The 202197-nt window shown below is 45.9% G+C and overlaps 1 protein-coding gene across 2 annotated transcripts; it reads right to left on the minus strand.

Annotated features, from left to right (window-relative positions):
* Nucleotides 1–1221: 1221 nt before the first annotated feature.
* Nucleotides 1222–132731, minus strand: PIP4K2A (phosphatidylinositol-5-phosphate 4-kinase type 2 alpha). 2 transcript variants are annotated; one of them, XM_054171255.1, is made up of 10 exons: nucleotides 132394–132731; nucleotides 51297–51394; nucleotides 50133–50229; nucleotides 34775–34927; nucleotides 23992–24138; nucleotides 20625–20663; nucleotides 9503–9616; nucleotides 5902–6145; nucleotides 4847–4950; nucleotides 1222–1553 (listed from the first exon to the last, which is right to left on the minus strand). In XM_054171255.1, the coding sequence occupies exons 1-10, from the start codon at nucleotides 132532–132534 to the stop codon at nucleotides 1473–1475; spliced, it is 1218 nt and encodes a 405-aa protein (XP_054027230.1). In that variant the 5' UTR covers nucleotides 132535–132731; the 3' UTR covers nucleotides 1222–1472. The 2 variants fall into 2 exon arrangements, with proteins under 2 accessions (XP_054027230.1, XP_054027231.1); XM_054171256.1 differs by lacking the exon at nucleotides 20625–20663.
* Nucleotides 132732–202197: the final 69466 nt, after the last annotated feature.

Raw genomic sequence — 202197 nt, forward strand, 5'->3', positions numbered from 1 at the left:
GAGTACACTACTTGCACGTTACACCTTGGAGGATGACCAACGTTAAACTTCATTTGTACTGCAAAAGAACTTTACATGTAAACTCCAAACAAAAAAACCAACCCCAAAACAAAGCAAACCAAAAAGGAGTCATGTATTGTACAACGGCTCTGAGGTTCAGAAAGATCCCTGCTTTCCTAAAGAATGTAAACAGTAAAATTCAGGGTTCCTTTGCCAAGGGATGATGACCTACGACCAAACACCGCTGGTTCAAAACGCTACTCAACGGTCGGCATCCAGACTTCAAATCCCCCGGGAGTGAAGTGAGCCCAAGGGAATGGGGTCCTGATGGGTGTGCACATCTTTCATGGTTGTTTGGGGGTGGGGGAAAGGGGGAGAGATGGAGCTGCTACTACTGCTCCACACTGTGCCCTCCTCCCGATCAGCTTTGTTCCGCTTGTAACGTTATTATGCCGCTCCTATATTGCAAGAATATAAAACAACCAACGAATGGAAAACCTCAGGTCACAAAGTGGAACAAGCAAAGTTTTCCCTTAACAAGAAGTAGCAAAAAACCTACACCTAGCACGACTTCGCTTAGCTCTGTGTCAGAGAAGGGGCGCCGGCTCTCAGGCTGAACATCCCGATGCCATGGCTCTCAGGCTGAACATCCTGATGCCATGTGCTGAAAAGAAGACGAAAATGGGAGAGGAAGGAGAGAGAAAAAAAAAAAAGGGGAAAAAAAAAAGGAAAAAAGGGGGGAAAAAAAAAGAACCAAACCCCAAAGGAAAAAAAAAATCCCAACCCCTAGGAACCACCTGGGAAAAGCATCCGGCCCCAAGGGCTGTGGCAGCTGCTTCGTTAAGGAGTAACATTCGCAGTAAGGTTTCGTCGTCACCACGGTGAAGAATACTGTCCTGTATCTGGTGGGTTGTGGGTTTTTTTGTTCTTTTCCTTTTTCTTTCTTTCTTTTTAAGTTCCAAATATAAACTGATCCACAGTTTACAATTTGATAGCAATGCTGGAGATTTTAACATGCATTTACTCGCCCCCCAGCCCCCCGCCCCCACGCCTCTTTGCTCGGTAATTCCGTTTCAGCCGGTAGCGGTCAGAGTCTTACCGTCGCAGTGCACTCTGAGTAAGCTGTCCTACTTATTTAATGCATTTTATGGTGTTGTTGGTTTGGGTTGGGGTTTTTTTGTTGTTCTTGGGGGGGTGTTTTGCCTTTTTTTTTCTTTTTTTTTTTTTTCTTTTTTTTTTTTTTTTTTGCACACACAAAGAGTCAGAAATAGCCTAGAACTATGCTGGGAATATCAGGCAGCTGTTAAAGCGAGTACTCCACCCCCACTTCAGTCATCTTTGCCAGCAGATGTAAACAAAAGGGGTTGCTTTCTGCAAGATGAGCGCTTCTCTGAGTTCCTTTTTTTGTTCCTACACTTGTAGCCAGTGCTGCTGTCCCCAGGTCTTGTGTCTCTCCTCTGTGACACGGTGGGTTACGTCAAGATGTTGGCAATAAAGTCCAAGAAGCGCTTTGAATACTGTTCAGGATTAACAGTTGAAATTTCTGCACCAGCCTACACAGAGGATTGGGAGGGGAGAGGAAAAGAAGGAAGAAGCACTGTTTAGTCGATGCTTTGTTACCAAGAACGTCACTCAATGAATTTCATGTGCAGCCTCAGAACCGGACACTAGACTCGCAAATCCTAATGGCCCTCATACAGAACATACCTCTCTGTAGATACTCAAAACCCACCTGATGTGTTCCTGTGTGATCTGCTCCAAGTGACTCTGCTCTGGCAGGAGGGTTGGACTGGATGATCTTTCAAGGTCCCTTCCAACCCTAACATTCTGTGACTGACTCAAGCAGAATCCTACCGCTGCCTCTGCAGGCTCCAGAGGCGTGCTGGGATATCTGGCACTCACCACCCTAATGGTAGCACACCCATCTGCCATGTTTGAAACATATTCTCTTTACTTTCCATGCTTCAACTTTCATTGTTTTTCAGTCTCCTACTGTATACTTAACCCTGCTACCCACTGAGTCATCAAGAGAGTCAGGTTTGTGGAGCAGCAGTGCCTTCGCATGGAGAAGACTGAATCACCAGGCTCAGATTCGGTGTGCCAACACTGGTGTAAGGCATACTGCTGACTGCTAAATCACTTGCTCTGAAACACATGCTAACATTTCTTCCAACACAGATGCACTTAAATCAAGACTCACTCAGTAATCACACAGAATTGTTTCAGTTGGAAAATCCCTTGAAGATCATCAAGTCCAACTGCTACACAGCCCTATCAAGGCTGGTGCTAAACCATTGTCTCTCAGCACCACATCTCTGCCTCTTTGAAATAGCTCCAGGGGTGGGGATTTGACCACCTCCCTTGGGATCTTGTTCCAGTCTTCAAGAACCCCTTCAAGGAAAAAGTATCTTCTAGTCTCCATCCTAAACTCCCCTGGGACAACTCGTGGCCATTTGCTCTTGGAGACTTGATGGGGTGCTTGGTGCCATGGTTTAGTTGTTTAGGTGGGTTGGATTGGTTGATGGGTTGGACGCGAGGATCTTGAAGGTCTCTTCCAACCTGGTCTGGTCTATTCTATTCTATTCTATTTCTTATTACTAGGAAGAAGAGACCAACCCTGAGCTGGCCCTCACCTCCTTTCAGAGAGCTGCAAAATGCCTGCTCTTCTCCAGAATAAAGCACCCCAGTTCCCTCAGCTGCTCCTCACCAGCCCTGTTCTCCAGACCCTTCCCCAGCTTTGCTGTCCTTCTCTGGACCTACTCCAGCATCTCAATGCCTTTCTTGGAGTGAGGGCCCCAAAACTGATTTCAGGACTCGAGGTGTGGCCTCACTAGTGCTGAGTACTGTGGGACAATTACTTCCCTGGTCCTGCTGGTGACCCCATTCCTGATGCAGGCCTGTACAACTGCCTGAGCCATGTTTTAGTTTTTTATCTTGTTTTACAAAAGTGGGGGGTTCCATACTTGCAATGAATGAAAAAACCCCTTCCACATCAGGTGGCTCAGAACGGAGTCAGCAAAATAAATACAACGGTTGTAGAAACGTCGTGTTCTGTATGGAGCCCTGGTCCACACCCAGCTTTAATAACTGTAGTTGTTATTCACAACACATTTCCAACCCTTGTTTAAGCCAGAAATCTGAGTTTCTAAAGTCCACTATGCTCAAAAGCTCATTAATAATTGCCAGGTAATGGCTGCATATGGTCTGCATCAACTTCTAGCTACTCTGAGAGCAGTGAGAGCAAGGAGAGTGTTGGTTTAGAGACAAAAAATTACCTTCTGCAGGCTTAGGGCTGAGCATTCCACATCACTCCTACTCTAAACTAAAAAGCCCTGAGCCCTTTGCTTGAAATCCTCCCCAGTGCCCTGACCCTTTTGATACTTAGAGGAGGGACCCCAGGAGGGATGTTAGCCTCATGCACGATTATGCGCTTTTAAAAAAGTTGATGAAACTTGAACCTTAAATCACCCTGGGATTGATGGTGGGAGAGAGAAATTGTAATTTTGGAATCATAGAATGGTTTGTGTTGGAAGGGACCTTAAACATCATCTAGTTCCAACGCCCCTGCCATGGGCAGGGACACCTGCCACTAGGTCAGGTTGTTCAAGGCCTCATTCAACCTGGCCTTGAACACCTCTAGGGAGGGAGCATCCCCAACCTCCCTGGGCAACCTGTTCCAGTGTCTCCCCACTCTCACTGGGAAGAATTTCTTCCTAAACTCCAGTCTAAATCTACCCTCCTCAAGACTGGGCTTCTTCACCATGGTTCTTATAGGTTGGATGTTCAGTCTGGAGAAGAGAAGGCTCCAAGGGGACCTCATTGTGGCCTTCCAGTATCTGAAGGGGGCTACAAGAAGGCTGGGGAGGGACTGCTCAGGATATCAGGGAGTGATAGGACTAGGGGGAATGGAATGAAGCTGGAGGTGGGGAGATTCAGGCTGGATGTGAAGAGGAAGTTCTTCACCAGGATAGTGGTGAAGCCCTGGAATGGGTTGTCCAGGGAGGTGGTTGAGTCCCCGCCACGGGAATTGTTTAAGCCCAGGCTGGATGAGGCTCTGGCCAGCCTGATCTAGTGTGAGGTGTCCCTGCCCATGGCAGGGGGGTTGGAACTAGATGATCCTTGTGGTCCCTTCCAACCCTGACTGATACTATGACTTGATGACCTCTGGGATCTTTTCCAGCCTTACTGATTCTATGATTCTTTGGTGTCTGTGCTAAGCAGCAATTTCAGTCAAAATAAAGAAGCTCATGTCAGTCAGACAAGAAGCCTTCCCTGAATGGTCTCTGAGTATTTAATATGTACACTTTAGGCTTAATTCTTTTCATTAAGAAGTGTTGTAAAGCCAGCCACATTACATGCTGAATAGGCAACTTTCAACAGGCTGTACCAAAAAATGAGACCATTTCTAGGGCCCTGCATCTGAAATAAGATTCACAACAGCTTGTACAATGCCCTATCCTTATGGAAGCATCTGGTGAACAGCTGTGTGTGCAAGAATGAGGTGCATCTCACCAATTCAGAGCAAGGTCCTAAAAAGAAATCTCACTGGAGTTCTTGTTGGGTAAGGAAGCTGAAAAGCGAGTGCTACTCTCAGTAAGTGATGTGTAGCAGTTACTCTGTACTTCCGTATTACTTAGACTCACTGCAGAGTGGATTGGACTAGATGACCTTTGGGTATCCCTTTCAAGCCAGACCATTCTATGATTCTATATGAAACTAGAAATGAAACAAAACACACCCTGACCCCTTTCCCCAGATTTCCTGAGCTGTGCTGTATCAGTGCACCCAAACCAAAAATGCAGAAGCAGAAATGGAATCAGAGGACAACCCCACCCCAGATACTTACCCCATGCTTTACTGTTTTTGCAGCATGGGCAGCTTTCTTTTTTGCATCATAATGAGTAAGAATGTCAATAATGGCCATAAAGTATACTTCCTTCCTAGGTGCATCTGCAAATGGCAAACACATGGCAGTAAGAATGGCTTTTGAGACAGCTTAACTGACAAGAGAGACTTCCTAAGGCTCAGTCAGCAGCAGGTTAATGTCAGTCAATCACAAAGCTGTTAAGATCCCAGGCTCGAGCTGTCCTTAGCTGAACAGTTTAACTGCACTCATCTGTAATGCAAAACCCCCTAAATGACTGAAAATGAACCACCAGCATACTGAAGCAGGAATTGCTGCTCACTGAAAGTGATGTGGATTTCATCTTCCTATGTGGAAAAACAACGAAGTTTTAGATGAAAGGTAATGCTTCCCTGTCAACAAACAAGATGAGGGTTCCATCCTAAATAAAAGCATGTATCTATCTCTGCAAATGAAGAAGGTAATTTGCCTGTTTGGAACAGCCACAGCTAATTTGTTTGACTTAATTTACTTGGTTCTACTCAGTTTTACACACTAACAAACCCAGTTTCAAAGCTTCTTACACATTCTTTATGATGATTTCCTGAGCTGGGACACAGAAATGGGGTTTGAGTGCACAACATTTTCAAAAGCAACCAAAAAGTGAAATGTAACTTGGAATTCTGCTTGTCTCATTCTTTCTGGGCTGTTTTTCACAGTGTTATCTTATCTGCTAGGGCAAAGAACAATTCTAGATACTAGCTTTCCTGAAAGGGAGAGCAAACCTCATGAATTAACTGAGAACTGCTGCACCTGAACAGCTAAGCCAGGATAAAATCTGACTGTGTAGCAGGTGAATTATTTGACTGCATCCTCACACATAACAGTGCTAAGTGTGTCTAGGTGTCTTCTGCTGCACCAAGGAGCAACTCATTCCCCCTTCTGCAGAGTGAATTCATACTTTGCAGCGCACTTTGCCTTCATGTGGTTGCAAAGCCTTTAGGGTTTTAGCATAAGAATCAAACCATCTTAATATAGAAATACTGATTACTGCTTACTTTCATGGGATTTTATTCCGTAAACATCAATAGCTGGATCAAATTCCCCTGGAGCCAAAGGCAGTGAGCTGTTCAGTGTGTTTCCTGGGCTGTCTGGAGGGGTTCCAATAGGGTGGGTCCCATCACTTTCACCTTCTTCTTCTCCATCATTCTCTTCACACTCCACTTCTTCCAGTTCAGCTCTTTCAACGTCATGAATTCCAACCAGCAAGCTGTAGTCCATGAGTTTTAACTGAGCAAGGAACTAGAAAGCAATAACAAGCAATTGATCAGTATCACTAAAAAACAGAAGCTCCACTTAGAAACAGAAGAAGTTACACAAAGATGTCTTCAGCTGAGAAAAACAGAATCACAGAATGGTGGGGGTTGGAAGGGTCCTCTGGAGATTACCTAGTCCAAAAAATACAGACACTTCCAAGAGAGAGCAAAGAGAGGATTAAGTGATAAAGCCAGCAGAGAGATACTTGGATTTACTAAGATGCACTAACAGCACACCTGCCACTTGAGACTGAGGAAGAAAAAAGCTGTAGTCCACACTCCCAAAATCCTCAGGGATTAAAAATGACTTTTGCTGGAGTGAAGACCAGTGCCTGTGTGAGCTGATGCTCATGTTCCAGTTAGAGCTACTGTGTCGCCACTCAACATCCAGAGCTGCCTCTGTGCCATCAGGTGTGCGGCATGCTACAATCTGGTAGTGCTAAAGCTGTCCCCTCAACCCCTTTTAATTCACTGAAGAATCCTGAAAAAGTGACTAAATGTTCTTGCAGTGGACAGGAGCAAGGCTTTACACCACAAAGACATGAAAGCCTGCTGCATTCCCTTCACAGGGGCAAGCTCACCATCCAAATTGTGTAAGCAAAAGGTGAATGTGAGTGGAAGGATGGTTTTGAGGAAAGGCTGAGGGTGGGAGTTTCCTGTGCATGCATTATGCACAAAATGTTAGTTTAGTTGAAGGCAACAGGACCAGGCAGAAAGCTAGGAGAGGGAGATGGAAACAAGGAAGGCATAAAAGCAGAGGGACAGACAGTTCATGGAGGTGAGGGGCAGGCAGGGCAGAGCTGTGCTGGAGCTTGAAAGCCATACTGAACTGGAGCCCAGGCTGATGGTAGGCAGAGAAAGAGGCTGAACATACAAATTGTTTCAGTTTTTAGAAACCCTGAATGGTTACAAATGTAGAGCTGACCAGAGAAGAGATTTAAACCAGACTTTTGGGTAGCTGTAGTGGTGAAAGAGATGAGTACAAAATACCAGGAACTGAGAAACTACAGGTGGTCAAAATCCTGACTAAGATAAAAAGAGAAATCAGAGATTAAAAAAAGAGAAATCAGAGATAACAAAGTGTCTGTAAATTCAAGTGCTAGAAGCAGTGTTGGGAGATTGAGAAGAGGTTTTAAGAATTAAAAACCAACCACCCTGGTTTCTAATAATTTCAATATACTAAAGAGAAAGACTCTTCACAGGACCAGAAGAGATCTAAGTTTGAAGAGATGATGTACAAAGATACATAAGAGGAAGTGAGATTGGCCAACGGTGATGGAGTGGAAGGACTCCAGGCATATTATTATGTATTTGGTAAATACTGAGAGGCACAGAACACCTCCTTCCCCCCAACAATCTTCTAGTAACACTAGCAAAAAAAAAAAAGAGGCATGAAAAAGTACAGACTTCTGGGGAAAAGAATGAAAAATTAGAAGAGAATGGCTCTAAGGGAAAAAAATTCACAGAATTGAATCAGAATTGTTGAGGTTAGAAGAGACATTGAGATCATCACATCCACTGCTTGCCTAGAGCTCACAATCCACCACTGCTGCTAAGCTGCTACCACAGAGTCACAGAATCAACCAGGTTGGAAGAGACCTCCAAGATCATCAAGTCCAACCAAACACCCAACCCTATCTAACCAACTAGACCTTGGCACTAAGTGCCTCATCCAGTTTTTTCTTAAACACCTCTAGGGATGTTGACCCCAGCACCTCCCTGGGCAGCACATTCCAATGGCCAATCTCTCTTTCTGTGAAGAACTTCTTTATAAGATCAAGCCTAAACTTCCCCTGGTGCAGCTTGAGACTGTGTCCTCTTGTTCTGTTGCTGGTTGCCTAAACTACATCCCTAAGCACCACATCCACATCTCTTTTGAACACCTCCAGGGATGGTGGCTTGTAGTGACAGGATGAGGAGGAATGGATTGAAAGTGGAAGATGGGAGATTTACACTGGATATTAGGAAGAAATTCTTTCCAGTGAGTGGTGAGACAGTGGAACAGGGAGGTTGTGGATGTCCCCTCCCTGGAAGTGTCCAAAGTCAGGTTGGATGAGGCCTTGAGCAACCTGGGCTAGTGGAAGGGGTCCCTGCCCTTTGGCAGGTTGCAACAAGACAATCTTTAAGGTCCCTTCCAACCCAAACCATTCTATGATTCTATGACATTGGGTAGCAAGTGTATACTACCAGGGGAGGTTTAGGCTGGATGTTAGGAAGAAGTTCTTCATATAAAGAGAGATTTGCCATTAGAATGTGCTGCCCAGGAAGGTGGTGGAGTCACCAACCCTGGATGTGTTTAAAGGTCATCTGGATGTGGTGCTTGGGGATATGGTTTAGGGGTGAACCTTGTAGAGTAGGGTTCTCAGTTGGACTTGATGATTCTGAGGGTCTTTTCCAACCTCAGTGTTTCTGCAATTCAGTGACAGCAGTCTGACTTAAAAGAGCACAAAACTTAAACCCAAGTAAACTTCTTTCTCGAGTTGTGACAGCAGCAGAGCAGTTTCCCAGCAGAGTATTTTCACTACAAAGCAAACACACACTGACATTTCACAAAAGATTCCTGTTTTGCTCAGTGCCAGCTCTGTAAATTTCACTTCTTTTCTGTGGTGGGAAATTAGATTTCCTCAAAAGCAAGCAATGAGGGACATTCTAAGGGTTCAGTGCTGTGTTTTGTGTAACTAATGTGATCCAGACCTGAAGAACTAGACAAGTCAACTCACAGACCCACTTGGGTTGAAAGAGCTGAAAGTCTTCTCAAGTCACAAACACATTTGGTGATCTGGTCTCTTCCAAAAAGGAGAACTCATCTTAAGCTTCGAGTAGAAGGGCTGCAAAATACTGTGTTTGGTGACAGTATTTTTAGTTGCAGAAGCTGAAGTCAAGCTGTGTGAACAAGCCAGCCCAGTATAATTTCCTTTCATTTGCTGAACTAACTCCAAATATTACACTAAATTCACATATTAACACACTTCTGTTAAGCATTGACTATATTGAGCTAATTGCAAATTCATATGAAAAAGGACATTAAGATAATGAGCCCAATTGCTGCACAAATTACTGAAGCACTCTTACTGTTGTGACACTTAGGAGGTTGGACTTGATGATCTTTGAGGTCTTCTCCAACCTTGTTGATTCTATGATTCTATTCTATGATTTAAAACTGGATCTCCATCCCATGGGTTGGGTTGTAAGGGATCTTAAAGATCATCTAGTTCCATTTCCACAAACTTAGCAGGCAGGTTCTTTCCTCAGCATCCTTCTCGAGTTTCCCATGGGTTGGGTTGTAAGGGAACTTAAAGATCATCTAGCTCCATTTCCACAAACTTAGCAGGCAGGTTCTTACCTCCACATCCTTCTTGAGCTTCTCAAGGAACATCTTTTTGTCGTTCTCATCAATATGGATCTTCTGGCCATCGTTAATGAAATCGTTGTCTTTGAAGGTCGGCAGCTCTTTGGCCTACAAGAAAGCAAAACTCCTTGAAGAGCAGGATCACAAAGAGGAGTGTGGTGAAGCTGCTTGGCCCCAGACCTCTGGAGCTCCCCTGTGCTGAAGGAGGTATCACCAAGCCACCTCTCCAGGGGAAGCCAAGGCACCTCCATCACACACAGCTCTCCAGAGCTGCACCCATGGAGCTGTTTTAGTTTATCCTCCTGTGAACAGCCTAGAAGGTGTACATCTACTGGTTGTGCAGCAAATGGAGCCAAGACAAAACCTCTGACTCAATCTGCATTGAGCCTTGCTTTGCATTGGAATCCTTCCAAGATGTGACTGTCAATAAATGAAATCAAAACACAATCTATAGCTTGTAACAAAGTGCTTGCAGCAGATCTTACAGATGAAGTCAGACTGAATTGCATCTTACAGAGCTGCTCTGAATGTTTCTGAGGGCCCAGTGCTAAATAATTATTTGAAAGCATCGAGTGAGCATCAATTATGAAATGTTGCTTTGAAGTGGCAACTGCAATGTATCATTAAATAGAGCTGATGTTGGAGCATTAGCTGATTATCTCCATCTTTAACTCTCCCATGATGTGATTTGCAACAGCTCTAAGGAAAGCCAGACAGAGTAACCACTGCATTCAGTACTAAGACCCCCTCAAACAGGGTCAGTTTTCAAAGGGCAGTGGCTGGAAGTTTACTTAAAACAAGCCAACAAGCCAACAAACAAAAGGGCAGGTCCTTCAGGGTATTTGGTCGAGCAAACTAGAAGTAACAGTGGCTTCTGCAATCAGAGCCTTAACAAAAGTGGCCCATCAAGAGCAATGACCAAGCTTTCTCCCTGCACCCCATCTCCAATCAGTAGTGAGGAAGAAGATATTGCAGAATAACCAACTGCTGCAACCCTCAGTGACCCTCAGTACCACTGGGTCCCTTGACTGGAGAGACTGTTTTTCATCAAGTTTATTTTCTTCTTATGACACAGTAAGGAGAAGAATTTCAGAGGATCTGAGAAGAATCTCTGCTCCAAAGGGTATACAGTGGCAAGCAGATCATTAAAATGTGAGCATCACAGCAGACCCTGCCATTCCCTCAGACATCTTCCCAATGGCCAGAAGTTCTTTTTGCTGCTGAAGCTGTGCACAGAAGGGGCTGAAATATTCCTCACTGCCCAAATTTATTTGCTTTTGGACTTGGAATACGTGAATTGCTCAAGATCCCAGAGTGCTGCTTGTGTTTGGAAAGGTGACCCTTCTCTTCTTGTAACTGCTCAAACCCCCTGAAGCAATTAGTAACACTGACTCTATGTTAGATCCATTTTATCCTGGCACCTAGGAACTCTGGAAAAACCAGGGTGGTAGTCTGGCTGCTCTGAATTACTGAAGTGGTGCATCTAGAACATGCACCTAACATCACCTAACAGAGACCCTCAGTTTGACCTTACACTAAAATGAAAACACCTCAAGCAGCTGAGATGGAGCTATGACCATTCACCTGTCCTAGACTCCTTCCAGGCAGGAGTCACCCTGCAGTGCCCTGCTGCTTTACTTCTTGAATCACAGCATGGCTTAGGCTGGAGCTCATAAGGACTTGTTAACTATAATCTGACAGCACCGTGGGCATCCATTTTCTTTCTGGACAAATCAGTAAGTTGTTGAGGATGAAAATGAGTTGGGGAAACATCAGAGAAGCACTCCAGACTAACAGCTGTTGAGATGGTTGTACACAATGGAGCAAACTGTCCATGGAGGAGGGTTAACTCTGCAGGGGTGGGACTGCAGAACCAGGGATGTTGCCAACACTGGAGGATGGAATCCAGTGCGTGGGATGCTTAAGAATGGAGAGAAGAATGGGATGAATCAAGTTAAGATGAAATAACAAAAAGAAGGCAGGAAAACAGGCTCCTTTCATTTCTAGCTCAAAGTTACTGAGAAAAAGAGAATATAAAATCCTCTGGTTATCTTTCCCCCTTGCACAGCCAAGTGATTTATTAACCTAGGCATAAGTTAAAGTGAAATAAATTCATTAATGCTGAAAAACTTTTCCAACCTGTGGTGGGTTGAAATTCCTCCCCCCCCCCCCCCAACATTAACTTTGCCAGACCAGCTCATATGGAAGCAAATGAATGGGAGGGGCTGTTTAGAAGGCTGTGTAGCAGTAGGAGAAAGGGAAATGGTTTGAAATTGGATCAGGCTAGATTTAGGATGGACATTAGGAAGAAGTTCTTTGCAATGAGAGTGGTGAAATACCGGAACAGGTTGCCCAGAGATTTGGAGGCCCCATCCCTGGAGACATTCAAGGTCCAACTTGATGGGGGCCTAAGCAACCTGATCTAGTTGGGAGATGTCCCTGCTCACTGCAGGGGACTTGGACAAGATGACCTTCAAGGGTCCCTTTCAACCAGATGCAATCTTTGATTCTGTGATTGTATGATAAAATCCCCTCTATTAATGCTGTTTAAAACTGGGGGACTGGGGAAAAAAGGATGTGTCTGTGGCTAAGATGCTGAGATGCAGGTTGATCTGTGGGCTCTGCCTCAGACTTCCTGCCCAGCACAGCATCAGCCAGTCAGGCCTGGTTGGCAGTGGGAAGGGGAAGTTTCTGCACTGAAGAGTTTTATCTTCATTAAAAGTAAACTTACATTACAAGCAATGTCCTTTTTTGGAAGATGCCTGAGCTGGTAAGCCAGTTGAGCAGGTGCCACAGCACACTTTAACCTTGCCTCTAATCTATTTATAATGATATTTTTAGTATACAATTATTAATAAATTAATATTTATAATAAAAACCAGCTAGCAAAGCTGACACTGCTGCATTTCTTGCAGCACAAGAGCCCAGGGGGTGCTCCCAAGGACATTCAGGGTGATGAATCAGCTCTCCCCATAAAAGCTGGACTCTTTAGAGAATCACAGGGTGGTGCCACCTCTGGAGATGGAGTCCAACCCCCTTGCTAAAGCAGAGTCACCTAGGGCAGGTTGCACAGGAATATGTCCAGGTGTGTTTTGAAGTGCCCAGAGAAGAAGACTCTGTGACCTCTCTGGGCAGCCTGCCCCAGGTCCTCACAACTCTCAAAGAAGCAACTGCCTCACATGCAGGCTTCTCCAATCCACAGAAGTCCCTCTGAGGATTTTTACCTGAGGTCATTCTTCTTCCCCCAAATGCCCATAGCTGTGAAGACCTGGCAAGTGCAGAGCTGCAGAAACAAAAAGCCAGGAACTAGGCACACAAACTAAAAGGGAGAAGCAAAAGCAGTGCATCCCATATGAGAAACTGAAGCTAAAAAGCCCCATGTGAGTGCTTGCCCTCACCACATCATCTATAAGATACCTCCCAGCCTGTTCTCCCTTCCTAGGTGTTCTCAGCGAAAGATTTTTTTTTGGTGTGCTAGGCAGTATCCCTCCTCATTTATCTGAAGCTGAATAACCTGAGGAGACTGCTGCAGTCTCAGATGACAGCTAATGACAACAGCAGCCCCAGAGACTGTATCACAGTAAGGTTGGAAGAGACCTCACAGATCATCAAGTCCAACCTATCACCCAACACCTCATGACTAGACCATGGCACCGAGTGCCACGTCCAATCCCCTCTTGAACACCTCCAGGGATGGTGACTCCACCACTTCCCTGGGCAGCACATTCCAAAGGCCAATCTCTCTTTCTGGGAAGAACTTCTTCCTAACATCCAGCCTAAACTTCCCCTGGCACAGCTTGAGACTGTGTCCTCTTGTTCTGGTGCTGGATGCCTGGGAGAAGAGACCAACCCCCTCCTGGCTATGACCTCCCTTCAGGTAGTTGTAGAGGGCAATGAGGTCTCCCCTGAGCCTCCTCTTCTCCAAGCTAAACAACCCCAGCTCCCTCAGCCTCTCCTTGTACTTTAACCTAGATTTGTGTCTTTAAATTGATACTCTGCACTGGTTAGGTCACACCTCAAGTCCTGTGTTCAGTTGTGGGCCCCTCAGTTTAAGAAGGACATTGAGACAATTGAGCGTGTCCAGAGAAGGGCAACGAGGCTGTGGAGAGGCCTTGAGCACAGCCCTGTGAGGAGAGGCTGAGGGAGCTGGGATTGATTAGCCTGGAGAAGAGGAGGCTCAGGGGAGACCTCATTGCTCTCTATAACTACCTGAAAGGTGGTCATAGCCAGGAGGGGGTTGGTCTCTTCTCCCAGGCAACCAGCACCAGAACAAGAGGACACAGTCTCAAGCTGTGCCAGGGGAAGTTTAGGCTGGAGGTGAGGAGAAAGTTCTTCACTGAGAGAGTTGTTAGCCATTGGAATGTGCTGCCCAGGGAGGTGGTGGAGTCACCATCCCTGGAGGTGTTCAAGAGGGGATTGGATGTGGCTCTTGGTGCCATAGTTTAGTCATGAGGTCTGTGGTGACAGGTTGGACTTGATGATCTTTGAAGTCTCTTCCAACCTTGGTGATTCTGTGATTTGTGAATTCAGGAGGTAAAACCTTATGAGACATGTGACGAGGAGGGGCCTTCTAGGTATTTCAAATTAATAATACATGTGTTCATGTGGAAAAATTTCAAGCTTTGTATTTTCCTCTTACACACTGAAACAAATAAATACCAAGAAAACCAGGTTGTGGCCCTATCTGAAATGAAATAATTGATAGGGTTAATTTTTAATGAAGTCTCAAATATTTCCAATGAAGCAAAATCCTTGTTGGAAAAAGATTCTCCTAGAATGCAATTCATCATAATGAACATATTACTATCATTAAAGAACTAAATATTTTAAGAGCTGCACAGGAGATGAACATTGAACTACTTCCACTAAATTAATAAGAGATTTTCTTTCTCCATCATCTCCACTGATTTTAATCCACTAATTAAAGATGCAAGGAAGGCCCAATGGATTTTACAAATGTGAGGTATTTATTTAGTAAGAAAAAAAGACCCAACAACCCACCTCTGTGTTATTTGCACACTTGTGGTAGTTTTAGGGTTTCAACCCACCACAACACTTCAGGTGACTAGAATTAACCAGGTTGGAAAAGACCTTCGAGATCATCGAGTCCAACCTATCACCCAACACCATCTGATCAACTAAACCATGGCACCAAGTGCCCCATCCAGTCTCTTCCTAGACACCCAGGGAGGTGATGGAGTCACCATCATTGGAGGTGTCCAGGAGGAGACTTGATAGGGTGCTTGGTGCCATGGTTTAGTTGTTTAGGTGGGTTGGATTGGTTGAGGGGTTGGACACGATGATCTTGAAGGTCTCTTCCAACCTGGTTGTTTATTATTATTACTACTACTACTACTACAATTATTAGTGTTGAGTCATCAAGCTCACTGCCTTCTTACACTGTGCTAATTAATTCTGAATGAGTTGTACCTTATCTATAGAACTTATTCATTACCTTTCATTCTCCCTTACTTATTTGTCAACTCTACAGAGAAACAGTTTCAATTAGGAAAGAAAGACACACCCCCCAACCCCCCCCCACAAAACTTCTTCTGGTAGAGATGTAGAAAGAGACAGACAGCCCATGAGAAAGCTGGTGTTGGATTCCATTTTCCACTAAGGCATTGATCAGAACTGTTCTGCCAGTTTTATAACCCAGAGTAGTGTGACTATGGCAAACAACCTTATTGCTCACTACCTGAAGGGAGGTTGTAACCAGGTGAGGGTTGGTCTCTTCTCCCAGGCAACCAGCACCAGAACAAGAGGACACAGTCTCAAGCTGTGCCAGGGGAGGTTTAGGCTGGATGTTAGGAAGAAGTTCTTCCCAGAAAGAGTAATTGGCCATTGGAATGTAGTGCCCAGGGAGGTGGTGGAGTCACCATCCCTGGAGGCGTTCAAAAAGGGATTGGACGTGGCACTTGAAGCCATGGTTTAGTAGTCATGAGGTGTTGGGTGATAGGTTGGACTGGATGATCTTTGAGGTCTTTTCCAACCTTATTGATGCTATGCTATGATTCCATGCTATGATTCTGTGAACCTCCAGTGATGAGGACTCCACCACCTCCCTGGGCAGCCCATTCCAGCCACACTGTTCCTGATGCAGGCCAGGATGCCATGGGCCCTCTTGGCTGCCTGGGCACACTGCAGGCTCATGTTCAGCCTACCATCAACCAGTACTCCTAGGTCTCTCTCTGCCTGGCTGTTCTCCAGCCACTCTGACCCCAGCCTGTAGCTCTGCATGGGGTTGCTGTGGCCAATGTGCAGAACCCGGCACTTGGATGTGTTCAATCTCCTGCCCTTGGACTCTGCCCATCTGTCCAGCCTGTTGAGGTCCCTCTGCAGAGCCTGACATTGCTCATTTGGTGGGCTTCACTTCAGTTAGGTTTGAGTTTGATTCTTCAAATGTCCTTCTCAGCTGCTGGCTCCAAAGCAATGTGCTTCAAGTTCTTTAGAAGGGCAAGCAGACTTGGCTCTAACTGCTAATTTGATGTCATATGGAAAGTACAGCATAATTATGACCAGGCAGTCTACCAGGGGAGTTCTGCACTATCCTGGTTTCACTTAAGAGGGCAAAATTGTCCAAGGAATGCAGAGAGAATGGCCACCAGTAAAAGAATAAAAGTTAAAAACCCCTCTAAAGTCTGAAAAAAAAAGAAAGGAGCAGCTGTCAGAATTTGACAACTGTTGAAGCATACCATTCTCTTACAATTCAGGACATCTGTAAGTGCATGTTATGGTAACTTGTTGCCAAGAAATTGATGCCTTCATTATTAAAGATATCACTCACGACACAAATGAGAGGATTGGTGGTGTCAAGGTGAAATCTAAGGGATGGAGCTTGGGTCTCCGCACTGATGAGCACAAAGCACGGAGATGACAGTTTCAGAGCTTCTCAGCAGTATGTGAGGATAACAAACAGGTGAAGACTGTCAAACAGGAGATAAAGTGAACACAGCACAGAAAAGTAACATTCTCAAACTCATTCCTGCCAGCTTTGCTTCCTAAAAATGGATTTTAACAACATATTTGAACACCGATGGCTACTTTTTTGGCTGCATCAGGAACAGTGTGGCCAGCAGGAGCAGGGAAGTCATTCTGCCCTGTATTCAAGCACTGCTTAGGCCACACCTTGAGTCCTGTGTCCAGTTCTGGGCTCCTCAGTTTAGGAAAGATGTTGAGTTGCTGGAATGTGTCCAGAGAAGGGCAACAAAGCTGGGGAGGGGTTTGGAGCACAGCCCTGTGAGAGGCTGAGGGAGCTGGGGTTGCTTAGCCTGGTGAAGAGGAGGCTCAGGGGAGACTTTCTTGCTCTCTACAACTACCTGAAGGGAGGTTGTAGCCAGGTGGGGGTTGGTCTCTTCTTCCAGGCATCCAGCACCAGAACAAGAGGACACAGTCTCAAGCTGTGCCAGGGGAGGTTTAAGCTTGAGGTGAGGAGAAAGTTCTTCCCAGAGAGAATTGTTAGCCATTGGAATGTGCTGCCCAGGGAGGTGGTGGAGTCACCACCCCTGGAGGTGTTTAAGAGGGGACTGGATGAGGCACTTGATGCCATGGTTTAGTCAGTCATGAAGTGCTGGGTGACAGGTTGGACTTGATGATCTCAAAGGTCTTTTCCAACCTGGTTAATTCTATTCTATTATTTTGCTACAAAACTAAAGTGGGAAAAGAATTTTTTCCTGATTTTTTTTTTTTTGTTTTTAACAGTCCATTAAATCTTTCTGCCTAATTGCCTCTTCTTCATTAACTAAATAACAAAAGGAGTAGTGCAATAGGAAGAAAGACTGAAGAACATCATTGTGGCCAAATTTGCCATTTCAAAGTGATGCATCTAAAATCTGCAGGACGCATTAGGGCACGACTGAGAGAGTTGCTCCTCTGTTTTCTGCAGCTATGAAAGAAGCTGGCATATTAAGCTCAATATTCTGCAAACCATCTGATTGCCTGAAAAATGAAATTAAACATGGAATTCCTTAAAAGCCCATTTAACAGTTAAGAGCATTGCCAGACACTGTAAGCTTGTACATTTTAGCACCAAAAGCCTCCTGTCTTTTATTAGTTTTCTGCTTTCAGAACTGAATAGCAGTGGGTACCTTTATAATAAGTAATTAAATAATGCTGCCATTAATTTAAATCCTATTATTATTAATGTCAGTTCAGGGTGATATTAATAAATTGATGTTTCAACTCGCCTCAGGCTAAAAATTAGCTAATGAGTTACTGCTCCAGTATTTGAGACTGTCTGGTTTTGTTTAAGCAGAGCCAAATGTCCCAAATCTCTGCAGAGCATTTGCTAAAATGCTTACAAAAAATTGCAATGGGGCTCTCACTTCCCAGTTATAAATGGCAGACCATTTAGATACTGGTGTCAGAGTCCTCAGGGTCCTGAAGTTAGTGCCACATGTGCAGAGGAGCAGCTCATGACAGCAGCTCCTTAGCAGGGCTCAGAGTTCCAAAACCAAACTTGCTTTGTCTGTTCATGTAAACACACAACCCCCTTTTAACTGAAGCTTAAAAACTGCCCATCAGAAGCATTAGAGTAGTTCAGAGGAGCAAATCCCTTCCCTGATGTTCCAGTGCCTGTTGCAGGAGAGGCAGATCACAGTGATGATGAAGAACATCTACAACACAGACATGTGGTAGTGCATTCCTCTGACTCTTTCAGATCAAACAGCAAACTCCAAGACTGAAGACAAATAACATGTCATAAGCAAAACAGGGGTTTCCCTTTGCCTGAGTCCCTAAGAGTCCTTTTTAAATGACTGTAAAATGTAGTTCCCTCTGTGAAGGAGGGAATTCCAATTCACTCCCTCTCTTGGAAATGCTCTGAGTGCTAGCTTGTGCCTTCCCTGCTGCACTGCGTCGGTGTTTGAGGGGCATGGTGGGGAAGAGAAGGCTGCTCTCTCACTGCCTGCAACATCAAGCAGCTCAGTGCAGTTCTGGCTCCAAGAAGTCAAATTTCTTTGAGAAGAAAATAACTTGTGAGATTTGAAACAGCAGCAGAAGAATTTTGGGGGACCAAGTTTGGTTTTTTTATTTCTTCCACAGTAGTATAGAATTATAGAATTGTCAGGGTTGGAAGGGACCTCAAAGATCATCTAGTTCTAACCCCTCTGTCACAGGCCAGGACACCTCACACTAGATCGAGCTGTGCAGAGCCACATCCAGCTTGGCCTTAAAAACTTCCAGGTGCTGGAACACTGCAACAGGCTGCTCAGGGAGGCAGCTGAGGCCCCATCCCTGGAGATCTTCAAGGTTGGGCTGGACAAGCATCTGAGCAACCTGCTCTAGTGGAGGATGTCCCTGCTGATTGCTGGGGGGTTGGACTAGATGACTTTTGGGGGTCCCTTCCAACCCAATCCACTCTGATTCTATGGGGTTTCTACCACCTCCCTGGGCAAAATAAAAGGGGAGGTACTGCATGTGTTGAAGTTTATAGGAAATTGTGCTACTGACTTTACTCAAGTAGTGATTTCACATTAGAGATTAACTGGTGTACAGAGTTACACAAAAGTACACAACTTTGTTTCAACTTAGCTATAATCAGGTTCAATAGACATTTTGCCATGAACTTAAAGAGGAACAAAATTAAGACATTGCTTCTTTGAGGTTCTTGCTCCATGCATTAACTGCAGCAGGTGTGGGCTATTGTTAATATTTGTGTTACTATTAGACATATTCCTACAACTGCACCACTGCACTAGATGTCTGCAAGGTATCAGCTCCTGTACAGCTGAATGTACAGAATAATGTTAAACTGTACATTACTATTCCAAGCATCAATGTTGCTGCCTGGAGTAGTCCCATGCAAATACTGTGCCCTCCTTATTTCTATCAGATGACTTTAGTACAATCAGCAGAGGCTTTCAATGACACCAGATATTGTCTACATGACACTGAAGGGTTAATCCCTCTGCTTTGAAAACCACTAGAGCTCTGCTACTACACAAGAACAAAAATAGACCACAGGAAAAGAAGGGAGACCATCCAAGACATCATCTTGAGGGTTTGGTAGAGCAAAAGAGAGGTCATGCTGACTATGGTAGCTGCAGTTGGCCTTTGGGATGTGGTAGTTGCTAATGCTGGGAGAAGAATGGTCAATGTTTGGTCATACCTTAGGACAAAGTGGAAAAACATGGCAGAGTTTTTCATGCAGTGAGAACTGTAGGACTGAAAGCTACTGCATGCCCCTTACTCCTTAGTGCAGCTGTGGGATCTGCAGAAGGCCCAGAAAGGCAGGAATGGTACAAGTAATGCTTGGGAGAGAAACAAATGTTCTGAATGGAATTTGCAAAGTGCATTACTTAAAGGGAACCGCTGAAATATGCTCATTCAGAAGGAATGCGCTTGGAGAAACAGAAACCAAGGGTCACCCAAATTTGGAAATCTAAGAAGTTTTAGGTGATGGAAGCTATGTTCCACCTTCAATTATCTGTAGAATCTCTAGACAAACCTCTCCTAAAGGGCCATCAGGCTACTGCATTGAAACTTTGGAGAAATTGATTTTGAGAACATTAAATTTTCCAAATGAACTGAAGTTGGAGATGGAGAAAAAGTGATCCATGTCCTTTTAGAGCAAAGTTTCAGCCCAGAATTTGGGGGCAACTGTCTCTCATTACAGCTACATGAACATCTAAGTCTGTCAGTTGGTTGCTTGTCTGTATGAGCTTTGCATACCCACAAATTCTCACTTGTGGGTTTAGATTCATCTTTGCATTCACTCTAGAAGTGGTGCCATGTCACTTTAACTGCTATAGAGCATCCATAAATCTCAATCTTAAAGAGCAAGAGAAAGAAGATGAAGAAGCAGGAGGGAAGAGAAGAAAAGTCCTGATGTTTTCCTACCCCAGGGCAGGGCCTGAAGAAAGTAAGAGAAGAGAAAAAAGGGAAAGGAGGAGGGAGAGGACTGGCTCACTTACCTCTGAAATCTCAACACCACTGCAAACCAATATTCAAAGGTCTGCAGAAAACAGAGGAAAGATAATGGAGGGAATAAGGCAGAACTCAAGATGGGAGAACATGACAGAAAACAAAGAAAAGGGGCAGAACAGCACTGGTTATGGTTGTCCTGAGACTAGCTAGCAGGTTAGGTAACTGAAAAAGAAAGAGAAATGCACCATACCTTTTCTTTGTCACTGGCTTCTCGAGCCACAGTAGAGCCCTGAAACAGAAAAAATGGATCTAAAAATGTGCATATGCCAGCAACTAATTTGAAAATGTTACGACAACAGGTCAAAAAGTGGATGAGCTGCATCCTTTGGAACCTGAGAGCTGTTTCAAAGAAAGGTGACACAACAGGTAGAATGCCCCGGGCTGCTGAAACTGCTGCAGTCACTTGAAGAAGATATTTCATGAGAGAAGAAAGATGGATTAAATCCTCAAATGCTCTACATCTATTGTCCTCCTGACTGCTGGAGTTTCTTCCTCATGTCTCAGGTGCAACCTGCTCTGGGTGAACCTGTTCTGACATGAGGAGTCTATGGTCCTGCTCTGCCAGGGGCGTTGGACTCGATCTTCAGAGGTCCCTTCCAACCGCTAACATCCTGTGATCTCCAGAGGTCCCTTCCGACCCCCCTCATTCTGTGGCTCTGTCTCATCCTCCTTTTGAGACTGTATCACCCTGGAAGTTCAGTTTGCTTGGCAGATTTCTCCTCTTTTTGTGCCATTTTAGCTGCATGATTATGGACTAGCCTATTCTATAGGGATATCTGGACATGTGTCATATACATTTGTAAAGGATGTCACACAATATAAACACAAACAAATATTGAAAAGATCACAAAGTACAAACAAGAATCAAGCACCCTCTGAGCAACATTATGTCAAAAGGAGAGATGAGACCAGCTGTGGGTACACAAGATTTACAGTGCTTGCCAAAGGCATTTGGGATATTTAATTATTACTATAACTTAAAACATACTTTGGGGCTTAAAACTAAAAGGCAATAAGGTGCTTTCTGAATAAGCTAGATGTGGGGGTAAAAAAGGCTGAATATGTTTCCTTGCAAACTTCTTGGAACAGGATCACACCTTTAATTATCCAGCCTTTGCTTATCACAATCACGCTGCAAGAAATAGTAACTACAAACATAAATGGACAGTGAAAGATGGGGAAGGGAGCTTTGCCATTTGTTGGAATGTCTGCATCACGTAAAGAACTGCTGGAGTGGAGTCCTAGTAGTTTAAAGAACGTGAGGATTTCCAACCACAGCTTTTTATGCCATGTTTGAGTCTGTTTGCAGAGAGAAACTTAAAAAAAAACAACTTGGAAAGGATGGAGAACAAAAGTCTTAGCTGTTATGTATGGCCCAGCCAGCAGAGATTCCACTGCATTAATGATAACTGATAATGACAGAATCGTCAAATGGTTTGGGTTGGAAGGGACCTTCAAGATCACCTAGTTCCAAACCCCCTGCCATGAGCAGGGATACCTTCCACTAGCCCAGGTTGGTCAAGGCCTCACTGAACTTGGCCTTGAACACCACAACCTCCCTGGGCAACCTGTTCCAGTGTCCCACCACCCTCACTGGAAAGAATTTTTCCCTAATATCCAGTCTAGATCTACCCTTCTCAAGCTTAAATCCATCCCATTCCATAACAAAGCCTGGTGAAAGCCTGACATTTTAGTCTGCTGCTGATAAACCTTTCATGTTGTATTCTGTGCTCCAAAAGACTGCTCCAACAGACCAGGGGGCCTGAAAAAAGGTCAGCTGAAAATCAAAGTGGAGGGAAAAAAAAAGAAAAAAAAAAAGAAGATTTACAATAGTGAATAACCCTAAGTATATTAACTGTCACATGTGACACTGAAGTAACTTCAGTATCATAGTATCAGTCAGGGTTGGAAGGCACCACAAGGATCATCTAGTTCCAACTCCCCTGCCATGGGCAGGGATACCCCACACTAGATCAGGCTGGCCAGAGCCTCATCCAGCCTTGGGCTTAAACACCTCCAGGGATGGGGCCTCAACCACCTCCCTGGACAACCCATTCCAGGGCTTCACCACTCTCATGGGGAAGAACTTCCTCCTCACATCCAGCCTGAATCTCCCCACTTCCAGCTTCATTCCATTCCCCCATGTCCTATCACTCCCTGATATCCTGAGAAGTCCCTCCCCAGCCTTCTTGTAGGCCCCCTTCAGATACTGGAAGGCCACAATTAGGTCACCTTGGAGCCTTCTCTTCTCCAGACTGAACAGCCCCAACTCCCTCAGTCTGTCCTCATAGGAGAGGTGCTCCAGCATTAGCAGATTGCCTCAAAGTGGGCAGGAAAATACCTTTGAAATCGTGTGCCAGTCTGTGGTCTCAGTATCCACACAGGTAGAGACTTGGGCCACAAGTGAGTTCTAAGCAGGGGTCAAAACCATTCCTTGTGAAAAAGGACTCTGAACCTACAACTACAGATGCTGCTGCAGCAATGAAAATGAGGAAAAGGTCATTTGTAATCTATGCAGTTTCACTATAGCCCTGCTCAGTGGAGGAGCTGGTTTTCAAGAATGTGATATTGATGTTAATTTCAAATGGCAAGAGAAGTTTATCTTTAAGGCAATTCTATCCAGCTGCACAAAGTGTGTACAGAGCATTTACAGAGCAAAACAACAGCAAGAGCTTTTGACACTGATGCTGAGAACATGCTGTATGTAATTCTGTTGTGTAGATACTGGAGAGTAGGAGAGGATGGTGCAGTACAGAGCATTAGAACTGCTAAGCAAATGTCTTAAAAGAAGTGGTTCAACACATAGAAATTAAATGCATTAGAAAGAAATGGGCTTCTAAGGGCAGACTTGATGGAGGAAATAAAAATACAGTCACTTAGGTAGAAAGACTGAGACTGTATTGTTGGCATTAAGCACTGTAAGCCTGAAAAAAAAGATCATCTGAAAACCAAAGTGAAGGGGAGAAAAAAAAAAAGTAGATCTATAATAGCAAAAAACCTTCAACTGTTGGCAAAATTGCAGTAAGAAGCTAAACCTTCTGGAATAAAACCAAAACATGTCTTTATGCTAAAAGCAACAAGTGTTGGGTTTTGAAGAGCCTTCTCCTTTTGACCCATTTTTAAACGAGTTTGTAGTAGTGATGTACTTTGTCAGGAGGACTTTACTGGTTTAAGTGATGATAATATTTAGCTGTTTTATGAAAGCCCTCTGCAGAACCAGCTGTGGCATTCCAGGATGTCGAGAAAATCCTATAGGAAAGAGAATTATTCTTCTGCTTTTGTAAAGGGTGTTACCTCTAACCATTATTTACACTGAGCAACCACACTCTGTTTAATTGCTTTGCATAAAAAAAAAATGGCATGATCCAAAGAAATTGCCACAATTTCTACACGGCCACCCTCCAGTCCTGCTGAAGCTTGGGGCAGAGATAAATCAGTTAACCACTTAATACCGCTCCTGGGATGCCACACATGGAACTGAATTAAAGTTCTGAGCAATATTCAAGCATCAGCATAATCTAACATGTACAGTTATTTCATCAGTGGGTAATTCTCACCTTTAAGTCATATTTTCTGTAAACAGATAAGCGATGGCTGAAGACATTCCTGGTGACGATCATATATACCTCAACTCCGTCGACAGTCAGCCGGTACATGCCCAAAAACTGGGGCAGAAGTGTGTTCCCATGACACTCCACAATAAACTGCAAAGGCAAAAGAGAAAAAACACACCACAAAACACATCAAAATGAGGGTGGAAACATACTAAATGCATTTCTGCAAACCCAACCACTCAGAAGCAAGGTATTTTATTTGCTGGGTATAGATTTGTGTGGAGATGAGCCTTCCAAAACATCATGCCAGATCAAGCATAGAGTCACAGAATGGTTTGGGTTGGAAAAGAACTTGAAGATGACAGTATCACCAAGGTTGGAAGAGACCTCAAGGATCATCAAGTCCAACCTGTCACCACAGACCTCATGACTAGACCATGGCACCAAGTGCCACATCCAATCCCCTCTTGAACACCTCCAGGGATGGGGACTCCACCACCTCCCCAGGTAGCACATTCCAATGGGCAATCACTCTCTCTGTGTAGAACTTCTTCCTAACATCCAGCCTAAACCTCCCCTGCTGCAGCTGAGGCTGTGTCCTCTTGTTCTGGTGCTGGGTGCCTGGGAGAAGAGACCAACCCCCACCTGGCTACAACTTCCCTTCAGGTAGTTGTAGAGAGCAAGAAGGTCTCCCCCGAGCCTCCTCTTCTCCAGGCTAAGCAACCCCAGATCCCTCAGTCTCTCCTCATAGGGCTTGTGTTCCAAACCCCTCACCAACTTTGTTGCCCTTCTCTGGACACCTTCCAGCAAGTCAACATCCTTCCTAAACTGAGGGGCCCAGAACTGGACACAGGACTCAAGGTATAGCCTAGCCAGTGAAGTGTACAGGGGCAGAATGACCTCCCTGCTCCTGCTGGCCACACTATTCTTGATGCAGGCCAGGATGCCATTGGCCTTCTTGGCCACCTGGGCACACTGCTGGCTCATGTTCAGCCAGCTGTCAACCAGTATCCCCAGGTCCCTTTCTGCCTGGCTGCTCTCCAGCCACTCTGACCCCAGCCTGTAGCTCTGCATGGGGTTGCTGTGGTCAAAGTGCAGCACCTGGCACCTGGATTTGTTGAATGCCATCCTGTTGGACTCTGCCCATCTGTCCACTCGGTCGAGGTCCCTCTGCAGAGTCCTTCTGCCCTGCAACAGATCAACATCTGCTCCCAGCTTGGTGTCATCTGCACATTTGCTGATGACTGTCTCAATCCCCTCATCCAGATCATCAATGAAGATACTAAAGAGGATGGGGCTCAGCACTGATCCCTGGGGGACACCACTACATCTAGTTGCAACCCCACTGCTGTGGGCAGGGATGGTTTCCACTAGATCAGGTTGTTGAAGGCCTCATCCAGCCTGGCCTTGAGCACCTCCAGGGAGAAGGCATCTACAATCTCCCTGGGCAACCTGTTCTGGTGTCTCACTGCCCTCACTGGAAAGAATTTCTTCCTAATCTCCAGTCTAAATCTGCCCTCCTCAAGTTTAAAGCAGGTTATCCTACTTCTAGGCCAGTATATAACTCATAATTTCTGTAACAATCACGTAGAAAGAGGAGGCTCCACTTGACAGATCTTTCCACTTGCATGGTCTAAAAAAGGACACCTAACACGGATCATGTACTTTGTACTGAAGTAGAACCCCAACTATTTTATTGAGCATCACACTGCTGTACTTTGTACTCTCTTGTTCCAGATAATTTTTATTTTCCATGTTTCTCCACTCTCAATATTTGCTTGTCATGAAGAACATTTACAGTGCTGTTGCCAGCAAAGGGTATTATTTATTATCATCAACTTTCTGCTAGTTCCCACATGATGGCTGCATTTCAGGGTCAATAGAGTTGAGCAGTGAAGTGCAAGATTCCTGTATTTTGTTTTGTTTATGAATCATTAGATTTCCTTAAGGTCACCATATTCCACTCCAAATGGGCTATTAACCTTGAAAAGATTGGCCACCTGCACCTAAAACCTGTCTGTCTTTTCTAACCTAATTGCTCGCCTCACAACTAATAGTTTGAATTTCTGTTGCAAAGACTACTTGAGGAAGCATGAAAGAGAAGAGACTACAGTGATGGTGAGAACTACTGAAGAGTGAGTATTTATTCCCAGAATAAAAATGCTCACATTGTATTAATCCTAAAACCAACTCAAACATATCTTGGTGGAACCAAGAAAAAGTTAAGGCACAAGGATGTGAACCTGAAACGGCCTCACCAGGTTCCCTTTTACCCTTATTACCCAGTGGTAAACACAAGATCATGGAGAAAATATATAAATTCAAGGCCCAAATAGAATCACAGAACCACTTCAGCTGAAAAAGACCTTGAGGATCATTGTCCAACCATTCTCTAACAAGGCTGGTGCTGAACCATAGAATCACAGAATCAGTCAGGGCTGGAAGGGACCACAAGGATCATCTAGTTCCAACCCCTCTGCCATGGGCAGGGACACCCCACACTAGATCAGGCTGGCCAGAGCCTCATCCAGCCTGGGCTTAAACACCTCCAGGGATGGGGACTCAACCACCTCCCTGGACAACCCATTCCAGGGCTTCACCACTCTCATGGTGAAGAACTTCTTCCTCACATCCACTCTGAATCTCCCCACCTCCAGCTTCATTCCATTCCCCCTAGTCCTATCACTACCTGATATCCTAAGCCATGTCTTTCAGCACCATACCTCTTCCTCTTTTCAACTTCTCCAGGGATAAGGATTCAACCACCTCCATGGGAGCCTGTTCCAATGGCTGAGAACCCTGGCAGTGAAGTATTTGAGAGTCATGAAAATAATCCTGTCCCGCAAGAAACAAAAGAGAAGCAACAAACTGGAATTTGTTGCCTGTGAATTGAACATAATTTTGACTCTCAGCTCTGACAGGTGAGCTCTGCTGAACCTTGTGGGCACAGCTGGTGCTGCAGCACTCCTTTCTGTCTGCCCTGTAGCTGTGGTGGAGGTTACAAGCATGAAAGCAGACAACACGACACAGTTGTGATGTAGTTGTGCCACCTTGCAGCAAGGCATTTTTAAGCTTAGACTGCCTGTGAATGGGCAAAACATCTTGAACCACTGCAGAGAATACAAATCAGATCCTTAGGAAGTGAATATGATTGTATGCCCCAGAATACCAAGGACTTTGACAGCACAAGGCCACGACAGCAATGTCAGCCAAGAGCAGCGCACAGAGATCAAACGCTTTGCACCTGAGAAGAGTTCTGTGTTTGAAAGATGCAGAAGCTTTAAGCTGGAGTTCTTGAATTGGAGAAATTTCAACCACAGGGCTGTCATCAACCTCATAAAGCAGTTATGTGACAGGAAAGATAGCTCATTGTGACCACCAATAGCTTCCCTTGGAGATCTGATTATAGAGTGAAATTGGAACCATTAATGCTGAGGTTACAGAGGACTTGTTTAAAATACTAATCCCTATAAGTACTACATTGATTACTTTGCTATAAACATCAAGTACTTACAATAACAGAATGGTTTTGGCTGAAAAAGAACTTGAAGATCATTGAGTCCAATCATTATCTAACTCTACCAAGTCTTGGCATACATCCTAAAAGTAAATACTTCTCTAATGCTTTACAAAAGTTGGGAAGGGGTGTTCTTATAAAAACATATACTAAGTAATTCCTTCTCTGAGATGATTAGGTTCTGCAGGGATGATTAAAATGAATCTAGCGTCCCAGAAGAGTTTGGTAGCACAGAATTCCAGGCCACAACTCCTTAACGGATCCAACCATTCTTCATCTTACAGTTGTTAAGTAGAGAATTTGAATGAAAAGAAATACCATTATTCCAGTTTTCCATATAGGGATCTGAGAGGCAGAAACTTGATCCCACAAGAGAGTTTGTGCCACAGGAAGGAATGGCAGCTAGGCATCCTGAGTACCAGACTAACAACCCCCTGCCCTTCCTCTCAGCTTCTAGGGTCACAGTCTTGCCACTTAAACCCTCTCTTCAACCCCACCGACTGCTAACTCTGGTGCCGAGTGTCCCCATCTGCAAAACAGCAATGTCATTAACCCAGAACATGTGTAACACAACCACTGTATTAACTTAGAATAAATAAAATATTAGCAGTGTACAGCCCCCTACCAAACTCTCTTGTACTGGGTAACAAGGCAAAAAAGGCAATTAATGAGAGTCACTTAAGTCCTGTTGCTAAGCCAGGAGTAGCTGTTTGCCAGCACTGCTGCTTCACTTCAGTGTTTTGCAAACTGGCCTTCTACAAGGGCAACGTTACTAGCATGCAACACAGGAGAGGAAAAGCTCTGCTAGTATCACCCTTCACTTCATAAAAAGGGACTTGGCTGTGTTCTTGCAGACTCCTGAGAGACCTTCTCAAAGCAGAGCATGTACCACAACAACTGTTTCCTACTCACTGCTGACTGCAGACACTTGTGCCATGGCAATTTAAAGAAAAGCCCCTAAAATGTCTTCACTGTTTCCCATGGCAGCATTTCTTATCTTGATAGGGAGACAAAGGAAAAGAGGTAGGAATGCCACTTGCTTTCAGCATCTACAAGGTTGGTCTAGAACTTCCTACCTTTGAAACTATCAATCCCCCAATATCTGCATCCCAGAGGAGGCAAAACGTGTCATCTGCTTGGGTGGGAGTCCAGCAGGACTTGCACTGGTGACTGTGGCTGGCAGACTTTTCAATTTGTCCATCTTGATATAAATGAAGTAGCAATTTAGTCACCACAAGGTGCTTTTTAGGAATGATTTCCTGAAGTTTCCCACTCACAGCTGGAATAAAAGTGAGCCTAGAAAATAAGCCAGTACATGCTTAACAGGACTGCTGAACTTCAGTGAAAGGAAAAAAAAGCCCTTCTCTCCTTTATGCTAACCCTTTCTAAAAAGAGCATTGCAACAATTCTGCCAAGCAGCCTTGCTAAATAAAAGTGCCATACTTAGCCAACACATTTACAAGCCCTTGCATGCAGTAACAAAATCCACCTTACTTAAAGAGTGTTTGTAATAAACACCCCCTCAGGTTTTGTCGATTCAGACAATTTTCATTTTGCTGCACAGCATGAGGGCAACATTACCATTAACAAAATAAACCATCACCAGCATCTTGACCTATTTTATCAGCTCTGCAGCACAGGCTTCAAAGACATCCTTTTCTGAGCTCTCTTGAACTCCATGCTTAAAGCTGAAAAGTAGCAAGAAATTCTTTCTGGCCCTAAATTCTCCTTTAAGTAAATACAGCTTCAAGATTCCTTAATGAGAAGAGAACTTTTCCTATCTCATTTTACACCAAAAATAAAGATTCTTAGCTTCTTGCTTCTCTGCAGTAATGCCAGTAAAGTATCAAGATGACTAAAAGGTAACACAGTGCACACAGTTTATGCCATTTTGGCCTCCTTTTGGAAAAACACAGGGTAAAATTGCCAGGTTTGCTATTTCTTCTCCTCCTCCCCATGGAAATAAGCTGTGGAATGATTTGACATAAGTGAGGACTAAATCCTGAATGATACCTATCTTAGTTCCATGGAAACTCAGCATTCCTATTTCTCACAGGCAGCACTGTTTAGCAAACATTAATGCAGCAATACACAACATGCTCCTCCTCTCTTACCCCCTCCCACAGTTATCTACATGGTGATGAAGGTAACCACACTGGAATATCCACATGCTTCATGTGACAAGTTTACACATTCATTAGGATACCTTCATTAAAGGAAGTGAATGGCAAGCAATATAATTATTTCTAATCATTTTGGACATTGTGAAGGACAAGACATTGATATTCCTTTTTTTTCCTGACTAATCTTTCTCTTTCAAATCCTCTGGCAAGCCATCAGAAACATCCTCCACAAACATATTATGTGCATTGACATGTGCAATCATGCCCCCCATGAAGGTTGAGAAGATCTCCAGAGCTGTATCATGTTTCAGTATATTCCAGTTATTGCTAATTTCTTGAACCTTAATAATTTAATGGAAAACTATCCACTGGGTATTTATGCAATCATAGAATCTTTTGTTTGGAAAAGACTTGAAGATCATCAAGTCTGGAGAAGAGGAGGCTCAGGGGAGACCTTATTGCTCTGTACAACTACTTGAAGGGAGGTTGTGGACAGGTGGAGGTTGGTTTCTTCTCCCAGGCAACCAGCACCAGAACAAGAGGACACAGTCTCAAGCTGCACCAGGGGAGGTTTAGGCTGAGAGGTTAGGAAGAAATTCTATACAGAGAGTGATTGTCCATTGGAATCGGCTGCCTGGGGAGGTGGTGGAGTCACCATCATTGGAGATGTTCAGGAGGAGGCTTGATGGGGTGCTTGGTAGCATGGTTTAGTTGAATAGTTGGGTTGGATAATAGGTTGGACGTGTTGATCTTGAATGTCTCTTCCAACCTGGTTTATTCTATTCTATTCTAAGTTCAACCATTCTATTCCCCTACCAAGTCTGGTGCTAAGCCATGTCCCTCAGCACCACATCTCTGCCTGTTTGAAACATCTCCAGGGATGGGGATTCAACCACCTCCCCGTGGAGCCTGTTCCACAGTTTAACTGGTGTGACACATCGGAAAGATGAATTAGCTGAACTACAGCTCACAGCAGAAAGGTACAGATATTCAAATCATCTAAAGCTCTTTTCTCCTGGTAAGTCGTGTAAGAAAGTGGTATCATTTAAAGGAGTGTTCAATAAATACAAGTTTTCAGATATCAGCCTTGTGATTCACACCCTTGTATTTTATGCAGTTTCAGACTTGGGCCACTGTTAATTGTACCTTCAAAGTGCAATGAAATCTAAATGTTACCACCACATGGCATTGCATAGGTTGCAGATCTGCTACCAAGAACATTATTTATTATCCTTGGTCCTGCTACAAATGAGTCATGGGGTGTGCTGATTTCTTCTGAGTGCTGCACACAGGAGCAGAAGCTTATAGATATAAAATAAACACATAGAAAACGTTGAGTACTGTGTTCCGTTCTGGGCCCCTCACGACAAGGAGGACACTGAGGTTCTGGAGCATGTCCAGAGAAGGGCAGCAAGGCTGAAGAAGGGCCTGGAGCACCCGGGCTACAAGGAGCATCTGAGGGAGCTGGGGGTGTTCAGTCTGGAGAAGAGAAGACTGAGAGGAGATGTCATTGCTCTCTGCAACTTCCTGAAGGGAGGCTGGAGTGAGGAGGGGGCAGCCTCTTCTCCTTGGTGTCAAGCAACAGGATGAGAGGAAATACTTTCAAGCTGCACCAGGGGAGGCTCAGGCTGGATGTTAGGAAATATTTCTTCATTGAAAGGGTTCTCAAACATTGGAACAGGCTGCCCAGGGCAGTGGTGGAGTCACCAACCCTGCAGATGTTTAAGCAACCTGTGGGCCTGGTGCTTAGGGACATGGCTTTGGGTTGATCCTAAACTGGGTTGAAGGTTGGGTCTTTGAGGTCTCTTCCAACCAGACGTTTTCTGTGACTCTGTGCTGGTGAAACCCAGGCCCTACCAGAGCCAGTGCAGCCAAGTCTTCTCTGTCATATTGTACAGTTAGATAATTACCTATGAAATTCCACATCTTTCAGTGAAGATTCTGCTCCTTTTGCTATTCCTTGATCCCCGTGCAGCCCTGTACCCTGCTCTTGGTAGAGTTTTGCCCTATTCCACCTCACTCCCTTTTTTCCCTTTCATTTGCTTTCCTGTTTCTTACATATTTTTTCCTCTCCAAAAGTTAAGATTTCCCCCCTGCTTTTGTTTTCTCCTTTATGCTGCCATCTCCCCTTTTCCCCTCATTCCCTTCTTCCCTTTCTTCCATTCACTTCCCCATCACTCTGCTGTTTGTTGCCTCCAGTAAATGGGCAGTCCCTTTCCTTTTCCACTATTCTCCATTTCTGCTGGTTGCCAGGGAGACAAACAGGCAGTGTAATAGGTTCTGCATATAATTACCAGTGTAGGGAAGAGAATGTGCAGTGAACAGGGACAGCCACCTATAGAAAACCTAAAGGGTACCTGCACTCGTGAATAGTTTAATACTGGAAGGCTTCCATGCTACCAGCTCCCTCTTGCTCAGCCGCTTTGAGATGGCTTCTCACTTCCTTTACTGAATTCACCTTTTCTTTACCATCAGCACTGAGGAATAATAAAACTCTTTTGAAGTCCATTCTAATGAAAAAGAAACTAAACCATGTGTGCTCAAGAGGTGTTGGTCTCTCTGAGACAGACAAGTTGCTTTCATTTAGTTTCACAAATTTCTATCCTGCCTGTCATCTCTTCCCAAAGAGCACAGACTCCACCACCAGTTCAGACCAACCTAAGATTCAAAGCAAGCTGATCTCACTGGGAAGGGCAGGATGTGTCCTGATTTAGACACTTGTCTATGGAATTTTAAGCAACGATCACCAAGTTTCTAGAACCATAGAATCACAGAATGGTTTGAGTGGGGAGGGACCTTAAAGATCATCCAGTTCCAACCTCTCCACCATAGGCAGGGACACCTTGCACTGAACCAGGTTGCTCAAGGCCTCATCCAACCTGGCCTCAAACACCTCCAGGGAGGGGGCATTCATAGCCTCCCTGAGCAACCTGTTTCAGTGTCTCACCACCCTCACTCTGAAGAATTTCTTCCTAACCTCCAGTCTAAATCTCCCCTCTTCCAGCTTCAAGCGATTCCCCCTCATCCTATCACTACAGGACCTTCTGGAAAGTCCCTGCCCAGCTTTCTTGTAGGTGCCCTTCAGGTACTGAAGGCCACTATAAGGTCTGCTCAGAGCCTTCTCTTGTTGAAAATCATATTTGCAGTATAGAAAATATTTACATTTATACCAACACCTACAACAGGGTATTCTGAGGGAACTGGAGTTGGTTAGTTTGGAGAAGAGGAAGATAAGGGAGATGGCATTGCTCTCTACAATTCCCTGAAAAGAGGTTGGAGCCAGGTGGATGATGGCCTTTCCTCCCAAGTATCATGTGATAGAACAAGAGGAAACAGCCTCAAGTTGTTCCAGGAGAGGTTTAGGTCAGATATTTGCAAAAATTTCTTTCCTGCAAGCATGGTCAGGTATTGGAACAGGCTGCCCAAGGAGGTGGTGGAGTCACCATCCCTGGAGGTGTTCAAGAAACATGTGGCTGCAGCACTTGGGGACGCGGTTTAGCAGCCACGATGGTGTTGGGTTGCTGGTTAGAATCAATATCTTAGAGGTCTTTTCCAACCAAAACATTTCTCTGATTCTATTTTGTCATTGAATGCAGACATAAGGCTGCTCTGTCCATGGTGGACTTCATAGCCTAGTCAAAAAGAACAAGATGCTATGCAACTTCAAGCATGAATTAAGACATTATTCCCCCAGCTGGCTCAGAACTGGTGGGCTTAAGGTTTTGTTGGGCTTTATAATAAAACTTCGCCAGAGAAAATAATGATCTTTAGTGTTCCTACTCAGCACTGAAAGTGTCAGACTCATCTGATGAGCTGACAGAAAGTGTCAGTGTTTAGACTGAAGCATTCACCATCTGTCTGAGGTTGTGGGCCTGACTGCCACTAAAAAAAAATCCAGCACCAAAAAGGCTTCACATGAGACAGGGTAAACAAATGAATGCAACTCAGAATCTTGGAGAGCAACCATAATTTACAATTGTCAGAGCTATTATTTACAATTCAACAGTTGGAATTTACAATTACCATATATATTTAGATGCTGTTTCTATAGCAACTCCTCCTGACACTCCTCCAAGCTTGGCTCACTTCTTGTTATTTACACATTTCTATTACGTAGCCTTAGGCTTTGCATTTGGCCTGTCTGAACGATCTTTTATTCTTGATGATTTTAAAGAGTGGTAATAGTACTGTAAAATAGTGGTGCACCTAATTTGATGACTTTTAGAACAGAACAGAGTAGAATAGAATTAACCAGGTGGGAAAAGACCTTTGTGATCATTGAGTCCAACCTATCACCCAACACCACCTAATCAACTCAACCATGGCACCAAGCACCCCATCCACTCTCCTCCTAAACACCTCCAGGGATGGTGACTCCACCACCTCTCTGGGCAGCACATCCCAATGGCCAATCTCTCTTTCTGGGAAGAACTTCTTCCTAATATGCAGCCTAAACTTCCCCTGGTGCAACTTGAGACTGTGTCCTCTTGTTCTGGTGCTGGTTGCCTGGGAGAAGAGACCAACCCCCACCTGGCTACAACCTCCCTTCAGGGAGTTGTAGAGAGCAAGAAGGTCTCCCCTGAGCCTCCTCTTCTCCAGGCTAAGCAACCCCAGCTCCCTCAGCCTCTCCTCACAGGGCTGTTCCCGATACCGGCCAGGATGCCATTGGACTTCTTGGCCACCTGGGCACACTGCTGGCTCACATTCAGCCTACTATCAACCAGTATCCCCAAGTTCCTTTCTGCCTGGCTGCTCTCCAGCCACTCTGACCCCATCCTGTAGCACTGCATGGGGTTGTTGTGGCCAATGTGCAGAACCCGGCAGTTGGACTTGTTGAATGCCATCATGTTGGACTCTGCCCATCTGTCCAGCCTGTCAAGGTCCCTCTGCAGAGCTCTCCTAGTCTCTAACAGATCAACACCTGCTCCTTAACTTGGAGTCATCTGCAAATTTAGTGATGATTAACTCAACCCCCTCATCCAGATCATTCTTTAGATCAGATATTTAGAAGTGCACAGCCTTGTGAATTGCAGACACACGATGAATCACTCATGCCAAAGGGGAAAAAGTCTGGAGTGACTCTTGATGACTGACATTCTAATCTTTAAGAAGGGATCCCACACCCTGGTAACAATTAGGGTATTACCTGATGATATTTCTTCAGTATGTTGTGCATTTCTGCTACATCTTCACTGGTTATAGTCTTGATGATATATCTTTTGTCGTAAGAGGTATGAAAGCGAGCACCACTGCGTGCTTGGGAATCATTAGCCAGGGGTGCACTTCTCGTCAATGAGTTCTGTCAATGGATTGAAAAACAAAACAAAAAGCAGCAGGTCAGACAAAAAGAGGCAACTTTTAATCAGAACTCCAGAACATTTGCATTCAGCTTTCAATCTCTTGCAATACATCAAGCGCTGAGCGGAACTCTGCAAAGCATGAAATCACAGACTGCAGTATCTTGACAAATCACTTCAAGAAACACTCTTGAGGACACAATGTTTAGGGGAAGGTGTTGCCCATCAGTGGTTCAAAAATCATTCTCCAAGTGGAATGAGAATTAATTGCAGTTTGTTACATAGACATTAGCAGTTTTGGGGATGAAGCCATAGCTTTCAGAAACCAAAAGGAAAGCTGGATTATACCACAACAACTAGAGAGGATTCATTTGGAGCAGTGGTACCACTTTAAAGCTTGAGCAGGTTTTGCTCTTGGGCCAGGGTGATCTGGTCCACAAACAAGATCACAGCTGGATTTCTGAGTTCTAGTACCAGAGCTATCCTAATGATTTCATTTCTAGTGATAAGCAAGCAATATTATTGTACAGTAGCTCCTTTTGTAAACCAGACCAAACTTCCTACAGACTCAAGAGGGGAAGATTAGTTATGCAGTAGTGCCCAGACAGACTGAAAATCTGCACTTATTTGAGTTGTGCTGCTCTGTAGCTCAGGCTGCTCTCAGGCACACTGCATAGGTGTGCACTCTCTCTCAGAAGTGCATGTGACAGCAAGAGGCATGATGGAACCCTCCTGTGGTTCAAGTGACTTTCACCAGAACACAGTTAAATTTCAGTGATAGTTAGTAGAGTGTTTAGCAAAATAAGTTGTGCTAGAGGACTCTGTGTACAAAATGTCTTGGAAGAAAAGCTGACTGAACCTGCCTAAAGAGAGCAGCATAGAGCTTCTCCCTCACCAACCCCAGCAATGTCTCCTCCTTAGGTGAGGTGCCTATAGCAGACTAGGAAGGAAATAACAAAACTTAAGCATCTTCCTCTTCCAAAAGGAAAATATAAGCAAGGTTGAGGGAGAGGGAATGGAGAGACAGATAGAGATAGATCGTGGCAACTACCAGATTGAATTCCCTCTGGCTCTGCTGCTTAATTAGGGGAAGACTAAGTGGAATATGAACAGATGGGAAAAGAACCTCTCCTCACTTAGCACAAATCTATGAACCACAGAGCCAGAACAGGGAGGATATGCTTCAGATACAGGCAAAATAATGCTCAACTCTTACCCACCAAGATGATCTGACAACCCTTTTACCATCGCTGCTATCAGTACTGTATCAGGAACCAGCTCAGCATATCTCTAGCTGTACAATGTTGGAGTGTTAGTCCTAAGCTAATAAAAATCATCTGCTTATTCTGTTTGAGCACAGAACTCATTAAAAAAGGGAAAAAAAAAAAAAGGGTCACACTGCCCTGTCCCCTTCAGATTTTCCCAGCTTCTCCAACTCTGCCATGGTGTGCCTTGGTCCTCTGGCACAATTGAAACATCTGTCAGCCGCACATACCCTGTTCTACTTAACAGCTTCACTTAGCAACTCGCTGCAAGTCTCCTGCTCCAAGTGTGCATGTTCTGCCAATTCCCCATTCACTTCTCATCTGTGAAGTTTTAATCTTGTGCCTGCTGCTTTTTCAGTCTCAGGAGAAAGGAAAGGTTTTGTACTTTTAAAATGTGAATACTTTTATGAGGTCATTTAAAGACTACGCCAAATTACTTGTGTAATTACTTACACAACCGAAGACACATTTAATGTGTCAAGCTCAGAGACACCTCTGCTAGATAAATTTCTCTTTCACATACTTCTCCCTCCCTCTCTCAAATTGTTTCCCCCTGAGAAAGCACTGGATGGAAACCTCACAGCCATTGCAGAAAACAATATAAAGAAATACCACCTGCATTGCACTGAGTAGCAGGCAAGCAGAACTGCTCCTCTGGTCTTCGGTGCTGAGAGGCTACAAATCACCAAGAATTTGTCCCATAGCATGGAGTAAATTTGATAGAATAATAAAAGAGCACCTTTAAATATAAATGGGCAAAATCTATACCACTTACTGCTACTTATTTCCCAAAGAGTTCTTGATACAAGGAATTAATCAGCACACCTAAATTACATGTCATCATTTCACCCAAGAAGAGCATATTCTTTAGCAAGCCAACTGAAAGCTTATTTAGTTTTACTACAGTCCCTCTCTCCCTCCAGCATCTCTTTCCCAAACTCCCAGCGCTCTCCACAGAGTTTTATTGCCTACAGTATATCTCTATTAGGCAGGGAAAAAGGTTTTTGCCAAAGGTGCTCTGAAGACCTGATCCATAAGGATGATCAGGGGGCTGGAGCAGCTCTCCTATGAGGACAGGAAGTTGGGGTTGTTCAGCCTGGGGAAGAGAAGGCTCTGAGAAGACTTTGTTGTGGCTTTCCAGTATCTGAAGGGGGACTACAAGAAAGCCGGTGAGGGACTTTTTAGGGTGTCAGGTAGTGATAGGACTGGGGATAGTATATTCCAGCTAGAGAAGGGGAGATTTAGGAAGTTCTTCATCATGAAATTGCTGAAACACTGGCACAGGTTGCCCAGGGAGGTGGGGGAAGCCTCATCCCCGGAGGTTTTGAAGGCCAGGCTGGATGTGGCTCTGGCAACCTTCTCTAGCATGAGGTGTCCCTGCCCGCAGCAGGGGTTTGGAACTGGCTGATCCTTGAGGTCCCTTCCAACCATGACGGTTCTCAGATTCTGTGAAATTCACAGGAGCTCTTTTGGAGCTATCAAGGGAATGCAACACAACTGCTACCCACCAGAAGACATTTCATTTCACCCAGCCATTTCCAAACCAATCTCCAGTCTCTGGTTATGGTCAAGGTAAAAAAACCCCAAACATAAAAAAATAAATAAATTGATTTTTCCAACTTCAAAAGACCAAGATTTGCCCTTGTAGTGTTTTTGGGGTTTTGGTTTGGTTTTAGTAGTATTTAATCATCTGTGTTGCTGCAAAGGCGAGTCTAATTTTGAGTGATTTCCTTTTCCAGTCACAGTATCACTAAGGTTGAAAGAGACCTCGAGGATCATCGAGTCCCACCTGTCACCACAAACCTCACGACTAGACCATGGCACCAAGTGCCACATCCAATCCCCTCTTGAACACCTCCAGGGATGGGGACTCCACCACCTCCCTGGGCAGCACATTCCAATGGCAAATGACTCTCTCAGTGAAGAACTTTCTCCTCACCTCCAGCCTAAACTTCCCCTGGTGCAGCTTGAGACTGTGTCCTCTTGTTCTGGTGCTGGTTGCCTGAGAGAAGAGACCAACCCTTTCCTGGCTACAACCTTCCTTCAGGTAGTTGTAGAGGGCAATGAGGTCACCTCTGAGCCTCCTCTTCTCCAGGCTAAGCAACCCCAGCTCCCTCAGCCTCTCCTCACAGGGCTGTGCTCAAGGCCTCTCCCCAGCCTTGTTGCCCTTCTCTGGACACCTTCAAGTGTCTCAATGTCCTTCCTAAACTGAGGGACCAAAAACTGGACACAGGACTCAAGGTGTGGCCTAACCAGTGCAGAGTACAGGGACACAATGACTTCCCTGCTCCTGCTGGCCACACTATTCCTAATGCAGGCCAGGATGCCCTTGGCCTTCTTGGCCACCTGGGTACACTGCTGGCTCATGTTTAGGCAGCTGTCAATCAGCACCCCCAGGTCCCTCTCTGTTTGGGAGCTCTCCAGCCACTCTGACCCCAGCCTGTAGCTCTGCATGGGGTTGCTGTGGCCAAAGTGCAGCACCTGGCACTCATTCCTATTTAGTCTTTCCTGAAGTATCTAACATTGTTCTCTCTGTGGGGATAGTTACTACTGAACTGCTCAATGCTATGTTTTGTAACTGCAGCAGGTTAATCTCTGCCAGTCCCACCACAAGCCATTCTCTATGTCCTTAAACTCCTTTGGTGCCATTTTTCTCTATTTAATTTTATTATACCCAAATTTTCATGATCCTTTTTCACAACGACACCAAAAACTATTTATAGCATTAGCTTCAGGTGTAAAATAAAGAGATGTTAAAAAAAAGTTAAAAGAGTTTTTTCTGGTCTTATATTGTACCTTCCAATTTATCCACCTAAATGTGTAGTTAACTCCTAGTCAGGAGCTGACTTCTTGAACTCTTTGACCTCTTGTTCCTTTGCAGAGCTACTATTAACCTGAGCACAGCCTTCACACCTCAGTAGTTCTGGCTCTCCTTTCTATCCATATTCATCTGCCTGTATTAAAAGGCATTTGGACAGGCTCAGAAAGCCAGGTGATCCCAAGTGGGTTTTGTATCAAATCCTTGTCTGTATAGCACTTCACCATTTGGACTGATTTTGCATCGACTGCACTCCATGAAATGTCAATGGCTCACTGACAATTAAGTTTTGGTTGCTGTCACTTCAGCATTGTTGACAACTTCTTCATTTCTTACTGCAAAGCCACACAGTAAGTGGCATTTTGAAGATCAAAGTCACAAAATATCAAGGCAAATACTTCGTGAGAGGCATCCTCAAGACTCCTTAGAAGCCACCTAAAACACCACCTAGTGCTTTAGCCTTTGGGAGCCTATTTCTACCTTGCCCATAGGTCAGTAAGAATAGCAGTAATTAAATAATAGTAATGGTACAATAGAATCATAGACTCACAGAATTGTCAGGGTTGGAAGGGACCTCAAAGATCAGCCAGTTCCAAGCCCCCTGCCATGGGCAGGGACACCTCACACTAGATCAGCTCGCTCAGAGCCACATCCAGCCTAACCTTAAAAACTTCCAGGGATGGGCCTTCTATCAGCTCCCTGGGCAACCTGTTCCAGTGTCTCACCACCCTCATGGGGAAGAATGTCTTCCTAAAATTCAATCTGAATCTACCCACTTCTAGTTTTGCTCCATTCCTCCTAGTCCTATCAGTAACTGCCACCCTAAAAAGTCCCTCCCTAGCTTTCTTGTAGCCCCCTTCAGATACTGGAGGGCCACAATAAGGTCTCCTTGGAGCCTTCTCTTCTCCAGACTGAAAAGCCCCAACTCTCAGTTTGTTTCCACAGTAGAGGAGTTCCAGCCCTCTGCTCATTCTCATGGCCCTTCTCTGGACATCCATATCTTTCCTGTAATAGAGGCTCCAGAACTGTATGCAGTACTCCAGGTGGCATCTCACCAGTGGTGTAGAGGAGGAGAATCACCTCCCTCGACCTGCTGGCTATGCTTCTCTTGATGCAGCCCAGGCTCTGCTTGGCTTTCTGGGCTGCAAGTGCTCACTGCTGGCTCATGTTGAGCTTCTCCTGCACCAGCACCCCCAAGTCCTTTTCTTCAGGACTGGCATTGCTAATGCCAGTCACATCACACTAGATATATATTAAATATATATATATAAATCCAATAAACTCTTTTCCAGAGAGACTTTGGCTGCTTCTAAGAGCAACGAGTAAAGCAGTTTGGAGCTATTTTTTTCCCCTAACTGAAACCATTTTCATGAGGAAAACACATGAAGCAGAGCCACCAAAGGACAGAAAAAGCTCATCCCCCTGCTTCCTCCGTAATTGCAAGTTGTATTTATAACTGGCAAAGTATTGCCTTCCTCTTCAAAGATGAACTGCCGGTGAGGCTCTTCCTCCTCTGCCCACTTTGCTTAAAACCTTCCCAGCACGGATATTTATCTCCGCAGCGGGAGGCCAGGGATTAGCCACAGCCTCCAAGAGGGTGGAGAGATTTAAAGGTCAATTTAATTAGCTCATTCTAATCTCTTACACATCGAAACGTAAATGTCATTGTTTTCTAACTGCTACTTGAGGAGACAAGATTATATTTGAGGAACTTTGGAGACAGGAACTCTGTTTTGGACGCAGTACAAGTCCTTCGGGGAGCTCATCTGAAAAGGGAGGCAAATAAATTGTGATCGAGTCAGAGCTTTTGCTAAAAAAGCAAGAAAGGAAGAGAAAGAAAGGGGGGGGAGAAAAAAAAAGGGCAGTAGGAAAAATCTGGTGATAAAGCATGGAAAGCTTTGGAAGCACAGTGGGATTTCCAACTGATGGGCTTAACAGCTTCTCATGGGTTTAAATCTTGCCCTTTTCATGATGTCTGGACAAAGGCAAACAAGGGCTCCTGGTACTGTGATCTCATCCCAAAGTTGTGGAAGGCTAGAATGAGCTTCACAAGCCTGAAGTACCCCAGAGAGAAATCAGATCACATCCCAGGCTATTTGAGACTGCCTCTGGGCAAGCTTTGCATGAGCAAGCAGGCAAAAAACAAGCACACAGATGATGCTCTGTGATGGCTGAAATCATAGGTCAGTGGGAACGCCTGGCAGCGGTTCATGGCTGCTGCAGAATTACAGCACACTGGCTGCCTGTTCTGTTGGGACAACAAGGACAGTGCTGCTGCCTGGCCCATGCACAGCTCCTCAGGAAGCTTCTGGCTTCATTGTGCTGGGCTGACCCTGGCTGGACACCAGGTGCTCACCTTCCTATCACTTCCTTCCCAAACCTGACAGGAGAGAGAAAAGGTAACCAAAGGCCTGTGAGTTGAGACAAGGTCAGGGAGAGGTCACTCACCAGTTATGGTCAGGGGCAAAAGAAAGTCAACTTTGAGAAGTTATTACAATCAAATCAGAGTAGGGCAATGAGACATAAAATCTACATCTTCATCCCATCCTTCTTCCCAGGCTTAACTTCATCCCTGATTTCCCTACACAGTAATAGAGAATGGGGGTTGTGGTCATCTCATAGAATTATTTTAGTTGCAAAAGCCTTCTAAGATCATGGCCATTAAACCATGTCCCCAGATGCCATGTCCACATGCTTCTTGAACATCTCCAGGGATGGTGACTACACCGCCTTCCTGAGCAGCCTGTTCTACCACATGTTGTTCCTGCTGATCCTTCCTCCTCAGGGCGAGAACGCCTCACACTCTTCTCCTCCTCTTGCATGGGGTTCCATCCACAACACAGCCTACCACTAACTTCTCCAAGGCGAGTCCTTCACACAGGCTGCGGTTCTTCACAAGCTGCTCCAGCATGAGTCCCTTCCACAGAGCATAGCCCTTCAGGAACAGACTCCTCCAGTGTGGGTCACAAGTCCTGTCAGCAAATCTGCTCCAGCATGGCTTCCTCGCTCCACAAGGCCCTGGGTCCTAGCAAAAGTCTGCTCCACCACAGCCTCCTTTGGGCATCCTCCTGATCTGGTGTGGGGTCCTCCATAGCTGCAGGAGGGTATCTGCTCCACCACTAACCTCCATGGGTTGCCAGGGAACAGACTGCCTCACCATGGGCTGTAGAGGAGTCTCTGCTCCAGCACCTAAGGCACCTCCTCCCCCAATTTTGGTGTCTGCAGAGGTTTGTTTTCACTCACATTTTCTCACTTCTCTCTCCACCTGCAGACACACAGCAACTTTTCCCCCCTCCTTAAATCCATTACCACAGAGGTGCTACCACTGACACTGATGGGCTCAGACTTGGCTGAGAACTGAAGAACTAAGAGAAACTACAGATTACAATTTCTGTTGCAACACATGCTGAGGGTTAAGTCCCACTGCCACTTAATTCACTTAGGTTGACACTTAAGACACCAAATCCTAGAACACAACACTTGCCCACTTAATTTTTAACATGCTGCCACAGGTTTTGCTGCACAGCTGGCTCAACATCTTACTACCACTACTGCCTATGCCAGCACTTAGAATCATAGAATCAATAAGGTTGGAAAAGACCTCAGAGATCATCAAGTCCAACCTATCACTCACGACTAACTAAACCATGGCTCCAAGTGCCACGTCCAATTCTCTTTAGAACATCTCCAGGTACCGTGACTCCACCATCTCCCTGGGCAGCACATTCCAGTGGCCAATTACTCTTTCTGGGAAGAATTTTCTCCTCACCTCCAGCCTAAACCTCCCCTGGTGCAGCTTGAGACTGTGTCCTCTTGGTCTGGTGCTGGTTGCCTGGGAGAAAAGACCAACCTCCACCTGGCTACAACCTCCCTTCAGGGAGTTGCAGAGAGCAATAAGGTCTCCCCTGAGCCTCCTCTTCTCCAGGCTAAGCAACCCCAGCTCCCTCAGCCTCTCCTCACAGGGCTGTGCTCCAGACCCTTCCCCAGCCTCATTGACCTTCTCTGGACACATTCAAGTGTCTCAATGTCTTTCTTAAATGGAGGGCCCCAGAACTGGACACAAGACTCAAGGTGTGGCCTAACCAGTGCTGAGTACAGGGCAGAATGATTTCCCTGCTCCTGCTGGCCACACTGTTCCTGATGCAGGCCAGGATGCCATTGGCCTTCTTGGCCACCTGGGCACACTGCTGGTTCACATTCAGCCTACTATCAGCCAGTATCCCCAGGTCCCTCTCTGCCTGGCCGCTCTCCAGCCACTCTGACCCCAGCCTGTAGCACTGCATGGGGTTGTTGTGGCCAGTGTGTAGAACCTGGCACCGAGATGTATTAAATCTCATCCCCTTGGACTCTGCCCATCTGTCTGAGAAGGAGACTCCACAACCTCTCTGGGCAGCCTGCTCCACTGCTCCAGCACCCTCACAATAAAGAAGTTTCTCCTCATGTTGAGGTGGAACCTCCTGTGTTCCAGCTTTTACCTGTTGTTCCTTGTCCTATCACTGGGCACCACTGAAAAGAGCCTGGCACCTTCTTCTTGACACCCACCCCTCAGATATTTATAGATAATTCTTAAGATTCCCTCTCAGCCTTCTCTTCTCCAGACTAAACAGCCCCAGGTCTCTCAGTCTCTCCTCATAGGAGAGAAGTTCGAGTCTCTTAGACATCCCTCTAGCTCTCTGCTGGACTCTCTCCATTAGATCCCTGTCCCTCTTGAACTGGGGAGTCCAAAACTGGATAATCTGTAATCACTGAGAAGCAAGATGGGGGTCTAATAAAGGATTTTTTTTACTCTCCCACATTGCTGTCCATAATAATTCATTAATTGCAAAAAATGCACTCAGTGTTAGCAACCACACAGGTATCTCCATGACATTTTAATCCTAGTTCAGTACTCAAAATGTCTCCTAGATGCCCAGCTAGGTATGAAGGACAGATAGATGTAGGACAGATTACCAAAGATACCTTAAAAACCAGGAGTGGGTTTTCATCACATGAAGGAAGGAAGTCCTTATAGGAATGGAATTGCCATTACTAGGAATGGCTGTCTGTAAGGCATGAAACAAGGGAGAGCTGATCAGCCTGAGGCTCTGCAAAGAGATCTGGCCAGGCTGGAACAATGGCCTGAGGTCAGCTGCATGAGGTTTTACAAAGCCAGGTGCTGGGACCTGCACTTGGGTCACAACCACCCCATGAATGCTCCAGGCTTGAGGAGAGTACCTGGAAAGTTTCCTGGCAGAAAAGGACCTGGGGGTGCTGGCTGACAGCCTTATGAACATGAGACAAATGTGCTCAGGTGGCCAAGAAGGCCAACAGCATCCTGGTCTGTATCAGGAATAATGTGGCCAGCAGGACCAGGGAAGGGATCATGCCCCTGTACTCAGCAGTGGTGAGGCCACACCTCAAATACTGGCTTCAGTTTTGGATCCCTCACTGCAAGAAGGAAATTGAGGGGCTGGAGTGTGCCCAGAGAAGGGCAACAAAGCTGGTGAAGAGTCTGGAGCACAGGTCTGGTGAGGAGTGGATGAAGGAACTTTGCCTTATAGAAGAGGAGAGTGAGGGCAGACCTCATTGCTCTCTACAGCTCCCTGAAAGGAGGTTGAAATGAGGTGGTGGTTAGTCTCTCCTTGCTACTATCAGGTGGTAGATGAGAGGACATGGGCTGACATTGTGCCAGGGGAGGTTTAGGTTGAGTGTTAGGAACAACTGCTTTACTGAAAGTGTGATCAGGCATTAGAACAAGCTGCCCAGGGAGGTGGTGAGTCACCATCCCTGGAGGTGTTCAAGAAGCTTACGGACATGGCACTTCAGGACAGGATTTAATGGCCACGGTAGTGTTAGGTTACAGTTGGACTCAATCATCTTAAAAGTCTTTTCCAACCAAAACAATTCTATGGTTTTATGATTTTATATACAAGTTAAGGACTTCCCCTGACTCTGAAGTCATCCAGACTACTTCAAGGAAAAAAAAACCTGCCTCTTATGAAACTGAAATCTCTCTTCAGGGATAAGAGGAGATCTCTAAGAGAAGATTCCCTATACAAACCGCCCATGTGCGAACTAAGGCTGTGTGTTAAGCAGCCCACAGAATTGCTGCACAAAGTGAATAACACAATGTCAATAATTAAAATGAGCATAGCCCAGTAATTGGAGTGTACACCATCAAATTCTTTCCATGAGCCTCCCCCCTCCCCCCCCCCCAAGCCTTTCCTTATGAGTGAGCACCATTTGCCCTCTGGAACAACTCATCAAGGATATCTGCAGTACATTCTGAAAACAAAGCCTTTTAAAATGAATGTTCTCCCTGATTTAAGCTGATGTCTCTGACTAATGAACAAGGTAATTGGGTTTATTTATCTAAACCAATCCTATCTTGCTCAATAATGGGAACGACATTGCTCACAATTGATTAGGACACCCTTCCTGAAAATCATTCTATAAGAAGAACTAAGCCAGGGGAAGTTATTTGCTGTCTCTTCCATAAGCTTTCCCCTGGTTCAATAGTGCACAGGCTTCTTCCTGTTGATGAGGACAGACCAAAGGAGTTGGGGCTGTCCAGGCTGGAGAAGAGAAGGCTCTGAGGTGACCTCATTGTGGCCTTCCAGTATCTGAAGGGGGCTACAAGAAGGCTGGGGAGGGACTTCTCAGGATCTCAGGTAGTGATAGGACTAGGGGGATGGAATGAAGCTGGAGGTGGGGAGATTCAGAGTGGATGTGAGGAAGAAGTTCTTCACCATGAGAGTGGTGAAGCCCGGGAATGGGTTGTCCAGGGAGGGGGTTGAGGCCCCATCCCTGGAGGTGTTTAAGCCCAGGCTGGACGAGGCTCTGGCCAGCCTGATCTAGTGTGGGGTGTCCCTGCCCATGGCAGGGGGGTTGGAACTAGATGATCCTTGTGGTGCCTTCCAACCCTGACTGATACTTTGATACTATGTTTGGCTCTAAGGCAGTTATTTCAACCAACATTCACTGGAATAAATTCTTCAAAGATTATCTGGAAAAAAGAATAATAATAATTAGATACAGTGAGTTTCCCTGTGCCAAATTAGAGACCAGAGAATGTAACAGAAAAACTTTTAATAGGATAATTGAATGAATTCCTACTTTTCATAGGATAATTTCTATCTGACATATAGGGTGGCTTGAATCTGCCTGTGGGTAGTTCTGTAACAATGATTTAAGTTTGGAAGTGTGTTCAAAATATTTATCATATAGTGTAAATATACACTGATAGATTCACATTAAATAATATATATTGATTATCTACTAATTATATATTAACTTGAATTAATATATATTACTATATATATATATATATATAAAATAATGAAAAATAATCAAAACAGTCCAATAGAGCAACAATTCAGAGTAACAAATTGCTTGGCTTGAGAGAAAAACAACCAACAAATGACCAAGTAGTGAATGCAGACATTGCCTCCCCTCAGGACAAAATGAATATTAACTACCTTCTGGGTTTAATTGTTTTGCTACATACACTTGAAGTTCTAAATAGAGCTGAAGATTTTATCCTGACTAATAACTAATTTTGCTGAATCAGAGCCCAGGACGTGGTTGGCATTTTCTTCTTTTGGATTGTTGTTTGGTTCCGTCGTCAGAAAACACCCAAAGCACACAGCTACAGAAACGGTTTTGTTTTGAATCTGAAAGCAGGGACATCATTGCATCGTTGTTATCCTCAGCAAATCTAAACAGCAGTAAAACACACTTACAACAGGAATTTCTGTTGTAGAGCAGCGCTGCAGATGGAAACATTCCACGGGGCTCTGGAATGCAGTGGGCTAGAGGGTGCTAAGTTTGCCAGCTTAAGCTAATTACAGCATCTGCAGTCTTCTAATATATAATCTACTGAAAGATTACTTAGCCTCTCCAGTGATGCCATCAGCCCATCTTCTAAAAGACAGCAAGCATGAGCTGACAGGCATAGCGTGGCCAGCAGGAGCAGGGAAGTCATTCTGCCCCTGTTCTCAGCACTGGTTAGACTACACCTTGAGTCCTGTGTCCAGTTCTGGGCTCCTCAGTTTAGGAAAGATGTTGAGATGCTGGAAGGTGTCCAGAGAAGGGCAACAAAGCTGGGGAGGGGTTTGGAGCACAGCCCTACGAGGAGAGGCAGAGGGAGCTGGGGTTGCTTAGCCTGGAGAAGAGGAGGTTCAGGGGAGACCTTCTTGCCCTCTACAACTACCTGAAGGGAGGCTGTGGATAGGCAGAGGTTGGTCTCTTCTCCCAGGCAACCAGCACCAGAACAAGAGGACACAGTCTCAAGCTGAGACAGGGGAGGTTTAGGCTGGATGTTAGGAAGAAGTTCTACACAGAAAGAGAGACTGGCTATTGGAATGGGCTGCCTGGGGAGGTGGTGGAATCACCACTACTGGAAGTGTTTAAAAAGAGACTGGACATGGCACTTAGTGCTATGGTTTAATTGATTGGACTGTATTAGGTAATAGGTTGGACTTGATCTTGGAGGTCTTTTCCAATGTAGTTGATTCTGTGATACCCTAATTTTATGAGCAATCTTAAAGTCCTTCGTCTGACACACTGGCCTCTTCCTTTGTCAAGAAAAAACCAAGCATCATATAGAAGGATCAAATGACTTCCCAAACACCAGCATCCTCATTGGCCCATCAGGAAAGCCAAAGCAGGAACTGCAGTTAGTAACTGCTGGCCTGAGTCTTGGTGCACTTCCCTCTTAGATAGTTGTTCAGTGAACAGGACAAGGAAAAATTGTGCAATGAGATCATGACAGTTCTACCAAATGAAACCAACCTAACCTTCTTCTCTACCTATCAGCAAAACACCTCACCAAAAGTTACAGTGGCCATATATCACAGAATCACCAAGGCTGGAAGAGACCTCAAAGATCATCAAGTCCAACCAGTCACCCAAGACCTCATGACTAAACCCTGGCACCAAGTGCCACATCCAGTCCCCTCTTGAACACCTCCAGGGATGGTGACTCCACCACCTCTCTGGGCAGCACATTCCAATGGTGAATGACTCTCTCAGTGAAGAACTTTCTCCTCACCTCGAGCCTAGAGTTCCCCTGCCAAGATCCATAAACTGGTGACAAATGTTGGTTTCTTCTCCCTAGTAACAAGTGAGAGGAGGAGAGGAAATGGCTTCAAGTTGCATCAGGGGAGGTTTAGGTTGGAGATTAGAAGACATTTCTTCACAGAAAGAGTTCTCTAACCACTGGAATAGGGTCTGCAGGGTGGTGGCTGAATCCCCATCCCTGGAGGTGTTACAAAGAGGCAGATTTTTGGTGCTGAGGGACATGCTTTAGCACCAGACTTGGCAAAGTTAGAGAATGGTTGGACTGGATGATCTTCAAGGTCTTTCCCAATTTAATTCTGTAATCCTATGATTCTCATTCTCCATCTGCATTCCTGCAAGCACATTTTAACCCACTGACGCATTTCTAACACACTGCTTGATATTGAAGAGAGGAAAACTGGTGAAGGGGACAGTTGAAGGACTTCAATGTAGATTTTGGCTGCTGTATTCAGTCTGCTCTGCAGAGCAGAATGGCAGTGCTATTGTGCCAATGCACTCTGTACAATTTGTTTAGCGTCCTGAAACCATATTAACAGAACATCTTTAATAACTATCTTAGGGACAGGCTGCAGATAGAATTGCAGCCCACATCAAAATAGTTTAAATAAGCAAAAAGAGCCTCAAAAGTAGTGGTGCTGGGTTACACTGGAAGTGCTCTTCGGGACAAGACATCTCACAGTGTAACCGCAGAAGGAATTATCCCAGCAACTGAAACAGCATTAGGAACAATTAATGGAGAAGGGAATTGTCAGTGACTATTGGCAAACCAGACTGAAGCTGAGTTCAAAAACTTTCTTTTGCAAGAAAGCAGCTTTGACTGCAAGGAACCACGCTGCCAAATTCAGAGCAATTTCTTATGTTGCTGTATCTGCGCTACACAAGTCATTTGTTTCCAGATCCCCTTAACAACAGGAAAAGGAGACATGATGAAGCAGTATGAAGTTGGCAGGCGACAGGTCACCCTTTTTAAAGTAAAACCAATGTGAAACCCCCCCCATTCCAGGCTGTGGTCATTTCAGAAACCACATCTCACACAGACACACCACTGAAGTGACTGTTATCTGTGTGACCCAGCTGAATACAGCAGCTCTCGTCAGTAGTGTCCAGAGATTACCCTTCCTTCCCGTGCAAGAGGTTCCACCCTCAGTTTCAGTAACACAGCTCATGGCCACACCTCAAATACTGGGTTCAATTTTGGACTCCTCAGTCCAGAAAAGAAATTGAAGTGCTGGAGTGTGTTCAGGGAAGGGCAGCAAAGCTAGTGAAGGGTCTGGCAAACAGGTCTGGTTAAGAGTAGCTGAGGGAACGGGGGGTGTTTAGCCTGGAGAAGAGGAGGCTGAGAGACCTCATTGTTCTCTGCAACTCCCTGAAAGGAGGTTGAAGTATGGTGGGAGTTGGTCTAGTCTTCCTACTATCAGGTGACAGAATGAAAGCAAACAGGATGAAATTGTGCCAGGGAAGATTTAGGCTGGATATTAGGAACAACTGTTTTAACTGAAAGATTGATCAGGCATTGGAGCAGGCTGCCCAAGGAGGTCACCATCCCTGAAGGTATTCAAGAAATGTGTGTACATGGCACTTGTGAGGAGAAACTTCTTCACAGAAAGGGTAATTGGACTTGATGATCTCTGAGGTCTTTTCCAACCTGGTTGATTCTATGATAATGTCTCACTTTGGGACATAGTTTAATGGCCACGGTGGCGTTGGGTTGGTGGTTGGACTTGATAACCTTAGAGATCTTTTCCAACCAAAACAATTCCATGATTCTAGGATTCTATGACTGGAAGCACTCTAAAGGGAAACAGGGAGAACTAAATACAGCAGAAGCATAGCACAAGACAGCTAGGGCAAGCAAAGCAGTAAACCAGAAATCCTCTGCTTGCAGGTGGGGGAAGGAGTAGAAAGAATCTCTCTTTTTTCTCTTACTTTTCCTCCAGCTTACACAGAAAAAACCCTAAAGAAGTTTATTTCAGCACAATGGGTTGCTTGTTCACAGCTGCATCATTGCTAACCTTTACAATCTCTACAGCTCACCAGTTAGAGGCATTTGGAAAGCAAACTTACCTGAAAGTCTTGATCATCAATTCCAAACCTCTCTCTTAGATTTCGGAAAACCATTGGACAATATTCCTTAAATTTGAAATGACTTGGCATGTTTTCTCTGAAAGAATATAAAACCAAAGCAACTTATTCACCTGCACATGCAAGAAGCAACTCTAGAGTATTCATTCTGTCTCATTTTCATTCATAGGAAGCAGTGGATAAGGAGATTTACAGTCTCTCTTTCAATGGTTTCTTTTTCTTAATGAGATTTGGTCTCACTGTGCTCTTCTGCTTTACAAGGTTTAATACATTTATACATACTTGTCTCTTAATGTGCTACAACTTAACTGGATGAAACCTACACAAACTCTATTTTAATAGCTTTGCAAACTTCACTCAAAAGCACAGAATACTTGCCCATTGCTCCAAAATAACATCAAAGGTGAAATCTTACACTGGATTATGCAAGAGTTACTACACCATCTGTGACATCAGAAAGTACTGAGAATGCCAAAGCTTATAGAAAACTTGACTCAATTCAGTACAGAGCCCATTTTTAATAGTGATAATTTCAGACTTACACATGAGAAAAGTTGCTTTGACCTTTGCCATAGAAGAAAAGACCCAAAGAAGCAGAATTCCAACTTGTTTCAAATATAGCCTTGAATAAATTCATGATTTAAACAGTATGTCTGCACATACTGCTCACAGAGCATCGAGTGTTTAAGAGATGGAGGCAAAAGAAATGATCTTAATTTGGGAGTTTCTGTATGACTGGTAAGATTTGGTATTATGGATTATAAAAAGCTGTTACTCAGCTTTGATATATGCTTTAAATTTTCATCCCTGTTCAAATAGTTCATTTAACAAAGAACATGCAGGTGAATTGATGTTAAAAGCACCCACCTAAATGCTTATGGAGCAACCAAAGATAATCAAGGAAGGATCACCTTCAGCAAGTAAGATCCTCGTAAGGCAATAATAAAGCATACAGAGGAAAACTACTACCCAGCAGTCCTTGCTGCTGCTTTTCAGCACAGCACAGATGGTTATGTTTATCACAGGATTAACTTAATCACCAAAAGTTTTAGTCCCATGGACTGAAAAATAACAGAGTTCATAGTAGTTCAAAACAACAGTCACCGCCTCTATCCACTTCTACAAAGAACTGATCCTTGCACTTACTTGTTGAAAAGGTGATTGTCCACCTTTATCTTTGAGTAGGCTTTGAAATCATCTGGCATCAGCATAACAGGGATTTGAACATGGCTTAGTTCATTGATCTAGAGAAAACAGAATAGGTTTAGTTGCTGAGGTCTTTGCAAAGATGCTGCATGTGTCTTAATTCCAGAAACATTCTTCAGTCAACAATTTCTTGTTTCTGGCCTGCAAGCAAAAGCAAGTCAAAGAAGAACGCAAGAGCGGTTTTATTCTTTCCAGATTAACTGCGATCATGAGACTTACACTTTGGGGGAGAAAAAACACTACATATTTATACTAATTTTAGGGGAAAAAAGTACTTCAAAGGAGATCTGGAGTGTACTTTTTAATGGCAGGTCATGAGGATGCCAGCGAAGTGGTCTTTCATCCCACCACACTGTCCTGGTTCTGTCAAGTAAGTTATACTTCCCAAAAAACACAAATGCTAGGATTTCAAATGACCATTTCCCTTTGCAGCACATGAAGTAATCTTACTTGTCTGTGTCTCGAACTATTCACAGAACATGAACTGAAGTTTTGCTTACATGTGAACACACACACACACAAAGACTTTAGGCTCAATAAGCAGAGGTTTGTCTCTTACACGAGTGCAGCACTCAGGAGAGTTTGTGCAAGTCACAGCATTCAGGCATTTTTGTGATTGCTCAAGTCAGAGAAACTATTTAAATAGATTTCATAGAATCATAGAACTGTTAGGGTTGGAAGAGACCTCAAGGATCATCTAGTTCCAACCCCCCTGCCATGGGCAGGGACACGTCACACTAGAGCAGGTTGCTCAGAGCCACATCCAGCCTGGCCTTAAAAGCCCCCAGGGACGAGGCTTCTACCACCTCCCTGGGCAACCTGTTCCAGTGTCTCACCACCCTCATGGGGAAGAACTTCTTCCTAACATCCAATCTGAATCTACCCATTTCTAGTTTTGCTCCATTCCCCCTAATCCTATCACTCCCTGACATCCTAAAAAGTCTCTCCCCAGCTTTCTTGTAGCCCCCCTCAGATACTGGAAGGCCACAATTAGGTCTCCTCGGAGCCTGCTTTTCTCCAGACTGAACAGCCCCAACTCTTCCAGTCTGTCGTCATAGGAGAGGAGCTCCAGCCCTCTGCTCACCCTCGTGGCCCTTCTCTGGACACAGTCCAGCACATCCAGATCCTTCCTGTAACAGAGGCTCCAGAACTGGATACAGTATTTTATTTCTTTTTGATTTCTTATTTATAAATATTTCTACTTCTTTTTTCTTTTCTTCTTAGAAATACATGGAGAGGCGAGTTCTAAGACTTTCCTTCTAAAACTGTATTGATAGGGACTGTCTGTTCTAGTTTCTGATAAAAATTAATATGCCAGGAATAGGACAAAATATGAATTAGAATTTATTGATATCAACATTTTTTTTCCCAGGCCGATTCCATCAGGATTGTTTGCCCAGTTGATGGCAGGTTGATTAAACACGGTAGGATGTTAATAAACAGTAGAATAACAGTCTACAAAGGATCAGAAACTTGGAATTGAGAGGAACAAACTGAAAATGACCATCTTAAAGGTCTCTTTCCACCAGAACAAAACCTTTGAAACAAATACTGTCACTCTTCTCATTTGATGATGCGTTCTCATTCATATTTGAAACCCACTTCTGACCACATCTTTGTGCTGAACTGTAGACAGCTTTACCGTTCCCTGCTTTGTAGACAGGTTTTTATTACTGCATGGATTAAATAACACTTACTTCAGTAAATTGTAACTAAACCATGCTGAACATAAGACAAAGAGCTGATAGCTGTAGCGATGCTTTCAGATCCTGAACAAGAGTCACCAAACACTCATGACATACATTTTACCTTAGGGTGCTCTACACCCTGCCCTCTGCATCTCAATTTACCCAGTCAAACCTTTCTGCTCATGCAGAGCACATCTTATAGAAAACTGCTGAAGCAAAGTTTAGAGGCAAACCCCACTCTGTATGAAGTACTAATGTACAGCAGAGGTGGATAGAGCAACATGAGGGTGATCCTCTGCTCTTAGCACTGCCTATCCAACACTGTTTTCCAACTTAGGAAGCTGTTAGTTACCCTTGAATGCTATCCTACTGAAGGGAGAATCAAGAATCACTAAGTGGTAGGGATTGGAAGGGACCTCCAGAGATCAAGTCCAAACTCCTTGCTAAAGCAGGCTCACCTAGATCAGGTTGCAAAGAAACATGTCCAGGTGGGTTTTGAAAGTCTCCAAGGAAGGGGACTCCACAACCTCTCTGAGCAGTATGGTCCAGGGCTCTAGCACCCTCACAGTAAAGAAGCTTCTTGTTAATGTCAAAGGAAACCTTCCGTGTTGTAGTTCATACCTCTTACCCCTTGTCCACTGAGAAGAGCCCAGCCCCATTCTCTTGACCCCTATCCTTCAGATATTGATATTGAAAAGATCTCCTCTCAGTCTGGTCTTTTCCATACTGAACAGTCTCAGGTTTCTCAGCCTCTACTTTTAACAGAGATGTTCCGCTCCGCACCCTCGTGGCTCTCTGATGGACTCTCTGCAGCAGCTCTCTCTCCTGAACTTGGGACCTCAGAACTGGACACAATACTCCAGGTGTGGGCTCACCAGGATGGAGTAGAGACAGAGAGAACCTCCCTTGACCTGCTGGCCACACTTAATGTACCCCAGAAGACCACTGGCCTTCTTGGGCACATTGCTGCCTCATGGTGAACTTGTTTTCAAGAAACCTTCACTGAAGCAGTGATAGCTTATAAATATTGGAGGGGGGGAAAAATGGACTCACTTGCAAGTATGACCTTTTGCAGAACTGAAGTTAAACAAAACAAGAAAGCAGCGAGAAGCCTTTTAGCTCTCAGAGAAAAGAATCCAGTGCAAGCAGTGTGGCACGTCAGGCAGCCCCAGCACTTCAGTACCATCAAGCCCTCGTAATGTTCCCTGCAGTGTCTCATTTTATTATTCAGATCCCTGCAGCCCACATGAAAACTGATAAAATCTGTGAAATTTACTTCACTGAATGTTTCCTGGGGAAGCCCTGAGAAGCTTCAGGCAGAGGCATGGCAGTTAGACAGTAGAGTGGAGAAAGGAAACAGGAAGATGTTTGGGATGGGCTCAATACTCTCTGCTCCTTGGTGTTGCAGGGTGAACACCTTTCCAAAGGGAGAGAAAAAGAAACTCCAGGGAGTTTTTGAAACCACAGCTGTACAAACCCAATGAACCATGCAGACACCTCATTAAATATGACAGAACATAACAGAGCATTGGTCCAAAAATCACTATGTCTAACATACACACTCTTTACAACAGTTGGTATTGCACTCCATCAATCTCACCCTGAAGCTACAGGGCAAGTTCTTGAGCCTAGTCTAGCTGCTAGACAAATAAAACTAGGACAAGTACATTCATAGATTCACAGAATGGTTTGGCTTGGAAAGAACCTTAAATATCATCTACTTCCAGCCCCACCACCATGAGCAGGGACACCTCTCACTAGACCAGGCCCCATCCAGCCTGGCTTTGAACACCTCCAGGGAGGGGGCATCCACGACCTCCCTGGGCAACCTGTTCTAGTATCTCACCACCATCACTGTAAAGAATGTCTTCCTAATCCCCAGTCTAAATCTGCCCTCTTCCAGCTGCAATCCATTGCCCCTCATCCTATCGTTACAAGCCCTTGTAAAAAGTCCCTTCCCAGCTTTCTTGTAGGCCCCTTTCAAGAACTGGAAGGCCACTCTAAGGTCTCCCTGCAGCCTTCTTTTCTCCAGACTGAACAGCTATAATGATGCAGAAATAGGAAACTTCTGATTTGCTTATACAGAAGGATCTACTCTTTTAGACTGCCTGAGTGTACAAATGCCACACTTGAAAGAGGGGTCACAGATCTATCTGCATGTACATTCCAGTCAAAAGCCATCCCCAAGAACATTTCCCAATGAATATTATCACTAAACCCAAACTCATGTAACTGCAGTTACCTCCACTAACAGCACTTTCTCTTGCAAAGTTGCATTTTGAATTGCCAAAGAATGCATTGAACCAATTTTCACATGCATTTGGCTTTCTTAATCTGCTGATGTAAAAGTTCTCTGGATACATCCCCAGATTTGCTTTCCTGCTGTGAATATTTAAATCCATGCTATAATGGCAGAGCTTTAATTGTACCTGAGGGCCTTACAAATGTCATCTACATAGCGAAATAACAGATAAATGTGCTTGCATTTGCATACTTGAGAGATTTTTAATCTAAGCAGAAAGTCCAAAATACTTCTCCTAGGAATTTCCCCTCAAAGATCTGAATGTATAATCCTTCCCCTCTCCAAATCAAGGGGTGGGGTGGGGGAAATAAAGGCAAACTAACAGAAAAGGTTTGGGTTTTGTTTGGGGTTGTTGTTTGTTTGGGTTTTGGTTTTGTTTTGTTTGAGGTGCTTTCTGGGTTTGGCCTTTTTGTTTGTTTGTGGGGTTTTATTTTGGGTCTCATTTTTGTTTGTTTCCTCTTTGTTTGTTTTTGGGAGAAAGGTTGTGTTGGGGTTGTTTGTTTTTTTTTTGGTGAATAGTTTAATTTTAATTATTCTATTTTTTGAGATTCACCCAACCCTGAGCGAAGTCAAAGCAATTTCTGTGATATTTTTAGGGAATTCCTCTCTAGCAGACGAGGAGAATGAAAAAAGCAGGTGATGAACACACAGGAGAAATGACCTTTGGTTTAGCACACCAGCTGAGTAATGGCATGGCCCAGTGGCACAGAGCATTAATTAATTTAAACCTTTCCAGTATAAAGTCGAGGTCCGTGTGCAGTAGCACAGGGTTTTTTTGGGGGGGGACACGACAGATTTGACGAGGCCAGATTGGAAAGTGCACACACGACAAAAAGGAATACCCGTGTCATTAGATCTTAGTGGAAACTGGAACCACGCTGGGAAGGGAATGGAGGGAGAGAAAGATGAAACAATATCCACAACTCCCCTCAACAAGCAGCTCCTGAAAAGCTGAAAAAATAGGGAAAGGCCAGAGGATTCAATTCCCCGCTTTGCCATCACCGCGTAAAGAAACGGTCACAGCCGAAAGACGCTAAAAGTGAAACACAAAGGTGACACCTTGAGCCTTCCAACTCATCTCTGATGAAAATTTGCCTTCCTTTCTTCCACCTTTGAAAGTCAAGCGTGACAGAAAACGTTAACGAAGATGCATCTGATACCTGGGCCAAGCATTCTGTGCATCTTTTCACGTTCCCCTGTTAAACGCGGCCAGCTCCCTCAGGGACAGCAAATGAAATACAACTGGGAAGGGGACAGAAGTTCAGCATACCCCAATTACAACAGGAACTGCGTTACAATAGCTGGAATAATTACAGCAGAAAGAAGAAATACCCATTTGCCTCTGAGGAGCGCTTCTGAACGCAACGGAATCATAAGCAAGAAATAATTTCCCACAAGAGATAATGACGACGCATAAATGAAGCGGGAAGAGCTCGGTGGGCTGACTGACTTGTTGCTCAGGACTCAGGATCAAGCTTTCATTTAATTACTGCTAAGAGAATCCACATTTAGAGCATCTCCACGATAAATACACATGCGCCATACCCAGAAAGAAAAGTTCTTTTGGTCCTGCAACCTCCAGCATTTAACGGCCCTCGTTTGTGGCTGCCAGCGGGGGAATTCTGCCGCGGTTTGCCTTGCTGTTTGAAACAGACAATGCTCAGTATAATCTTTGAGGAATTTAAATCCTATGTAATAGCCTTAGAGAATGGATTATTTTAAATGTAAGTGACTAAGATTCTAGTTGCACAGTAACCATGCACATTATGTGTAAATACCTCGCCTATTAATAGCATTCGTAAATTCACGCACACAAGATATTAATAACTGACCCAGAAACCTGCCTTTAAGTGATTTATTCAAGTATCTCCTGGGATATCGATACAGAATCAGGTGGAGACATCCCCCACACAACTTGGGAGCTTTAAGGAAAAAACCCAGTTTTAAAAGGCTCAGAGCAGCACTGCCCCTTTAACCACACAGCTACAAAAAAATTAATGCATCAGGGATGTGCTCAGAGCTGCGACTGGTGGCAGGTGGGTGGGGGCTGAAGCCAAAGGAGGCTTTTCAGGCAAAAACCGACTGATTGCAACTCATTTTGCTCCTGCAGGTTCGGGATTGAATTCACACTGTCAGGAAAACAGAGGTTGTAATTAAACTGCAAATAAGAGAATAATAAAAGCCTACTGGACATTGAATAAATAGTAAGACTCAGCTGGTAATGATTCTGAAATTAGCACACAGAGAGGTGTTCCCACAAAGCCATCTCATATTGGTGACATTTCAAATAAGCTTCTCTAATTTATATGATTTGAAATCAAGCAATGAATATATCATAAATTGTTAGCCGTTATTAATGGCCCTTATTTAATTCAGAAACATTCACTCTAAACACCACATTACCAGGGCAATGCATAATTAAACATTAGTTTTCATTCTGTCAGAACATAAGCAGCAATAAATTGCTTGTATGCAAAGCAGACAATGAGATATTTAAGCAGCATATAATAAAGGCAATTTACAGCATATATTGCATGTTTAGCTGGGGGAGCCAGGACAACCATCACCGGATACAAGCTGATGCCTATCACTGTGGTGCTGCAGCAGGTAACTTGTGTAAGACATTACAGATTTGAATAGAATAGAATAAACCAGGTTGGAAGAGACCTTCAAGATCATCGTGTCCAACCGATTATCCAACCCAACTAATCAACTAAACCATGCAACAAAGCACCCCATCAAGTGTCCTCCTAAACACCTCCAATGATGGTGACTCCATCACCTCCCCAGGCAGCACATTCCAATGGGCAATCACTCTCTCTGTGTAGAACTTCTTCCAGCCTAAACCTCCCCTGCTGCAGCTGAGACTGTGTCCTCTTGTTCTGGTGCTGGGTGCCTGGGAGAAGAGACCAACCCCCACCTGGCTACAACTTCCCTTCAGGTAGTTGTAGAGAGCAAGAAGGTCTCCCCTGAGCCTCCTCTTCTCCAGGCTAAGCAACCCCAGCTCCCTCAGTCTCTCCTCATAGGGCTGTGTTCCAAACCCCTCACCAACTTTGTTGCCCTTCTCTGGACACGTTCCAGCAAGTCAACCTCCTTCCTAAACTGAGGGGCCCAGAACTGGACACAGGACTCAAGGTGTGGCGTAACCAGTACAGTGTACAGGGGCAGAATGACTTCCCTGCTCCTGCTGACCACACTATTCTTGATGCAGGCCAGGATGCCCTTGGCCTTCTTGGCCACCTGGGCACACTGCTGGCTCATGTTCAGCCAGCTGTCAACCAGTACCCCCAGGTCCCATTCTGCCTGGCTGCTCTCCAACCACTTTGACCCCAGCCTGTAGCTCTGCATGGGGTTGCTGTGGCCAATGTGCAGAACCCGGCACTTGGATGTGTTAGATGCTCTTATTGATTAAAACCCAGCAACTACAACACAAAATATCCCCCAAAACATCCCACAAAAGTAAAAGCCATGTCCAGATTTTCATCACAAGCAGACTACTTAGTGATGCCTAATGCTTCACTTGGAAGTTTTCTTCCTTTCTATAACCTTCTGCATGTGGCTTCTGGAATTTAATCTCAGCCTGAATATGTAACATAGACATTGTTTCCTTTTAATTCAACGTCTCAGCCAGCTAGGCTGGCTGAACCTAGGGAGAGCTGAGGTGTTTTCACACTGAACAGCTTGCTGCAACATCTCAATTGCAGCTAAGGCTCCCGGCGCTTTCACACACAGGAAAATCCCTGCTCCTGCTGGTGCTGGAAGGGGCTGGAGTTGTGGAAGTGCTACTTTCTTTTCAGCTCTGTTTGTCTCCCACCTCCCCTCCTGAACTGAGAGCCAATTCACAGCAGTCAGATCTGCAGAGACAAACAAGCCACAACTGGTTTGTTACTCTGAGAGCAAGTCAAGTGCATTTTTCACAAACTTGTGTATTTTTGAAGGCAGATTTTGGAAGAAGCAGGGGTGGATTTGGAAGAAAGAAACTATTGAGGTCTAAAAATAGAATTGAACTTTTAACACCACCAGCAGTTCTGAGATTTTTATGTTGGTGGTTTACTTGCTGCATCTCAGTTTCTTCTTTGGCAAGGAAAGTTGCTGAGAGCTCTGAAGAAAACATCAGTACTTTTTGTTCAGACATGGAGTCACCACTTTGATAGGGCCAGAGGCTTCTTCAAAGGCACAGCTAATTCATTCACAGGCAGGTTAATGCTTACCAAAGCAAGCCCTACCAGCTTCTAATGGATTGCTCTTCCCAAACAAGACTGCAGAACTAGGATGCAACAGAAAACTGTTGGGGGTTATACAATTTCACTTTTAGGAGACTATAACTCTTCCTTCTGGCACCTTCTTGACAACCGAATGCCCTGCAGGTCTCAACAAACAGCATTGCCCTGACTGCTACAGCACAGTCACCTATGTCTTCAAGAGCAGACAGATACTCTTTAACCAGGGTCACACAGGATGGTGAGGGACTTTTTAGGCTGTCAGGTAATGACAGGACTAGGGGGAATGGAATGAAAATAGAAATGGGTAGATTCAGATTGGATGTTAGGAAGTTCCTCCCCATGAGGGTGATGCACTGAAACAGGTTACCCAGGGAGGTGGTATAAGCCTCATCCCTGGAGGCTTTTAAGGTCAGGCTGGATGTGGCTCTGGGCAACCTGGAGTGACGTGTCCCTGCCCATGGCAGGGGGGTTGGAACTAGATGATCCTTGAGGTCCCTTCCAACCCTAACAGTTCTATGATTCCATGATGTTAGGGGTTGGATAGGACCTGGAGATCAAGTCCAATCCCCCTGCCAGAGCAGAACTGTTCTCAAAGGAGTTAAAGAAAAGCACTCCACACCGGATTGGAAAGAAGTTTAAATGGAAGTATTATTCATAACTAATATAATAATACAAAAACATGCAACCCCCTCCCCAACATTCATACTCAGCCCAGCTCTCCAGTCTACACCTCACTAGACCATTACCTTCCCAAAACCTTCTCCCCACTCCCATACCTCCCTACCCAGACCTGAACACATCACAGTACAAATTAGCTCAGCCAAGGCTGGAGCGAGGCTGCAAACCTCCTCTGCACAACCAGAGATAAGGCCCTGCACCTACAGGGGAGCAGAGAGCGAGGAAAAAGGGCAGAAACTACAATTATGCCCATTTCTTTATGGGAGTAGATGCAGAATCATGGGAATGGAAATAACAGAAGATCATGTTTTTCCTCTGGTGTCCACCTCCTTGCACCTCTCCAGTCCTTGGAGGTCTGTACTCTACGGTTAGGTCTCAAAGACATCCTGCCTAAACTCACAACAATCTAGAAGATAAAGTTTCTTAATCTTATTTATCTCTTCTATAAAAAGCCATTTCCAAAGCTGCTCCTATTGTGCAAGGAGCAGAGGTTTAGGTTAAAGCCCAAGGGGCTGGGTGGTGACAGGCAGAGCTATAGGCAGCATTTACATCCTTCTCCTTCCCAGATGTGGAACACGCTGCAGTATTGCTACCAGGACAGTAAACGCCTTGTGTTGAAGTATAAACTGAAAGTGAAGTGATTATTTTACAACTCTTTGAAATCTACCTTGAAGGGTCTGAAAAGGGTGAATGAGGTCAGCAGCTAATCAATTTTGTGGAAGACATTTGCCTGTTACGGGGCAAAACCATCATTTGATAAATGTCATTTGACAGTTTAAATTACACTCAAAGCCATTCTTGCAAGAGAAATAAAAGGTTAAGCTAAGTTCTGCTGTAGAGGAATAAATCAGTTCAGCAAAATACTCCTTAATATGTTTTAAATGAGGTTTTCATCATTTCAATCACACAAAAATTCATCTCCTCTTTTTTTCCCCACCCCCTCCTCCCTTCCCTAAAAGCACAAGGTAAAAAGTACCCACCCAGACTTTTTTTATTAACTATACAACGTGCCAGGAGTTTAAACTGCATAGGAAGCCTCTCTTACAGAAGTAATTTCTGGGTACCTATTCAGAAACAAGTCCTGAAACTGAAGTAATTATGTGCCTAGGAAAAACTCAGGATAAATTTAACTTCCTTTGAGTTTTCAGGATCAATTTTGAAGATAAATATATATAGAGAGAGAGAAAAAAAAACCCAAACAACCAAACCAACACAAAAGCCCACCTTGCTGTCAGAATAAGCCATTGAAGTTTTACTTGTCTCCAGACATCCACTAGCAATTCCTGGAGCAGCTTCACATTTTCACAGCTCAGGAAACAGCTGTCATTAGATTATTGGCTTTCAATGAAATTCAATAATCTAATGCTAGAAAAGTGAGCCCCCTTGAATCAAACGTTTTTCAAATGGCTTTTCCCAGAGTACTAAACACAGGATATCTGAAATGCTTCACACACACACACAAAGATTAAATATACCTCATGGATTTAGTCAGAGAAACACATCAATTACAGCTGATTTATTTTTTTTATCCCCAAAAGGAGCAAAACTTTTCTGAAGTCTTAGGTCCTTTGAATTGGGAAAAAAACCTACCAAAATGTGACAAAACCAGAACCCAACCAAGCCAAAAACTGTCACAGCAACCCCCAGATGTTTTCAGGAGACTTTTTAGCTGTGGTTTTCAACAGCACGATGGTATCATTGGGAAGGGCAGGTCTGTAGTAGATGCATCCCTGTGGAAAAAAAAGGATGTAGTGACATGCTGAATTCAGTCCCAACACAGAGAGGGGAAAATCTGGTTTTGAAGAGCATGTGTTTCTTGGTGTTTATCTTGAAATTTGGTCATATCAGTGGGCCCAAATCCAAAGGAAGGATTTCTTGGTTATCGCTTGGTTATCGCTCCTGTTCAGAGAGTTTGGTGGGACAATCTTTAAAGCACCTGCAACTAAAGCACCAAACCCCACAGTCTCTTTGCAAAGGTTTTGGGGAAAGGTTTGAAGTCTTTCAAGTCTCTTGGACATTTGCACAGTCTCAGACCCCCAGAACATCTGCTGTAGGCTGCCAGACAAGCAGAAAGCCCTATTCCTACCGAGTTGGTCAAACTTCCTATGAATCTGCTTACACCTTTCAATGAGTGCTAAAATTAACACTTCATAATGTGCCAAATAATCAAAGACAAATAGAAACGAAGCAGCTCAGATACAATGCCTGCCATGATAATCCCCTGTTCTCCTAGAAAGCCAGGACAAAGGCAATAGTGTGTGCAAAGACAGTAGTGCACATTCATGAAATGCAAACCAGAGAAACAGAAATGTGGCTTATTTACAGGGCAGATTTTGGACGTGGAAAACAGCTCTGAGTAGCAAATGGCATACAAAAAAAGTGTGGTTTCAGTCTAAAAGGAGACTGTAAGGCAATGGAAGTGCTTCAGATTTGGATGGGTTGTGATGCACACAATACAGATGAGCTCATCCTTGTTTGCTAATGCAATGGTTAAGGCAAAAAAAAACCCCACAAGACAAGGCAAAAGCTCAGACAGCTTAATTTGCAAGCTATTAGCTGGTAGGCTTGCCACAAAATGGATAAAAGAGCATTTTAGTTTTGCAGTAGAAATATGTCAAGTCATCTTTTTTTAAAGTTCAGTTTGCATGCTGGGGAGGTGCTGCATTTTAATCCCATCCTTCACAGCAATAAATGTCTTCAGTTATTGTTTGAAATACTGATTTCAAATACACATTTGTCACGAGGCCTGACAGCAAGCTGCTCTCTGTTTTTCTAATCACAGAACAAAACACTTATCTGGCAACAGATGAACTCTAATAAGTTTACTTGGTTTTGTCCTGAAAGCTTCACAAGAGAACACCTGAAAAGAGGAGGATGCCAGGACGGACCGAGTGTTTATTTACAACATAACAAAAGGTTTCACAAAAGTAAGTTCACAGATTCACAGATTGCATTGGGTTGGAGTGCACCCTCCAAGGCCATCTTGTTCAACCTTCTGCAGTAAGCAGGGACACCTCCAACAAGTTCAGGTTGTCCTGGGCCACATCAAGCCTGATCTTGAGTGTCTTCAGGGATGGGGCCTCAACCACATCCCTGGACAACCTGTACCAGTATTTCACCACTCACTGTGAAGAACTTTCTCCTGATGTCTGACTTAAATCTCCCTTACTCCAGTTTCAAACAATTGTTCCTTGTCCTGTCACCACAGGCCCTTCTAAACAGTCCCTCCCCAGCCTTCCTGTAGGTCCCCTTCAGATATTGCAATGTAGCTCCAAGATCTCCCCTGGAGCCTTCTCTTCTCTAGGCTGAATGACCCAAACTCTTTCAGCCTGTCTTCATAGAATAGGTGCTCCAGCTCTGATCATCTTTGTGGCCCTCCTCTGGACCTGCTCCACAAGGTCCATGTCTCTCATGTTGAGGGCCCCAGAGCTGGACACAGTACTCCAGGTGAGGTCTCACCAGAGTAGAGGGGCAGAATTCCCTCTCTGGACCTGGTGGTCACGCTTCTTTTGATGCGGCCCAGGCTGCCATTCGCCTTCTGGGCTGCAAGTGCCCATTGCTGGCTCACGTCTAGCTTCTTATCTACCAGCATGCCCAAGACCTTGTCTGCAGGGCTGCTCTCAATCTCATCAGCCCCCAGCCTACATTGATACTGACTGTTACCTTGACCTGTGTGCAGGACCTTGCACTTTGCCTTATTGAACCTCATGAGATTCCCCTCAGCCCACCTCTCCAGGTTGTCCAGGTCTGGTCGGCATCCTGTCCTTCAGTTTTACCAACCCCACCACGTCAGTTAGATACATACACAGCTCACAGATACCTGGTTTGATGATTTTTTCTACGTAACCTAGTGTGGATTCTGGAAGATAAGCTCAATAAGCAGAAAGAAAAGAAAATAAAGTTACACTTAGCTAATTTATTCCGTGAATGATGTTACTCAGATTTGGAAACCAACCACACAAACAGAAAACAGCCTTAAAAGGAGGTTATGAAACAATCCTCACCTCTTGTAGCAAAGATCACATTGTTAAGAGATGATTTTTTTTTTAAGATCATATGGTTAAAAGTGTAACTTTTCTTGAACTGAAAAACTGAGTCTCTGCAGTTAAACACAAAATTCCAGTAAGCAGTGGAATGAATACAGAGATGCTGTGACCTTATCTGAGTGCTGTCACTGGCAAAATTAAATCCAAGAGAGAAAAGTTCTCTTCCACAAAAGAACCCAAACCAAACAAACAACAAAGTACAATGGGAAAAGACACACATAACACATGGAACTCGGCTGCTTAGTAAAGCAGAAGGCTTTAAGAGTGAGAATGGCAAACTGGGATGGCCATAAAGCAATAGCTGAAGGTATCAGATGGGCTTAGTCATTGAAGAAGTAGCATTGAAGAAGAAATAAAATGTAGAAGAGTGTTGGTTAATTTTTTTCACAGTGGCACAATGAATCACAGAATGTTAGGGGCTGGAAGGGACCTCGAAAGATCATACAGTCCAACACTCCTGCCAGAGCAGGAGCACCTAGAGCAGATCACACAGGGACACATCCAGATGAATATCTCCAGAGAGGGAGACTCCACAACCCCCCAAGGCAGCCTCTTCCAGTGCTCTGTCACCCTCTCAGGGGAAAGAATTTTTTCCTCCTGTTTCCATGGAACGTCCTATGCCTCACCTTCCACCACTGCCCGCTGTGCTGTCATTGGGCATCACCCAGCAGAGCCTGGCTCCATCCTCTTGGCATTCACCCTTTACATCTCTATAAACATGAATGAGGTCATCCCTTTGTCTCCTTTTCTCCAAGCTAAAGAGCCTCAGCTCCCTCAGTCTCACCTCATATGAGAGATCTTTCATTTCCCTAATAATTTTTGTGGTTCTGTGCTGGACTCTTTCAAGCGGTTCCCTGAGATCCTTGAACTGAGGGGCCCAGAACTGGACATCATACCAGATGTGTCCTCACCAGGGCAGAGTAGAGGAGGAGAACCTCTCTTGACCTACTGACCAGAGCCCTTCTAATCCACCCCAGAATGGCATTGGCATTCTTGACCACAAGAGCACATTGCTGGCTGATGGTCAACCTCCAGGTCCTTTTCCCCTTCACTGCTCTCCAACAGAAGCTGAAGTATAGCACATTACTATTACTGTTAATTATTAAGGAGAAGGAAGACCAACTTGGTAGAATACTCTAATGAGCTGTCATCCATTTCAACCACACAAATATTATTTATGCAGCTGTTGACTTGTGAAAAGATGCCATTGAAACATGTCTCCTTCTGGCTACTTCTGACTATGGATTAGGTGGAGACTTGAAGCCATGAGGCAAGTTTTCTGAAACCAGCAGCAATACCACTTGCATTGTGTAAATCTAACTTATGGAGCTAATTAACTGAACACAAGTGACACGAGAAGCAAGGAGAGGAAGGTCATGCTACAAGTATTTAACTGTTCTGTAAAGCAGCACGGCAGTTGTTTGCGGCAGCATGGACCTTACAGAGTCATCAGAGAGCACAGCACACAGAACTAGGCTCTGCCAGCATCTATTTGCCTTCAGGTTGAACATCTTTTTAAGCTCTCAACTCTTATCTTCCAGCAAAGGCAATAATTTTCTGAGCAGCACCATGCAAAATATTACACTAGAAGTCCAAACGGGCAAACACTGCACCTCCCTGGTTTAAAGAGATCTTTCCATTCAGCTCCCTGATGCATCTGGGTTGACTGTACTCTAGTATTTACCATTGCATTTTAGAATAGAAGAGAATTAACCAGGTTGGAAAAGACCTTTGAGATCATCAAGTCCAACCTATCACCCAACACCATCTAATCATCTAAACCCTGGCACCAAGTGCCCCATCCAGTCTCTTCCTAAACACCTCCAGGGATGGCGACTCCACCACCTCCCTGGGCAGCACATTCCAATGGCCAATCTCTCTTGCTGGGAAGAACTGCATCCTAACATGCAGCCTAAACTTCCCCTGGTGCAGCTTGAGACTCTGTCCTCTTGTTCTATCATCCTGAGGTCAGCCTAACAGGTCTGGAGTCACTGGGGAGAGTTACCAATCTTCCAGATTTTATCAAGATGCCCTTTTTTTGCTTCATGAAGCCACTACTCAGGCTCTGCTCGCAGAAATGCTGTCAGAGCAAAAGCAGTTGGAGCTGTCAGTCAGGGCAGCACGACAGCTCCTGGGAGAAGACAGGGAAGGTCTTAAATCTCAAGGAAACCAAAAGAGCCTCAGCCTAGTACCAATCTCAGAACAGGCATTTGGGATTGTTTAAGCACTGCTCCTGCCCACCTCTTCTGTGGTCCTTGAGGCAGGAAGCCTCCCCTGTTCTCCCCTATCTAGTTTCTAAACGCACGTTACTCTCCCTGTCTCACAGACACTAGCACACACCTTCATTCATATATATTCCTGCAGCTTCTGGCTACTGAAGCAATGAGTTTGTGTGCCAGCTGTCAGGTGTTTGGGAAAGAACAGGGTCCTGGTGTGTTTGCAGCGAGCTGGGACTTGCTTCTGCTCTGGATCTCCTTTTCCTACACTGAATGCCCATTTATTTTGGCCGTAATGCTATATACAAAATTCCATGGATTTATTGTCATTACTTCTCAGATGTTAACCGCCCAGATACAACAACTGCCCTGTTCACTTTGCTGCAGGCTGAATGTTTAAATCACTGCCTGCTATTTCATAACCCCTAAAAGCCTCCCCAGCCTTGCAGAGGAGGGAGGGATATGAGGGGAGGGCACTGTGGAGCTGCTGGGCGGTCACCAGCTCTCCAGTCCCATCACCCTCCCAGTCCGATCCTGCTGGGAGTTAAAATGATTGTACAGCTCAAGGTAAACATCCCCCTCCTCTTTTTTTTCTTTACCCCTTGATGCAAAATGAAATACAATTTGTTAAAAGCAACCTAATATAATTGCCTGACCTTTCCCCTCAGTTTACAGGTCCGACTTTTGTTACTGGAGGATTTCACGAGCTTAGAGGGACAATAGGACACATTCAATAGGCAAGAGGACAGAAATCCGCTTTCTATTTATATTTGTCATAGCCCATAAATAAAAAGCAACTCTGGTGGTTTTAGTGCCCTTAATCTGAGCATGCATCAGTGTCACCGTGCCTCTGAGGGGAGATCAAACAGTAATGAATAAATCTCTCTCATTTTTTTTTTACTGTAAGGATGGCAACAACAAACTTGGTTTGGATTGTAAAGACAAACCATGAAGATAAGCAACTTTCTGCAGTAGTTTCTACTATGATATCCATGGTAACATTGTCTTGAAGCCAGCCAAAAAGCATTTCCCATCATTAGGTGGCTGATGCCAGTATTTGATCAGCTGCCCCTCATTTCCTCTCCTGGAGTCCAGAATCCCATTTCCAAGGCTCGGGGAGCGGCCCCAGCCCACAGAAACTCTCTGTCGTCACCGACATTTGACTCAGCATTGCTCATGGATGAGAAAGGAAATCTAAGGTTTGGGCTTTGTTTTGGGTTTCTTTTTAATTATTTCCATACTTGAAAAGCCAAATTAAAAACACTTAGATTGAATTTATCCCTTAAGCAAGATTTTTGTACAGATCTACACAGATCTTACACACACACACAAGACATCTACGTTTTAAAACTCCTGAGCTACCATTAACGCTGATCTTAAGAGAGGAAACTTTCCCAACACAAAACCTACAATAAAATTTAAAGAGTTCTGTAATACACCCATGGCAAGAACTTTGTTTTTTATTTTCAATAAGCATATTTATTTTTTTTTTTGAGAGGAAAAAGAAACAATAAATCCAAACCTCTCAATAACCTGCAGCAGCACCGCACCGATCCGACTGGGTATCCCATCCCATCCCTCCCCTCCCACATCTTCTCCCCAGTCTCCCAAAATATTTAATATACGGCATTTTTGCCCCCATTTTTTTCTCTTTTGTGAAGAACTGAAGCCACAGAGTTTCAAAGCAGCAGCATTTTGGGGGCCAGAGGCATGCATTGCACAGCACAAGGGCCAGTGAACTCGGCTCACAGCTGCTTTGCATCACCGCACCAGCACAGGCGAGCTGGAATGTGCACCCTCCTGCCCTCCGCATTCCTCTCTGCACACAAACTCATTTTTTTCCATTTTCAGCCTTACCAAGAATTTTTTTTTCCTCCCCCCCCTCCCCCTGAAGAACAATGCTAAAAAGGAAATGCTGCCCTCAGTTTGGATATAAACCTAAAGAACCGGGGGGGGGGAACAAAAAGACCAAACCCTCGATTATTTTTGAAACTCTCATTATTGCCTCTTTTTTTTCCCCTCTTCCCCTCAAGGTGATCAAGAACCAAAGTTGCCAAACTTTCTAAAATGCATCACAAAATGAGAAATAGCAGTACCCTGCACTCAGGACTGGGCTCCCACCACAGGACAGCCATTAATTTCTACTGGAAAAGAACTTCTACAGTGGCAGAGAGGTGGAGAGGCTGAAGGGTCTGGTGGTGGCCCTCCAAGCCACAAGGAGTGCAAGCAAACTGCATATGCAGCAAGTTAAGGAACATATTCATCAGGAAAGATACTAAAACCAGGGTGGGTTTTAAGGGTCTACAAGAAGCTTAGAAGCTCAGGGATTTTTCCTGAATTTGATCTTCTCCCCCTCCCACCCCCCCTGTTACTTATGGAAGCATTTAGGATCCTAAAGGTCTTTTACCACCAAAATCATCTTATTATCATGGAGTCTTGTGTCCAGCTCAGGACTCCTCAGTTCAAGTGGGACAGAGATATGCTAAAGAAAGTCCAGCAGAGGCTATAAGGATGATGAAGGGAATGGAACATCTGTCTGATGAGGAAAGGCTGAGAGACCTGGGGTATTTAGCCTGGAGAACAGAGGTCTTAGAGCAGATCTTGGTGCCATGGTTTAGTCATGAGGTCTGTGGTGACAAGTTGGACTTGATGATCTTTGAGGCCTCTTCCAACCTTGGTGATTCTGTGTGGCCTTATTAATTTTTATAAATATTTGAAGGGTGGGTGCTGGAGAGGGTCCAGAGGAGACCATGAAGTGAATCAGAGGGCTGGAGCACCTCCCCTCTGGGGATATACTGTGTGACATACTGTTCAGCCCAGAGAAGGCTCTGACTTTGTATAACCTTAGAGCAGCATTCCAGTAAATGAGGGGGGCTGCAGGAGAGCTGGGGAGGGACTTTTTACAAGGGCTTGTAGTGACAGGACAAGAGGAAATGGATTGAAGCTGGAAGAGGTGAGATTTAGACTGCAGATTAGGAAGAAATTCTGCCCAGTGAGGGTGGTGAGACACCGGAACAGGTTGCCCAGGGAGGTTATGGATGTTCCCTCCCTGGAGGTTGGATGAGGCCTTGAGCAACCTGGGCTAGTGGAAGGTGTCTCTACCAATGACAGGGGGTTGGAGCTAGATGATCTTTATGGTCCCTACCAATGACAAGGGGTTGGAGCTAGATGATCTTTAAGGTCCCTTCCAGCCCAAACCATTCCATGACTCTACAGAGTTGGAAGTCTTGCCTTCAGCCTTCCATGTGATTATTCCAAGACACATAAAAATTCACCCAAATAATGTATGTTGGAAATATAAATGAAGTCTTAGCTTCAACATCTTGTCAAATACATCCTAAAATGAGAAACAGGAGTTAACCTGCACTGAGAACTGAACTTCCTGCACACAAAACCATTGTGACATTCATTCCTGCTGGGTAACAAACTCATTTTTTCAGGTGCAAGCAGGGTATTTTCTTCCTTTCTGCTAATAACAGAGTTGAACAGATTGGGTCATTCAGAGTTGAGAAACCAATTGGGAGTCAAAAATAAATAAATAAAGGCCTTGTTTTCCTTTTCTGGGTCCCCAATTAAAAAATGTTATGGAAGATGAGATCTAGTTTTGAAATCTTAAGGCCTGTTTGTGAACTGGTTACAGCCTTCAGATAATACTTCCTTTGTTTGAAAAAAAAAAAAGGAATAATATCCTGATGTCAAGTATAAAACTTGATTTGATTAACTTCTTTTCCACTTTGTGGATCCAGCATACTTAAGGGCTTTTTACTTATTTAACTTAGGAAAAAGAATGCTGTTCAGTGCATTGTTTTGCAATTTAGCAGCTACAGCTTGACAAAAGGGGATTTCAAAGAAGGACCTCCCTGTTCAAAAGCAGAACTCTTCTTTGCCACCCCCCTGAATCTTCAGAGGAGATTGGCCTACAGGGCATCTTCCTGCTCAGCAAGGCAGTCCTCACTTCATTAAATACACAAAATTGGTTATACAAAGTCAGCTGCTCATCAATTTCAGCTTTGTTTAAATTTCATAGAATCACAGAACAGTTTGGGTTGGAAGGGACCTTAAAAGAGGCTTCCAACCCCCTGCCATGGTTAGGGACATCTACATTAGGTTGCTCAAGGTCCCATCCAACCCAGCTTTCAATACCTCCAGGCTTGGAGCCTCTGCAAGTTCCCTGAGCAACCTGTGGCAGTGCCTCAGCACCCTCACGGGGAAGAATTTCTTCCTGATGTCTAATCTAAATGCAACTGCTTCCAGTCTGAAGCCATTACCCCGCACCCTGTCACTCCATGCCTTTGTAAAGTGCCCCTCTCCAGCTCTTCTCTAGCCCCCTTCAAATACTGAAAGATGCTCTCAGAGCTCCTAGAGCCTTGTCTTCTCCAGGCTGAACAACCACTTTTTCATCCTGTCTTCAAAGTAGAGTAGCTCCAGTCTCCTGATTGTCTTCATGACTTCTGGACCCACTCTTAACAGATGCAGATCCTTGTCCTTCTTGTGTTGGGGGCTCCAGAGCAGAATGTGTTACTCCGGGAGAGGCCTCAGAGTGGAGTAGAGAGGGAGAATATTCTCCCTCAGCCAGCTTGCCACATTTTTGAAGCCCAGAATTCAGATGGCTTTCTGAGCTGCAAACACTCATTACTGACTATGCTAAGCTTCTCATCAAACACTACCCCCAAGTCCCTCTGCTCATGACTGTTCTCTATCCATTCTCTGCCCAGACTGGATTTATGCTTGGGATTGCCCCAACCCAGGTGCAGACCTGTGCATTTAGCCATAGTGGAACACTGCAACAGGTTTCACAGGGATGTGGTGGAGGCCCCATGCCTGGAGACATTCAAGGCCAGGCTTGAGGGGGCTCTGAACAACCTGATCTAGTTGGACATGTCCCCACTCACAGCATAGGGGTTGGACAAGATGGCTTTTGAGGGTCCCTCGCATTCCAATGCAAGTCCAATGCATTCCATGATTCTGTGGAAGGGAGGGTCCTTGGATGGTTAGGTCCAGTGTGTTGCAGTGCAGGACAGCAGCCTGATTTAGTAAGAGATGCCCCTGCTTACTTCAGGGTGATTGGAGTGGATGACCTCTGGAGGTCCCTTCCAACCCTACACATTCTGTGACTGAGTTGATCTTCATGGGGTTTGCCCAACACTTAAAAGTCTGTCAAAGTCCATCTGGATGACACCCCTTCCATTCAGCACACCAACCCACACCACGCAGCTTGGTGTCATCAGCAAGCCTGCTGAGAGTGCCTCAATCCTGCTGTCCACATCACCAACAAAGATGTTAAATAGCACTGGTCCCAGCACTGTCCCTTGAGGAACACCACATTTAAACTTCTGCTTTCAAATTTACTGCAGTCTTCTGCCTCAGTTCTACAGGTTCACCCGAGGAGAGCCTTGTTTGATGTGGTTTTGTCTCATGCTACCTTTTGGAATCTCAATGGATGAGATTTCTTTAATTCTCAAGGAAACAGAATTTTATGTGCTCACAGCAAGAATATGTGCAGCATCTAAGAGGCTGAGAAGAAAGTGGAATGCTTGGCTAAGTCCTGCATCAACAAGACTCAAGAAGTACACATCCCTGAGAAGAAAAGCAATTAGGGTGCTTTTTAAGTCTGAAAATATTGTCACACTCTACTTCAAGTCTGTAGGACAAAATTTCAATATTTACATATTTTTCCCCCAGGTAAATTTACTGTCTCAGAATAAAAAGAAAACTCAAAGCAAGGTTTGAATTATTTATCAAAAGCAAGACAGTTAGCCTGTCCTGGACACCCAGATATGAGGGGAAGAAGAAGGTATTTGCTCCAGTGGCTCTGAGTATCGAAAGAAAAACTTAAGACTAGGTTTGTGGAACTTCAAAGCAGTGCCTTCTGTCCCTAGCTAGGCTTAGAGCATGAACCAGCAGTGTGCCCAGGTGGCCAAGATGGCCAGTGGCATCCTGGCCAGTATCAGGAATAGTGTGGCCAGCAGGAACAGGGAAGTCATTGTGCCCCTGTACTCAGCACTGGTTAGGCCACACCATGAGTCCTGTGTCCAGTTCTGGGCCCCTCAGTTTAGGAAAGATGTTGAGTTACTGGAGGGTGTCCAGAGAAGGGCAACAAAGCTGGGGAGGGGTTTGGAGCACAGCCCTGTGAGGAGAGGCTGAGGGAGCTGGGGTTGCTTAGCCTGGAGAAGAGGAGGCTCAGGGGAGACCTCATTGCCACCTACAACTCCCTGAAGGGAGGTTGTAGCCAGGTGGGGGTTGGTCTCTTCTCCCAGGCAACCATCATCAGAACAAGAGGACAGAGTCTCAAGCTGCACCAGGGGAGGTTTGTGCTGGATGGTAGGAAGAAATTATTCCCAAAAAGAGTAAATGGCCATTGGAATGTGCTGCCCAGGGAGGTGGTGGAGTCCCCATCACTGGAATTGTTTAAAATGAGAGTGGATGAGGCACTCAGTGCCATGGTTTAGTTGATTGGATGGTGCTGGGTGATAGGTTAGACTAGATGACAACCTGGTTAATTCTGTATTCTGTAGAGTTAATGTATGACCTCCAGATCATCAGTAAATTCTTTCTCAACCAGCAAACTCTGCATCACAACCTCCCAAATCTGACTTCAGTCAGCAGTGAAACTAAAAGCTCTGCTGAGCTTTCCCTTAGGAAGATTATCTTTCCAATGCTCATCTCTGCTTTTCTCCCTAAGGCTGAAGACTTCTTTGCAGGCTTCCAACAGAAGAAATGCTGCCAGCAATGTAATAGTGTCTTCTTGTCTTCAGGCTTTCTGCATTGTCTCCCTCCCACTTCTACTGTCTAGCAGTAGATAAGCCAAGAAGGCAAGACAGAGCAGCTAAAGCCGATTTTCAGGAGAGCTGCACTTGGCACAACAGGAGGAATATGTTGTTTTTCTAGAGTTGTACTCCAGGAAACAACAACAAAAAAAAAAAAAAAAGGGGGGTGGGTGGGAGAAAAAAGTTAGGGGGGAAGAAAGGAAGGGGAAAAAAAAAGAGAAGACCATAATGTGTAAACTCAATGGGATAAAGATGACTCATACTGCCCTGGCTGGTTCAAGTGACCTCAAATACTAACAGATACCATCAAAGAAAAATACTAAACAAACACAGGATCTAAAATAACCCAGCAGCTATCAGCCAGGGCTAAAAATAGCCTCACATTAATCTGGGCTGAAACACTGACCGATGGGTAACCAGATGCTGCTGCCCTGGGATCACTGCCACCACAGCAGCCAACATGCCTGCCAGAGCCAGGACTGACAGACCTGTGAGCAAGAACCAATGTTCTCTTGCATGCTTCTACACCAGCCCTGAGAGAAAAGGTCCTGCATTTCTTCCAGCACAAGGATCCCTGAGCACCCTGAGTGGTTGGACTGCATGATCTCAATGGTTTCTTCCAGCCTCAATGGTTCTCTGATACCTGCAGCGCAAATGGACCACCAGAGGGATCGGTCTATATGTATTCACAAAGGACTGAGATAACTCATCCCCCTCTGCAGAAGCTGAGCTTTAGTTTCTCAGGGCCTCTTAAACAAAATAAAACATGTCCAGGAGAGCTGGGTGTGATGAGTTGATGGTAAACTGGGAGGAATGGCTGAGATCCTGTTAAGCTGTGCTGCCATTCAGTGAGACCCCAACCCCGGGGGAGCTGGGCAGAGGGGAACCTCATGAAGTTCAACAAGGGCAAAGGTAGTCTTGCACCTGGAGGGAAATAAGCCCCTGCACCAGTACAGATTAGAGGTTGACCTGCTGAAAAGCAGCTCTGTGGAGAAGGACCTGGGAGTGCTGGTTGACAAGTTCCCCATGAGCCAGCAGTGTGCTTTTATGGCCAAGAAGGTCAATGGGCTTCTGGGTACATTAAGAAGAGAACTGCCAGCATGTCAAGGGAGGTTCTGATCCTCCTCCTCTGTACTGCTAAGACCACAGCTGAGTACTGTGTCCAGTTTTGGGCTCCCCAGTTCAAGAGAGACAGGGAGCTAATGGAGAGTCTCCAATGGAGACTACAAAGATGCTGAGGGAACTGAAGCCATCTCTCTTACAAAGAGACCTGAGGCTCTTCAGCCTGGAAAAGAAAAGACTGTGAGGGGATCTTCTCAATGCTGATCAATACCTGAAGGGTGGAGGTCATGAGGATGGGGCTGGGCTCTTTTCAATGAGCAAGGAGCAATGGGCACAAACTAGAACCCAGGAGGCTTCACTGCAATGTAAGGAGAAACTTCTTTACTGCAAGGGTACTGGAGCCCTGGAGCAGGCTGCCCAGAGAGGTTGTGGAGTCTCCTTCTCTGGAGACTTTCAAAACCCACCTGGACATTGGGCAACCTGCTTTAGGTGAACCTGCTTTAGCAGGAGGGTTGGAGTAGATCTCCAGAGGTGCCTTCCAAATGTCACCATTCTGTGATTCTGTAGGACTAGCCTGGATGAATCCCACAAAGAAAGAAGCCAAGTTTCCTCAACAGCAAGGTGGAATTAAGGACTAGTACCACCCAGCAAGACATTTAAGTTACTCCCTTCGAGGTTTTAGCATGCATGAAAATGGTAAGTATGGAAAGCTGTATTTCCCATATTATTTCACTTTGGTTTGCCATCTGGAAATAATTAGTTTTACCCAGGTTACAATGGAGTTAGAGCCAGCTCTGAACTATAAAGGCCACAATATAGGTTGAATTTATGCCAACTCCCTCTACCATGGGCAGGGACACCTTCCATCAGCCCAGGTTGCTCAAGGCCCCATCCAACCTGGCCTTGAACACACCTCCAGGGAGAGGCCATCCACAGCCTCCCTGAGCAACCTGTTCCAGTGTCTCACCATCCTCACTGGAAAGAATTTCTTCCTGATCTCCAGCTGAAACCTGCCCTCTTCCTGTTCAAAGCCACTGCCTCTCATCCTATCACTGCAAGCCCTTATTAAAAAGTTCCTTCCCAGCTTTCTTGTAGGCCCTTCAGGTACTTGGAGTCACCATCATTGAAGCAGACTTGATGGGGTGCTTGGTGCCATGGGTTAGTTGATCAGATGGTGTTGGATGATAGGTTGGACACGATGATCTTGAAGGTCTCTTCCAACCTGGTTTATTCTATTCTATTCTACTTGAAGGCTGCTCGGAGGTCTTCCCAGAGACTTCTTTTCCCCAGGCTGAACAGACCCAACTCCCATAGCCTGTCCCCATAGGGGAGGTTATCCAGCCCCCTGATCATCCTCATGGCCTGCTCTGGACCCACTCCAGCAGTTTGATGTTCTTATGCTGGGAACACCATGCTCTGGGGGGAGTTGTGGGGGGGTGGGTGTCTCAGCAGAGGGGCAGAATCCCCTCCCTGTGTTGCTGCTCTCCCTGCTTTAGATGCAGCCCAGCACACAGCTGCCTGCTGGGCTGCCAGTGACCATTGCTGGCTCCTGGGGAAGTTGTTCCATCAACTGTCACTCTCAAATCCTCCTCAAGACTGCTCTCAAGCCACTCCTTGCCCAGCCTGTATTTGTGTTTGGGATTGCCCTGACCCACAGACAAATCCAAGCACGCAGGTCTTACAGCCTAAGCATAATACTGAAAAGCTGGGCACAGAAAACAGGAACAATCTGAACTTTAAAAAAATAGGAATTTTGATATTTAAATAATCAATCAATCTCCTGACAGAGCAAATGCTGGGAAAAGCCTTTTAATTATATAACCACCACTGCTGTCCAATTTAGCTTTAAGATTGACCCAGAAACTGTCACCAGCTGCAACTTCATTTTGCTTCCAAGTTTGGGTGTGGGGCTTGTTGTTTGTTTGTTTGGGGTTTTTTTGTTTATTTGGTTGTTGTTGTTTTTTTAAGAAAGGGAGTGATTTGCTAAATCTAACTTCACTAATCCCTTTCAGTTCCTGAGACCATCTCAGCACACCAGACATTTGAACTTCGCTTTAAATGAATGCTCTGGAGAAAATGAAATGCTCAGACCCTGAGAAGGATTTAGTGCTCCTCTCAGAGGAGAAATACATTTGCAGCAAAGCTACTGAAATGCAAATTGGTGGTGGTGGTGGTGGGTGTCTTTACCAGCATCTTTATACATCTGGTCATTTCATTTCTTTTGGTAGTAGATTCTTTGAGAATACATAGAATACATAGAATAAACCAGGTTGGAAGAGACCTTCAAGATCATCATGTCCAACCCATCAACCAACCCAACACCACCCAAACAACTAACCCACGGCACCAAGCACCCCGTCAAGTCTTCTCCTGAAAACCTCCAATGATGGCGACTCCACCACCTCCCCAGGCAGCCCACTCCAATGGGCAATCACTCTTTCTGTATAGAACTTTTTCCTAACATCTAGCCTGAACCTCCCTTGGCACAGCCTGAGACTGTGTCCTCTTGTTCTGGTGCTGGCTGCCTGGGAGAAGAGACCAACATCCATCTGTCTACAACCTCCCTTCAGGTAGTTGTAGAGAGTAATAAGGTCACCCCTGAGTCTCCTCTTCTCCAGGCTAAGCAACCCCAGCTCCTTCAGCCTCTCCTCGTAGGGCTTATGTTCCAAACCCCTCACCAACTTTGTTGCTCTTCTCTGGACTCGTTCCAGCAAGTCAACCTCCTTCCTAAACTGAGGGGCCCAGAACTGGACACAGTACTCGAGGTGCGGCCTAACCAGTGCAGTGTACAGGGGCAGAATGACTTCCCTGCTCCTGCTGGCCACACTGTTCCTGTTGCAGGCCAGGATGCCATCGGCCCTCTTAGCTGCCTGGGCACACTGCAGGCTCATGTTCAGTCTACCGTCAACCAGCACCCCCAGGTCCCTCTCTGCCTGACTGCTCTCCAGCCACTCTGACCCCAGCCTGTAGCTCTGCATGGGGTTGCTGTGGCCAATGTGCAGAACCCAGCACTTGGATGTGTTCAATCTCATGCCCATCTGTCCAGCATGAGGGTGCTTACAGGGAAAAAAAAAGTATTTCCCAGCTTACTGTGTTTGTTGTTTTATAGAAGCTAGGGGGAAAAGTACAAGTGCAATTTATCCTGAAAACACTTTAAAAGTATATAAAAAGCATTTAATGCAATAAAGAGGGGAAAAAAAATAAGCCTGAAACGTTAAGTAAATTGTTGCAATGACAAACATATAGATGCCTTCTTTCCTTCCCCTCTAATGTATCTAAGCAGCAGACTGAATTTGGGCAGAAAGTGCTTTTTAACGGCATGCTTTGGGATCCTGCTTACAGTGAAGTCTCCTGGCAAGCACTCAGACAGTTGGGTTGATGGTTGGACTTGCTGATCTTAGAGGTCTTTTCCAACTGAAACAATTCTGTTTCTATGAACCCACAAGCAGAGCTGGCATAGCACTGGCTGAGGTGGGGGCACTTCCAAAGCAGCTTACTTGTGCAGTTTCACTAAGAAAGAAACACCCTCCAGACCCAAACCAATCAGGAGACACTGCACTAGCAGCTACTGACCTTTCAGAGCCCTTGCTGTTTCAGTTGCTATCAAGCACTTCCCACCCAGAAGGGTAAATAAAATCCAAAGCTGCTGGAAATTGCTACTAGCTCCCAGCCAGACCTTGACCAAGAATCAGCGTGTTAGGAGTGGGAAGGGACCTCTAGAGATTGAGTCCAACACCCTTGCCACAGGGGGATCACACAGCAATGCATCCAGATGGGTCTTGAAAGCCTCCAGAGGAGGAGACTCCACAGCCTCTCTGGGCAGCCTGCTCCACTGCTCAGTCACCCTCACGATAAAAAAAGCTTCTCCTCACCTTGAGGTGGCACCTCCTGTGCTCCAGCTTGTACCTGTCTTTCCTTGTCCTACTACTGGGCACCACTGAAATGAACCTGGCACCTTCATTTTGGCACCTACCCCTCAGATCAATATTGATCAGATGCTTTCTCAGCCTTCTCTTCTCTAGACTGAACAGCCCCAGCTCTCTCAGTCTTTCTTCATAGGAGAGATGTTCCAGTCCCTTCATCATCCCCATAGCTCTCTGCTGGACTCTTTCTAGTAGATTCCTGTCTTTCTTGAACTGGGGAGCCCAAAACTGGATACAGTCCATAAAATGGAGCCCCATAACATAAAGCCTTTAAAGCATCTCCTTCTCTGCTTTAATTCCAAGCAGACTGACTTCCTTCCTAGACATCTGCTACTGTAGAAGTAGGGTGGATTTCACTCCTGATTCCATTGCTGTTCCACTAATCAAATATTTGCAAAGCACCTGCTGACTGGGAACTGTTAAGTAGCATGAACCATTTTTGGAGACTAAGGATAACAACTGACTCTTCTACAAAACACATTCTGCCTCACAGAGAATATAAACACAGGGAGTCACATGAGCAAAGAGCACATGAAGAGGTGCTAGGAGAAAAAACCCCAACCATCCATGCTGGAAAGACACACAAGCAGGAGGCTTGGGAGCAGCTGATGTTTTGGTGAGAGCTAAACCTGTGCAAGTGACCTGAATGAGTAACATTGCTTGCACCAGGATGAAGAGAGGGAAGGGGGAAAAAAAGGAAAAGATAGAAAGCCTCAGTTTTGGTTTCTTAAACTGAATTTGATGCAACTTCTGTACACAAGCATGTGTCTGGCCAATGTGCTTCACCCTGAAACAAGTAGTGCCTGGCCTTGCTCAGCCTGCAGGAGGCTGAGGGGAGACCTCATTGCTCTCTACAACTCCCTGAAGGGGGGTTGGAGTGAGGAGAGGGCAGCCTCTTCTCCTTGGTAGCAAGCAACAGGACCAAAGGAAATGGTTTCAACCTGTGCTATGGGAGGTTCAGGCTGGATACTAGGAGACATTTCTCCACAGAGAGGGTTTTCAAACACTGGAATGGTCTGCCCAGGGCAGTGGAAGAGTCATGGTCCCTGGAGGTGTTTAAGCAGCCTGTGGATCTGATGCTTAGGGACAGAGTTTAGTGTTGACCCTGCAGTGTTGGGTCAAAGTTTGGACTGGATGAGCTCTGAGGTCTCTTCCAACCAGATGTTTTCTGTGATTCTGTTATTGACAGGAGGTAGTTCCTGGCCCTAAGTTTACATCAGAATGATCAGTCATTTACACTGTAACTAGCCTGAGATTTGTTCTCTATTTCAATCAGTGAATTAGGTTTCCTGAACATTTTACCTGATCATAGAATCACAGAACTGACCATTCTCTGCAAAGGCTGCAGCTAAACCATGTCCCTCAGCACCACATCTCTGCCTTTTTGAAACCCCCCCAGAGACAGGGATTCAACCACCTCCCTGGGCAGCCTGTGCCAATGGTTGAGAAGCTTTTCAGGGAACAAGTTTCTTCTAATGTCTAATCTAAACCTCCCTTGGTGCAACTTGAGACCATTTAATCTTGTCCTGTCACTTGTTACTAGGGAGAATAGATCAACCCCCTCCTTTCAGGGAGGTGCAGAGTATGCAGTCTCTGCATGATGCTTTCAATTTGCCTGGAGAAAAGGCGGCTCAGGGGAGACCTTCTTGCTCTCTACAACTACCTGAAGGTTGTAGCCAGGAGGGGGTTGGTCTCTTCTCCCAGGCAAGCAGCACCAGAACAAGAGGACACAGTCTCAAGCTGCACCAGGGGAAATTTAGGCTGGAGGTGAGGAGAAAGTTCTTCACAGAGAGAGTTGTTAGTTGTTGGAATATGCTGCCCAGGGAGGTGGTGAAGTCACCATCCCTGGAGGTGTTCAAGAGGGGACTGGATGTGGCACTTGAAGCCATGGTTTAGTAGTCATGAGGTGTTGAGTGATAGGTTGGGCTTGATGATCTTAGAGGTCTATGAATTGATTCTATGCATTTGTATTTCTTTGTTTGCAAAAGAACCCCCAACAAACCAACCAACCAAACTGAAACAAGCCACCACCACCCCCAAAAAAACCCAAACAACCCCAAACAAAACACCAACCCAAAAGCCAACTACAAATGGTTACCTGGTTTTTAACAAAAGGACCATTAGCACACACACAGACAAATGTAATTAGCCAAAACAATCCTAGAGTGGAAAGAACAACCAGCTAACCATTTTTTATGCCACCAGAAAGTATTTATTCATTTCTGAAGTCTCAGCCATCCCACAGACTTTCCACCTTGTGTAGCATGAGTCTAATTCTTTGATTAGTATAATTATTACCCTAATTACCATGTGAAATATTTTCCTATTTCCTGGACTAATCCACTTCTATTTTCACTGCCATTTTATAAAGGCTCCCAAATATTTGAAGCATGAAAACCTAGGTGCATTATTTAACCTATAATCACATCAGCTTTGGTTTAGGGAGGGTTTCATGCAGGTTTGTGCCAAAATTAACCACTGGGAAAAAAAAATAAAATCAAAACACAGCCTCCAGAAGCAGAAATCTGCATTAACACAAAAGGAAAAATACAGCCAAGAGACTCTCTTTAGGAGTTTATCAATGTGCAATGTAAATAATTAACTGGTTCCAGGCTGGATTTGCTCTCTGGGGAGACCTGAGCAATGCCAGCAGGAAGCTCTGTTCACAATGCATGGCCACTCAGCTCCCAGTGTTACAGCTTCAGTAAAGCCCTATGAGGAGAGGCTGAGGGAGCTGGGGTTGCTTAACCTGGAGAAGAGGAGGCTCAGGGGAGACCTTCTTGCTCTCTCCAACTCCCTGAAGGGAGGTTGTAGCCAGGTGAGGGTTGGTTTCTTCTCCCAGGCAAGCAGCACCAGAACAAGAGGACACAGTCTGAAGCTGCACCAGGGGAAGTTTGGGCTTGAGGTGAGGAGAAAGTTCTTCACAGAGAGAGTTGTTAGCCAATGGAATATGCTGCCCAGGGAGGTGGTGAAGTCACCATCCCTGGAGGTGCTCAAGAGGGGATTGGACGTGGCACTTGGTGCCATGGTTTAGTAGTCATCAGGTCTTGGGTGGCAGGTTGGACTTGATGATCTTTGAGGTCTTTTCCAACCCTGTTGATTCTATGATTCAAAACCAGAACACCCACACCCCCACACCCCCACAAAAAAAACAAACCCTCCAGGCAAAAGCCAAGGTATCAGCATGACACAACCTAAAACATCTATTTTTGGAGTTGCACATTGTTCTGGGAACATCATCTGCCCAACCATCCTTGCAGCTGGGCATGCTCCTCAATAAATAAACCAGGAGAAGGCAGCCACCTGGCCTTTCATACACAGTGGATTGGATAGGAAATGAAAGCAGAGTGATGGCAACTCTGCCCTGTAAGGAAAACACCACAAATTCAACAGAAAAGAGCCTTAGTCTTGTTCCCATTTTTTCTGTCCCAAATCTTCCTATTGCAAAGAAAAGCTAAGTCAGCTGCTTCCTGATTGAAATTTAACTGCCTTCCTATAAGGCAAAAACTGTAAAGCCTCAGGAAGAGAAATGGCAAAGGGCCCTCAAGGTGGCCATTCAGATCCTATAAATCAATCCAAAGACGTGGAAACAGAAGGCAAGTTTTTCAGGTTTACTCCAGGAGAACTTGGGAAGCAAGTTGCAAAGCTGAGAACATCAATGCAAGTAACTTAGACTTGATCAGAGGTGAAATTTTACTTAGGTCTAAGAGTTTCAATGGGACCTCACACATGTGTGGTGGGTTAAAAATCCCCCTCCCTCAGTATTAAATATGCCAGACCAGCTAAGTTGGAAGTAAATGAAAGCTGTATTTACAAGCAAAATTACCATGAAATGCAGCAAATATGTACAAAATATCCAGTATTTACAGTATTTACATGGATTTACAATTAACAAACAGCACAAGAACCCCCCTAGCCAAGGACCAGGGGAAGCTACTAGCTTCTCCCTCCCTGCCTCCCCCTTACCCCCTGTACATAAGGGACAAGAGACAGAAGCAGAGAAGTTAATACCAGTCACGACAAAAGCAGTGCAGCCAAGGTCAAGCAGAAGCAAGCTAGTACCTCCCAGCCTGAAGAAGAGAAGAGCTGAAGTCCATTATCTTTCCAAAAGTGATTTATTTACATTTTACTACTTTCTGTTCAAGATCTGTGAAAAATTTTTAGAGGCATAGCCTAAAACTACCACAACAGGTCACATCCTTCACACAGTGAAAGTCTGCCCACTTAAAGCTTCACCCATGCCCCAAACACACCCCACCCATCCAGTAAGCACAGAAATACAAGTGGCTCCTGTAGTTACACTACTAGCAGTAGCAACAGATCAGTCCACGTTACTAACACCACTGACAGCCAGCATGAAGACATACCAGTGTCTATAACCCATTATCCACACCAGTACCCAAACCATAATCCTTACCAATCACAGAATCAATAAGGATGGAAAAGACCTCAGAGATCATCAAGCCCAACCTGTCACCCGACACTTCACGACTAACTAAACCATGGCACCAAGTGCCACGTCCAACCCCTTTTTGAACACCTCCAGGGATGGGGACTCCATCACCTCCCTGGGCAGCACATTCCAAGGACCAAGCTCTCTTTCTTGGAACAACTTTCTCCTCACCTCCAGCCTAAACCTCCCCTGGCACAGTTTGAGACTGTGTCCTCTTGTTCTGGTGCTGGGTGATTGGGAGAAGAGACCAACCCTCTCCTGGCTACAACCTCCCTTCAGGTAGTTGTAGACAGCAGTAAGGTCTCCCCTGAGCCTCCTCTTCTCCAGGCTAAACAACCCCAGCTCCCTCAGCCTCTCCTCATAGGGCTGTGCTCCAGACTTCTCACTATTCTCGTTGCCCTTCCCTGGACACCACTAACCAACCCATAACCCATAATTATACCAATCCAGAATCCATCAATTTCTATATTGGAAATCACTGTTGGAGCAAGGAGTAGACTTTGGGCTGGATGTTATCTTCCACTGATGAGATAATCTCCAAGCCAAAAGAATTAGGACAAAAAGAAACAGTAGAGCCTGCCTTCAGCTATTGGTATTTCATTATGTCAGCACATTAAAAGCAACCACAACTAAAAGCTCCCACAACTCAACCACCTGAAATTACACAGTGGTTTTGCTCTCAAATCTTTTATTGGCTCTGTTTGCAGTGATAACTTGGAGTGGACTTTCCTAATTGGTCAGGTTGGAAAAGACCTTTGAGATCATTGAGTCCAACCTATCACCCAGCACCACCTAATCAACTAAACCATGGCACCAAGCACCCCATCCAGTGCAGCCAAGGTCAAGCAGAAGCAAGTTAGTACCTCCCAGCCTGAGGAGGTGAGAAGAGCTCCAGTTCAGTTTGGTTTTGTCTTATCAGTAGGAGTTTCTATTGTAAACAAATTGAGATTTGAAATTTTGGGGGGAATCAGGGAAAAGAACCCCAACCACCCCACACTAACAGGAATTCAAGACCAATGGTTTGTTTCAGAGTTGCTAGAGAAGATAGCAAGCTCTAATGTGCAAGCCTACCTGAGAACATTGGCTCATGCTCTGCCACCTAGAATTATAGAATCAATAAGGTTGGAAAAGACCTCAAAGATCATCAAGTCCAACCTGTCACCCAAGAGCTCATGACTACTAAACCATGGCTTCAAGTGCCAGGTCCAATCCCTTTTTGAACACCTAAATTCAGGCAGAGGTTGTTCTCTTCTCCCAGGCAACCAGTACCAGAACAAGAGGACACAGTCTCAGGCTGTGCCAGGGGAGGTTTAGGCTGGAGGTTAGGAGGAAGTTTTACACAGAGAGTGATTGCCCATTGGAATGGGCTGCCCAGGGAGGTGGTGGAGTCACCATCATTGGAGGTATTCAGGAGGAGACTTGATAGGGTGCTTGGTGCCATGGGTTAGTTGATTAGGTGGTGTTGGATGATAGGTTGGACACTATGATCTTGAAGGTCTCTTCCAACCCGGTCTATTCTGTTCTATTCCTGATATTGTGTTACACACATGGGCTACATGAAATTCATGTAAATCACAAATCAAAGTTCAAGATCTAATAAAAAAGGACAAATATGTTTCAATTCTCATAACTTACATAATTGGCATACATGGCATACACAGCTTTTGTGTCAGCACAAATCACACACACTGGTATTTGTGATTATGGAAATGCATGAATTGTGATTTACTGGTGCTAAACATAGGATATCCATTTGCTACAGTACAATAGAAGAATAGAATTTTAACTGGAATTCTGATGATGGAGGCAGTTGAGGACCTCAGGGTGCTGGTGGACAAGAAGTTCACCATAAGCCAGCAATGTGCCCTTGTGGCCAAGAAGGCCAACAGTATTCCAGGGTACATTAAGCAGAGCCTGGCCAGCATTGCTTTCTACAGCTACCTGAAGGGAGGTTGAAGCCAGGTGGGGGTTAGTCTCTTCTCCCAGGCAACAAGCACCAGAACAAGAGGACACAGTCTCAAGCTGTGCCAGGGGAGGATTAGGCTGGATGTTAGGAAGAAACTCTTCACAGAGAGATTGGCCATTGGAATAGGCTGCCCAGATAGGTGGTGGAGTCACCATCACTGGAGGTGTTTAAGGAGAGACTGGATGGGGTGTTTGGTGCCATGGTTTAGTTGATCAGACGGTGTTGGGTGATAGGTTGGACTCAAGGATCTCAGACGTCTTTTCCAACCTGACCAATTCTGTGATTCCATGACTGCTACCCATCCCTAGTGTGGCTTTGGAGAACTATAGCATGCTGCTCCCAAACAACTGCAATTAAAGGTCTAAAGACTTCTTCAAAAGAACAAATACCAAGCTTTACTAACTAGCCCAAAGACTCCCAACTAACAAAGATGTATCTAAAAACATGAATAGTAAAATACTTTGCACAGAAAATAACTTTGTTGTATCCTTGCCTGTGGAAGGGGACTGGAGTGGAGTCACCCTCTGCAGTCCCACACAGCATTTCACTCCACACACTCTTTCAAGCCAGTGCCTGATAACCAGCAAACAGAAGGTCCTAGAAAACCTGCATTTCACAGCTTTTCACACACACACACACACACACTCAGCTTCTGAAGTGCTTAGCATGCAACAGCTCTCAGTGCAGAGGGCAAGAAAGCTGGGAAAGGCCTGGAGAATAAATCTGATGAAGAGTGACTGAAGGAGCTGGGGCTGTTTAGTTTGGAAAAGAGGAGGCTGAGGGGAGACCTCATGGCTCTCTACAACCACCTGAAAGGACACTGTAGAGAGGCTGGTGCTGGTCTCTTCTCACAGGTAATTAGTGATAGAGCAAGAGGGAATGGCCTCAAGCTGCCACTGGGTAGGTTTAGACTGGACATTAGGAAACATTTTCTTTCCCAGCAAGAGTGGTCAGGCATTGGAATGTGCTGCCCAGGGAGGTGGTTGAGTCACCAAACCTGGATGTGTTTAAAGGTGGTTTGGATGCAGTGCTTAGGGATATGGTTTAGTGGTGAACTTCATGGAGTAGGGTTGGACTTGGTGATCCTGAGGGTCTTTTCAAACCTGAATGTTCCTGTGATGACACAACAGTGCAGACATGGGTTTTGTCCTGTCTTACCAAGTACCTCTTAAAGAAGATTAATCTAGCTCCTGAAACTTCACACAACTCCTATTTGATAAGAAAAAAGAGGCACATCCAAGCATAGAATTACTCTGTTTGGAAAAGCTCTTTAAGGTCATCCAGTCCAACTATTCTATAATGTTACCAAGGCTGGTGCCACACCACGTCCCTCAGCACCACATCTCTGCCTCTTTGAAACACCCCCAGAGATGGGGATTCAATTACCTTCCTGGGCAGATGTGGTCTCACCAGGGCAGAGCAGAGGGGGAGGAAAACCTCCCTTGACCTGCTGGCCACACTCTCACCCCAGGATACCATCGGCTTTCTTGGCCACAAGGGCACCTTGCTGTCCCACGGATAACTTATTGTCCAGCAGGACATCAAGGTCCTTCTCCATGGAACTGTTTTTCAGCAGGTCAACCCCCACTGAGCACTGTGAGCTACTGGAATGTTTTTGGAACAGGCAGGAGCACTGCCACTTGCTTTTGTACTCTTTGTAGCCAGCCCTGGTACAGCAAGGACAAAAACCATGATGAGGACAATGAAAACATTCAGAAGTTACTTTAAGAAAGATGCAGAGGCTTTTCCTTTTCTTAAGCAATGGAGGCTAATGGAAGCAGACTGTGCCCTCATGAGCAGCTAGTGCATGATGCCGGAATGATAAGGAGCATTTTTCTTCCCCTCCAAACCATCCTGAGCTGTAGAGATCACACAGTACCACAAGAATCCCTGTTCTGTTTCATGCCATCTCTCGCTAGCTGACAGCACGGTAGGAATCAAAGGATCTCCTTAATTGCTAACCAGTTGTCAGATCAGCTGTAGATGCTTCTCTGACATGGATGCACACAATGGAAGAGAGGAAGACACTGCAACAGGAGTGACTTGGTACTTGTTAGGAAGATGCCTGTGATCATGGAGGATTTTTTCATTGACTCCACTGAATTTGCCATTTTTGTTACATCCTTCAACTTATGCTATTACCTAGAAAGGTTGGACCAGATGATCCTTGAGGCCCCTTCCAACCTGGCATTCTATGACTCAACTCCTGCTGCAGGAAACCTGTTCTTTACCACAAAACCAACCTGAAGAACAGCATCCATTCTCTGAGCAAGCAGTAACTGATAAAGGACTTTTTACAAGAGATTGTAGTGATAGCTTAAGGGGCAAGGACTTTAAGCTTGAGGAGGGGAGATAGAGACTGGGTATCCTTTACAGTGAGGGTGGTGAGACACAAACAGATTTGCCCAGGGAGGTTGTGGATACCTCCTCCCTGGAGATGTTCAAGGCTAAATTGGACATGGTTTGGATTAGATATTAGGAATAAATACTTTGCCATGACAATGATGAGACACTGAAACAGGTTGCCCAGATAAAGGGAGCCTCCAAACTTGGAACTCTTCAAAGCCACACTGGAAGGGGCCTTGAGCAACCTGCTCTAGTGGAAGATGTCCCTACCCATGGCAGGGGGGTTGGAACTAGACCATCTTTAAGGTCCCTTCCAACCCAAACCATTCTATGATGTTCCCTTCCACTTCCATTAGACTTCAAGTCTTTACAACATATTTAACTCTGGAATGTCACATTCCCTGTGTTGTTTTTTTTTTCCACAGGAACTTGTGAACAACTCATTATATTCCCACAAAACAATTAACTGATTGAGTGAAGGGTTATGCTACAGCTGCCTCACTATTGTTTCCTCTGTGGCCTCAAGATTGGGGTTTAAAAACAAAATACATGAATAAAACCCAGGCTTCAATGGAAATTATTGTCAGTTGGAATTCTTTCATGAGCTCTTCAATTGCCTCCTTACACAAGGAGGTTGTTTTTTCCACTGTAGCTGGATCTGTACTAGCCATTCCCATCTCAGGAGGAACACAGTGTCATTAGCTGTCACACACAGTGCTCAGAGGCTGCACAAACACAGCCAGCCAGGCTCAGCCAGCTTCTGCTCTTTCCTCCCCCCACCCCACCAATCATTACAGAAGCAACTGTGGGATCCAGGCTAATTCACTTGTTAAAATATTGAAGTGCTGCTCTGTAAGCTAGATTTCTCCCCATTTGTCACAGACAAATGTTTTTCTAAACATTCATCACTTGCAAAAAGCACTTAAAAAAAAAAAGGAGGCACAATCAAGTGGTTGCAGCTGCTATTTATGATCCCTTTACAACTCCTGCAGGATGATTTTAACCCAAATTGCAAGAAAATGGTGAAGATCAACTTCCTTTTAATGGCTCGAGACCACGGGCTACAAACAGGAACAAAATGAGGTTTAGCATACTTTAAAGGCAGCCACACAGAAGTGTAATCCTCCAGGCCTAAATGGCAAATTCCAGTGTGAAGTGATTACAATCCTAGATGGAACCACAGGACAGTCTGACCCTTTTCTACTGACAGTAAAGCCCTCAGACAATCCAAACTTGGAGTCAGATGTCATCCTAAGAGCTACTCTGCAGAATACTGCAATCAACCACACCTGAGAAAATAAAACAGAGTATGATGCGGGCATTAGGATGTCAAATTTCTACTCATGAAATTATAGAGCCATTAAGGATGTAACAGACCTCTAAGATCATCAAGTCTAACCATCAACCCACCACCACCACGGCCACTAAACCATATCCCACAGTGCCATGGCCACATGTTTCTCGAGCACCTCCAGGAATGGTGACACCACCACCTCTCTGGGCAGCCTGTTCCAATGCTTGACCATTCTTTCAGCAGGAAAATCTCTCCTAACATCCAGTCGGGGACGGAGTGGCTGGAGAGCAGCCAAACAGAAAGGGACCTGGGGGTGCTGATTGACAGCTGCCTAAACATGAGCCAGCAGTGTGCCCAGGTGGCCAAGAAGGCCAATGGCATCCTGACCTGCATCAAGAGTAGTGTGGCCAGCAGGAGCAGGGAAGTCATTGTGCCCTGTGCTCAGCACTGGTTAGGCCACACCTTGAGTCCTGTGTCCAGTTCTGGGCCCCTCGGTTTAAGAAGGACATTGAGACACTTGAATGTGTCCAGAGAAGAGCAATGAGGCTGGGGAGAGGCCTCGAGCACAGCCCTGTGAGGAGAGGCTGAGGGAGCTGGGGTTGCTTAGCCTGGAGAAGAGGAGGCTCAGGGGAGACCTCATTGCTCTCTACAACTCCCTGAAGGGAGGTTGTAGCCAGGTGGGGGCTGGTCTCTTCTCCCAGGCAACCAGCACCAGAACAAGAGGACACAGTCTCAAGCTGTGCCAGAGGAAGTTTAGGCTGAATGTTAGGATGAAGTTCTTCACAGAAAGACACTGGCCATTGGAATATGCTGCCCAGGGAGGTGGTGGAGTCACCATCACCGGAGGTGCTTAGGAAGAGACTGGATGGGGTGCTTGGTGCCATGGTTTAGTTGACTAGATGGTGCTGGGTGATAGGCTAATCTCAATGATCTCCAAGGTCTTTTCCAACCTGGTTAATTCTATTCTAATCTACTTTAAATCCTGCTCCAGTAAAACAAGCATTTTTGATTCTACAGAAGTACTAAATATTGTTCAGTGCTTTATTAGACTTAAATCTCTGCTTTTAGGAAGGGAAAACAAAACCCCAACAACAAAACACATTTTAGTTCATAGGATCATAAATGGTTTGGGTTGGAAGGGACCTCCAAAGGTCATGTAGTCCAACCCCCATGTCCTAGGAAGAGATGCAGCTTTCCCTCCTCCCTGTACTTATAGAATCATTAAAGTTGGAAAAGACCTCAAAGATCATCAAGCTCAATCTTCTACCCAACACCTCCATGACCACTAGACCATGTGGTACTCAGCCATATATTGTCTTGAAATTGCAGGTCCCCAGTCAGTGTTAGCTCAGTGGCCCATCAAGAACCACCCCTCCTCTTCTCCCCCCATGCACATTAGAGCATAGCTTTTTTTTGGAGGCTGAATGTTTTGAGAACTCCTGCACCAGCTTTAATTATTTGAGAGCTGAATGTGGCAGCCTCACACACCACTACCCCTGACAAGTCTTTATTATGCCCCTTGATCTTCATCATTGCTTTTAGTAGGCCTGGGTGGTGCTGCAACCACAAGGGCAGAAGTATACCACTTAGAGCAGACATAAGAGCCCTCAAATGCTTTACTGCAAGATTGTTCTTCAGAGATCTTTCAGCACTAACATATTCAAGCAACAACTTTGGTGCTCTTAACCCTTATCTTATCCTCAGCTCATCATCCTAAGTGCTACTAGAACAAATTTGGAAAGTTCAACAAGACTCACCAGGAGCATTAGAACAGCCCACCCCTGGATGGGGATGGCAAAGATGCAGCATGAAGGATGAAGGTTATGAATACTTACAATGTGTTATCAGTGGAAGTATCTCAAGGCTCAGTCCCAGGCAGAGAGAGTTGGGGCTGTTCAGCCTGGAGGGGACCTCAGAGCAGCCTTCCAGTACCTGAATGGGGCTACAAGAAAGTTGGAGAGGGACTTTTCACAAGGGCTTGGAATGATGGGATGAGGGGGAATGGATTGAAGCTTGGAGGGCAGATTTAGACTGGAGATTAGGAAGAATTCTCTAATGTGAGGGTAGTGGGAAACTGAAATAGATTGTCCAGGGAGGTCATGGATGTCCTCTCCCTGGGGTTGTTCAAGAGGCCTCATACCAAGACAGAGAAGGGCAATGAAACTGGTGAAGGGTCTGGGGAACAGGTCTGGTGAGGAGCAGCTGAGGGAACTGGGGCTGTTTAGTCTGGAGAAAAGGAGGCTGAGGGGAGACCTCATTGCTCTCTACAGCTCCCTTGAAAGTAGGTTGGAGCCAGTTGGGGCTAGGTCTTTTCTCCCCAGTAACAAGTGACAGGAAGACAGGAAATGGCCTGAAATTGTTCCAAGGAAGGCTTAGGTTGGGTATTAGGATAAGATTCTTTTCTGCAAGAGCAGTCAGGCATTGGAACAGGATGCCCAGGAAGGTGAAGGAGCCACCATCCCAGGAGGTGCTTAAGAAATTGGTGGACATGGCATTTTGGAACATGGTTTAACGGCCATGGTGGAGTTAAGTTGATGGTTGGGCTCTATCTTCGAGGTCTTTTCCAAACAAAACAGTTCTAGGATTCTAAAGAGACATTTGTCTTCTCCAAGAATTATTTTTAGAAGTCCAGGCAAAATAATGCTTTTTTTATTCTTCAAGCATTCTTCACCTCCTGAAGCACCAAGAGAAACCCCCATGCCTCGTGGGGAGTTCTGGTGAATGCTAGGTCTGAAGAGGCTGGAGCAGAGAGCTGCCTTTCTCAAGACAGGTGGCAGCCAAGGGGGATCCACAGCAGGGACATACCTTTACATCTCTACTGTAAATAAAGCAAAAAGGCATCTGAGGCACACTTGGCTTTTCAAGTCCAAAGTCTGGGTCCAGACAAGGCTGCTAATTGTCTGTTTGGCAGTAGAGTCAGATCTGGGATGAGAAGTTACTGCTGGAAATCATTTTTACATCGAGATAGAAGGAAAACTAAGTCCCTTGTGTTCCCAAACCCATCAGCAAATGGAGAGAGAGAGAGAATCAAAACTCCATTAGGATCAGTTAGTCATATTGATTTAACTGGAAGCTGGATAAAGCCTTAGATATCTGATTCTGCAACAGTGCTTTCTACTATGCTTGACTCAAACCATGGATTGTTCTTTATGAAGCATGCCACGCTTCCTGACAGGAACCGCTCTTTGCTGTCCTTTCAGTTCTCACTATATTTATATCCAGTAATGGTGAGCCCATGACAAAGAATCATCACAGAATTTCAGGGGCTGGAAGGGACCTCAAAAGCTCATCCAGCCCAACCCCCCTGCCAGAGCAGGAGCACCTACACCACATTACACAGGAACACGTCCAGGCGAGTTTTGAATATCTCCAGAGAGGGAGACTCCACAACCCCCTGGGCAGCCTGTTCCAGGCCTCTGTCACCCTCTCAGGGGAAAACATTTTTCCTCATATTCACATGAAACTTCCTATGCCTCAGCTTCCACCACTGCCCCTTGTGCTGTCACTGGGCACCACCCAGCAGAGCCTGGCTCCATCCTCTTGGCACTCACCCTTTACATCTTTATAAACATGAATGAGGTCATCCCTTAGTCTCCTCCTCTCCAAGCTAAAGAGCCCTCAGCTCCCTCAGTCTCTCCTCCTAAGGAAGATGTTCCACTCCCTTAATCATCCTTGTGGCTCTGTGCTGGACTCTCTCAAGCAGCTCTCTGTCTCTCCTGACCTGAGGGGCCCAGAACTGGACACAATACTCCAGATGTCACATCCCCTTCTAATCCAGCCCAGACTGGCATTGACCTTCCTGGCCACAAGAGCACATTGCTGGCTCAATGTGTGGCAATTTAGTACTGAAAAGAAGCTATACTTATGCTTTTACGGTGTTCTTAATTCTACTACTCCAAAATAAAGTTAGGTGACCATTTGCACACTCAAGAATGTTTCTTTGGTGTTAGAAGCTTGGACTCTACTGCAGCACTTCTAAGCAGCTCTGGCCACCAGGGAATGCACACCCTCTGCCAAAACAAGTCCTAGGCTGAACCATGCCAAAGTAACAACCACTGCTTGCTGCATTTTATTTCCCTGTTTCACCATGAGTACTTACTCCTCACCATCTGTTTTGTGCAATCTTCTGGATAGGTATCTAAAATGCTACAGCTGAAGAGGTTAAGAGTCACTATCTTAGGAACAAGTTCTTCGCTATGAAGGTGGTGGAACACTACAAAAGGTTGCCCAGAGAAGTGGTTGAGGCCCCATCTCAGGAGACATTCAAGGGTGAGGCAATCTGATCTAGTTGGGGATGTCCCTGCCGACTGCAGGGAGGTTGGTCTAGATGACCTTTGGAGGTCCCTTCTGGCCTGGACTACTCTATGATCTTCAAAAAGTAAAAGAATACCTTTGCTCCCCCTCTTTTCTTTCAGGTAACATTGTTTGCACTACTACAAACCTCTAAAGAAAGATCCCACAATCCATGTCCCACATAAAATCCTTACTTGCTCCAACCATGCACAAACCCTCATTACTACTCTCACCTCTCAGTGAAGGTATTCACAGAATGGCTTGAGCTGGAAGTGACCTTAAATAAGATCATCTAGGATCCAACCACCCAGTACTGTTCATGAAATAAGACTTGGTTCCTTCTAGAGAAGCCATCAGGTAAGATGGAACACACAAGTTCTTTGCTCTCACCTTTTCTTGGAAGGAAGAACATTATTTATCATAGCCAGTTACCAGAAGGCAGAAGTTCTGCACAGGGTTTTCCGGGCTGACAGCTACCGAAGGACTGGACTGGCATTGCCCAGACGGGATTCTCTAACCAGAGAAACACAGCTGGTGTCCCTTCTACCACATCAGGGCACAACCAGGCTTTATTTTGTTCTCCATTTCACAGAGTCATAGGATAATTGAGGTTGGAAGAGACCTTCAAGATCATTGAGTCCAACCACTAACCTTACCCTACCAAGTCCACCACTAAGCCATACTCCCAAGCACTGCACCTACACAGCTTTTAAACACATCCAGGGATGGGGACTCAACCACCTCCCTGGGCAGCCTGTTCCAGTGCCTGACAACCCTTTCAGTGAAAAAAAAATTCTTCCTTATGTCCAGCTCAAACCTCCCCTGTGCAGCCTGAGCCTATTCTTGTTCTCTCACTAGCTTCTTGGGAGAAAAGGGAAGATTGCCTCTTCCAGTCTCTGCATTTGTGCGTGGATAAAAAGAACAGGAAAGGTGACTCTAAAGATAGGTGCCTGCCTTCAAAATTCAGCAGCAGTTAAAGTTCAGGCTTCAGAAGGTGCTAAATTCCTGAAAACCCAGAAGGATTCTAAGAGTACGACTCATTGCATTTTATGGAGCCTACATACCAGCTCAAGCAGTGCCAAGAAGGGAAGTTCCTGATGCTTCCTCCCACCTGCTTCTAGCCACAGCCTCCTGTGCCTTCTGCCTGCTCCTCACCAGCTGCTGAACCCTGCAGATGGGGAGGAGGAACAGGAGACTTTTCTGCTATTCTAAGGAGTTAAAACAGCTTATGGGAACCTCTCTCTTCTTAAACACAATCAGGCTGGTTCTCACTGTGGCTTGATGCCACTCGTGTGCTCCCATGCAGCAAACTGTAGAAGCGTTTTCTGCACAACTACTGTGCAGATTACTTCCATGACACACATCAAATCTGGAACATTGTGCCCAGCTCTGGGCTCCTCAGTTCAAGAAGGATGGGGAACTGTTTGAGAGGTCACAGCAAAGATGATGAGGGGACTGAATGAAAAAGGCTGAGGGACTGGGGGATTTTCAGCCTGGAGAAGACTGAGGGAGGGATATGCTTATAAATACTTAAAGGATGGGGTCTTTTTCCTGTGGTGCCCAGCAACAGGAAAAGAGGTAAGGGGCACAAACTTAAACGTAGGAAATTCCATCTGAACACGAGGAGGAACTTCTTTATGTTGAGGATGCTGGAGCACTGGAACAGGCTGCCCAGAGAGGTGGTGCAGTCTGTCTCTGCATTCAAAGCTCTCCTGGATGCTGTCCTTCGCAGCCTGGGTGACCTTGCCTTAGCCAGGGCGGGGGTCAGGCTAGATGATCTTCCAAGCCCTGCCATTCTATGATTTGTCCGTCTGGAAAGTGCAGACAGATTCCTCTCAGCTCCATAAAATATGAATCTTAAGAGAGGCCTAAGAAAAACCCCAAGACATTTTATTCAAATCCCTTTAATGCCTGGAGTCACTTGCAATTTGTAGAAGTCTGAGTACAAAATTCAGGGTTAAAAAAACCCAAAGCTACATTGCATTCCTATTTAGTGGGATCACTAGAGGAATGGGTGAGGAATGAACAGGCACAAACACTTCCAGCAAGTAAAAGGGTAAGAGTAGAGCACACTAGTCTACAAGACAAATGTGGGTAGGAGGGAAGGTTGAGGAATTAGGGCTTAGCAGTTTCAGTCTCCCCTCCCACATGTGCTGGCACTTGGGGGTGAAGCAAATCTAGCTTCCTTTCCTGCTGCTACTGTACAGCTACCTCCAAGACAGCCATTTATTTCACAGTGCATACTTAAAAGACATGCTTAAGCAGCCCATCTCCTGGGGAAGATTTTTCCTCCTACAGACACAGTATTATTTATTTCTTTTTTGAAACAGACAGTCTGAATTCTGGAGTAAAGGAATTCATTTGTGCAACAAAAAGCTATCAAAGGGTCCCTTAAAAAAAAAAAAGAAAGAAAGAAAGGTTACAGATCTTGAACAACCTCTTAAAATGGAGCAAGGCCACTTAGCACTCATTTCCCTGATTGCCAAGTCAATACTGCAAGGTCTTCTGACCTTCTTTCCATGACCCTGGTCAACCAACACTGCTCTTATTGATCCTGCTAAGCCACTTTTTATTTTTAAAAAGCCAAACTTAGGGTGGATAGCTAAATGATTAGAATTGCTTCTCTTTCTGGATCCAAGATGATACTTCAGCGTATGAGTGAGTAAGCCACACGTGTCAGAACTGCAGCCCTGGTGCGTTTATTGAGGGCACTGAGTCCATCATCAGTAAGTTTGCTGATGACACCAAGCTGGGGGCAGGAGCTGATCTGCTGGAGAGTAGAGAGGCTTTGCAGAGGGACCTCGACAGGCTGGACATGAGCCTGCAGTGTGCCCAGGCAGCCAAGAGGGCCAATGGCATCCTGGCCAGCAGGAGCAGGGAGGTCATTCTGCCCCTGTACACTGCACTGGTTAGGCCGCACCTCAAGTACTGTGTCCAGTTCTGGGCCCCTCAGTTTAGGAAGGAGGTTGACTTGCTGGAGCGTGTCCAGAGAAGGGCAGCAAAGTTGGTGAGAGGTTTGGAACACAGCCCTGTGAGGAGAGGCTGAGGGAGCTGGGGCTGCTTAGCCTGGAGAAGAGGAGGCTCAGGGGAGACCTCATTGCCCTCTATAACTACCCAAAAGGTGGTTGTAGCCAGGAAGGGGTTGGTCTCTTCTCCCAGGCAACCAGCACCAGAACAAGAGGACACAGTCTCAGGATGTGCCAGGGGAGGTTTAGGCTGGAGGTTAGGAGGAAGTTTTACACAGAGAGAGTGATTGCCCATTGGAATGGGCTGCCCGAGCAGGTGGTGGAGTCACCATCACTGGAGGTGGTCAGGAAGAGACTTGATAGGGTGCTTGGTGCCATGGTTTAGTTGATTAGGTGGTGTTGGATGATAGGTTGGACACAATGATCTTGAAGGTCTCTTCCAACCTGATTTATTCTATTCTATACACTTTGAATCCTTAATGTGATTTACAACCCATGGCAGATACATGATCAGCTATCTGACAACACAGTGAGCAGCTCTCTGCAAGGCAAAGGTGTTGTACAACCATAAATTAAGTGCTTGGGAGTAGGAAGTATGCATTATAGGCAAGAGAAAGGGATGAGCCTCTTAAGAACCTAAAAATATACCTTAAACATCCTGAACTAAAATTACAGATTAGAAGTCTGCTTATGCAGACAGCATTTTCCCAGGATCACTACACAGAATAGGTTTTCACATTTCAAGAAGGTGCTGCAACATCAATTCATCAAGGAACAGAACCAATGATGTCTACATCAGAGAAGCCTGATGCTGAAGAGCTCACAGAAGCAGCTTCTGTGCCAGGAACAACTAATTTCCTTACAGGCAGTCAAGAAAGATACCAAGTCAAATTTTCCTTATGTAGGTTTAGGTGACTCAAAATCACTAAAGAAAATAAAAGCACTGTGCCTCTACTTCAATTTGTGTATCTATCAGTACAACTTTTGACATAGACTTACTTACAGAAACAGACCCTGAAAGACTGTTTTACAGAATCACAAAATCATTTTGGTTGGAAAAGACACTTCCAGATCAAATCCAACCATTCTCCAACTCCACCAAAGCTGGTGCTAATCTATGTCCCTCAGCACCACATCTCTGGCTCTTTGAAATACCTCCAGGGATGGGGATTCAACCACCTCCCTGGGCAGCCTGTGCCAGTGGTTGAGAACCCTTTCAAGGGAAGCTGCTTCTAATCTCCAATCCAATCTACCTCTGGGGCAACTGTAGGCCATTTCTCTTGTCCAATCAATTTTTACTAGGGAGAAGAGACCAATCCCCATTTCATTCTAACCTACTTTCAGGGAGTTGTAGAGGCAGAAGTTCTCCCCTCAGCCTCCTCTTCTCCAGACTAAACAACCCCAGTTCCCTCAGCTGCTCCTCACCAGCCCTGTTCTATACCCTTCACCAGCTTTGTTGCCCTTCTCTGGATACACTTCAGCACCTCAATGTCTTCTTGGAGCGAGGGCCCCAAAACTGCACCCAGTACTCAAGATGTGGTCTCACCAGTGTACAGGAGTACAATCACTTCCCTGGTCCTGCTGGCCACACTACTGCTGATCCAGGCCAGGATGCTGGTGGTCTTCTTGGCCACCTGGACACATGCTGGCTCATCTTCAGCTGGCTGTCAACCAACACCTCCAGATCTTTCTTTTTATAGGACAAACCAAAGATGCCTGAATATAAGATTACAGTGCCTCAGTGTGTAGGCCATGTTAGACTTTTAACTAAAATAGTAACTAAGAAACCCAGAGAAAGGGCAAAGTTACCACACAGAGGAAAATTAAGCACATCTTCTCTCAGGCGTAGCAATCAGAATGACAGACTGCAGAGAATACCTGGAGGTTTATTTATAACTGAGACTGTGTATGGTAATGTTGCCAACATAAAGCCTCTTAAACCTTGCTAAGTATGCCTTTAGCCTCCAGCAATATCAATTACAGGTTTTTCAAGTCATCGTTTCCTATTCCTGAGCAACTTTAGTGACAGTCTTACCATAAAGCACATCATCTGTGCTCTAGAGGGCAACAGAATCTGATCATAAACTACCCAGAAACTTAAAGCCTACTGTGAGCATAACAAATGTGAGCCATGTGAATTTGAGGCTTACAAACCCTTCTTTTATTAAGATGTTTATATAAGCAATAAAGAGTCTTTCAGATAAACAACAAGAGGAATACAGTGGACAGAAAGCCTTTAACCTCACATCACAGATCGTGGAGAAGTAGGTAGGTAATCGTTACTTGGCTTTAATGTTTTATGTCATCATGTTTTATATCATAACAGTCAAGTCAGTAGCTGTGCTCAGGTCCTGCTGGAGTTGAAGTCAAAACATCAAAACAGTTTGACTGGTTTGTTAGAGACTGTAAAGGAATTACACAGCGTCCACCTCTGACCACACTGCAATTCCTTTAACTTCAGCCTCACAATTTTTCATTAAGACTCAAAATGGACCGAGTGGCTGGCTGGCACTTGGATAAAAGGTCACCTCTCAATTTCGTACCTTTTACTCATCTCCTTGGCTAAAAGCTGTAGGAAAAAACTGAAAGTTCCCAACTCACCCTTACACATCTCTTAACACACAAAGTGGTGATGATATTCATAGAATCAACAAGGCTGGAAGAGACCTCAGAGATCAAGTCCAACCTATTACCTAATACCAAACACCTCCTGACAACTAAACCATGGCTCCAAGTGCCACATCCAAACCTTTCTTGAACACCTCCAGGGATGGAGACTCCACCACCTCCCTGGGCAGCACATTCCAATGGCCAATCTCTCTTGCTGGGAAGAACTTTCTCCTCACCTCAAGCCTAAACTTCCCCTGTCACAGCTTGAGACTGTGTCGCCTTGTTCTGGTGCAGGGTGCCTGGGAGAAGAGACCAACCCCCACCTGGCTACAACCTTCCTTCAAGGAGTTGTAGAGAGCAATGAGGTCTTCCCTGAGCCTCCTCTTCTCCAGGCTAAGCAACCCCAGCTCCCTCAGCCTCTCCTCACAGGGCTGTGCTCAAGGCCTCTCCCCAGCCTCGTTGCCCTTGTCTGGACACGTTCAAGAGTCTCAATGTCCTTCTTAAATTGAGGAGCCCAGACCTGGACATGCCAGATTTCAGTTACATTTTCAGAAAGGAGAATTAGATTAAGCTAACACAGCAGGAAAATCAATAAATAAATCAAGACGCACACACAGAAGGAAGCCAGTGGTCCATGTAAACAACCACCACCATTGCTTGATGATGCAGCACTTGAGGTAAAGTTTTGAACCCCATCAACTGCAACTGCACTTTAAAAAAGGGAAAATAAAAAGCTATCCACCCAGCTGCTGATTACAGTACCTGAATCAAGCAAACCATCTTTAATTTCAGCTGAGGTGGTGTATCAAGCACAAGGACAAAATTGACCTCTTACAACAAACTCTTCAGCAGAGCTTTCCCTGCATCTGCTCTTGCACAAAGGAAAGGAAGGCTCATCATTTCTATTAACCAGGTGGACAACTGAAAGCACCAAGATTAGATGGTCAAGCAAAGACTAAACACAGATCCTGATTATCAGTTGCCCTCCTCTTAGTGCTGGACCTTTTGTACAGTGTTTGGCATCAAATTGGTTGAAGTCTCACAGGTTAAATCTGATGAGGGGGACATTCACCTCTGCCAGAGTCGCAACCCTCTCTGAACTCATACCAGTAACTACATATTGCAATAGGTCTCAATGAGTCTTACTTTGATTTAGACTACTTTAATAATTATGAAATAACCAACCTGCAAAGAATTCACAGGGAAAGCCTTTAAGGCAACCAAAGGAAAAACCCAATAACAAAGCTAGAGCTGTTTGGATTAGTTTCAAATTCAACACAGCGAGATCATTAGAATTCAATTAGGTTTCTACTGTGCTGCAAGATGTTTAAGAAATAACACCCCAAAAATACACAGTCCTTTTGAACTGGAGGAGCAATAACTTGTCATTGACACAGCAGATGTCTAGTACCTTGAGAGTTGAAATTTCAAAGCTCTTGCACTGTAGACAGCAAGTCTAGAGTACGTCACAACGATTTGTGATCAGAGAGTCAAAGATTGTTAGCTTGTAGCCTCTAAAAACCTCAAGATTTGCTGCATGAAGAACCACTTGGTTCATTTGAACCTGGCTTCTACATCTTTCCTGGCAAAAGGCAAAACTCACTTCCTACCCAGCCCTCAGTCTAACTCCTGACTTTTGAGACTTTGCATCTCCCTCAGTCAGCTTTTCTTCCCAGCCTGAGAAGTCTTGACTCTTAGTCAAGTCTTTACATCAAAACTGGCCTGTATCCTTGATCATCTTTGTTACCCCCAGGCTCTACTATACCTCTTAGCAGAGGACCATACATAACATTCAAAATGAGAATGAATGCTGGATTAACCATGGTTGTCCTTTTCTGGTTTATTCTTTACTCCTCTTCTAGTAACTCACAACAACTGCTTGTTTGACTCCTAATAAATGAGGAGCTAATGCTGAGGCTTCACTCCTGAATGGTTATGGCCAGCTTAGAATCCATCAATGACATGAAAAGCCTGGGCTGGCCTCCTCATGTAACTCAGGTAGCTATCTTGACAAGCGACACCAGTGGAAATCCAGCCACCTGAGACCGTCTGTGGCTCTCTGCAGTTGTACCTCATGCTGCTTATGCCAACTAATTTAAGTATCATCAGCAAGCTTTCTTGCCTACCAGTTCCCAGGGCTCTTCCAGGTAATTTAGGAAACTACTAGATTCCCACACTAACCTGTCCTGCCTAGAAGTGACTTCCTCTACTGCAACAACCAAGCTTTTACTTCCAACCCTGTGTTCTTTAGCTCTTATGCAATCATTTATCCATAGAAAGGCCTTCCCTTCTTACTCTATGGCTAACTAGCTCCCTTTCAAGGGAGTGAGGGACCCTCTCAAAATTTACTTGGAAATCAGAGACCCCTAAATTACTCTCAGCCACTTGGTTCCTGTCCCTCCAAGAGCCTCCACAGGTTTTCAAGACAAGTTTCCTTACAAAAGCCACACTGACTTTGCCCAGGCAGAGACTCCAACAGGTATCAGCAATGGTGGATATCTGCACAAATGACACTGCTGATTGGACTGTTTCAGACATCAGGGGTTACAACCTTGCAGGTGCTACAGTCTCCCTCACCAGTATTTTGGTATCACACCTGTCACCATGGTAGATTTAGACAAGAATTTAAATAACACCAGCAGCAGCTCTGCCAATTTCACAGCATCACCAAGGTTGGAAGAGACCTCAAAGATCATTCAGTCCAACCTGTCACCACAGACCTCATGACTAAACCATGGCACCAAATGCCACATCCAATCCCCTCTTGAACACCTCCAGGGATGGTGACTCCATCACCTCCCTGGGCAGCACATCCCAATGGTGAATGACTCTGAAGAACTTTCTCCTCACCTCCAGCCTAAACTTCCCTTGGGGCAGCTTGAGACTGTGTCCTCTTGTTCTGGTTGCCTGGGAGAAGAGACCAACCTCCTCCTGGCCACAACTACCCTTCAGGTAGTTGTAGACAGCAATGAGGTCTCCCCTGAGCCTCCTCTCCTCCAGGCTAAACAACCCCAGCTCCCTCAGCCTCTCCTCACAGGGCTGTGCTCAAGGCCTCTCCCCAGCCTCGTTGCCCTTCTCTGGACACATTCAAGTGTCTCAATGAAGCCTTTAGGAACACAGGGAGCACCACCCTGTCCTGGTAGTTTGCTGCTTGCCAAATACGTTGTCAGCTACTTGTCTGCAAAGTCTTCTGGTCTTTGGACTCAGCAGCTGAGGAATCCCTTGCAAACAAGTGCTCAGAAAGTAGAACACCTCCAGTTTCCTCCGCACTGTAGAAAGACACAATGTAGTTTCTCTGCAAAGCCTATTTCTACTAGTTGTGCTCCACTTACATCCTGATCATCAGCAGCTCCTACAGGCAGCCTGGAGTCCTCCTGATCTGTAGCTAAAAACCCCACACGATCATCAGCTTTCATAGAATGGGTTGGGTTGGAAGGGACCTTAAAGATCACAACATTCTGAGATTCTAAGGGTGAGAAGGGACCTTAAAGATCATCTAGTTCCAACCCCTCCTGCCTTTTGTTAACCACAAACTTTTCAGTGTGTTTCTACATTTAGAGTACTGAACTGAGAGGATTTTTACTTAACTCCTTTGAACATTTCTTCTGCTTTTCAGTGATTTGGAAGGCAATTGTCCTTCTTCCAGCTGTCTCCTTCATACTAACCAGCTTCTGCTCTTCTGCAGTTCTCTTGCTAGATGGCACACACCGGTGCTGTGCTTCAGAGATGTTCTCCATGTCCTATACCTGTCCCCTTCACTATGTTCCATGTCACCCTGAGAGATTTGGGTCTTAGGAGCTGTCTGGTTACTTTCTGTAAGAAGCTGGTTTGGGTTGGGGTTTTTTTTGGCCTCTTTTTTATAGCTCCCTTAGAGATGCTAGACTTTGATACATACATTTGATGACATACAATAGATCAGAAAGGCTTAAATCCTCCTTTAAAGCAGACAAAAACCACTCTGCTCTCACCTACCACTTCTTTGAGCCATGCTGCATAATGAGAAGTGTGCAATAAGCACAGCTGGTCCACCCCACACTGTTCACGCTACACAAGCAGGCACTTCCATTGGCTCTCTCAAGCCCACCCTCCTCCAAAATAAAAACAGCCAAAAAAGCAAAACACATAAATTAAAACAATCCAAGAGAAGCAAGGATTTGATAAAGTTAAGACTTACGATTCTCCTGAATCTCTGCCAGGGTTTATTTGGGGGTTTTTGATTTTGTATACAAAGTGGCAGCTGAACTTCATTTGTTCACCAACTCCTCCCACTGCGAGACACCAACACTGGGACACATTCAGTTTCCACCTAAGTAATTTATGTGTGAGTTTAAAGGACCATCCAGATCAAGGATCCACAATGGTATCATCCAGACTGTGGAGCAATTCAGTGGCAGTCAATATATTCACATGTGAATTACTGACAAACTCCACAAAACCATTTACAAGCAAGACAACTTTGTTTTGCTTACAGATCCTGACTGCCACAGGAAACAAGTGCATGGCAGGAGTCTGTTCCTTGTGATGACAGGGATCATACAGGGTACACATGCTAAAATCCAGGGTAGGGTTAAAAGGCTTCAAAATAAGACTTAAAGCCCTTGTTTTGAGCCACCAGCTGCCCAGGACAAAAGGACAGAATGAATTTTACACCAAAGGGAGTAAAACCAAGAACACCTGCATGGAATGAGAGGTTAAACATGCATGGTATTTACAAATAGATACACAAATACAACAGATATTCAGAGCCTATCAGGCCAAAACCTTCCAAAAATCTTGCCCCTACTCAGCCTCAGCAAGCCCAGGAGCAGAGACAAGGGAGAAGAGAGAGGATTGGCTGTGAACTCCATTGATACAGGGAGATGCAGGAATGGGATGGAATAACAAAGATCACACTTTTCTGTGTCCACCCCCTAGGCTGTCCAGCCCTTGGAGGACTTTTTATCTCTATGGTCTTAAATCTGTACCACTTGAGAACTCACTGGTAACTCTGGTAACAGCAGAACTCACTGCTGTAAGCAGAGTAAAACATACACTGGTTATTTACAGGCACTTATCTATTGCATTTATGCTTAAGCAGATCCAGTTTGGAGTAGACACATCCATATGAACACACTGCATACATTAAGCCACTTGCTGCAGAGTATCATCTTCCTTCCATGCATTTTCCATGCTTTCCTTCTGCATCAGTGAGGGCACTAAGTGTCCTCTAAAACATGAATGCTCCGACCAGACATAAGTCAACTTAAGCCTTTTCACATTATAAAGCACATTACAGAGAGAAAGCTGGAACCACCCAGACAGCAGATGCCTTTCCCTATCAAGCCTGCATCCTCCAGCCACCACTGTAAATAAGCTGGTATCCCTCCCCTCCCCAGTGATTTACATAGTAAGGAAAAGCAGAAAGTAGATTAGGAGCTGGGCATGATCTTGTTCTTTTTGCTGTGTTTTGAGAGAGGAAGGAGTGGAAGCAACCAGATGTCCTGCTTCAGGCAAGTCAATGGCTTTCCAAAAGGTAGTGGACTACAGGTATTGGACAGTGTCCCTTCACAGGTGTTCTGAAGGTAGAACACAGGGGAACAGAGTGTGATCCACAAGGAGAAAAAACTACTTTTTAGGTTAGTATTCTAAAGAGGGGAGGGGGAAGACTCCCCAGGTTATGTTTGACAGGGGCTAAATCCAGGAGTTAAAAAGGAAAAAAACCTCACCAAATGTCTTAGACAATTATCAGAGTCACATTAAGAAACTGCACTTAGTTGAAGCACTAAATGACCTTAAATACACATTTGCTGCTCCTTCACCATGCTAGCCTGACACAGGAGTGCTTTGTGTTTACCTATTCAGGGACCTGCTAGATTTACCTGACACATCGTGACAGCTTAAAAGAGTCAGCTGTGATTTGCCAGGCAGGTTAAAGTCTCCTCACAAAAACTAATGCAGCAACTGCACACAAGAACAACTGTTCTCTCATTCTGTTTCAAGTGTTTGTTCTCATGGATCATGCACACACATAGCAGCAAGTAACTATCATTATATGCATAGAAGACTGTCACACACCCAACCCTCCCCCCCTCCACCAAAGCTATGAAGTTGCCTTCACATTATAAACCCAAACACTTGTGCTGAACAACAGCAGAAGTCTATGAGAACTTGAAAGACCTGAGCAGTGCCAAGCAGTCTTAACTCCGTTCAGTTTTACACCCACAGGCTGTGCATCACTTAAAGAGAGATATCAGTATCTCTAGTTCAGGCCACAACATTACATTTGCATTAGCTATAGAATTAGTTCTCTCATCAGCTTCCAGAACAACAGTGCTCAGAATCAGGCCAATGCATTTGAAAACAGCAGTTCCAGAGCGAGAAGGTAGGACCTGGATCTATCCACATGACACTACAGAGGTTCAGAAACACTAAAGAAAAGTTTCATTTTTATTTCTTTGGTCTTCCCCCAAAACCTCAAGGTTTTAAAATAACATTTCAGTAGTTGGCATATTTAACATCCCACTGACATTCACGCTTGACTTCCAAGTATTCAATGTTTCTTCAGACTAGAAGCAGAATATTGGCTTGAAAGCACATTGAAACGTGTCTGTGATGCTCACCACGTCATAACTAACAAGTCATAGAATGGTTTCCTTTGGAAAAGGCCTCAAAAGTTGAGTCCAGTCATCAACCCAACACCACCACGATCATTAACCCATGTCCCAAAGTGACACGTCCACACGTTTCTTGAACACCTCCAGGGATGGTGACTTCACTACATCCCTGGGCGGCCTGCTCCAATCCCTGACTACTCTTGCATCAAAGACATCTTTCCTCATCTCCAACCTAAACCTCCTCTGGCACAATTTCAGACCATTTCCTCTCCTCCTATCACCTGATACTAGGGAGAAGAGACCAACACCCACCTCACTCCAACCTCCTCTCAGGGAGTTGTAGAGAGCAATGAGGTCTCCCCTCAGCCTCCTCTTCTCCAGGTTAAACAACCCCAGTTCCCTCAGCTGCTCCTTACCAGACCTGCTCTCCAGACCCTTCCCCAGCTCTGTTGCAATGAGTCACTTGACTTTACTTCCACCCCCCCTGCCCAGTGAGGGACAGAGCAGAGCTTCCTCACCTTGAACCTTAGTTCAAACTGCCTTAGTCTCAAGAGGATTTAATTTCTCTAGCTCCAATGCATAACACACACTGCCACTTCTTTTAAGAGTTCATGTCCTACTCTGCACACAGTGTCCCCTTACCATACACTCTTGGCTCTTTTCTTCAACATTAACAGCAGCACAGCACAGTTCCAGGAGTCTTGCTTAAAGCTGTAATGTGGCAAGTGTTGCTGGAGTCTCATCACAAACATTGTGAAGTTTTGCAGGAATTTGGAAGCCTTGCTGCACATGGAGAGATTCCTACCTGTCCACTTCCAACCCTTTGCAAACTAGCCAGACAGATGAAAAGACCAAAAGAAAGACTGGAGAAGGAAATGCAGCAACAAATCAAGCTCATTGTAAATGAAAAGCCATCACTTCAAATTCACAGACCCCTACAACAGCACAGCCTGTGGAGCATTTGGAGAATTTGACAATCCTGAAGGAAGGACAAAGGCAGTGCCAAGACACTGAAACCTATCCAATGAGACCTTGCTGAAGTTACACCATCATTGTCAAGTGGTGTATTAATTAGGAAGCAAAAAACCCAAAGAGTTAAGGACCAAGAATATACAGTTTCTTAAAATACTTCATGGGTGACTTCTTTGAAGGCTTCTGACCAACAATTTCTTACTAGAAGTTTCCTGAGGCATTGCCAGCTCTTTTTGCAGACATCTTTAGGGTGTCAGGTAATGACAGGACTGGGGGGAATGGAGCAAAACAGAAGTGGGTAGATTCAGATAGGATGTTAGGAAGAAGTTCTTCCCCATGAGAGTGGTGAGACACTGGAACAGGTTGCCCAGGGAGGTGGTGGAAGCCTCATGCCTGGAGGTTTTTGCAGCCAGGCTGGATGTGGCTCTGAGTAACCTGACCTAGCGTGAGGAGTCCCTGCCCATGGCAGAGGGGTTGGAACTGGATGATGCCTGAGGTCCCTTCCAAGCCTATCAATTCTATAATTCCATGATCTTGTGCAGTTCTGGTTTTGCATCAATTTGGTACCACATTTTCCAGAGAAAGCCTTACCTTGCCTTTTATTGCTCCCCAATTCAATCAGACTGACTCTGTGACCTGATAAATTCTTAATGGATTTTTTTCCCCCAAAAAAACCAAATACCCCCCCCCCTAAATCCTAACATACTTCTACCTAGAGAGCTGAACTAATCCAGCAAGAAGCTGCCTGCTCCACATGATCACACAGATGCCACAGTAATCTACTTTCCCCTTCTCCCAAACTGGTTGTGGTATCAAAGTAAAAAGCATTTTTGACTACTTTAAGAGGAATCCAACAATCTTTACAGCAGCCTAGCAATTCTTGTGAATTTATCCTTTGGGGTGTCAAGTTGCACAATTTCCCCATTTCTTCCAAGTTGAATTCAAAGACTGACAAGGGCAACAAAGCTGGCAAAGGGTCCAGAGAACAACTCTTATGAGGAATGGCTGAGGGACGTGGGGTTGTTTAGCCTGAAGAAGAGGAGCAAAGACCTCATTGCTCTGTACAACTTCCTGAACTGAGGTGGGGGGGGGGGTGGGTGTTTGGTCTTTTCTTCCTGGTATCAGGCAATAGGAGGAGAGGAAATGGCCTGAAATTGTGCCAGGGGAAGATTAGGTTGGAAATTAGGAAAAGTTTCTTTCCTGAGAGAGTGGTCAGGCAGTGGAATATGCTGGCCAGAGAGGTGGAGTCACCGTGGAGGTGTTCAAGAAACATGTGGACATGGTTTAATGGCCATGGTGGTCCTAGGTCAAGGGTTGGACTCAGTCTTGAAGGGCTTTTTCAACCAAAGCAATTCTAGGATTCTATGTAAAAATAAACTCATCCTACCACCTTGCTTTAAAATGCTCTTCCCTACCCAGACATCTCCTGAACCACCCTCTCATTCCACTCTTGTAAGCATTTCAGCTGTAGGCAAACGGGTGAGCAGACAACTGTTCCAACAGCCTAGTGGCTGAACTCAAAGCCCGAAGTCTTGTCCAAAGCCCCATCCATCAACCACTATTTTGTTATATCAGATTTTAATCTTTTTAACCAGCTTTTGGAGCTGTCATGAAGCTTTTTCTATTGTTGCCACAACTAATTCAAGCAGCAGTATTTCTTGGGAGGATTGGAGGCTGCCAACACAAATACTTTAAAGCTTTCAGAGCAGCTAGATTTTGCAGCAGAACCCTACTAAATGCAATGAGTGGCCCACATCTGCTCACTCTCATCACGCTGGTGTTTCAGCCTTTACTGTGCTTAACACATAGGAGAGATCTGTTGTGAGGAAACAGCAGATACCTTAAAAAGAGGTTTTCAAATGAAATACCAAGTCAGAAAAAGGCACATTTTAACATACACAGAGACAGGCAGACCAAGACTCGGTGGCCACAGTTAAATTTAATCAGAATCCACACTCCATTAGCGGCTGGAAGAGTTCCAGGAGCTGCCTGTGCTCTTGGCCATCTGCCAAGCCCATGGATTGGATTTTAAGTCTCCTGAAATTACAAGGGCATATTGGAATAGGCCACTCTCCACTTTTGGTGCCGTATTTACAGCTCGCTTTTGAGGCACACAGCAAAAGTAACTGTCTGCCTCACCACCGAGACAGCTGCATTGTACAGACACAGTCAGACCTTCTTAGTGTCACCTGCACAGCAAATGCATTTCATAGAATCAATAAGGTTGGAAAAGACCTCAAAGATCATCAAGTCCAACCTGTCACCCAACACCTCATGACTACTAAACCATGGCTCCAAGTGCCACGTCCAGTCCCCTCTTGAACACCTCCAGGGATGGTGACTCCACACCTCCCTGGGCAGCACATTCCAACAATTAACAACTCTCTTTCTGAAGAACTTTCTCCTCACCTCCAGCCTAAACTTCCCATGGCACAGCTTGAGAGTGTGTCCTCTTGTTCTGGTTGCCTGGGAGAAGAGACCAACCCCCACCTGGCCACAACTACCCTTCAGATAGTTGTAGAGAGCAAGGAGGTCTCCTCTGAGCCTCCTCTTCTCCAGGCTAAACAACCCCAGCTCCCTCAGCCTCTCCTCACAGGGCTGTGCTTGAGGCTTCTCCCCAGCCTCATTGCCCTTCTCTGGACACGTTCAAGTGTCTCAATGTCCTTCTTAAACTGAGGGGCCCAGAACTGGACACAGGACTCAAGGTGTGGCCTAACCAGTGCTGAGTCCAGGGCAGAATGACTTCCCTGCTCCTTCTGGCCATACTATTCCTGATGCAGGCCAGGATGCCATTGGCCTCCTTAGCCACCTAGGCACACTGATGGCTCATATTCATTTGGTACCTTCTGCAAAGATGCTCCCAACCCTTACAGTCCCATCCTTCTCCAGCCATAGGAAACCAAGGCATTAGTGACACCTAACAAACTACAGCTAGAATCCAAGACTTTAATCTATGGAGAAAAAAAAACAGTTCTAAGCATTTACCAGTGCTATCTACAAGTATGCTAGAGCCAAGCATCAAAATTATCCAAGTATAGCTCAAGAGGGACTTTTTATAAGGGCATGTGGTGACAGGACAAGGGGAAATGGTTTTAAACTCGAGCAGGGTAGATTCAGATTGGAGATCAGGAAGAAGTTCTTAACCATGAGGGTGGTGAGACACTGGAACTGGTTGCCCAGAGTCATAGAACTGTTAGGGTTGGAAGCGACCTGAAGGTTCATCTAGTTGCAACCCCCATGCAATGGGCAGGGACACCTCACACTAGATCAAGTTGCTCAGAGCCACATCCAGCCTGGCCTTGAAAACCTCAAGGCATGGGGCTTCCACCACCTCCCTGGGCAACCTGTTCCAGAAGCTGCTGATGCTTCGTCCCTGGAAACTGTTTAAGACTAGCCTGGATGAGGCTTTGAGCAACCTGGTTTAGCAGGAAGTATCCTTGCCCACAGCAGGAACCTTGGAATAGATGATCTTTAAGGTCCCTTCTAACTCAAGCCATTCTGTGAGTCTACAAAAACTCCTGTCCAAAAAACTAATTCAATTCCACTGCTCATCACAGTCATGGCATGCCCTAATGCATAGCTCTTACAACAGCACTGTGCTGGAAGGAAGAAGAAGTGTTAAAACCAATCACAGTAACAAAGTCTCTATGATACGGCATCAAAATGAGATAAGCTCATTCAGCCACATGCCAGGAAAGCTGGGGAGTGTAACACCTCCTAAGCACATTTGCACAGGCAGGCATGCACAAACCTCTTTGGAGACCATCATATGATAATATTTTATTGATTCAGGGTATCAGAGAGCATACAGGCTATGAAAAACAAAGTCAAGTTAAACAGCCGTGACTGGAACAACTCTTGCAGAAACAAGAGTACAAAGGGAAGGAGGGGGGAAAAAAGAAGCAACAAACCCCCCCACTCTGGTTCAGTAGCAGGTCCAGAACACTCATAAGCATTTGATGCACAGGTCTCTTGTGGAGTCAGCTGAACTCTGGAGGCTCCTCAAGCCCATACTGAGATCTGCTGTCATTGAAGAACAGGAAGAACCACAATATTTGCACGAAGTGGATTCATGTGACTCATGCATAGGCTAGAGCCTGGTCTTGAAAGCACATCAGAGGATATAACCAGGTACCTGATTTGATGTATGGAAGCCTAATAGCCTAAGAAAGTGATAATACTCATTGCCAGAAGAACTGCTGCAAACTCAAAAGACCACAGTATACCACAGTGCAGCACTACAGCATTAGTATTGCTCATCATCCAAATGTCATCCTGTCATCAGGTCCCTTCCAACCCCTACCATTCTAAGATCACTGTGTCTGCCCGTAGCTCCAAGGCCATCAAAACCAGCTTGTCAACTAGAGCCAGCCTCCTAGCCCACTGTCAGATAAGCCTTTTGTTGAGCTCAGCTGGTGAAGACTAACCCAACCAGTAGCCAGCAGTCAGATCAGCTCAGGCTGCAGGTTTCCAGCCTTTGGCTTCACAGCTGAGCTAAATTACAGTTTGTCACTTGGCAAGTGGGAACAGTCTCATTCTCTCTTCCTCCACTCCTACCCACCCCAGTCAGAAAGTGAGTCAGTTTAGCCTACAAACTCAGCAAAAATAAGCCCAAAATAAAAGCCCAAAACACAGATTAGGTTTTTATGTTTTTGGAGCCAGATTATTCTCTGGTCTTTTAGCAAGCTGAATAAATTAATTGGATGATGAGACAAGTACTAGATCCAGCATAAACTAAGCAGAAGGAACTCAGCCTCTCTTAATAAAGGCCACAAACACAGCTGAGAGGAGCTTGCTCAGAGTTCTTTATGGTAAGGGTGGTGAGACACTGGAATAGGTTGCCCAAGGAGGCTGTGGATGCCCCTTCCCTGGAGACTGTGGTGGTTTGGCCCCTGGCCTGGAGGCCAGATGCCCACCAAAGCCATTCTATTACTCCCCCTCTTAAGTGAACAGGGGGAGAGGGGGGGAAAAAAAAATATAACAGAAGCCAGGAATGGGATAGGAGCAATTTTAATAACACTAATAAGCAAACAGCAATAGACTGTGCAGAAGCAAAAAAGCAGAGAGAGCTGTTAGTCTCTACTGCCCAGCAGCAGAACAATGCTCAGTCTCAGGCAGCAGGGCTCTCTAAGCTTGGTGGTTCCTTGGGAGGATAGCTACCATGGCCAAATCTCCCCACTTCATTCTTACACCTGAGCTGACCTCATATGGTATGGAATACCTCTCTGGCCAGTCTGAGTCAGCTGGCTTGGCTGTGACTCCTCCCAAGATCTTGCCCACCCCTCAATGTACTCTTGGGGCAGGGAAGTGTTGAAAGGACACAGCCTGGATACTTATTCCACAGCAGCCAAAACACTACTGCTGCAAAACCCCCACAGCACTAGAAAGATGCTGTGAGGAGAGTTAACTCCAGCTCAGTCCAACCCAATACAATCTCATGGATGGCATGTGGCAGTTAGGGCTGGGTGTCTCCTGTGGCTGCCATGGAGTGGGCACCTCTGGTGCCGCGGCTGTCCAGCCCAGTGGGTGGACACAGGAAGCTGCATATTTCACACCCATCATGTCCTGCTCCCTATAAATCTATCTGCAAGGTCTCACACACTTCCTCTTCCTTCCCTCGCTGCTCCCATGGTAATGGAAAGGGAGGCCCCTCTTGAGCCTGGCTAGGCCTAATGCCAGGAGGAGAAGGGCAATCTCAGATCTGGCCAGATGAGATTAGCCTAATGGTGAAGAGGAGGGAAGAAAGAGCCCTTGGGGTTTTGGGTATACCCTCAGTTAGGGAGAAGGGAACGCTGGGAGGCTTCTGGGTATGCTATAAGGGACTCTGTATGCTTTGGGGTCCTTTTGGTTGCTGCACTTGTAGTTCTCACTGCTTTTCCATTTAAACTTTCCATTACTTCGGCAATCCATTTGTGAGAGTCTCATTTTTTTCCTGCCCTGGCAGGAGGCAAGAGAGGATCTCCCTCAACCTGGGACAGAGATGTTGAAGGCCAAGATGGATGAGCAACCTGGGCTGGTGGGAGGTGTCCCTGCCCATGGAAGTAGATAATCTTTGTGATCCCTTAACTTATGCCACAGGTAGCACTGCTGGTCTGCTGCAGTTCGTACTGATGGGACACAGTCCAGGGGGAAGATCATGCAAGAGAAGACAAATAGGTCACTCGGGGTGACACTACTTGAAGCATGTCTTTTATTGGAGTGGTAGAGAGAGGAGGCTTCTGCCAGTCTCTGAACACACACAAATTCAAACAGTATGTTGGACAGCACAGACACAGAAAAGTTGGAGGTTTGTTTTTGTTTTAAGTCAGCTAACTGCTTGATCTGAACCGCAGGGCGGTGCACTGGGGCTGCACAGCAAAGTGTTCATCAGTTCAAGTCATCTTACATTTTCTGCCCATGTGAATATTCCACCTGCTTGCTCCAGACAGCTCCAGAGCAGCACTGCTGTGAGAGTTTTCAGATGCACCCAGTGCAAGTCAAGTAAAAACTGAAAAGAATGGGGCTGAAGGGATGCAAGATATGCAACCCAACAGCTTGCTCCCATTGTGAGGGGGACACTCAGTGCCCATGCACCCCTTGCACCCTGCCAGGCAGTCCTCCCTATCTCTCTGGCACCAGTTCTGGTACTTGTTGGATCCCATCAGAAGCTAATTTCCTAAAGGCAACTCCTCCTCCCTAATGTATTTTGCCTGCTGAATTGGTAAGGTAAACAGCTTGGCCAAGGGTAGAACACAGAGTGGTGAAGAAAAAGACCTGGACTCACAGCTCCTGCTGCTGAAAGGAGATGAAAGTGAAGAACACCTAAAACTGAACCACAGGTTAAAGCTATTCCTTCCAAACCTCCTCTTGGGTACACACAGTCAGACTTCCTAGATACTGGTAGATGCAAACAAGCTGATACAACACTACCTGAGCTGGCACATCCTTATTCAGAATAAGCATAAATTGTCCCTCAGGGGCAAGATTTAGCAAGACACAACTCTAGACTGTGAAAGGACACTGCCACAGAGGTGTAAGTGATGCACATTCAAAAATAGAAAGGAAGAGACTCTAAGCATGAAAAAAAAGGATACCATTTCTTTTCTGTAAGATGACCTTCCCCATAGCCTTCCACAATGCCAGGAAGAAGTCTTATCAGGGCTAACAAAAAGGTACAGTAATTTTCCAGTTTCCTGACAAAGATGCAGGGAACAGTTTGCTGAGGTTCCTTCACCACTTACTGTAAACCCCACACCATTCAAGACAGAACACTAGGATGGATAAAGCATAATAACCTTCAGACTCTCTGCAACTCCCTAAAAGGAGGTTGCAGCCCGGTGGGGGTGAGTCTGTTCTTCCAATGAATACATAATAGGACAAGAGGAAACAGCCTCAAGCTGCACCACAGGAGCTTTAAATTTGGGGAAGAAATTGTTCCTCAGGTCCAAAGGATTGCCAATCCCAGGTCAGCAGTTGAGTTCCTATCCCTGGAGGGGTGTCAAAGCCATGTACATGTGGTGCTGAGGGCCATGGGTTAGTGGTGTCCTGACAGTGCTGGGTTAATGGCTGAACCTGATGATCTGGAAGGTCTCTTCCAACCAGAACAAATCTGTGATACTAATGCATTCATTTTTAAGCTTAGCAATAGCCTTGGTGTCTCCCACTTGACCAAACAGGAGCATTTCAAAGACCTCTGAACAGTCTTGGATTACCTGTATTTCAGTGTGTTTCACAAAGCCCTATCCAGAGACTACATCTTCATTGCCTTTATACAGTAGCTGCTGAGCATTTGCCACCAAGAAGTCTGGAAAATATTCCCACTAAAAGATTGTTATTTAAACTGGCAATAGCAGTCATCCCATTTTACTGCTGCTTTTCATGACACAAAGTGCAATATTGACTAAGTGTTAAGAAGGGTGAAGCTAATTTGAAGAGACCTGACCAGACAGAACTTGGTTCCTGTTGCTTGAAGGCAACAAGTTCAAGAACAAACCAACTTAACAGGATAAATCCAGCAGAAGCTTCAAGCAGCAGAGGACTTCAAGAGATTTTACTTATTCTTATATTGCTCCTCACCAAGATTAACACTTTGCAAGCCTGGAAGTCATCACTAGCTCCTGTGCATGAAGAGAAACCACTGCAGCCCAGGAGATCTGCTTCACAGCTGGCTCACTCTGAGGCTCAGCCCTTCCCCTGCAGCAAGAAGCCACAGACCAGCTCCCAGTGTGCTCTCTTGATCACTTACTGCTCCTACCAGGGCATAGAAAGGCCACAAGGAGAACCAAGCCACTTTGCCCCCTAAAGTAAAAGCAACTCATATCCTGTCCTTGCCCTCTCTGCCTCCAGAAGGGTTAATTTGCAGCAGGACAAACTGAAGGAGTTGGGGCTGTTCAGTCTGGAGAAGGCTCCAAGGAAACCTAATTGTGGCCTTCCAGTATCTGAAGGGGGCTACAAGAAAGCTGGGGAGGGATTTTTGAGGGTGTAAGGGGGTGATAGGACTGGGGGGAATGGAGCAAAACTAGAAGTGGGGAGATTCAGATTGGATGTTAGAAAGAAGTTCTTCCCCATGAGGGTGGTGAGACACTGGCACAGGTTGCCCAGGGAGGTGGTGGAAGCCTCATCCCTGGAGGTCTTTAAGGCCAGGCTGGATGTGGCTCTGAACAACCTGATTTAGTGTTAGAGGTCCCTGCCCATGGCAGGGGGGGTTGGAACTGGATGATCCTTGAGGTCTCTTCCAACCCTGACAATTCTATGATTCTAGGACACACATATGACCTGGCTGACCACAGATGCACACTTGCACTTTGGGCAGAGTGGCTCTCCTGTGCCCACAGAAAGGCAGTTTTATGCAGGACTACCACTCTGCACTGCTGTTCCATCACACTTGCTCACGCTGATGAATGTCAGGAGAGCACCTCTTTACAAGGGCTTGGAGTGACAGGATGAGAGGGAAGGACTGAAGCTGAAAGAGGGCAGATTTAGACTGGAGATTAGAAAGAAAATCTTCACAGTGAGGATGGTGAGACACTGGAAGAGGTTGCCTGGGGAAGCTGTGGATGCCCTCTTGCTGGAAGTGTTGAAGACCAAGTCGGAAAAGGTCTTGAGCAGCCTGGGCTAGTGTGAGGTGTCCCTGCCCCTGGGTTGGAACGAGATGATCTTTAAGACCCTTTCCAACCTAACCCATTCTATGAATCCATGCCTTTAACAAATCAGCCAAAAATCAGAAAACAACATAGCTCTGTCCCCAAAACATGTAAACCTCCAAGGAAAATTCCCCTCTGACCTAGGATATTCCCTTTTACCCTTCCAGATAGGGAAAAGAAAGGTCCTTTAGATCTCTGGAAATCTTTAGGAGCAGTCACTACACTGCAGCTTTACTGCCTTCAGGTTAGTTATTTCATGCTTCCTGACCTTAAGTACCCCTTGGAAGGGGGGGGGGGGAAGAGCTAATAAATAATTGAAATAGTTCATTAGTAAATCACCATGGAAAATGACCAAGATTAATTAAATGCCTTCAGTTTCACAGTGCTGGAGTTAAGTGACAAGGGAAAAAAAAAAAAATCATCACTTCTGTAAAGGTTGTTTGTATTCACACAGGAAATATTTCATGTTTCCAATCAAGCAACACAACCACTCCACAGTCATAGCCTGGATAGCTGAAAAAGAGGATTAACAGCATTGTGGAGAGCTTCCATTGGTTTAACTCAGCTTTGAAGCAAACAACTATCTCACCACTTTTTGTTTCACCCAACTTTTTGGGGGCAATTCTTTCAGCCCTGACAAGCAACCCTCTCTGATCAGCAGTCACCTCCTATGCCCTTAGGAGTGGATTTCACTGCCTGTAGCCTGGGCCTGCATGGGCAGCCAAGGAGACCACCTCTAGGCTGGATTTCTTCGCAGTTCTATCACCATTTCCTTGAAGATGTCTGCCCAAGGGGGCTGCAAAGCTGCCTGCTCACGTGGAACAGGTAGCCAGTGCTACAGCGAATCCTGGCAGCTCCACCAGAAACCCCAGTCAGATGCTCCACTGCATTTCCCTCCTTGCATGCCTTATGCAAATATATGTAAATGCACAGGATCTCCAGGCTTTAGAAAACCCCTCATAAAGCAAGAGGTTAATTAGGCAGGAAATCAGCTGTTCTGTCCTGGAAGATACAGCAAAATTCAACCTTACCAGTCTTTTGAGTAGTCTGTTCAGGAAAAGAAAAAAGATAGTTAAAACATTGCAAACTCACAAGCTACCCTCAGCTCTGCAGTGGTAGTGCTGTGACTCACTACACACTGTTTATTTTATGTTCAAGGAATCTAAAAACTGAGTATTTTCATTCCTAGTTTATCAGACTTGTTGAAAGAAATAGTCTGAGGCCTCTGGAAGGGCTGTTAAGGCAAAACCACCCCAAACACCATCAATGCAAGAGGTGGGACTGGACCTTCTTCCACAGAATGGTAGGGGTTGGAGGGAACTTCCAGAGATCAAGTCCAACCCCCCTGCCAGAGTAGGATCATCTAGGGCAGGTCACACGAACACATACAGATGGGTCTTGAAAGTCTCCAGAGAAGGAGACTCCACAGCCTCTCTAGTCTCCTGGTCCACAGCTCCAACAACCTCACAGTAAAGAAGTTTTAACTTCTGTTGAGGTAGAACTTCCTGGGCTCCAGTTTGTGTCCACTGCCCCTCATCCTACCACAGGACACCAGAGCCTGGCCCCTTCTTCTTGACACCCACACTTTGGATATTTGTAAACATTAATAAGATCTCCTCTCAGTCTTCTCTTCTCCAGGCTAAACAGCCCCAGGTCTCTGATCCTTTCCTCACCAGGCAGATGTTCCATTCCCTTCATCCTCCTCACAGTCTCCATTGGACACTCTCTGGTATATCCCTGACCCTCCTGAACTGGGGGCCCAGAACTAGACAATACTCCAGATGTGGTATCACCAGGGCAGAGTAAAGTAGGAGAGATGAACCTCCCTTGACCTGCTGGCCACACTTTTCTTACTGCACCCTAACTTACTTCTTACTGCGTTCCAACTTACTTCAGGCTCTAAGACATGAGAAAAACCTCAGCTAAAACTAAGTGGAAATGAGTTTTGTAAGGAACATGCATGGCTGTCAAGGTTGGGGTAAATTGCAGAGAGATTACTGTATGGCACAAGTGCATCAACAAGCACAACATAGAAAGGTTTAGCATTCCTGGATTGAATTAGCCAGCAGTGTGCCCAGGTGGCCAAGAAGGCCAATGGCATCCTGGCCTGCATCAGGAACAGTGTGGCCAGCAGGAGCAGGGAAGTCATTCTGCCCCTGTACTCTGCACTGGTTAGGCCGCACCTTGAGTACTGTGCCCAGTTCTGGGCCCCTCAGTTTAGGAAGGACATTGAGACACTTAGGGCAACGAGGCTGGTGAGAGGCCTTAAGCACAAACCCTGTGAGGAGAGGCTGATGGAGCTGGGGTTGTTTAGCCTGGAGAAGAGGAGGCTCAGGGGAGACCTTATTGCTGTCTACAACTACCTGAAGGGAGGTTGTAGCCAGGAGGGGGTTGGTCTCTTCTCCCAGGCACCCAGCACCAGAACAAGAGGACAGACTCAAGCTGTGCCAGGGGAGGTTTAGACTCGAAGTGAGGAGAAAGTTCTTCACTGAGAGAGTCATTTGCCACTGGCATGTGCTGCCCAAGGAGGTGGTGGAATCACCATCCCTGGAGGTGTTCAAGAGGGGATTGGATGTGGCACTTGGTGCCATGGTCTAGTAGTCATGAGGTGTTGGGTGACAGGTTGGACTTGATGATCTTTGAGGTCTCTTCCAACCTTGGTGATTCTGTGAATTCATTCCATAAACCAAGAGATCATTTTCATAAATGGAGTCCTCTATGTGGTTACAACATTTAAAATATCTGGCACAGCAAGCAGAGGAGGAGAGGGGAAAATCATGACTACTACATGGCAACTACTCTTAGCCTATAATGGTAGAGAAAGAGAATGGGGTACATTGGAATCATGGAGCAAAGCTTCAGATGTTCTCTGTAGCAGCTGGCAAGTTGAGCATTTGCATCCTGCAGCAGAGCTGTGAGGCAGGGGAGGTGACACACAGCAATAACTTTTGTGAGAAACTTCCTATAGGGTTCAATTCCTCAGTCTATCCCACAAGACAACTGACACCCTCCAAACTACCCATCTTTACCTGCTTCCCTGTAAAATGGTTACAAATGTGGCTTTTCAGGAAAGCATTTCAAAGGACATTTATAATGGCATGAACAAGACCTTGGGCACATCACTCCAGATGTGTCACCACTGTTCACATCCCAGTGGACCTTCACCTCCCCCTCTGCTCTCATGAGATCCCATCTGGAGTACCAAGTCCAGTTCAGGTACCTCCAACAAAGGAAGAAAAATCAAACTGTTAGAGCAGGTCCAGAGGAAGAAGGTCAGAGTGCTGGAGCACCTCAGCTACGGGGGCAGGCTGAGAGTCGGGGCTGTTCAGCTAGGAGAAGAGAAAGCTACAGGGAGACTTTAAAGCAGCCTTCCAGTACCTGAAGGGGGCTACAAGGAAGGTGGGGAGGGACTTTTGACAAGGGCTTGTAGTGACAGGACAAGGGGCAGTGGCTTTGAGCTGGAAGAGGGGGAGATTGAGACTGGAAATTAGAAAGACATTCTTTCCAATGAGGATGGTGAGACACTGGAACAGGTTGCCCAGGGAGGTTGTGGATGTCCCCTTCCTGGCCAGGTGGGATGGAGCCCTGAGCCACCTGGTGTAGTGGAAGGTGTCCCTACCTATGGCAGGGAGGTTAGAACTAGATGATCTATCCCAACCCATTCTGTGATCTATCAGGTGATCATGATGCAGGAGGAATCACTACTTTCAGGCTCTCCCAGTGAATTCTTATCTGCTTAGCCTTTCATTGTGAAGCAAGTCATGTTCAACCAGGAAACCTTAGGAAGTCATTCACAAGAAAATGAAGAAGTGGACTTCTATATGAAAGCCTGGGAGACTGCATCAACAACATAGGAATATTACAAAATATCCCACCAAATGACACCTTCCAAGGAGAAACTTGCAATGTATCTTCTCTAAGAGATCCAACGGGTACAAAAATAATGTTTGAAGAGTGACCAGCTTGGAAAATGAACTAAACCCACTACCACCAACCACAGATCGCTGCTGGATAGAGGGGAGGGGTGGAAAAACCAAACAAACACTGACAATTGGTATTGGGAGATGTGGGAGAAAAGGCATTCAAAAACAAATCCACCCCATTCCCACCAAGAAAAATGCAGAGCCCTAGCAAGAGTCAAGATGCTGAAGATTTCAGTACTGCTTTGATGTACTGCAAGAGCATGAGCTGAGCAGGGACTAGAAGTGCAGGATTCTCTGAGCTCAGAGACATCTGATCCTTATTAACATCCCTGAGCCAACATAGCCTAAGGGACATTGCTCACTCAAATGAAATAACCAGCTTCAACCACCTGCAGCTGTAGGTAGGGTAGAGAAAGCATCATTGTTGAATCAGCTGAAGCCCAAAATAACAGCTGGAGAAACTGCTATATCAGGAACTCCCTGCATCCACAGAAATGGGGAAGAGGTTCTGAAACCAGTGCTTGCAGTGCCATTTACCTGCAAGCAGGTCCTTGTGTTTGTTACCAAGCACTAAAATTGTGGTTCTGTAACTTAGTTTTACCACTTCTTCTGTAGACCTGGGGAATACCCAGAGAGCTTTTCTTGTTTGGTTGGTCCTGTTGGTTTACATATCACAGGCTGCAAGTGAATTGTGAGTCAGGCTGAAAAAACTCGCTGATATGACAATTCTGCTGATGACCTAAAAGAAGAATTATATCAGAAAAATTCTCTTCAGTGCTCCTCTGCTAACCTGAGCATCACCAGAAGGAAAAAAAACACCATCCCCTCAACCAAAAACCAGGCTGAGAGCAGCAGGGAAATCCTTGTTTGCATCAGCCCTGAGCTGCTGCACAAGAGGGTGGTGCTGAGCTGCAGCACCTTGCCCGGCATCTGACACTGCATTTCAGTTCCAGTGAGTCATTTCTCAGCCCTCCAACTGCAAGTTTGTGGTGACTGGGGAGGAGGAGGAGGTTGGGTACGGGCTTTCCAGTGAAGTCAGCTTGTTAGAGTTTGTTTCTTTCCCAGAAAGGCAAGGAGCTCTTTTGAATAGCCAGCTGAGACAGAGTGTGTTGATAAGCACTGCTTCTTCAAGGACTTACTGGAAAAACAATTTTACTTCAAGTATGAGACTTTAAATGTTATCACCACTTGGGCCAAGTAGTTTCAAATCTGTGCTTTGTGAATGAAGAACTGACCTGCAAACTCTTTCTGAAACCAGAGCTGTATATCTTTATATAGGCTTCCTGAGCAAGTCTGGCAGAGATGGAGTTGTTTTTCTTTCAGGACTGGAAAAAAGTACAGGAAACCCCCAAACCAGAACAGTACGTAAGTGCAAACTCCACAGAAGAGAGATCTACCCAAACAGCATTTTTAGTGAGTGGCTTGAGTACTTGCAAAAGAAAATCCTGTGAAAGGCATCCTAAATTAGAGGCACAGGTTTTAGAACCACTACTACAAGTGTTTGTGCCATGTCAAAATTACACAGGAGCCAAAAGTAACCTTTGTCTACTTCAAAATCTAAACCAAACCCAGATATCCCCATTCCTCTCCCTCAGCTGCTTCCTCAATTTTTTTTTTGCTATTTTGCAGTTTGGTTACCCAAAGCTTAGCTCTAGATTCAGATCAAAAGGCAGAAAGACTGAGGCAGGAAGCTCAGAGATTAGCAATCTTGCTCTCCTTCTATCAGCCTCTGGTTTTTGCTCAGCTCAAGGCAGCCATAACACACCAGATTTGCACACTGTGAGGACCCTTGCAGATACACACTCTAAAAATGTTTCTCTCTGAGCTCTTCTACAAAGTTTTCTCTTATAAACACCCAGAATCCAGCTCACAATGAGGGCCACACCATAACACAAACAAATACTCCTCCTTAAGTACATGGCTGAGAGATAACAAGCACCCTGAACAAACAGAAACAAACCAGCAACACCATGACACCAGAACCTGATTTGGTACCTAAATGACCTAGCAAGGGTCTGCAGGACACTAAAGCAATGTAGTCAAAGCAGAACTCAGTTCTGCAAGACTACTTTGCAACAGGACTGTCACAGATGAAAGGCATTATATCAGAATTATTAGTTCAATAACACAATTATTGAGGCTTGGCTCCACAAGTTAAACAGGGATTGATCACCTTCAGTCCAGTATAATGAAGTTGTTACTAAGCTGCTTTCTTTTGACTGGTCTTAGGCTAACCAAGTTGGTGGAGTCCCCATCCCTGGAGGTGTTCAAGAGGGGACTGGAGGTGGCACTTGGTGCCATGGTTTAGTCATGAGGTCTGTGGTGACAGGTTGGACTTGATCTTTGAGGTCTCTTCCAGCCTTGGTGATTCTGTGTATTTTCTTCAAACAAATAAACAACAAAACTAAACCCCCACAACAACAAAACACAACAAACCACACAATCACAGAATTGTCAGGGTTGGAAGGGACCTCAAGGACCAGCCAGTTCCAACCCTATGCCATGGGCAGGGACACCTCACACTACATCAGGTTGCTCACAGCCACATCCAGCCTGGCCTTAAAGACCTCCAGGGATGAGGCTTCCACCACTTCCCTGGGCAACCTGTGCCAGTGTCTCATCACCTTTATGGTAAAGAATTTCTTCCTAACATCCAATCTACATCTCCCCTCCTCTAGCTTTGATCCATTCCCCCTGGTTCTGTTGCTACCCAACACCCTAGAAAGTCCTTCACCAAACAAATCAAAACAAATGAACAAAAAGCCCCAAGAAAAACCCAGTGACTGCCACAGTCACATGTTTGATACCTCACAAGAGGTTACTTCAGGTAGGACTCTTAAGAATTACTTTTGCTTAGAAGTTCTTCCAAATGTTGGTGCTCACTGTAAAAGTGTCAATGCCGAGGAAGCCATTGTAACTCTTCTGAAGACCTAGCTACCAGGTTAGTCAAATTTTGAGGTTAGATGGTTCAGAATGTTCCAAAGTCCAAGACTTGAAGAGATGACCAGAACCCATCAGGTACAACATAGACAGTCCTGTCTCTTACAAAATAAGTGGCTATTTCAAAGGGTTAAAATGGTTGAGAAAGGCTTTGTCTCCATGCTGAAACTGCAGAATCCACAATGGGAGTTCTCTACCAGAGTTTTTTAATCACTATGGGCAACTCCATGTCACCAAACATGAAGACGGCCTGTAGACACACCACTGGTCCATTAAGAGGATAGCTCTGGTGTATACAAGTCCCTCCAACTGTCCTCAGCAGCTATAAAAACCTCACCTTGAAGTACACAACACATCAATCTCTTCCCTCCACTCTCCATGCAGTGTCTCTGCAGCTGGGACAGATGCTTGTGGATGTGGTCTTTTTGATGTAGCAATACTAACCCCCTATTCACTCTTCTGCATCAGTTTTCCCCCTGGCTTATCTCCCCAAATGAACTTAGCACAGGATCAGATCAGTGCTATAGAGTGAGTGGAAACAAGTCTGGCAACCCCAGCTTCAGCTGGCTCCAGTACAACAGAGGCTGTGGTTTGACTAACCTTACGCTGGATGAAACTGGCACAGCCTTAGAAAAGGTCTTTTGCCCCATCTTTTTTGCTTCTGCATCAAGTCCACATTCCCTGTGGAGGCACAGCTTCTTGCATGGTTGGACCATCTAAATCATGGCCATTCTAAAATGCCCTCAAAATGTATTATTTTTGCTGGATTATTACTTTGGAGCTGGGCAATTAACTGAGAAGCAGAACAGATACAGCTGAACTTGTTAACCAGGAAGACTGGAATAGCAGAGACTTGATGGGTAAAATGCAGACACAGGACTAGCAAAGTTGAGACATTATCATAGAATCAACCAGGTTGGAAAAGGCCTCAGAGATCATCAAGTCCAACCTATTAATTAATACCTAACACCTCCTGACAACTAAACCATGGCTCCAAGTGCCACATCCAAGCCTTTTCTGAACATCTCCAGGGACGGGAACTCCACCACCTCCCTGGGCAGCACACTCCAATGTCCAATTACCCTTTCTGTGAAGAAGTTTCTCCTCACATTAGAACAGCATAGGACTGAGACATCAAGAGCAGACTGGGAAAAAGTGAGACATGAAACCAGTTAGTTCCAGCAGCTGCAAGGTGGCTCTGGAAGCCTCAGCCTCACCCACAGAGGAGCTCCACAGAGTTTCTAATAATGCCACACAAGGCAATGTGATTTCCCCCCCCGGTTTTGTCTTACAGTCTAAAAGGATCATGTATATACTCACAGCTGTGTTAAGAATATTAAGGTTGCCTTGGGAACTTACAATGCACACAAAAGAGCTGGATTAGACTAATTACCTTGCCTCAGTACACAAGGTAGTTGTTCACCTAGCCCGATGAAAAATAACTCCTCTAAAAGGTGTATGGCCATTAAGTATTTCTAGTGCAAACTATTCAGCCCTGCTCTTTGAAGACAAAGCTAATGTTTTCTTTTCAGTTTGTGACATCCATCACTACAGCACTCAGCTACTTCAAGCAATTTTTCACAACACCCTTATTAAGCCATCTCGCAACACAAAACTAATTAACTTATTGTAGAACGGCCCAGGCTCTATAGGAAGATCTTAAAGACAGATGTTCACATAGCAAAGCAGGTGCAAGAAGTTGCCATCTCAACCATTCAAAGCTGACCCACTTCACCACATACCAGGATGCAGACCAGGAGAGCTAACAAGGTCTGTCATTACCATCCCATAGCCAAGGCAGCAATTTCTTTGGCTGTTTTGCTAAGTGCAAACGTGTGCTTTGCCAGCACTGAAAAGGAGGAGGAGAAATCAGGACTTTTGTTAGACATCCAAGTAGTAAGCATCAAGTACAAAAAGAGGAAATCTCAGAATGTAAGAGGTTGGAAGGGACCTCCAGAGGATCATCGAGTCCAATCCCCCTGACAAAGCTGTATCACACAGGGTAGTCTGCACTGAAAAGCATCCAGCAAGGTTTTGAGTATCTCCAGCAAAGGAGACTCCACAACCTCTCTGGGCAGCCTGTTCCAGTGCTCTGTCACCCTCACTGTAAAGAAGTTTCTCTTCATGTTGAGGTGAAACCTTCTCTGGACGAGTTTGTATCCATTGTTCCTTGGCTTATTCCTGCGCACCACCAAAAAGAGCTTGGCCCCCTCCACTTGACACTCACCCCTCAGATAGTTATAGGCATTGATCAGATGCCTTCTCAAGTCTTCTCTTCTCCAGACTAAACAGCCCCAGGGCTCTCAGACTCGCTTCAGAGGGGAGATGCTCAAGTTCCCTAATCATCCTTGTGGCTCTCCATTGGACTCTCTCCAGCAGGTCTGTCTCTCTTGCACTGGGGAGCCCAAAACTGGACACAATACTCCAGGTGAAGTCTCACCAGGGCAGAGCAGAGAGGAAGAACAACCTCCCTGAACCTGCCGGCCACACTTTTCTTGAATGCACCCTAGGATACCATTGGCCCTCTTGGCCACAAGGGCACATTGTTGTCCCATGCAGAACTTGCTGTCCGCTAGGACTCCAAGGTCTTTCTCCATGGAGCTGCTCTAAAGCAGGGCAACTCCTAACCTGTACTGGAGCCTGCTGTTACTCCTCCCCAGGTGCAGCACCCTGCACTTGTCCCTGTTGGAACTTCATGAAGTTTGCCTGTACCCAGCTCTCCAGCCTGTCCAGATCTCGTTGGATGGCAGCACAGCCTGTCGGGGAAATAGGAAATGTGGAAATAGGCTTTGAAAGTAAAAATAACAAATTTATAGTGGAGTCTGTTACCCACAGCAACAGTCATAATCACTTAAAAGTCAGGAGAAGACAAAGATGAATGTGTACTGCTTTCAGCTCTTTAAAAACATAGTTCAACACTAAAGATGACTAACCTTTCAGCAAATCAAGCTACCCATAAGCCAACGTGACTGCAGCTCTGGGAGTGCTTAGCTCTGGCAAGGTTACACTGAAGATCTGCAAATAATCAGCAGTTTCACCTAATTCAAAAGCTGTCATGAAGTTGCATAATACACAGGTAAGCTGTGGAACCCTACAGCACAAGATGCTTTTAAAGTAAGAGCAGAAGACAGGAGTGCACAGCAGGAACTGCAGAATGGGGGTGAGTCACTTAACGCTACACAAAGTTTGTCACCTTGAAACTAAAAAGAGGAGAACAAACATCTACCAGGTTCTGGCCAATGGGCATCAAGCAAGTGTCTGCTTTAATGGGCAAAGAATTCAAAATTCATCCCCTGGAGACTCTTCCTTAAGGCATCTGGTGCAGGATACTCAAGTAAGATGACTAAGTTGAGTCAGCAGAACAAATTTGTGCCGCCTGTTTGCTTCACTGAATGTTATCTGGCCCTCCCTGCTGGGGTTCATGAAATTCAGTTTCAAAAAACCCATAGGCAAAAAGAAAAACAAAACTCAATCAAAACCAAGTAAAAACAAAATCAACCACACACCCCCCCAGCCTTTGCAGCAGAAGAAACTACAGAAAGCAGCTCTGAAACTGGCTCTCAGAGGTCTTCCCAGCCCTAACAGAAGCTAGAGTGTGTGTGTGTGTCCCTCTCAATAGCTCAGAGGAGGTGAAATATCCTGCATGAAAAACAAACAGGAGTAAATGTTTACTACCTTTAACATCACCAGAATAAATATTTACAGTGTGTATTTTCCCCAGTCCAGCCACCAAGTTGCAAAAGCAGCATCAAATTAATTTCTGCAGCACACTTGAGCTTCACACCCAAAAAAAGAACATAAGGTTTCATAAATAGCTCTTCCTGTTCTACTTCCTTCTATATACAAACATCTGGGCCCAGTGCCCAGCTGACTTTATGTTAGAATAGTTTTAATTGCTTTATTATCTGCTTTGCTGTAATCAATGCTTTTTAATACATTGTTTCTTCCTGCTTCTTAGAAAGAGCCTTCTCTCACGTACTCTACCACCACCCCCATTAAACAACCAGTATGGTTTGTTGCTTTTTCCCAAGCTCACTGCCACCAATCTCTAACTCCAAGATCAGTAGTTTAGAATCAGAGAATCACAGAATTGTCAGGGTTGGAAGGGACCTCAAGGATCAGCCAGTTTCAACCCCCCTGCCGTGGCCAGGGACACCTCACACTACAGCTGGTTGGTCAGAGCCCCATCCAGGCTGGCCTTAAAAACCTCCAGAGATGAGGTTTCCACCACCTCCCTAGGCAACCTGTGCCAGTGTCTCACTATTAAACATCTTGAACAGAAGTCTTATAAGGAACAGCTGAGGGAGCTAGCAGTGCTCAGGCTGGGGGAAGACCTCATTGCTCTCTACAAGTCCCTGATGGGAGGCCAGAGCCAGATGGGGACCAGCCTGTTCTCTCAGGTTACAATGGATAGGCGGAGAAGAAATGGCCTCAAGTTGCACCAGGGCAGGCTTAGGGAAAAAGGTCTTCACTGAAAGGGTCATCAGGCATTGGAAGAGGCTGCCCAGGAAAGTGGCAGAGACACCAGCCCTGGAGGTGTTCAAAAGACATTTGATGAGTTGCTCAGGACCATGGCCTAACAGCTGTGTACAGGAAGATGTTAGGTTGTGGTTGGATTTGACTGTATGTTTTTTTCCAACCAGGCAATTCTGTGATTCAGTTTTACTTTGTCTCAGTCATTTTGAAAAGCCACTTGGGGCACAACTGCAGTCATGACCTTCTGCATTACAAACAAACACTAGCACCAATGCTGACAACACCAACAAGTAGCCCTCCTTGTCCCAACAGTTTCCAACCAACCTGTTGTGCTGACAGCCAATGCCCTGCTTCAACATGACAGTTCCATACCCTCAGGGTTTCACCAGTCCCCTCATCATTTAAGATGATGTTTAAAACACAGACCCAGAAGTTATCAACTGATCAACTTAAAAGTACATTGCCAGTAACCAGTGCTGTGGGTTTGTCGTTTGGGGGGCTCCCCCCTCCTCTGTAGACAAATTGATCAAAACATAAGTCAGCAGTGTTTATACCAGAGGGCATAAACTACCCTCTAATTATTTCAGGCTTCATCTTTGTAATGCTTTCCACAAGGAACTCTTTTGAGTGGTACAGTGCTTCAGGAAAGGAAGTTCTTAAGGGGAAGACTGGGTAAGTCAGTACTAAGGAACTTGATGCCACAGACCGAGAGGGTACACATCAACCTAACAAGCTCTCCAGCACCATGTTAAGACATGAAGACAGACAATGAATAAGTGAGCTATTTGTGTAGTTGTCCAGATAAAGTTTGTAGCAGTAAAGAGAAGTGTGCTAGCTAAGGAAAAGACTCCCCAAACTGGAAACTGCCAAGAACACAGGCATTTTAGAGCTTTCTGTTAAGATCCTGAGGCATTCCTAACAGGGAGGTGTTCAAGGCCAGGTTGGATGGGGCCATGAACAACCTCATCTAGGGGAAGGTGTCCTTGCCCATGGCAGGGGGGTTGGAACTAGATTATCCTTAAGGTCCCTTTCAACTCAAACCATTCTGATTCTATAATCAAATAGGTGGACTAGATGACCTTTCAAGGTCCCTTTCAACCCAAATCATTCCATGATTCTATGATCAAATAGGTGGACTAGATGATCTGTCAAAGTCCCTTTCAACCCAAACCATTCTATGATTCTATGATCAAATAGATGGACTAGATGATCTTTCAAGGTCCCTTTCAACCCAAATCATTCTATGATCAAATAGATGGACTAGATTATCCTTAAGGTCCCTTTCAACTCAAACCATTCTATGATTCTATAATCAAATAGGTAGACTAGATGATCTTTCAAGGTCCCTTTCAACCCAAACCACGCAATGATCAAATAGATGGACTAGATGACCTTTCAAGGTCCCTTTTAACCCAAATCATTCTATGATTCTATGATCAAGTAGATGGACTAGATGATCTTTCAAGGTCCCTTCCAACCCCTAACATTCTGTGATATCCTAGTACGTGTAAGGAGCAAAGATACATTTACTTGTCTCACTGGTTATTTACTCCCCACTTCTAACTATGATGGTAAACAAACCCAGGAGATGCACTGGCAGATAGTGGAGTCCCATGATTCTTGCTTCTTTTATTCTTCTGCCTCGGTGTTGCTCCACTTTTGTTAAAAAGATCAAGCCAGATTACAGCCAGGAGTGCAACGGCAGCATCAGGCTCACAGTGCCTCATGCAAGCAGCTGAAGGAGGTCGTGGAGTTTATTATCTGTTGAATTCCTCACCCACAGAAAGTATACTCTTTCTAATGTACTCTGCACTAGCTGGGGGTGGGGGTGGGGGGTGGAAAACTGTTATTTGATCCATGTCTCGTTATTGTTCCACTTGCTTATTAAGCAGCAAGTGCCACTGAGAAGTCAGGCGTTGCTAAATTTTTAGATCAGCTTGTAATCATCCAAGAAACAGATGGTGATTACAGATTCCAGGGGCTGGGGAGGGAGGGTGAAAGGGGTGGTGTGTGCTTAGGTTTGGTTGTATTCTGTTGGGGTTTTTTGTTTGTTTTTTAAACTGGTAGAGTATGCTCAGTACCTTCACCAGGCATTCATTCTCTTCTCCTAAATCTATTTAACTGAATGGTTGACACAGGAGGTGATGGCTCCAGCAGTCCGTTCCTTACCTCAAAATCAGTCACAAGAAAAAGCAAACTGCTATTAATGCTCTTCCATCTTTGGAGGCAATCTGTTTTGAAGGACCTAGGCCTAGCTCCTTACAAATTCCAGCTTTCCTAGGAAGTTTCCAAGAGAAGCAGGCAACCAGCACAAGCAAGAGCAGAGTCACCACTACGGAGCCTAGACTGCAGAAAACACAGAACCCCTGGCTTTAATTTTTGCCACAGAAAACAAGGAAGGAAGAGTTATTTCTAAAAGCATTAGCCAAAAAAGTTACATGATACCTTCCTTCTCTCTCCTCCTTCCTCCAGTTCTTGGAAACGCAGCAGCAGTGACAATATGGAAGTAAGGATAAGGATGTTATTTACCACAGCAGTTGTAAATGAAATATTACAAGCATGTTAACCAGCTAAAAATATAGCTCTAAGTCACACTAACTGCTAAATGTAAGTATTTGTTTCAATAGCACAGCCAGATTATCTTTGACACAGGGTAAAAGACCAAGATAAGATCGACTCTTAATGATGCAGATGCCTGCAAGATCCAAGCACACTGACAATTAGTCTTTGCTGCTTCAAATCATCAGGATTATAATCTCATCTAGAAAATGGGACACAGTTGCTTTCCCTTTCGCTTAGCAGAAAGTTTCATTCATTCTGCAGCCTATTTCAGCGTACCAAGACATGAATGCAACAGCTCTGAATGTCAGCAGGTTACTTTTTTGCTCCTTAAGATGTACAGATAATGTTAACAAGTTTCCACCACCACCACCCTCCCCTCCTCTTTCCCTTCTAAGTTGTTACTGAACTTCACTGCATTACCAAACAAGATTTTGCATTAAGTATCTCTTTACATCTACCTAAACAACTGAGGCCACCCAAATCAATTTGCTTGCAGTGTCTGGGATGGGGGGTGGGAAGATGTGTAATTCATACGAACACAGGGTAACAGACACCTCCCTGCAGACTTCTTTTTTCCTCCCATTAAGATTTCACACCTTTGCTGTAAGCCCTCTGCTTTGTGACACCGACTCTCAAGATCTCATGTTTCCTCCCAGGACAAGAGAGTTAAGAGAACAGTTCTGGTTAACTTTTTCCCCTACGATGGAGCTCCTTCACACATTCAATTTAAAATCTGAAGAGCCTCCAACACTCAGCTACCAAGCAGGGTGGTATTGTGGCCCCAGGATCAAAAAAATTTAACAGCCTGTAGAAAAGCTGCTTTTCCCATTTTAGCTTCACCAAGTGCTTGCTTCCAATATATGCTGCATCCTGTCAGAAGTGTGGGAGCTGCATCTCAGCTTCACTGTTTCAACACATGCTTATCTCCCAAGACGTTTAGTAAGACTCAGAGACTGCTATTGTCTCACTAATTGATATGCACTGCACTGGAAGCACTCTTAAATACGATTTTTCAGACGACTATTATGTTCTAATTTGATTTAATTACTATCATCATGAGCTATGATCTATGCTTGCTTCCTAGCCTAACTTTTGCTTACAGACTTCTATTTATTCTGCTAAGAAATCTAAGGATCCTTAATTCTTGTTCTTAATGAATCCATTCTTATTTGCGATAACAGAGTCCAACCACACTGACCACTTACTCTCATTTGCTGGACAGTGACACATCTCAAGTTGCACCAGGGGAGGTTTATGTTGGTGATTAGAAGAAACTTCTTCCTTGAAAAGGTTTTCAACCACTGGAACTGGTGGTTGAATGCCTATCCCTGGAGGTATTTCAAAGAGGCAGAGATGTGGTGCTGAGAGACACACTTTAGGACCGGCCATTGATAGGGCTCCAGAATGGCTGGACTCAAAGATCTTAAAAGGCTTTTCCAACCAAAACGATTCTGTGACAGAACATTACAAAGGGACAGGGTAAACACTTAACAGAGGAGCCTGCAGTACCTCAGTGCTGTGATGTTTAGATTTGGACACATCAAATTTAGCTGGTTTTATGCCCTCTCATTCAGAGGGGTTTTGCTTCCATGAGGCCTAAGGCAATTACTCACAATTACACCTCACAGAGGAACTATACCTGCCAGAACACATAGCGGATATTGACACCTACAACCATCACCTTCACACAGACTTGAAGCAGCATTTCTCTGAGCATACTCTATTGCTGAGCTTGCTCCTTGAGCCCTTCAAGTGAAAATGAGCTATTGCAAACTAAAATCCTTTGTGTGCATGAGCCTTCTGCACGCAAAGATAGAACTCTTCTGCGTTTTATCTTCTAATGGGACCAGCACGTGACTGCAGGAGTCATGCACAGCGTTGTGTTTGTCACTATTTACTTAGTTGTTATTTGCACTGGAGAGGTTTTTCCTCTGGAAGTAGTGGTATTTCCAGTATGAACACATGGAGCAATGAGCTGTTGCAACAGGAAGATCTCTGTTCTGGTCAGAGATCTTCTCCCCCTCTCCCCGGGGAGACTGCCAGTAGCTAGCACACTGCTATTCCATACAAGTCTCTCACTCTGTAATTATCAGCTTGCTTGCTTTCATTAAAAAGGGCCTGTTTGGGAATTTTGCTCTCAATAACAGTAGACACTAAAGAAGGAGCAAAAGAAACTCGAGTATTTAAATCCAAACCTGGCAAACGGCATATTCTGCACTTCCACAATTAAGAGATTTTTGCTTTGGAGATAAATAACTGGTTCCTTATCAGAACACGGCATAAGATGTCACAACTTACAAGTGATCTACAGAACACTTGAAACCCTTTGTCACCATTGCCCATCGGCTCCCAGGACTCTGCCTTCAGCAGAATATTTAACCTCAGCAGACCTTCTCCTACCATGTAGGTACACTTAAAGCATTTCCTGCTAGCTCATCACTTCAGCCACTGTGCTGTTGAAGACAGATCTAACAGTGCTTCCCCTTGATGCTCAGTTTTCAGGCTTTGGCCAAAAAACTACCAAAACAGACACAAAGGAAAAATCCTCATAAGAAACAAAAGAAATAGTGTGTTAATACTGTGGGCTGCCTCTCCTGTTTCATGAAGCTGTTACAACATTTGTAGTCTAATGTGAAATTGAACAGACATAAAAGCTGTTAAGTATCAACAAAAAGTAACCCATCTAAACCCAATATTTGGGCTCTGCACTAGAAAGCCAAGAGAAGTTTTTTTTTGGCCAAACTGTCTTGCTAGCTAGTTTGGGGTTTGGTTTTTTTGGGTGATCTTTGGGCTCTCTACACTTTTAACCCGCCAGAGGGGCTATTTAAAGATGTAAAGCTGCGACTTGAGCCTCATAATGCCCAAACCATGTGACATCTTTACCAGGCTCCTAATTTTAACGCTGAACAGCAGCGGTTCATCGTTACCGCGGCGGGTCCCGGAGCTCTCAGGCAGCCCCAGCAGCCCATCATGCAGCCGCAGGGTGATGGAGCAACCCGCAAACATCGCAATTCCGCTGCTTTACCACGCCAAAACCCGGCCCTCCTCCCCTCCCCCAGACGCAGAACCCCGTCCGCAGACACTTCGCTCCAGCAAACCGCCCGGAGGACGGGACAAACTTGGCGGCCGAACGCCGATGTCCGGGCTGCCGGGCTGTTGTTTTAACCGCAGCTCATTTATGCAACGCCCGATGGCGGGTGGTGGCCCCGGCTCCACTCCCAGCGCCGGCCACGCACAGCAACCACCCGTTCACTGTCTGAGGGGCGAACTCCCCGATGGGCAGCACACGGGATCATCGCAGCCGCCCAGCCCCGCGCCTCCCGAGCGGCGGGGCGCGCATCCCCCATACCACTGGGACACCGCAGCTTCCCCGGCGCCCCCCGCCCGCGCTCGGTAACGCGCTCCCAGCCCCCTTCCCACTCCCCCCGCCCCCTCCCCACGCCTCTCTTTCTCCTCCGCCAAGAAGGAGGGCGACAGCCGGCGGGTGACTCCCCGGTCCCGCTACTGTCTCCGCAGCCGCCTGGCATCATGCATCGTCCTCCCTTCCCTTTTCCCCGCATCCCCGGAGGGGCGATGCCCCGGTGGGGCGTGGGGCGGGCGGAGCCGCGGCGCTTACCGAGTGGTTGACCCCCCACATGAGGACGCTGAGCAGCGGGTCGCTAGCCCGGAACAACTTCACTTTTTGCGCCACGAAGTGTTTTTTCTTCGTCTTGGTTTTACTCGCCATGACGGGCACGATGCTGCTGGGGGCCGCCATGGCGCTGCCGGAGGCGGGAGCGAGGGAAGGCAGGAGTGAAGAGAACCGCAGGAACGAGTCAGCGCCCCGGCCCCGCGGGCAGGCGAATGGGCAGACAGCCGGCGGCAGGCTGGCAACCACGGGATGCGGCGTACATCCCGGCCTGGCCGCCGGTGCCGCACGCTGAAATGGCCCCGCTCGCACGGCGCGGCCCCGCCTCCCCCGACCGCCCCCGCGGGGGAGCCACCGCCCGCCACGCACCGCGCCCCGCCCCCGCAGCCGGCGCGGGAACGCCGGAGGAGTTTCGGTTCCTGCAGCGGCGGTGCGCATGCGCCGCGCACACCCCGGCCGCCGACCGCCCCCCGTGCAACACAGGGAGACGCGCAGCACACACCCCCCGTGCACCGCACGCCCGCTCCCCGCGCACCGCCCCGAGTGCACGCGCACACCCCCGCAGCCCGGGACGGCGTCTGCGCGGCCGCGGAGGCGAAAGCGGTGCCCTTAGGGCGGCTTCGGGGGAGCCGAGCGGCGGGGAGGGCAGAAATTGACAGAAGCGTTTCGGTTGGGAAAGCCCTTTAAGAGCCTCGAGACCAAGCATTCTCTAACTCTTCTGGTGCTAAGCCATGGCCCTCTGCACCTCATCTCTGCCTCTTTGAAACACCTCCCTGGGGAGCCTGTTCAGTGCTTGAGAACCCTTTCTGTGAAGGTCTCCAACCTAAACCTCCTCTAGTGCAATTCGATTCCATTTTCTCTCTATCACTCCGTACTAAGGAGAAAAGACCAACACCCACCCCACTCCAACCTCCTTTCAGGGACTTCTAGAGAGCCAGCTCTTGCCTCAGTCACCTTCTCTCCAGGCTGAATAATCCCAGTTCCTTCAGCTGCTCCTCACCAGCGCTGTTCTCCAGACCCTTCACCAGCTTTGTTGCCTTTCTCTGGACCTGTTCCAGCATCTCAATGCCTTTCTTGTAGTGAGCAGCTTGAAACTGAACCTAGCAGTCAAGGTGTGGCCACCCCACTGCTGAGTACAGGAGGACATCCTTTCCCTGGTCCTGCTGGTCACACCATTCCTGATCCCAGCCAGGATGCTGTTTGCCTTCTTGGCCACCTGGGCACACGCTGGCTTTTGTTCAGTCAGTTTGGTCTTTTCCCCCAGGTACAAATGAAAGGACAAGAGGAATCAGCCTCAACTTACGTCAGGAGAGGTTTAGGTTGGGCATTAGGAAACAAATTTCTTCACCAGAAGGGTTGTCAAGCCCTGACCTAGACTGCCCAGGGCAGTGGTGGAGTCCCCATCCCTGGAGAGGTTTAAAAGGCAATTAGATGTGGTGCTGAGGGCACAGCTTATTGGTAAGCTGGCAGTGTTTGGTTAATGGTTGTCAGACTTGATGATTTTAAAGGTCTTTTCCAAACTAGAGGATTTTATGTTCCAGAACAAGACTAAGAGGAAGGGTGGGAGGCTGGATGAGGAGTAAGGCTAGGACAGGAGGCTGCAATGGAGGACTGGAAGAGGAGGATCACTGAAGGGTGAGGGGACTTTGTAAACCAACCCCAGCTCAGCGTCTGCCCGGTGAAGAAGGTGGTTCTCATTCCCTGCCCACCACCCCACTTCCCACCCTCACGCTCATCTCCAAGTCCCCATGGAAACAAAACCTACCATCATCCTAATTTTTATCTTAGTACTTATACACATTGTTACTTTGGGCAGTTTTTGTAATATTTACTCAAGTTTCCACTTGCCTTCCCCCATAATGAGACCTCTAGGAGTAAGAAGGACCTTTGAGGTAGGACTTTGCTAATTGCTCCTGACCTAGCCCTCAACTGTGAGCACAGTGATGTGTTTTGGTCAGCACACAACAAACACTGAGTACTCAGGAGTACTGCACCCTCACAAAGTATACCTGCTGGCTGCAGATATTGTATTGTTCACCAGCTGATCCTTCAACAAGGTGACCAGATCCTTAGAGAGGAACAAGAGTAGGGCTGCTTCAGGGAGGTGGACAAACCAGCAGCCAAGGGTCATTCCAGTCAAAGCAGTGCCCTCAGCAAGGCAGCCCAGTCCCACAGGGTCCACACACAGTGGGCAGAGCCAGGTGCTAGCAATGACACACATCAGCAGTCCCAGAGAAGCTGAGGTGATGGATAAGGTCCATCCAAGAAGTCACAACACAGGCAGAGAGTCTGTCCAGGAGACAGGGCCAAAACCAGGACTGCAGACAAATTGCCTACGATACAAGCCAAGGTATAACCAGAATACAGTGCTGGAGACAGGTCTACCTACAACATAGCTCAAGCAAAGACTTAAATGAGACCTCCCTAAAATTCAGTTGAGATCCTGGGCAAGGTGGTGCTCCCAGCTGAGGCTGCTGAGGGCAGTTGAGGTCAATAGGTGAGCTCAGGGCCCTGACACAGTATTGCAGAGCTGCTCATATGTTTAAAAACTAGTTGCACCAAACAGTTCTTCAGGGATCTCATCCTCTCCATTTCTCTTTTACGTCACAAGCTCAGCAGCATTTCATCTCCCTCCCGCACAGAAGCAGTTACTGCCATTTATTATGTGGTCCCTTTTCTGCCTCTGTTGGAGAGCAGGGGAGAACAGAGAAGCTACGTTTCATTTCCTCTCACCTTTTCTTTTGTTTGAGTGAGGAGTTACTTAGGAGTTACAGGCAGACTCAACTGTAATTTTTGTTCTTGAAAATAGATTCACAACAGCACCAAAAATTTCTGCTGCAGTCAATGGGAGCAGCTGAACAGTCAGCGCCTTTGAATGAAAGCAGGTCACTTAGGTGCCTAAATATAGATTTTGAAGTCAGACTTTCAGAAGAGTTCAGTGCCCATTTTATTCCTTACGTTATGCTTAGGCCATGACATCTGAGCATTGCACAGTGCTGCACACACCGGCGTGGTAACACCTGTCACATGCACGTCTTTCATCTTCCTTCCAGAACAAATCCATACAGTGAAGCATTTTGGTTTCTAAATGTGTAATAAACAAGCAGCATCTTGGTAGGTTTGTTACAGGGAAAGCAAAGCTGAGGAAGTTGCTCTTTTTTTTTCTTCCCCCTCCCTCCCCCCACCCCGAGACTTTGTTGTCATCTTGGCCTAGATTCCTCTAGAGAGCTCTTCCCTGCAAATAGGAATCCTTGTTGTATCAGGAAAGTTGTTGCATGAGAGAAACAAAAGATATTGACCTTAAGCTTTACAGCAGAATTAAAATCAGCTAAGGGCCTGGGCTGTCTTCACAGCAGGGACTGGGACAGAGATTCACCCTCTCCAGTTTTAAGAACAGGCTGACTAGCTCCCCTCCAACTCATTCTCTAGGGTTCTCCTTCTAACACTAACCTGAGAGCAAAAAATCTTATGCTAAGCCACAGACTAGGATCCCCAGCCAGTGTCTACACCGAAGCATTCTTTGTGGCTGTGTTCTCTTCACAGTCCACCTTCTCTTTTGGCACCATCCCTTTTAAGCTCTCCTCCAGCTGCAGCTCTAGGCTGTCTCTGTCTGAATGCCCACCTTAAAACACATACAGATCCTTAGACCAGGACTCCCAGCCAGTGCCCTCAAAAAAACCCAAACACTCTCTCTGCCATGTTTTCTCTACCCTGTGCTCTTTCTTTTCAAACCTCCTTTCTAGCTCCACCCCAGCTGCAGCTCCAGGCACTCTTTCAGCCATAACCTTAACCCTGACACAAACCAGATGCTGGGCTTTGGACATGGTCTGCAGCCAGCACCCACACCAGGAAGTTCTTGCAGCCAAGTTCTTCTTGCAGCCTGCGCTTCCCCAGGACAGTCATTTTCTATCCCCAAGCTAGCTGCAGCTCTTGTCAATTTTTTTATGTCCACCACAACCTCAAACCTCACACTAAACCTAACAGTTATGTTCAGCCTTAGGCCTGGTTCCTCAGCCAGTGCCCCCACCTAAAAGTTGTTGCAGCCAAGTTCCCTGTGGCCCAGTCATTTCACTAGCAGCTGCTTTCAATCCTTCCTCCAACTGGAGCTCTAGGCTCTCTTTTCTTCCCAACACTAATCCTGACCCTCATACTAGCTGTACACCAAGCCTCTGACCAGGACTGCCATGTGGCATCCACTGAAGAGTTCTTGCAACCCAGTTCCTCCTGTACCTCATCATTTCTATACCAATTATAACTGCAGCTCACCCACCACATTCTTGAAGCCAGTCTCTTTCTGCACTCCAGTCTTCCCTTTAACAGCCCTCTTCTAGTCCTCCCCAGCTGCAGCTCTAGCACTTCTCTTGTCTTTTTATCTCAGACCTAATGATGGCCATAGGATGAGCCTTAGGGCAGTGCCCACACCAAAACATTTCCCCTTCCAAGCTCTCTCTGCACCCCACTGTTTTTCTCCAGAGTTCCTGTGTAACCCCATTCCAGCTGCAGCAGCAGGCTGTCCTTCTCTCAGGCCTTCCTCCTCATGCTTACTGGAGGCTGGTCCTCAGACACAGGCTCTCTCTAGAGAGTGCTCACAGCCCAGCTCTTCTCTCTGCTCCCTTTCTCCTTATGCACCATTTTTTTGTGCACTCATGAGGGAGGTTTTATTCATACAAGATGAAAGTTGTATTTCAGCCCATTAACAATCTTCTGTGGCATGACACAGTATATGTTGCAGTCATCATTCCCGGTGCATATACAGAGATGCAAGATCTTCTGGGACACTATTAAAATGCTTCAGAGCCAAGCCCAGATCTGGTATACCATTGCCTGCAGTGGCTACAGAGAAGCAGCTCTTGAGCAGTGTACCTCTACAGCTGCTTTCATGCTGCACTGTAGGTGAAACTGCTTGTTTCACTTCACAGATAACCTGTGAATAAACCAGCTTAGACACTGTGACGATGGTCTTGGCACTGACAGGAGGCTGAAGGGCCAAACTGTGATAGTACAACTCCTTCTGAGGTTGCAGCAGGTCCTTAGCTAGCTCTTGGAAGTCTCAGCATCTGTGAGAACACTTGTGGAAATACAAGAGGAGATTCATCCTCTGACTTACTGCACATTTAAACTCCTGACTGGCACTTCCTACTTGACTTTAATGTCCATCCCCCACAAGTATCTGAGATGATTTCAGTGAGTCCAGAGCTGTTTGATAACTGAATGTAAAGCTTTTGCATTCTATGAAGGCTGAAGAAGGGAGCACAGTCAAGGTCAATTCACAGAGCTGGGAAACTGCATTGAATAAACAGGTGTGATATCACCAGTGGACTAAGCTAATCTTTCTGCAAGCACAGAATGTGCTCTGCTGCTGCTGAAGTAGTTTGCTATCCTTAATAGGATAGCAGAGTGGATTTGGAAGCTTCAGCAGAGACCAAAAGGAAGACCTTCTTGGCTTGCTCCAGGTTGCAAGATAGGCTTGGGGAAAACATTTTTTACCCTGTCTGCTTCATTTTCCCCCCTCTGTTGGCACTACATTTTCTGCTTCATCCCACTCCTGCAGCAAGATGCTATCTGTTGGAAGCTGATGGACAGGAGGGAGAGAAGAAGAGAGAACAATCTAGCAAAACTGTGCAAATCAATGTCTGCCCTTGACTGACTTCATCAATAGCTAGAATAAATTAAAACAAGGATGTGAGCTCTCCCCTTGAACAGTAAGAAAAGCTAGGAATAGCCACACCCAGCAAGACCACTCCTAAAAGCTGTTTGCTCTTTTTGATGCTTGCTGCAAAATTCTGTTCAGTGTCCTTGTATAGACACAACACTAATTTGTTGCTTTATTGCAGTGTGAAAAACCAAAGGACACAAATCCCTTGCTCTTTCTTTCACTGGTCATGCAGAACAATTCTGCTGGGGAGTCTGAGTCTCTAATTCCAAGGAAAGGGCTATCACCTAGTTTTGAAGGCAGGCTTCACCTAGCTACTGGAAGGTAGCATTTCCCTCTACCATTATTTTCTGCAGCTGCAAAGAACAGAAGGCCCACAGACTTTCCCTGGGCCAACTGCCACAGAAACTAATTTCAGCTAAGGCAGGCTTCTAAATTGTTCCATTACTCTGTAAATTGGTCTGGGCACATGTCACTTCAAGCCAAGCAGGGTTACTTCAAACCTAGCCTGTAGTGCTAAAATACTGCCACTCTTTTAAAGACCATGTCCTGCAGACATGATGAAAATAAATAATATCTGAAGTGAGTTGATCTTCTGCATGAGCATGAAACCTACAAGGATGTTAAACCGTTTGGACTGGAAAATCCGTTGAGACCAGACCAGATCTTTTGAAGACAAAGCCTTTCCTTCACTGGTAAAGCAGAAAAGGAGAAACAGAAAACCAGTCCCTACAAGCTATTTTAAACACAGGCTTCTTAAATACTCTATATTCAGAAGGACAAACACAGTCTGTATGTGGGGATGACTACTGCCTGTGCAAGGTCACAGGCAGAAAGCATCACCTGCCAGTTTTCCGACCACCATCAGGAGCTACAGGAGTCACAGAATTTCTCATTATTATTACAGAGCATTCCAAACAGCCTACAGAACAACATGGAAAATGCAAATCCAAAACTGTTATAGAATTGCAGAATCAGTTCAGCTGGAAACAGCCTTGAAGCTCATCCAGTCCAACCACTCTCTAACCCTTCAAAGTCTGGTGCTAACTCACCAGCACCCTCAGCACTACATCTCTGCCTCTCTGAAACACCTCCAGCAATGGGGATTCAACCACCTCCCTGGGGAGACTGTTCCAGTGGTTGAGGACCCTTGCAGGGAAGAAGTTTTGTCTGACAGCCAACCTAAATCTCCCCTGGTGCAACTTGACAGCATTTCCTCTCATCCTATCATTTTTCACCAGGGTGAAGACACCAACATCTGTCTGTCTCCCACCTCCTTTCAGGGAGTTGCAGAGAGTCAGGAGGTCTCCCCTCAATCTCCTCCAAACTAAACAGCCCCAGGTCCCTCAGCTGCTCCTCACCAGATACGTTCTCCCAACCCTTCACCAGCTTCAGTGCCCTTCTTTGGATCTGCTCCAGCACTTTAATATCCTTTTTAGAGTGAGGGCCCAAAAATTGAACCCAGTACTCAGTGTGGCCTCAGCAGTGTTGAGTACAGAGGGAACAATTACAATTAATTCACAAAGATCAAAGTAATAATTTCTTCAGCAGAAAGGATTCTGACATTTTATTTTATGCACTACCAGTTTCCTTTTGTTTCTCTACAGGAAGCACAGAACATAACCAAAGGCCTGCAAAGAGCCTATCAGCTGCAAATAGAGATGCAGCATCTGACCTCAGTGATGCTTTGGGTTTTTTGTTTGGTTGGTTTATTTAAAGGTGAACAAAGTAGACAGCGCTCTCCAGTCTAGGCTAGGAAACAAGCAGAGCCAGGCACAACTCCTTTAGTCACAACCCTAAAAAGCAGTAGAAGCCAAGACAGCTCCTTCTCACCTTGTTCAACTCTCCATAAACAAGTCCCCTAAAAGTTTTGCTGCCATCAGCACCCAGCAGCAGCATCCATCCAAGCTCAAACAAAGTCAGCTCTCCCCAGGCAGAGAAAGACCGAAGCCCAACCATCCCACTCCCTCTGGGCCCCTTTGCTTCCCTTTTATGACTTCCCCACTCAGGCAGCACAGCTGTCAGTTCCACCTCCTCACTTTAACAAGCCACAACTGCCAGGTTTTGCAGCCTATATGGTCTTTAAGGGCAAACCTCTTCCTTCTTCTTCAGAAAAGTCTTTTAACCCTTTCTTAGCTTCATGGAGACTATGCCTCAAACTTCTGTATTGCTTGTGTGCTGCCTTCTGGAGGAACTAGCATTTTCTAGCATGTCTCCACCGATCCTAAAACCACCACAAAACTCCTGTTTTATCAGGTGTAGTCACCTAAGGAATGGCAGAACTCTTCCTGCATGCTGTTGCTCCAACTGGGAGGGCAGAGGGCAGGATATAAAACAAGATATAAATTTTGTGGGTTTGTTGGGTTTTTTTCCTTTCCCCTCCAGCAAATAGATCAAATGGATCAACAAATGGTCAGCAAATAGACCAAGATGAGATGTGCCCTCCCTGGAGGTGTTCGAGGCCAGGTTGGATGAGGCCTTGAGCAACCTGGGCTAGTGGAAGGTGTCCCTGCCCATGGCAGGGGAGGGGTTAGAACTAGTTGATCTTCAAAGTCCCTTCCAACCCAAAGCATTCTATGAATCTATGAATGAAAATGGTGGGAATTTATGGGTGCCATCCCCCACATGTAAGCTCAGTCAGGACATTCTGTTCACTCATCTTGTTTATTCTTCAACCTGAAAGGTATTTAGCTCAACATCAAGTCACAAATGTCACTTTTGCTTAAGCTATTAATCACATTTGTTTCTGTCTAAAAGTTCAACCTTTTTTTTTGTCCTTTTTTAAAAAATTAAAATATGCCTTTGTTTGTTTGATTGTTCTTCCCCCCCCCCCCCTTATTGAAAAGATGTGAAGCTTGCTGTAGCAGGTATTAATAACCTTTAAAAATATATAAGGTGGTTGTAACATGGACAGTGGTATTGAGTGCACCCTCAGCAAGTGTGCTGATGACACCAAGCTGTGTGGTGCAACAGACACACTGGAGGGAAGGGATCCATCCAGAGGGACCTGGACAGGCTGGAGAGGTGAGCCCAACACAACCTCATGAGGTTCAACAAGACCAAATGCAAGGTCCTGCAGCTGGACTGGGGCAATCCCTGGCATTGATATAGGCTGGGCAGGGACTGGCTGGAGAGCAGCCCTGAAGAAAAGGACCTGGGGGTGCTGGTGGATGAGAAGCTCAACAGAAGCCAGCAGTGAGCACTTGCAGCCCAGAGAGCCAACCAGAGCCTGGGCTGCATCAAGAGAAGCATAGCCAGCAGGGCCAGGGAGGTGATTCTCTCCCTGTGCTCCACTCTGGTGAGACCACAGCTGGAGCACTGTGACCAGTTCTGGAGCCTCTGTTACAGGAAGGATCTGGAGGTTCTGGAAGGTGTCCAGAGAAGGGCCATGAGGATAATCTCTGCTATGGAGATAGACTGAGAGAGTTGAGGCTGTTCAGTCTGGAGAAGAGAAGGCTCCGAGTAGACCTTATTGTGGCTTTCCAGTATCTGAAGGGGGCTAAAAGAAAGCTGGGGAGGAACTTTTTAGGTTGTCAGGTATAGAATAGAATAGAATAGAGTAGAGTAGAGTAGAGTAGAGTAGAGTAGAATAGAATAGAATAGAATAGAATAGAATAGAACAGAATTGAATTAACCAGGTTGGAAAAGACCTTCGAGATCATCAAGTCCAACCTATCACCCAACACCATCTGATCAACTACACCATGGCACCAAGCACCCCATCCAGTCTCTTACTAAACACTCCAATGATGGTGACTCCACCACCTCCCTGGGCAGCACATCCCAATGGACAATCTCTCGTTCTGGGAAGAATTTCTTTCTAACATCCAGCCTAACCCTCCCCTGGCACAGCTTGAGACTGTGTTTTCTTGTTCTGTCACAGGTTGCCTGGGAGAAGAGACCAACCCCCACCTGGCTACAACCTCCCTTCAGATAGTTGTAGAGAGCAAGGTGGTCTCCCCTGAGCCTCCTCTTCTCCAGGCTAAGCAACCCCAGCTCCCTCAGCCTCTCCTCCTAGGGCTCTGCTCCAAACCCCTCCGCAGCTTTGTTGCCCTTCTCTGGACACCTTCCAGCAACTCAACATCTTTCCTAAATTGAGTGGCCCAGAACTGGACACTGGACTCAAGGTGTGGCCTAACCAGTGCTGAGTCCAGGGCAGAATGACCTCCCTGCTCCTGCTGGCTACACCATTCCTGATACAGGCCAGGATGCTATTGGCCTTCTTGGCCACCTGGGCACACTGCTGGCTCATGTTCAGCCTACTATCAACCACTATCCCTGGGTCCCTTTCTGCCTGGCTGCTCTCCAGCCACTCCGACCCCAGCCTGTAGCACTGCATGGGGTTGCTGTGGCCAATGTGCAGCATCTGGCACTTGGATTTGTTGAATGCCATCAAATTGGACTCTGCCCATCTGTCCAGCCCTGCAAGGTCCCTCTGCAGAGCTCTCCTACCCTCTAACAGATCAACTCCCGCCCCCAGCTTGGTGTCATCAGCAAATTTACTGATGATGGACTCAAACCCCTCATCCAGATCATCAATAAAGATGTTAAAGAGCATGGGGCCCAGTACTGATCCCTGGGGGCCAGGCTGGATGTGGCTCTAAGCAACCTGATCTGGAGTGTGAGGTGTCCCTGCCCATGGCAGGGGGGTTAGAACTGGATGATCCTTGAGGTCCCTTCCAACCCTAACAATTCTGTGATTAAAAGAAACATGTTTTAATAATTGATGAAAAAACAAAACATAATCTTTAATTTCCCTACACATCCTTTAATAAAACCCACTTGGTGCACAGCTTATCATGGAACCATAGCATGGCTTCAGTTGGAAAAGCCCTCTGAGATCATGAGTTCAACCATCAACCTAACACCACTGTGGCCACTAAGCCAAGTCCCAAAGTGCCATATCCTGAAGTTTCTTGAACACCTCCAGGGATGGGGACTCCTCCACCTCCCTGGGCAGCCTGTGCCAATCCCTGACCACTCTTTCAGTGAAGAGGTTTTCTTCTAGTCTCCAACCTAAACCTCCCCTGGTGCAACCTGAGGCCATTTCCTCTCATTCTCTCATCTGACACTAGGCAGAAGAGACCAGCCCCCACCTGACTGCAACCTCCTTCCAGGGAGTTGTAGAGAGCCAGAAGGTCTCCCCTCAACTTCCTCATCTCCAGACTAAACAAGCCCAGTTCCCTCAGCTGCTTCTCACAGGACATTTCTTACTTGGTAAAAAACACTGTAAGGAGCCCTTTTCCCTCTATTTTTTTCAATGCTTTCTCAAGTTTCAGAAGGGTTTTCCTTGCTGCTGAAGCACTCCAGCAGCCTTTTCAACTTGCAGGTTGAACCCCAGCCCAGAAACAGCCTCCTTAGCATGCCCCATCTGAGTGCTTCTTGCTTACTGTGGTTAGTCACAGGAACTGCAATAGCTGAGGAGCTGTCAGAGAGCTGCAGTCGTTCCCCCACGCTCTAGTTTCAACGGCTGCCACCGAGGCTGCTGAGGCTTTTGTTTCAAAAGAAGGCTGTGTTTTTGTTCTCCTTCAGGGCTGCTGTAGGAGTTTCTAACATTTTAGTTCTGCAGACATTGCAAAACTACTATTAGGTCAGGCCTGGAAAAGCCTTGTGAAAGTCATGGAAAAGGAAGAGGCAGTTTTCCAAGCTGCGTTCACAAAAGCGATCCTTTCCATTTGAACGCCTCCGTTGCGAGCAGGAAACATCAAACACCAAGACCCTGAGCACTGACAGCAACAACTGAATCTTGAAGCTCTAGCAGACCTCATGGAAACCTGGTCTCACATGTATCCATATGCTATCTCCACAAAGCAATGTTCAGAGCAGCTGGCTCTAGGCACATTTAAAGACTTCACATGGTCAGCATTTCACCACTCCTCAGTTCCTCCCAGGCTTCAGCCATTCCAGTCCTGAAAGCCCCGAAGGAGGACAATCCTGCAGTCTTCCCCTTGTTGGGGTTGGTCAGCCCGGAGAAGAGAAGACTCTGGGGAGACTTCAGTGCAGCCTGTCAGGACTTAAAGAGGATGATAAGGAAGATGGGGACAGATGTTTTAGCAGGGCCTGTAGCAATGGGGCAAAGGGGTAATGGTTTTGAACTAAAAGAGGGAGATTGGGACTGAATATAAGGAAAAAATTGTTTACAGTCAGGGTGGTGAGACACTGGAACAGGTTGCCAAGGGAAGTTGTGGTAGATGTCACCTTGAGTACTGTGTCCAGTTCTGGGCCCCTCAATTTAAGAAGGATATTGAGACACTTGAACATGTCCAGAGAAGGGCAATGAGGCTGGGGAGAGGCCTCGAGCACAGCCCTGTGAGGAGAGGCTGAGGGAGCTGGGGTTGCTTAGCCTGGAGAAGAGGAGGCTCAGGGGAGACCTCATTGCTGTCTACAGCTACCTGAAGGGAGATTGTATCCAGGAGGGGCTTGGTCTCTTCTCCCAGGCAACCAGCACCAGAACAAGAGGACACAGTCTCAAGCTGCACCAGGGGAAGTTTAGGCTGGAGGCGAGGAGAAAGTTCTTCACAGAGAGTTGTTAGCCATTGGAATGTGCTGCCCCAGGAGGTGGTGGAGTCACCATCCCTGGAGGTATTCAAGAGGGGATTGGCCGTGGTACTTGGTGCCATGGTTTAGTAGTCATGAGGTGTTGGGTGACAGGTGGGATCTCTGAGGTCTTTTCCAACCTTGTTGATTCTATGATTCTATGTCCCTGGAACAATTCATGGTCAGGCTGGACCAGACTCTGAGCAATCTAATCTAGTAGAAGAGGTCCTAGACATTTAATCAGATGACCTTTAACAGTCCCTTCCAACTCAAAACATTTCATGATTCTCTGACTCCAGTATTTGGCCACCTGCACAGGGGAAACTTTTCTCCATTATCTAGTAAAAATTCCCCATGCTCCAAGTGGTGTCTGTTGCTGCTTGTCCTGCCACTGGGCACCTCTGAGAAGAGGCTGGTTCTGTCTCTAAGCTACTCTCCCGGTATTTGGAGGCAGCAGTAAGTCCTTCCCCTTGCCTTTATTTCTCACTGCTGAGCAAACCCAGACCTCAGCCTGTTCTCACATAGCAGCCCTCAGCTGGGCTCACTCCTGTCTGTCAATGCCTTTCTTCTCCTGGGTGCCCCCAGACTGGACACAACACTCTACACAGGTCCTCACAAGTGCTGAATGGAGGGGATAACCACTTTCCCCAAACAGCTGGCTACACTTCTGCTACACAACCTTTTTATTCTGTGCCAGGTGCAAGATCCCAGGTCTCACTGGCCCCTGCTGACCTTCATGAGTTTCTGTCAGATCTTTCTCCAGTGCATCCAGATCCCTTTGAACAGCAACCCTGTCTTCCCAGCACAACAACTGCTCCTCCAATGCCATGCTGCCTACAAACCTGCTGAGAGTGCACTCCATCTCACCACCCAGGTCATGAATAAAGATGTTTAACAATATTATCCCCTCTCTGAATCCTTGAGGGATGCCACCTGCAAGACCAGTCACCAGTTCTGCTTCATAATGTTGATTACAACTCTGGGAGCAGAGTGGTCCAGCTGATTTTCCACCCATGTTATCTTACAGAGTCCATGCCTCACTAATGTGGCTGCAAGGAGATAACGGAGACCGTATCAAAGGCCTTGCTAGAATCAAAGTAAACAACATTCAGTGCTCCTCCCTTCAGCCCAGAGCAAGTCATCTCATCACAGAAGGCAATCAGGTTCTTCAGGCATAATTTGTCCTTGATAATTCTGTGCTGGCTGTTCCAAATCACCTTCTTATCTTTCCTGTGCTTGTAGAAAAATTCAGTGCTAACACTCCCAAGCAGTGCAGTTTGGATGGGTGGCCTCTGCCGCCTCAGATTCCCCGTCATGTACTGCTCCAAGATGGATTTGAGTTTGTGTTCTTCTTTCTGGCTTGTTTGCAACATGGTATTATTTCAATCAATAGAATAAATCACAATGAGATTCTAATATCATAGAATCAGAGAATGGTTTGGGTTGAAAGGGACCTTAAAAACTACCTAGTTCCCACCCCCCTGCCATGGACACCTTCCACTAGCCCAGGTTGCTCAAGGCCCTGTCCAACCTGGCTTTGAGCACCTTCAGGGAGAGGGCATCCACAACCTCCCTGGGCAACCTGTTCCAGCGTCTCACCAACCTCACTCTAAAGAATTTCTTCCTAATCTCCAGTTTAAATCTCCCCTCTTCCAGTCCAAACCCATTGTCTGTCATCCTATCACTGCAAGCCCTTGTAAAATGTCCCTTTCTAGCTTTTCTGTAGCCCCCTTCAGGTACTGGAAAGGTCTCCCCAGAGCCTTCTCCAGGCTGAACAGCCCCAACTCTCTCAGCCTATCCCCAGAAGGCAAAAGCTTCTGCCCTCTGATCATCTTTGTGGCCTCCTCTGGACCCACTCCTACAGTTCCATATCCTTCTCATGCTGGGGTCCCCAGAAGTGGACTCAGTACTCCAGGTGGGGAGGGCAGAGTAGAGGTGTAGAATCACCTCCCTTGTCCTGCTGGTTACACTGCTTTTGAGGCACCCCATATGTTATTAGAAGGTTTGAATCTGTCAGGTCTCTCCTTTTAAGGATCTTTTTTTGCCTTCTAATATAAAAAAATTGCAGTATTTAGGTTGCAGTGATTTGTGCTGTGGCTCTGCTAGAGAAAATTGTTACCCTGGGTAACAATCTTGTCTCAGCCTTTGGATCTGCATAACAAATATACATTTCCCACTTAAGTATTCTGTAAGAAAATGGAAATTGGATGAAGTCTCTTCCTTAAATCTCTGCTAGTTACTAGAAAGCTTTCCTGATATTTAAAATATTAGTTAATATAAAATCATTGTGAATAATCAGCTGGATAAAAACCAGAATATGAAAGGGGGGAAAAAAACCCAAATGAGATGAAGAAAAACTGCTCTGAGATGCAGAAAAACTGATCCATCTTAACTACTGTATAATCACTGCCTAAAACTCAAAGGCCTTATAGAATCACAGAATCATTCTGGTTGGATAAGCTCTCTAAGATCATCCAGAGCAACCATTTTGTAACTCTGCCAAGGCTGGTGCTAAACCATGTCCCTCAGCACCACTTCTTTGCCTCTACAAAACACCTCCAGGGATGGGCGTACCACCGCCTGCCTGGGCAGCCGGTTCCAGTAGTTGAGAACCCTTCTAGGGAGGAAGCTTCTTCCAAGGGCCAGCCTAAACCTCTGCTGGGGCAACTTGAGGCAATTTCCTCTCGTTTTCTCACCTGACCAACCCCCACCTGACTCCAACCTCCTTTCAGGGAGTTGCAGAGTGCAACGAGGGTCTCCCCTCAGCCTCCTCTTCCCCAGACTAAACAGCCCCAGTTCCCTCAGCCGCTGCTCACCAGCCCTGTTCTCCAGACCCTTCCCCAGCTTTGGTGCCCTTCTCTGGACACACTGCACCATTTCAATGTCCTTCTTGTAGTCACTTCAGGGAAGAGAATCTTATTTCTCATGAGAACAGAAGGAAGAGTGGAAAGGAGTAAGAAGCACAAGACTGAAAGGGATTCCAGTGATATCTCCAAGAAACTGCAAAAATTTCTGTAGACCTGAATAAAAGAGAAAGGTTTCTGAGTGCATGGTAATGTGTTGGAAACCTGTGGTTAGACTCATCTTGGATGTGATGAAGCAGCTAGCTGCAAGCCACAAGACCACCACTCTTTTATATGAGGCAGTGGTAAAGGTTGAGTTCAGTTTACTACAACTCCTCTTTTTTACATGCTTGAAAAAACATCTGTAAGAGGCCTGATCTATACACTCGTGTTTTGTTAATGTTTGCTAATTAAATGAGCAGTGTAACTTCTAATGTAAAGAGTTATACAGATGCTGCAGGTCACTGTACTTGCTTATCCAAGAGCAGAGCTCACTGCAGCTGCTTGTGCTAAACAATTCTACTAGCAAAGGTAGGTTAGCTCCCGTCCTTTGAAGATGCTACACCACAAGAGCATCTTTTTACATGTATGACACCCTCTGCCCTAAGAGATGGTAGTGCTTTGTCTGTTCTGGTTTTAAAAGTAGGTTAAACAAGATGATTGCAGTCACTCTAGAGCTGAGGAGGTGCCTCTTTGCCCAAGGCCTCTTTCTTGGTGAGCTTTAGTAGCGTAGATGGCACTTCCTGGTGATCATGGGGATGATAAGGTGCTGCTCCGTCTGCACATGTGGCTTGGTGTCAGTAGCCAGAGTGAGATTAATTAGCAGGGATTATTAGTGTTGTTCAGACAGTCTGACCTGTGTGCAGACAGAGCTTTGATGATGCCATAGAAAACTTCAGAGCAGACTTCAGCAGCACATCTCCCAGCTCTGTTATCAGAGCTAACAGGCTTCAGTTCACTAGGGAAACAGGATCAGTTCCACAAGTTCAGCTTTGGGGGAAGCCAGCAGTCCCATAGTGAAAACAAACAAACAAACAAAAGCCATTCCAGGCAGGAGCCTGATCAGTTTGTTTGCTCCAAAACAATTGTGTTGCGTCACTACCAAAAATTGCTCACCATGTAGTGGAGGACCTGGGAAAGCAGAGATGGCCAGGGCCTGGACCAGGACACTGCAGAGATGGCCAGGGCCAGGACACTGCAGATTCTGTTTTGACAAGTAGAGGAAGGGGTAAAGTTCCACCATTTTTTGGTGTGGTAAAACTATGGTCAAATAATATGAGCCATATTTCAAACTTTAAGGGCCAGAATAGAATAGAATAGAATTAACCAGGTTGGAAAAGACCTTGGAGATCATCAAGTCCAACCTATCATCCAACTCCATCTGATCAACTAAACCATGGCACCAAGCACCCCATCCAGTCTCTTCCTAAACACCTCCAGTGATGGGGACTCCACCACCTCCCTGGGCAGCACATTCCAATGGCCAATCTCTCGTTCTGGGAAGAACTTCTTCCTAACATCCAGCCTAAACCTCCCCTGGCACAGCTTGAGACTGTGTCCTCTTGTTCTGGTGCTGGTTGCTGGGGAGAAGAGACCAACCCCCACCTGGCTACCACCTCCCTTCAGGTAGTTGTAGAGAGCAAGAAGGTCTCCCCTGAGCCTCCTCTTCTCCAGGCTAAGCAACCCCAGCTCCCTCAGCCTCTCCTCCTAGGGCTGTGCTCCAAACCCCTCCCCAGCTTTGTTGCCCTTCTCTGGACACCTTCCAACAACTCAACATCTTTCCTAAACTGAGGGGTCCAGAACTGGACACTGGACTCAAGGTGTGGCCTAACCAGTGCTGAGCACAGGGCGCAATGACCTCCCTGCTCCTGCTGGCCACATTGTTCCTGATACAGGCCAGGATGCCATTGGATATAGGTATGTGACTCATAATAGCTTATGATTGTTACTGGTGTAGTCTGCATTAGCTTGAAATACTTTTCTTACCTGTTTTCTTTTTCAGGTGCTCAAGAGTGCAGTTTGCATTTATCTTGCTTGAAAGCAAAATCCATCAGAGAGTAGATGTGCAACTGACACAACACAGAGGAAGGCAGGGCATAGAATCATCAAATCATGGAATGGTTTCAATTGGAAAAGCCATTAAACCATGTCCCAAAGTGCCTTGTCCACACATTTCTTGAACACCTCCAGGCTGACAATGAAAAGCCTTTTCTAAGCACAGAACAGGTCTGAAGCCCAGCTAGTTCCTTTTCCTACATAAAAGAATATAGTTATTCAAAATTAAAGAAGCTACAAAGATTAATAACAGAAGAGCATCTTGTGGTGAGACACTGGGACAGGTTGGCCCAGGGAGGTTGTGGATGCCCCCTTCCTGGAAGTGTTCAAAGCCAGGTTGAGCAACCTGGTCTAGTGGAAGGTGTCCTGGCCCATGACAGGGGTTTTAAGGTCCCTTCCAACTCAAAGCATTCTATGCTCCTGGGATTGTCTGTGATTAAGGGAGGCTTGGTGGTCAATTCATTAGTGGGAAGGGGCAAGGACTGAAATTGCAAGTGAAGGAGAGACAGATGCCCAAAGCTCTCTTTAAAGTGCATGGTTTCAGGTGTGCAAGGTGGGTAGGCAGCAAATGGAAGCAGAAGATGACATACCACAAACCACAGCTAATTTGGCCCTGGACTTTCTTATGCTGTCACTGTTTCTACATTTGGAGCTGAAGCTGCAGCCACATTTCCTCTGCTGCACAGGCAGAAGGGGCAGCGGAGAAGCTTGCAAACTGCAGAGCAAGTGCAGCGCTGCAGGAGCTTTCACAGTGATGTGAAGAGCAGCTCTTTGATGTTAGCTACTGCAGGTACTCTCCTGCAGAAATTCAGGCAGAGTTCTCCTCCTGATCTGAAACACACAAGGACGAAGCCAAGAGGTTTTGTTTTGCTTTGAAGCAAAAATAAACAGAGGCTGTCTGTGAATGAAATATTCATGAGTTCCAGTATGTTTTTTTCAGTTCCTTCAACAACTATCTTTGGGGCTGAGCTCAAGCTTAAGAACTAGCTTAAAACTACTACCCCAAACAACAGGGAAGGGCTCCAAGGTTTAAAGGCTGTGCCAGAGTATTAGTGACACTAGCCCAGCACCACACTTATGGTTGCAGACCCTACTTTTCGGCTCAGAACTAATATTTACTCACATAACCTTATCAAAACAAACCCAAAACTCAGACATGCTTAAATATTTGTGATGGGGAAGGAAACCACTTCCATCCTGCTGACAGTATGCAGACCACATGGGTTCTGGTCAGGTTCCTTGCAGGGAAAGGAGGGTAAGAAAGAGAACCTGTGACAGACTGTGACTCCAGTAGAGAGAAGCACAGGTTCTGTGTCCTTTTCTCTGTTGTTTTGGCTGCAGGATATTGAAAAGGAGAGGCTGTAGCCATTCTTATCCATGGCTAACAGGTTAGCCCTTTTCACTAACTGGCAGGCAGAAGATATGTGTCAGGATTGTTGTCTGACTACCAAAGGGTAGTGTGAAGATACCATTTAAAAAGGAAGAAATTCCAATACAATATTATTCCTTGTCATTTCTGGCTTCCTCTACTAGGTAGATACACATAGAATCATAGAATAGAATCATAGAATGGTCTGGGTTGGAAGGGACCTCCAAAGGTCATGCAGTCCAACCCCCTCTGCAGTCAGCAGGGACATCCTCAACTAGATCAGGCTGCCCAGAGCCCTGTCAAGCTTCACTTTGAGTATCTCCAGGGATGGGGGTCCCAACCACTTCCCTGGGCAAGCTGTTTCAGTGTTCCACCACCCTAATAGAAAAGAACTTGTTCCTAATATCCAATCCATATCCATACACCAGCCAGAAAGAAGGACTACTGCAAGAAAGAGCTGACAAAAAGGGAAATGGAGGAGAGATGAGTAAATAATGTAATGAAGAGGGAGAGAGGGAGGAAGCAGTGGGTGTTTTCTTTCCTCATCTGCATGCTCTTTGTGACAAGACAATTACTTTGGAGGCTCAGGCATCAGATTCAATGGTTAAAAAAGAAGAGCAGAGAAAGCATGAAGGAGATGGATCTTTGGCAACCAGCATGTACCTGATAAATGCAATCAAACTGCTTCTGCTGGGACAGCAGGTCTCGTGAGGTATGCCATCAGAGTGACCTACTCTGTCACACAGCAAGTCGTGTTTCCCCTTTGCTCAGAGCAAAGAAGCTATTTGTATGACTTATCACAGCAGTATTGTATTAATTTGCTTTCTCATCCATTACTGGGATATTTTCCATCAGTTACCAGGTTCCTCTTGGCTCTGCCCTTCGTCATGTTCAGTGGCAGAAAGTAGTATTAGCTTGCAAGAAACCTCTTAAGGAGAAAGATGTATTTCTCTAGGCATTTCAGTAGGTCTGGAATATGATTGCTTCCATCAGTCCCCAAGGAAAAGTAGAGGGGGAAAAAGTCCCAATTCTGGGTATCTTTTGCATGAGGGACTATTTAAAAATACCAAGTAATCTTTCATATATTCATTTGGTTTCTATAAAGAAAACAGCATTTATACAGCAGCTGAGGAAGGACAATGAACTGCTGGAGAGAGTCCAGCACAGGGTCACTGAGATGCTGAGGGGGCTGGAACATCTCTCATCTGAAGAAAGGCTGAGAGAGCTAGGACTGGTTAGCCTGGAGGAGAGGAGGCTGAGAGGGGATCTTATTAATGCTTACAAATATCTAAGGGGTGGGTGTGAGGAAGATGGGGCCAGACTATTCTCAGTGGTTCCCAGTGGCAGGACAAGAGCTAATGGGCATTGATTTGAATATAACAAGTTCCACCTAAACATGAGGAGGAACTTCTTTACTTTGAGGGTGGCAGAACACTGGAACAGGCTGCCCAGAGAGGTTGTAAAGTCTCTGTCTCTGATGATTTTTAAAACCCACCTGGACATATTCCTATGTGACCTGCTTTAGGTGTTCCTGCTCTGCCAGGGGTGTTGGACTCAATGATCTTCAGAGATCCCTTCCAACCCCTACCTAATTCTGTGATTCCATGATCAGGGAGCATGGTAAAGGTCTGTGCTGTGGTTAGCCCTAACAAATTGGAGAGGGAAACACAATCCCTTCTATTCCATGCATGGAAAACTGCACCAGGCAGTTCTTCATTACATTTCAGGAGTATCATGGACACCATCTCCAAGGCACTGTTTCCTGGCAGTACCTGCTGCCTAGCTTCTGACTATCCCAGCTGCTACACAACGACTTCAGCTACTAAATTCTTAATGTTCTTCCAACCACCACACCACTTGTTAGGTAATGATAGGACCAATACTTTAATAGTAATTACCAAGGTAGTAATATAACAAATTGAAAAGAGAAGGGGGGAAAAAAATCATTACAAAAGCAGTTAGCAGTTTATAAGAGAAAGTAAATCATTTCCCTGTGCTCTGAGCTTATTCCCACACTGCAGTGCTTTACAAATTATGCTTTTGACAGTCTAACAAAGTGGACAGATACATGAAATGGAAGGTGAATAGAGATAAAGGAGAAAACTTACAGCTGTGTAAATACCATCAACACAAGGGATTAAGGCAGAGACCTGAGAGTGCTGGTGGACAACAGTTTCAGTGTGAGTGAACAGTGAGCTGCGGTGGCAAAGCAAGCCAGCAGGATGCTGGCTTGCATCACCAGCAGAGATGAAGTCATTGTCCCACTCTGCTCAACAATTGTCAGGCCACCTGGAGCAGTTTTAGTCCCTGCTGCACAAAAAAAAAGATGCAGACAGGCTGGAAAGTATCCAGAGAAGGGTCACAAGAATCATCAGAGGGCCCTGCCATGTGAGGAAAGGCTGATAGAGCTGGGGTTGCTCATCCTGGAGAAGAGAAGGCTGAAGAGAAACCTTCTTACCACGGACCAACATAAAGGGTGGCTGCTGGGAGAGGGGTGACAAGTGATGTTCCTCAGGGGTCCATACTGGAACAGGCTGATTCCCTATCCTGAAGGTTTTAAAAGACATGAATGTGGTGCTGAGGGACATTGTTTAGTGGTGGACATGGTAGTGTTGGGTTAATGGTTGGACTTGGTGATCTTAAACGTCTTTTCCAGGGTCTTCTCCACTGCACCCTGTGGTAGGACAAGGGGCAATGGATATAAACTACAACACAGGAGGTTCCACGTCAACATGAGGAGGAACTTCTTCACTGTGAGGGTCACAGAGCACTGGAACAGGCTGCCCAGAGAGCTTGTGGAGTCTCCTTCTCTAGAGACTTTCAATACCCATCTGGATGTGTTCCTGCATGGCCTGTGGTGGATTCTATGGTTCAGCTTTGGCAGAGGGGTTGGACTCAATGATCTCCGGAGGTCCCTTCCAACTCCTAACATCCTGTCACCCTGTGTAAATAATTCTATGATTCTATATCAAAGATACCCAAAAGTCCTCAACAACCACACTGGTACCAAGCTAATCAAAATCACAGAATCATGGAATCACAGAATGGTTTGGGCTGGAAGGGACCTTAGAGAACATCCAGTGGACACCTTCCAACAGATCAGGTTGCTGAAATCCCCCTTAGCCATGACAAAACAAAGTAGCTTTTTTGTGTCTTACCTTAAGGAAATGGCCAAGAGAACCCCAAAGACCCCTTCCCCCACCACCCCCTCACTGATGTTATGGGTTGCCCTTTCTGAAGGTGCCAACAACAGGGAGTGATTCAGTGCTGCCTGTATATATCAGTGCTGAAACAGCAGCTTGTGGAGCAGCTATTCAGACTCACAGTGGCACCGAGGAGTTACTCACATGCTAGCTGTGGGGTTTGCTTCATGTTATCCTCTACACCAGTCTCTGGCACTTAAATCAGACTTCATCATTTTCCTCTGTTCAGGTCTGACCCCAGTTTTTAAATGGAAAAATAGATTAAGAGAGTCACAATCACAGCACTCCCTCTGGTCCATTAGCTTTGGAAGAACTGCACTCCAGACATCAGCTGTGACCAAATTAAGAGGCCCCAAGATTTGGGTTGGGTTTTTTTGTGTGTATGTGTGTGATTCCTGGTTCCCAGAGGCTGGGTGTAATTATTTCTTCCAGGGTGTTGCATTATCCTGTCATTTGTGCAATGGCTTTCCCTTGTGCCAGCAGAGTCAAAAACTCCACCACTTTACAGTCAAGTGCAGTGCCTCAGCTCTGCTTGTGTCAGAGTGGCTAGACAATTAGGTAATTAGGGTGGAATTAACCTCCTCCTCCCCAAATTAGGGGGTTGTACTAAGGTATCAAAAGAAACAGTGAGTTTGGAGCGTAAACACGCTGAGCTCATTTCATCACAAGTCCTGATCAGAATATTAAGTTACATACAGAGTAATTATCTTCAAGTGGGCAACAGGAAACACTGAAAAGGTTCTACCTAAAGTCTTTCATACTGGGATTGAGAAAACTGTTTCTTCTGCAGCCTCTGAAAGCAGAAGCTATCCTTCCTGTTCTGTATGCATAAAACAAGGTGCCTTCAAGTACCTTCAAGTCACAGCCACCTCAGTGGACAGAAACAAATTTTATTGTGGCAGAAAGTACCCTTGCATGAAGCATTTTCTTAGTGTCACCCTGTCAGCTGTCAGCTGACATTCAGCTTGACATTTACAAGGTGACTTCAGTGGCATTTCTGTAATTAGACTAACTGATGAACCTGAATAATCAAGTGATGAAAGCCGAGATCAAACTCAAACATCTCAAGCACATCTTCAGCTTAACGAATTGCTACATAAATGTGAAGATTCCAAATGGGTTTGTGGCCCTGTTTAAATCTTGGCTGGGTAACTGGTAGCACAAAGGCAAGTAATCAGTGAAAGAACAAGAGGGAATGGGCTCGAGCTACCACTGGGTAAGTTGAGACTGGACATTAGCAAGGCCTTTGACACCATCCCCCACAGCAAACTGCTGGCTAAGCTGTCAGCTCGTGGCTTGGACAGCAGCTGGGTTAGGAACTGGCTGGAGGGCCGAGCCCAGAGAGTGGTGGTGAATGGTGCCACAGCCAGCTGGCAGCCAGGCACCAGTGGTGTGCCCCAGGGATCAGTGCTGGGCCCCATCCACTTTGATGATCTGGATGAGGGCATCGAGTCAGCCTTCAGCAAATTTGCAGACAGCACCAAGTTGGGAGCAGATGTTGATCTGTTAGAGGGCAGAAGGACTCTGCAGAGGGACCTCGACCAACTGGACAGATGGGCAGAGGCCAACAGGATGGCATTCAACAAATCCAAGTGCCAGTTGCTGCACTTTGGCCACAGCAACCCCATGCAGAGCTACAGGCTGGGGTTGGAGTGGCTGAAGAGCAGCCAGGCAGAAAGGGACCTGGGGGTGCTGATTGACAGCTGCCTAAACATGAGCCAGCAGTGTGCCCAGGTGGCCAAGAAGGCCAATGGCATCCTGGCCTGCATCAAGAATAGTGTGGCCAGCAGGAGCAGGGAAGTCATTGTGCCCCTGTACTCTGCATTGGTTAGGCCACACCTTGAGTCCTGTGTCCAGTTCTGGGCCCCTCAGTTTAAGAAGGACATTGAGACACTTGAATGTGTCCAGAGAAGGGCAATGAGGCTGGAGAGAGGCCTTGAGCACAGCCCTGTGAGGAGAGGCTGAGGGAGCTGGGGTTGCTTAGCCTGGAGAAGAGGAGGCTCAGGGGAGACCTCATTGCCCTCTACAACTACCTGAAGGGAGGTTGTAGCCAGGAGGGGGTTGGTCTCTTCTTCCAGGCAACCAGCACCAGAACAAGAGGACACAGTCTCAAGCTGTGCCAGGGGAAGGTTAGGCTGGAGATGAGGAGAAAGTTCTTCACTGAGAGAGTCCTTTGCCATTGGAATGTGCTGCCCAGGGAGGTGGTGGAGTCACCATCCCTGGAGGTGTTCAAGAGGGGATTGGATGTGGCACTTGTTGCCATGGTCTAGTCATGAGGTGTTGGGTGACAGATTGGACTTGATGATCTTTGAGGTCTCTTCCAACCTTGGTGATACTGTGATTAGGAAACATTTTTTCAGGGAGTGGTCAGGCATTGGAATGTGCTGCCCAGGGAGGTGGTGGAGTCACCAACCTTGGATGCGTTTCAAGGTGGTTTGGATGGGGTGCTTGGGGATATGGTTGAGGGGTGAACTTTGTTGAGTAGGGTTCTGGGTTGGACTTGGTGACCCTGAAGGTCTTTTCCAACCTGAATGCTTCTGTGATTCTGTGAAAAGTTAGAAAGGAAAACTCCCATCCTTTATCGGTTCTCAGGGCACAAATTCATATTATAGCTATCATTCAAAAATTGATAGCACTTCTAAAGAACAATTCATGGTGGGATTTGTGCACCCAGGCTCACCATTCACTCCTTACAGCACGGGGAGTGGCTGGGTCTGCACAGCACAGGCAGGTTTTAGTAGCTTGGAGCAAAGCTCAGTGGTTTCTCTGCTCTCAGATTAAATTGTGCTTTCCTGAGATTGGGTGAATTCAGTCAATTGCTCTTCTCAAGAGATTGCTTGAAATGGAAAAGATTTTGACAGATAACTATTATGAAATAATAACACCACCACCACCACCCCCCCCAAAAAAAAAGGAGTCCCCATCCCCTCCCCCAAAGGAACAAAAATAAAAAGGAAAGATTAACTTCCTGCTTTGAACTGTAAAACCAGGTACTTAAGCTCTCAATTCAGGAATTTTGGATGCAATGCCAGAGTTTCCCATTGTATTAGAAAATGGTCCCAGTTTCCCTGCATTATTACCCTTTGCTGGACATGAGGAATGCATGCTCAGGGAGGCAGACCATGCTTCATGTTTCACATACTGAAATATATCATTTTATTGCTGTTTTCTAGTAATGCTGGAATTAATCTAGTCTGGAGAAAAGGAGGCTGAGGGGAGACCTCATTGCTCTCTACAACTCCCTGAAATCAGGTTGGAGCCAGATGGGGGTTGGCCTCCTCTCTCTTGTATCAGCTGATAGAGAGGAAATGGCCTGAAATTGTGACAGAGGAGGTTTAGGTTGGATAGCAAGAAAAATTTCTTTGCTACAAGAGTGGTCAGGCATTGGAACAGGCTGCCCAGGGAGGTGGTAGACTCATCATCCATGGAGGTGTTCAAGAACTGTGTGGACGTGGCACTGTGGGGCATGGTTTAATGGCCGTGGTGATGTCAGGTTGAAGGCTGGACTTGATGACCTTAAAGGTTTCTTCCAACCAGGACATTTCTTTACATTTCATGTAAAATGTACTCTGCAAGTACCATTTCAAGGATGTCCTGACTTACAAACCCAACCCTTGCTCTCACCCCTTTCTCTGGTTAGAGCATGGCCGCTTTACCCAGCATTACATCTCTACTCTTGAATGTGTTTATTCAGATATAGCTGTTTTCTTTTTTTCCCCTTTGGAAGTGTTGGAAGCTAAATATATCACTGACCATTATGATCTTCTAAAGAAATGCAGTTGCTTTTAATAATTCAGAGAAACTTGATATCTCTCCAACACTGGCTTCAAGCTTCCCTTCCTTCTCTTCCTTCTCTTCCAGAGACTGCAGATCTCCAAAGCCTTCCCTTTAGTGCTTAGAAGCACACTGTTCCTAAAATCTGCAGAACACCAAAGGACAGGGAGGGAGGACATCTCAGAGATGTTTGGGTTTTTTTTTTTCAGCTTAAAAAAGCTGTCTTCTTCATCCAAACTAGTCATCTGCACTCCTTTCTAAGCACTCATCACATCCCGAAGCAGGACAGGTGGACCATCCCCTCCAAGTGTCTATTTCCTACCAGCTGAATATGAAAGGAGGTTAGAATGACTGAAGTCTGACAGAGACCTCTTGCTACAGGGGCAATCCCAGGCACTCACACAGGCTGGGCAGGGACTGGCTTGAGAGTGGCCCTGAAGAAAAGGACTTAGGGGTGCTGGTGGAGGAGAAGCTCAACAGGAGCCAGCAGTGTGCACTTGCAGCCGAGAAAGCCAACCAGAGTCTGGGCTGCAGCAAGAGAAGTGTGGCCAGCAGGGCAAGGGAAGCAATTCTCCCCCTCTGCTCTGCTCTGCTGAGACCACACCTGGAGCACTGTGTCCAGTTCTGGAGCCTCTGTTACTAGAAGGATCTGGAGGTGCTGGAAGGTGTCCAGAGAAGGGCCATGAGGATGAGCAGAGGGCTGGAGCTGCTGTGCTGTGGAGACAGACTGAGACAGTTGGGCTTGTTCAGTCTGGAGAGGAGAAGGCTCGGAGGAGACCTTACAGTGGCCTTTCAGTATCTGAAGAGGGCTACAAGAAAGCTGGGGAGGGACATTTTAGGGTGTCAGGTAGTGACAGGACTCAGGGAAAAGGAGCAAAACTAGAAATGGGTAGATTCAGATTGGATGTTAGGAAGAAGTTCTTCCCCATGAGGGTGGTGAGAGACTGGCACAGGTTGCCCAGGGAGGTGGTGGAAGCCTCATCCCTGGAGGTTTTTAAAGCCAGGCTGAATGTGGCTGTGAGCAACCTGATCTGGAGTGAGGTGTCCCTACCCATGGCAGAGGGGTTGGAACTGGCTGATCCTTGAGGTCCTTTCCAACCCTAACAATTCTATGATTCTATGATTCTATTGCCATCCAAAGTTAGGGGAGATGAAGCCCTCCAAAGCCTCTGTATGAGTTATAATAGAGACACTGGAAACTGGCAGCTCAGGCTGTGAAGAAAGATCAGCTTGCCAAAACAAAAGCAACAAAACAACAGCAACAAAAACCAACCAAAAAACCCACAAAACCAACCAACAAACAAACAAAACCATGGGGAGAGATTTGTTTCTGATGAGGCAACCTAGAAACAGGAATATTATCAGGCATCTGGTGTTTGGTTTCCATTACAGGGAACAGTAAGGACAGTTCAATGCCACGACCAAGAGAACTTAATTTCCTTACAGGAAGTCCACTGGCTGCCTTTTAAAATGACTTCTGTTTCAAATGCCCTCATTTTTTATGAGTTTAAAAATGTGCCCTTAAGTGGGTGATCATCTGCCTATCTAGACTGGCAACTGGAGTGTTATCTAGAGTGGTTTTACAAGTAGGAGGGGGGGAAGCCCAAACTTCACAGTGTTTTGGCAAACTTGGAGCTTAGTTGGGAGAAAAGAAGGCTCCAAGGTGACCTAATTGTGGCCTTCCAGTATCTGAAGGGGACTACAAGAAGGCTGGGGAGGGACTGCTCAGGATCTCAGGTAGTGATAGGACTAGGGGAATGTAATGAAGCTGGAGGTGGGGAGATTCTGGCTGGAAATGAGGAGGAAGTTCTTCCCCATGAGAGTGGTGAAGCCCTGGAATGGGTTGTCCAGGGAGGTGGTTGGGGCCCCATCCCTGGAGGTGTTTAAGCCCAGGCTGGATGAGGCTCTGGCCAGCCTGATCTAGTGTGATGTATCCCTGCCCATGGCAGGGGGGTTGGAGCTAGATGATCCTTGTGGTCCCTTCCAACCCTAACTGATTCTGTGATTCTATGATTTAGTTGCCATTGTACAGAGTAGTCTGTATCAGGACAGACTTTTGAGAGAATCCCCCTCAAAACAATTTCCATGATCACACTGGAATGCCACTGCTTTTTCACAACCACCATTATTACAGGCAGGGCGAGGAGTGGCTTGAGAGCAGTCTGGAGCAGAAGGACTAGAGGCTGTCAGTTGATAATAACTCAGCATGAGACAGCAATGGTCACTGGCAGCCCAAATTGTAAGCTATGTACTGGGCTGCATCAGAAGCAGTGACAGGGAGGACAGGGAGGGAATTCTGCCCCTTTGCTCTGGTGGGACCTCACCTGGAGTACTGTGTCCAGCTCCAGTGGCCCCAGCATGAGGGTCATGGACCTTCTGGAGCAGACCCAGAGGAGGCCATGGAGATGCTCAGAGGGCTGGAAGCAGACTGAAAGAGCTGGAGCTTTTCAAAGTGGAGAAGAGAAGGCTCTAGGGCAACCTTCCAGTACCTGATGGGGACCACAGGAGAGCTGGGGAGGGACTTTTGACAAGGACTTCTAATGACAGGATGAGGGCCAATGGCTTTGAGCTGGAAGAGGGGAGATTAAGACTGGATATGAGAAAGAAATTCTTTAGACTGAGGATAGTGACACACTGGAACAGGTTGCCCATGGAGGTCATGGATGCCCCCACCTTGGAGGTACTCAAGGCCAAGTAGAACAGAACAGAACAGAACAGAACAGAATAGAATAGAATAGAATAGAACAGAATAGAACAGAACAGAACAGAACAGAACAGAACAGAACAGAATTAACCAGGTTGGAAAAGACCTTCGAGATCATCAAGTCCAACCTATCACCCAACACCATCTAATCAACTAAACCATGGCACCAAGCACCCCATCCAGTCTCTTCTTAAACACCTCCAGTGATGGTGACTCCACCACCTCCCTGGGCAGCACATTCCAATGGCCAATCTCTCTTTCTGTGAAGAACTTCTTCCCAACATCCAGCCTAAACCTCCCCTGGCACAGCTTGAGACTGTGTCCTCTTGTTCTGGTGCTGGTTGCCTGGGAGAAGAGACCAACCTCCGCCTGGCTACAACCTCCTTTCAGGTAACTGTAGACAGCAATAAGGTCTCCCCTGAACCTTCTCTTCTCCAGGCTAAGCAACGTCAGCTCCCTCAGCCTCTCCTCACAGGGCTGTGCCCAGACCCCTCCCCAGCTTTGTTGCCCTTCTCTGGACACCTTCCAGCACCTCAACATCTTTTCTAAACTGAGGAGCCCAGAACTGGACACAGGACTCAAGATGTGGCCTAACCAGTGCTGAGTGGGCTCGTGGAAGGTGTCCCTGCCCATGGCAGGTGGGTTGGAAACATGATCTTTAAGGTCCCTTCCAACCCCAACCATTCTATGATTCTGTTTTTCTAAGTTTGTCCCAGAGGTTTGGCAGCTACCTCAACCTACCCAATATATACAGAGAGAAAGAAGTCCTTGAGTAGAGAAGAGGCTCAGAAATCTTCCTGACTAGGAATATTATTGATAGGGCTGAATGGGGGTTTTCTGAATCTACTCTTTTGCCATTCAATATTTATTAGTCAAAAAAAAAAGAAGAAAATTTGTGCAGGAATATTTGGACTTAGGATAAGAATGAAATGTCTGACCAAACCCACCTGGCCTCCTCCCAAGAAGCCAAAAGCCTGGCAGACACAGATCTCTGGTCTGATGTAGGCAACTAAAGTCCAAATCTTCACTCCTGTGTTGGAGTCACACCTCACTTGTCACTGCCCCATCACCTGGTCTAATGGTTCTTGAGGAAAGGCTCTCTCCTTCTCTCCTGTTGTCCTCATTTAATTTTGCATGCATAGTTAATTAGTCATTGAAACAGAGCCTTGAGCCTTGACTCCCACATCTCAGGTGAACGCTGTAGCTACAGAGCCGCTCTGACCCTAGGCATAGTTCGCTTACAAAAGGTGGAACTGCTCCAGCAGAGGAAGGGAACAAAAGAACATGACAAAGACTGAATGGCTGCTCATTACTTCAATGCATCCTGAAGACAGAAAAATAGTCTTCTTTTTTTTTCATGCAAAATATAATATGTAATAATGCCATTTAAGACTGACTGCAAGGTATACAGAGAGGGCAGGGGAAGGACAGCAAAATTCACAGAATCATAGCATTGTTAGGGTTGGAAGGGACCTCAAGGATCAGCCAGTTCCAACCCCCCTGCCATGGCCAGGGACACCTCACACTACAGCAGGTTGCTCACAACCACATCCAGCCTGGCCTTAAAAACCTCCAGGGATGAGGCTTCTACCACCTCTTCATGGGGAAGAATTTCTTCCTAACATCCAATCTGAATCTCCCCGCTTCTAGTTTTGTTCCATTCCCCCCAGTTCTATCACTCCCTGACATCCTAAAAAGTCCCTCCCCAGCTTTCTTGTAGCCCCCTTCAGATACTGGAGGGCCACAGTAAGGTCTCCTTGGAGTCTTCTACTTTCAGGCTGAACAGCCCCAACTCTCTCAGTCTGTCTTCAGTTTCATCTGGCTTTGGAAAATTGGCAGTGTAAATAACAGAGAAATTCAACTGCAAATTTCTAATGACTTGAGTTTAGAAAAGTCATCTGACAAGACAGAAAACTCACCAGTTTCTTCCCAAGACTCACAACAGGCCAGAAGAAGGCGATTGAAATTAAGTCATAGAATGGCTTAGGTTTGAAGGCACCTTAGAGATCATCTACTCCAAGGTACCTGGTTTTGAAAGTCTCCAGAGCAGGAGGATTCTGTGATAAACAATCTCTCTGGGCTGTCTGCTCCAGTGCTCTGGCACCCTCCAAGTAAAGAAGTTTCTCCTTGCCTTGAAGTGAAACCTCCTGTGTTCTAGTTTGTGCCCACTGCCCCATCACTGGGCTACTCTAAGGTCTCCCCAAGTCCTTCTCTTCTCCAGGCTGAAGAGCCCCAACTCTCTCAGCCTGTCCCCAGCCCTCTGATCATCACTGTGGCCTCCTCTGCCCTCCACTCTAACAGTTTGATGACCTGCGTGTGTTGGGGTCCCCAAGACTGGGTGCAGTACTCCAGGTGGGAGTATGGAGGGGCAGAATACTTTGGAATTAAGCACACCCCTCCTTCCAGGGGGCATTCCTCCTGATGTTCCAAGGGTGGAAGGGGAAACACTGGCTCAGGACTCCAGGGAAGTTCTTCTGATAGTGGTATTCCACAGAGGGCAAATACTCCAAGCTACCTGGTTTTGAAAGTCTCCAGAGCAGGAGGATTCTGTGATAAACAATCTCTCTGGGCTTTCTGCTCCAGTGCTCTGGCACCCTCCAAGTAAAGAAGTTTCTCCTTGCCTTGAAGTGAAACCTCCTGTGTTCTAGTTTGTGCCCACTGCCCCATCACTGGGCACCGCCGAGGAGAACCCAGCCCCATCCTCTTGACCTGCACCCTTCAGATATCGATATTTCCATCTGACAGGGTGTCCCTCACATCAAGACAAATATGTGGGGTAAAAAGAAAGAGCAATGGTGATGGAAGGAAGTTAGCAGAAGTTAGGAGAAATCTGAAGCAGAGCATTTGTTCCTCAGGTTTGGACAGTGATGGCTTACCACATTTATGAATAATTCCTTACAGTTTTTTTATCACTTTCTGCCCCAGAAGCTAAATTAGTTTTACAACTATTAATTGAATTGTCTAACTTCACTACAGACTGGAAGATAGAAAGGATTATTAACTCCACTTTACAGATAAGGAAACTGAGACAGGGAGAGGAAACGATTAGCTGGAGGTCAGGCAGGGAATCAGAGGCAGATAAATCCCAGATCTCTCCATCCAGTGCATTAAGATTGCTCCTTCTGCACACAAACAGCCATCAGAAAGGAGATATGTTTCAAAGGGAAACAATTAAAGCAACATTTCATCAAAGATAAAAAGGCTGCTGAACTTCATCCTACCCTGGTGATCCCAAGCCTTCTTCTCTTTTGTCTCTGCCACATTGTTTTAAGTGGAGATTATCCTTCCTTCCTTGCTTCCTGCACCATCAGGCCAGCAGCTGCAGCACATGCACTCGCAGCACTCTTGCAGCCCTCCTGCAAAGATCTGCCTGACCTACCTACTGTCCACTGCTCTGTATGCATGGACCATTGTGGTAAGAACCAAAGCTGATCAGCCCTTAGCACCCATGGTATGTGCAGCATGTGTCTGCCTCTGCAGACAGACCAGCCTGGACATTTACACAGGCCTGTGGTGACAGGACGAGGGGCAATGGCTTTCAAACTAGGGAAGAGGAGATTTAGATTGGATGTGAGGAACAAGTTCTGCACCAGGAGGGTAGTGGAATACTGGAACAGGTAGCTGAGGCCCCATCCCTGGAAATATTCAAGGTGAGGCTCAACAGGGCTTTGGGCAACTTGATCTAGTTGAGGATGCCCCTGCTGAATGCAGAGGGGGTTGGGATGGATGACCTTCAGAGGTCCCTTCCAATCCAGACCATTCTATGGTAATACAGATGTGGGATGGTGTTTTTTTCTTTTGAGAAGTCAATGTTAACTTAACTTCATTAAGTTAAGGAAGTTAGGAGTTTATAACTAAATTGTGCAAGGTTTAACTCTCAGAGAAGATGGAGGGTTAATGATAAAACTAATACTTCATAGGATCAGAGAATGCTTTAGTTTGGAAGGAACCTCTGAAGGTCACCTAGTCCAACACCCCTGCAACAAGCAGGGACATCTGCAACTGGAGCAGATAGCTCAGAGTCCTGTCCAAACTGACCTGAAATGTTCCCAAGTATGGGACATCTACCACCTCTCTGGGCAATCTGGGCCATGGTCTTACCACTCTCATTATGAAGATTATTCCTTCCTTCTGGTCTAAATCTCCCTTTTAGTTCAAACCCACCACACCTTGTCTTGTCCTAATAGGCTCTGCTAAAAAGTCTGCCCCCATTTTTCTTATAAGCCCCTATACCTACTGGAAGGACACAAGAAGGTCTCCTTGAGCCTTCCCCTTTGAGGCTGACCAACCCCAACTCTCTCAGCCTGTCCTTGTAGGAGAGGTGCTCCAGCCCTCCGATCCTTTGTGGCCTCCTCTGGATCCTCCTCTCCATCAGGTCCACATCCTTCTTGTGCTAAGGTTCCAGAGCTTGACACAGTACTCCAGAGTAGAGCAGAGGGGCAGAGGGCACCTCTCTCCATCCGCTGCCCATGCTTCATTTGATGCAGCCCAGGATGCCACTGGACTTCTGGGCTGCACACGCCCATTGCTGGCTCGTGCCCAGCTTCTCATCCACCAGTACCCCCAAGCCCTTTTCTGTGGGGCTGTTCCCTATCACATCATCCTCTAGCCTGCACTGATAATAAAGATTGTCCCAAACTAGTTGTAGAACCTTCTGCTTGGTTTTTTTGAACCTCACAAGGTTTACAGGGCCCCACTTCACCAGCTCATCCAGGGCCCTGTGGATGAAATCCCATCCCTCTGGTCTGTCAGCTGCACCACTCAGCTTGGTGTCACCTGCAACCTCGCTGAGGGTGCACCTGGTCTTGCTCTTTCTGTCACTGATGAAGATATTAAACATCATTGGTTCCAGTATGGACCCCTGAGGGACACCACTTGTCACCCTTCTCCATCTGGACATGGAGTCATTGATCGCTGCCCTCTGGATGCAACTGACCAACCAATTCATTATCCACTGAACTGGGGTGGGAATGCAACCACCTCCCTGGGGAGCCTGTTCCAGTGGCTAAGAACCCTTTCAGGGAAGAAGTTGCATCTAACCTTCAACCTAAACCTCCTCTGGCACAACTTGAGGCCATTTCCTCTTATCCTAAAACATTCATATTTGGTCTTGAGTCAGAAAAAACATTGATTTTGCTTGTGAGGTGAATACTCTCCTTATTTACTTACAAGTGTTCTTGGGGCCGTTTATATTTTGCTGGAAGAAACTCTAATGTGTAAAGAATGATAGATGAACATTTGAAAAGTAGCCAAAGTGAGTTTAGTTTACAATAAGACTTTTTAAGGGTATCTAAGAAACAGAATTTATAATGAAAGGCTTTTTGTCTTGGCCACGACAGCTCTAATAGCCTTTCATAAACTCAGAGCCTCATGTGTAGGCTCCAGCTGTATGCCATTAAACACCTGTGACCTTCCTCCATGTGCTCCTGAAGATCTTTGAAAATGACTCACACAGAATGGCAACTGTGTAGTGGGGAAAAAAAAACACAACAAAATCCAAACCCCACCACCACCAATCCCAGCCAAACAAAGAGACCAACACACCAACCCTCAAACCCAGTCCCGTCATAGAATGGTTTGGGTTGGAAGGGACCCTAAAGATCATCCAGTTCCAACCCCCTGCCATGGGCAGGGACACCTCCCACCAGCCCAGGCTGCTCAAGCCCTCATCCAACCTGGCCTTGAACACCTCCAGGGAGGGAGCATCCACAATCTCCCTGGGCAACCTGTTCCAGTGTCTCCCCACCTTCACTGGGAAGAATTTCTTCTTAATATCCAGTCTAAATCTGCCCTCTTCCAGCTTCAATCCATATTCCTGTGTCCTTTCACAACAAGCCCTTGTCAAAAGTCCCTCTCCAGCTCTCCTGTAGCCCCCTTCAGGCACTAGAAGGCTGCTCTAAGGTCTCCCCAAGTCCTTCTCTTCTCCAGGCTGAAGAGCCCCAACTCTCTCAGCCTGTTCCCAGCCCTCTGATCATCATTGTGGCCTCCTCTGGCCTCCACTCTAACAGTTTGATGACCTGCTTGTGTTGGGGTCCCCAGGACTGGGTGCAGTACTCCAGGTGGGAGTATGGAGGGGCAGAATACTTTGGAATTAAGCACACCCCTCCTTCCAGGGGGCATTCCTCCTGATGTTACAAGGGTGGAAGAGGAAGCACTGGCTCAGGACTCCAGGGAAGTTCTTCCAATAGTGGTATTCCACAGAGGGCAAATATGCTTGGAGTAGGATCTAATTAATTGCCTAGGACTCTGTAAGGGTACTGGATTGTCACATCTGCACAGAGCCATTTTCAAACCCACCTCCAGAAACTCTTCTAATTCACACCTACACTTCCTGAGACCCAGCACAGAGGCTTGGTCTGCTTCAGCTCCATTTGAGATGCCAGGAAACTGAATGCTCTGCCACAAAAGCAAGGCTCCAGCTACATCTATATTAATGTTGTATTTTGAGGCAATGCAAATCCCAACAGCCATCATTTACTGCACACTGGTGCAGTCTGCACAGCAGTGGTTACTGACTAGGCTTCCTTTCAGAGAAATCTAACCTGATGCCTGTGCTCCACACGGCCACCAGCTGCACTTCTGTCCTCAGCAGGGACACGTGAGTTTGAAGCAGTGCTTACTGCTTCAGGGTATCTCTGAATTACTGATGGTCAATTTGGATCACAAACTTGCCTTTGAAGCAGACCTCCTGGATGTCCTACTTACTTTTTGATTCACACTGCAGAGGGGTCTCAGAGAGCCTAAACTGGATGCCTTGTGACTGAAACTAAACTGCAAAATGTACTCCAAGAATTTCTCCTGCTGTGCTGCAGCTGCTATTGGACATTTAGTACATCAGGGCAGAGAGTCACAGAATGGTTTGGGTTAGAAGGGACCTTAAACATCATCTAGTTCCAACCCCACTAGACCAGGTTTCTCAAGGCCACATGTAGCCTGTCTTTGAACAGCCCCCAGGAGGGGTCATCCACAACTATGAGCAGCCTGTTCCAATATCCAGTTTAAATCTTCCCTTTTCCAGCTCCAAGCCATTGCCTCTCCTTCTATCACTACAAGCCTTTGTAAAAGTCCCTCCCCAGATTTGTTGTAGGTTCCCTTCAGGTACTGGAAGGCCATTCTAAAGTCTCCCCAGAGCCTTCTCTTCTGCAGGGTGAACAGCCCCAGCTCTCTCAGCTCCCTATAGGGGAGGTGCTCCAGCCCTCTGATCATCCTCCAGACCCACTCCAACAGTTCCATGTCCTTCTTGTGCTGGTAGCCCCAGAATTGGAAGCAGTACTCTGGGCAGGGTCTCACAAGAGCAGAGCAGACCAGATGAGATCTGATTTAGAGTAACCCCTCTGTAATGCATGCAGTGTGGTCCTCACCACCACACACTCCACCCTGCAGGCCTGCCTTTCTTGCAGCACACTGCTTGCTAACTTAGACAGCCTCAGATGCCTTCAGACCACGTGTGTGGTGGTGATGATTGTGATGGTTCAGGGAACCAAATGAAAGCTGCTCTGAAGCAAAACCCCTGACCTGAACATAATGTGACTGCACAGTCCTTGGTGTTGCTTACTTCAGTAACTGCTCCTTTTAGTGCACCAAATTACATGCTAATGTGAAGCTAGCAGAGTGCTCTTTGCCATTAGACAGTGGCCTCTGATGCTCAGCCATGCCAACCAGAGGACTGATATTTTAGCCCTTTGAGAAAAATACCTATAGGTTTATCACATTTTTTTGCACCTGAGCACTTCTGTTCATCTCTGTTGCTTTAACTCTGTGGCATTACCAATGGTGAGCCTGCAAGCAGGGAGAGATATGAGCCAGCAGTATGCCCAGTATTAGAAATGTGGTGTCCAGCAGGAGCAGGGAGGTGATTTTCCCCTTGTATTCAGCTCTGGTGAGGCCACACCTCCAGTGCTGTGTTCAGTTTTGGGCACCTCAATGCAAGAGAGATGTGGAGGTGCTGGAGCCAGTGCAGAGGAAGGCAAAGAAGCTGGGAAGGGCCCGGAGAATAAATCTGATGAAGTGTGACTGAAGGAGCTGGGGATGGTTAGTTTGAAACAGAGGGAGACTGAGGGGAGACCTCGTGGCTCTCTACAACTACTTGAAAGGAGGTTGTGGAAAGGCTGCTGCTGGTCTCTTCTCACAGGTAATTAGTGATAGAACAGGAGGGAATGGCCTCAAGCTATGACTGGGTAGGTTTAGACTGGACAGTAGGAAACATTTTTTCAGGGAAAGAGTGGTCAGGCATTGGAATGTGCTGCCCAGGGAGGTGGTGGAGTCACCAGCCCTGGATGTGTTTAAAGGTGGTTTGGATGTGGTGCTTGGGGATATGGTTGAGGGGTGAACCTTGTCCAGTAGGGCTCTGGGTTGGACTTGGTGATCCAGAGGGTTGCTTTTCCAACCTGCCTGTCTCTGTGATTCTGAGAGGTTGGAGACCTGTCACCATGGAGACCCTGAAAAGGACTGAGAAGGGCTACTGGGTTTTGCAGCTGTGCTTGGTTAAGACTTAAATTCCCTCCCCAGGCTTTTACCCATGGTTTAAATCCTGCAAATGCAGTTTGATTTTATTAATGTGTTCTAGATCCGATTACACTCTGTGGTTTGGGTGTTGTGGGGCTTTTTTTCCCCTCCTATATATATATATCTCACCAAATATTAAAAGTAGAGTGACTGGAATATAAATAAATACATCAGTGAACTCAAATCCACCATAATTCTGCTGGTCTGACTCTGATTTCATGCTGGCATTAATTGGAACTAAAACAACCAAAAAGGAGGGTCAGAGCCATGTACTTGAAGAGTTTGTACACTTGATAGATGGTATCAGAAGGTCATCCTCAAACAGCACAACAACTTCTGCTGCTGCAGACTGTAAATACTAAAGTAAAGAGGAGATCATGATAGAGCCTAAAATTAATCTGCTGCAAAGCTCAAGGCATACCAAAGAATCACAGAAATGTGTCTGCTGGAAAAGACCTTTAGAATCCTTCAATCCATCCACTCTCTAACTCCACCAGGGCTTTTGCTAAGCCATGTCCCTCAGCACCACATCTCTGCCTCCTTTCAACACCTCCAGGCATGGGGATTCAACCACCTCCCTGGGCAGACTGTTCCAGTGGCTGTTCCAGTTCCTGTTCAGGGAAGAAATTTCATCTAACCTCCAACCTAAACCTCCTCTGGTGCTGCTTGAGGTCATTTCCCCTTCTCCTATCACTTGCTAATATCCTCCATGGTCCCTGTCAAAAAAGAACATGAAAGATTTGACCAAGGGTTACCAGTCAGAATTTTCAATGTGGAAACAGAGCTTTTCACATATCTCTGATTTCTGCCCTGTGATTTCATACTGCAATAGAATTAACCAGCTAAAGACAATAGGATGTGGCAGGACTACAGACACAGATCAAGGCTGCTTTAGATGAAGTTCTCTGAATACATTGTGGATTGGTACCACCTGGTTTGGATTGAAAAAGAATAATATTTTCAGGTACACTTATCACAATGTATTAAGAAGCTTGAGAGCTCACACACTCTTTTAAGAAATTAAAAGCCAAGCCTGAGGGTCCTCAACATCTTCCAAGGGACAATGATTTCATAATAGCAGTGTAAATGAAGCCCAAGACTACTAAATGTGATTCTTGCTTCATCCTGTATAAGAACTCACTGTTACTATACTGTCTTGCTCACCTGGTTTACAAGAATGGCCTAAGTCACAGAGTGTAAACTTCAGTCCCAATCCTATTCATTCATAGAATCAATAAGGTTGGAAGACCTCAAAGATCATCAAGTCCTATGAGGAGAGGCTGAGGGAGCTGGGATTGTTTAGCCTGGAGAAGAGAAGGATTAGGGGTGACCTCATTGCCCTCTACAACTACCTGAAAGGTGGTTGTAGACAGGAGGGGGTTGGTCTCTTCTCCCAGGCAACCAGCACCAGAACAAGGGGACACAGTCTCAAGCTGTGCCAGGGGAGGTTTAGACTCGAAGTGAGGAAAAAGTTCTTCACTGAGCGAGTCATTCGTCATTGGGATGTGCTGCCCAGGGAGGTGGTGGAGTCGCCGTCCCTGGAGGTGTTCAAGGGGAGATTGGACGTGGCACTTGGTCTAGTTGTGAGGTCTGTTGGGACAGGTTGGACTTGATGATCCTTGGGATCTCTTCCAACCTTAGTTACACTGTGATACTGTGATACTGTGAAGTCCAACCTGTCACCCAACACCTCATGACTACTAATCCATGGCAACAAGTGCCATGTCCAGTCCACTCTTGAACACCTCCAGGGATGGTGACTCCACCACCTCCCTGGGCAGCACATTCCAATGGCTAACAACTCTCTCAGTGAAGAACTTTCTCCTCATTTCAAGCCTAAACTTCCTCTGGCACAGCTTGAGACTGTGTCCTCTTGTTCTGGTGCTGGTTGCCTGGCAGAAGAGACCAACCCCCTCCTGGCTACAACCTCCCTTCAGGTAGTTGTAGACAGCAATAAGGTCTCCCCTGAGCCTCCTTTTCTCCAGGCTAAGCTACCCCAGCTCCCTCAGCCTCTCCTCATAGGGCTGGACAACTACACTGAGGACTTTATAAAATCAAAGTATTTCTTTCCAGTCATGGATGGACCTACTGAATTTTCAAAGGCTACACTTGAGGTGAGCTGGATTGAAAATCCACACACTTAAAATACATTTAAAATAGACACAGCTTTTAATTTATGCACTGGATGTGAAATTCAGAGCATCACAGAATTGATGATCTTCAAGGTCGTTTCCAACCAAGACAATTCTATGATTCTCTGACCACTTCCCTGCAGACCCCCTGCTGCCTGGCACTGAATGTCAGTGCCACAGCAGTGCTAATGCCATGCTAGGCTGCACTAGCAGCAGCACAGCCGGCTGGCTGGCATAAGTGAGTGGTTCCTCTCTTCAACATTTGTGTCCAGTTGTGGCAACCCCAGTGCAAGAAAGATATGGGCATAGTGGACCAAGTCCTGCAGACAGTCACCAGGATGTTTAAGGGACCAGAAGCATCACCTACAGGGAGAATCATAGAATGGTTTAGACTGGAAGAGACTTTTAAACATCATCTCCAACCCCCTATTATTAGCAGGGACACATCCCACTAGCTCAGGTTGCTTGAGGCCATGTCCAACATGGCCTTGAACACCTCCAGGGAGGGGACCTCCACAACTTCCCTGGGCAACCTGTTCCAGTGTCTCACCACCCTCACTGTAAAGAATTTCTTCCCAATTTCCAGTTTAAATCTCCCCTCTTCCAGCTTCAATCCACTGTCCCTCATCCTATCACTGCAAGCCCTCTTGTAGCCCCCCTTCAAGTGCTGGAAGGCTGCTTTAAGGTCTCCCCAGAGCCTTCTCTTCTCCAGGCTGAACAACCCCAACTCTCACAGCCTCTCCCCATAGGGGAGATTCTCCAGTGCTCCTCTGGATTTGCTCCAGCACTTCAATGTCCTTCCTATGCTGTGGTCTCCAGAACTGGACTCAGTACTGCAGATGGGAATTTACCCGAGCCAAGTAGAGTGGCAGCACCACCTCCTTCATCCTGCTGGTCACCCTGCTTTAAATGCAGCCCAGGGTACAGTTGGTCTTCTGGGCAGCAAGTGTATGTTGCCAGCTCGTGCTGGGAAGCTGAAGTATCTGGGTTGGTTCAGCCTGGAGAAAAGATGGCTAGGTGAGAATCCAGTTCTGCTTTGAACTGCCTAACTGGGCTTACAGAAAGGATGAAGCCAGACTCTTCTCAGTGCTGGGGAGGGAAAGGGTAAGAGACAAGTCAGGTTGCAACAGAAGAAATTCTCTGTAGACACAGAAGAAAAGTGCTCTATGAGCTTACCTAAGAACAGGAACAGGTTGCCCAGGAAGTGTAGGAATCTATCCCTGAACATACTCAGAGATCAGCTGGACTGCCCACTGAAAGCTATTCTTCTGTGAGCAAGGGGCTGGATTTGATGACATCCAGAAGTCCTTTCCAACCAAATTCTAAGCCTATGTGCAGGGGCTGCTATTCCAAACGCTGTAATACTTCTCATATCTCTCTTTTCTCCATCTACACACTAAATCTGTCATCTCCATCCTCATTATCTTGCATCCTGATTAATTCAGTACTGCTGTTCTCAGGCCATCTGTTATACATATCCCTCTCTCCACTGAGTATAGACAACATCCAGTGGCTGCCTTCCCTGACCACACTTCTGACATCACTGCCTTTTTGGGTCTCACCACGGCACTGCTTATCTCCCCCCACAGCACGGCGGATTTGCTTGTCCATTTGTCAGATCCTGCCACCAGGACCTGCCTGTGCTGCCAGAGCTGCATGGCAAATCACAGGCCATGACCAGCCCCTCTGAACTGCTGCACAAATGCCTCCCAGCCTCCCACATTCTCCCCCCCACACAGCTCAGTTATTGTGCTTTTTGAAGAAGCTGCCAGATGCTCCATAACTGGAAGGGCTGTGGTGTTTGTCAGCCCTTCCTTGAAAAGAATTCCACAGATTCACTGATATTTCTTGCTGCTATGCCTGAGCTCTGCTCAGAAATGTCTTATCTCCAATTAAATAATTAGAGGAGCTTTTCAAAGTAGATGGGTTCCCACAGATACTATGGACATGCTCTTTTCTGAGTGCCTAAAAAGGGCAAATGTCTCATTTCCAGAAATAGCAGGGAGAGCAAGTTGTGCCTTCTTGCAGCAGATTTACCCTGGCCAGGCACTTCCCAAAGCCCAGGCAGAAATCTGCACATTTAGCTAAGCAAGACTTGCAAATTCAGTTGTTAACGTGACATGAGAATAGCAACAACAAAAATACTACAAAGGAGAACAATTAACATTTGGGTCTCAGTCCAATATTCTTTAGAGGTTTTGCTGACCCTGTTTTTGGAGAGGACTGCACATGGGGCACAACACCATGCTACACTCCAGGCTAGGGGAAGAAGTGGCTGGAAAGCTGCCCAACAGACAAAGACCTGTGGGTGTTGATCAACAGCAGCTGAAGAAGAGCCAGCATGTGCCCAGGTGGCCAAGAAGGCCAACAGCATCCTGGCCACAGCAATAGTGTGACTAGCAGGACCAGGGAAGTGATTGTACCCTACTGTCCTCAGCATAAGGGAGGCCACACCTTGAGTCCTGGGTTCAGTTTTGGGGCCCTCCAAGAAAGGCATTGAGGTGTTGGAGTGGGTCCAGAGAAGGATAATGATGCTGGTGAAGGGTCTGGAGAACAGGGCTGGTGAAGAACAGTGACCTGATGATGTTTTGCCTGAAGGAGGCAGAGGGGAGACCTTCTGGCTCTCTACAACTCCCTGAAAGGAGGCTGGAGCCAGGTGGAGGTTGGCCTCTTCTCCCTAGTAACAAGTGATAGGACAAGGAGAAATGGCCTCAAACTGCACCAGGGAAGATATAGGTTGGAGATCAGAAGAAAACTTCTTCAAGCTATAAGTTATGGGATACTTGTCTTCAACTATTTGTCTACATATTTGTTAGAGAGAGCAGAAGCACTTACATGGCAACAGCTCTGTGTTTTCCATGTCTTCAGGATGAAAATGACAAGCAGCATCTCCTCTTGCACTGCCTCTGTCCCTTTTGGACTGACAATCAGCTGTATAAAACCTGGCATTTGGTTTATCTTATCCCAAATAAAAAGAGAATTAAATTCAAGATGGATACACCAACACAGAAAAAAAATAATCCTCCTTTTCAAGGTGGTCTGGCAAACAATAGCTCCAGTAAAGGCAGATTAGCAACATAATTGATCTATCAGCTTTGCACTGGACTCTCTGCATAATGGGAAGTTAAAAACATTTGTGGCTGGACCTCAGACTCCATGGTCAACAGAACCCAATTCTGCTGACTGGAACTGAGATTCTCATCTCAGAGGAAGTAAGCACAGGTCACTTCCTGTATCTCTGGTCATTTTTGGCTTGGATTTCTTTACTGGAAAGTTCAAAACAAGGCAAAGGAGGAATGTGAATACAGACTCAGTGGCTGGAAAAAAATGAGGGGAGAGTTCATCATAGTTACAGAAAGCTTTGCCCACCAGACAACTACAAGGTGGTAGACCATAAATAACAGCTTAACTCCCTGTGAATATCACCACTGGCAAAATCTGAAATAATACTGTCTCTTTCAGTCAAAGCACTGACACACTGAACTCACCAGAACACCCCCAAATGCATCCAGATAATCATTATGCAGCACAATGTATTAATTACAGATTGAACCTGACAGCTATGACCAGCTTCAGAAAAGCACTCTGACATAAAGCTTAACTCGTGGTTGTACTTCTATGAAAGGATTCTTTGCTGGGTTTGGATCACTTGGTGTGACAGTCCCTCAATTATTTTTTGTCAGTTTGCTTGGTTTTTTTGTTCTTTTAATATGATTCCTATATTCTTCCCTTCCTTAGCAGAGAATATGAAAATATCCACAGACGTTCAGCTCATCTTCTTGCTGTATGCTGCTTCTGGCACAGCAAGCCCAATGTGGTCACAGTCTTCTATCTTTTTCATCCTTCTCTAGTACCTGATGGGGGCTGCTGGAGAACTGGGGAGGGACTTTTGACAAGGGCTTGTAGTGGTAGGATGAGGGGGGATGGACTGAAGCTGGAAGAAGGGAGATTTAGACTGGAGATTAAGAAGAAATTCTTTCCAGTGAGGGTGGTGAGGCACTGGAACAGGTTGCCCGGGGAAGTTGTGGATGCTCCCTCCCTGGAGGTGTTCAAGGCCAGGTTGGATGAGGCCTTGAGCAATGTGGTGTAGTGGGAGGTGTCCCTGCCCATGGCAGGGGCATTGGAAAGGACCTTAAAGATCCAGGCCCAAAGCATTCTATGACTCTATGAATCCAAAAGATGTGAGTGATTGCACAGGATGCTAGTCTGTGGCAATCAGATCCACTGTGCCACTGAATTCAGACTTCAGACCTGCCAAGTGTTGCACGCTGCTTGCAGGGTTCACGCAGTTGGGTCCCTCCTGGCATTCTCTCACAGCTGGGGATCCAACACATACATTTATGAAGCATTCACACGTCTTTCAATTTGGTGCATGAGATCATGGAGCAGGAATGAAGCTGTTGCAAGTCCACACCACCCTAAGGAAGCCCCCTTAGGGAGGGGATGCTAGGGGATATACTTTCTGGGTGCAGCCCAGTTCCCCAGCTCTACGTTAGCCATCACTCAATGCTCCTTCTGTCCTCTGTCCTAGGACAGCATTCTCACAGGTACTGAAATAAATGAGCCCTGAAGCAGCGCTACCTGACACCATGCAATGCACAGCACTTGCTGTTTATGATAAAGCAGACAGTGCAATAAATCCCTCTGCATTATATTTAGTAATGGCATCATTTGTGTCATTCAGGAAAGTGATCTTGCTAGTTTTGTAAAACCCCACGGCCTGGAATTAATCATTCCCACAGTGAAGCATTTGACTGATGAGGCACTAACTGTCCTACAGCGAGAAAATTATTCAGGCTGGGAAGATGACAGGTTCAGAGCACAAAAAACAATAAGCCATAGAGAAGCTGGAAAGAACAACATGTACAAAAGACCAAAGGGCAATTGTCACTATCCCTGAGTAATGACCATAACAACAGGTGCTAAAACATACAATACAGCTGTATAGTCCTAGCCAATTTCTGAGCTGGCAGAAAGCTCAATGGCCAAGTGAAACCCTTTATAAGCAAGAGAGTCTCATTAGCACAATGAAAGGGACAAATGAAAATGGCTAGGTTTTGTTTGTGATACCCATCGCAGTCGCCCGCCATGTGAAAGAGCTTCCTGTTTTCTACCTCCATTGAATCTCCCCATGCTATAGCAAATATTTTTTTCCACCTGGCAACTGTTAGAAGTAGAATCTTTAGGTCAGATTCTCTGTGGCCTTGAAATGGTTGTCATTTCTTTGCTTGCCTTGCTCTTCAACAACATCCCTGTCGCACCAACTGTAATATATAATTACTCCAATTTTTCCTCAGGAAGATATTTATCCCTTCTTATCTGGCTTGCCTGTCATATCTTGTTATAATTTACAGAAATCTGAAATATGCTGTTCTGATAAACCTGTCAGAATAAGAACAGAAATACATTTGTTTAATCCTTGTGCTAGGGCTTTAGTACTCTTCTGAGAAAGACAGACCCGAGTGTTATGAATAACACCCTAAATGTCATTTATACGGCTCTATAAACCCCTGCCGGTGGTTTCCACTTTCTAATAGCCTTGAAACCTCCTCAGATGTTAATTGTTAATAAGCAGGACTCACTGTGACTTCCTTTGCATGGATTGACCGTTTGTGACAGTCGAGCAAGGAAAAGGACAGCGGCACGGAGTGCTCCTGAAAATGAAAAAAAAAGGGAGATGTTTTAGTTATCTCTAGGGCCTGTCAAATATGAAGTAATACTTGTTCTAGCCTGTGTTGCCCTTCAGTACCTGTGTCACTCTGAGCCTTTGTTATAGTATGTATTTGGCAACACTGTACAGAAGAAAAGAGAGAAACTCTTATTGTAACACTAAGCAGCGGAGCTGAGCTAGCTAGAGATAAGAAGTGGTATCAAGTTTTCATTTGGGGGAAGGTTGCATCCACATTCTTTATGTCCAGTCCAGGAGACCTGAAGGGAGATTTTCTTTTCCTGTGTATCTGCTACCGACTTCAATGCCGAGTACAAGAGTCCCGAGGACAGAAAACATAAACGTCAGAGAAGGATTTTTTTGTTTGAAAGGCACATTGGCTTTAATCCTAAGCATATGCCTCTGCCTCCCGCACAAATCCAGGAAAAGCCCTCAGAATAAGCAACACCACCTTTGATTTATTTCTCTGACCACTCATGCTTCAGCTTTGCCATCAAGCGATCCCTGCCAGCCTCCCCTGCTCCCCTCACGCCTCTTTTCTTTTTGCGTTTCTCACTGCAGCTCTGCTTGCTGCTGCCGCTGCCTCCTGAGTCACACACAAAGAGATTTAAGCAGCAGCGTTTAGTGGCAGAGGCCCTTTGAAAGTCATAGAACTCATTGTTTTTAAATTGTTTTTGTCTTGTTGGTAGCTCGCAGCACCAAACCAAACAGAATCGTTAAATGGTTCAGCAGACTGAGATCAAAGGCAGGCACCTATGAGCAAGATCCTCTATTATCCCTTCACTGTCAAAGGTAATTGCTGCTAATTGAACAAGTTTGTTTAATTCTAATATAGCTCAAGAGACCATATCCTGAGCTTCTGGAAATAGATCTGCTTCTGCTGAAGTCAGCTCTGCTAATCTATAGCAACTGAGGAACTGTCACAGGGAGAGAACACTTAACCCTTTGTTTGACTGCACGGGCTGCCTGAGCAGCAACCAAAACACAGCTCTCAAAACCGGGGCTGAGCAAGGAGAAGAACGACCACAGTTGTCTTTGCCTGTTAAAGACACACTTTGATATCAGCAGACCAGAAGACATGCAATACAATCTGCTGGAGCTGAAGATTAAAAATATGCTGGGAGGTCTGCAAGCAGACACCAAGCCATCATTTTCTAAATGCTTGTAAAACTTGCTTTCCCTTTGCAACCAAGCAAGCTTGTCTCCTTCCTACTCTGAACACACAGCCACAATCAGCCAGCCAGCAAGAAACAGCAGGTTTAGTGCATGGATTTGAAATGTTTAGAGAGGAAATCGTCACAAATTCAGCACATCTTCAAATCAGGTGTCTTGATGACAAAAGCATGGAACAAAGCGTGGATCTCTCCGCCACATCTTAGTTCCTGGCACAGTGGATGGAAAAAACAACCCAACCCACGAAGAAACAACCAACACAGCCAACCCAAGCAATCACCAAAATGACTTCCTGTAAGAGCAAATTAGATAGAGCTGGGAGATACAGGTCTGTTAGACACATCACACCAGCCTGATTATCAACAGCAAAATTACCTACGAGCAAAGCTTTCTGAGGTAGCAGTGCACATTAAAAATGAAAGAATGTCATTTAGGGAGAGATTAAAAAGAATTGCCATCATAAATACAATTATTGTTTCTTTCAGAATGGATTGAAGGTGGAAGAGGAGAGATGTAGACTGGAGATTAGGAAGAAATTCATTCCAGTGAGCATGGTGAGACACTGGAACAGGTTGCCCAGGGAGGTTGTGGGTGCCCTCTCCCTGGAGATGTTCAAGGCTATGTTGGAGGGGGCTTTGAGCAGTCTGGGCCAGTGGGATGTGTCCCTGCTCATGGTGGGGAGGTCGAAACTGGATGATCTTTAAGGTACTTTCCAACCCAAAGAATTCTATGATTCTATGATTTTGATTAAAGCACAAGGAACCTGAATATTAAGCAATTTCATGTGTGGGAAGGCAGTACAGAAAAAGAATAGAATAGAATAGAATAGAATAGAATAGAATAGAATAGAATAGAATAGAATAGAATAGAATAGAATAGAATAGAATAGAATAGAATAGGTGTAGATCAGGTTGGAAGAGACCTTCAAGATCAACCTATCCAACCTATCATCCAACACCACCTATTCAACTAACCCATCGCACCAAGCAACCTATCAAGTCTCCTCCTAAGACTCCACCACCTCCACGGGCAGCCCATTCCAAAGGGCAATCACTCTCTCTGTGTAGAATTTCTTCCTAACATCCAGTCTGAACCTCCCGTGGCACAGCTTGAAACTGCATCCTCTCGTTTTGGTGCTGGTTGCCTGGGAGAAGAGACCAACCCCCGCCTGTCTACAACCTCCCTTCAGGTAGTTGTAGAGAGCAATAAGGTCTCCCCTGAGCCTCCTCTTCTGCAGGCTAAGCAACCCCAGCTCCCTCAGCCTCTCCTCATAGGGCTTGTATTCCAAGCCCCTCACCAACTCACCAACAAGCAATGTACAAACCAGCAGCATCTAAACACTGGCAAGTAGTTCTACACTGGCTTTGATGGCATCTCTTACTCCAGGGTTGCCACAAGGGAAAAACAAATAAGGACACCTAAAATTAGGGGTTTGGTAGAGTTGTGCATTTGCTGGTGGCCCCCTTGATTGGTTAATGAAGACATGAGCTGCAGAATCCAGAAATATCTTCAACTGCTGTGTTTGCCTTTTGAGGTCATCTCAGATGAGCTGCAAAACCTTGAAGTGCTGCCATGCTGTGTTGTGTGCCACAACATGGGGTTTTTTTGTTAAACTTGATGTATTAAGAATAAAAAGTCATGGAAAGAAATTACTTAAAGACCCCCAAAGCACAGAGATATGAAGTTAGTAAGCAACTAACTTTTCAGATCATCCTCTATGGTACAGTGAAACAATGCTGTGCAACACCAAGCTCCCAAGAATAAAAGTCCTGGGAATTAGTACAGCATCAACTTCCTTAGCTTCAACCAGGGGCACAGGAGTGTTTCTGAGCTCCCTGCTTTGAGTGTGTTTAGTTGTATGTGTCCCATGACACGGGCTAAACCCCACCTTGCTTCCTTATTTTAAGCCTTGCCTGTCCAGGTCCCTCTGTAGAGCCTTATGTATCTGACTTAAAATCAGTTCACTAGTAACAGGCTGTTTACATAGACTCACAAATGAACACCAGAAAGCACAGCAAAGAGAGTGATCCCAGCTAAGACCAAGGAATGTGGTAAATAGTATCTGAAAGCAACATACAGACTGATATTTTAAACAACTCTTAAATACAGTGTCTCGTCCCTGAACTCATTTTCTAGATGTAAAAGGCATTTTTAGTTTAAAAACCTCATCAATATCAGAGCACTAAATGGACTTTCATCCAAACTAGTATCTTCCTCAGGAAAATTTAGTTGTATAGCCTGTGCCCCTAACTTCACAGAATCACAGAATCAGTCAGGGTTGGAAGGGACCACAAGGATCATCTAGTTCCAACCCCCCTGCCATGGGCAGGGACACCCCACACTAGATCAGCCTGGCCAGAGCCTCATCCAGCCTGGGCTTAAACACCTCCAGGGATGGGGACTCAACCACCTCCCTGGACAACCCATTCCAGGGCTTCACCACTCTCATGGGGAAGAACTTCCTCCTCATTTCCAGCCTGAATCTCCCCACCTCCAGCTTCATTCCATTCCCCCTAGTCCTATCACTCCCTGAGATCCTAAGAAGTCCCTCCCCAGCCTTCCCCTGTAGGCCCCTGGAAGGCCACAATAAGGTCACCTGGGAGCTTTCTTTTCTCCAGACTGAACAACCCCAACTCTTTCAGTCTGTCCTCACAGGAGAGGTGCTCCAGCCCTCTGATCAAACTTAACAATGTTTGTTTCTTTTTTGGTTTTCAAGACTGATAAAAAACCCCAACCAACCAAACAAAAACTAAACCAAAGCAAACTAAACCGATCAACCAACCAAAACCCAACCCAACCAACCAAAACCAAACAAACCAAATAAAACAACCCTTCAAACCCCCCAAATTCTGCATTTCTTCTCTCTCAACTGCAGATTTATTCTGCCTGAAGTTTAAGAAGGTTACACAGAAAGCAAAAGGAAAATGAAACTGTAATTCTGTGCTCTCATTCCTGCCTTGAGAGTCGTGTGCATTACAGAGGAGATTAATGAAGAGGAACTGAAGAAAAGTGAAAGAATTGCTTAATTTCCCCTCTGAACCAAACAGAAACATAGCAAGGAAAAGAAATGGGCTAAACCCTCAAATTCTGAGAATTCTAAATCTGGATTTAAAATAGCAAATCTTTGGACCAAGAAGATCTTTCATTTTGAATACTACAGTATTGAACCAACTTACACATAGTTGGAAAACCTGCCTTCTATATTTTGTGACTCTAGCCTTCAAATCCAAGTCCTTTTCTGCCTGGCAAATTCCCAGGCATTCTGCCCAAGCCTGCAACATTCACAGAAGCACAGAATCTTTGGGGTTGGAAAGGAACTCTAAAGATCAGCTAGTCCAAACTCCTTGCTAGAGCAGGATCACCTAGAGGAGATCACACAGGAATGCATCCAGATGGGTTTAGAATGTCTCCAAGAAAGACTCCACAACCTCTCTGGGCAGCCTGCCCAGGGCTCTGTCACCCTCACAGTGAAAAAATCATTTCCTTATGTTCACATGGAACCTCCTATGCTCCAGCTTGAACCTGTTGCCCCTTGTTATGACCCAAGTGCAGTACCCAGCACTTGGCCTTGTTAAACCTCATATACTTGACCTCAGCCCATCAGTCCAGCCTTCAGAAGCCTCCAGTTTCACAGGCAGAAACTCAAGTATAGCAACACTGAAGTATCTGGGCATTCCAGTTAAACAACAAAACTGGTTTCATTTTATGCAGCTTATTCAGGATTAGAGAGGAAGTCTAGGCTCTCAGCTTTCACTGCTGAACTACCTGTCCTCTCCTGAGTGTATCTGAAGATACAAAGTCCGTAAGCACACGTGCCCTGATGTCATACACCACCAGCAGCAGAGAGCACGGCTGTTGTCCTGCCTACAAACTGTGGCTGCAGGTCATCAGTTGTTAAACACTAGTGCTGTGCAATTTGCCACTTACAAACTATGTTTAATGCATTTGCTGAAAATAATCACCCATTAATTTAAAGTTCTATAGTGTCCTGGTTTGAGCTTCCAGCTCCGGACAGAACACAGATTTACCCCAAAGGAGTAAATAAAAATGCTTGCACAGAATTGGGAGTTAATAACAGTAATATTTACAAAAGTAAACAAAGTACCAAAGGTATTGAGGTAAAAGGAATGTATGCAAAACCAGAATTGGTAACGGAGCGGCCCACGGCTCCCAGCCAGCAAGAAGCCTCCCTTCCAACCAGCAAAAGCAAAAACAAGAGCCAAGAACCTGAACTCCAGAAGTCCTGTGTCTTAAATAGAAAAGGGAAGGGAATAACACATTACAGTATCAGGTGCCTCCCCCTTGGGATGGACTGTCACAGAATCACAGAATTATGGAGGCTGGAAAAGAACTCTGAGATCATCAAGTCCAGCCTATGACCTAACACCACCACATCAGCTAAACCATGGCATCAAGTGCCACATCCAATCCCCTCTTGAACACCTCCAGGGATGGCGACTCCACCACCTCCCTGGGCAGCACATCCCACTGCCCAATCAGCCTTTCTGTGAGGAAATGCTTCCTAACATCCAACCTGAGGTTTTGGTTGCCCCTGGCATGCTGTGCCCTCTTGTCCTGTCACTGGTTGCCTGGGAGAAGAGCCTGACCCCCACCTGACTAGAACTTCCCTTCAGGTAGTTGTAGAGAGTGATAAGGTCCCCTCTAAGTCTCCTCTTCTCCAGGCTGGACACCCCCAGCTTCCTCAGCCTTTCCTCATAGGACTTTCTTTCCAGCCCCCTCACCAGTACCTGGTTGCTCTCCTCTGGACCTGCTCCAGCACCTCAAGATCCTTCCTGAAGTGAGGGGCCCAAAGCTGCACACAGTGCAGGTGACACCTCACCATTTCTGAGCACAGGGGCAGAATTCCATCCCTGGTCCTGCTGGCCACAGCATTCCTGATGCAGGCCAGGATGCCATTGGCCTTCCGTGCCAGCTGGGCACGCTGCTGGCTCAAGTTCAGCTGCTGTCACCCAGCACTCCCAGGTCCCTCTCAGCAGGCTGCTCTCCAGCCACTCACCCCCAGTCTGTAGTGCTGCATGAGGGTTCCACTCTATGGTACAACAATTAACCCTTAACCTACAACATAGAGAGATAAAACTGACTGGAGAATACAGCTCTACATGGGGAGGGCATTTTTCAGTCCTTCCACAGCATGCACTTGGTAGAGGCAGGGCAAAAAAAGATGAGGCAATTCTCACTTGTGAGCCAAGAGAAAGCCTTGCTCTGTGTTTGGATTTTCAGTTCTCTTCCTAGAGAAAGAGGTCCATTTGCACTGAATGTGTGAAGTAATACAGCAAACTGAAATGCCAAGATGATGTCTTGCAAATTCATCACTCCCTAAGCCAGCTGCTTCTTGTCAGAGAAGTTCCTTTCAAGTAAGTATCTTTTGAGGCCGATATGAAACAAGTTGTGTGACAAGACTGTTTGTACTGGATGTCATCAGGTATTTCTTAAAGCATAAATTATGACTGGGTTTTATTTAATTATTTTGATCTTTTTTAATGGGGGAAAAAAATAAAAGAAAGACTCATTTCAGACAAGCAACCCAACAAATAATAATTCCACTTCTGATGTCTCAGGAAATGAGAAATGAGTCCCACAGCAGTGCTTTCACTAACACTGGGAAGATAATTTCACACACCTCAACGTGCACATTTCCAACACTTAAAAATCAACAAACACTTTGATTTAGTGGCAGCTTGGGCATTTAACTCCCTTTTGAAATGAAACATTCAAAATGTTGTTCCACAGCATTCATTCAAATATGGGTTTATTCCAGACTTGATTTGGGTTTTTTTCTTTTTGCAGAAACCTTAATTTAATCAAATTGATAGAATATTTCAGAGAGTCATAGAATCAAGAAGGTTGGAAAAGACCTCAAAGATCATCAAGTCCAACCTGTCACTCAACACCTCATGGCTACTAGACCATGGCACCAAGTGCCATGGCCAATCCCCTCTTGAACATCTCCAGGGATGGTGACTCCATCACCTCCCTGGGCAGCACATTCCAGTGGCTAACAACTCTCTCAGGGAAAAACTTTCTCCTCACCTCAAGCCTAAACTTCCCCTGGTGCAGCTTGAGACTGTGACCTCTTGTTGTGGTGCTGGTTGCCTGGGAGAAGAAACCAACCTCTGCCTGTCTACAGCCTCCCTTCAGGTAGTTGTAGAGGGCAATGAGGTCTCCCCTGAGCCTCCTCTTCTCCAGGCTAAACAACCCCAGCTCCCTCAGCCTCTCCTCATAGTGCTTGTGCTCAAGGCCTCTCCCCAGACTCGTTGCCCTTCTCTGGACACCTTCAAGAGTCTCAATGTCCTTCTTAAACTGAGGGGCCCAGAATGGGCACAGGACTCAAGGTATAGCCTAACCAGTGCTGAGTACAGGGACACAATGACTTCCCTGCTCCTGCTGGCCACACTATTCCTGATGCAGGCCAGGATACCATTGGCCTCCTTGGCCACCTGGGCATACTGCTGGCTCATGTTCAGATGGCTGTCAATCAGTACCCCCAGGTCCTTTTCTGCCTGGCTGCTCTCCAGCCACTCCAATCCCAGCCTGTAGCTCTGCATGGGGTTGCTGTGGCCAATGTGCAGCACCTGGCACTTGGACTTGTTGAATGTTGGACTCTACCCATCTGTCCAGCCTGTCAAGGTCCCTCTGCAGAGCTCTCCTACCCTCTAATAGATCAACACCTGCCCCCCAGCTTGGTGTCATCTGCAAATTTACTGATGACTGTCTCAATCCCCTCATCCAGATCATCAATGAAGATGTTAAAGAGGATGGGGCCCAGCACTGATCCCTGGGGGACGCCACTAGTGCCTGGCCACCAGCTGGATGTGGCACCATTCACCACCACTCTCTGGGCTCGGCCCTCCAGTCAGCTCCTAACCCAGCACAGAGTGTTGCGGTCCAAACCACGAGCTGACAGCTTAGCCAGCAGTTTGCTGTGGGGGACGGAGTCAAAGGCCTTGCTGAAGTCCAGGTGGACTACATCCACAGGCCTCCCCACATCCACCAGACAGGTCACCTGATCATAGAAGGAGATCAGGTTGGAGAGGCAGGACCTGCCCTTCCTAAATCCATGCTGGCTGGATGCCATATTTGGCCCTCTTGCTCCATAGGAAAGCACAACAATTCTAGAGTGGCTCTGTCAAAAGCTAAGTTATGAAACGTCATTAAATTGGGTGGTTAATAAAATCCTTATGCAGTTTGTTAGGTATTTAGCCTCCAGAAAGATCTTTAGTTACATAATCTCCCTGCTTTAATACAATTTGTGTTATCCAGACTTATGATTTTTAAAAGTTATTTTTATAGTGTTAGAACAAATTATATTCCAATAAAACCTTCATTTGTGACTATTTCTCAGTTGTGAACTATTGTGACATTTCCACAGGATCACAGGATGTTAGGGTTTGGAAGGGACCTCCAGAGATCATTGAGTCCAACCCCCCTGCCAAAGCAGAACCATAGAATCCAGCACAGGTCACACAGGAACACATCCAGAGGGGTCTTGAAAGTCTCCAGAGAAGGAGACTCCACAACCTCTCTGGGCAGCCTGTTCCAGTGCTGTGTGACCCTCACAGTGAAGAAGTTCCTCCTCAGGCTGAGGTGGAACCTCCTGTGCTGGAGTTTATATCCACTGCCCCTTGTCCTATCCCAGGGTGCAACTGAGCAGAGCCTGTCCCCTCGCTCTTGACATCCAGCCCTCAGATATTGATAAACATTTACTAAAAGCCCTCTCAGTCTTCTCTTCTCCAGAATAAACAGTCCCAGGGCTCTCAGCCTCTCCTCATCAGGCAGTGCTCCAGTCCCTTAATCATCCTCATAGCCCTCCGCTGGACTGTCTCAAGCAGATCCCTGTCCCTCTTGAACTGGGGAGCCCAGAACTGGATGCAATATTCCAGGTGAGGTCTCACCAGGGCAGAGTAGAGGGGGAGGAGAACCTCCCTCGATCTGCTGGACACACTCCTCAATGCACTCCAGGATACCTTTGGCCTTCCTGGCCGCAAGTGCACACTGCTGACCCACGGATAACTTCTTATCCACCAGGACTCCCCAGGTCCTTCCCCACAGGGCTGCTCTCTTTTGCAACTGCTCTCTTCATTACCCCTCTTCCTTTGTTTCCTTATTAGTATGTTGTTGTTTAATCACACCCTCAGAATGTTTTCACAAAATTAAATTCAAGAAAATTAAATTCTTGATATATTTGCATGATTGTGCCAAAACAGAATAAAAATGCTGCAATTACAGAGCTGTCACACAGTGCAAACACAGATAAAAATAAAGATGGGAAAAGGGTGATCTCTGTAGAATTCTTTTTTTCCCCCCAACAGACTCATAAGACCATTTTTATTCAGAGTATGGAGTAGAGAGGTGCCCACAACATGCTGCTGATCCTTATCTCCCTGGCACACAACTGAATAGAAAAGAACACTGGACTAAGGAACACAGCAGGAAATGTGCTCAAACCTCACTTGTCCTGTAGTCAGGGCGCCGCAAAAGGACGTCCCTGAAGGTGCTTCTGGGTCCTGAAGGTTAGTAGGTAAGTGCCCACCATGTGCTCATGGCCCTTAGCTCCCAGGCACCCAGCTGAACAGAAAAGAACACTGGACTGAGGACACACAGCAGGAGTGTGCTCAAAACTCACTTGTCTTGTAGTCAGAATGTCATGAGAGCACAGACCTGAAGGTGGTACAAATAACAGAGCTGGGGAGGGAAGAGCACACTGGCCTTTCTGCTGGTCTTGTGAAGAGCAGCTGAGGGAACTGCGGCTGTTTAGTCTGGAGTAAAGGAGGCTGAGGGGAGACCTCCTTGCTCTCTACAACTCTCTGAAAGGAGTTTGGAGTTAGGTGAGTGTTGGTCTCTTCTTCCTAGCAGTAGGTGACAGAATGAGATGAAATGGCCTAAAATTGTACCAGGTTGGAGATTAGGGAAGATTTCTTTGCTGCAAGTGTGCTCAGGCATTGGAACAGGCTGTTCAGGGAGGTGGTACAGTTTCCATCCTGGGAGGTGTTCAAGAAATGCATGGACATAGCACTTTGGGACATGGTTTAATGGCCATGGTGGGTATGGGATGATGGTTGGACTCAATGATCTCAGAGGTCTTTTCCAAACAAAGCAATTCTATGATTCTTCCTGTCTGTCTGCTTCACAATACAGACACTCTTCACAAAAATTGTAAGGAGATGCTCACAGCCTCACACTAAGCACTCACCAGCCTCACTTCCTCATTACAACCCCACACCCACAGAATGGTAGTGGTTGGAAGGGACCTCTGAAGATCATCAAGTCTAACCTCCATGCCAGAGCAGGATGACCTATAGCAGATCACATGTCCAGGTGAGCCTTGAAAGCCTCCAGGGATGCAGACTCCACCTCCTCTCTGGGCAGCCTGTTCCGGTGCTCTGCCCCCCTCAAAGTAAAGAATTCCTCCTCGTGTTTAGATGGAACTTGCTCTGTTCAAGTTTATGCACATTACCTCTTGTCCTGTCACTGGGGAGCACTGAGAAGATGAGAGAAAGAATTAGAAAAGCCGAAGTGGTGAAAACCAAGTGGGCCAAGATAAAGATTGTTTAATATATGAAAGAAGAAAAAGGTTAAAACCCTGTGAAGCAAAGACAATCACTCCACCACCTCACACCAGGCAGCCAATACCTAGCCAGTCCCCAAGTAACAGCTACCTTGACAGACCACCCCCCAGCTTTATTGTTGACCCTGATGCTATATGGCATAAAATAGCCCTTTGGTGAGTGGGGGCTCTCCCAGCTGGGTCCCTTCCCAGGCTCTCGCCCACCCTGAGCCCAGTGAGGCAGCATGAGAAACAGAGAAGGCCTTGACATTGTGCAAGCACTGCTTAGTGACAGTGAAAACAGTGCTGTGTTATCAGCACTGTTGTGGTGACAAATCTACAACACAGCAGCACACAAGCTGCTATGAAGAAAACTAACTCCAGCCCAGCCAGACCCAGCACCAAGAAAAAGCCAACTTTTTGCCTTCACTGTTCATCTGTCACATGTCTATCACCCCCCTGCCACTGCAATGCCACTGTCCTCCGTGGGCTGCAGGTGGATGTCTGCTCCACCATTAGCCTCCATGCATGGATATCTGTTCTGTTGTTAACCTACATGGGCTATAGGCAGATATCTGCTCCACCACCAACCTTCACAGGCTTCAGGTGGATATCTGTTCCACCATTACACCACTATGGCCTGCAGGTGGATCTGCTCCATCACTGACCTTCACAGGCTCAATGGGGACAGCCTGCCTCACCATGCTTTTCACCACAGGCTGCAAGGGAATCTTTGTGCCATCCCCTCCTCCTTCAGTGCCCTCCCTGTCCAAGTGGTTGTTTCTCTCACAACACCCTCCTCTCAGGTTTTGCATCAGATTCTTTTCTTTCCCCCTTCTTAAACATCACAGAGGTGCTTCCACCAATGCTGATTGACTCAGCCTTGCCCAGCAGCAGGTCCAGCTTGGAGCTGAAGAAGCTTTTAGCAGCTTCTCATACAAGCCACCCTTGTAGCTTCCCCCACCACCACAGAAAGTCAGCACACACCTTCACACATGTGGCTTGTTTGCAGCTAAAGCTGACTCACCAACTCCTCTGCTGTGATGCTAGTCACATTTATCACAGGATAAACCATCAAGGCCGGGACCTCTTTGTGCTATGATCTCAACAGACTGATATGGCTTATAAAAATAGAACTACATTTATACTTGCAGTACAACTTTGTAAGAAATCTGGGGAGAAAGCAATGAGATTTGTGATAAAAGAGAATCATGGGGGAGAGCTGATAGCAGCTGTAATGTCTTTACCTATTATTACCTGACTTTGAGGTCCTAAAATGATTATATTTTCATGTTTCCTGTTGCTTCTGCAGTTTCTGATAGCAATGAAGCTGCATTGCATGCTAGAAAATGTTATTTGATTTCAGAATTTGGCTGAGGATTCCTCCCAAAATAGCCCTGGCTGGCAATAGAGAATACTACAATCAATTCCTGTCCTGAGAATAGCACAATTATCCACAGAACATGGCTTTCTCCATCATCAACCTGAGCTGAGAATCATAGAATCATTAAGGTTGGAAAAGACTTCTGAGATCATCAAGGCTATGTGCAATTCCTGGGGGACATTTATACAGTGAAATGTAGAATCACAGAATGTTAGGGGTTGGAAGGGATCTCCAGAGATCATCAAATCCAACCCCCCTGCCAAAGCAGGATTATCCAGGGCAGGTCACACAGGAATGCATCCAGATGGGTTTTGAGAGTCTCCAGAGAAGGAAGCTCCACAACCTCCCCAGGCAGCCTGCTCAAGGGCTCCATCATCCTCACTATAAAGAAATGTGCCCTCATGTTGAAGGAGAGCCTCCTGTCTGCCAGCTTGTACCCATTGTTCCTGCTGCTGGGCACCACTGAAAAGAGCCTGGCACCTTCATCTTGACACCCAGCCCTCAGATATTTATAGACATTAATAAGATCTCCTTTTATCCTTCTCTTCTCCAAACTAAACAGTCCCAGGTCTCACCTTCTTTATAGGAGAGGTATTCCAGTCCCTTTATCATCCTTGTGACTCTTCCATTGGACTTCTTCCAGCAGATGCCTATCTCTCTTTGAATTGGGGAGCCCCAAACTGAACACAGAAGTTACAGCTCATGTCAATACCTAATAATCATCTCTTGGTCAATTTCATACTCACTTCACATTAAGGGTCTAGCTTCCCTTAAACTCACAGTGCATGCTCAGAGGGTGAGGGGTTTGTTCTGGGCAGGGCTCTTCCACCTAGGAGGTGTGGTCCTCAGGGTCTCTGATGGTCTTTCAAACTTGAACTTTGTTTGAACTTTTGAATTCCTTGTCCTTATGTGGTTGCAAGTTAGATCATCACCTAGTTTGCCAGGTTCTGGACTGTAGTAATGGGTTTTTGCTGGTTATGAAGGACAGTTCATTAGTTAAGGAAAGATACATGTGGGGGCTTCAGTGACAAGGATGCAAAGACTCTTCGTTAGGTGCAGGCAATCAGGATGTGGTTAAATTGCTGAGAGGGCACAAATTGCCCAAGGGAATTAAATGTGTAAACATTTCCCAACACTACCAGCGCTTTGAGGCTGGGACACGTTGTGAAGAGTTGGGTTAATGCCTGTGTCACAGCGGAGCCGCTCCCTGAGGACTGCGGGCATTCGTATTACAGGGACATGATGGAAACCGCTGCCTAGGGACAGGGAAAAGGGGAAAGAAGGGGAAGGGAAGACTCCGGGGGTGCTCCCCTCAGGCCGGCCGTGCCCTGCTCGCGGTCGGTGCCACCTTCCCGGCCGCCGGGCAGCGCATGCGCCGCGGCCGTCTCCTGGCAACTGCCGACTCGGGGCCGCTGGCCGCTGCTGCCTGGTGGCCTCCGGGTCCTGCGCCGTGCCCGGCCGCGGCGGGTGAGTGGCGTCTGCTCTCGTCTCGGTTCTCTAGGGCGGTCCGAGGCAGACCTGGAGCAGGCCAGGGCAACGTCTCCGCAGCAAGGCGGTGGCGGAGAGCAGCGGCGGCGCTGAGGCAGGCGGGGCAAGGGGGCTCGGGCGCTGTCGGTTCCCAGGGAGCTCGTACGGCTGGCCGGGCACCGGTCAGAGCCCCGGCGCTGCCGGCGCCGCGCGGGGCGGCGGTGCTGCGGCGGCGGCGGGCGCGAGGTGGCCGTTGGAGTCCGTTCCTGCCGGTCCGCTCCGCGCTGGGAGCCTCATCCCCTGCTGGGTTTGCTTCCTGAGCTCTCTGGCTGCCTTGCCGCCTGGTTAGTTTGGTTCTTTGGCTCCGTTGGTGCCTCACCTCCCCATGGGTTTGGTTCCGCAGCTCTGTTGGTGCCTCACCCCCCGCCCCCCGCGGTGTGTTTGGTTCCGCAGCTCCCACCGGTACCTCGCCTCCTGATGGGTTTGGTTCCTTAGCTGTGTGTCAGCAAACTGAGGTCCGTGCATCTGTAGACCCTCAACAGTCATGTGTTGATATTTCCTCCAACCATAACAACCACAACATCTAAATTACAGCGTCTGCACCTTGCAGAAAAGCAGTGACAATTGCAAGATGTATGATAAAATTTAAGAACAGCTGAAGGGCTATCAGAATGAACACAAAATTTAACACCAGGAAGAGTAAATCCTACACTTTGGGGGCCCCAACACTATTTCCTCCTAGAACTTGGGAGCTTAGGAATTTGTGCTAAGGTAGGGAAGCACTTGGATGGACTAGTTCAGCAGAAGATAAATGTGAGCAGTACGTGAAGGTGTAAACTGGGAAGCAAGAAACTGCAGAGACCCACCCTAAGGAAACTCATATGGTAGAGAAAAAACCTTTTCGTTCTGAAGTGTCATAGTACAAAGAAAGAAAGAACAGTGTGCTGCAGATAAGATGTGTAGAATTTATGTGTGACAGTAAGATGAAAGGTAAGAGACCTAAAATTGTATGGATAACAGATGAGAAAGGGGAGGAGAAAAAAAGGAATCGAATGCTGCACACAGGAGTTTTATCCCAAAGAACAAAAGAACGCTAACAAGTGATTAGATTATTAGGGAGGAAATCTCACCTAATTTATTGATGTTTCAAAGGCTTTGGGGCAGCTGCACACCAGAATTTCCAACGGAAGTATGGATTTGTTGGCAGAGGAGCATCATCTGTAGAACAACTCTTTTATAGTTTATTGTTAACCTGAAATTATCATCTCTACAAGGTAGGCTGATATTATCTTACCCTATGAAAGATGAATGCATCTATTTTCTGTTGTTCTTTGACTTTGCAAGCTCACTTTCTCCCCTTTGTGATGATAGCAACATTTCTGTTTGTTGGTTGCTTTCTTTTTTGTACTGTTCTGCTAGCTTGAGGAGTGTTAAATGTACTGTAGCTGCTCCTTCTGTTTGCTGACCTGTATTTTTGCCCCAAATTAAGAAATGTTTGGGGTTTCTTTGCTTGTTTGTTTGTTTGTTAATATATTAAAGCCTGGTCAGTCAGCAGAATTGTAGAACTGTTTTCGTTGATAAAAATCTTTAAGATCAAGTCCAACCATTCTCAACTCTACCAAGGCTGGAGCTAAACCATGTCTCTCAGCACCACATCTCTGTGTCTTTGAAACACCTCCAGGTTTGGGGATTCAACCAGCTCCCTGGGCAGCCTGTGCCAGTCCTTGAGAACCCTTTCGGGGAAGAAGTTTCTGATCTCCCACATAAACCTCCCCAGGAACAACTTGAGGCTTTTTCATCTCATTCTATCAGTTGATACTAGGGAGAAGAGACCAACCCCCACGTGACTCCAGCCTCCTTTCAGGGGGTTGTAGGGAGCCAGAAGGTTTCCCTTTACTCTCCTTTTCTCCACACTAAACAATTCCAGTTCCCTCAGCTGCTCCTCACCAAACCTGTTCTCCAGACAGTGAGTGCCCTTTTCTGGATCCACTCCAGCACCTCAATGTCTTTCATGTAGTGAGGGCCCCAGAACTGCACCCAGTACTCAAGGTGGGACCTCCCTAGTGCTGAGTACAAGGGGACAATCACTTCCCTGATCCTGCTGGTCATGCTGTTTCTGTTCCAGGCCAGGATTCTGTTGACCTTCTTGGCCACCTGAGCACGCTGCTGGCTCTTCTTCAATCATGTAATAAATGTAGGCTGAAAATTAAAGAAGGTTCCTGGCTGTCTGATTGGGTGGCTTGTGGAACAGCTCTTTAATGAGAGAACTGGCTTTTAGGATACAACAGGATGGCTATCTGGTGGGATCAGTGTGAGAAGGGGAACGAATCTGATCATTCAGAATGTCCCTTTCACCTGATTTCCCTGTGAACCTGGCAGAAGGAGGCATTCAGTTCGTGACATGTCAGCTGGCACAGCTGGCTAAAAACTTCAGTGCCTTTAAAATGTCTTTCTTCCTCAGACCATCTTTGACTCTTGTGGGAAAAGTGTCCTGCTGTTATTGCTCAGGCAGTGGTTGCATAACTGCTCCCTCTCATTTGTTTTAGATCAGTCAGTTCTCCTTCAGCCTCTTTCTCCTGCGATGAGGAATTTCACTGTGCGTCTCAGTGAGACATTTAAGAAACGGCACATGCGATTTCTCAGCATCTCCTTCATTCAGCTTGTCACAGCTTGGATTCTCCAAGGGTTTAGCCTATGTCTGATGTGTTTTTTTGACATGTTCGTTATCATTTGGAAATGAGCAACAACATGAGCAACAACAATAATTTATGTTAAGGCTAAAGGAGACTGCTGGAAACCTCTGAGTTAGGGGAAGGGGTAACACCGTGGCAGAGAAGTTTCTTAGTTGATGAAAGCAATGTGATTTACTTTGTCAGGAATATTTGGAACAATGTACTCTTCAGTAGTGAGCTTCTGTTAATTGTGATCAGCTGGGAAATTGGGTGAAAATTAATACACACACACCCCCCAAAGCTATGATGTCACTGGAATAAATCAGTAGTGTTCTAGAATTGATTGTGAGATTTCAGGTTGGGTTCATCATACCTGAGATAGATTTAACAGTCATGGAGGGACTCTGAGACAAGAAACATATACATCTGGAATAGCTGTATGGAAAAAATAATTAAGGCAGCTTAGAAAGGTGATAAATCAGAATGTACAGGGAATTATAAAGGAAAGTAGAAAAGAGACAGTGAGACCATCTCTGATGGAAGCAGAGAATCACAGAATGGCAGGGTTTGGAAGGGATCTCCAAAGATCATCAAGTTCAACCCCACTGCCAGAGCAGGAACACATCCAGGTGGGGTTTGAAAGTGTCCAGAGACAGAGATTCCACACCACTTATGAGGGTAGCCTGCTTCAGTGCTCTGCCACCTTCAAAGTAAAGAAGTTCCTCCTCATGTTTAAATGGAGCTTCCTATGTTCAATGCCCATTACCTCTTGTCCTGTTACTGGGAACCGTTGAGAATAGTCTGGCCCCATCTTCCTGGCACCCACCCCTTAGACATTTGTTAGCAATAATTAGATGCCCTCTCAGCCTCCTCTTCTCCAGGTTAACCAGCCCCAGCTCTCTCAGCCTTTCCTCAGATGAGAGATGTTCTAGTCCCTTCAGCATCTTAGTGCAAAAGGAACAGAACTCTTGTTTCTGTGTTTGGATTGTGATTGTAAATACACTAAACAGTCCTCTCAGCATTGTAGTGTCCCTGTGCCAGACTCTCTCCTGTACTTCTTGGTCCTTCACAAGCTGGGCAGCCCAGAACTGGACACAGTACTCCAAGTGAGACCTCACCAGTGAGGCAGTGTGGAGGGGGAAGAGAGCCTCTCTTGTCCTGCTGGCCACACTCCTGTTAATGCATCCCAGGAAAGTAGAAAAGAAGCGAGAGCATCTTTAACATAAGCTGCAAGACAAGACCAAGGAGATTTTGTGTTGAATTGAGTAACACTTTCAAGTTGTTTACATACTTTCAAAATCTAAGTAGCTCCTTGTACAGTACACTTGACAACTGGACCTGTGCCACAGCACTGTCAGACCAAGAACGAAGAGTAAAAGGACCGAGTGTTTATGTGGACAGTAAAACCAGCTGCTGTTGTTAGGAAGAACATAAAAACTTCAGGAGATCTAAACTTTCATACTTTGGGGAAATAAAACCCCTGTAACAGATGGAAGAAATCTGACTTGTGGGATTGGTTTCAACACATTTATCAGAAGCATTTGGCTCTTAACGCTCTGGAGGTTGGATGCTGATCTACCGTTGAAGACTGTTCTCAGTCACTGAGAAGGTTTTTCTGTGCTGAGACCTCTCTTAGTTACTGTGTGATTTAGGAAGAGTGCTCTTGTGTTCATTAATTCTTTTTATTAATGATCACACAGCATCTTATACACTGCACAAACTGCAGAATTCATTCTACCTCTACAGCTTCGCATCTGAAACGCTCCTGACTTAGTACACCTCATCGTAGGTGTACCAAGCTGTTCAGCTTCAGAAAACAGCCCAGGAATTAATTAAGGAATTAATGACACTTAATTACTAGCAAACTAATTACACTTACTTACTATTGAATAGAGTTTTAGGCTTTTGAAACTACTTTTTCAGGTAACATTGACCCAGAATTTAATCACGTTTGAAAACCTAAATCATCCTGCAAACTTTTTCTGACCTCTAAATATTTAGCACAGTAAACTGAGGCTCAGGGATATGCATGCTATAAATCCACTGAGGAAAAGACAACAGGCAGTCATCACAGAGAGAAAGGCATTTGGATAAGAGGTTCTTTTCTGGGTCAGTAGCCTTTCAATACCTGTAAACCACCCATTGACTGTCTGTGGTAATTAACAGTCAATGCCAAAGACACATTTTTAATTATCAGTAGGGCAAAGAATTCTGTGTGCATCACTGCCTCGAGTCAGGGAGTGCCCCCTGAATACAGAGAGCATTCTAGGAGCAAAGCTAACACCAGCATTTGATGGCACAATGCATTGAAATCCAGAATGATAACTGCAGCTGAGAAACAAACGGAAGGGCTGTGAGGATGCGGAAGCGACTGGAGCACCTCTGTTATGAGGGAAGGCTGAGAGACCTGGGGCTGGTTAGTCTGGAAAAGAAAAGACTGAGAGGGCATCCCAGTAATGTTTATAAATATCTGAAGGGTGGGTGTCAAGAAGAAGGGGACAGTCTGGGGACAGTCTGGTTTTGGTGAGGTCCTGTGATAGGACAGGGGACAATGAATACAAACTGGAACACAGGAAGTTCCACCTCAACACCAGGAAAACTTCTTTGCTGTGAGGGTGACAGAGCACTGGAGCAGGCTACCCAGAGAGGTTGTGGAGTCTCTGAAGATTTTCAAGACCCATCTGAATGCATTCCTGTGTGACCTGCCCTAGGTGATCCTACTCTGGCAGGGGGGTTGGACTGGATGACCTCTGGAGACCCCTTCCAGCCCCTGCCATTCTAGAAGATGCCAAGAAGGCCAATGGCATCCTGGCCTGCATCAGGAACAGTGTGGCCAGCAGGAGCAGGGAGGTCATTCTGCCTCTCTACGCTGCACTGGTTAGGCCACACCTTGAGTCCTGTGTCCAGTTCTGGGCTCCTCAGTTTAGGAAAGTTATTGATTTGCTGGAACGTGTCCAGAGAAGGGCAACAAAGCTGGGGAGGGGTCTGGAGCACAGCCCTGTGAGGAGAGGCTGAGGGAGCTGGGGTTGCTTAGCCTGGAGAAGAGGAGGCTCAGGGGAGACCTTTTTGCTCTCTACAACTACCTGAAGGGAGGTTTTAGCCAGGTGGGGGTTGGTCTCTTCTCCCAGGCAGCCAGTACTAGAACAAGAGGACACAGTCTCAGGCTGTGCCAGGGGAGGTTTAGGCTGGATGTTAGAAAGAAATTCTTCACAGAACAAGAGATTGGCCATTGGAATGTGCTGCCCAGGGAGGTGGTGGAGTCACCATCGCTGGAGGTGGTCAGGAGGAGACTGGATGGGGTGCTTGGTGCCATGGGTTAGTTGATTAGATGGTGTTGGGTGATGGGTTGGATGTGATGATCTTGACGGTCTCTTCCAACCTGGTCTGGTCTGGTCTATTCTATTCTATTCTATTCTATTCTATTCTATTCTATTCTATTCTATTCTATTCTATTCTATTCTATTCTATTCTATTCCATTCCATTCCATTCCATTCTATTCCATTCCATTCCATAACATGTGGTGGTTTTCACCAAGTTGAAAATGAGGTGCTGGGGAAGAAACGAAGATGATTCTGTGAAGGGCATAATCCACAATTCTTCCTTGCTTGTTGCTACTGAATGTGTTGCTTTTTGAAATATCACCAAGGAACCAAATATATTTCTGAACATGGAGTAAAATATTTCTGGAAAATATCCTCAGAAGTTGGATGCATTTATACAGCATACAGAAATATTTGCAGTCAGAGGTTTCAGCTGTTCATGGTCTTGGATAATGTATAATTACTTGACTCTGTGATCATTAATTGTACAACATTATAAACACTTTTACATGGGTTAACTTTTGCTATGGCTTGGCTTCAACTTAATTAAACTCATTGTGAATGAAATTGCCTTTTAGTATGACTTCAGCTGAAATTTGTATCTGCAAGGAATTGAGCTGAAGTGAGTAATTTTAAAGAAGTGCCCATATCTCCATACTGGGATTTAACACAATTTAAATAACCCAGATTTCCTGAATGTCCTTGTGAATCTAATTCATGTGTGTATGAGTGATGCTTACTTCCTACAGTGACTGCATAAATCAGAGGGTACTATCTCCATCATTTTTGTTGACTATTCTGTCAGTAATTTGTCCCCATGCTTCCTCTTATATGAGTTGCCTCTAGCCAAAGCTGCACTTTCTGAAACCCTGCATCTGTCTCAGTGTGTGTTCATATGTGTGTGTATATATTCAGAAGGATAAAGCAGTTTGGAGCTGAAGAATCTTTGATTGTATTGGTCTCCCCTCAAAACTATAATTAGTGACCTGCCTATGAAGTTGCAAATCTCAGATCCATTTTTTGTAAAGGATGTGCTTCTAGCTGGGTGTTCACTACTGCTGTGAAGCTACAGATTGTTGTTGAATACAGCAAATAGCCTTCACTTCTGTAACCAGGGAGGCTGCAGCTCATATTGCACTAAAAAATATTACTTAATAGCACAGGGAGGTTGTCAGGGTAGCCCTCATAGATGAATTTGTGGATTCCCTTTCAGAGCTAATTAAGGGGTACCAACAGTGCCCATTTCATTTTCATACAATGCTAAAATAAACCTAAGGAAAGGCTGAGAGAGCTGGGGTTGCTCAGCCTGGAGAAGAGAAGGCTGAGGGGAGACCTTGGTACCATTGACCAGTACATAAAGGATGGCTGCCAGGAGGATGGAGATTCCCAAGACTTCCATGGGACAAGGAGTCCCATGGAAAAGACAAGGGCTGATGGGGACAAGTTACTGCTGGGGAGATTCCCATTGGACTCCAGAATAAAATGTTTCTCCATGAGAACAGTGGGACATTGGAATCATCTCCCAAGGGAAGTGGTGGGTTCCCCTACCCTAGACAGTTTTAAGACTCAGCTTTACAGGGTGCTGGGCCAGCTCATTTCAACTCTACTATGATCTAGAAAGGTTGGACCAGAGGATTCTTGGGATCCCTTCCAACCTGGCATTCTGTGATTCTAAGTTTGGCACAGATTGGGTTATGTTCTGTGCATAGCTACTGTTGTCTGTAGGCTATCTGGAGGGCTGTACTGAAGTCTTGCAAGCCATGTGAAATGAGGTGCATGGGAGGTATTACATCCATGTGCTTCAGGAGCTACTATTAGATACAGCTGAGAAAGTCTTCCTGGTTCATGTGCACATGGATACCATTTGTGCCCCAAAAGCAGAAGGCAGGAGCTGGATTGAGTCACTTTTTAAAACCAGTGAACTTGGTGCTGTGCAAAACAGTTTCTCCATTCCTGCAGGCCTGATTTTGGTCTTCTGTGACAATATGGATAGAGAATTCAAATTTGATCCCAACCACATTCTCCAGGTATCTCAGTATCACCAAGGTTGGAAGAGACCTCAAGGATCATCAAGTCCAACCTGTCACCACAGACCTCATGACTAAACCATGGCACCAAGTGCCACGTCCAATCCCCTCTTGAACCCCTCCAGGGACAGAGACTCCACCACCTCCCTGGGCAGCACATTCCAATGGTGAATGACTCTCTCAGGGAAGAACTTTCTCCTCACCTCCAGCCTAAACTTCCCCTGGCACAGCTTGAGCCTGTGTCCTCTTGTCCTGGTGCTGGTTGCCTGAGAGACCAACCTCTTCCTGGCTACAGCCACCTTTCAGGTAGTTGTAGAGAGCAATGAGGTCTCCTCTGAGCCTCCTCTTCTCCAGGCTAAGCAACCCCAGCTCCCTCAGCCTCTCCTCACAGGGCTGTGCTCAAGGTCTCTCCCCAGCCTCGTTGCCCTTCTCTGGACACATTCAAGTGTCTCAATGTCCTTCTTAAACTGAGGGGCCCAGTACTGGTCACAGGACTCAAGGTGTGGCCTAACCAGTGCTGAGTACAGGGGCACAATGACTTCTCTGCTCTTGCTGGCCACACTATTCCTAATGCAGGTCAGGATGCCACTGGCCTTCTTGGCCACCTGGGCACACTGCTGGCTCATGTTTAGGTGGCTGTCAATCAGCACCCCCAGGTCCCTTTCTGTTTGGCAGCTCTCCAGCCACTGTGACCCCAGCCTGTAGCTCTGCATGGGGTTGTTGTGGCCAAAGTGCAGCCCCTGGCACTTGGACTTGTTGAAAGCCATCCTGTTGGACTCTGCCCAGCTGTCCAGTTGGTCGAGGTCCCTCTGCAGAGCCCTTCTGCCCTCAAACTGACCAACATCTGCTCCCAGCTTGGTATCATCTGCAAATTTGCTGATGACTGAGGCAGAACTCATTTGTCCATTCTGCAGTTGGATAGAATGTTTGCCAACACAGACTGTGTAGACAAACATGGGGAAACCCCCTAATAGGACCTTCGGGTTCGTCTATGACTGCTAGATGCAGATAAAACTCACTTAGAGAAGCCCTGTGTGTTTGTACCACGTTAAAACTCGAGTCTGTGATGACTCAGAGCTTTCTTTTTGGTTCTGTCTTTTGTTGGCAGATGTATTTTACCAAACATGTGCCAGTGTTAGAAAGTGTGGTTTGTTTGTAAGGGATAACTTTCTACATAGAAATTACTCTGTCAAAGAAAGCCTCAAACTGATTAGCTGGGCGAGATGAATGAGGAAGTCTGGCTTACAAGCTTTCCCAAACCACTGGGAAGATGATTCTTACAAAGCACAGAGGGGGTTTGTTTGTCTGCTTTTATTTGTTGTTATTGTTGTTGTTCTTGCTTTTCAGAATGGGTAAAAACGAAAAGAAGGAAGTGCAGCCTCCACCCAAGGATGTGGTAAGTTTGTAAACTGCTGTGTGCTGTAAAATAAACCTCACACAATTACAGGCCCAGCTCTACCATCTTTACATGGTTCATTACTCTCCTGACTTACCCACATCATTCTAAAATTGTCTTTCAAAGATGATTCTGTCTCTGCTTTTCTTGGACAGCACACAAACCAGAGGGACTGGGCATGTGGCAGGCGCTGCAAATAGTGATGTATGAAACAATCCAGGCTTCTTTTGGTTTGAAGAAGAGTATTAGCTTTCCATTTGTAAAAACCCAAAGAGAAGGGAGAAGAGTGACCTGAAATCTGCCTGTCTTTTCAACTGAGGAGACATCTCCTTTCTTTAAGGATGGAAGAGTTAAGAGCCTAGATGGATACTGAATTAAAAGTGTTACAGATATTGTGAATGACACTGCTATGTGTTCTGGATCTCTTGCAAAGATCTGCTTTGCACTGGTGAGGCCTCACCTAGAGTACTGTGTCCAGTTCTGGGCACCCTGGCTCAAGAAAGGGTTCTCAAGAAAGAGAACTACTGGAGAGAGTCCAGCAGATGCTCACTGAGGTGCTGAGGGGACTGGAACATCTCTCACATGAGGAAAGGCTGAGAGAGCTGGGGCTGGTTAGCCTGGAGAACAGGAGGCTCAGGGGGGATCTTATTAATGCTTACAAATATCTAAGGGGTGGGTGTCAGGAAGATGGGGCCAGACTCTTCTCAATGGTTTCCAGTGGCAGGACAAGAGGTAATGGGCATCAGCTTGAACACAGGAAGTTCTGTCTAAACATGAGGAGGAACTTCTTTACATTGAGGGTGGCAGAGCACTGAAACTGGCTGCCCTGAGAGGTGGTGAAGACTCTGTCTCTGGAGACTTTCCAGGCTCACCTGGCCATGTTCCTATGTGATCTGCTTTAGGTGACCCTGCTCTGGTGTGGGGGTTGGACTTGATGTTCAGAGATCCCTTCCAGCCACTACCATTCTGTGATTCTGTGATATACAGTCTGTAGCAGAAGTTCAGGTTTTTCAGGTATCAGTGGAAGGGCCACAGTATGAAATACAAGAACTGAAGCCAAGCATGAAATGATGGAATATGAGTTTTTTTCCAAGGTTAAGTACACTGCTCAAAAAACCCCAATGGATCTGCTGTGAAGAGTGGTGGTACTGCAGGAGCTCTTTAAAAGGTCATAGAAAAGTTGATTAACAAAAACTACATCACAACTTCAATATTAAATAAGCATAAATAGTTTTGACTAAGAGAGTAATGTCCAATAGCCATGGTGTCACTGAGGCATAGCAATTGATAGTAGGTTTTGCCTGACTGTTCTGTGCACAGTGAGTGTTACAAACACTCCAATCAACAATAAATCCTTAGGAAAGGAGATTTGATAGAGAACTTCAACATAAGAGGATAAATTGATCTAAAGACATTTCTGTAAGGAGTAACCTAGGAAACCAGGAGGAATAGAATAGAGTAGAATAGAGTAGAGTAGAGTAGAGTAGAATAGAATAGAGTAGAATAGAGTAGAGTAGAGTAGAGTAGAGTAGAGTAGAATAGAATAGAATAGAATAGAATAGAATAGAATAGAAGTAGAGTAGAGTGGAGTAGAGTAGAGCAAACCAGCTTGGAAGAGACCTTTGAGATCATTGTGTCCAACCTATCATCCAACACCATCTAATCAACTAAACCATGGCACCAAGCACCCCATCCAGTCTCCTCCTAAACACCTCCAGTGATGGTGACTCCACCACCTCCCTGGGCAGCACATTCCAATGGCAAATCACTCTATGAAGAATTTCTTCCTAACATGCAACTTAAACCTCCCCTGGCACAGCTTGAGACTGTGTCCTCTTGTTCTGGTGTTGGTTGTCTGGGAGAAGAGACCAGCTCCAACCTGTCTACAACCTCCCTTCAGGGAGTTGTAGAGAGCAGTGAGGTCTCCCCTGAGCCTCCTTTTCTCCAGGTTAAGCAACCCCAGCTCCCTCAGCCTCTCCTCATAGGGCTTGTGCTCCAAACCCCTTCCCAGCTTTGTTGCCCTTCTCTGGACACATTCCAGCAAGTCAACATCTTTCCTAAACTGAGGGGCCCAGAACTGGACACAGGATTCAAGGTGTGGCCTAACCAGTGCTGAGCACAGGAGGAGAATGGAGACACAAAGAAGAACTAATTAAAATTGTGTATTTTTGCAGGAGTTTGCAGTATTTGTAGGAAAGAAAATTGCAAGGTGTGACAGTAGATTTAAGGCATACAGAGGAGAAAACCCTCTCTGAGTAGTAGAAGTTTACTTGTTCAGTAAATATCTAGAAAATCAGGAGAAGCAGCACCACACTCTCTAGATCCAAAAGACTTGAGTAGAGCT

Source organism: Dryobates pubescens, chromosome 21, assembly GCF_014839835.1.
Source record: "Dryobates pubescens isolate bDryPub1 chromosome 21, bDryPub1.pri, whole genome shotgun sequence".
In the NCBI taxonomy this organism is placed as follows: domain Eukaryota; kingdom Metazoa; phylum Chordata; class Aves; order Piciformes; family Picidae; genus Dryobates; species Dryobates pubescens.

Bases quoted from the DNA above. Each gene is read 5' to 3' on its own strand.
- PIP4K2A (XM_054171255.1), bottom strand. From the start codon at position 132,534: ATGGCGGCCCCCAGCAGCATCGTGCCCGTCATGGCGAGTAAAACCAAG. The intron at 34,928-50,132 runs GTAAGTTTGCTT...ATCCATTGACAG, and splicing joins TTGATGATCAAGACTTTCAG to AACTCATTGACGAGAAGTGC. The intron at 4,951-5,901 runs GTAAGCAGTAAT...TGCCATTTGCAG, and splicing joins CGGAATAAAATCCCATGAAA to ATGCACCTAGGAAGGAAGTA.